Source organism: Triturus cristatus, chromosome 2_2 (genome assembly GCF_964204655.1).
Source record: "Triturus cristatus chromosome 2_2, aTriCri1.1, whole genome shotgun sequence".
In the NCBI taxonomy this organism is placed as follows: Eukaryota; Metazoa; Chordata; class Amphibia; order Caudata; family Salamandridae; genus Triturus; species Triturus cristatus.
In genome coordinates this window covers 1,150,746,931-1,151,035,288 of record NC_140582.1, presented here as the reverse complement: position 1 = coordinate 1,151,035,288, position 288,358 = coordinate 1,150,746,931, and the positions used below count along the sequence as shown (strand labels likewise).

The following is a 288,358-nucleotide window of genomic DNA, read 5'->3' as shown; positions in this document are numbered from 1 at the left end:
GACTCTGCACACACCCCTCCTGTGTCTGGGCACTGCTGGGAGTGATAGGCACCCACCCCTCCTGTCTCAGGGCACTGCTGGGAGGACTCTGCACACTCCCCTCCTGTGTCAGGGCATTGCTGGGAGTGATAGGCACCCACCCCTCCTGTCTCAGGGCACTGCTGGGAGTGATAGGCACCCACCCCTCTTGTCTCAGGGCACTGCTGGGAGGACTCTGCACACACCCCTCCTGTGTCTGGGCACTGCTGGGAGGACTCTGCACACACCCCTCCTGTGTCTGGGCACTGCTGGGAGGACTCTGCACACACCCCTCCTGTCTCAGGGCACTGCTGGGAGTGATAGGCACCCACCCCTCCTGTCTCAGGCCACTGCTGGGAGGACTCTGCACACACCCCTCCTGTGTCTGGGCACTGCTGGGAGGACTCTGCACACACCCCTCCTGTGTCTGGGCACTGCTGGGAGGACTCTGCACACACCCCTCCTGTCTCAGGGCACTGCTGTGAGTGATAGGCACCCACCCCTCCTGTCTCAGGCACTGCTGGGAGGACTCTGCACACTCCTCTCCTGTCTCTGGGCACTGCTGGGAGACATCAGGCATTCCCCCCCCTGGGACCCCCCCTACAGTACATAGCATGTGTGTCACACCTGGACACAATGGCAGAAGTCACAGTCACTAAAAAGGGACACAGTCTGTGCCAGTGGACACTGAACTCACCTGATAACCTGGTCGCCCATACAGCATGGGGTACCGTGGGAGGATCACATCTACCAAAGCCATGTTCTCCTCCAGGGTGAATGACTGTGACCTCTCCACAGCCCTTGACATGGTTCCAGGGAATCAGTAGCAGCAGCTGGGTCGTGGAATACAAAGATGTGCAGGCAAGTGCTCCCTCATGGGACCTGGCTGCCTTATATCTGCCTTGCTGGCCCATCTCATGCACAGGAGTACAGAGTGATTGGTCACTCACATTTGCATCCTATGTTTCATCCAATCCCTTCAAACCTAGCAGTCTGTGTGTTCTCTATCGGTTTCATTCTCCTGCATGATGTCAGCCCCACAAACACATTGCAACAAAGTAGATTAATTCCAACTGACTACTGCTGTGCACCTTCCAGAACACATTCAAATTTTGAACTTGGTCTCCATGACAACCAGCATGCATGTAGGCCTAATACTTGTCCCTCATGTGTCCCCTATGTAATTTGGAGCTCCACACACAGGTACGGTGCGTTCCGGGGCCCTAGGGCACCCCAAATGCATTGTAACGGCCCGTACACGCGTGCCTACGTTCACTATCACTATGGGTGTCCTCGCGTATGCGTACTCGTAGTGGTACGGGCCGTACACACGCCTGTACGCTCCCTATCACTACGTGTACGCATACGCGAGGACACCCATAGTGATAGGGAGCGTACAGGCGTGTGTACGGCCCGTACCACTACGAGTACGCATACGCGAGGACACCCATAGTGATAGGGAGCGTACAGGCGTGTGTACGGCCCGTACCACTACGAGTATGCATACGCGAGGACACCCATAGTGATAGGGAACGTACAGGCGTGTGTACGGCCCATACCACTACGAGTATGCATACGCGAGGACACCCATAGTGATAGGGAGCGTACAGGCGTGTGTACGGCCCGTACCACTACGAGTACGCATACGCGAGGACACCCATAGTGATAGGGAGCGTACAGGCGTGTGTACGGCCCGTACCACTACGAGTATGCATACGCGAGGACACCCATAGTGATAGGGAGCGTACAGGCGTGTGTACGGCCCGTACCACTTCGAGTACGCATACGCGAGGACACCCATAGTGATAGGGAGCGTACAGGCGTGTGTACAGCCCGTACCACTACGAGTACGCATACGCGAGGACACCCATAGTGATAGGGAGCGCACAGGCGTGTGTACGGCCAGTACCACTATGGGTGTTCTTGCGTATGCCTACTCGTAGTGGTACGGGCCGTACACATGCCTGTACGCTCGCCATCACGATGGGTACACATACGGCAGCACTCCCATAGTGATATGGGAACGTACACAGGCCCTCTTCGCAGCAGTACAGCGGTTTTCACACATCACAGTGGTGACAGGCGGCACACAGGTAGGGATAGGGCGGACATACTTGTCCATGGATGGACATACTTGTCCATGGATGGACATACTTGTCTATGAATGGAAATACTTGTCCATTAATTGACATCAAGGCATCGTCTGTGCATTACTACATGTGTGGGGCACAGGTGTGACGGCCTGTGATGTGGAACATTACTCCTGAGTCGAGAAGGCACCAGATGTATGATGAGATGTCTACAGATGTACTGTGTGATGGTGCAATGTGTGCCAGGCATGCCCTTGACTCCTTTGACATGTGTGCATGTCGTACTGCACACTTGGGGTGAGCGTCACTGCCATGGCACGGACACCAACACACGGAAGTGTCCCCTGATGCCCGGTACAGGGGTTATCACACCTGACTTGTCACTACCCACGGTGCACAATGTGACTATGTCATGTATGTGTGGGGGCTTCCCATCAGGTTGATGTTGGAGCACCCTCAAAAGCTGCAGCCGTTGCAGCAACCAATATGTGTCTGTGTGTAGATTGTCATTGCACACTGTTCCGCACACCATGCCACATGTGGTATCGGATGTGAGGTGCACATGTATGCATGGGACACGGAGTAGTGTGACAAGGACATGTCTGCATCCTCACAATGAATGTGTGGTGAGTCATGACATGTGCACCTTCATGGCAAGGTGTGTGGGCTGTCCTAGTGTAATGTCATGTGACCTGTGGCTCTAGTGTTCCGCTACCAGTCTCTGCAATCGGCATCCTACTTCTGCTGATGTGTGGGCGTATGTCACTCCTGTCTTGCGTTTGGCTGTTCACTTGCACTGGGACACAGCTATTCCCATGGCATGGCATGGGGAGGTTCTCAATCTCCGTGTGTAGCTGGGTCTTGGTAGGAGTGTCACCTTGCATCCATACGTGTCCTGGGCATGTAGCACATACCTGACTCCCTATGTAGCATATGTGTATTGACAGATTAACATGTGCTCAGTACATATGAATTGTTGTCGTAGTGCACTCACTCTTCCTTGTCACTTCCAAATTACTGCAGAGCGCCGCCTCTTGCCCGACCAATTCCGGACTTGGCTGCCATGCAGGAGAATGACAGCATCCGGCTCTACCGCTTCACCCAACCGTTGATTCTGGAGTTGACGGCGAGACTGGCACCCCACCTGCAACCGCAGCACAGGTATCCTACGGCACTGACACCCCAGCTGAAGGTAATGGCTGCCCTACATTTTCTTGCCACGGGTACCTTTCAAAATACCATAGCTCATGTTGGTGGCATGTCCCAGAGCATGTTCTGCCGTGTGCTGCATGATTTCTTAGAGGCCATGTTGATTCACCTGGATGACTTCATCAAGTTCCCAACCCCTGAACAGTTGACTGCGGTCAAGCGTGGATTCTATGCCCTGGGAGGGATGCCCCATGTCATTGGGTCCATAGATGGGACACATGTAGCTTTGGTACCACCACACGCACGGGAGGTGGCGTACCGGAATCGGAAGCACTAGCACTCCATCAATGCCCTTGTGGTGTGTCAGTCCAACATGGTGATTTCACATGTCTGTGCTCGTTTTCCAGGATCAGCACACGATGCCTACATCATGAGGCGTAGCAGGATGCCTGAAATGATGATGCAGCTGCGCAACGAAAGAGCATGTGTTGTTGGTGGGTACAGTCTGTCTGTCCTGTAATTTGCATAGCCTACAAGCACGACCGCTTCACCAGTTCTAATGATGTCCATGTGCTTCCCATGTAGGGGACGCTGGCTATCCCAACATGCCATGGCTGCTCACACCTCTCCGCAACCCCATCACGCCGGCCCAGCTCCGCTACAACACCGCCCATGGCCGGACAAGGCGAGTGATAGAGAGGACGTTTGGCCTGCTGAAGAGCCGATTTAGGTGCCTCCACAAGACCGGCGGCGCGCTCCCATATTCCCCTGCGAAGGTCTGCAAAATCTTCATGGTCTGCTGCATGCTGCACAACATGGCAGTTGAGAGAGCTGTGCCACTCATCCTGGATCAACATGACGAGGACCATCCACCCGTGGAGGACGAAGGGCTTGGCAATGGGGCTAGTGATGTGGAGGATGTGGAGCCGCAAGAGGACATCCGGACTCGGCTCATACGCGACTTCTTTGCTTAGTGGTGAGTACCAGTGTCTGAGTGTGCACGCATTGGTCCCCGTGTGGCATGTGTTGTGATGTGTGTCTCCACCTGCATGTATGGCACGTGAGTCAGAGGTGTGTGTGGGTGTGTCACTGGAGTGATGGTGGCAGTGATGGTTGTATTTCCCCAGTCATAATTGTGACCTAGCATGTTGTCATCCATACATGTGTCGAGTAAATGCACATGCAAGTGGCTGTGCTTTTTGTGGCTGACTTCTTGTGTGTCTCTCTTCCCCAGGTACTTGCGCATGCCGTCTGCTGCTTGCATTGTTGTGGCACTGCTATTCCTCATGGACACGTCATCGTGGGCTGACTCAGCGTTACAGGCACGGACACGTTTGGAAGTCTCCATAGGGTAAGGGATGCATCAGGGGTGTATTGGGTGTGGCAGTTGTTCACGATGTATGCACACTGCCCCTGTCGATGTTTGGTTCCTCTGCAGCCATGTAGCATCCCCATGGGACACGACATGCAGCTGTGTACACCTGAATAGATGGTCTGCCTGGTTGACAGTCATCAGTGATGGGATAGTGGATTGTGATGATGGCATCAATGTGTGTGACACTGCCCTCGGACACATACGGTTAGCATTGGCTTGACATGGTGTGGGACTTCCACATCAGCGGATCAATGGTGTATGGCAGTCTCTCCGTGAGCAGCTGTGGGTGTTTAGCTGTTAGCCGACAATTGTGTGCCAGTTCCATGGCTAACACGCATTTGTGCTGCAGAAGGGGGGTTCCAGTGTTGGACCCACATGTTACTCCACAAGATGTGTTCATGTGTACTTCAAGTTGCCTCTGCAATCCCGAAAACATGACTAATAAAGGTGTCCCTATGCCTCCAAGGTGCCTCTTCTCCGTCAATGCTGGTGTGTTGCCACGGTGCATCCAGCATGTCTGGCATGGTTTTCCCTGATAGTGGCTATGTGTCGATGTGTCGAGTAGCAAGATGCAAGCTGTGTGTGTGGGCTGAGACTGTGTATTGGGCATGATGTCCATGACTGTGTGGGTATTGTGACATGTGCCATCCCCATGCATTCAACGTTGGCCAGGCCCCCATTCTCTGCATCCACCGGACTCAAGCTTGCAGGACATGGTTCTGCCACCTGTCTACACATACCTGGGTGCCCCCCAGGACCCTGGACATGATCCCTGACCTCTGCGCATGACTGTTGCTGTACTCAATGTGTCTGTCAGCACGGTTGTGCGGCCACCCCCTCAGCTGGTTTAGCCCATCACGGGTGTGTATGGTGCTCCATGTCTGTCTTGCCTAATACACTGTGACCCGTGTGTCCTGTGCCAGACTCAGGCCCCAGGGTGTGGATGGTTGGAGTCAAAAGAGAGCTCAGGCATGTTTAGACTTTACAACACACATGTAAGGTAATAATTCAACCAGCAGGCATCTTCTCTTCATGGTGTGAATTTTTATTTTGGGGGGGGGGGGGGGATGAAGTGAGGGGCTTTCCGGGAGTTTGGAATCCAAAGTTCAGTAGGGGAGTTGGTGTCCTTGCCAATGTAAATCCTCATAGTCCATGCCACAGTCTTTGTCAACATTGGTCAGACAGTGACCAGCAGGGCCATGTGGCAGAGAATGTCTCTTGATGCTGTGATGCTGTTGCTCCAGTGGGCCAGGTGCCAGGCCAGGTGTCCTGGGAGATGGTGATGTAGCGCCGACCCTCACGGTCCTTTCCGTGGACGACCCGGCCTCCTGCGGGGACCCTCAGCAGCAGGCCGTGACGATGTTTGGGATGCTCCGTCGGATGTCTCCTCCTCCTCCTGATCCCTCTCTGTGGGTGGTGATGTTCTACGCCGTCTGGCACAGGGAGGGTTGCCCATGTTGTCGGCCATCCGACGGAGTGTATCGTGAATCCCCTGGAACACCGTCACTTGCTCAGCCTGTCTGGCCTCCATCCTCCGTTGGTGTTGCAGTAGACAGGCATGTTGCTCGGCATGTTGCTGGGCCTGCTGGGTCTTTATCTCATCGAGGGTCCCCTTGATCTCATTGAGGGTGGACACAACCTGGGCCATGCCCGTGGTGTCCTGCCGGTATGTGTCCATGATGTTACGGACATGGGCAAATACCGGTTCCCCAGCCAACTGGTCAGGCTCGCGCCTCCGCCGTCCTCCACTCCCACCACCCCTGCCCACTTGCACCTGGCCTGCCCTTGTGGGTACATCGGGTCTCCGGGACCCCTGAGGGGTGGCATTGGCGTTGTCGCCTGCCTCCTCCTGGGTGCCTGGGACACCGTGTCCCTCCTGGCCAGCCTGGCTGCATTGTGGTGGTGGGGCAGGGATCCTGGGTGTCTCCTGGGATGTGGCAGGAGTGGGGGTGGTGGTTGGCACAGTTGTACCTGACGCAGGTGCTGCAGGTGGTTGGACACCAGAGGGGCCAGGTCGGTCGGGGTCGTCCACAGAGTGGTGAGAGTCGTCGCTGCCGGTGGGATCGGGCTCCTGCAGATCTGGGTCCTGTGAGTCTTCCCCCCCCAGTGTTGGGGGGTGAACCACGACGTTGACCTGTGTGTGAGAGAGACAATGTTAATTTTGGTCCATGCAACATCCATGTTTCATCAGTTTCAAAGTTGGCACTTTTCCTCTTGGAATTAGGATCTGTCTTGCATTCCACTCACAGTGCACTTGTGCATGGCTGTGTCCCTTGGGCACCACTTTGGCCCCTTTCACTATGTGTGGCACAGTCTTACTTGCTGCGTCAAGTGTGACTGCAGTCAGCAGTGGAGTGGGCAGGTGTGGCGAGCCATGCATTGGCGCCTTCCGTGTAGCACTGTACATGTGCACATGGAGTGGATCCACACACTTATATAATGCAGGTAGCTGTCGTTGTGCTCGTGAACAGGTTGTGACATGGCCCTGTGTTTGGCTATGGAGAAGAGGGGGGGTTCTGGCACTGGCCATCCTTTGCTACATGCACGCTGTCTACCTGCTGACGAGCAGACATTCCCACACACCACACGGCTGATTTGCTCTCCCTGTGTCTCCCTCCCTCTCTGTCCCCCTCTCCCTCCCTCTCTGTCCCCCTCTCCCTCCCTCCGTGTGTCAGCCTCCTCCCTCTGTCCGTGTCCCTGTGTCTCCCTCCCTCTCTGTCCCCCTCTCCCTCCCTCCGTGTGTCAGCCTCCTCCCTCTGTCCGTGTCCCTGTGTCTCCCTCCCTCTCTGTCCCCCTCTCCCTCCCTCCGTGTGTCAGCCTCCTCCCTCTGTCCGTGTCCCTGTGTCTCCCTCCCTCTCTGTCCCCCTCTCCCTCCCTCCGTGTGTCAGCCTCCTCCCTCTGTCCGTCTCCCTGTGTCTCCCTCCCTCTCTGTCCCCCTCTCCCTCCCTCCGTGTGTCAGCATCCTCCCTCTGTCCGTGTCCCTGTGTCTCCCTCCCTCTCTGTCCCCCTCTCCCTCCCTCCGTATGTCAGCCTCCTCCCTCTGTCCGTGTCCCTGTGTCTCCCTCCCTCTCTGTCTCCCTCCCTCCGTGTGTCAGCCTCCTCCCTCTGTCCGTCTCCCTGTGTCTCCCTCCCTCTCTGTCCCCCTCTCCCTCCCTCCGTGTGTCAGCCTCCTCCCTCTGTCCGTCTCCCTGTGTCTCCCTCCCTCTCTGTCCCCCTCTCCCTCCCTCCGTGTGTCAGCCTCCTCCCTCTGTCCGTGTCCCTGTGTCTCCCTCCCTCTCTATCCCCCTCTCCCTCCCTCTGTGTGTCACCCTCTGTCACCTCAGCCCAGCTTCCTGTGCACACACTGTTAGCAGATCTTTGAATGGCCCTTGGCTTGTTGATGTGAGTTTGTTTCTGATCTCCAGGCACCCATTGGGTGTAGTGTCTGTGTGTGCGCTGCTGCTGTGGTGGTGTGTGCTGCCACTCTTTCACAATGTTGGCTGTTCATTAGCTGCTGTCATGTGCAAAACAGTGCCTTCACCCCATGTGTTGATGCAAGGCGTCCGCCATTTGCTGGCGAGTATTTCCTGTGTGGGGACACAGTGTTTGTCTGGCTGTGACCTAGGCCATATGGGCAGAGGGCATTGTTGTCTGCTTCTGAGTTGCACTATGTGATTTTTTGGGGCCCACCCTCCCGCCATCCGGGTTACCGTGTCATGTGTTGTTGTCTTGTGACTTGACATTGTCCAGCTGGGTGCATGGGGCATGGTGGCGGCAGTGGCATGTGCGTGTTCATGGAGTGTGGTTGAGTCATGCGATAGCTTGGGGTGGTTGCGTGCCTGTTAGTGATTTTGGTTGTGGATGACGTTCCCCCCATGTGAGGTGCGTTGTTTGTGTACTCACCCGGGTCTCGGAGTCCTTCTAATCCCTCCACTGCCTCCACCGGCAGTATGGCCATCACCCTCTCCTCCCAGGGCTGGTAGTGTACGGGTCTGCGGGAGGGCCCTCCTCCAGTGGCGTTGGCCTGGTTGTGTTCCTCCTGCATCTTGGCTCGGACCCTCCTCCGCAGATCGTACCACCTGGATTGGCATTCCTGCCTGGTCCTTCTGGTGTCCGCAACAGCATTCACAGCATCGACGATGGTCTGCCACATGGCTGTTTTAGCTGCCATGCTGGTGTTTCTGACCAATGTTCCAAAGAGCTGTGGCTCGACTCTGAGGATTTCATCAACAAGAACCTCCAACTCTCGGTTACTGAAATTTGGATTCTTGTTAGTGGGCATGGTGAGGGGTGTGGGTGTGGATGGTGGTGGGGGTGTGTGGATGGTTGTGGGTGTGTGGGTGTGGTTGTGCAGGTGTGTGTGTGTGTGAATGTGATGAGGGGGTGTTTGTGAAGGTGGTTGTGTGAAGGTGTGCAAGTGTAAGGTGTGGTGAAGCTTGTAGTATGGTGCTGTAGGTTGTCTGTGGTGTCTGGCAGCAGTGAGTCGGTTGCAAAGGCTCATGGTTTGTGTGTGTGGGCCCTTTTTATTGGTCCATTGGTGGGTGTGGCTGTGTTTGAAGTTTGGGTGGGTGTGTTATAAGGAGTGGTGGTGTTTAGGGCCTCTGTTTGTTTTTGGCAGTTGCAGGTCAGTGAATGTGTGTTTTTTAGTGTTTGTTGGCCATGTTTAGTGGCTTTGTGCCATTCGAATAGTGTATTCTTGTGTTGTTTTGTTTTGTCCTGGTTGTGTACGTGCGTTTTGAGCGTGTGTACGGTGTGTACATGGGCCATTTGGTTGTACGGTGCTGTCCTTGTGTGTGGCTTGGTACGACTCGTACATGCGGTTGTGATGTTGGGGCCTGGGGTGCGCTCCGTACTTAGGAGGTTGTGTTGGGGGTGCGACGGGAACGTACTGGGGTGTACATTGACGGTGGTACGACACGTACAGGGGTGGGGGTTTGACTCGAACGTACTGGGGTGTACATACATGGTGGTACGACTCGTACAGGGGTGGGGGTACGACTCGAACGTACTGGGGTGTAGGTACACGGTGGTACGACACGTACAGGGGTGGGGGTACGACTCGAACGTACTGGGGTGTACATAGACGGTGGTACGACACGTACAGGGGTGGGGGTTCGACTCGAACGTACTGGGGTGTACATACATGGTGGTACGACTCGTACAGGGGTGGGGGGTGTACATAGACGGTGGTACGACACGTACAGGGGTGGGGGTACGACTCGAACGTACTGGGGTGTACATTGACGGTGATACGACACGTACAGGGGTGGGGGGGTGTACATAGACGGTGGTACGACACGTACAGGGGTGGGGGGTGTACATAGACGGTGGTACGACACGTACAGGGGAGGGGGTACGACTCGAACGTACTGGGGTGTAGGTACACGGTGGTACGACACGTACAGGGGTGGGGGTACGACTGGAACGTACTGGGGTGTACATAGACGGTGGTACGACACGTACAGGGGTGGGGGTATGACTCGAACGTACTGGGGTGTACATTGACAGTGGTAAGACACGTACAGGGGTGGGGGGGTGTACATAGACGGTGGTACGACACGTACAGGGGTGGGGGGTGTACATAGACGGTGTACGACACGTACAGGGGTGGGGGTACGACTCGAACGTACTGGGGTGTAGGTACACGGTGGTACGACATGTACAGGGGTGGGGGTACGACTCGAACGTACTGGGGTGTACATAGACGGTGGTACGACTCGTACAGGGGTGGGGGTACGACTCGAACGTACTGGGGTGTACATTGACGGTGGTACGACACGTACAGGGGTGGGGGGGTGTACATAGACGGTGGTATGACACGTACAGGGGTGGGGGGTGTACATAGACGGTGGTACGACACGTACAGGGGTGGGGGTACGACTCGAACGTACTGGGGTGTAGGTACACGGTGGTACGACACGTACAGGGGTGGGGGTACGACTGGAACGTACTGGGGTGTACATAGACGGTGGTACGACTCGTACAGGAGTGGGGGTACGACTCGAACGTACTGGGGTGTACATTGACGGTGGTACGACACGTACAGGGGTGGGGGGGTGTACATAGACGGTGGTACGACACGTACAGGGGTGGGGGGTGTACATAGACGGTGGTACGACACGTACAGGGGTGGGGGTACGACTCGAACGTACTGGGGTGTAGGTACACGGTGGTACGACACGTACAGGGGTGGGGGTATGACTCGAACGTACTGGGGTGTACATAGACGGTGGTACGACTCGTACAGGGGTGGGGGTACGACTCGAACGTACTGGGGTGTACATTGACGGTGGTACGACACGTACAGGGGTGGGGGGGTGTACATAGACGGTGGTACGACACGTACAGGGGTGGGGGGTGTACATAGACGGTGGTACAACACGTACAGGGGTGGGGGTACGACTCGAACGTACAGGGGTGTACATACACGGGTGGGGGTGTACATACACGGGGGTACGTGTCGGACGTACGGGGGCTGGGGGGAGTGTTGGGCGCATATGCGGGCACATGTCTCCATGGTTACTATGGGAGTTCGGTGCGGACGGTGTTTTTTCCATACGGTTGTAGCCTCGGACGCACGGGATGGATCGTGATTCCTCGGTCGGACTTCACCTTTCACATTTGTACGGTAAATCGTACGAGGACGTGTCGGACACATTTTCCGACCCGAGGACGTGTGGGGAAATATTCCCAATGCGGTTCGTATGGACTTTATACCATGCGAATCGTGATTGCCAGTTCGTACGGCACTTGTACGATTCGTACGGTAAAAAGACCGGATACGAGTCGCACGGGGAAATTTTTTACCGGATCGTAATTGCCACCTAAATGTTTGGGTACTTACTGCACACTAAACATACATATTTTTCTTTTACCACTACTATATAAATTGCAATCATAAGAACCTCATTACTCAACATTAGCAATAATATACCCCTAAAAATATTTATTAGCAATAACTCCCCACCCTCAACCCACATAAATATAGTATTTATTTTCAATTATTTTATTTTTGTTATTTAAATTTCTTATTATTTTTTTGTCAAAACTAACTTTACAAACACTACCCATCCTTAACCCTATAAACCCACCATCACACTTCTAAATTAAAATATTATAATAAATTGATAATATTAAATTGGTAAATTTAGAAATTTTTGCTAATATTTACTATTTCTGTTTGAAATTTTTAAAACATTATTAATTTCAAAACACTACCCACCCTTATCCCCTATAAATCCTAAATACCTCTTATTAAAACAATTATCTCCTTACAAATTTTAAATTTTAATTTAAAAAACTATTATAAATGTAAATTTTAATAACAAATATTAAATTTTATATATATTTGTAAACCAATCCACACCCTTATCCCCTATAAACACAAAATCCCACTTATTACATTTATTTTCTTATTAAAATTGTAACATTTCTATTTTAATACCAAATTTGAAATTTAAATATTTTTTTTTAATTTTTTTTTTATATATATTTCCAACACACTCCACAACCTTATCCCCTATGAACCCTAAATCCCACTTATTACATTATTTATATTATTAAATTTTTTTAACTTCAATTTTATTCCAAAATTTAATTTTGAAATTATTTCATAAAAATTTAAATTTAATTTTTATTTATAAAACCCTCCCCACCCTTATCCACTATATACCCAACATCCCACTAATATAATTTATTTCCTAATAAAAATGTAAATATAGCAATTTTGTTCACAAATTAAATTCGAATTCCAAAAATATTTCTTAAAATATTTTATTTAAAATATATATTTTTAAAACACTCCCCACCCTTATCCCCTATAAACCCAACATCCCGCTCCTAAAATTATATATCAAAATTAAAAATATAATATTAATATAAACAAAATTATTATTTTAAATACACTTAAATAAACATTTTCTAACACTTATAAACAATAATTTTTAACTATTAACAAAATCACAGAATACTATACTTTTTCGATATTTTCACAACACGATATTATGTCTTTCGATATACTATACCTCGATATTTTACTACACATAACATTATCGACATTTTTTACATCGATATAAAAAATAGAGATATTTTATCCCATCGATATATTTACTTCGATATTTCTGTATATCGATATTACATTTCCGATATTTTGTCTACTCACCCACTGGCTCCCAATTGCAAAGAGGATTCTTTTTAAGGTCCTTTTGATTACCTTTAGGGCTTTTCACCATCAAGGCCCTAAATATCTAAGCCAGGGCTTTAGACGATACAATCCGTTACGCTCTCTAAGGTCTGTGGGTCAGAATCTGTTGGTTATCCCTAAATTCAGGCTGACAACCAAAGGTGGTAAATCCCTTTTCATGTTGGGTGCTAAGGCCTGGAACAAGCTCCCCCTTTCCTTACGTTCCATGTCGGATGAAACCCAATACAGGAAAGCATTAAAAACTTGGGTATTTTCTATGACCGATTCAGCTTGCATAGCAATGGTTTAAAGATGTAGTGTCTTGCGCGAACTGTGTCTACTCCCCCCCCATCCCGTACATCTGAGTTGGGTGAGCGCCAAGATACTCCCTGGAGTGATAGTAGCGCTATAGAAGTGGACTTTACATTACATTACATTACATTACGCGGAGGACACTGCACTACATGGGCCCCTAACGGGTCCAGCAGTACATCACGTCTGGAGGAGCAACAGTTGGAAGTGTTAGACAGATGTCCAACGCGCATTAGCAGAACAAGCAGCGGAGTACAGGCAAGACGCAGTCAACCTAGACTGACCTAAAGTGCTCACTTAGGGCCATATGTAGATAGCTAAATACCGGTCGGTAACGGCCGAAAATCGGTAATTTTCCCATTACCGACCGGTATTTAGCCCTTTTAATGTAGGAGGCAGGTTTTAAGGATTCGGTAATTTACCGAATCGGTATTTTAAGAAATAGGTAAAATACCGAATCGGTAAATTACCGATTCCTTAAATCCTATGTAGGGATCACTCAAGTGAGTGCATTTTTGGTTTAAGGATTCGTTATTTACCACCAACTACAAGTTGATGGTAAATACCGAATACCTTTTCAAAAGCAATTTTGTGCTTTTTAAAAGTGCCATGTGGCAGACATGTATGTGCGCCACATGTGCACACATGCACGATTCAGGGGTGCAACAGGGTGTCAATGTGACACCCTGCCACCCTTGAATATGCTCCCCCTATTACCGATTCGGTATTTACCGAATCGGTAATAGTGAATGGCTTCCCATTAATTCCTAGGGGCCTCCAGGCCCATAGGAATGAATGGGAAGGAATGCCTTATTACCGATTCGGTAAATACCGAATCGGTAATAACGAATATTACCGAATCGGTAAAATTTACAGATTTTTTACCTACATTCTATTTACCGATTCTTAAATACCGAATCGGTAAAATTTGGTATTTAGGAATTGGTATATAGAAATTACCTACATATGGCCCTTAGTTCCCGAAGCTGAGTTGTGCCCAGATGGAGTACCATGCGTTCATGGCAACAGTGCTCCAAGAGCGCTTTTTCCATCTCTTTGGTATTTGGGACGTCCATTGCGTAGCAGAACAATTAAAACCAGGATACCCACTATAAGTAGCAGGATCAGCGGAAGACCTCCAAAAATGCTTCCAAATATGGAGTGTATCAAAGATGGAATAGCTCCGAAAATCTTCTGAAAGGTGCTTATTAGCCCAGAACCTATGGTCTTAAATAGATGTACTATTCCACTCAATCAGACATGTTAAAGATACGATTTACAATTTCCCCGAAATGGAGCGGGAAGTTAGTTTGGACTAGGGCCTGTATCTCAGCTGAAGACATTGCAACCTGTAGATCAAAAGTCTCGCGGGCCGAGGTTAAGGCTACTTCTTTTTGTGGTACGGTAGACATTATTGAAACTTAAATGTCGTCATGGATTAACCATTCTGTGGAAGGTGATACAGCCAAGGTGAAAGGTAATTGGTCTAATTTGTCAATGTGCAACATTGTATACTTTGCATCTCTTTGTGCCATTGTGGTCTGCCTTTTTGTGAAATTAGAAGCAGAAAACAGAGACGTACTGTTGATATATTGCCAGGGCACGTGACCGGAGCTCAATAAATGTAACATCCAGCTTAGTAATAGAATTGATCGTAGCTGCGATTGCCCATGTTGAAGAATCGACAAATTATGTTCCATAATATCTATAGCAGAAGACACAATGTTGGCCATTGAATAAATCCAGTATGTTATTATTATTATTATTATTATTATTATTATTATTATTAGCACATTTATAAAGCGCTTGGTTACACTCAGCCAGTGTGTCCCCTCGCTACGGTGCAAGCTACATTGGTGAACTACCGTCCCAGCCCCCCCCCCCCGATCCCATTATCCTGAAGGGAATAGATAAGTTTTCAAGTTTTTCCTGAAGGTGCCCTCCATGGGCTACAACCGCAGGCTCAGAGGGAATTTGTTCCAGAGCTGTGCAGCCAGAAGGCGAAAGGACCGACCCCCCCATCCTGGCTCTCTTAACAACCGGAACGCATGCCAGATCTCTCCCCTCAGATCTGAGGTGGCGAGAAGGAACATGAGGAGTGAGAAGATCAAGCAGGTAGGACGGCGCAGTCCCCTGAATAATGCGGTGGCAAACGCACAGTGCCTTAAACCAAACTCGTTCTTATATCGGTAACCAGTGGAGGGAAGCAAGTGCCCTCTTCGATGGGGCTCTCCTTGGTCGCATGAGAACCAGGCGAGCTGCTGCATTCTGCACACCCTGGAGTCTCCGCATACATTTTCCCGTTGCACCCAGATACAAGATGTTGCCGTAATCGAGGCGGGACATCACCAGGGCATAGACTAAGGTCTTCCTGGCTGCCATAGGCAGCGTATCCAGAGTTTTGCGAAGGCCCCTCAAATCTCCAAAGCACCCGCAACCCGTATAGTCTGGTACTCGAAGGAGAGATTCGTGTCCATCCACACCCCCAGATTCTTGGGCTGGGCACAGGGCACCGGGGTAGGACCCAAGCTCTGCGGCCACCAAGTCGACGACCACACCGACGGTGCTCTCCCCACCACAAGCACCTCGGTCTTACCGCCGTTCAACTTCAGGCAGTTATTAGCCATCCATGATGCTAGCTCTTGCAAACATGCCACGAAGTTGGGGGCTGCCATGTCCTGTTCCTGTGGCAGGGAGACCACCAGCTGGGTGTCGTCGGCATAGGACACAACCCTGATCCCGAAACCATCAGCAATCTCCGCCAGAGGAGCCACATACAGGTTGAACAAAGTCGGGCTCAGGATCGAGCCCTGTGGTACCCCCTGCTTCAGTTTGATAACCTTGGAATAGTGCACACCCCGCCTCACCTGGAAACTGCGCTCCGCTAGGAATGATTCCATCCAGCTTAATGCCCTGCCAGACACACCTCCTTTCCTCAGACGGTGCACCAGAGTATGATGGGCAACTGTATCAAAGGCGGCACTTAGATCCAACATGATCAAGGTCGCCGTCTGACCTGCATCCACATATTGCCTAATACTCTCCGTGGCTAATAGCAGGGCAGACTCTGTCGAATGGCATGCCCGGAAACCAGATTGAGTGGGATGTAAGAGGTTAAATTTCCCAATATGTGCCGTAAGTTGCCTGTTTACCACTTTCTCCGCGATCTTTGCGAAGTATGGCAAAAGAGAAATTGGGCGCAGGTTATCAAGGCGATCTGGACCTAGATGTGTCTTTTTGGGTAGAGGAAGTACCACTGCTTCCTTCCATCTTCCTGGAACTGTGCATGTCCTGAATGAAACCCCCACAAGATGTCTAATATAGGGCTCCAGTATTTCTATGCTCCCTCTAAGCACTTTTGGGGAGGCCGGGTCTCTAGGAGAGCCCGACTTTACACTCAGGCAAATTTTAGTTAGCACTTCTGAGGGGGGGGGGGACGGTAAAACTGTCCAGTCCCTCACCCTCATTAGCGAGCCCTGCCTCCTCCAAAATGTCATGGCCTACTTGGGCAGAGTCCGGGAAGGTGGAGTAGATTTTCTCCATCTTATCTGAAAAGAAGTCCGCCCCGCGGTTACATGTGCTGCCTCTGTAGCTAGGGACGATATTTCCTTATGAACTCTGAATAGTTCCCTTGTCGAGTTGCCCGCTGACCCAATTCTTTCCAGATAATATGCTGCCTTAGTTCTTCTAATAAGTCCATGGTAGCCCTTCAGCATAGCTTTATATTCGCTCCTCCCCTTATCCGAGAAATCCTTCCTCCATTGCCTTTCCATGCGTTTGCAATCTGCCTTCGCATTTCTCAAAACGGCATTGAACCAAGGGGCAGATTTTTGTGCTCTACCTGGTATTTTGCGTGACCATGTTAATGTGGCCATGCCATTGTCGACCACTGCCAAACCTTTTCTAGGTTAGCCGTATCAATTTCACATAAACTCTCCGCAGTCTCCTGTTGTGAGATCTTCCATACTTCGTTGTAAATAGCGTATGAGATGCGTTTTTGACTTGGTTTCCGGGGACATAACAAAAAATCCCTCAGATCCATATCATCAGAAAGTAAGGATAAGAGTTGTTTCACCTGGGACAGTGCTGAGGTTTTTAACCAATCTAGGCATAACTTCCCAATACTGTAGGATGTCACCACCCCTGAATGTTCCTGTTGTACATAGCGTTGATCAGGCCTATGGATACTAAACCCTTTGGTGGTACCCCTGAATCTTGACTGACACCTATTTGTGTCTGCAGGCCAAATTAATTATCGCTTTCAATTGGGGTCTGATGAATTGTATTAACCATTATGTATAATGTCATCTGGCTTATCCTCACTATGCTGTGTATAATTTTGCCATCTCTCAAAGTGTGAATACGAGGGAATCAGAGGTATGTTCAAGTCCTTGATCTTGGCTAGTCCAAGACAGGAAGTTTGTTGCACTGCATTGTACAAGAAGACAATCTATTGTGGTACGAGACACGCTCTAAATAATGCCTCAGTTTCCTGAACCTGCCAATCTTTAGTCCTCCAGACCGATTTTGCGTCTATAGTGTCCCTCCAAAAGTCGAACCCTTGTAAAGACAGCTGGTAAATAAAGGAAGCACAGTACATCTATTTCATGTTAGTAAGCATATTTTTCCTTTCAGGTATAGGTGCAACCTTGTAATAATATGAGGTTGGGTCTGAAGTGTTAAACCCAGAAAAATAATAAACTTGCGTGCAAACATTTGTGAACTACCTTTTGCGGGTGTTGGGCGATTTTCCCATTGATGGTAAGTAAACACGTTACGTGGGATACTTGCTTTGTGCAAAAACTAATGACAATAATGTTGATAGCAATACTAAGGGCCCGATGTAGGTAAACATAAAATACCGATTCCTAAATACCAAATTTTACCGATTCGGTATTTAGGAATCGGTATTTCAAATGTAGCTACTAATTCGGTAAAAGATACCGAATCGGTAATATTCGTTATTACCGAATCGGTAATGAGGAATCACCTTCCCATTCATTCCTATGGGCCTGGAGGCCCATAGGAATGAATGGGAAGCCATTCACTATTACCGATTCGGTAAATACCGAATCGGTAATAGGGGGCGCATATTCAAGAGTGGCAGGGTGTCACATTGACACCCTGTTGCACCCCTGAATCGAGCATGTGTACACATGTGGCGCACATACATGCCCTAAGGACAGGTATGTCTGCCACATGGCACCTTGAGAAAAGCAAATTATTGCTTTCTTAAAGTTATTCGGTATTTACCACCAACTTGTAGTTGGTGGTAAATAACGAATCTTGAATGCAAAAGTGCACTCACTTGAGTGCCTCTTACATAGCTTTTAAAGATTCTGTATTTTACCGCTTCCTTAAAATAAGGATTCAGTATTTTACCGATTCCTTAAAATAAGGAATCGGTAAATTACCGAATCCTTAAAACCTGCCTCCTAGATTAGAAAGGGCTAAATACCGGTCGGTAACGGGAAAATTACCGATTTTTGTCCGTTACCGGCCGGTATTTAGCTACCTACATATGGCCCATAGTGTCAAAATCAGATGTATCCTCATACAATTCATTTTTGGAAAAAACAGCTCTTTATTCTAAATCAATAGCAGGCTATTCACAGTTTCAAAGTCCCAATCATCAGAGAATGTACTGGAAGTGATGACACCATTCAAATACATTTTAAATACATGCAGTATTTGCAAAAGTTCAGTGGGACCAAATACATCATATGAAACCCTATCCCAAACTATCCCTTCAGGAATCAGAACTGCTGTAATGTTAAAAAAGGACAGGTCTCTGCGTTCGCAATGAGATGATGTGTGTGTCTATGATGACCTCCTTCAATGTCTAAGATGACTTCCTTGGATTGCCAAGGTAACCCTTTACGGCCCAATATGGCCACCCCGTTAGCATAAATAGAATACAACGATCTATAAGCCTCTCCATGCCATCTTGCTTTTCACCCTGGTGCAGTGTGAGTAGTATGGTGTAACTCTTGTAGAAATCATATATCCGATGCTGTACCACATATGCGTGGACTAGACTCAATTTATGATAATCGTTTAGCCCTTGGATATTCCAGGTGAGACATTTTAACACCATATGGGAAGAGCCTATGTGTTTAACTCGAGATTATGTAATCGTGTGCAGCTAAGAAATGAACGATGACAAGTCTACCATGTATTGTGGTGTTGCTGCATGCCACAAACATTATCAAGACTAACAAAACAAAAAAATACTGTATAACCATTACCTAACCACCCTCCCCCAACCCCCAAACACTGATGAGCTTCAGCACTCCCTTACCCATACTCCTCCAGTTACCCCTAAACAATGCAAAGGGAATCATCCCAGGAGGCGGAACAGGCCCGGGCAAACTCCCGCACCATCAAGGTCGGGTGACCGGGTGGGCTCATGCCCCGTTAATGTGCACTGCACTTATAGTTTAAAAGTAACATATTAGTCATCGTGGGACACCAGCATGCCAAGTACAAAAGAAAAAGGGGACCGCTTGACACTTATCTGGCATTGGCCCACCAGGGCTCCATGTTGTACTTCTGCCTGCGTGATGGCACATCCAGGCAATCTCAGTCATTCTCATTTAGGGGATCATCTGTGGAGCCTCTGCCAATATCGCCAGGGATGTTTGCTTCTTGTTGAGTTGCTTGATGAACTTGAGGGCTGTTTTTGCATCTGTGAAGAAGTGGGGTTTGTCATCCTGCATAATGCGGAGCTTCGCTGGGTAGAGAAGAGCGCGTGGAATATTTGCCTGTTGTAGAAGTCTTTTAGCAAGAAGAAATCCTCGCCTGGCATTCTGGACAATGCAAATCACTTAATCTCACCGCACCTAACAAAAATTAATGTGTCCTCATGTAACGCAACTAGTGCTATGTAAAGCGCTCTGATACCCGATACCTTTGGGTCAAGTTTGCGCTATATAAAACTCCATAAAATAAAAGTAAAAAAAGCAAGGCCTCTCTAGACAAATCCCGGAGGAGGGACTCAACAAAGCCTTCCATAGTGGTGATGGCAGTGGATTCAGGAATACCAGTGATGTGAAGGTTGCTGCGTCGCAATCTTGATTCAAGATCCTCTTATGAGGTCGAGCACCTTATCCATACGCAATTGGTGCTTCTTTGATTCTGCTTGTGCATCCTCGATGTCTGAGACACGGCCCTCCACCTGCCCAAGTCTGGAGTCATGCTTGTCAACTCTCTGCTTCATGTGATCCAGCCTAGTTGAGAGCGTATCGAGTTTAGCGTCAATGGCTCTGAGACGGTTTTGACGTCAAGTAACAGTTCTGGTCTGGATCCATACCCTGCAGCGCTATGCCTCTTCTCCCCACCAGGGGAAGGGAGACCCTCTCCCTCTTCCCTTCCTCTCTTCGTGTGTTGCTCTACGCTCAGTTCTCGAGTCCTCACTAGACTCCCAGGGTGTTACGGCCTCCACTGGTTTCTCCAGCCGAATCCAAGTTAAATGTAGGCTTGCGGCCACTGCTCCCAGCCCACGCGGCAATCTAAGCCCTACCGCAAAGAACACAACATGACCCGAGCCTCTCCGTTTTCTCCTCGCCGCGCAGAAAGTCCTGCTGTTGTCCGCTACTGTGTAAGTCCCGGCTCAAACTTTCTTTCATCGGCAGTGCTCTCTCCATTGGCCTGCGATTCAGCAGGCCCAGGCTGCCGCACCACCCAGCAGTCTGGTCCTCACCTCGGCCTGCGTCTCCCCTGCCCCACCTCTCAGTCCCTGTTTGGCCTCGCGTATTGCAGTCGCCTCCAGGATATGACTGGCTCCTACGCTGTGACTCTGCACACTGTCTTCGCAGTTCACCAGCACCCCGTCACCACGTCGCCCATATGAAATTCAGGTCGTAGTTCCTCCCACGTGGCAGTGCGAGGTAGGCCCGCCTGTCTCCCTGCTGTCTGTAGCAGTTACAGCTGTCACAAGGAGCCAGCAAGCCCTGAGGGCGCTTTGTCAGTGTAGCACTGTGATCTTCCGATGTATCCCCTTATTTGCGGAGCATTGATGTGGTGCTAGTGCCGGATTTCGTGCAAATTAAATGCCCGGTTGGCAGAGCCTCTCTATCGAGCAGCCATCTTGTAGCTCCGTCAGGCTCCGCCCCCACAAGACCAGATTTAGGTAACTAGGCATTCACTGGGTGGCATTGAGTATCCCACTTTCTGATGGATACTTGCACAGGGGTGTGGAATTTATTAAAATATCTACTTGTCCATGGGGCAGGTTGCTTCATAAATCTACTTGTCCTGTAAACAAAATCCACTTGCCCCTTTGGTGCCGACAAATTATGGCAGCAATCTCATTATATAAGAGCTCTGATCTAGCCTCTCCGATTATGCCACGGCTCATACCATAGTAGTGTTTGAATATCTGTAATCTCCTTATGTTGCCATGTTTCCGCAGATCTACATACTGGGGCTGAAGGTAATGGTAAGCAATAGTTCCAGGGTTATGAATGACCTTGTGAGTCTGTGCAAACCTACTAACTTTCATGTTTTAAGGGTTTTCAACAACATTTCTGTAATCTTTTCCCATACCAAGAAATGTTGGAAATTTCCTCCTGACAATGGCAGACGTAAACCTTCTTCCAGAGTTAGGGAAAAAAGAGGTTGGATGGAAAGTGATCTTGCAAACATTCTGATTTTCGCATGAGCAAATCTGTACTTTGATCAGATCAATGGAGACAAATCTCTTTTCTTTTATGCCGGCAAGAGGCGGACGAGGTACTGTTCTTATTCCTTCGACAGCCAGGACAGGTACGTGCGTTCTATAAGATGGCCCAAATTCTTTTTTGTCCACAATCTTTTCTCTGACCAGGTCCCCGATCTTTGGGACCCAGGCAGGTCTTGTCGGAACAGCTTTAACTTCCCCATTGGCGGTGCGTTTTACTTGGACGTTGCTTTGTAATTGCCGGAATTCATTGAGTTCCTGTAAAACAGCCAAACGCTCTTTGATGTCAAATCCATTTTCATCCGTCACTGTGCTGCCGCAATCAAAGTCAGGTACCCACATTCTCGTCCCAAACAGGACCTCGTAAGGTGTACGGCCTCCTAGGGAGCTTCTTGCCACGTTATCAAGTGCCCTCTGGACCTCATATAGGTGATTGACCCAACTGCCACCCGAGCCTAATACCCTTGCGGTTAAGGATTGCTTTAAGTCCCGGTTTTTCCTTTCCACAATCGAATTTCCCTCGGGATGATACAGAGAGGAGTACCGCAATGCTACACGCAAACTTCCAATGGCTTCCTTGTAACCCCAAGAGCTAAATGCAGGGCCAAGGTCAGAATGTAATGTGCCAATTACGTATGTCCCTATGAAGACTTGCAAATCCTTTATAACAGTTCAGGCATTAGCCGAATGCTGAGGCCAAACCCCAGGAATCTAGAGCATGAATCCACTGCCACCAAAATGTACTTGTAAGGCCAGTCAGATTGTAGGGGGCCGCAGTGGTCCAAATAGATACATGCGTGAGGTCTGTCTTATATCAGTAAAGGTGTCTGTGGTGGACATGCTATGGTGGAACCCTTCATCTGCTGGCAGATGTCACACTTAAGACCAAAACCCTTGATCTGTTTAGTAAGACCTGGCCACCAATAACGTTGTTTCAGTTATGAAACTGTCGCAGTGACACCTGCGTGTGCTGAGCCCAGACCCTCGTTTGCAGCTAGTATTAAACCTAACCTACAATCCATGTTTGGTATTACTCTATCCCCCACTCCTGGAATTTGAGCATATGGTATATTTTGTGCATCTAACTTGAGGAGTACTTGAGTGAAAAATCTTTTGGCATGACAGGGCTGTTTTTGCAGGAAACGATGATAGCTACTATTATGTCTCCGTCTACTCTTGTGCGAGAATGAGTGATTGCAGCAACGGCAGCAGTTCGAACTGCCGCCTTGGCGGCTTCATCAGCCAAGGAATTCCCTTCAACGTGCACGCCAACACGTTGATGACTCAACATATGAATCACCTGAGCCCGCGGCAAGCCTTTGTTAAGCTCTGCCACTTATTCCCAAAGCAACTTGTGCTTTATTGTGCAACCCTTCGAATCTCTAAACTCATTCTGGCCCCAGTAGTGAAGATATTCATTGTGTGACTGGACACAGTAAAACGAAATGCACACAATGAGTGTGGGGAATTCTCAATCGTATTTCTTAGCGCCAGTACTACGGTTTTTAGTATTGCCAGTTGAGCCGTGCAAACCCCTAGAGACTGCGTCTGTGTATTGCTAGGACGGAACTTACCATCCCGCATACGTACTTTTACAATCGCACAAGCTGCGCTGTATTGTTGTGTGCTTCTTATGGCAGGCTGAGCAGAACGGCCAATATAAATGATATATTCATACTAATCTAGAGGCATTATTTCATTTGGGAGAGGATATTCCTGTTTTTTCTGCAGAAATGCTTGTGTTTTCAAGGTAGAGCCAAATTTGTAGTCTACATCTGTTGCAGTGAGAGAATTAGCCCACTGTATCCATCTCAGATGCAGTGCTTTCACATTTGGAACACTTGCTTTTGTAATAACCTCTAAGGTTGAAACCTGAGTTACGACAATCATTTGTTTCCTCTGAACCAGTGCTCTTTCTCACACTACAGCAGTCTGCATTGCTGTTAAAAGAAATTTAGTCAATGCAAAACACATTTCAGCGTTTGTGTACAAATGAGATTTATATGCAATCTGTACCATCCCACCTTCATTAAAAGTGAGGTATGTGTATCCGGTTTGACCCACGATTACCATTTCTTACAGTCGACACGCCTACCGCGCGGTTCAGAAAATATAACTGGACCACTAGTGACTTTGATACATTACCAATGGGAGGTTACTGCGTCAGTTTACACGTAATGCGGACACAATGCGGAACCCGTGACTGTCACCATAACAACTAACAACCTATGGCTGTGTCTGATTTGTTTATGATGCGCCTACCGGGACCTTTGAAATATCGGTCGGCAGAGCAAACACTTTTGTAAATGTTGTGAGTTTGTAATATTCCATGGCTGGATGTAGCATTTTTCTTGGGAAAGGGACATCTAACTGAAACGCTCACAGCCCCATGATGACCTAACCTTGTGGGCACATAACACACTGATTGGGAGGCTAATATCAACAGGAAAACAAACAACTCTATTTTGCCTCTTAGGGTTGATCACAGTCAAAATGCGTTTTGGGTGCATTCCAAGTACAGTCTTCCCCTAGTCACTGCATTACAGGACAGCGTGACCCAGTGTGCAATCTGTGTGATGTGAGACTGGTAAGGTGGTGTGCATTTCTAGTCCTGGATACTACAATTTCCAAGGAATGACTCCACTGTGACATTAAGCAGCCACATACGCTTAGCTCTGATATGTGATTCTATAGGGTATCTTTGTGTGCTACACTTGAGTGGACAACTGCATTTTATGGAACTTTTGCATAGTAAATGGTTTGTGTATGTAATTGTTTGTGTAATGCAGACATGACAACATGACAGTGTCCACGCTGTGACAGTGTGTATAATTTACAATGTGATGCACTGTGTGTATGTGGTGTCCCACATATCATTCATACATGATCCTATTGTGTGCATATGAACCATATGATTATCCTCACAAACATAAGCATTGTGAGTTGTGGAGTATTTCCTGCTTGCTTTACATGAACAATCAAGACACTAGGGAAGTTTACACTACTGCACTCTAATTGCTGTGTCACCAAACCTTTAAAGCATGTGTAGGAATGATCTGCATGCTGTGATATGTATCTAAGGTCAACATTGTTCATTGAAATGTGCATTTTCAGTGACATGTAGTTTTAGGTGTGTTATTTTTTCTTGGCTGTTGGTCTTCGTGCATGTTGCTTGGTACATTGTGAACTAACACCAACTGTGTATACACTCTACAGATAGGTATTGTAGAGGAGGCAGCAGTCAGCCTCCTGTGTACAGGCCCTTTCCAGACCAACACAAATTGGAAGAACAAGACATCATCAGGAAATACTGTTTCACAAGGGCAACAGTTGATGAGTTGTGCCAGCAGTTGTCAAATCATTTGCGGCCTCGTCTCACTTATCCAACAGCACTAACCCCCAAGGTGAAGGTGATGGCGGCATTGCATTTCTTTGACACAGGAACGTTCCAGTACACAGGGGCAACATCGGGTGAAATGTCACAGCCCATGTTCAGCAATATCCTTCGGGATGTGTTGCAGGCATTGACCCATTACATGGACCACTACATCAAGTTTCCGAAACCTGGAGAATTGTCTGACATCAAGTATGATTTCTATGCGTTAGGACAGATACCCCACGTAATTAAATCTATTGAAAGTACCTATGTTGCTTTGATGCTACCACAGGCCAATGAACAGGTGTATCGTAACCGCAATCATTTCCACTACATCAATGTCCAGGTGGTGTGTTTGGCTGACATGTGCATCTCACACGTCTGTGCCCATTTCCCTGGTTCCGCAGATGATGCATACATCCTGCATAACAGCATTATCTCCCATTTGGTGACTGAACTGCAACCTGACCGAGCATGGCTTGTTCTTAGGTGATGTTGTATGTGGATGTTGCGGTGTGTGTGTTGTTTGTATGTCAGATAGTGATATGTTGTTAGACAACTGAAGTATCTTCTGTGTTCAGTGTAGGAGACTCTGGATACCCCAACCAGCCATGGCTGCTGACACTACTGCGCAACCTAGTCACCCCAGCAGAAGTGTGCTTTGATGAGGCCCATGGCAGGACCAAGCGGATAGTGGAGCGGACTTTTGGCCTCCTGAAGTCAAAATTCTGATGTCTGGATAAGACAGGAGGAGCCCTCCAATATGCCCCAGGGAAGGTTTACCAGATAATCATGGCTTACTGCATGCTACACAACAAAGCAATACGTAAGGGCATACCACTGATAGCAAACGAAGGAGACCAGCGGGCGACACCGATGGAGGATCCAGGACCGGGCCATGGTGGCATTGGCGATGATGATGATGGAGTGGATTTGAGTCAACAACTTATCCACAACGTTTTCACATGACTGTAAGTATGCAATGAGAGGAAGTGACTGACCACCATTGCTTGTTGTTTTGTTGTTGGTGGACAATGTGTATGTATGGTTAGGAGTGGACGATAAGTGTCCTGAATTCTTTTGGAAGAGTGGTTATTGAAATGGTCAGATTTATATGTACAGTGTCTCAGTGAAGCCTAGCTGGTGTTAACAATGACATTGTCATACTTTAGATGACATGCTCCTCTGAAATGTGCTACCTTATTCCTGATTTTTAAACTCTGTTCTTTGTGCTCTTTTACCAGGGTACTTTGCCATGTCATCGACAGAGTGGACTTGCAAGCTGTGACCACACCAGGCATGTGATCTTGTAGCAGACACCAACGTGGAAATGTTGCTGAACTCCCTGGCACGCACTTACTTCAGACTTGATAGTCTGGTGATTTTGTTATTAGTGCTTTTCAGTATTATGTGATGTGATTTAACTTTGTGTTCAGGCACCAGGTTGTATCTGGACAACAAAAATGTGTTCCACATTGCGGTGTGCCTTTTCTGATATCACACATCCAAACATGTTCAAATCAAAGTTTGACCATGATTAACTAGTTGGCTAACAAGTATTGTTTACTGGGCTGGCAAGTGGTGGTAGCTGTTTAGACAATTGACTTCCAGTGAATATGCACCGTGCACTACGGTGTGTGTGATAACCTGGTTGTGTATATCTATCATGACGTGCACCTAGTTTACTGCTTTATTGTTATCACCACCTTCGATCTTGCCTACTACCTCAACGATCTGTGCTCTCAATTGGGTGATGGTATGTTTAGCATAATGCCATTGTACTGCTACACTAGATACTCTATTGCCAGTGCAAATTGTACTTTTATGCTCAGTCAATCTGAATTTGAATTTACACTGGGTTTTCCCTACGTACGCCTTCCCCAGGGACAAATCAGACAATAAATGATATTAGCAGTTTTGCAATCTGAAGTGTGCTTAAGTTTAATATTTTTACCCGAGACTGGATGTGTTAATGTATCCCCTGTTATTATGTTGTTGCAGTGAATACAATTGAAACACTTGGAAGTTCCTTTGTAATCCGTGCTTGGCGGAAGTTTTGCTGAAGTTTTCATAAGCTCCTGTAGATTTTTACCTCTCGTATATGCAAATGTCAGTTTTGTATTGAAAATACCTCTAAAATCTGGCTCATTTTGGAGAAGATCCCATCTATTGTTGAAGATTCTTTTTATTTTGTTGGAACTTGTTGAGAATTTTGAAACAAAAGTTGGTTCTGCTCTCTGTTCTGTTCTGTTCTCTGTACGTAAAGTTTTTTTGAATAGTTTTTTGAATAATGAGGGTCTGTCCTTTTCTGATATCCTGGAAATACTTTTCTGTAAAATGTCCTCAGAATAACCTCTTTGTACAAATCTTTGTTGAAATTCATTCATTTTCCTCTGAGCTGTGTCTGGTTGTGAACAAATCCATTTAATTCGGATGAATTGTGAATAAGGCAGATTGGAGATTAAACTGATGGGATGGAAACTTGAATAATGTAATGTGCTATTTCTATCTGTGGGTTTCGTATAGATTTCAGTTTGTAGTCCAAAAGCGGATGAATCCTTAATGACTAGAACATCAAGGAAATTGACTTGTGGTGTACTTATAGTATGGATGAACTGCATTCTTGGATTCCTGGTATTCAACTCCCGTATAAGTTGTTCCAAGTCCGTTTGTGATTGTGACCAGATTAGAAATATACCATCAATGTATCTGCAGTATTGAACAAGACCTCTGGACCAAATTTTATGTGTTAGAATAAAGTCATTTTCAAATTTTGACATGAAAATATTGGCGTACGCTGGTGCTCCTGAAAAGCCCATAGAAGTGCCAGTTATTTGACCATAGAAATCATTCTGCCATTTAAAATAACTGTTGTGTAGGCAAAAAAAATAAGAGCTTCATTAAAAACACATTTTCTTCTTCTGTTTGTTCCATTTTCGAAAGAGCCCATTCAGTTGCTTGCATATCTTCAGAGTGCGCTACAGATGCGTACAAAGCAGTAACATCAATTGTACATAATATACAATGTGGTTGTACAAAAGATTGGATTGTCTGCAGTTTGTTTAGAAAATCAGTGGTGTCTTTTGTGTAGGTACACCAATTTTGCACGAATTTTTGAAAGAAATGGTCTAAGTACCTCCCCAACGGATCAAAAATAGAACTACATCCAGAAAGAATTGGTCGAAATGGTGGATCTGTGGGATGTTTGTGGATTTTAGGAATCATATAAATCCGAGGTCTGCGTGGATTACTCATGAATAAATATGATTTAAGTTGCATTCCTATAGATCCATTTTGTTCAGCGTCATCCAAAATGCTTTGCAAAATCTGCTGTAATGTGCCTGTTGGATCACTGTTTAGTGTCAAATACGTTGTTCCGTCTAGTACATGGTCATTGACTTTTTGTATGTAATACGAGGTATCCATCACAACCAGTGCACCTCCTTTATCCGCTGGTTTCATGGTCAAATCTGGGTTATTAGCTATTGATCGAATTAACCTTTTTTCATGTTCAGACAAATTTGTCCTTTTCATTTTTTTGTAATCCAGTTTGGATAAATCATGTCTCACAATGTTTTCAAAGGTGTCCAATATTTTGTGCGAAACTGGTGCTTGGAAATTGCTCGATAGAGTAGTTTCCTGTGAATCACTCATGGATTCCACTACATTTGCAAAATAATGTTTAAGGCGTAGTTTACGCATGGATTTATAAAACGCTATCTCCGTGCCCAATTTCGTGGTGATGGTGGTTGGCACAAAGAACATGCCTTTATTCAAAACTCTCATTTGTTGTTTAGTCAAAGATGTTGTGGATATGTTAATGATTAAATTACACTATTTTCTCACTGTGCAGTGTTTTTCCGGCCTTGTCCTCTCCTGGTTTTGTTACGGGCTCTTGTGTTACCATGGCGCTTGATAATGGAGGATGTCCCTGATCCGGTGCGTGGGATAAAAAAGGTATAGAGGATGTCGTGGGTATTTGAAAATTCATTGTAGTTATAGGTGTTGTCGGGGGCCCTGTGGTGGTAAGTGCTGACTTGGGGACTGGTGGTTGATTGAGTGCTGTATCTTGATCTGTCACCACACTTTCTTCAGAAGAGGTGGTGTTTTTTTTCTCATTGAACCGTCTTCTTGCGTATATTTCTGCCCAAGTATACACCTCGTTGAGCTTATAGTCAATGGTGTCTCTGCGGTATTTGCGAATCTTGCCTTCTTGTAACTCTTTGCTGTACCGATCTAATTTCTGATTGAGGACTTCGAGAGTGGCTGTCTAGGGGTTTGTTTCAAGGCGTCTTTCCAAGTCATTTTTTAAATTAAATATCTCCTATTCCAGTTCCTGTATGGTTTTTGAAAGTTCCTCAATAATCAACATTTGTTTAAAATTGCAAACCATTTATCCATGAAAACTGAATTGAGATGGAATCTAAATAACATCAGACGTATTGATAGTCGTAATCCACGTGGTATTCTCCTAGCTTTATGATATTGCGCGAGTGTTGATGCGTGAAGTCTTTGGTTGAGTTGTCGGCTAGTTAAATATTCTAGTTGTTTCAGTTGTTGGGTAATGGACCCTCCATGTGTATCAGAGAGTTTCACTTCTTGTATTAATGCATATATATCTGAAGCTTGCTCAGTGGTGTAGGCTAATTGTGTTGCCCGATTATCAGTAATGTTAGTTATAGAATCAAATGACATTTTTATTGGTGGTTTTATATAGTTAGTTATAGTTATCTAAGGATGCTTTCTCTATTAATTGTCAATGTGTTAATGAAAAAACTTGAGGGTTAGAGGAGCACACTAATCTGATTGGTTTCAACTCGTATAAATTTAGTACATTAAAAATTTAGAAATCAGATTGGTGTGCTCCTCTAACCCTCAAGTTCTTTCAGAGCCTGGTATCCCGCAACACCCCAGTCATGTCATCCATTTTGTTATTAACCCGGTTCAGACATTGGTTTTGCTCTGCCTGCAGCTGCTCGATGTTCCTAAGGATTTTTATGACCTGTCCCATTTCTCCCTGGTAAGCCTCATAGGCATTGATCACCCAAGAGAGGTTTGGGTGGTCATCGCCAGCAACAGCGACTCGACAACATGTATCCAAACGACCCTTCCCACCACCCCTGCCCCCATGAGCATGCACATTTAGTGGTGGCACAGTAAACCCTGAGCCTTCTTCCTCATTGATGGGGGTGTTGTCGTCGGTCAACTCCAGAGTGCTCTGTGTTGCTGTGCCATTGGCATTGTCAAGGGCTTCTGTGTCCATCAGTGTTGGGGCAGCTGGGTGTCATTAGCTGAGGTGGGAGTTGCCGGAGTGGATCCTGCTGAAGCTGCTGGTGCTGTGTGCCGACCCAAACCTGATGGGCAATGTTGCGCCTCCTCGTCCGAGGATGTATAAGAATCCTCAATGCTGGAGAGCTCGTGGTCGGCTGGAGTCTGGGACTGGCTGTCATCATTTTGTCCGGCAGTGTTCCCAGCTCGCCCTGTGGGTGTAGAAATGACACAGTCAATTATGTGAATGTCCAATGCACCTCAAATGGTACCCATTATGTAAATGACTGGACAAAAGAAATCAGTTTATGCTGATAGATTGGCCTCCTTTATCCATGATGGTCACCTGTTTGGGGTCAACAATGCAAGTTTGAGAAGATGACTATTGTTAATCAGCTCCACCTATGTGCAGAAATAGGCATTTTCAGTGTATTGCTTATGACATGTCCACTGACACTGACTTGTACCCGACAGTCTGTAGATGACACTGTAGGACAACAGTGACATATGCTCTCTTTAGTTCCTAATGTTGGAGTTTGTCAGGGCTGTGAACTGGGCCTAGTCCATGTCTCAGCAGTCACATAGGTGTGGCTGCCTACACACTCACAGACTTTTGCTTTCCTTGGAATGTTGTGCATATTCTGTGAATGAGGTGCTTATTGTTCTCATCTCATGATCCTCAAGGGAATGCGTATAAGAAGCTAAATGTGTGACTGCTTAGCTTTGTGCATACACAGCTCAAGGAAATTTTATTTTGACTCCATAGTTAGATGAGATCTCAAAGTTTTCTTTTTGCTACTTTAGGGCTAATTTCTTGACCTGGGGTCTGAGTTCTGATGGGCTATTAGGGAAACTTAAACTCCTCCTCCTCCCGCCCAGCCCAACCAGGCCACCAGGAAGAGTGTTGTCTAGACAATGATGGGAAGTGTACTTGCAAGATGGCTATCACTGATGCCTAGTGTTTGAAGCACAAGGCCCAGTTAGTAGTTATGATTGAGTCAGACACCAGTCACCAGTGTCAGCCATCTTGCCAGTACATTTCCACTCACTGTCAGGAAAGCAGAGTTCCAGGTAGTCAGTTTGGGATTGGTGGGAGGGGGAGTATTTGCTATCATTACATCTCCCATCTGGCCCTGTCCTTCACACACCTTCCCACCCATCCCAACTATCCCAACTGGGACTCTGCTTTGCTGACAGTGAGTGGAAATGGACTACAAGATGTCTGACACTGATGCCTGGTTTCTGACTTGCTCATAACTCCCATATTGGCCTTGCGCTCCTAACACCAGTACCTAGTGTCAGCCATCTTACCAGTACATTTCCACTCACCGTCAGGAAAACAGAGTTCCAGGTAGGTTGTTTCGATGGGTGTGAGGAGGAGTATTTGGTAGGCTGTTTGGGATAGGTGGGAGGAGGAGTATTTGTTATCACTACATCTCCCATATGGCGCTGTCCTACACACACCTTCTTACCCATCCCAACCAGCCCACCTGAAACTCTGCTTTCCTGGCATTGAGTAGAAATGGACTAGCAAGATGTCTGACACTGATGCTTGGTGTCTGACTTGACCACAACTCCTATCCAGGCCTTGTGCTCCAAAGACCAATCCCCGGTGTCATCCATTTTGGCAGTCCATTTCCACTCACTGTCAGGAAAGCAGAGTTCCAGGTGGGCTTGTGGGGCTGGGTGGGAGGAAGAGGGTTTGCACTGACTCCATCTCCCATCAGGCCTTGTCCTCCACACACCTCCCACCAATCCCACAAGCTCAACTGGAACTCTGCTTTCCTGACGGTGAGTGGAAATGTACTGGCAAGATGGCTGACACTGGGGACTGGTGTTTGGAGCACAAAGCCTTGATGTGAGTTTTGAAGAAGTGTGTATATGGCAATAGTTTTAAGCCTTTTTATTTTCATTTCACGTATGGGGTTCTACTGTAATATATAGAAATCACATGATCATTGACTATTGGTTTGTTTAAATCTAAAAACGGTCACTTAGTTAACTGGGTCCATTACAGAGATGTCTGCAGACGTGTAATTGCTAACTTGAGTGGAATGTGGAGTTCATACTTACCAGACTCCATTCCTTCTGGTATCCCATACATGCTCACCGGCAGAAGGATGTTATATGCAAAACAAGGGAACCCAATTTAAAGTAGGTCAGGGACTATTGGGTATAAGTATCGTATATAGACATGGGTCCCTCACAACACAAATGGAAATAGGGATTAATATAGAAATACGATGAGATCAATACGAGTCTGCCCATCCGGACAAGGAATCTTTAATATATTCTAAGCAAAACAAGCAATCAATATTCAAGTGGGAACACATACAATATAAAAACTAAGAGAGAAAGTGGAAAGGCTCAGGCACTTACAAACGCTTGCGTTTAGAATACACAATGTATCAAGCAAATGCGCAAAACAACACCGTAGCACATTACAACATAAGGATAATGTTTGTGTCACGGTGTACAAAGTCGATGATGTTTTGATCACTTAAGCCAAGATACCGGGATCATCATCTGGGCATAACAGTGTATGCCTGAGACTTAATGCCTGTTGATCTCAGTTATGCCAGAGAGCCCATGTCCTGAGCAGGACCGGGGCGAACTGACACGGAAGACGCGGGGTCGCGAAACATGAAGGGAACCTCTAAAAAGTTCCAGAGGACCATAGAGTGAGTGGCTGGTAATACTCCTGATTTGTAGGTACCAGCCAACCTCTTAATAGCATTGGGTTTAGTGAAACGGTAATGTCAGATGCAGCCAAGCAGGATCCGCCCAGTGGTGGAGGTCCAAGTGCAACCGAACATCGGCGGAAGGATGGCATGCACCTTCTCCTCCCAGCAAGTATCGTGCACAAGTGGTGCAGGAGGGCCACCACCAGTCCGTTGTGAGTTCTCATGTTCTTCGGCGCAGTTTTGTACCCTGCTTCTCACATCGTACCACCTTCTCTCGACACCATCCAGTGAGCACCAGGCAGGTGCTTCAGCGTTCACCTTGTTGACTATCATGTCCGACATCTTATTTTTCTGGCTGATGGGGGTCTGTTGGACTAGGGTCCCGAATAAATGTGGCTCTACTTTGATGATTTCTTCTACAAGCACTATCAACTCCTTATCTTTAAAACATGGGTGTTTCTTCTTGGGCATGGTGAGTGTGAGGGTGAGTGTGAATGTGAACTAGAGGGTGTGTTAAAGAAAAGGAATATGAAAAGAAAGTTATTTTTGCAAGTAGTGGTGTGAATGCAGTGCGTGATTGTGTGCAAGGCTGACAGCAGTGGCTGGCCAAAAAACTTTTCTCTTGGTTTTCCAACAGCGTTTTGTGAGCAAAGGATCATGGTCATTTTTTGGGTCTTGATATATGTAGATTGGTGGGCGTGTCTACTCTTTATTTCTTGGGGGGGCGCTGCCTCTGCTTGTTGTGAGAGATTTTTCTATTTTACACTTGCCATGTAGCACACAAACCGACACGGTTCTTCAACCGCGTTGGATGCATCCTAATCTACTTGGCGGGACAACCGATGCTTGATCGTAAACAGAATGCCTATGGAACCACCTTTCCGACTGATTCCTACGTCCGGAATGGTTTCCGACTAAGGGGTTGGGCAGAATGGTTTCCAACCGACGCGGTCGGATTTTTACCTGCTATGCATCATAATACGGTGGTCAGGGACCTCGCGGTTGAGTCCGTCAGAATGTTTCCGAGGACAAGTCAGTTGGACAATCTTTCCGACCGACTTCGTAATGAGGGCCCAAGTGTAAACACACACTCACACACAAAAGGAAAAGCTTCCAAATTATTCAATTTCTCGCAATCTGAGTTTGGGAAACCCTAACGGTTTGTTAATACTGCCCTCACCCACAAGATAGTGGTATGCTTCATCATAGGGCCACTTCTACACCCTGCTGCTGGTCAACATACAGGGTGGAGCGCAAAAATTATATTTTCGAAAAAACACTAAAGATCCACTTTGCAGAGGCAGTAATAAGATAAAACAATCTAGGAGGGTACTCTCTCTATTTCTTTATTCCTGGGTCCTTCCTGATAGGGTTAAAAATGTGTTTCAGGTTTACTTAAGGAAATAACGTCCCAGCCCCCCTCTCTGCTTTTATCGACATGTTTCTGCCAAATTTATCTGCCCCTAGGGGTCTTTTGCATCCCTCAGGATATAGATCCCGTTTTCTAACCTCCAAGAATATTCTCTAAATGAGGTCTTTCATGTTCACTATACTTGCCTGGTATAGTAACACTCTATGACATTCCTGCAATAAAATATTTCCGTTATTAGTCAATATAAATTCAGATCATTCATTTTAAGTCATGAGCTTTTATATGTTGGCTTATCTTGCCCCTGGGAATCGCTCCATTCACAGATTGCTATTATAATTCTCATTCTTCTTTAGATCACACTCATATCCATAGATAAGTGTCTGTGCTCATCCTCATCTCACGCATGTCACCAACCCCATGTAGGAAAAGTATAAAAAAGGTCATTAACAATTAAAATGTATGCTTGTTAGAAAATTCCCCTTAAGGAGAAGCTGTACATTTCTTACCTGAGCTTCATATATCCATTACAAAACTCAGGGTGAGAGTGGAACGTTTTCCTGTAGTCACATTCTAAAAAGGAGACAAAGGGGCAGATTTACAAGAAAGTGACGCATCTGTACAGATGCGTCACTTTCCCTGCGCCACCCTTAGAAACCCTAGATGCGCCGTATTTACAATACGGCACACTATGGCGCAAGGATTGACAGATGCGTCAGAAATTCTGACGCATCTGTTGGCCGAAAAGTCACCCATTGCTGGAGTTGTGTCGCATGCACGAACCAACTACAGTAATGCGTGTTGAGGCCTATTCCCACTACACTGCGTCACTACTTACACCTGCTTGAAGCAGGCGTAAGATTTTGACGCAGTGGCGTCCTAAAAGTGGCGCAGTGAAATCTTGTAGATTTCACTGAGTGACTTTTACGAGGCCTTCCTGCGTAGGAACGCCCACCCTGCATACATTATACCTGACGCAGGGATTTACAATGTGACGCATCTCCCTAGATGCATCACATTGTAAATAGGCCGCATTGTTTGCGCCACTGTTGCGTCAAAAAAGTGACGCAACTGCAGCGCAAAAGTCACGCAAGGGGCTTGTAAATCTGCCCCATAGTGTTTTAGTTGTATGCATAATCTTAAGGATCAAAGTTGATCTAATTCCAATTTTCAGCATTTATTCAGCAGTACTTTCTCTGCTCTTTCCCTCTGAGTCTAAAACTTGTCTATGGCCTATCTCTCATCGGACAGCTGAGCTATGTTTGGAGTCTCCTTTCCAACAAGCCACTTGGCTCGAAATCCCCGTACCCCTAAATTCGGGTACTCACTGCTCCAAAGAACGATCATCGCCCATTTGGTCCTCTCATCACCCTTCAACAGTAGATCTCGGGTGTTCTGGCTATCCCTCTTAAAGGAAACCAGTCTCCGATCATTCCCCGTCACATGACCGCTCCATCACTACGGGAGGGATAGTCTACGTCCTTTCTTGTCACATGTTCTTTCCTTATTGCAGCTGTTACCCAGTGGAATTTTATCCCCACCATCTTGGAAGGTGTATACCTACACTGTTTCTTTTATTATCCGTATTACCCATATTAAATACACCAGACGACACTTGAAGCGAAGATTAAAATGTGTTTTACGTACATGGGCAAGAAGTGAAAACATGTAAACAGAAGGGTTGTATTGGGATCAGAAATAGGCATGGCATGGGAACCCTAAAAATAGTGGACAACATTTGCGGATTGCGCCTTTTGCAAAACTCTGCTCCATTGTTTTGAGCATTATGAAAAGAAGGAGGGGGCTTCTCTAAAAGAGGCATGTTTGCTTAACTTCACTGAGATTTAAAAAAATCATATGTTGCCAGGACTCTTTGTGCACGGATTAGTTCACAATGGTGAACCACACCTGAATATAAGTAAGGCCACTTCTGCTCAGGCCCCCTGCCCTGCTCAAGCTGCATACAGTAATGGGCCAGCCTAGCGAGAGACTGGGAATGACACCTCCACCCCGTTGCTAAAACAGGAGGTAATACAGGCCCGCCTGCCTCTAGAGAGGCTGCTCAGGGCCCCCACTGAGCCACTGGCGGCAACTGAACGGCACAGACACAGTCTCAATCGGCCACATCCCAAGCCAAACAAGCATTGGCATAGCCAATTGGTCTTGCTTTTGGGGCCTTATAAGTATTTAGTTATGCAGCACAATATCCTTGGTGCAACAACATCAACTGTTGCATGGCTAAACACTTATAAGGTCCCAAAGGATAGACCTATTGGCTATGCCAATGCTTGTTTATAATAGTCAAAGACCTGCAATTATCCATGCACACAGACCAACATAATGTAAAAGGATGGCACGTGTTGACGTACTGTAGGCAGGCACGGGGTCTTTTCCATAGGTCTCAAGGCTTTGCACGTGAGGCACGAGCAGCAAATCAGTCCTACTTTTTCCTTTCCATTTTTGGAGTCATTCCTGACAGGGATACCAGCCGCTCAACTGATTGTAAAGCCAAACAAGCATTGGTAAATGCATTAGGTTTTGCATTTGTAATTAATTATAAGCTGTTTCTTCTAAGTTGCAGCTTGCTGAGTAGTTGTTCAATATAAGTTACAGAAAGGCTGTTAAAGAGTTATGACTATGTACAAAAAGGCAATATGTTGTGCTGTTACTAGTGGTATAGTGTGGGTAAGCAATAGCAAAATTAAAAAAAATGAAAATGGGAAGTAAATTTAATTGCTGTAATAACAATATTGTGTTTAGAGGAGTTCCGACAACTTTAGGCCTCAGTACCACTGCACCACCATTGAAATCATGGTCCTACTGCCCGCTAGAGAACTGCACATGTGACTGTCTGTTTAGTAGTAAAGTTTAGCAATATTCTGCGTTTAGTGGGGTGCTAGAGCTTTTGGCCCTGGTGCCACTGCACCTGCTGCACCATTCAAATCATAAGCCTGTTGTCTGCAAGGTAACAGCACTTGTAGCTGCCTGTTTAGTAGGAAAATTTAGTATTGCTCTTGTATATTAACTTTATTTTTAACGTGCAATGTTTATTACAACATTTAGAATTTGATCATAATGAGCAAAGCGATTAAGTTGAAAAAATCAATCCGATAATGCCTACAAAGTGCAAAGAAAGGCACTGAGGCATGAACAGTATATGTCACAAACGTTCTAAGGCTATATAATCTGCTTTACACAACTAAATGATAAAAAGCAAGCATTCCAGCATACTGTTAGAAGCGGTCTGCCTTTTCTGTGGGAAATGATCTGATCTTGACAGTGAATGGGCCTTAAACAATCTGAACAGCTTTAGTAGAAGTATAGTAAATGCGTGCAGCCAGGGGAAGTTATAAAAAAAAACAACAACAAAAAAACAAACAAAAAAACCCCGCAAATGAACACAGTAATTCGGCTGAGGGAACTGAGAAGAGCCCACTTTTAAGATATATTAAAACAAAAGATTTCACAAGCAAAGAACAAGTGAAACCTAAAAATTACACATTTTGTGCAAAAGCTCCTAATACACAATAGTTTAAGGCCTATGACCGACTACTTACTTACAGCATTTACATCTGAAGTGGCACGCCCTGTGGTATGTAAGAGACAGAGGCCATCTATCATTTGCAACCAAAAAGGCGCCTGTTCCACACCACGGGCTGGATTCACAGAATTAACTTAAGACAAAATCCTAAACTTACTACTTTTGGTATTCACAGAAGTTAGGATTTTGTCTTAAGACAGACTTAAGACAGACTTAAGACAGACTTAAGACAGACTTAAGACAGACTTAAGTTAGGATTTTGTCTTAAATTTGTCTTAAGTCTGTCTTAAGTCTGTCTTAAGTCTGTCTTAAGTCTGTCTTAAGTCTGTCTTACGTCTGTCTTAAGTCTGTCTTAAGACAAACTTAAGACAAAATCCTAACTTCTGTGAATACCAAAAGTAGTAATTTTAGGATTTAGTCTTAAGTTAGTTCTGTGAATCGGCCCCCACATACCTATAAGCGTACACAGTGTGCGTTTATACCTGCCCAGATTTTTAAGGGATAGTACGTTTCGAAACAAGTAACCATTAGGTGCGCATACCCCAATTGCGCCCAAACGCCGGTAGAACTTTAAAAATAAAAAAAAACGAACTGTTAACAAGATTCATCCCTAATCAGAGGGGACCAAGGACTCGAATGAAAGCGATAACATGCAGCAGGCCAATAATTGTGGCGATCACGAGTTTTCCCAGATTAGGTTTCAGTCCTCTTTTTATGGCATGTTGGTATTCTATTTACTAAATACATTAGAAAATCAAGAGCACGAGTCAGAAGAAAATGAAAAAAAGAAGACTAAAAAAACTATTTGCAGCAGATATGCAAAGCGTCAGACTTGGCATGCTGGCCCCTAGAAAGATTTGGGGTTAGGAACCCATGGACAAGTGCAGCCACCTCCACAACCAGCCACACTGGTCACATTTAAGTTGAATCCAACACAAAAGGAGATATAAAGTGTGCCTTAATTCTATCTCATCAGATTTCCTTATGGTGATACTTAATCTCAAAATTCATTCGCATCATCTTCCACCTGGGCGAAAACAGTCTAAAATGTGGCAACGACTTGCCGATGGAGCCGAGACTGGGTTGCAAGGAGCTGAAGGCTAGAAGTGCGATTCTACCCAGGTTCCCGTTGCTGGGATCCACCATAAAAAACCCGGAAGAGGCATTGTTCCCTCAAAACAAGTGATGGCTGGCTGTCTTCTTTTCAGTAAATGAATAAAGATGGATTTGTATACATGACAAAGGTGTGATGGGAATTCATTTTAATATTAAATATTGCCTTAAGGAAATCTGATGATATAGAATTATGGTATGCATTATACCTTCATGTTGGTTTAAACTTGAGAGGAGTTGCAAGAAGCCTCAATTAGAGTAATCGCTGAGCTCAGATTATGTTCCACTGAGGCCAACTCCTAAAATAGAAGAAACATGTGCCTTCCCCAAGTACAGAAACAACTCACATGGTTGCCAGCCCCAACAGGTAGCAGCCCCATTATGTCACCCACCTACTGATCCTACCTTCAGGTGTTCATGAGGAAGTTAGACCATCACTTGTGTTGCAAGCTCCAGTTATATGCATCAACACAAGTATGCATTGATTTTAACACGCAAAATCAGCTGTACGAAGTAGAGTGTTGTACAAGTCAAAGGCTCCAAAAGCAAACGATGGGCAGGGGTAACCACCCAACATGTGGGGGCTATATTCTAATGACTCCTATGTGGGGGCAGTGATAGCTACCAGAGACTAGGTGTATTTGTATAGAGAGGAGTCTTCAGCTGCTTCCTGAAAAAAGGAAGGTGGGTAGCAGGATGTTTATCAGATGGATCTGAGAGGAGGTGCATAGCATGGAGATGGACAGTTTTTGGTCTTTTACTTCCTAGTTTCATTCCTCGTGGTTTCAAGGCTGACTATGTTCCTTTCTCCTTCACATATCTTGATATGGTCAGTCAAGTGGGGATGCAGTGGAAGCAACAGCCCTGAAGATTATTCAGCAGGTAATCTGGCGGGGCAAAGGGAGCAAGAGGAGTAACTGAAGCATATGCACGATATGGGATTACTTCTTCAAGCCCTTGATGAGTCACATGGAGGACATTTCTAGGAGTGCTAGGTGGCTGTTGTGAATGGTAGCAAGCAAAGCCTTACCGCCATCGAGACGGGATAGGACCATTGCCAAAATGGAAGCATTGGTTCTAAGAGACATAGCTGGACTTTTCCAATACACCTGCTGGTCCAGGTGGTTTAAGGTTTTTTGGGGGGGGGAGAGATGCAATCCTTAAAGCAGTGCCTGCCAACATAGAATCAAGGGCACCTGGTGCAGGTTGAGGGGTGATATATTTCCGGTTTGTTGCTATAAACCATTCGTGAGCATAAGTATGCTGTCAATGGAAAATGTGAAAGTTTAATGGCTGAGCGCTCTATAGGTCAACTATAGATTTTAAACCGCTCCCGCAGACTACACACTTTTGCTTTAATCTAGTAGAAGAATCACAATAATCTGTTGTGCGAATGGCCATCTAGGCTGTCAGTTGCTCCCGTCTTTTGTTTCTAAAGTATATGAGACTCCTTCCCACTCCTAGTAAGTATCCAGTAGTACTGCCATCAAGAGCTCCAACAGGAATGACATTGATCATTCACCCTCCTGGAACAGAAATGCATCACCTTGTCAGCTCATTGGAGTCCCTTTCAATGTTCAGGTTTATTCATAAAAGCTTCATTGATACTATAACCTGGCACTTTATTACAACTTGAAGTAAACAAATACCTTATTCCACAAAACACATTAGGCTTTTTCAAGGAACTTTGTCCTGCTTTGAAGGGCAAATTAAAAGAAAATTCTTCTAGAAAAAATATAAGCCTAAATTTACACTTTGTACGTAACCCACCACAAGCCAGCATTGGCAAAGCCAATAGGTCTACGTTGGCCTCCAGAAAGTTGATGCTGTCAATGCTCATTTTGAGATGGTTTTCGCAAACTGTATTGTAGGGTAAACTGCTTGGCACCTCAATCCAACACAAATCACAGCCCCCGGCACAGGGAGCTAATTTGTATGTGTGCTCCTTGGGAAAGGGAAAAATATTGTCACTCACAGTGAAGGTGGCTCATCCATCATCCCATGGTGTGGTGGGTGAAACAAAAATGTGAATGACACAATAATAGACCAATGGATGAAAACGGTTGACTGGAATACATATAACTTTAGAAACATTGTAATGTCTTTGTTAACACCAGTCGTACGGAGAAGTATTTCATGAAAGTGGCCCGATACAGTTGTGCACATTTATGAAGCAACATTTGACTGTTGTAGCGGAGCAGGGACGACTCACAGACTCCGTGTTTAAAACTCTAACACTGATTGCAGACGGAGATATGGAGGGATACCACTGCGCAGGTGGGAGAACCACAGTCTGCGATGTTGGAAGAAGTAACACCGATAGTGAACCATGACTGCTTTCCAATGGAGCAACCCTTCGTAAAACAATGAACCAGTTCCGGCCTTTAGTTTTCTAGATGACTTCGTTTCACATTTCACGTTAGGATGTTAAAGGGCCTTGAAGTCCCAGCATGCAAGGCCATGTGTGGATTAATCGGTCGCATTCACGGCTAAACTTACTAAAGAGGAGCACTTGTGAAGGCAAACTAGTTGCCAAAGCTTACTTTGCATACATGCCAGTCCTACGAGATTCAGATGTCCGCTTCCACAATGGGTGAATGAAAAGCCTCGGGTTACACCCACATCGCCTCTAATGTTTTCATAAACGTCAGAGTGTGCATGCACAGGACATGGTGTAGGGGGTATCACAAAGAAGCTATACGAACGACAAGAGCTGTACACTAAATAAATGCACACCTCGGGTTTCTGAGGTCCCTCTTACCCAGTCCAGCTTTTGTATTATGTGAGCTGACCTGTTTTTTCTATTATAGCAAAGACTACAAGTCCCAGAGTGCAAAGCAAAACCCTGAACTGAGTTAACTACTCACGCACGGAGCTAGAAAACATGAAATATCTGCAAACACTATAACATTTACCAAAAGAGCACGACATACTCACAGTTCAACAATCCGATGATGAGAAGGCAACGAGCAGCACGACCGGGCCAGGCCTCCGGAAGGCTGCCGTAGCGGGTCACAACTCTCAGTTCACTCTGCGAGTTCTCAACGGCAGTTCTTGCCAACACCAGCAGTCGGTCCTTAGCCCAAGCACTAAACGCTACAGGGTCTCCTCCATTCACTCCCACGGATCAGCGTCTTCACTTACCCTGGCATCCATTTCAACAAGAACAGTAAGGGAAAGTGGAAATGGGGAAGCAGCATCGACAACTGAGGGAGGGCGAGAAAGGAACACACAGAGAGAAGAAGTGCATGAAAGAAAAAAAAAAACACGCGAGTTGTGCGCGCGCGTGTGCAAAAGTGCGATGTGAGAGCACCATGACGAGAGAGGCAAGCCAGATGGCGCCTCTGCTCGTCATTGTGCGCGTAACTGCACGCTCTATGCCACCAAAAAAAAGCTGTGGTACGATTTCTAAAACTCCACTCCTAAATATCTCGCCAGTGCAGCGCATGCGCTGGCGCAGGCGAGACCTAGAAAGCAGCCCAGAACTGCAACTCCGATGCCAGCCCATCGCCCATTGCCTGAGTGCCCGCCTTACCAATCCGACCGTGGTGAACAGCTCAGAAGCAGCGCGGTCTGAAGTCGGGTATTCTGTCCGCCCTGCATCGCTGTTTGAAGCCAAGAGCTCAGCAAGCATCAAAAGACCCCTGATTCTGACCCACCCCTTCAGATGCAAGGTATGGTGTTCCCTCTCTGAACTGAAAGCCCCGCAGTTGAACTTCGGTTTTTGATGGCTGGAGAATAATTTCTACTCGGATGTCGAGAATCGTCAAAGCCCAATGGAGTATAATGGTACCTCTTTTGATGGCTGGAATTTTGCTGGGCAATTTAAGCTTGCAGTCAACATCACGCGACTTAAAGACTCTGCTCACAATCAACTACCAATAGAACTCTATTAAGATGACGTCACCATGCCATCAACCACCAGGTGGTGGAAAAATACAATAACGTGAACCTTAAACGGGATCCTGCTGCAGCCTCTCCGCTGCCTCCAGTCTTGTATTCTACCCATTATAAGGCTCCATCCTGCAGTCCAGTTTGTTTCATAATCATTGTTTTTGTTTAGCACCTAAAAATGTTGCTAATCAGCACCCAAGCACATGCACACAGACACACACTCAAGCACAGGCACACACAGAGACACACCCAAGCACACACAGACATACACTTGCAGTATCTAACTCTGCAGAACTCATTTTATACACCACAGAGGGAAAAAAAGCAAACCTGGCCAAAAGTGCCTCTCGTCACGAGTATGAACCCACAGAGATTATCACATAGAAGAAGTGGTTGAAGTGGGCGGGATCAGAGGGGCATCACGTGCTTTTCATTTATGAGAAACCTTTCTCCTACTTTTTGTGAAAAGAAAACCGTTAGTTGATTCTGATAGTTTAAACGCTTCAGCTGAAGAGTAAGGCAGGGAGTCTTCTGTGCTGTGGAACCGAAGGTGGGCACGCAGCGACGCAATAAACACCCCTTCTTGCCAGGGTGCCTGATTGCCTGAAAGAAATGCAAATGTGCACCACTGGTTAATCTGCAAATGTAAAAAGTGCTTGGGAGCTGGTACTTGCTTGAATTGATGGAATAACTTGAACGTTTGTGATGACAAAAAAAATCATTCTTTTTGGGTGGTAGTACAAGAGTTACCAGCTGAGTGGTGAAGTGCTTTAACGAACAGTTATATAAACAAGCATTGGTATAGCCAATAGGTCTCGCATTTGAGACCTTATAAGTGTTTAGCCTTGCAACAGTTGATGTTGTTGCACCAAGGATATTGTACTGCATAACTAAATACTTATAAGTTTCCAAAGGCGAGACCTATTGGCTATGCCAATGCTTGTTGGTTCTGGAACCAAGACAGCCCCAGCCCACACACTGCCCCTTTGAAGATGGCCCATCTGGCAGTGCCAGGCTGCGAGGCTGCCCGAAAAGCCAGTCCAATACTGGATAAAGTGGCAAACCATTTGCAAAGGTGAACCTGTCACCTTTCATTCCCTGCTTCCTGTATTCAGGTATTAAACAGTGCTAAAGAGGTAAAAATGTTGCCAAGGCACTATTGATTTAAAGTGACGAATCGGCAAAATAAGGCTGCCACGGAATACGTTACATTATGCCCCATAACTTTCATTTTGTCAGATAATTTAGTGCTCCAACCATATCATTCGGTCCTCAATCGCAGCGCATTTCCTGGGTACCTGCCTGGTAATGCTGTACTGTGTGTATCGGTGCCTGCGGTCGGCTGGTTAAAACGAGGTTAAACAGCGAGGCTGTGCGTATTGTATTCTGCTAAAGTTCCCGGCAGACTAGGGTTGTATTAGATGCGAGGAAAGCCCCTTCCAGTCCCATGGAAGAACAGAGAAGGTGCTACCAGTGCTATCAGTTACACGCAGTACATACACTTCAAGGGGTGTGGTGAGGGAGGCCTGGACAGGGACGGACCTCAGCCCTCCCCAAACGAGAACTGCCTGCCAAGTTTCATGAAGCTGCATTGTGTGCTGCAGAGAGGCAGGCTGCTGCGCGCACTCAGAGAGGTGGGTGCGCTTTCTTTCCCTCACTTTCTTCCCCGGTGGCAAAATAAAATTCCGAACTGCAAGCGGTGGGCTGTGAGGGGGCTGTGAGGGTGAGGTGGAGGCGGACGGGGGCGGATGGGCAGAACATGTCTGTGCATGGAGACTGGTGGGCAGCAGTGCGGGGGGGACATTAAGTGCATGGAGAAGTACAGCTGCCGGGTGGGAGAGTCTGAGGCGTGTGTCTGTGAGGGGGGAGAACATTGAAGAGTAAACGCCTTTTTCAAGCAGCCTCCGCCACACTACTGGGGCACAATGTGAATGCAAGTTGGGAAAGTGCCCGAAGGCAGGGACACGCCGTCGGTACCGTAACCCATGTATTGGAACGTTTTCATCATGGGGGTGGGAGCGTGTCCACGGGCTCAATGTCAAATAATGACGTACAAAACAATACTCCATTGTGTGGTACAATATAATTATGTCTTGCCATTGGCACCTCCGTATGCACAATAAATTACAAAAGTAAGAGGGCTAAAAGTTAAAAAAAACAAGTAGCGGCTAAAGTGAAAGCGTTTCCCTTGCGGAAGCGAGCAGCGCCAGGAGCGATAATTGCTAACACATGACGCCAAAGTTCTCTCCCGCAAGGGAATCGCCAAACGTGCACGTGTTGCCATTGAAAGCAATGCAACGCGTGCACGTTTTTGCCTGCAAAGCTGTGTCGATCACAAAAGGTCTTTTTCCTATGCATCGCATGCGCGCTGCGTAGGCGAGACCTAAAAAATGCATTACATACAGTCTGGGTATTACTAAAATCTATATTTTGGAAGCCCCATTTCATCTTAAACCTTTTTGCGAATTTTGTAGCAGTCTATCTTACACTGTGTGTAATGCAAGTTTAAAATAATGACTTACATATTTACAGTGCTTTTTTTTTCACAGGCTGTGACCTCGTAGCACTAAAAATGCAGAAATCACTATTCTCCACTGCACCAACCAACATTTACCTCTGTGGCTCTACGGTTACACACAGAGCTGTGCAGTTCATTAAATAATTGAGGTTTCATAATGTACTATAGTGCATTTAAACTGTGCGCTATTTATATGTAGTTACCTGAAGGTGAAAGATTAAAACAAATTACAGATTTCCATTTCTTTTAACCATACCTTTGATCCTGCCCCATGCTCACTGACCCCGCCCCACTTGCATGCATCATCACAGTTCCCATACTTTTTTTAATGCACTACGACCACTGCACAGAAGTAGAAGATCAGTCGGCCTGTACACAGAAGTGGCACTCTGCAGCGATAGCGGTGGGTGGGACCTAGCACCTAGCCTGGAGCAAGGGTACTTTCAAGGCAGTGACTAAGGTGGCGCACAAGTGACACACTTAAAGGCCGCATGGCTCTTGATGATGGTTACAATAAAGTCAGGAAAGAATCTTCTTACCAGCACTGTTATTGCATATCACAAAGGCCTCGTAGCCGTCCTAGGCCCAGGCACTGGATGGCTGACCAGCTTTTCCCCGATCCCCTCTAACTCAAATAATGAAAAAAAGTGTAACTTCTTTCAAAAGAAGCCGAAAAAGTCATATCCTACTAAAAATGCCCAACCACGAAAACGAAGCAAAGACTAACACAGATGGGGTAGGGGTGCTGCGAAGGGGACAACACACGGAGAAACAGTGGGTGGGAAGGGAAAGCAGCAATGTTGCAAATATCAGCTGCACGTGTTTGCGGGTAAACATGAGCTGATGTAATCTCAAAAAATTGTACGCAAAACAAACTGAAATTGACAGAAGCAAAATGAGACATGTAACAGGGCCAGGGGCCATGGGAGGAAGCGACACACCAAAAGGAGGGACAAATGGCCAAGATTTACCATTAAAAACTAATGAATTTAGAAAGGCACCGAAAATAACCAATGAAAAGCGGTGGGCATGGTCAAAGTCCACAGATTGAATACAGCATGTCTCGAAGACAGCATATGCATGCTCCATAGGCTCGAACTAAAAAAGCCCTGGATCATTTTGTATGGAAAAGTATATGCTTGCCTACAAAACTGCACTGCTACAGCACCTTCTTATTTATATTTTAATTTAGCGATGCTTCACAGCATCGGTGATGCTTTGCAACATTTGCTAAAAACCATAGGCAAAACAAAAGGGTGTGAAGGCATTGCTAGTGCTTGTTTTCATATCCTCTATATACTTCGACTTATTTTTCAAATGGGACTGAACTCTAGTTTTTCATACCTTCTGTTTTAAATAATTTCTTAATAATCTATAAATCTTCTTTAGTGCTCCTAAGAAATCCTATTGTTTTGTGTCCTCGTTATATTTCTGTATCGGCAACTTCCTCTTTCATGTAAACCACAATGAAGCTTTTTCTTTCGTGCTCACTTCACAGTTGATAGGAACAGCTCATTGAAGAAGAAAGGCTAGAGTGTTTTTCTTATAACAAGCTGGATTTTTCAGGCGCCACCAGTCATACTTTTCAGTTAGTCAATCGTTTCCAAAATGGTATTGTCTCTCTCTTTTTCCTCCACCTCACTCGGATGTTGAAATGAAGACCACAGCGACTGTCCCATCTTTCTGACTTACATATTTTTCTTTCAGAGGGGATGTTTTAAGATGGTTTTATTTTTATATTGTAAACATAGGTTTACCTTGACATGGGTTTTTAAGGGAATTTCATTTTTTTTCCGAACAAACCTTAAATTAACCTTAACAAAGTTTTTCCAGTGAAGTCAGTAAATGACGTCCTCGTGGATGTCATTTAAGGGTTGCCAGGGGTAGAAGCGGTGACCCCTGGTTTGCATCTTGTGATACCTGGTGCTGCCTTTGTGACCTTTGGCAAAATAAGTGTCAAAATAGATGGGGTGTTTGCTTTAATGGGTGTTGGAGCTGAACCCTCCATAATTCTGACATTTTTATGCAAATACTGAAAATAAATCTATTTTTTACTATTTGTGTAATTAGATTAGATTAGATTAATGACATTTGTTAAGCGCATGGTTGCACAGAGAACAAAATGCTGACCATGCAACAGTGGAGCTAATTTTTGACATGTGGGGGCACTCGTAGCACACTTTGAAAAACAGAAAAGGAGGTCAACTGCTGGCGAGTGGGGGGTATCCATGGCTTGGGACAGTAAGAAAGGACTTGAATATTTAATGAGTCTAAATGAAAATGGTGCCTTTAAATTCATTATTTGACCTAATGTTTTTCAAAATGTTCTAAGGGGAAAACCCCCAACCCCTCCCCAAAAGATATCCGAGTCACTCACTTATTTCCATTCAGGGCAGGTTCTACGCCCCACCCCTTTCAAAGATTACCAGCTGCAACTGCAAGAACAGGAGGTGGGCAGTGATCTAATGAGCAAAGCTTACCTTCGGCAGCTTCCACTGGGAATGGAGCGTTACACTTTAGATATTTGTAAAATAAATAATTTCAGTAGTGCATGCTCTTCTGGTTAAATAAAAAACGCAACTAAAAAGCACATTTTAAAACAAATTATTGCCATGTTTGGTTTCTGTGACTATATGAGAGGGTGTTTTTGAAAAAAAAAACTTCAACTCTGTGCATCGCAAAAGTGATAGTGCCCTGCAAATGATCATGAAGTAAAAATGAATAGTTGAGATCAGTAAATAATTCATATTGGTTTTTTTTAAACAACTTGCTTTTTCTTTTTTTCCTCTCCTTGTGATTTATCAATGTGTTACTTATTGCAGTAGGTTCTAGGGGGAAATATTAAATCAAGACAGTTGGTGGTATAAATAATTCAGGTTCCCACTTCTGTTCTGCAGCACTATATTGTCTTCAGATGAACACAATGGGGCAGATTTATGACGACTGGCGCATCCCTGCAAATCAGGAGGGATGCGCCAGGTAAGATGCGTCACGCAAGTTTACCCTTGCGCCACCACAGATGCGCCGCATTCACTATGCGGCGCATCGTGGCGCAAGGATAAACAGATGCGTGACGCATCTCCCGCCGGAAGGGTGGCACATTCCTAGAGTCGTGTTGCAAGCGCGACGCTACTCCAGCAATGCTTGTAGCCTGCCCATACATAACGTGGTGCTTCAAGCAGGCGCAAGGTTTTGACGCAGCGGCGTCAGAAAAGTGACTGAGTGAAATCTTGTAGATTTCACTCAGGCACTTTTCCGAGGCATTCCTGCGAAAGAACGCACCCCCCATGGCGCCGGAACGCCCACATGAAACCTGACGCAGGTTTCATTTGGCGCAGGGCTTTACAACGTGATGCATCTCCCTAGGTGCGTCACGTTGTAAATAGGGCGCAACATGAGCATGGTTTATGCCGCCGCTGCATCACAGAAGTGACGCAAAGGCGGCGCAAATGTGGCGCACGGGGCTCGTAAATCTGCCCCATCATTTCTCAAGTAATGCAAAGACAAATTGGCAATGTTTCCCTAGCATATCACATTAGTGACCTAATATAGGTGGTATCCAAAATAGACATTTGTCTGTATTGCTTTATTATATTAATCATGCAGTTAATATGGAACTTCACTAAAGTCCGTTTTTTGTGATGTTCTCAAGATTAAGATCATTGGACATCACTTTCCAATGAGGTTCAGGGACAAAGGTCATGTGATATCACTTTTTGTAAAATTATTGATGGCACAGAGCATGTGATTTCACTTCCGCTACCCCTGGCGATATGGTGAATTGATGTCCATGCTCCACCTTGTATGCAACCAACCCTCTCTGTGCACGGCCTTTGGTTATGCGTAGCGGGGATTGGCTACAGGTCTGGGAAGGAGCCTCACCTTCTGTCCACGCAACCTGTGCTGCAACGAGTCGTGGCAGAGGGTATTGGCTGAAAAGTGTACCCTTCACAACCTCTTGTGTGTCCTACCCTCATTGCAATCGCCCATGTCCAGTGGGAGATGACCTCAGGGCCTGTGCTCATCCTCCCACATGCTCAACCCCCAATTCACATGGCATTTGGCCAGCACAGTGTAGATTATTCTCAGGGCCCTGAAGCCGGGCACCCATCCTCCTGCACATCTAAGCCCCCCATTGTATGTTCTTTGTCTGTGAGCAGCAGAAGTTGGTTGCAGTGCTTTGCCTGGGGCCTGCCCATGTGCCCACCCTCATGTGCTCCCATGGGAATGGGAGTATCTAACAGCATGCTTCAATCAGAATCCTGCCCTTTTGCTAACTTTTATGCGAGGAAGTTCAATAAGAAGCACAATTTAAAAGGGATTGCATTGGGCCTGATTTCACCCAAGCTTATTTACAAAGCAGTCACTGGGCAACAGCTACAGATACCAGTGAGTGGGTTTTCCTATCAGACTTCAAAAGCAAGTTTGGGAAATGTTTCTGTAAAGTACCTATTTAATATTCATTAAAACCTGGCATGGCCTATAACACATGATGCTTACCTCTCCTCCTCTTTTTATATCAGAGAAGATATTCTAAAGCCCCATTTTGTGTCAGGAAAGGAGGTCTTGCAGAGGAATCTTGTGGCCACCTTTTTAGGTACTGCCCTATGGCAACGGCACAGAAGGAGTGGACTATAGCAGAGGTGTGGCTATCTTGATGTGATTTTGCATAAAGAGGTTGTGGTTTTTGGTCTGATCAGATCCAGCTCCCAATGCCAAAGGTTTTGGGTTGTTGTGAATTGCTTGAAAGTTTCTTTATGGATAACAAGTGATGTATACATCAGCCCATTCTTTGGTACCAGATTATATGTGCAAATACATATTAAATAAGGGCAAGGTGAAAGCTTAGTTGGAATGGGGATGGGGTGATCACAGGTGATTGCTGTTTCCTGATTTTAAGTTTTTGAAAGACATGAATTAATGTGATTTTGTTGGTTTATTTTATTCCATGTTTTTAAATACTCTTGATTAAGTTTCTTTAATTTCATATATTTGTTAGTCCAAATTCTGCTTTTAATTCATGGGGAGGAGGTGTGACCTAATGGTCAAAAGAACTGACCTTGAAACTGGGGAACTGGGCCCGGGTCCTTGCATTGGCTCGACATCCTGTGATTCTGGGCAAATAACAATCTCTTAAGCCTTAAAAATAATCGAATCTGGTCTGGTGTGATGCAATCTGGGGCTCATGTAAAGCGCTCTAGTGCCCCCTCAGCAAAAAAAAAAATCAAAAGTAAATCCCACCTAACAAAAATTAACCACTTACACCAAACACAGTACAATAGCGAGTGGATCACGCATTGTTGATGAAGTGTGGCACGCTGAAACCTTCAAGGGCAACACGTTGGCATTAGACACAACATATGCTGGCAGTTAAGAGCAAGACTTGCCAAAGCCAATAGGTTTTGCCTATGGGAGAACTATTAGCTTTGTCAATGTTTTTTTACGTTGCTCAGCAACGCAGGCTGCTGTGCAACATGGCTTAAAGAAAATAAAAATGATATGACGCGGTCAAAGCTGGCCGACTCACTTTCAGCCATGTTGCATAGCAGCTCCCACTGTCGCTGCTGTGCAACATGTAAAAAAAAACATCAACAAAGTGAATAGATCTCTCATAGGTGAAACTAATTGCTTTGCCAATGCTTGTTCTTTTTTAGTTGTTTTTAGTTTTAAAAAAAGGTCTTACTATTCTGCAGATGACCCCTCTCCTGGCCCTCCATCAGCCCTTACAACTCTAACCTCCCTTACCCAAACCCCAGCGTGTATTGAATCTTGTTAAAAGACTAACCAGGTCTAGTTGGTAACATCAAAAAGCTTTGAGTTGGGTCCATCTTCTCTGTTGCTCTCCCATTTTTTATGGTCTGGCTTGAAAGCCCAGCTGCCGCAAAACAAGATGCTCAATTGAAAGCCGGCACAAATAGACCCGTTTTCAGGCATTTAATGCATGATTTATTCGCCTTCTCTCGGTCAAGGATTCAAGGCATTGCACAGTAGGCCCCTGGACTTCCGGCGATCTGCTTCTGATTTCCGGTCTCTTTAAGGCTTACTGGCTGATCAGGTGTGCAGTTGTGGAACACAGTAGCGTGATCATTTTTGCAAGCATTCTGGTATTTTTCTCCTCGGCCATGTGCAGGACAGACTTTTATGTCGATTCTACACTACTATGAGCTTGTTGTTTTTTAATTTTATTTTTCCTTTTGAAGTATTCCGTTCTTATATCAATATCTTTGTTTTTCTACAGATATTTTTTGAGATGCAAAGATGCAGCAACTATATAACAATTTAAGACTAAAATAATACTTCAATATTATTCTGAGACTGCAGCGATAATACAACGTTCATCTGTTTAGTAGCTGACTTTGCAAACATGATTGTCTCACGCACATTAACATTGCAGTACATACTGAATGCAAACATAGACCTGTAACTGAGAAAGATAAGTGTAACATTGGACATGTCCATTCCACCCTAGCAAATGCACACAGTTCAAAAACAGGAATTTTCTTGTTACAGGGACAGATGCTGGGTGGGCAGGAGATTTCCATCTTTGTGAAAACTTAAGTACAAGCATGCAAAACTTATTTGCAAACATCAATTAGGGATTTGCTTATCAGTCTACAGGGTAAAATAGATATAATCGTTATCCATATATTCTGATTATCATGAACTGGCTCTATATAGGACATTTTAATCATTTCGCCCCATATAGACCTTTGGTTCTCAACCATTTGCCTTCTGTGGACCCCTCACTTAATTATTACTGGAATACGCAGACCCCCACTGAACCATTATTGGAATCTGTGGACCATCCCTGAGTCATTACTGGAAACTAGGTACCCTGGCCTAAACATTTTGATGGTTTGAACTGCAAAACAATACACAAAAAATGCAGAAACAGGCATTCATCAAAATATACACAAAGGGAAAAATCATTTATTTAATTCAAAAACAAATATAAAACCCCTCAAATTTTAATTATAATATGAAGCTTGGATCTTTTACATTTAATTGATGCCACTCATCATCCATACTATGTTCTGTTTGATGCCCTTACTCTGCGCCTACAAATCAATCTGAGGACACTAAATTAATGTTTAGCCACCAAATCTCAAATCCCTTCAAATTGGCAGAATATTTTACAGTTTTCAATTTTAAATGCTACTTCTTATTTAATATGCACTTTATTAATCGGTTGATATTGCTTTATTTTTGAAGCAGTCACAAACCTCCCAAATAGGCTCCGCGGACCCGTTGTGGTCCCCGGATCACAGGTTAAGAACCAATGATATAGATGACAAATTGGCTCCGTAGGTCAATGCGATGCTGGTATCCATACTCTCAAATTCTGACACCTACTTGGTGAGAACCCAATGAGATAGTTGAGTGCATCAGTTTCCCGAAAGGCCGCAACCATAGTATCTTTTCAGAATATTCTTATAAAATAAATTTACATGGAATAAAATCTGTGGCATGGAGCTGAATCCCGCTCTGCATTGGAGACTGTTGGGTTAGTTGGTGAAAGCACCCGCTTCGACTGTTGTAAGGCTACAGGTTCAGGCTCCAGTTCACTAGCTCGAATCTTGGAAGGTTTGTCACTCTTTTATCCTTCAGCTTCATTCCACGGCAATCAAAGCTGCAAAACTGTGGCAGCCGATGAGATATGAAAAACAAATAATTATAATTCTTCTTTGGCAGTCTTGTCTTTTCATAAATCTAGGGAGACTGCTGCTTGCTAATAATTGAGAAATATGTCTTTACAGATCAATTCCACTGGCCGCACTCTACGTGTGCATTGACATGACAATGACATTTACCCCGAAGACCCCTTCACATTATTTGCTACATCTCCTATCTCGTAAGCCAGGATTACGTTCATACATTTGGAATGCTGACTGAACTTTGCTGCTATTTTAAGGATATTCCCAGATGGTCCTGTAAACACATCGCCCTCCCAGACGTTGCTCTTTGTAAGATGGAGATCTGTCCTTGATGCCCCGGTTGCAACGACTCTGCATGCCTCTGGGATCTTGAGTCTGACGCGCACACAACTCTCTTCCTGGAGCACTCCCGCTCTGGGTTGCAGCAGGGTGCATCCTTTCTTCCAAGCACTGTACACCCTGGGGAAAGGTGGCCACTGCGGGGTGGTGAAACAACGGACCACATAATCGCAGATATGTGTGAACACGCTGTCTTCACCACTTCTTGCAAAAAGTCCCACCTTATAGAGTCCAGATTCTGGAAGGAGAACGCTCACACTTACCTTCTGCTCTAGGTGGGTAAGCAAAATGTACCTTTCCATAGGGTAGCAGTTGTTTTTCAACAGGTCTTTATCCAACACCGCACTGACCTCGATGTCCGAACTTGTATGGAAAGTGATGTTGCACTTGCCCAACTTAGTGCTTATGATGGGGGCAGGATGACTTGGATTTGAGAGCCCGGCCTGTTTTGATATTACGCCGGGTCCACAGTGATTGCTTAGGCCAGAAGGAAACAACTCATTACAATTTCCTGGACAAGCGCAGTGAACAAGCAGGTTGGCAGCATTCTTGAATTTCTCTTCTTTCAGGTCTTTAACAAACACCGACACTCTGTAATAACCCAGGAGAATGCATAAGACCTTGCAGCTGAACTTGTCATCTTCTATCTGGGACACAATACATTGCTTGCTTACGGATTCATCTAAACCATCATGAACCAGCTCATACATTGCTAGCAACGGCCTTGAGGTCTCAAAGGTTAGGGTTACTGTTCCTGTGTCGGCAGAAATTATCTCTCCACTGCAGTTACTGTCCTTGATCCCAAAATCGTTGACTTTCTGATGGAGACCCCAGAAGTTGAAGGGGTTCTCAGGCAGTGCTTCTGTGTAGTCGGACTGCAGACACTCAACTTGGTATGAGCAGACCCAACCGTAGGCGTGTTGTGTGTCTGCCGGCTTGGCGAAGATCATTAGGTCATACAGGCCTTCTTCAGGTGGGATGATTTTGAGATTCATGCTTCTCCTGGACACGGTTAGTATTCCATGAGATTTGGTAATAAGTTTCATAGTATTGTTGTAGAGCCTGTTGAGTTGATACGTAAATTCTGTAGGACAGCCACAGCCCAAGGACACAGTTGCTTCCCCATTCGCTGTAAAGAAAAGGAAGAAAATTTAATTCCTAGAAATACCTATCATTTGTTAGTATAGTGCACTGTTTTACTGGACTCAACAATCAATAGTATTCTGAGACGGTTTAATGGAATAACACCACTTTGGGGCTCTTAACAACTGTTTAGGCACCATTACGAAAACCTTGTACTAACCCTTCTACCAAAGATGAAACCTATCTTTCGAGAGCTAGTTAATACAGAGACAGAATAATGTTTGGTAGAAACATGGGACCACAAACCGTGGTGCGCACCTAAGTACCCTTTAGGTGAACCAAAAGGTGAATTTATGGTCAAATACTCAAAATCCTGATTAGCAGAATGAGAATTTTCGGATATGTATTTTTCCAAACACAAATTGTACTAATCAATGCATAAAGATCCAAATATTTGGTGGACCCTTCTGCATAAGTAAATCTGTCATATGGAAGGGAAATGGAAAGAAAAGTGTTGTTTAGGTACAGCAAAGTAGTTTGAATTATAAACTCCTGTTAAGCACCCAAATGTTGTTTGTGGGTTGTCATTAAAGTCTCTTCTGCCTTTTCCTACCATAGAAGAACAACACAAAGCGCCCCTGCAAAAGGCAAGCGTACATGTTAATGTTAAGTTGCATTTGTGTAGCGCATAATCACCAACGGTCTCTTGGCGTTTATGAGAGAATTACAAAACCATACCAGCAGTTACTTATCACCGAGCCAACCCGGTCAGAGCTCAGCTTGTCCCCAGGCCTGTGTGAACAAGAAGGTCTTTAGCCTGTTCCTCAATGGAAGGAGAGTGGCTTCCCTACGCAGACTCTGGCAACTTATCCCAAAGTTGGGGAATCAGAACTGAGAAAGCTCGTCCGCCCATGGTGACTTTGTCAAACCGTAGACAGGACAGCAGGACTGCCTCGGAAGAGCGGAGGACATGACCAGACACATACCTCCTTAGGCAGTCCTTAATGTATTCCGGTGCCAGACCAAAAAGAGCTTTGGGCGCAATACACGGGCCCTTAAACCTGGCCCTTTGCTTATTTGGGAGCCAGTGAAGCTGCTGCAGTAGTGGAATGGCATGTGCACGTCTTGGGAGCTTAAAAATAAATCTCGCTGCGTCATTCATTACTACTTGCAGCTTACCTAACAGCTTGTTTGGTAGCCCAATGTATAGTAGGTTGCTGTAGTCCAGACGTGACACAGTCAGTGCGGTCACTACAGTGCACAGAGTTGAACGTGATGGGAGGGGTACCAGTTTCCTGAGTTGACTCAACAGGACCACACAAGTCCCTACCACAGTTGGTCACTTGATTTGACAGTGTAAGCATGGCGTCTAACTTAATGCCCATGTGTTTCAACAGGGTGAAAGGCAGGGACGTCCCCTCTGTTGGAGCGGAGGAGCATGGCCCCACTTAAATTACCCTAAAGCCCACGAGATGACATATAAAATGGTAATTCGTTAAAAATGTATTTTTCATCCTCTGACCTGAACAGAGTGTCAGGACAGGGCGGGCCTGATGAGTGACAGTATCAGGGAGGAGGGTGGGCTGTATGTGCACTGTTTAAGGCGCGCATGTCTTTAGGTTGGTCATTTTGTGACGGCCAGTCACACATGCACACTTCAAAAATCTCTGCCCCATCTGTCTTAAGACAGCTGGATTAGAGCAAGTGCAGGCCTACAGAGCGCTGTGGCGAGCTGCCTTGCATTACTTAGCATCAAAGGGGCGTTAAATGGACATTCCCATGCGACTACCCACACTTTTGACGCAAAAACCTATTTACCAAGAATATGAGACAGGGTTTAATAAAATAACGCCTTTGAAAACCAGGCGTTAAAAGGAGAAATCTTGTCATTTTTCTTTTCTTTTCCATCTTTGCATGAGAGCTGCACTATACAACACACATACAAAGTAGGAACATTTTAAAATGTTGTCTAGGGATAGTATTTTGTAATGGAAGGGAACCATTCTGGTACAAAACCTATGCAAGACTCTCGCACACACCCTTGCACTATGGTGCAAAGGAGTGTGCGGCGGCACATGGGAGCAAAATTCTGCACCGGTGCTAGAGAGAGGGGAGGAGAAAACCACATCTCTGTAGATATGGAGCTCTCTCCCTGTCACGCAATGCAACTCACAGCGTTTTTGGCTGCTGTGCTGTTTGACAGTTATATATATTTTATCTGCTCCAAAGCAGTTTAGAGAAAAGCAAAATAGGCTTGTTACTGGTTAGCCTTAGAAGGACATCCACTTACACCTACAATGCAAGGGTTTTCTTCGGGTAATCATCTAGAATTTTGTAAAGTCTCCAAAATATTTACATTAAAGGCAAACTCAGTCTTAATTCTACTCAAACTAGATATGCCATTTTTGTGACTGAGTCCCATTATCCGCTTGGATGCTCATGACGAGCCCAGCTCGTCATGAGGCACAGTGGAGCTGTGCTCATGACGAGCTGGGCTCGTCATAACGGTCGTGCCACTCCCACGCGTAATTGATTCTCCGTCTGTGCGGGAGAATCAATTAGTGGGCAGAGTTGTGACGAGCCCAGCTCGTCATGAGCACAGCTCCACTGTGCCTCATGACGAGCTGGGCTCATCACGAGCACAGTGCCGCCGCCGCCGCCGCCCCCCCTGCGCGCCACATGGGAATTACCCCCGCGGCGAAGGGGTTAATCCCACAACCAGGTAAGAAATAAGCAATGCAAACTATTTCAAAACATAAAATTAATCTTTTCTGTTTTGCTGCTTAAAAAACAAAGGGCCTGATTACGATTTCGGTGAGACCGCCACCGACAGGCCATCGGTTACCCCGACAGAGAGGCTTTCTGCCCGACCGCCGCATTAGGATGCAGGCGGTCGGACCGCAGAGGTCTGGGGAAAGACAGCTGCCTCCAATAGGATCTGGGATCCCACCGGGCAGAGGTTGGAATCGTATCCATACCAGGGGTAACGATGTCCCTTTCCAACAGCCTTTTTATGGCGGCCGCCTGCCATGAAAAGGCTGTCTGAAAGGGACTTTGGGGGACCCAAGCAGGGCCCCCGCTCCCTGTGTGACAGGGGGAACATGTAGTGCTCCCACACACATTCATGCACCGTGTGCCAGGCACCACATAGTGCCTGGCACACGGTGCATGGATGTGCACAAAGTGCTCTTTTACACTTCAGTTTGTGCTGCAGCCCTTTTCATGGGCCACAGCACAAGCTGCAATTTAAAAGAGCACTTTTCCGCCTGCTAGCCCGGCAGGCGCATTATAATTGGGCGGTCTCCTGACCGACATGATAGCGGACGGCGTTCCAACCATCCGTTAACATAATTGCCCCTCTAAATCTGAGAACATCTATCAGGTGTAATTACATGTCAACAGTGCAAAATTCTAAACTGAGAAGTGATTAGTGTGTTTTAGCTTGAAAACGTGTCTAAAAAAACATACTTGGGTACATTCTCTGCCACAAATCCATCCATATTTTTACACTTGCAGTCAGCAAACACACGCAAAAATACTCGCCAGTCATTTTTAAGTCTGGCCACAGACAGATTTAGTGCTCCATGGGCTCCTGCAAGCACAATACCTACCAAGAATATGAGCAGACAGAACTAGTGAAGGGCAATTTCCCAGTTGGGTTGGCCAATAGTCATTTGACCGGCTAAGAGGGTCTCAGAGTTCTAGTAGATCTAGTACAGATGAATCCTAGATTTCCCACTTTGAGAGGGCTGTTATGATTCTGAATACCATTTAGAGTTTCTTTGTGTAATTCACATTCATAGGGGCATCATGTGTAACAATGAGTGTTGGCAAATGTTGTGAAATATTTTGCATTATTAGAGCAGACAATATTGTATACTGCAATACGTTCTATATAATTTACTGTCATTACCCACAACTGCACTGGGAGGGCCTTTCTGAGAAGGAAATGATCGAGGAAAGTGTTACTATGTGCAATGTTTCCCACCAAGAGTTTCCTGTTGATGTCCAAGGCTTAGAGAGCAGTTAACTGCATAGTTTAGAAGTATCTGTCATCACTGTAAAGATAAAGGTGATGAGCTGCACTTTGGAACCCTGCCACTGTACCCTGTCCTGTCTCTCTACTAAACTGCATCCGGTTTTTTGAGGTCCATAAAATCAATTCATGGATGTAAGGGTTTCTGTCATATTTGAAGTTACTTTTTTGTCTTCTTTTTACTTTCCCCTGAAAAGCTTCCCTTCACACTTTTTAGGTCTCAGAGCAAGAAGAATATTAGGTTCCACGTCAGCAATCCAGCAAGCCAGCCATCAAAGTGTCTTGACGTAAATTACAGCATCATCTTTACCCCTTCTTTTGGCGAGACCTACTATTAGAAGAGGGCAATGCATTCTGCAAACCAATCCTCACCATTAAAGGAAGCTGGAAGACAGGGCCTTTATCACTTGGGTATGTCAAATTGGGTAAATGTCACAGCCTCTAATTTTATTTTTAGAAATATTGGTAAAAAAAATGCTAATGTATGCGTACCTACGTGTGGGCCAGTCAACTAGAGAAAACAAGGCTCAAACGTTAGCCTCTGTCTGCTTCTTCTCGCTGACCTATACACATTATCTAAATTCCGCTTCGACTTCAAGAATTTAAAAAAGTATTGGCAGTGATAGTAGTTCAGCTTTTAAACGAAAGTGCCTCCCCTGTCAATGATGGGGGTGGCATTTAATAAGTCACCAAATATGTGCTCTCTCACTTATCTTAGCACTCCTGCATTCATTCATTTACCCACTGATTTATTCTTGAATTCATCCACGTACACAACCACATTAAAACAAACAAACTCAACACCATATGCAAGATGAAATTAAAAGAATAAAAGTAGAACTAAGGAAACTTTTGCCTAAACAAGGGGCATATCAACAAGCCGGCGATACAAAATTATCGCCGCTTTTGCGTCCATTTTTGGACGAAAAGCGGCGATAATTTTATTGCCCTATTAGCATGGACACGCTAACGCGTGATTCCATGCTTCAGTGCCCATTTTCTTATCGCCTCGCATCGCTAATGAGATGCGAGGTAGGCATTCCGTGAGAAATACTGCGAAAATAATCGCTAATGAAGGATCTCCCTATTAATAAGGGAAACGCTAACCTGCCTAGCGACATTAAAAGTAGCGCTAACCGGTTTTATCGCCAGTTCCTTACGCCTGCTAAATCTTTGAGTTAGCCATGTTTAACATGGGAGGTGGATCGTCATGCTGAGTCCACATCTCCCTATTACCGTTTTTTTCAATATCACTGCTTTTTTATCGCAGGTTGCTCCTTATCGCCGCTATTGCCGTGAATTCTATCGCCTCGGCGATGCGCCTTGTTGATAGTGCGCTCACCGGGCGATAGAATCTGGCGATAGGCGGCGTTAATTTTGTGCACGCTAAACACGGCCAGCGATAATTATCGCTGGCCGTTGATGATATGCCCCCAAGTAACTACAACAAATAGGGGCAGTCTTATTCCCCAGAACCTGGGGCCAGTAAACAACATTAAAGCAACAATTGTCCATGGAGAAAACTTTGTAAAACAAAATTCTTCTCATAGCACAATACATACATTTACCGATAAAATAAGGTACCCGCAATAATGATATGAAAAAAACATTCACTGTTGAAAATTATTAAAACTCACAACTCCTGTATAACATTAGACTAGAGCTCATAAAGTTATTTAAAACATATAAGACAAAAAATTACTGTGCAAACAAAAAACAATCGCAGAAGGAGAATTTAACACAAAACAAAGTCTGTCAAATGACAGAACAGAATAGACTGTATGTTTCCTCCTAATTCGCCAAAGGAAGGCTTCAACGACGTTTTGGCCTCTGTTAGTTCAATTGGTCATCATCAGGACAAGGAACAATAAGAGCAGTTGGTTAGGTAAGAGGAAGACCAATTGAGGACTGTGCCTCCACAGCCCATATGCAACGGACAAATCCAGGAGGATCAAGAGACAGGAATTCCCGGAGTCGAGGATACTAAGGGAGTCGTTGACTATTTGTAGGATCTCAGTTTCAGTCCCGTTGGCCTGGCAGAAACCAGATTGGAGAGAGTCTAGGAGTTTTTTTGTTCAAACGTGTAAAGTGAGCTGGGAAGCAACTCAACTTTCAATGTCTTTTAGTCTCCTAATGGAAAAACTGATCCTTCCCGATCAATCGGGTTTCGTGCCCGGGAGAGCCACCTCGCATAATCTAAGAACCCTATTTATAATACTCAATAATATTGCACCGGAGTTGCCCCTAGCGCCGATTTTCCTAGATGCCACTAAGGCATTCAACTCAGTTGAATGGGACTACATATTCGGAGTGATGCGACGTATGGGCTTCCCACCACTTTTTCTGTCCTGGATCCAACTCTTGTATCAACTACCAACTGCTGAAGTTCTCATAAATGGACGCATATCACAGACCTTTACGATCACCAGGGGCACCCGACAAGGGGGTCCTTTATCCCCCTTACTTTTCGCACTAGCGATCGAACCTTTGGCGGCCAAATTGAGACAACACCATCAAGATAAGGCACTCCGTTGTAACATGCGCCAGATCCTTGTATCTCAATATGCAGATGATATTACTTTATATATCCGAGACCCACAACAAAATTTGAATCCAATTCTCAGAGAGCTTATTGTCTTTGGGAAACTGTCAGGAATTCAGATTAACTGGGGGAAGTCTCACATTTTCCCCTTGACGACGGCTACAACTCGATTCCCTCTGGACCACCCGTTAGAATGGTGTGATGAGGATCTGCGTTATTTAGGCATACGAATTACTAGGGACAGGGAGGAGATGTTACACCTTAATTATGGCACTGCCCTGGATCGCATCAATGGTAACGTCACCCGATGGATCTCCTTACCCCTCTCAATGGTGGGAAGAGCATCCTTAATTAAGATGGTGATACTTCCCCAGTTACTCTACCTGTTCTTAAACATTCCGTTTAATCCAGGAGGTTACTTTTTTAAAACACTTAGGTCTGAAATTATACATTTGGTATTGGGTGGCAAGCAACTGAGACTGCAGTGGAGAATTTTCACCAGGCCACATTCACAGGGGAGTTTTGAAATCCCCGATTTTGAACTGTATTATATGAGTGCACAAGCTCATTACGCCTACTACTGTGTGCACCAACCGTGGTATATGCCACAAGTGGCGGCAGAGCACTGGTTAGCTGACCCCATACCTATAGACGGCATGCTCTATAACACACCCTGCCTCAGAGGAAAAAAATCCAACCATGGTCACATGTACGATAAAAGCATGGCATTGCATTGGCAATCTGCTACAAAGTCCCTTGCTCTATTCCTCACTGCTCCCACTCACTTATCACCCAAACATGCCTCTCCTCCAGGAAACAGTATTCCACAAATTCAAGGAACGGATTCAAATTGCCTGATGGGGGGACCTCTACCACAATGGAGAATTTCGTACATCCGAACAGATATTTCAAGGACTTCACCCGTCTCCATTAGATGTCTTCTTATATATACGTCTGAGGCAGGGCATCCGTTCTGTTACCCCGGAGTTTCCTAATGAACTCATGGTTCTCACTCCCCTATAACTGATGTTAAAAGCTACAAATGCGAGGCATCTAGTGTTGGGCTATGAATTGTCAGACGATCAATGGGAATACTGCTGCTCGCAAACTGAGCAAATCTCTGCTAGCAGCAGACTACGCATAACGCATTACAAATTCCTCCACCGACTATACTACACCCCAGTCAAGATGCATAAATATAAACTAAGGGATTCTTACAGATGTGATAGATGCATGGCCCCAGGGGCCGACTTTCTCCACCTAGCCTGGGAATGCCCAGAAGTACATGACTACTGGAGTCAAGTCTTCGATGCTATAGCGTTAATGATAACACCTAATATTGAGCGCACCCTGCTACTAGCCCTGCTAGTCTACACCAAACCAATTCCTGCACTACACCGCAAATATATTGCTATTACACTACTGTTGGCTAAAAGGCGAGTTGCATGTAGATGGGGCAGGGGGAGGGCACCCAAGTTTAAAGATTGGCTCAATGATTTGTTATTCTGCCAAGAGCAACTATCCACTTATGCAGAGCTACTGCCGCGCACCTCCCGGCCCAAGGACATTTGGGGACCTCTTGCAAGTTTCCTTATGGCGCATCCGCACGATGTCCCGAGTGTCGACCCTGGGACAAGCACGTCCTGACACTACCCTACCATAGTGAGATGACAGACCATTGGAAATTATGTACCAAGTACCGCTTAAGCATCATCTCCATATGCAAGGCGTCCTTAATATGGCACTATCTCACCATGACACTCTTAAATTTGAGAAACTGCTAAAGAGGGAGGTTACACCATAGTCCTGGCTAATAGCGTGAACTGGATGCCTTGTATTGAATGAATGTACGTTGTCATATGTAATGCCCTACTGTAATACTCGATGTCTAAAAGAATGTAAATGAACGACATATTGTAACATAATGTTCCATACTGTCATATATCAATAAGAAAATAACATTGTAATTAATTATACAGATAATGTGCCCACTTCAAATCTGTAAGCATTAATAATGCACTGTTCTTTTGAAAATCAATAAAGAAAGTTAAAAAAAAAAAAACGTTCAATGTCTTTGCCTGAAAATAGAAGTGTGGAGACAGGGCAGTAGTTGTTCATGTTGTTTGGGTTGTGAGATTGTTTTTTCAAAAGAGGAGAGCCTTGACCCACTTTTAGTCGTTCTGGAATTAGGCGCTCTTGAAGAGAGGAGTTGATCACGTAGGTCCATAGGGGTGTTGGTGTGTGGCAAGAGATTTGCTGATGGACCTTGGAATGGCATCCTGAATGCGGTTTGAGGGTTTCACATTGCAGATTGTTCACTGTAGGTCTCGTTCCAAAATAGGGGAGAAAGAGGACCATGAATGAAGTGTCTTAAAAAGTAGAATCTCAGTTTCTGGAGGTTCATTGGTGCGTAACGAGGTATAATGTCTCTGACATTTGAAGTATTCACAAGTGCTCTGAAGTGAAAAGATTTGGCTCTAAAGAATCAGTCTTCATACTGTTTTTGTGCTTAATCATACTCAGGTGAGAGGGCGCTAATCTCAATTCTTTCTCGCTCTTTCTGATAAGTTTTATTTCTTCGTAAAGTTCTTTTGAGAACCATGGGTTGGAGGGCTTTGGTCTAGATAATTTCAGGGGTGCAAAGTTGTCAATACAGGATTCCATGCAGGAGTAGTATTTGTCGGTGGCCTCATTAATATCAAGGTGGGGTGTAATCGAGATTAGGGTAGGAAGGGCCAAGATGACCATGACTTCTGTCTCAAGGTTGGATGTCTCCCTGAACCATATTTTCTTTTTCTTGAGTTGCCCAGCAGTTTTAGTGTAAGAGCCGAAGAGGGAGAATGGGATCTGATCGTGGTCAGACTAGTCAACCGGAGTGGGGTCGTATGACGTAGATTCGGAGAATTGGAGATTATCAGGTCAAGTATGGCGCCTTTGGGGTGTATGGATTTAAGGAAGAGTTGTTGAAGATTGTTGTCTTTGAGAACGACTGTAAAGGTGTCCACCGGGCCGTTACCCTTGATTCCCCAGTGGATGTTGAAGTATCCAAGGAAGATCATGTTGTCTGACCTGATCAGGTGAAGAGATCCATACATTCCACGATGAACTCCAGATGGACCGGGACATGGAGATAAGCATCCTGCTGGTCGAGGGAAGCCGGAAAATCCCCCTGATTGATAAAGGAAAGAATCAGCTGCAGATAGACCATCTTGAACTTCACATGGGGAATGAACATATTCAGCCATTTTAGATCCAACACAGGCCTGAGGTCGCCAGTATGCTTCTCGACCAGTAAAGAATGGAATTAACCCCGAGCCCCACCTGACCAGGGGGCACCGGAACTACAGCCCCTTTTTCCACGAGACAGAGAACACTTGCCAGGAGAGCACTTCACCTCAACCTGTCCCGGGGACAAGGCGTGACAGAAAAATTGTCGGGGGGGGGCACCAAAAAATCAATGCAGAGCCCCTTTGTCAACATCTGAAGGACCCATTGATCCAAAATGGAACATCTCCACGTGTTGGAAAAGAGAGACAGGCATCCCCCCAATTGGACCTTGTTCAAAGCCATATAGTCAGGGTTTGGAAGTAGCGGAGGAGGCGGTAGGAGAGGCAGGGAACCGTGACTTGTCAGTGGAAGGAGCACACTGGCCAAGCCGACTGCCAAAAAAGGGCTGGTTAGCTCTCCCTTGCATAGCCGGACCAAAACCCCTTCAGGCACCAAAGAACTGTGGACGGGCCAACCTCATCGGAGCCAGAAGTTTGAGATCCTCTGCAGACTTCTTAACTATATCCTTCAAAAGAGGGCCAAAGAGCTTCACCCTGAGAGAGGGATTTTTACCAACAACCCCTTCTGATTCACATCCGCCTTCCAAGAACGTAACCACATCTGATGGTGAGCAGTGACAGAAGATCCATACATAGAGGCCACCGCCCCCAATGGATTAAAAGAAATGCCAGAAAAGAGCAGCACCTGCTGCTTCATCAGAGCGAGGGTGGGCAAAATGTCCTCACCCTGGTCCATCAACTCAGCTAATGACTGGAAGTCCTTCATTAAAGACTGAATAGTATACGAGAAATAGGTCTCAGTCCTAATAGCAGAATTGGAAGCCGCAAAAGTACGCTTTACAGCCCCATCCACCTTCTTATCAACAGGGTCCGCCAGAGAAGCATCCTCCAAAACCCCCAGGGCTGCCCGCAAACGGGAACAGCCGCCTGTATCACTGCCACGCCCAAACTCTGAGCACGCGAAACCAGCGGGACGAGAGACAAGGACCAACCTTGACCAACCCGAACGCTGTGATCTGGGCTCCTACCCCACATAGAGAATGACCGCGACTCACCCGAAAGTCCGCTCCAGCAGGACAAGGCTGGTAGAGTACGCGGTGACACGTACGCATCAGGTGGTCCGTTAGCGAATAAGGCCGAAACCGCGCTCCCTGTCCGTCCGCTACAGCAGGACTACCAAACCCGGGGAGAGCGATGTAGAATAAAGCACAACACGAGGTCACCCCAGCATGCTCGGCACACCTCGTCCCCAGTGATAATAGAGTCCGCTAAAGCAGGACTTCGCTCCTACTTACCTCTAATCAGAAAACCGCACTCGGATTTGTGAAGAAACAAAAAACATGTCTTTGTGGTGGATGGTGCCTCCTTTTATCCCAATGGTGGATAGAGGTGGGGGCCATGTTGGAGGGATGGAAGACTAGTAGGCTGACCTTTTACTTGGAGTTTCTGTAGGAGCATAAAGCTCATGTGAGAATTACTATGGTGAGGAAGACGGACGAGGAATAATGAATACCGGTAAGTAACCGGGGCATTCCTCGATGAAACAATTATTTTTATCCGGTGGATGGTAAATCACATTCAGTCTGATGTTGGAGGTAGAGGATGTGGGTATTTCTACCGACATGCATTCAAAGATTGAAACTGAGGAGTTTGGAGGATCCTGCATCTCAGTGAGTTTCTGTGAATGAGTGCGAGACCGCCATCTCGTCTATCTTCCCAGTCTCTATGTAAGATGGAGTAATTGGGAGAAAGTAAAAGATTTAGAGCATGGTTAGGTGTGTCGTTGATCGATGTTTCAGTGAGGATCAAGATATCAAGATTATGGTCTAGGATCGAGGCCGATATCGCTAGACAGTGTTTGACTGCAGACTGCCAATTGTGTAGTATGCGGTTGAGGAAGAAGCTGTCCCACGGACCACTGCCTGCTCTTAAAAAATGAAAGGAAAACTTTTCAGTTTTCTTTTTGCAAAGCATCCCGTTTTCCTTTAAGGAAAGTGGGCTGCTTTACAAAAAAAAGATTGCAAAGTAATCACAGACATGGTGGTCTGATGACCTCAGCAGGCCACCATCCCTCTGATTTTTGTGATGCCTAATGGGTCGCAAATTGCAACCTTCCTCATTAATATTCATGAGGTAGGTCATTTGAGAGCTGCCGAGAATCGCAGAAAGTGTTGAACACACTTTCATACATGCAATCGCAAAACACTTTCTTAATACATTTGGCCCATAGTGTGGTAACAAGGGTCTATCACTCCATTGGGTATATAGGGGTGAAAAAATTATCCAAGTTCTAATGATCCCTATAGAAAGAGTAGCAAAGGTAAACAAATGAAAGAAAAAGGAAGGGAAAGGAAAAGAGAAAAAAACATAAAAAAACCAAAATCAAAAACAATTGCAGCAAAAATATGTGAATAGGAGATAAAACAAACCTTTTCAGGTAGGGAAATCAAGCGGATGCAGATCAAAAATTACATAATGTTGCATCTTAATCTGATAAATTTACATAAATCCCCACCGCAACATTGAGACCATATGAGACTATCTGCCTCACATGTCCCTAAATCAATTATGCATTTGGACTCTAATCTTCATAGTGTAGCCTCTCTATTGCCATATGGGGTGCCTCGGGACTCCTCCCTGAGCCCAACTCTTTTTTATCTCTATGTCTCCTCATTGGCTATGTTGATATGGTCCTTTGGACTGCAGGCCCTACCCTATGCCAATGACATGCAAAATAATCATGTCCATCACTAAGGATACAAAGGCCATTGCCGCCAATTTTAAGAAACGTAGGAAGGCAGTAGCTATCTGAATCTGTAGTAAGTGTCTTAGACTGAATGGGGACAAGACTGAGGTCCTGATTTTTGGCAACCAACCCTCCTTTTGGAATAATTCCTGGTGGCTAGACATATATGGGAAATTGCCTATTCCAGCAGACTCCTCCAAAAATCTGGGAGTACTAGTGGATACCAAGTTATCGTTAGACCATCTGGTCAATCGTAGGGTATCCACTTGTTTTTGGATTATTAGGATCTTGAGGAAAGTGTTCCCATATATCCCTCTGAAACCACACAAGTAGGTAGTTCTTGCTTTGATTTCTTCTAGGCTTGACTATTGCAGTGCACTTTATTTAGGGATCAATAAATTGTCAGTAGCTAAGCTACAGCTAGTATAGAATTCTGCCACGAGGCTGATACTTGAAATTCCTAAACATCAAATCCGTCTTAGCGGGGTTCTCCAAATTTCATTGGATACCGTTGAACAAACGCATTAGCTTTAAGGCTTTATGCATTGTTCATAGGGCGGTGCAAATACCGGACCCAGAGGACTGACAATGATGTTCCAGAGATATATCCCTTCTAGACAGCTTCAGTCTGCCAGTTACAATTTTGCAGTCGTTCCTAAATTTAGGAAGACCAGGTGGGGAGGGAAAGCCTTTTCTGTGGCTGCAGCAAAATTGCGGAACTCCCTCCCATGAGCCATCAGTGACTTGCAGTAACACAACAGCTTTCGGAAAGCGTTGAAGGCCTGGCTTTACTCCCTTTAACTAATGGCTAGCAGTTCTCCTTGTCTGATATGAGAATTTTATTTTCGTCTTTTCCTTCGGAGCTCTCCTTCTTTTAGCACCATGACACCTTGTGGCAGATGTGTGCCCAATAAATCTATGTCATTTCATGTAATTTCATATTGCCCTTTCCAGGTCTCGCCTGAGGCAGTGCATGCGCTGCCCTGTTGAGACTTTTAGTAAGTGGGCTCAGAAAATGCTACCATGGCCGGCCTAGAGCGGGCGCTTACGAGCAGAGGCGCCATATGCCTTTCCTCATCATGCTCATTAAGAACAGTGCTCGCAGCGCGCGATCACTTTCACGGCCGCTTGGCCAATGCTTGTTTCATTAACTATTGCATAATACCATTGAGTGTTAATTTATTTTGTCTCCCTTGCTTGTAAGTGCGCCAGGCTCCATCGAGGGTGTTGCTCATGACGTTTAACATCTGTCAGTGAGCTAAAAATGAAATGTCACGTCCTCTGCCCTAATCAGGCTTGTAACAACAATCAGGGGAGATGGCCTCTTTTCATCACAAAGCTATTTACCCTCTCACCCTCTTCGTCTTTCAGCGGAGCGAGGATTTAAAAAAGAAGAAAGAGCATGTCTGGGCAAATCCACTTCAAGAATAAAATGCAATTGAACCCCTGAATGGCACTTAGTGCATTTCCACGAGCAAAGAAGGCACATACTGATTTCCAGCAGAATGGAACTTCAGCTGAAGTGATTGCCTAGGTGGATTCTACTTCTGCTAACAAAAATTCCTCTTTCCCACACGTTCAGCTTTCAACGTTGATTGGGCAGCATTTACGATTTCTAACTCATTTATTTAAGTTCTTCGGGACCCACGAGCCCCTCACAAACTATAGCTATGGATTCATGCAAGCTTCAAAAAGAACAAACAAGTCTCTGGCGAATGCAAATTGTGACAGAAACTCATTGTATGGAGGAACTGTAAGAACAACAGGACACATTAGTCCCAGCGCAGGCAGACCCAACGCAACTCAGAGGCACCATATAGCTGGATCTCACAGAGGTCGCAACAACACTTAACCCTTCATTTAAAAACAAGCATTGGCATAGCCAATAGGTCTCACCTTTGGGACCTTATAAGTGTTTAGTTATCCAGCACAATATCCTTGGTGCAACAACATCAGCTATTGCATGGCTAAACACTTATAAGATCCCAAAGGCGAGACCTATTGGCTATGCCAATGCTACCATGGCCGGCCTAGAGCTTGCGGTTACGCGCGCGCTTACGAGCAGAGAAGCCATCTGGCTTTCCTCTCGCTCTCCCGTGCGCCTAGCTCTGCCTCTCTGTTTTGCTCGCGCATCAACTCCCTCCCCCTCCCTCACCACAGGCCGCACGCTGAGACATCAAGGGTGAGCGTCGCACGCAAGCGCTTTCAACGTTCCCTTTGAATAGAAAAACAGAGTAGTTGGCGCCATCTAGCGGCTGGGCTGTGTTAGCTTCATGTCATATTTTTGTACTTCTCATAACAGCGGGGCGAAGGAGTACGCTGGACCGACACGAGCTCAGGGCGCATTCTATTCCATCAAGCGGAACCAAAGCATCAGGGACTGACCAGCCCCTCCCCCACCCGCCCCCGGTAACTATGCAGCGAGCCTCCAGCCTCGCTCTCCGCCTCCCCTGTTATTTATTGCCTGGCACTGGAACGGTTTGCCGTCCAGAATATTTATTTTGCTTGTTCCTTGTTTTGAGGCCTCGATGGTTAATCAATAAAAATATCCGAATCTGGTGCTGAGCTGCATCCTCTGGCCCCTCAGAAGTCTCTCAGACCCTCCTTGTTTGCACATTTGGGTTGCCTTCAATCGCTGCCTCGGGTGCTTCTGCCCGCTCTCTTGAAATGCAACCCGCTTCTTCTTTTCTCCTTCTTCTTCTTTTTGTCTCAGCTTTTTTCTAATAAATAACCCTTCCTTCTTCTTGTATCTGCCTCTTCTTCTAGCAGACCCCTCATTCCATGCCCGACTTCTCACTCAAACAGCCTGCTTTTCTTACCCATCTCTTCCGCCTACTATCTGTGTCTTTTGTAATCCCTAATTGTAATTTTTCCACTCAATTTTTATCATTCTATCTATATCCTGTTCCTTCTCTCTGCATTTTCGATTTTCCACCATTGAACCCCTGCCAACCTGCCTCTCCTTTCTCTAAGTTGTGTGGGCCTCCATGGGTGACATAGGACTCATTGGCCAGAATAGGCAAAACACAGCACACTTGCACACAGACATTACCTCCAAGAGAATGATCTAAAATAATGGTTCCCAGTGCATACTTTGTAAAAGAAAAACACTGAAAACAAGCATTGGCATAGCCAAAAGGTCTCGCCTTTGGGACCTTATAAGTATTTAGCCATGCAACACTTGATGTTGTTGCACCAAGGAAATTGTGCTACATAACTAAAAACGTATAAGGTCCCAAAAGCGAGACCTATTGGCTATGTCAATGCTTGTTTTCATTCTTTGCAATTCTGTGGACCCCAAAATAGGATCGCCGTGTCCAATCTGAATCATGAAACAGTTCAAAATGTCTGACAACTATATTTGGGGTCTTAGTTATGGCTCTGAAATGCCTTAGAACCTGTTATTTTATGTGATAGCGAATACTGCCCACGTCTCTTTTCCTTCAGTGGCATATTATAATGTACACTGTAAAACCAGTTTACACGTTACATATTTGTTGATACAGTGCTTCTTTTTCGAATTTGGGACCTCAAAGTCTACAACTTTGTTACCAGGGGGCATATCAACAACAACCGGCGATAATTATCTCTAAGCGCACTTAGCACTAGGATAATTATCTCCGGCTAGCGTGAATTTTCATCGCTGAGATAACGTGCTATTAGCAACGCTTATCTCAATAGCGATAAAAATCCTCAAGCTAACAGGCTAACCTGAGATTATCGCTGGAAACCCAGCGATAATCTCACGTTAGCTTGTTGATAGGGACAGGCAAACTTAGCCATGATATCCTCCTTCCATAGGATATCATGGCTAAGTCAGAAAAATACCAGATGTAAAAAAGCAGCGTTAACCGCGGTTAGCGCTGCTTTTTTTGTCTCTAACAGGATTAGCGACATTCTTGATAATAGGAGAAATGTAGCTTAGCGACTTTTCTCCTATTATTTTACTCTGGAACGCCCCCTTTGCATCTCATTAGAGATGCAAGGGGAAGCGTAGAGTAAAAGGGTGCTAACATGCAAATTTGCATGTTAGCACCCTGTTGTTGATAGGGCGCTAGTTTTATCTCTGCTTTTTTGGCTTTTAAAGCCAAAAAAGCAGAGATAAAGCCCTTGTTGATATGCTCCTATGTTTGCAAGCTTTACAGTTTGTGCAAGGGCAAAAACCACGTTTTTTTTGTCTCCGTCAGTGTTGTGTATTAATCCAGATTCCTTACCGCCCTCCACTTCCCTATTCTGTGGAGTGGTCTCGTTTTACTATCCCAAATAAGAGATCTGCATAGTTGTATCGACAATTGTTTTTGTGTTCTGTGTCCGAAGGCATGAAAAGAGTCAAGAAAGAAACTGATGTCAACACGCAGTGATGGCGCGTGCACGTGGTCTGCTCGTTACTTTCAGAGGGGAACGAGGCCAACGCGGCTCCCCAGGGCGCCACCTAGGGGCGCATGGGAGTGCTGCTGTGAAAAATATTCTAAAGGTGAGGAGTCTACAGTTAGGTAGAGTTTCAACTAGAAAGAGGAATACAAAGGTAAGTTACTTGTTTTGTGTGATCACAATTGCAAACCACTGAAGTTACCAACCTCTCAAATGTCAGTTACTGACTCACTAACGAAGAGGAAGCTCTCCCCGGAGCACAACCTACCCTTTGGGTATCAGATCAGACAGCTTGGAGGATAAAAGGGATTTTTTTAAGGAAGCACGTGTCCAGCTGTCCCTTTAATTGACACGAGCTGCTTATTATAGTGTTTCCTGCTTGAGAAAGCAGACTAAGATTGTGGCAAACTATTCATTGCAGTGATTCACAGATGGTTACAGATTGTGACTTGCCCTAATTAATATTAATTAGGAAGGCTGTTTGCAATCACTTACGAATGTTCGGTTTGCAATATGACATGCAAGTACAAAGGTCGCAACTTGCAAACCATTTGCAGACCAATCTGATTTGCGACCCGGTGTTTGTATATCGGGCCCCGTACGATAACACTTTGTATAAATTAGTAACAAATGGATATGCCATTTGAAATTGGTCATGTGGAGAATATATTAATTGACGATGTATCATTGATATGTCTCATTTGCAAAAATAGCATTACTGAGTATTTACTGATTCCCAACCAAATGACAGGCCTTATGTTTGAACCCCATTAAAATACATTGGCCTCCAGGCCCGTAGAAAAATATTTTAGCAACCCTGCATTAGAATCCTCTGTCTCAAAATATTTCTATTCTGCAGTACCAAAGCCATATACGTGTAGAAGGAGCCGCGGCCCGCGCAGGTAAGAGCGGTGGGGCCGGGTGGGGGGGGGGGTTAATTCGACAGATGATGACGAGGGAGAATTAAGTATTTATTTAATTTTCCCACATGGTCGTCTGTCGAAATTCCCCCACTCCACCCTGCCCCACCGCTCCACCGCTCTTACCTGCATGGGCCGCAGCTGCGTAGAGGAATATGCACCACGTAAATCTCGGTTGCAGCTCTTTAACAAGGATTGGCAAAACAAATGGTCTGGCTTTAAGATGCAACAGCAAACAAAGACAGACATGCACAAACACAGTTTGTGCATGTCTTCGAAACATTCTTCAAAACATTAAAGCCAGGCCAATTGTATTTGCCTGTCCTTGTTTATGTCTGATATAGTCTGCTATAGCTGTGTCACAAGGCTACAGTCTTTTTTCCATTTATTTCCTGTCATTATCATGACCCATGATCTGAACTTCATGAGTGGAAAAACAGGTCAGGCAGCCGAGCCTTCTCCTACATCCCTCCTAAAGTGTGGAACGGCCTGCAGTTTCACATAAGAGACTCCTCGTCACTTCATGAGTTCCACAAGAAGCTGAAGACCTGGCTTTCGAGTAGTCCAACTAGGCCGTAGGTGTGCCTAGACTCACACCTGCTCAGTGCCAAAATACCCTCCCTGGGGATCGTGCGCTCTAAGAATCTGCACAGCATAACATGACATAACATGATCTGTACAGAGAGGGGAGCTGAGCTCTTCCAGGCTCCATCAGTTATTGATTGTGTGAGAGTTATTGACCACATTCATCAGCCTTTCGTTGAGTGTAACTCCAAGTATCAGTTATACAGTTTTGCCATTGCACCATGGCTGCGAGATGACATTACTTGAGGAGGGTGTCCTCTTTTTTCTTTTCTCAGGATTGTGTAGGTGTTTGCTGTCTTGTAAGAATATACAATTTAAAGCAAATAAGATAGTAATTCAAAATATCCTTACATATTTCTTGTTTGTTTTTTAAGTGGATGCTGCTTGAAGCACATTCATGTTATACCTTTTTACACAGCGATCCATTGTTTGATGCAGGTTAGCAATTGCAGCGTAACTTTGGAAATGCACTTTTTTTTAAAATTCTTTTTATTATATTCATTATTCTCAAGGTACAAATCGTACAGATAGTATACACATACATTGCATTTCAGCACTGAACATTCCTGTAACATTGGCTTATAGGCAATCATCCCAGTATAGTAATTAACAGCACCCCATATTTTAATCCTCTGCCCCTTCCTCATTTTCATCATCAGTGCCCTCTTCCGCCTGCACCCCTGGTGGCTAACATATGTATCCCCTGAATTTATTCCAGGCCCCCCAAATCCTGCTCTACTTTCGAGGACAGCCACGACTGACGAACACCGTTCTCTCGGCCACCATAGCTGTGTCCATTTCTTTGCACCATGCGGCGAGTGTCGGTGATTCTGCCGAGCCCCATTTTTGTGCGATATTACGTTTTGCGACCATTATCCCCAACGTGGCCCATTCCTGTGCTGGACGAGTAAGGTCATTCGGTTCCCAAATATTTAGCAAACATCTCTTGGGTTCAGGCACCAATGACACTTCCTCTGCCTGTGATATTGTTCTCATCCCCTTTATGCAATATTCCATGATCTTTGGGTATTTCCACAGGGTATGGTAAAATGTACCCTCCTCCCCACAACGTCTTAGGCAATACGGGTGCGATGTTGTACCTATCCTGTAAAGGGTGAGCCTAGTGTAGTAGGTTCGATGTAGTAATTTGAGCTGCACCAACCTGAGTTTTGAAGGTGTTCCCACCTCCCGCGGGGAAGCTAGTGCCTCCTGCCAGTCGGTGTCGTCAAGTTCCCCCACATCACGGGACCATTTTTCCCTGAGTGTCACAGCAGGATCAGGCAAGTTGTTAATTAGTTTTCGGTAGGTGAGAGAGGTAGCCTGTTTATGCATGCAGTCTGTCAGTAGCCTACCTTCTAGGGGAGTGGCCTCCGGGACCTCGGTACCAGGTGTCAATGCAGCTTGCAGTGCGTGTTTTATCTGCATATATCGAAAGATTTCAGAGGGTGCCAGCTCATACTGTTGTTTAAGATGTTCGAATGTGATTACTTCTCCTTTGCGCCACATGTCGCCCACCGTGGATATGCCAATTGCGTCCCATTGAGCGAACCCCTTACAATTCCTAAGCCTTCCCAATCGCTGCGTATCCCAAAGAGGAGTGAGTTGGGTTATAACCCCATGCCAGCCCAATTTAGTATGTGCTGTATGCCATATGGTAACTGTATGTTTTGTGGGCCCTATTAACGAGGTGGCTTGCTTCTTGTTATAAAGGGCGGACAGCATACCTTCTGCTCCTAATCCAAATCTGTCTGCTTTGAGTGCAGGGTCCGCTTGTGGGGCATGTATCCATTGATTAACGACTTTCAAATGAGCTGCCCAATAGTATAATTGTATGTTTGGGAGTACTATTCCACCGTCATACCACCCCTTAACCAACTTGTCCTGCGCTATGCGTGCTGGTTTGTTCCCCCACAGCAGACTAGAAACCTGAGCTGCTATCATTTTGAAGTAACTTGGTGGCACTGGGAATGGTGTATTTTCCAGTGCGTAAAGGAATCGAGGGAGCGCCATCATTTTAAAAAGTGCTGCCTTTCTGAACAATGTCAGTGATAAGATTCCCCAATGTATCGCATCCCTTTTTAAACGTTCCAAGCGTGGCACGAAATTTCTTTTGAAGAAGTTATCTGGGTTGGGTGTTATGTATATACCTAAATATTTAAATGCGTCTTCTGTGATCTATAGTGGGCAATCTGTTGGGAGTTGAGGTGGTGGGCCATGTAAGACAAACAGGATCGATTTGGACCAATTTATGGTGTATCCAGATGCCCGACCAAAGAGTTCACATATATTTAAGAGTACCAGTATGGAGCATCTAGGGGAGGTCATATACAATAATACATCATCCGCATATAGTGAGATGGGGTCTTCCCATGCTTCCGCCTATCTAAGTCCTCGGATCATCGGCTCCCACCTAATCCATGCTGCCAGCGGCTCCAGCACAAGGGCAAAAAGCAGCGGTGACAGAGGGCAGCCTTGGCGTGTGCCACGTGTTAGTGGAAAATCTCTGGAATTATGACCATTGGCCGTAACATGTGCCACCGGCTTAGTTTAGGGCCAAAGCCCAAGTGAGTAAGCACAGCGAATAGGAAGGGCCATTCAACCATATTGAATGCCATTCGTGCGTCCAGGGTGAGTAGGACAGCTGGTTCCTGAATATATGGGATACAGGCCATCACACCATTCAGGCGTCTCAGGTTCAGAGCCATGTTTCTGCCCGGCATGAAACCGGACTGGTCCGGATGTATCAGGGTCGCAAGGTGCGGCTTCAGTCTGATCGCAAGGAGTTTCGCAAGAATTTTAGCCTCTGCATTGATTAAAGATATTGGGCGACACGAGGTAGATTCTTCAGGGGGCTTTCCAGGTTTTGCGATCGCCACTATGGTGGCTAATCGTTGGTCTAATGGGAGTTCACCTGCATGTAGACTATCAGAATACATATGCCGCAGGTGTGGGGCAATGGTCCCAGCAGTCTTTTTATAGAGTTCAATAGGTATACCATTTGGTCCTACCGTCTTCCCAGATTGCAGTGAACCGATCGTCACTTTCAGCTCTTCCACCGTAAGATCGGCCTCAAGCGTAAGGGCTGCCTCCGGTGTGAGTTTGGGCATAGCAATATCCTTTATGTATGTCAGCGCCTCTTCCACAGTCATAGCGGACATATATACCTGCTGAAAGTGTTGTGCTAGTGTGTGTACTATTGTCCGCGGGTCAGTCGTCACCTGACCTTCCCTCGTCTGGATCCGTGCTATCTATTGTTTCCCTTGCTCCCTTTTATCGAGCCATGCCAGAAGTTTTCCGGCCTTGTCGCCGATTTCGTATACCCTAAGTTGTGTGGCCGTCAGTCGCAGCTTAGTCGCTTCCCTAAGATACTCCCTGTGCTGTTGTTGTTTAAGACGCAAATGCTGGGATGTGGTCGGTGTTGGGTTGTTGATGTGTTGGGCATCAGCGTTATGTAGCTCTAACTCTATAGCATGCAGTTCCTGCTGTTTTTCCCGCTTATGACCTGTAATAGAAGCAATGGTCTGCCCTCTGAGGACAGTTTTGTAGGCCTCCCACAGGGTAGTCGAGTAGTCTTTATATTTTCAACATTTCTCAAACTATCTGCGGAAGCGAGAAAGTAATCTATTCTAGAAAGGCTATTGTGAACCCCAGAGTGGAAAGTGAATTGTCGTGCTGTGGGGTGGCGACTTCTCCATATGTCAGTGAGCCCAAGCGATTCTAAAAAGCTCTCAAGGCGAGAAACGCCAGTTGTGTGTATCCTTGCGGGGTATCGGTCTAGGGTCCCATCTATAGTTGCATTAAAGTCTCCCCCAATCAGCAGTTCCCCCTCCGGAAGGTCAAGTAAAGTCACTAAGAGCCGGACGCGTTACAGCATGAAGGGCTGGGGGAATATAAACTGACACTATATTGATAGCTCGCCCCTCCCATTGACCTACAATGGCCGCGAAGCGACCATAGTCGTCTGTCTTTGCTTTATGTATTATTAGTGGTGACTGTTTTCTGACTAGGATACCCACACCCCTTGAGCCAGAAGAGAACTCCGAGAGTGCAATCATTTTAAACCCCCACCTGTCTAACGCCTTATACGTGGTACCGGTGAGATGTGTCTCTTGCAACAGGACCATCGTCGGGGAGCACCGTTTTAAGCATTAGAAAACTAAGCCTCTCTTTATTTTGTCCCCCAGGCCATGTACGTTCCATGTAATCAAGGACAGGGGAGCTACTTGGGACATGGGAAACGTCCTCAGATCAGGGTCTAGTGGGTCCTGTGCTGTCATAGCTGGCATAGTGTAGAAGTAGTGCTACGGAATCATATGCGCAATGTATTTGTCGACCAGTGTCTAAGAATGTCTCATACATGAGTGCCTTTCTAGAAACTGGAATAAAGAAAAAACATAACCCTAAAAACAATCCCAGTCCTTCCACCCCCCTCCCTGCCTCCCTGCTAGACAGAATCTAAACTACCCGCCACCCCAACATTGCAGAGTGCTTAATACCCAATCCCATGAACAGTACTTGCGTGTAGGGGGTGAGAAGTCCGCGGAAAGTCGTATTCTATCCCCACCCAAAAGACGATCTTTCAACAAAGTTCTACTGCTTCTTTTCGGCAATTCTACTGCCGTGGTCTTTGGTTCACCCCCAGGCAGGGGGGGAGGAAATCAGGTTCTCCAAGCCCCTTCTGTGATGAAGTCCTCTTCACATGCATGCCCAAGCCGTGTAATCATCACCTGGTTTTGGTGAGTCCCAATTGTGTACTATCACTTGTCATCATTCCTCGGCCTCTGACCGTTGCACACTGTTTTCCTCCTGCTCTTTTCTTCGGTCTCCGGAGTCAGCTTCCTCCCTCCGCTGCTGTTGGCGTCTCTCCGACCGTCTGGACCCCTCCACTCGCCGCCATACTTCGAGCCAGTCGCGGGCTTCCTCCGGTGTGTCGAAAAACTATGTCTTTCCATCCGCTACCAACCGCAGTTTTGCCGGAAATAGCCTGGAGTAAGGTAGTTCCCTCCGTCTAAGTTCTTTCTTTATTTCAAGGAAGCTCCTGCGACGTTTAGTATTCGCCGCTGTGTAGTCTGGGAAGAAGGATACCACCTAGTTTTCATTGCGCAGTGGCGGAGCCACTCTTGCTCTTTGTAGTATGGCCTCCCTATCGCGGAAGTTGAAAATGCGGGCCAGGATTGCTCTGGGGGGCGCCCCAGGCTTTGGCCTACCCCCCGGTACGCTGTGTGCTCTTTCCACTGAGAAAAAGGTTGAGAGTCCTCTGGGTGGAGTCTAGTTTTTATGAGATCCTCAATATAAAGGTCCATGGCTGGACTCCCTTCGCTTTCGGGAATGCCCATGATTCTGACGTTATTGCGGCGGGAGCGCCATTCCTGGTCATCCAGCTTTGACGCCATAAGTCTATTTTCTGCTTCCAGGTGGCTGACCTTTTGAAGCAGTGCGGCCGAGTCTTTAGACAGGGATTTCGTCACGTGCTCCACCTCTGTGATCCTGGCGGTCATTTTTTGAAAGTCGGCCCTCGAAAAAGAGACATCAGTAGAAATGGAACCCACCGTCGACTGCACTTTAGTGAGAGCAGTCATGATATCTTCCAGCGTCACTTTACCCGTCCTTCCCCATCTGGGGCCTTGTCCGTTACATCTGTGCGTTCCAGCAGAGCAGGGAAGTCTCTTGCATATGCGTATTTATCTAGCTTCATCTGAGAGGTCGTGTGTGGACCTCCTTCCCCCATCGTTGTCGCAGGACCTCACTCCACGCGCAGCCTGTCAGTTTTCCCGCCTCGCCAGAAGTGAGTGGGCAGTGGGGCACTGGTCAAAGAATGTCCGTACAACAAAAGTGCACTCATTCACCGGGGGCATATTGGCAGCCGGCGTATTTCCTGCTTTGTTCACGGGGTCTTCAATCAGTTGATCTGTGTGCATGTACAGCCTCGGCCCGGGGTGCGTCGTCCAAGGAAGTACTACTGTTGTAGACGTCGGAAGTAGTGGAGTTAGGGTTCCCTTGGGGCAACAATCATGCCCTCTTTCGCCTGTGCGTCGTTGGCCAGTGTTTTTGGTTTGCTCCCCAGGCCCTCTACTGAAAACGTGGTGTTGTAATTCTCCGCCGCAACGAGGTGGCGACGATGTGTGTTTCAAACTCCTGGCTTCTTATCACCTTAAGCGGGTCTTGGTACCATATGAGGTTCCGGCTTAGCCTGGGTGCTCAGGTCGCTTCCTCCAATATAGCGTGCAGAGTAGTGTTAACTGTCTTTTATGGGGCTTTGCTGTACTTATTTATTTGTGTTTGGCCCGAGAGCCAGCCACGTACGCCTCGAGGCGGGCACCAGTACCTTCGGGTCTCGACCTCAGTCCAGCAACTCGGCCGCACCCTTTCCCGCCCTCTCTGGGGTACGCCGTGCCTCAGTTCGGGCCGGGGCCGTCACCGCACGTGTCTCCCACAGTCCGCTCGTCGCACCGAGCACTGGAGAGCCGAGGCGAATGCTGGGCGGCGTCCGATGAGTATACGCTGCACCCGCGCCCAGCTGTTAATTTCTTCTAAGGTGCCCTCCTCACCGTCTATTGTTCGTCGGGTCGTTTACTCTTTCTCCGGGCCACAGTTGTAGGCAAGTCCCCGGTCGCGGTTGCTCGGCCAGGCCGCACCGTACTTCACGCACTTCCCGGCGCGCTGACAGAGTCATTGTGGGCCAGAAATTCGACCGATCGAAGCCCTGTTGCCTCCGCTGTTCGTGAACGTCTTTGGGGCAGGATAAATGGGTGGATAATGTACCAGATAGTCTGGGGAATCTACGTCTCCTTCGGAGCTCCTCTAAGCTGCGGCCATCATGATCGGCTGCAAGCCACGCCCCCTCGGAAATGCACTTTAAAGTAGCATTTCTCAATATTATAGTGGCATACGTAATATACCATGATATTATATCATTTAACAAGCATTACTATGCCTTTTTTTATGTAACATAACACTGTTCTCTTAGTTTTAGCACCACATCTAGTTTGGAATAAAAACTATGGGTTTGAATCACAAAAGATTTTGGAAATCTGCATCCACAAATCTGTTACCTTGCACGAGTGCAGTTATCTGAACTTTTGAAAATCAGAGAAGTTTACATTGGTACTGGCTAACCAGCTCTGATGCTGTAGGGTACTCATTTTCAGGTGGATATGCACATCTGATCAGAAAATGCCATCATTCACAGGGCAAGAGAGCCAATGATGGATGTGAACTGAACTAACAGACCAATGGCAATACAGATCTGAACCAAAGGTGCTCTATGCACCTATATGGATATATATTTATGTATGTGGATGTATGTATCATTTATTGTTTTTCTTTGTTACAAGATCGTGTCACATAGCTAAGAAGACATTGTAGGAAGTACTAATACAGTGCAAATTTTCTCCGCCTAGGGTTTGTCAGAAGTGGTAACCTACACCAAAATCTTCACCTACAAAAGTAAATTGTGACATTTCCTTTTAAAAGAATTCTTTTCTCTAGGCTTTAATACAGATAAATAACAATCCACCCTTAAATGCTTTTTGGCTTTAACATATGCTTTTTACAATCAATATGTCAGGCCTATTGGGTTTATTATAATTTTTCATAACAAACAAATCAGACATATAGCATTAGAAATATTTTTCCTAGTGAATCAATCAGGCTTCTTGCAGTTATTATTATTATTATTATTAGTGAGTTTTATAACGCGCCTGGTTACCCTTGGGCATCCCCGCGCTCATCCAGAAAGAAACGGCATGACATGAGGCACCGGTATTAAGCAGGAAACAAGTGAGTTTTTAACAACTTGCGGAAGCGGAGGAAATTTGATTCCAAGCGTAAGTGCAGTGGAAGGGAATTCCACAGAATGGCCACATTGATGGAAAACCTTCTACCCCCAGTTCTTGCCTTCCTAGCTCTCATGACCTGCAGCAGATGTTGATGCTCTGAACGAAGGGAACGAGAGGTCTTATAAGGTTGCACCATATCCCGAAGGATAGGAGGGCCTTTCCCCTGCAAGATATTATGGGCCATGCAGAGTGCCTTAAATTTCACCCTCTCCCTAACGGGAAGCCAGTGCAGCGCCTTCAGCGCAGGGCGAGCAGACTGACGCCTGGGGAGATCCATCAGGAGCCTGGCGGCCGCGTTCTGCACTTGCTGTAATTTATTTAGGGTGGACTCTGGGGCCCCCAGAAACAGCGCATTACTGAAGTCCAGCCGGGAGATGATAAGTCTCTGAACAAGTAACCTCCTAGAGACCACAGGGAGGAGAGGTAAGATCTTACGGGCTGAACGGAGCAGACCAAAACACACGCCTGCGGTCTTTTTAGCGTGAGTCTTAAAGGTAAGGTCCTGCTCCAACCACACCCCCAGACTCTTGATCTCCTGTTTGGGGGTGGGAGCCGCTCCCAGGCAACTAGGCCAGCTACTCGGAGACAGGGTAGGAGGGGAGTTTCCCAATATCATCAGTTCCGTTTTGGAGCCGTTAAGCTTGAGTGCTGAGCTACACATCCACTTGAAGATCTTGTCCAAGCAGGTGTGCAGCTGGTCGGGATGGTAAGACGACTGGGGGAGGCCTACCACCAGCTGGGTATCATCAGCATAGCTGATAATCTTGATACCCAGGGGCAGTATCTCATTCTCCAGGGGAGCCATATAAATGTTAAATAAGGTGGGGCTCAACGATGAGCCCTGTGGCACACCACACCACAGTTATCATTGGCTTGTCATCCTAGCTAAGTCAGACCTACTATGTTGGGTATAAGTCTTCCCACAATGCAACAATTTTGTATACTGTAATAAAATTAAAAATATGTACACAATGCAGTTGTCATAACAATATAAAATCCTTCCTAATAGAACCTAATAAGGATTACCATAGTGCAAATCATCTATCCACAGGGATTGTTTGGAGTGAGTCACCTACATCAAAACCCTTGCCTATCATAATCTACGAGAAACTTTTGCAGATTGCAATAACAATTCACCTTTAAAAGCCTATTGTCTTTAACACATGCTTTCACAATAAATAAATAAGACGTACTTGGTTAATCTTAAGTTTTCCTTATGAAGGAATCTGACATATCTTGGGAACTGATAAAGCCTCTAGCCTTTACCAGGAGCCTGACACTGTGTACAACACAGGCCTACTGACATGTGCATAAGTGGAAACCATTATTCATACAGTTCTAAAAATACAAATATGTACAAAAATACAGGTGACAAAACAATATACAAGCCCTTTCAATAGGCCTAACAAGAATCATTACAGGAAAATGTGGGTTAATTATCAACACCAAACCCCTCACCTACTACAGTAATCTGTGAAATTTCATGTAACAAAATGCCTGCCTATAGGTGTTATTACAGGGTAATAATTAAAATTTAAAAGCCTGCTGTCTTTAGAAACATGTTTTCACAATAAGTAGGTCAGGCCTACTGGCTTTGTCATAACATGTCATAATAAACAGATCAAATCTCTGAAATGTGGCATGCATTTCAGAATGAACTTATGAGGCCATTACCCCTTGTTATTGAGTCTACACCTTACCCGACACTGGACTATGACAGTGCATTTAAACTGACAACCATCATGCATAAGCCATATAATTACAAATATGTAGACAAATACAGCTTGCAAAACACTATACAACCCCATAGGGCCTAACAAGAATCATCGCAGTAGAAGCCCCTAGGGTTTGTGTGAGTGGGAGGCCAATGGTTAAACCCTTGCCTGCAACAGAAATCTGTATGATTATATATAACAAAATATGGATATCGGTAGATGCAATATGGAGTAATAACAATACACGCCTAAATGCCTTCTGACTTTAACATATGCTTTTCGCAATAACTGTTAGGCCCAGGGCCTTCATCCTAACATTTCATAGTAAACAAACCAAGCCTATAGCTCTAATCGTTGGCTTGCCACCATAACCAGCTCATTCCTGCTGCATAGTGTATGAACTTTGCCAAAAGGTGCAATACATGCAGTGGAAGCAGGCACATTTGGCCCAATCAAATCCTGTACTCAGGGGGGCACGCACACATGGGTGGAGCGTGAAACACTCTCTCAGTAGGTCTCTCAACACTCTGCTTTGCTAATCAAGTAAGGACATGTGACTGTTGCACTTTAAAGCCCGATCTAAAAATCCATGTAGTTTATATACTGCAATCCTCCCATCTGTGCTGCTGCTAGAGAGAAATATTGTCAATTATCTAGTTATCTAAGACACTTTAATAGCATTACAAGGCCATGTATGTGCCCCTAAAGGTTCAACCTCAGGCAGCTGGATACATTAACAAAATCATCACAAGTGCATGGAGGGCAAGCACTTTTTTATGGAAGCACACAACCTCTGCCCAATTAAAACTAGTACTCCCGACTCCCAACATGTGGGCAGACCAAAAGCCCCTATTCTGGTGGTTCTCACATAATTATCGGGTGACAGCTTCTCTGTCAAGCCAGGCCATAAAAAGGCATTAAAACTTTGGAATATCCACTCATTGCCTGTACCACTAGATCTACTCCCACGAAAACCTTTTGAGATTTGAAAAAGTTGTCTTACACTTGTACAACCAAAAAAAGAAGGTTTTGTAAAGCAGCCAGATATTTTTTTTAACATTCAGTGCTTGCTGCCACGCTATTATGGCTTCAGGGCACTGCGCATGATAGAGATTAGTATTATTGAATTTAGCAGCATCACTTTATTCTTCTTGAGCTCAAACCTCTGATGTACAAGTCTCACAGATATTTCAGTAGCACTGTAATTTACCAATGGAGTTATTTTAACAGCTTATGAAAGAAAAGACTGTGAAGAAATTAAATTAAATCAGTTTTATTTTTCAAAATAGAACAGTTCTGAAAAGAACAGATATCGACAGCTAACTATAAGGGACTCAGAGAGGGCAAGGCATGTGTTATCACTTTTTTCTGCCTTTCCTTTCATCCAGATTACTCCACATTGCAGATTTATTTGAATGTGATATAGTTTGTCTGAAGATCCTTTAATTTGTCGATGGAGTCTTTGTATGTGTGTATCACTGTAGTGTTGTTTGGATGAGCTTGCTTGTGCAACTTTAATGTTTGCATGCATTGTGTGCTTGCTGTGCCCCTGTAACGTTGGCATGTGTTTGATTTGATTCGATTTTGAGATTTATAGAGTTCGACTAATGTCTGCCACTCACCGACCACGCACGCAACCTAGGGGTCATCCTCGACTCTACCCTCTCCATGACGAAGCAGGTCAATGCCGTCTCCTCCTCCTGCTTCAACACCCTCTGCATGCTCTGCAGGATCTTCAAGTGGATTCCCACCGAAACAAGAAGGACGGTCACCCAGGCCCTCATTAGCAGTAGATTGGTCTACGGAAACGCACCCTACGCAGGAGCCCTGGCCAAACTCCTGAAATGGCTTCAACGCATCCAGAACACCACCGCACGCCTGATCCTCGACATCCCTCGCCGCAGCCACATCACACCCCACCTGAGAGACCAACACTGGCTCCCTGTCAACAAGAGGATAACCTTCAAACTCCTCACCCATGCACACAAGGCACTCCACAACACCGGACCAACGTACCTCAACAGCTGACTCAGCCTCTACACCCCCACCCGCCAGCTCCGCTTCACAGACCGTGCCCTCGCCACTGTCCCCCGCATCCAAAGAGTGACCGCCGGTGGCAGATCATTCTCCCACCTTGCCACCAAGACATGGAACACCCTCCCCATCCGCCTGCGGCAGACCAAAGACCTTCAGAAGACTTCTCAAGACCTGGCTCTTCGAACAGTAGCAGCTTCCCCCCTCTCCCCCCTAGCGCCTTGAGACCCTCGTGGGTATGTAGTGCGCTTTGCAAATGCCATGATTGATTGATTGATTGATAATGAAGATAAGAATTACTAGGATGATTTACAGTGAAAAAGTAAACAGCCAGGTTTTGAGTAATTTTCTAAAGGCCAATAAGTCCGCTTGGTTCCTCAAGGACGAAGGAATTTGATTCCATAACCAAGAAGTGACAGGTGAAACTTCTGCCAACCCAAGTCCCCTCAAGTGTCAGTCGAACGGACACATTCTTGGCAGTGATTGATCTGAGCTATTTTTTTGGGCATGTACCAGCATAGTTTGCTTTCCAGAAAATTCGGGCCTTTTTGATAAATCGTTTTGTGTGCTATATAAAGGGCTTTGTATTGTTTGGGAAAGATCTAGTTGGAATAGGTAATAGGATCTAGGCGCCAAAGGTAGTTCCACTCCAAATATAAAAGGTGAGTTGCTAATTCTAGACGGTGCTATAGGGTAAGGGAGAACCACCAGCCTCCCCAAATAATTGTGGCAAAAGCAACAAGATACAATGGTTTGACACCCTAGCACACGGCTGAACAATAATACTGAGAGTAATTCCTATTGTGGCGATAATTCCAAGCCACAATAATCACTCGCACACGAGGAGACCGGCGTGGGGAGACGTTTTCTACGAAGTGACCAGATTACAAGTCAAAACGTGAAGCCTATTGACAAAGGAGGAGTGTTGATTGACAGCCCACACGGAGCATATATATATTGCTGTATTTCGGAAAATATCCCGTACCCCACGCCACAGGATTATTGTGGCTTGGAATTATCGCCACAATAGGAATTACTCTCAGTATTGTTGTTCAGCCGTGAACAAGTCACGTGTATAAAATTACAGAGGCGAGGCGACGAAACACGTGCTGGCATATGAACATCTTACTGGATTAAAGACAAAGAGAGAAAAAGAAAAGAATTCTACTAAATGGATTAATTTTGTGTTGTGAATAACATGGGAAAATAACCACAGTTTGAATATTACGTGTGCTAGGGTGTCAAACCATAAAGGGCTTTGTAGGCAACTCTCGTTTTTATAAGGAGCAAGTGAAGCTCTTCCTTAGCCTTAGAAATTGGCTCCCATTTTTTGATATTTTTAAGGAGATGGACTGCTGCATTTTGCAGTCTATGCAATCTATCCAAGATGCCCTTCTGGGCCCCCATATAGAGGGCATTGCAGTAATGTAATTTGGATAGTGCCAGAGAGGTAACTACAGTATTCCTCAGTTCAAAGGGTAAAAAGAGAGAATTTTCTTTAGACTTTTTATCACAAATAAGCAGAATGATGTCAGATGATTAGTTTGATCTCTAAATGAGAGATTGCTATCAAAATTGATTCCCATTTTTTTATACTTTCTGCGCTAGACTGGGAAGAGATCCCAGAGATTTTGGCCACCAAGATGTATTCCAAAAAGAAGTGTTCTGACCAAGGAGGGGCACCTCTGTCTTTTTGAAATTTAGTTTCAGCTAGTGAGAGCCCATCTAATTAACCATGTCACTTATACAGTTGTTGAATCGCAGGGCAAACTCGTCAATATTATTGGTCGTAGATACAAAAATTGTGTGTCATCCGCGAATGCCTCTTTATCCCGCAGTCTTTTTCCTCGCAGGGAATTACAACGCGGTTGTTACAATTCCGCATACCATTACCCCGCAAGTCGTAACAACGACTTGCGGAGGGGGGAGGGCGCTGGATGTTGGAATAGTCTAATTTACTATTCCAACCCCAGTCTGCGCGGACATTAGGGAAGGTGTTGGATTTTAAATCCAACACCTTCTCCCCCCTCCACAAGTCATTGTTCCGACTTGCGGAGTAATGGTATGCGGAATTAAAATGCGCTCGTTGAAACGACCGCGTTGTAATTCCCTGCAGGGAAAAAGGTTAGTGGTAAACATTGTTTACCGTCATCCGCATATGAGATTGTAGTGAAACCATAGGACCTAATTAGTTCCAACAGGGGAGCCGCATAAATATTAAATAATGTGGGGCTTAATGATGACGCAAAGTGTATTACATAGCCATGCCAATGCTTTTTAAGAAAACCACTGTGTTCTCTCTGGGGAACACAACTGTTAAGATTAGTTTTAACATTAAAGAGAGTAAGCAGCCACATTCTATGTATGAACTGACTAACTTGACAGTTATTTAAGAGTTACTACAATTTTAATAATTTCTGCAACTTCTGGAGCCTGGCCGCTACTCCATACTATAGTTTTTAATAAAATGGCATTTTCCATTCCCTTTGTTAACAAACAAAAAATGACTTTGGAGTATTTATGCAGCGCTTGTAATGAAACGGAACATCATTTTAGAGATGGAGAATGAATCCTGATGAACATTTGTTCTGATGAATAATGCACTCCTTTTTCGGATTCTGCCATTTTGACACAACCCGTCTGCAGGTGGAGAGTTCAGGAATGTACTAAAGGGGTAGCGCCACTTAGGTCTTCAAGGCGTACAAACATGGCTCGGCCTCAACTATAAATAGCCACGTCTCGCATACCGCCTTTAGTGACGAAACCCTAGACGGGTTTGGTGCCTTAGCAGGGTCGGATTGGTACGACGGGCAGTCGGGCATTTGGCGATGCTCCGGTGCCTCCGGGTAACCTGTGAGCCGTTTTTTGTGCACTTTGCTTCATTCCTGCCATGCCAGGCCATCGCCTATGGTTTGTGGGGGAGGGGTGAGTCTGATATTCAGCCTCGCTGGGGGCCAGGTGTTACTCTGGCTGTTGACCATTCTAACCTCGCCCCCTCCCCCCCTGCACCCGTACCCCAAGGGACAAGTCCAGCCCTGAAGGAGTGTCTTTCCATTGACCCCTTCCATCATATTCAGGTCATGGTGGGTGGTGGAGGGTGAGAGTATGCCAGGACTTACTGGGGTTCCAGGTGCTTTTGTGGCCATCGGCCATCTACACCTCAGCCCTCCCTGGACCAAGAGCAGGTGTGTGCGTTTTATTGACCCCTCCCCTGCCAGGCCATTGCCCCGAGGCCATGGTGGGCTGGGAAGGGCCTGAGTAAGATAAAGGACCAAGGCGTTGCTAGGGTCCTTGTGTAGTCACCTTGCCTTCAGTGTCTTCAGGCCTTGGAGGGGGGGGGGGGGGAGGTGTCTTTGTATAGGACATGCGTTAAGGCCACCTTGCTCAGGCAAAACAATGGAGAAGATGTAGCATTAGGGTCAAAACAGACAACTTGGGATCTGAGAAATTAGGTTCGGGTCCTGGTTTCGGCTGAACAGCCTGTGATTCTGGGCAAATCATTTAATCGTACAAGGCCTCTGGTAAAATTGAATTTGATCTTGTGAAATGTAACTGAAGCTCATGTAAGTTGCTCCTATGCCATTTGGCCGAGTTCAAAACAGCCATTTGTTCATGTTTTAAGATAAGGCAAAGGCCCGCGAAATAATTAAAAGGCCTCTTTGAATAAAAGCGCCCATATTTTATATAACATGGCTTTCTGCCTTTGTTTAGTTTAACTATCAGTCATGGATCAATAAGGTAGCTCTAGAACGCATTTTAAAGTGCTTTCCCCTCAAGTTTGCTATCTAAAATACATACTCATCAGAGGATAAAATACAGACTTTAGGTGATTTAAAAACCGGCCAGGTGGCAACCACAGCCCGATCAGGTGCTAATGGCCCTTACAGCAATTTGATGTCACCTCACCCACCAGACCAAAATGCTGTGCTCCTAGATTTCACCTATGTTACTGGCTCTTTAGGCTTCAAAATGCTTAAGTTACCAAACATTTGTCTAAAAAATGAGTTCAATCGGACTAGCCAAATGGTGCTACATGAACCCACACGATCCAGGAATGTTGGCCACTTTTTTTAAGGGACCGCAGGCCTAATTGTGATCCCAATTCAATCCTGAACCTTAGCCAGCGTTTTAAAGCGTCATACAATTAAAATTGTATTTGTCTTTTCTCATGTTTTTTGTATTATGTAACTTTTCTCACCATGAACAAAAAGCCTTCTTTCTGGTTTGAAAAATTGCTAGAAAAGCACCATCCATATGTGTGGTGTTTAGTTTGGAATAATCCCAATGGTCGTCTGCCCTAGGACGAAAACAATTAATGGCCTGAGTGAGTCCCCCCCAGAACGGTGGCAGTGGGGTGCGGGTTTGCCCATTGCACTTGCAGGGACAGAACAGTGGCTGGGCTCCTTTGACCCTGGCACTCACAAGGGGGGACAGCCATCAAAATCCTTCGACCCCAGTACTCGCGAGGACTGGGCAGCCATCAGAATTCTTTGACCCTGGGACTTGCAAAGGGAGGACAGCCATCAAAATCCCAGCACTCATGAGGACTAGCCCACCATCAGAGTCCTTTGACCCTGGTACTCACAAGAGGGGGTGGGGGACTGCCATCAAAGTCCTTCGACCCTGCCACTCGCGAGAATGGATCAGCCATCAACGTCCTTCAACCTCTACACTTGCAAAGGGAGGACAGCCATCAAAATCCTTCTACACCAGCACTCATGAGGACCAGCCCACTATCAGAGTCCTTTGACCCTGGTACTCACAAGAGGGGGTGGGGGGACTACCATCAAGGTCTTTCGACCCTGGCACTCACGAAGACAGGACAACCAGCAGAGTCCCATGACCCTGGCATGCGCAAGAGGAGAACAACCATCAACGTCCTTCTACCCTGGCACTCGCGAGCACAGGACAGTCATCAGAGTCCCTTGACCCTGGGATTTCCAAGGGTGGACAACCATAAAAGTACTTTGTGCCCTGCACTTGTGAGGAGAGGACAGTCATCAAAGTCTTCTCACCCCGGCACTTGAGAAGACTGGACGGCTAGCAGAGTACTTTAAACTCAGCACTCTCGAGTTCTGGGCAGCTATCAAAGTCCTTTGATCCCAGACACTGGTATATTAAGAATGTTGATATCTATAAATTGATCAAATGAGTCTTCATTCGAATCTGAATGAAATAAACCTTCCTGTGAAATGTGGTTAGCAGGGCTAGCACTACATTAAAGCAAATATTAGAGAGACAATTTAAGGTGTCACCACAAGGGGACGCTAGTGTGCAGCTCAAGGTCCACTCTAGCTTTGTTATATGGTGCATGCAGACATCATATACAGGCATACGTGTACAGACGGGAAATATACAAAGAGGCGTACATGCTAACCCTATTGTAATAACCTATTGTTCAACTCTCTCATACATCTGTAGCGCATCGCAGTGTCAGACAGAGAATAAAAGCCGAAGAAAGTGATGACCATTCAGGGCATAGCGCATAGACTGACCTCTTTTAATACCAAAATAAAGACATGCAGCACTAATTAAATTAGTTCAGAGTATGTTTGTTGGAAAGTGGGTTATTGGTGGGGCAAATGTAGGTCTTCCACTTGCAATAAGGCCACTAAAAAGATGATGCGTTCTCTAGACTCAGAGAACGTCCCTCTCGGCGCAGCTGTAATAAACCGCTTTGCGGTATTTCAACGTGTGATTCAACAGTTACTCATGTATTTGAAAACCATAATCATTGGTTGTATTCATTCTTTATTTACTTCATAAAGATGGTTGAGTTGTATCCAACATACGAAGCTAGTTCATATTTAATTTGATTCGTTAAGACATAATCCCAATGCATTTCGGGCCCATTATTGGCCCTTCATCAGGGGAAATCTAAACATAAAAGAAACATGTTGTAATCAATGGAGGGTCACGTCCATATACTATCACTGACAAGTTATATGACAACTCTCAGGTGCTGTATGGTGCGTAATGAAAATAAAGAGAGCCGAAGCCCCGTATCTCAACATGATCTGCATGCGTAGCATTCTTTAAAACAGGTCGGATGAATTAAATAGTGCATGTTGAGAAAAAATATAATAATGGTTTGTGCTCAAGCTCCTTTCATCTACTTAATAAGGCCACTAACACATGGTAGGACTGAGCATAGGTCTTAGAAAATTATTCCTATGCTCAACCCTTAGTAACTTGGCTGCGAGCAGACAGGTTTAACTTCAAAGACAGGTATGTCAAGCATTTAAAAACACCATTTCAGTAAATAATTAAGGCACAACAAATAATAAAGATCCAACACCAATTTATAAAATAGGAAATATTTTGATCTTTAAAATGACAACAAAACGGCAAATATCCAATGTAGGGAACCGGAGATATGCAATTTCAAAGATTTAATAAAATATAGCACTTAGAAGATTATAGCACCATATTGTGATACGTGCTCACGATTGACCAGGGCAAAGTCAAAGTTTCAGGCCGGGCGCGATGGAGCCCTGAGCGGGTACAGCTCCCGGCAGGTCACGGTCTCAGTTTGTACCTTCACACTTAGAAACTTTTCTGGAGCTTTTCTTCCCGAGGGTCCTCAAAGCTCCAAGCCTGTCCGGATCCGGTGAGGGTTCGCCAGCTGGACTTGCGACGAGGTCCCGGTCAACTTCCCTGGAGCGGACTTAGAAAATAGTTCAAGATTGCTTCAGTGGGACAACCCAGGAATCCAGGCCGACATGCGATGGAAGGCAGGCGGCTTGGCTCTCGCGGTTGCTCCCGGTCACCTTTTCTATAAGCGGACTTATAAACTTTCTTGGAGCTTTTTCTCGCGAGGGCTCTCAATGCTCCTTATTTAGCCGGATCCAATGAGGGCTCTCCGGCTTCAGATTTCTCCTAGTCCTGGTCAATCTCTGGAAGTTGAAGCTATGGGGCTTTTAGAGGGACGAACTTGGTTGGCTTGGCCGGCTCGCAGTTGAAGGCAGGCGGCCTGGCTGGCCAGGTTGAGTCGGGCCCTCTATGGAGCTTTTTTTTCAAAGTTGCTTTAAAGTTCTCCAAAGTTCTTGAACTTCTTCCTGAAGTTCCTCAAGGGGTCCCAAAGTGTCTCAAACTTACTCCAAGGGTCTGGAAGCTCCAAGAGGGTCCTTGAAATTTGAGGGCGTCACTTTCCACAATCCACTGGTACAAAACCCTTACAATCCACTGATGGTTCTCCAAAGTGTAGATTTAGTTGGCGATGTTCCAGTTGAGCTCTTTTAACCTGTAGCTTTCAGGGAGTCCACTCTTTAGTTCTTTTCCAGCAAAATAATCCAGAGGGCTGTAGTTTCAGATGGTGCAGTTTTCAGAGTCCAGGTCGTAGAAATCTTTGCAGAGGAAAACTTCTCAGCAGGGCACTTCTTGCTTCAATAAGTTTCAAGCAGCAGATCTGGAGGGCTCTGCCCCTCTCAGATACTTATTCCAAGTTCTCTGGGTCATGCAAGAGGTCACTTCTGACCATTGGGAGCAGGGTAATTCCTCAAAGTTATGACCACATCCTGTAGAGTGTGGCGTTATTTTGTCCCAGAGTGCATCAAATCTTCCTAATCCATAATGGCTGATTTTCCAGCAAGGAGGTAAGAGCTGGCTAAACACACCCCTAGGATGGCTCATTTACTTAGTCTCTCCCCCCTGCATCTGCTCAAACCTTCCTTAATCCTACATCTGCCTGAGGTGGTAAGTTCAGAGCTGTAAATGACACTGGCCTCTGCTCTCCTCTTTGAAGACCATGGTTTACGACTCCTCCCCCTGGACTGGCATTCCTATGGAACAGCACACTGCACACAGAGCTGGTCAACCCCAGGGGCTCTTTATCACCTCTACAAGGCAGCCTGGCTAATCCACTTTACTCTGACCAATCAGGGCAGACCACTGGAAGGCGGAATTTGGACTTACAAACAAGAAAGTCTTGTAACTTCTTGTATGTACACTTTAGGAGAAATTCAACAATATGATAGTGTTGGATTTAATAATACCATTCTGGGAAGTCTTTGAACAGCATGTCTAGCCCTCTCCTATCCATAGTTATTAATCAATAACTTCCTACCATGTTAACCTATGTAACATGGGATTTGCAATGGGAAAAATGACTTGGGCCATTTTTCCAGCACCAGGATTTACAAAAACATATGTTATAAGTACTTGTCTTATATCTACAAGAACCCCACACCATGTGCAACTAGGGTAGACTTGAGGGGTTCTAAATATGTAGAAATATTGCAGATTCTCCCTCCACAGTGCTCCTAGCATCAAAGTCGAATTTGATGGCTAGGAAGCCCATAGGAATGAATGGGAAGACATTCTCAATTTGCGATTACCAATTAGAGAATCGCAAATTGAGAATGCAATTTCAAGGTTGCAAGGGTGTCAAAAGGACACCCTGTTGCACCCCTGAAATATGCATGTGTGCACATTTTGCGCACATACATGCCTTAAGGGCATATATGTGCGACATATGGCACTTTTAAAAAATCAAAAAAGTGCTTTTTTAAAGAAAATCTCAAATAACCACCAACTTGAAGTTGGTGATAATTTGCAATTCCTTTGCAAAATCGCAAATTTCTGGTGCTTCCAGAATTGCATTTAAGGAATCGCAATTTGCAAATCCTTAATTGCATTTGCAAAATAGAGAATCACAAATTTTGCGATTCTCTATTTTGCGATGGCCTTTTGGGATGATACATCCCAAAAGGCTTTTTCCCATTCGCAAACGGGCAGATTCTGAGAATCTGCCCGTTTGCAAACAGGAAAAAGGCTTGATACATATGGCCCTTAGTGGGCTGATGCACCAGCTGGCAGCTGCTGAGTTCATTTTTCGACTTACAGAGCACAGGTTTGAATCCAAGCAGAACAAGGTGATTACCATCATGTTATTGTTGGGTAATACTAACGTCTGTCATGCACAGTGCTATGAAGCCACAATATTGAAGCAGCAAGCACTGCAGGAAGAGTATCCCAAACTAGTTGTTGTGGAAATAAAATTGGGAGAGCAGCAGAACACTTTTTTAAAAAGCAGATTTGAATTAACTTGTAAACCGCAGATGCCTCAGTATGGGCTGAACCTCTTGCGTCTGGATACATTACCCTCTTCTTCTGCCTGCTGCTGCTAATGCCTTCAGATTAAAGTGAACGCGATCCAGATGCATTATGTCTCTCTATTAATGCCTAAGTTGTCAAATAGAAGATGCCATTAAAATGCACGTCCAACGATCACCGTGACCATCTGTTGTATACACATGCTGCTATGTAACACTCAGAAACACCCAGTTAAAAACAGGTCTTCGAAACAAAAACGTTGACATGTCTAGCTAGTCAAGGGATGCCCATAGTAGAATACTTGGGGGCCGATTCACAGAACTAACTTAAGACAAAATCCTAAACTTACTACTTTTGTTATTCACAGAGGTTAGGATTTTGTCTTAAGTTTGTCTTAAGACAAACTTAAGACAAAATCCTAACTTCTGTGAATACCAAAAGTAGTAAGTTTAGGATTTTGTCTTGAGTTAGTTCTGTGAATCGGGCCCAATATATCTTTGACGTCAGTTTACTTAGGACATCGAGTGCACTCTTCCCATTTCGTTAAAATATAGCAAAGTATATTCCAAGAGCATGTTACAATCTTGAATTGTAAATGCTGAATTATGCATGTGCTAAACCTTGCTTCGGAGCAACGTGCCCATGCAGCAATGGCTGAATTATTTCAACTAATCTTAAAAAATGTTGGTGAACTAATAACAATATCACAGTAATACTAGTTAGTTTTGAACATATATATTTTCTTAATTCTCAAGATTTTCAAAATAACAATTTAATCAAATATTACATTTCACAATAGTGTTGGCAGAAAATACAAGTATCAGATATTAAACAGATTCATGTTCGCCCAATGCATTTCGGGCCCTTTAGTGGCCCTTCTTCAGGGGAAGATCTAAAAATAAATGAAAAAGATGCAAACCTAAACTGCGGTGTGCAGGAAAACAACATTACTTAATGCGAACGTTTTAGTAACTGAACATGACTTAATACGTAAATCATAATAAATGCCCATCATCCAAATTAGAAATCTTGAAGAAATGAAAGAAAACACCTTAAAGACCCATCACCCAGTGTAGTGAACTATTCTCGTGAAAAAAATAAACCGAAAACCGGAGGTACCTGATCGTCATGTACTATACCGAGCTGGGGATAAAAAGAGGAAAAAGACACTTCTGTCACGAGGACTATACTACCAAAACTGAAAGAAGAAGATGAGATTGGACTAGTGCCTCTCAAACCCACTAACCTGTGAAATGAAACGAATCCACATATACAAGGACTGCCTCACAGGAACAGCTGTATAATAAAAAAATGAAAAACGCAAAAATGTAATGGCCACTCTATGAATGAATTCACAGTCCACAAACCGGCTAAACAACTCTCGAGCTCAACGAACTCTCAAGGAGCGAACGCTCACCTTCTTACTGAAACTGTCGTGGCTTAACGTGGTCACCGATACCGAGCTGAACGTGTTCCCCTCAGCTATACTCGGAAGTAAAAACGGCATCTACCTTATACGGGAAGATCATCATTGTAATGGAAAGGGGACTGAACCTATCTACATAGAAAGTACACGGCCGCCATGATGGAAAAGGAAGAAACATCTCGTAAACGCGACGTAGCGGTTGTTAAGTGAAAAACCTAAGGTGAAGCAAAAATAACTGGAAAAGTATGTGTTTAAGTGAACAAAAGAGAAAATAGAATAAAGTAAACAAAAGTGTACCCTACATGAATACCTATCATAATCCAAATAAAAATCATGGACATTCATATAATTACAGTCAATATGTCTCCAACATAGTGCATACCATCGGGTTATAGGAAACATCCTAAATCAACTTTATCATTGATCCCACATGGATCTTGCGTGTTTAACCTCCTGATCCAAAATATCTTCCTTTGCAAAAGTGATTTTGTTAAATTTCTACCAGGGATTGGGACAATTCTTTCGATCACTTGAAATTTAAGTTGGGAAATGGAGTGTTTACATGTGTTCCAATGTACTGCTAGACTGCTCTTAAGGTTAGTATTTCGGATCGTGCTTTTATGTTCCGAAATTCTAGTTTTGATTTTTCTTTCAGTTTTACCAATATAGAGAAGTCCACACGGACATTTTATGCCGTAGATCACATTTATAGAGTCACAGGTGGAATTATGTTGCAATTTGATGGTTTCCCCCGTTGAGGGGTGGTATACTATGTTCCCTGCTATTACGTTGTTGCAATGTACACAATTGGAACATCGTTGCGTGCCTTTGAATTCAGTAACATTGGCCTTGGAAGTGGTTGATAGAATTTCTTTAATGTTCTTTGATCTTTTGTACGCGAATAAAGGTTTTTCTTTGAAAAGGTCTTTGAAATCCTCTTCACCTTGTAGCATGTCCCATCTGTTCATAATAATTTGCTTGATTTGTCTAGAACTTGTAGAATACTTGGACACGAAAACTTGTCTGGTGGAACCTTTTTTAGGTAAGGATTGCAATAGACTTTCCCTAGTTCTTTGTTCGGTCTTTGTTATTGCTTCTTTCAAAGTCTCTTCTGGGTATCCTTTGGATAAATATCTTTTCTTCATACACTCAATGTTGGTTTGATACATTTGCTCAGATGAGCAAATTCTTTTGGCGCGTAAAAACTGCGAAAAAGGAAGATTCTTTAATAAATTTTGTGGATGAAAACTTGTGAATTTCAAGGCGTTGTTCTTGTCTGTAGGTTTATGGTAGATTTCTGTTTGAATGGTGCCATCTGTTATTTTAATCAATACATCCAGAAAAGATAGTGAATGTTCACTAATGGTATTTGTGAATTGAATGTGTTCATCTTTTGAATTGAGTTCGGATATTTTCCTTCCCAGCATTTCCGAACTGTTTTTCCAAATTAGGAAAATATCATCAATGTACCTCACGTACAACAGAATGTTTTCCATCCATTCCTCGTCACGATAGATATGCTGGTCTTCGAAATGGGCCATGTAGGTATTCGCGTACGCGGGCGCCTCCGCAAAACCCATAGATGTGGCTTTGAGTTGTAGATAATACTGGTTGTTCCACTCGAAGTAACTATGGTGTAAACAGAAATGTAGCATTTCCAGTACAAATATTTTGTCTGCTCTCAAAGTTGTTTGTCTTAATAATGCCCATTCTACAGTTTCCATCCCTCCCATGTGGGGGATGGAGGTATATAGGGATTTCACATCCAATGTACAGAGTAAAATTTCATTGGTGATCTTGACCTTTTGTAGTTTTTGTAAGAATTGAGTAGTGTCTTTAATGTAGGAGGTCCATTCCTGAACAAAAGGTTGTAAAAACCGGTCTATGTATTTGCCAATTGGTTCAAAAATGGTCCCGCACCCTGTGACTATTGGTCTGAATGGTGGATCAAAAAGATCTTTATGGATCTTGGGTAGCATGTATAATCCAGGTGTACTCGGATTCTCTTGGGTTAGAAACAGTCGGGTATTATCTGAGCTCCATCCCATGTCTTTGGCTTTGGTTAGAATGGTGTTTAGAGTGACTGAAAGTTGGTCAATGGGGTCACCATCAAGGAGGAGATACGTGGTAGAATCTGAAATATGTTCCATGACTTTTCTGTGATAAAACGTTTGGTCCATGATTATAATGGCTCCTCCCTTGTCAGCCTTCTTAATGTTGATCTCAGTGTCATTGGCAAGAGTTTTTAGAATGGATTGGTCAGATTTGGTGAGATTGATCTTGGTTTTCTTTCTATTATTCACCTTGGAGAAATCTTTCTTAACTAAATTTTCGAAAGCATCTAGGATTTTGTGAGATACGGGTGCTTGGAACTTGGATTTACGTTTGAACTCCTCTAATTCTCTTTCGGGGAGAGGACCCTCTGTAGTGACGAATGTGGAAAAAAAATATTTTAATCTTAGAACCCGCATGAACCTGAATAGCATAATCTCGTTTTCCAGTGTGTTGGTATGGTATGTAGGAACAAACCCTAATCCTTTGTTTAAAATCCTGGTTTGATGATTCGAAAATTCTTTTGAAGAAATATTGATGACTAAGTTGTTTTCTGGCTCCTCAAATTCTGCCTTGATCTTTCTTTTGCTTCTCCTGGTTTTCCTCCCGTTTTTCCTGGGGGTAAACTGCTGTCCGTGGCCTGGGTTAAAAAAGATCTCGATGTTGAAGCGTGAGCTTCAGTTACTTCGGTTGGTGCTGCCGGAGTTTTTTCACAGGGCCTGTCCACATTCGGCGGTGGTCTGTTGATGTTGGTGTCTGTATCAGTAGCCAAACTTTCTTCTGAGGAGACATTGGTATTCTTCTTGAAAAATACTCTCCTTTGAGCATACACTTCCGCCCACGTGTAAACCTCGTTAAGTTTATAATCCAACGTATCCCTCTTGTATTTCCTCAATTTACCCTCTTGTATTTCCTTGGAATAATTTTCCAGTTTGTTATTCATTTCTTCTAAAACTTTATTCCAATCTTCAGTGTCCATTCTCGCTTCAATGTCAGTCTGTAGCGTTTTAATCTCTTCTGTAATTTCTTGAATGATAACCGCTAGTTCCTCTATCAATAACAGAATGAGATCTAGTGAGCATTTGTTTAACACTGCATACCACCGATCCATAAAGTCTTTTTTTAAATGAAATCTAAAAAGCATGGGCTTGATAGACAATCTTAATCCTCGGGGTATTCTTTTGGCACGATGGTATTGCACAAGCGTGGAGGCATGAAGACGTTGATTTAGTTGACGCCTAGTAAGAAATTCCAGTTGTTTTAATTGTTGCTGTAGAGTGTTCCCCTGCACATCGAACGTCTTTACTTCTTGGATTAAAGAATAAATTTCAGTAGCTTGTTCATTTGTGAATGCCAGAACGCCAGCACGATTGTCTGTTAAACTGCTTATTGTATCAAAGGACATTTTTATTTGAAACAGGTGCTCTTTCTGAGGAGACAGAATGTGCAATAGATTGTGTAAATGTTAGAAAGGCACACTGATATTTAAACTTCTTAAATGATTATGATAAAGGGGTGCTTCCGAAAGGGGGCTGACTGTCTGGACAGACCCTAAATTGAAAATGCTGAATTATGCAAGTGCTAAACCTTGCTTCGGAGCAACGTGCCCATGCAGCAATGGCTGAATAATTTCAACTAATCTTAAACATTTTTGGTGAACTAATAACAATATCACAGTAATACTAGTTAGTTTTGAACATATATATTTTCTTAATTCTCAAGATTTTCAAAATAACAATTTAATCAAATATTACATTTCACAATAGTGTTGGCAGAAAATACAAGTATCAGATATTAAACAGATTCATGTTCGCCCAATGCATTTCGGGCCCTTTAGTGGCCCTTCTTCAGGGGCAGATCTAAAAATAAATGAAAAAGATGCAAACTTAAACTGCGGTGTGCAGGAAAACAACATTACTTAATGCGAACGTTTTAGTAACTGAACATGACTTAATACGTAAAATAGAGAATCACAAATTTTGCGATTCTCTATTTTGCGATGGCCTTTTGGGATGATACATCCCAAAAGGCTTTTTCCCATTCGCAAACGGGCAGATTCTGAGAATCTGCCCGTTTGCAAACAGGAAAAAAGCTTGATACATATGGCCCTTAGTGGGCTGATGCACCAGCTGGCAGCTGCTGAGTTCATTTTTCGACTTACAGAGCACAGGTTTGAATCCAAGCAGAACAAGGTGATTACCATCATGTTATTGTTGGGTAATACTAACGTCTGTCATGCACAGTGCTATGAAGCCACAATATTGAAGCAGCAAGCACTGCAGGAAGAGTATCCCAAACTAGTTGTTGTGGAAATAAAATTGGGAGAGCAGCAGAACACTTTTTTAAAAAGCAGATTTGAATTAACTTGTAAACCGCAGATGCCTCAGTATGGGCTGAACCTCTTGGGTCTGGATACATTACCCTCTTCTTCTGCCTGCTGCTGCTAATGCCTTCAGATTAAAGTGAACGCGATCCAGATGCATTATGTCTCTCTATTAATGCCTAAGTTGTCAAATAGAAGATGCCATTAAAATGCACGTCCAACGATCACCGTGACCATCTGTTGTATACACATGCTGCTATGTAACACTCAGAAACACCCAGTTAAAAACAGGTCTTCGAAACAAAAACGTTGACATGTCCAGCTAGTCAAGGGATGCCCATAGTAGAATACTTGGGGGCCGATTCACAGAACTAACTTAAGACAAAATCCTAAACTTACTACTTTTGTTATTCACAGAGGTTAGGATTTTGTCTTAAGTTTGTCTTAAGACAAACTTAAGACAAAATCCTAACTTCTGTGAATACCAAAAGTAGTAAGTTTAGGATTTTGTCTTGAGTTAGTTCTGTGAATCGGGCCCAATATATCTTTGACGTCAGTTTCCTTAGGACATCGAGTGCACTCTTCCCATTTCGTTAAAATATAGCAAAGTATATTCCAAGAGCATGTTACAATCTTGAATTGTGACACACGGGCTGTCCTGAGACATGCTGGTACCCCACTATGGAATTTTACACTCATTTTCCATTTTTCACCAAGCACTCCCGCTGTCACTTGGTAGATCTCCCATCATTGGGCGCCTCTACGGTCTTCTAGGCACCTCTGCTGTGACAGCCACCCTCTCTTGCACCTTCTCAACGAACCTGTGAATGTCAGTTTCCTCTGTCACATTGAGACCCTATCCCCTTCTTCTGCCACTACCCAACTCGTGTCAAAATACACCCCCCCTGTCATTCCTCCTTTCCTATCTTTAGCCACCTCTGTCAAGGTCCAACTTGCTTGCCTGTCGTTGCCACTGGGCACTGTTCACCTCCACTGTCACTAACCCCCCTGCAAGTAATTACCTCCTGTCATCACTATGCAATTTCTAAGTTGACCCTGGGACAACTCACCGTTATCCATATGTTTGTTTATTTTCAAAACTATTAGGAGTGCTTACTAATTGACAAATGTGATGCCAGCCAGTGACGTCACGCAACCTTTGACATCAATGACAGCACAGGATGTCTCCAAAAACAGAAATGTTGAAAACTGCCAAAGAAGAAGGATAGTACAAAAAAATCTCACATTTAACTGAACGCAAACTGTACAAACATGTCAAAGGGATAACAGTGGAAAATATAGCAATTCCGCGTAAAAAAGGAGAACTCTACTGTGCACAGAGAGGCTACTCTCCCACCTGAAGGGACAACAGCAAGCCTCCCTTTCTGACAGGTGTGCTCTCTGTACCCTCTTGCATTCTCCAATGTTGCCTTGGCGGCTCCTCAGCTAAGGCTAATAACACAATGTTATTATCATTTCTTTTTACCGTACTGGCCTAGCTGTGTTTTGTTTAAGGGGTGGGGCAAGGCTGGGATGTCAGCCAGCATGAGGAGGAGTGGTAGGTGCACTTAAGTGCGCATGACGGTTAGGCCTGCCGCCTTGGGCCGGCCAAACAGTCTTGCGCACTTAGCATGTTCTCCACTGGCTGTAATGCACAGCCTGGGTGGAGAACATGCACAGGCTCCCACTCCCTGTCTGAGTGCCGAACCACGGCGCTTAGACCAATCACAACGCTACTATTAGCAGCGTTGTGATTGGCTAGGGAAGTCTGAGAGCTTGTTTGCTTCCTGTTCCTGCATTGTCGCCAGAATAAGAACGGAGGAGAGGCCAGGTAAGTGGAATTGTCTTCTTTTTTAAACCCTCCCTCCTTCCCCGCCCGCCCCACTTCCACTGCCCCGTATCAGGGCCACTAAATGTTGCTCTACATTCATGGTATAGTTCTCCCCACAAGGTACATATGAAATAGAAACAAATGAGTGTCACTTATTATTAGTGAGACACTATGTCCGTCATATGTCACTAAACTATTGCTAACTGTCACACATGTCACTGTCCTGCTCCTATAACTAGCCACGCTGCCTCTCTTTTGATATATCCTATAAAAAAACCCTACCTCCATACCCTTTGGCCTATCTTATATCCTCTCCCCAAAAAGGTGAACGACTTATAAAAAAAGTAAGGTGTGCTTGGTGCCTCTGATAAGCTGGTAGGTATGTTCCATACCAACATTCCAAAGGCATTATAATTAAACATAGTTCCGTTAATGCCGGCCGCACCCCCAGTGCCTTCTATGCTCACCTGGACCTGGCCCAACAACCACACAGAGACACTAATATTTAAGATGTCCCTCCTTCACCTTCTCGAAGTAGAAAACCCAATAGGAAGACCAAATCCCTCTTTTTTGAAGTGCTAGGATAACCTTTATTTTGGATAGGGGCTCACCATACAGAGAGAAGGAATTGTTAGCGCAGGGCACTCCGTTGGAGTAACCAGGCACTTTATAAACTTCTAATCTAATCTTCTTACACAACAAGCATAACTGACAAAATCAAGTACAGCATACGAAAGTTTGTTGAATTAATAAACACCCAATCTCTGGACCGAGATACTTTGTTTTCAAGCACTACATTAAAAATAAAGGCCGACCCTGAGAAATTCGGCTGCCTAGTAGACCTAAGTAAAACTGCATTCCCAACAGTTACAGTCAACCACCAAGCAATCAACTACAAAGTAAACAATGGTAAGTACACTATGGTAAGTGAAATAGTGATTGAGTTTTGGATTGCACCCAAATCAAGAAAAAACACTTCTTTGATGTGCTGGCTTATCTGCTTTAAAAGTTAGCTTACCCCTCTCTGTGTGCACTCGTGTCACTGCTGCACCAATGGAATGTACACATGCTTTGGTGCAATAACAAAACTACACACATCATGACTGACAAAAGAAACATCTGGTGGTAGGTAATAACGGATAATTTTAGCTCAGCACCCAAGTAATACATTTTCCTAACTAGAACATCCAGACCTTTCCACGCTGATATTGAGCTTGGTCAGAGCTACCTTTGCCTGCCTCAATTCCAGGCGAAATCTATGAGGTGGCCCAAGCATCACAGGGAGATTGTGTAAAAACAAGAAAGGTAGATGCGAAAGAACCACCACCTTAGAGAGGGCCCCTCTATACATAATGGACAATATCAATTTGCTCCAGATTGTTGCCGACCTGTGGATCGCATCTTACGCCCTCATCAGGTTTTCTTGAACCAGCTGCCCATCAGTGTGATGTAAATGGACTCCCAAATAGTTGTAAGAATAGAACAACCAGACTGTAGGCTATTGGGTTATTAGTTGAAAGATTGTGACTCATGCACAAGTAATAAGCCCACAATTGTCTTTTTACTGGGTACCAAGTACCTCATTGTAGCACTGGCAAGAAGCAACAACAACACTCAATAAATGATTGTTCAGTCAGTGTGTTTTCTTTTAAAAAGAAATCATACTTTTATTACACTCACATTATAAATTCTATGCAATAATTTACAATCGTATACATCAGGTAGATTGAAATATCTTTGGTGACACCCTAAAATCACATTTCAGCCCTGGTGGGGCCTGGACCCAATAATAAAAATAGCCCCCACCTATACCAGATGCAACATCACGATCTAAGGGGCTGTCATTTTAAATAAAACAGGTCTACTGGCCTTGTCAAGGGTCACCTCATTAATAATGATAACCACATTGTTAAGCTTTTTCAAGGTAACATGTTATAAACGTTGACAATATGTATAAGGCAGGCCTACTGGCTTTGTCAAGGGGTCTTTACATTAATAAACCATCCACATGTCACACTTTACTATGATATCACTATTAAAAGCAATGTGAACCATAACCACATCCACAAAGACTCATACGCATAAGCATTGCAGTGTTGGTCAGCAATTTTGTTAATAAAACATTCAAATTCAAAATAACCACAGAGATATGAGTCAGAGTCTTTCTCTACTTGCTTCAAGCCACATAGTGCAGCCATAGAACCAAGGTCCCTGCATTCCAGAGCCCAAGAGCAAAAGCTCTATCTCTACAAAATGCTTACACTTCAATGTATTATTGTAATATCCCCTGAGACCTAGAGCACGTTTATAAACCTTTCTGGGTGGCTGCTGCACTCCCTGAAGCCTCCCACACCACTTTAAAGATCTGTTGGTGGTGCCTCTGCCCAGTTTTGGGGCAACAAAGTCAAAGGAAATATGCAAATGAAGCCCACTTGTGAGGCAATTTGAGTCACTCCTTTGCCACAATCTCTGGATATTAAAATAGCAGCGTTTTGACGTAAGGCTTGGAGGTGTAGGGTAAGAACACAGCCCGTGCTGCATTTTTATTGTTCATCTTTGGGTGCCCCGATCCCTCCCAGGGCACCCAAAGCCTGCTTCACTTGTTCAGGTGTCAAAGCATAACAATGTGTGAACCATTGTTCAGCCAATTAGAAATGATCTTCCATTTTATATCTTCTAAAAACTATTTATGTGTAATATGCTTGGTTAAATGGAAAGCTTGTAAGTTTCACTCGTCCTTGCAAGCGGAGATATTGCAGCTGCAGAGCGTGGGTTGTGCTTTCTCAAGAGAAAGGTTTCCAGGTGTTGAACAAAGAATGCAGGGAGGACACAGAAAGGCAGCCCTGTCTGGGGGATGTATGATAGGGGCCTTGGGCCATGAAAACTAAGAAAAAAAATTAGTTGTAAGCAATAGATGTTCTGTGCTTTCAAGTTTCTGATGAGAGTGACCTTGCATTTGGACGTAGAAGATGAGTTAGTCCTTTCAATGCATCATGATGCACAAACTCATGAATAGAAAGCAGGATATAAATCCAGGGAAACTAAACACTTGGCAGCCGATCCCTGCACACAAGCGTTTCTGCTGTAAACACGGCAATAAATGTTGCTCTTTATTATTTCCCTGACTGTGTATTGACTGTTCATTTCTTTCCAGATAAAGTGTGATCTCAGACGGGTTATTGGGGGGAGCCCCTAGAACCCACATTCCTTCCAGCTCCCGCACACAGCTTCTGTGCTGCGATGGCGCTGGCATCCACTTGGTCCTGCTCGCACCTCGCAGGAACAGTTTCCATTCAGCGGGAGTGGTGCAGTCAGTCCCCAGCACGAGAGGAGCTTGGGCAAGCGTGGCCGACGTGACCTACCCCTCTCAGACACTGGCATGGGGGCGCGCTACACACCCAGCCACACTTGCTGCTGTTGTGGCGGGGGGGACGCATTCTCCAGGCACTCTATAATTGTATTGGGCCCTGGGGTGCCAGGGGCCAAAAGCGGCTCAGGGCTTGGGTGCTCCACACAATGCACTCCTCCCATAAGTTATAAAAAAATACCTTGGCACCAACCCCTGGGCCCTGGCCCACTCTGATGGTTTCCTTTCAAACTGCACCAGAGCGCTACACGCACGTTCTTCTCATTTTCAAGGGTAAATCTTTGAGGGTACATACCCCAGTCCCCGGTGAACAGATTTTCTTCCTCTTGGGCACATTTTGCTCCTGGTGGCCAGGCCTAGATGCCAGGAGCATTTCTGATAGGCCACCTGGCCTCTAAATGGGTATTTTCTATGGGGAGCTAGATTTATTGGCTCCCTTCCATCAGCCTTCACCTCTGCCTGGTGCTTCTCTCCTTCTTATGGGGGCATCTTGAACCACCTCTCTGCAACCAGCCATCAGAAAACCCTCCTGCCCACAGTCCCTAGGACTGAGATCCTCCTACTTGTCTTGTAGAGTCTCTTCAGGGTGTGGTGAAATTCAGGTCTTGCCTCAACTCGTTTTAAGGGGGCATAAAGGGGTCAGTGCCACTGGCCCTAGAGCAGAGGTCTTCAAACCTTTTTGCTTTGAGCCGTCTAAGGAAAGTGTTTTAAAGTCAGGCCCCCTCCAAAACTTTATGACAAGGAATGGAGGAGCGGAAGGGGCAGGTCTGAGTCCAGAGGGCAAAGTATATGAGATCATTTATGTTATTTTTTTTCTCTGTAGCTCATAATCCTCACTAAATACGAGACAAATAAAACAGCAAATGCATTAAACAGAAATGACCAAAAAACACTACTTCCCATAATTGGGGCTTCAGTAGCCACATATTTACTAGCACTTTGCTTTGGGTATTATTCACAAAAGTGACACAAACCCAGCGCAAAGAGTTGGAGTGGGATTTAAGATCCAACTCAAATCAGGATTTTTGTTCAAAAGATCCCAAAGTAGTGAAAAGGGGGGGGGTTCCATGAGTGGTACGTGGGCATTCTTCTGGAAACTCCCAAGGGTGTTGATGCAAATTCCCATCGACTAAAATTTGTAGACAGGAATTTATGCCAAACACGTGTGCCTTCTCATGGCAGATATAAAGAGGAGCAATGTTTTAATTTCTCATTATTTCTCAAGCTCTGCATGTGGGCTGCATTATACAGCGCACATACAAAGTAGGAAGTCTTAAAGGATTGTTTTTTTGTACTAGAATGATCCCCATCTAGTACAAAACCTATGCTTTAGAGAAAGCGCGCACCCTTGCACACAATGGCGCAACCGTGTGTGTGTTGGAGCATGGCAACCAAAAGTGTGTCAGCGCTGGGCAAGAGAAATAGTGTCCCATATCTTAGTAGATACGCTGCATTTCTTCTCTCCTTTTGAAGCAAGACAGCACAGAAGCTTTGACTGCAGTGATGCCTAGCCTCAAATATTAGGAAACCTGGACCATTATCTTTTTGAGAGGTAAGATTGTTGTATTCCTTTAAAATAAGTATGGTGATGCAGCACCTAGCAACAAGGTTCTTCTGAGGAATCTAGATTGTAGAGACCTCAGAGGAAGCTTGGCTGAGGAGCTGAGAGGACGCGTCTGGGGGTCCATACTGGAAATCTTAATAAACTAAACTTCTTCAACCTACATGGTGTCGGTATTCACAAAAATGGCGACGCAGGATGGCGGATTTTAAGGACATTAAGAACATTTCTATGAATTATTTGACGACTCGTTAGCTCGAAAACGTGAAGACTGTGGACCCCCAGAGCTGAATATTGCCTTACATGTCAAGAAGGTTAGTATAAAATATCGTTTGGTGTCACTTAACCTTGAAGTAAGGCAAATTAGATAATACGCTCACCTGAGCGCGACGGTTGTTGGCTGTGTTCAAATCGAACCACGCGCTGGGGCGCAAGCTGGGGAGCCGAGTCGAGTCGCGTGCCTGACGCTGGCGTGCATAGATCGGAGCCGGTTGATTTGCGGCTGACTTGTGGTCACGTCCTTGATGCTGGCGTTCCATGGATCAGAACGGGCAGGCTGATTCGAGGAGGTGCTACGAGTGACCTTCATTTTTACTGATCGGCGAACCAAGGCAGTGTGGGAAATCATCCTGGAGAGCAAAGATTGTCTCTAGAAAGAGACACGAATACTAAATAAAAACACAACGAGGTGGAGTGCAACAATTATAAGAACGTGAGAACTATCCTGGAAAGCAAAGGTCTCTAGAAAGAGACACAAGTACTAAGAAATAAAAAACGAGGTGGAGTACGATTTTGGTCACATTACAAGCAACAGAAGGAAATAGAGAAGTGAAACAAGAACAAGAACACATATTTAGCTACAGATAAAATATGGCAACACAGTCATCGATCCCCATTCCACCTACCTTTTTACAGGAACCTGGTCCTCCGTGTATGGAATGGGAGGATTGGAAAGAAGCTTTTACTACATATTTAGAAGCTATAGGGGGTGATATATTTATACCAAAAAGGAAATTGGCCATATTAAAAGTATGTTTGGGGGTGGAAGGGAGGAATGTTCTAAGCACGTTACCTAATTTCCAATCTGATTCCACAAACGTTAATAATTCGTCTGACGAAGATGAGGATGTATATGAAATGGCATTAACAGCCTTGGCTGACAATTTTGGTAAAAAATTGAGCATTGTGGTTGAAAGGCATAAATTCTTTTCACGCTCCCAAAAACAAGAAGAAAAAATAGAGCAATATGTTGCTGCTTTAAGAAAGTTGTCAATAACTTGTAAGTTTAAGGATTTAAGGGATGAAATAATTAGGGATCAACTCATAAACAGAACTAATAACAGAAGAATACAAGAGAAGCTACTTGATTTAAAAGACCCATCGTTAGATAGATCCATAGAGATTGCCAGACGCCTAGAAAATACGTCACAATATGTGAAAGAGTTAGCTGAAACTAATTTAAAGAGTGAAACAGATTCTAACAAAATATGTGCAGTGAATTTCAATTCAAAATTTTTTTTATCTAAGAGTGTCAGCGATGATAAGGTGAATTTCAAGGTAAAGCAGGAGGGGAACAGTAGGAAATGTTGTTATAGGTGCGGAAGTTATAGACACAGTGCAGATGCTGTACACTGTCCTGCACTCAAGAGCCGTTGTTATAAGTGCAAAAGGATAGGTCATTTTTCAAGGGCTTGTAAAACCAATGACCTTCCAAGTTATAAAAAAACGATTAACACGATAGATAATGCGTACATGACAAATAATATGGAAGGTAAGAATGAGGATGATGAAAGTGATGTTGAAGTCATGGTAATTGAACAAGTCAGTTCAGTTAGCAATGATCAATCAGCGCTGTACGTTCCTCCTAAATGTACGGTGTTTATTAACAATACGGAAGTACAAATGTGGGCCGATTCATGTTCCCCGTTCACCTTGATAGACAGAATCAAATGGGAAAAACTAGGAGTGGGCAAACTAATTCCTACTGATGTTGAACCACTAGGATATTGTGGGAAGAAACTACCTGTAATAGGATATTTTAATGCTAAGATTCAGTTTAAAGATCGAGAGATTTTAGCAAAAATTTATGTTGTAGAATCTGGCAGATGCCTTTTGGGGTGGATGGAACAAAAAGGTTTGGGTATAATACTTAACCCGAATCATCCTTCACAGGTGCTTTTAACAGATGTGAGCAAGGCGAACAAATGGGTAAATGATTTTCCCAAACTATTCAGTAAGGACTTAGGGTGTCTCAAAGGATTTGAGCATAAAATTATTGTCAAAAGTGATGCAATTCCAAGAGTACACAAAGTACGTAATGTACCTATGGCCTTAAGGGGGGAGTTAAAAAATGAGTTACAAAGATTGTGTAAGGAGAAGGTTATTGAACCCATAGAAGCATCGCAATGGTTAAGTCCCATTGTAATCGCGCACAAGCCCAACGGAAAAATCCGCATGTGTGTGGACTTGAGAGATGTAAATGAGAATATTTGGGTAGACAGATTTCCTTTACCCAGTATAAATGAGATTTTAGCGAGTATTGAAGGGGGGAGTATTTCACGACCCTGGATCTATCAAGTGCTTATCATCAAGTACGCCTACAACCTGAGTCGAAACATTTAACATCCTTTATCACGCCTGAAGGTGCGTTTCAATTTATTAGGATGCCGTTTGGCTTAGCCTCGGCGTCAGCGGTGTTCCAAAGGATCATGCAAAAGATATTGAAGGATGTTAATAATGCTATGGTATTCCAAGATGATGTACTGGTATGGGGTAAGGATGAAGATTATCATGACAAGGTTTTGAGGGAAGTACTATCCAAACTTGAATCTGCTGGTCTAACCATCAGTTTACAAAAGTGTAAATTCTGCTTACCTTAGGTTGAATATTTGGGACATACGTTATCCGCCAAGGGAATAAAACCAAAATTAAATTTGGTGGAAGATTTAGAAAAAGCCCCTCCACCTTTAGACAAGGACCAATTAAGGTCATTTCTAGGACTGGCCGAGTATTATGCAAAATTTGTGCATCATTTTTCTGACATAGTACAACCATTACGTGATGTCGTGAAGAAAGGCATAAATTTCGTGTGGTCAAAGGAATGTCAAGAATCCTTTGAAACAGTCAAAAAAGCGGTTGCGAGTGCCACAGCGCTAAAATCTTTTAATCCTTCAAATAAGTCAATCATAGTAACTGATGCTAGCGGATATGGCTTAGGAGCAGTGTTAATGCAAGAGTGTAATGGTAAGGAACATGTGATAGCGTTTGCATCACGTACACTTAAGGGTGCAGAATTGTCATATTCCACTATTGAGAAGGAAGCATTGGCATGTTGGTGGAGTGTGCAACATTTCAGGGTGTATGTTTGGGGTACAAAGTGTGAACTGCGTACTGATCACAGACCTTTGTTAGACATTTTCACAACTAAAGGGGCTAGTAGAGCAACTCCACGCATAGCCAAGTGGATTTATAGACTACAAGAGTATATGTTTAACCTAAGATATGTGCCGGGTGTGAAAAACATTAATGCGGATTGCTTATCAAGATTACCTGTGGATAATAAGTTGGATGATAATAGTGACGATGAAGATCTGCTAATTGCTAACATTGATGATCTCCATCATTCCATAAGTGAACAAGAGTGGAAGGATGCCGTTATCTCTGATGATTCCTTGGTCAAAATAATCAGATGTTTGCCATCTATGAACAAAGTCAAGCTCGATGTAGACATAGCAATGTATAAGGATGTTTGGGAAGAACTATCTGTGGTTGATAGTGTAGTGAGGCGGGGGGACAAATTAGTAGTGCCTACTGTCTTACGATCCAAGTTGATGCATCTATTACATGAAGGTCATGGTGGCATGTCTGCTGTCAAAAGGAAGGCGAGAATGGATTTTTGGTGGCCTAATATGGATAGAGATATAGAAATGTTTGTGAGGGAGTGTATATCTTGCACTTGTAGTGACAAATCTGATGTAATGAGAGATTCTCCTATAACACCTATGAAGTTTCCTGAAAAAGCATGGGAAAGGCTGGCAATTGACATATGTGGGCCGTTTGATGGGCTAGGCTCTGTAGAAAAGTATGCCATAGTTATGATAGATTACTATTCAAAGTGGCCTGAAGTAGCATTTGTGACTGAAGTTAAGACCAGCAACAAATTTTGTGAAGAAGTGTTTAGGAGGGAAGGTTGCCCGGCAGAATTGTTATCTGATAATGGTCCACAATTTTCTTCACATGAATTTGATGAGTTCCTGAAGAAATGGGGGGTCAAACATTTGAGAACACCAGTATATCATCCTAGGGGAAATGGTTTGGTTGAGCGCTTCAACCGCGTTTTGGGGGAAAACATTCAATTGGCGGTATCCATGAACATGTGTTGGAAATTGCAAGTAAAAAAAATGTTGTGGGACTATAGGACTACTCCTAGTTCAGTAACTGGCGAAACGCCTTTTTGTTTACTTAAAGGTAGGACTCCTTGTTCAGCGGCAGTGCCTTTCTGGATGGGGAGGAGTGGTAAGAAAACGATAGAAGAAGGAAAAATCAGGGAGAAAGTGATCAAATATCAAGAAGGTTATCAGTTGAGATACAATGATAAAATTGCAAACAGTAGGAGAGTTTTCTTAAAAGGTGACTACGTGAGGGTTTGTCCTAACAATCTTGTAAGGAAAGGTCAGTCTAAATTATCTGATCCCAAGATGGTGGTGGATGTCAATGGCAATGTGATAAAAACCTCAGATGGAAAGTGGTGGAACATTTCTAGAGTTGCCAAATGTAATGATGTTGAAACAAAATATTGGTTAGACAACAGTACAAAAACAAGTGAAAATGCAACCTGTGACAATTCTTTTGACGTGTCTAACAGAGTTCCAAGCGAGCGTCTGAAAATGAGACCTAAAAAATTGCATGACTATATATGCTCTTGATTTTGTTGTATTTATGTTTGCATTTTAACTTATATTTGTAATTGTAATTGTACAAGGAGGGATGTGTTGTATTCCTTTAAAATAAGTATGGTGATGCAGCACCTGGAAACAAGGTTCTTCTGAGGAATCTAGATTGTAGAGACCTCAGAGGAAGCTTGGCTGAGGAGCTGAGAGGACGCATCTGGGGGTCCATACTGGAAATCTTAATAAACTAAACTTCTTCAACCTACATGGTGTCGGTATTCACAAAAAAGATAAAGGTAGTATCAGTGGGATTCTGGAGTGCGTCCTTTTAATGGAGCCAAAAATGATTCTACTAGGGACAGTCTGATTGCTCATTACTAGAATACATATTTTTAAAGTACATCATTTTGTGGCAGCTCATTTTATAATGCGTGTGATACAATTTTAAAATAATGACTTACAAATTCCCAGTGCTTTCTGTTTTACCTAGTAGGCTATAAACAAACAACTGATTATTCCCCAGCACCAATCAGTATTGAATTATTTGACTCTGGTCACACACACATCTTCAGTGGCTGCATTAGAGAAATGAAGTTTCATTACATAAAAGAGTGCATTTCCCCCGATTAGGTTAGCTTGCATTTATTATTCATTTATGGTGTGCGCATGTTGCAAGCTGTTACCTGATGGTGAGAAAACAAGCAAAATTCTTACAGAATACTTTGTTCTTTTTAGCCACTTCTTACTCTTTGACCTTGTGACTACGTCACTGACCCTGCCCCGTGCCACTAAAGTTCAAACACTTTTTATATGAATAAAGAAAACGTGCCAAATATTTGCGTGCTACGAGGCTGTCTTCATTTACAAGTACTTGCAGAGGCATTTGCCCCCCCGGAATAGAGCCAGGGACCCCCAGTGGAGCACGCCCCACAGATTAAAGGTCTCTGCCCTAGAGAGACCCATCCTAGTCCTGAGGGGTTAGCTAGTGACATAGACCTTAGCCTGTCATTGAAGGACATCAGGTGGCTTCTCTTTCCAGCTGGGCATCCTTTTCACAGTCGTCACCTCATAGATCCAGGGTATTCGCAGCAGTATCTCCCTTGTGCAGTGGTTGTAAAGTGGGGAGTGGAAGGATTTAGGGGTCAGGCACCCCTGCTCTATCCTGGAATACCACTTCATCCCTCCACCCCTTGTCCCAGCCCTCCTACACACAATTCTTGGACAATCCAAGATGGCATCTTCAAGTTGGCCTCCGCTCTGTCCTTAGCTGATTTCACTGCCTGCTTCCTTCCCACGTAAACTTCAAAGGCGTGCCCCTACTGTGTCGGCTCCAGAGACCTACCCTCCCCTTTTGTTTTAGTGGATCTGGGCTGTGCTAGCCCAGGTACAGTGTGAGAAGCTAATTATTAGATGCATAGTTCCCCAAACCCCGTTCCTCTTCCAGGAACTGGGCTTATAAACTGATAACTGCTGCTTTTATGTGGGGAGCATTTGTTCCCTCTGCTGGGGAGCAGAGTAATTAACATGGCTCAGTAGGGGGGAGGAGGCCTAGAATCTGAATATGAGCTGGGTCAAGAAATACGCCAATTCCTAAACTCCCATAATATATGGATATAGTGTTTTAGGAACTGTACATTCAAACTTGGGGTGCAGTTTTTTACCCCAGTTTGTTACTTTGCCTGACCCTGTAGGCAGAAGTGGAGCGAAACTGCTCTTTAGAGCAGACTTTGCCCTTATTCATACACAGTGAAATCACTGCAGATTTTCCATTAAGCTGTATAGACCTACACTATGAATGACCGCTTATATTACAAGGCCTGCCCCAGTTCAGCACCAATACTTGCAGAGTCCTATCTGTGATAGGCTACCTGTGCACAAATACTGGGCTGTGCACAATGCCACTCTCACAGGAGCAGCTCGCACACATGCATGTGCACACATAGTCACGTGCCACCAGCCCAGTGCCCCTTATCCAAGCTGCACACCAGTACCTTATCTCATACTGGTGGTTAACACGCTCAGTCCACTAACCATTAATTCATAGTGAGTGAGACTCAGGTAGTAAGACTCACTCAAAGTAAAGATTCAAAATCCAGGTAGTTAAAAGTGAAAGAAACATGCTGGACTAAGCAGGACGGAACCCATTGGCTATACAGACCAAACACGAGGGGTTCACTAACGCCAACATCAACGCCCGACTGAGCGGGTAGAAGCAGGACATATTCCAGTTGACTCTAGAGTCTGAGATTCGTCTAGGGTTACCAAATGTCTGCAATAGGAATGGGATATCATAAAATTATTTTTTATTTTTTGACATACAGTAGGACATTGTCTGTATACGGGCATATCTAATGTTGCTCACTTGGTACAGTTAAATCACAACAATGGTGGGTAAAGCAGGTGGCATCCTGGTGACCAGCATCTACCCTTCATGTAATCCAGATTCAGTTTTGACAATAAGTCCAATCTTGAGCATCTCTTCTCTATCTGTAAATACCACAGTGCCTCCTACAATCAAGTGCTCAGCCTCCAAGTCATAAATGTGGGTATCTACTATTGTAGGTTTGAAAGTAGGCCTGTGTGGGAGTATTAAAATCCAGTGGGAAGTCTTTAGATGTCCAAAGTTTTGCTCTTTTAATTTAATTTTATGACTGCCTTCCCTTCCTCATTTGTGATGGGAACCGCTAAGGATTAATTTATTGTGCATGTGAGTTGTGGGAGAGGGCTTTCACTAGAAAGTTATTTACTTCTGAGTGATGACTAAATAGTTTCATTGACTGTAACGTATAATATTTTGAAAACATAACAATGCTACCCTCTTGAAAGCAAACATTGGAACCATCCATGCCTTCACAGCTCTTATCCCCCACGAGATGACTTACTACTGATTAGCCACATGCCAATGACACGTCAGATTTCTTCTGCTTGTAGTGTGTCTGGCAAGATAGGCACAATTGTCAAGGAAATTAAGCATCTGTACTGCATGCTTTGTCCTGCTCATACTTACCCAAGTGTACAATGCATCACTGGGTACACTGTTGGTTTCCAAGCACCTTATTTTGTCTTTAAGTTTAGCCTGGATCTTAAAGGTCCATGGATGCAAACACCACACCATTTGGTCAGACACATTAATCAAGCAGAGGTGGTTCTTGTAGGAAAATACTGTCTTTTGCATGATGCTCCCTCCAATTTCTGTCCTATCTGCTCTGTTTGCTTTATTTGCTTTAGAACTCTGTCACTTTACCCCTGCTAACTAGACGGAAAGTGCCTGTGCTCCTCTTTAAAATGATTAAATTGTCTTACCCCTGATTAGCACATTTATCTTGTCTGCAAGTCCCCAGTATATGGTGTAGAAAATGCATCTAGGCCCTGGAAGTTAAACTTCACTTGTGGACTGCAGCACCTCTTGTGCCATTAACAGGGTTGGCAAACAAAAAATACGCTCTGGGGCTACAATGTGTAACCTAACAGCAGCAGCCTAAAAACCTCCTGTCAAACCTGTGAGGTGGTAAACCCTGCTTTGAAATATTAATAAATTACTCCTCAGTCCACCTTGTTGCCCACAAAGTAGGGTGTCTGATATTTAAAAGTGGGACATGTTTGAATTTAAAGTCGGCATGTTCCTCCAGTGACTAAGCCCCAAATGCTTGTTTCACTGGCAGGGCTGTAGCTGAAACTTAGACAATGTCAAAGTACAAATTATAGTCTTTAATCTGTAACTTTTTATAGGAAAGGGCTACAAAAGTCATTAAAAGTTTATTTGAGTATTTATTAAAAGCTGAATTAAATGGTGAAGTTGGCTTTCTAATAAATATTTAGAAAATATTTAGGATTTACTATTTCTCTGCCTGAAGTTCTTGGAGGCTAATTTACATTAGTTCTCCAGCAGCTGTCAATCAAGCAGTTGATTTTAATGAAGAGTGAAATCTGTGAAACAACTGTTACAACGCATGCCATTACCCCGCATGTCGTTACAACGCGAAAGGCTTGCTGCAGGGGGTAGAAGGTGTTGGATTGAACTCCAACACCTTCTCTATTGTTGCACACACTGGAGTTGGAATAGTAAATTATACTATTCCAACTTCCAGCAGGTGGGGTAAAGGTATGCGTTGTAGCGGCATGCGTGGTAATGGCATGCGTTGTAACGTCATACAACCGTGATAACTGCTCCTAGAGCAGGAACATTTTTATGGGAGCTGTGAGATGTTTTCTTCCTTTAACAAGAAGGCCAGTTTGGGGTCCCAAAAACATATTTAACTTCAAAGGGGCCTGTACTGTCACGAGTAAATGTCAGGTGACACCTGGAAAAGCTCAGCCTTTGTCCTCAAAGTTAAGCTGGCACCAAACTCAGTGAGAGGAAAGCTAACCCTAGAATTGGTTTTGAGTAGCTACAGAGAAGAGACTGCTCATTACATTGACTGCACCTCAACGTGGGCTCACAGGCTCTGCACAGGGGGAGAAGGGTTTCCCCATCTGGGATTTTTGCAGTAAGGTACACTGTGGGATTATTTGCAGTAGGGCAAACAGGAACCACTGCAAGAGTGGGATAGTTGCCCCTGGGAACCTTACCCCATTATTCAGGGAGGAGTGAGTAGTCACTCCCACCCACTAACTAGTGCCAACTATTTATGTGGCACCCCAAGGCACCATCTTAAGAACACTTTCTGGGCCTATGAAAAGTCAGAAGAGGACTGCACATGTTGTCTGGGACCTGAGAAGAGACTTGAAGGACTGTACCTGTCTCTACTTGTACCCAGGACAAAGAAGTGGATTCTAAGGGTCAGCTGGCTTACCTCTTATGGAGCTAAAACGACACAAAAAGCTTTAAGAAGCATTTTCCCTGAAGTCCCCAGCTGACCAGTGGCAACTAGACCTGGACTGGAATTTGCAGTTGGCCTCTGCCTGACATTTAAAGAAGTCATCAAAGTGCCTTCTCTTGCATTCCCGAGGACCTTAGGAGTGTACCCCTGTGGTTGTTTTAGCAAAAGAAGAAAGTTTGGAAACTTCTGTAAACTTTTCCTCCAGAGTGCCAGAGCATTAGCGGTCCTGCCAAGAAAAGTATCCAACCAGCTTTGTTCCATTAAGCGATCTCAGCACCTCTGAAAAAAGACTATGTTCCATTCTGCACTGGGACTTACAAAATGTTCAGCGAGAAATCTCCAAAGTTCCATAGCGCCAACGGGATAAACCTGCTTAAGGTATTAGGCTTTTGGTGCCATGGCGGCAGGTACAATTTCAGTAGCGTCCCATGCAGGGAGGATTTTGTTTTTCAAAAATTGACAAAGTCCCATTCTGTGTTGGGACTTAGAAGAAATGTCAATTTTTTTCTTCGAGAAAGTTACATAGTCCCTTTCTGAGGTGACACTTAGAAACTTTTTGACTTCCAAACTTTTACTGGGACCAATCAACTTGATGTATCTGACCCGAACTTCATCATGGTCAGCCTGAAATTGTACCTTGGTTCCGCTATACGGCTTCTATAGACTATCATTGGCATTTAGTGCTTTTAGGTGCTATTTCTACTTTAAACATTAAAAATACATATCACTGGTTCCTCTTATTAGTTTTTGGTCATTTTGGTGTGATTTTGTTAATTAAAGTTTACTCTATTTTTCTCATTTGATTTGGGATTTTTACTGCTCATGTTTTTAACTGAATTACTGTTTTGGTACTGCATAAATACATTGCACTAAGTTACACCTGTCTGCTCTGTTGCATGGCTACCTGGGGGTTGCGCTCAGGTGAAATTAGTGACTTTGAGGATTTACCCTGACAAGAAGTGTTACTGTTATTTGTGGTGGGCAATCACCCTCCTCTAATAATACACTTTCTTACAGCTACATTCCAGACATTCCTCCATCACAACCTATCTACCCTCCTTGCCAATGGGCATGGATGTGCTCTTAAATGTAACGCCTTGCCTGACCCTATGTAGCACAAGCCTGGTGTAGGAGGAGGGGGTAGCGTGGAACATTTAGCCTCTGCATTTCCTGAAGAGCTCAGCACCTTTGTCCTTAGAAATATTGGTTTCTTGCTGGGAAGCAAACTGAATGTTCTATGGATTCAAGAATGATATTACCCTGTGATGGTAAACGGCGTTTACTTAGCATGCGTTACTTCGCATGCCATTACTACGCGGACGTTAGTACGCACATGTTGTTACTTAGAAAACCGTTACTACGCAAGTCGGAACAGCGACTTGCGTTAGGGGGGGGAAGGTGTTGGATTTAAAATCCAACACCTTCCCTAGTGTCCGCATAGACTGGAGTTGGAATAGTAAATTATACTATTCCAACATCCAGCACCCCCTACTGCAATTCATAGTTCCGAATTGCGTAGGAAAGGAATGCGAACTAAAAACGCGGTCGTACTAACGACCGCGTAGTAATGGCATGCGTACTAAATGCATGCGAAGTAACGTCGTATATTCTCCTGTGAGGCTTGATCAGGCCCACCATACCCCTTACATCTAACGTCAAATAGTTGTATTGATTCTCTTAGGCCACAATAAGGTGGACCAAAATTTTAAAAAAGGGAAGAATTCCAACACCCTGCATGAAGTCTGGGCCTTATGGAGGATGTTGCCTTCTGCATAGCAAAAATCAGGTGACAATAAAGTGCCTTTAGCAGCCAAAACCTAGGCGCCTGGAGGTAAAACTAAACCAGTGCTGCCCAAAAGGTGACCGACAAAACAAAGCCTTACTTGAGCCTAAAACCAAACGTCCCCGCCCATCAACACAAACATGTATTAAAGAGCATCAACCTCTGCTCCTATGATGGGACTTCACAGGGAATAGTCCAAGTACAACCATGGTGGCTAGAGACCAGAAAACAACACTGTGGAAGGAAGGATCTAATAAAATCTCTGATATTTGGCCAACAGTAGCTTGGTTGCACCTGCTCCTTGAGTGAAAGAGGTCAACAGGAGAGGCTGGCCAGCTGGCTTCCACACATACTGCTGCACGCCACAGGCACTGAGGACTTTGGCTGCCACTTTGGTGCACACTGCACAACGTATCAGTTGAATGAGGTAAACAACGTTTACCACAAAACTTTTTCCCCGCAGGGAATTACAACGCGGTCGTTACAACGACTTGCGGAGGGGTGGAAAAGGTGTTGGATTTAAAATCCAATACCTTCCCTAATGTCCATGCAGACTGGAGTTGGAATAGTAAATTAGACTATTACAACATCCAGCACCCCCCCTCCGCAAGTCATTGTTATGACTTGCGGGCTAATGGTATGCGGAATTACAACACGGTAGTTGTAACAACCGCGTTGTAATTCCCTGCGGGGAAATAGACTGCGGGATAACAAGGCATATTCGTTGAATGATGCATGTAGACAAATGTCTGTGCTCTTTCAAGTGCAAAGCTCAGCCACAGAGCGTGCCCCTACGGTAGTTAGAATTAGCACCCATCCCGCCAGTGCTTGAATTGTACAAAGATAAGTGCTATGGCTCTCAGCAGGAGCCCACTTCAACTTGCACTACCCATTACCCATGCCACCGCTGTCAATGATGGTGCCAACACAACTACAAAGCATCACACTCCTATAAGTGTGACAATTCCAGGCCCACAAAGCTGTAAGATTGGCTTGGCTTGGCTTGGGTGGCAGGTATTAGCCATTTTTAATGTACATTGAATTAATATACAACTGCCGTTGTGCTCATCTGTAAATTAGGCAGACATCGCCACCATGTGGCAGATTGTCAATTAAATGCGGTGCCGAGCACTGAAAACCACCGGCTCAAATTAACCACTGCACCCCACAAGTTACTCCTCCAGGTGTCTGCCAGCAAAAGTGTGCTTTGCTCTCACTCCACACCGCGCGCCTGGCTGGTCCATCAATGTAAGGGGAGAAACGCGCTACAACTGGTCTGGTTAGGACTTGGAGGGGTCTCTGGGGTGAGCCACATGTACATTATATAAAGGAAAGTGAGTAGCATTAGCGTGGTGCCTTGAGGCAGGAATGAGAGCAACGGGATTGGACGCACTCTTAATAATAAATCGGTATTTGTAAAGTGCAAACTACTCACCCTTACGGGTCTCAAGGCGCTGGGGGCCGTCGTGGAAATTAAGGGGGCATATCAGCAACAACCAACGATAATTATCGCTAAGCGCACTTAGCGCTAGGATAATTATTACCGGCTAGCGTGGATTTTTATTACTGAGATAGCGTGCTATTAGCAACGCTTATCTCTAAAGCGATAAAAATCCTCAAGCTAACTGCCTAACGGGAGATTATCACTGGAAACCCAGCGATAATCTCACGAAATGTGGCGTTAGCTTGTTGATAGGGCCCCACAAACTTAGCCATGATATCCACCTTCCATAGGATATCATGGCTAAGTCAGTCCTGAAGCAGGCGTAAGGAAAGTAGCGATAACAGGGGTTAACGCTACTTTTCTTGCCGCTATGCTTCATAGCGTGGGGCTTGATGAAAGGAGAAATGTTGCTTAGCGACATTTCTCCTGTCGTGTTAGGTCAGGAACTCCCACTTTGCATCTCATTAGAGATGCACAGCTGGGCGTTAAGAATTTGTGCGCTAATGCAAGGTTTCACGCGTTAGCGTGACCTTGCTAGTTAGGCGATAAAATTATCGCCGCTTTTCGGCCGAAAAAGCGGCAATAATTTTCTATCACCACCTTGTAAATATGCCCCAAAGTGAGCTATTGCACTGAGTCACATGGTGCTGAGCTGAACTGCCGCCAGAGCCGGGAATCGAACCGTGAACCCTGGGGTCTGAAGTCAGCTACCCTGGCCGCTGCACCACAACAATTTTGTATGACGCAGTGGGCTTGTTGAATGAATGACAAATCTGTGAAGTGTGACTTCAAGGACTTTTACTGAAGGTATCAAAGGGGTCATCTGAGCATCATGGAGCGAACGATGAGACACCCACAAGCTGCCCAACACTACCTCTCTTTTTAACAAACTACAGCATAATTTCTGGGCACACATTAGGCTGCAGGTACGTAAGTGTTTGGCCCCTTCGAAAAACCTTTGTTGTTTCAGAGACGCCACAAGTAGCAAAAAATGAGTTGCCTTGCCGTTATTTGTCACTAGATAGCAGCATGCGGTTAAGTTGTGTTCCTTTCTCATTACAGCAAGTTGGGAAAACGTTGTAAATCATGCACAACTGTCTTGCTGATATATTTCGCTGTATTGCCAGAACTCACTAGCCCCTCCTGCGGCTGGTTTGCACTATACAACACAGTAATAATAAATACAAGTTTGAATACCACCGGTGTGGGAAATCTCGGTCTTTTAACTTCTCTCATTTTTTACGAATATGTCTTTTTAGAGGAGTCTTTGCGAAGCGACATTTGAGTAGAACTGGACTTTATTAAATTTAGTTCCAACCTGCCCTTCCCTTGATGCATGTTCTCTTCTAAACATGGCGTTATTCATCCATTACTGAGTCGCTGATTGCATATTATATTTTATCTCTGTACCTTGTCATGCTAAAAAATATAAAACATATTCCACTTTATAAAAAATAATTCCAAATATTGCTAATATTGTTGACACTCACGACATTGTCGCTCTTCAATAAAAAATAATTACTTACCGGTTTACGGCCTGCTTCACTGTGTTTTTGTGCCTGCCTTCATCGAGACTTTTAAACAACTCGGTATGCAGAGGATTTCTTTGGATCTCTCTGACAGAAAGGGGCTGTGCTTGTGGTCAGTTGTGGACAACAGGTAAGGAATTATGGGGCACGTGTATAAACATTTGCACTGCCAGAAAGTCATGCAAAGTTAAGCAAAGCAGTACAAAGTTTACTTTCTGGTGCAAAACTTTTTTGTGTGCTGCAAAATAGTCCTAAACGTAATGTCAATGTGGCTTGGTGTGCCCCCTGGGTGGTACATGGGTTCTCCCACGCTACCTACCCCCAATAGTTTTTCATCGAAATCCCTCTTGTAGCATCGCGCTACAAATAATCACACGCACTACAGGTGATCGCACCCAGAGCTTTATTCTCTACATCCAACCTCGACCCTGTCCCTACTCTAACTGCCCTCCTCCTGTCGACTCCTTCTCTTCCCTTCGCCCCACTCGCTCCGCCCCCCCAGCTACTGGACTGCTAACTTCATTACATCTCCCCTCTTCTTAATAAAACAAACAACAGTGCTTCAGTCCATCTCTTCAATGAGTCTCTTTGGTGGCTGGATATCACGACGTGGCCGCAATGACATGTTCCCGGTGGACATAGTCGGCCTGGGCTCACTCTGCTGACCTCTTCCTTCCATGGCACCAGGGTCAGGCTCTTCACATGCGGGGGTGCCAGTAGGGCTCATCCCAGGTCCCTGTATGTCTCTCGGACACCTCTTGAAGTGGGAGATGTTCCTGGTGATTCTGCGTTGTTCAGATTCCGCGGTCACCATGGTGCCCTTCTGTTGGGTCACTAACAGTGGATCGTCCCGGAATCGGGAATCAGTCTTTCTCTGCTGCTCCTGTTTGATGAAGACGTGATCCCCTTCATGCAAGGATGGAGACCTCGCTCTCCTTTTGGCATCAGCATACACTTTCATTCTGTCTTTGTTATGCCTGTCAGTCACAGCCATTTCCTGGTGAAGGTCGTTTGGCGATACCGCTTGCAAGGCACCTTTCCATGTTGGGATGCGATTTCTCATTGGCCGCCCTAGCATGAGCGTTGCAGGGCATTGTCCGGTGGTTGAGTGAGGAGTTGTCCTGTAGGCTCTGAGAACTTCATTCAGAGCTGCCTGTAGTTCTTTCTTCTCAGCGGTGGCGTGCTGAAATGTCTTTTTGATCGTAGCCATAAACCTTTCGATGGTGCCATTTGCTTGCGGCCAGAGTGGTGTAATTTTTCTGTGCTTGAAGTCCATGTGTTTCGCAAAGGCACTGAATTCGTGCCCATTGAATGGAGGCCCGTTGTCCGTTTTGACTTCTTTGGGGACACCCCATGTAGCAAATACCTCATCCAGCACCTTGATAGTGCAGGAGGCACTTGTAGACAATATTATTTGTGCGATGGGGAATCGTGAATATTCGTCAATTATGGCAACCACATATTTCCCAGACTGCAGTGGTCCATAGAAGTCCATGGCAATTTCTTGCCACACTCCACTAGGTAGGGTGGTCATTTGTAGTGGTGCCGGTGGGTTGCTTTTGCTGGTCAACTGACAGAGGTGGCACTCCTTCAGTGTAGACTCCACCATTTGGTCCAGAAAGGGGAACCAGACGCGTTCCCGTAGCGCTCGTTTCGTCGATACTACTCCTCTGTGGCCTTCATGGGCCAGATCGATAACTCCCTGCCGTAGTTGACTGGGGATGACAAGTCGTTGACCTCTTTGGATGACTCCATCAGTGGTGACCGACAGTTCATCGCAGACGTGCCGGAATGCTTGTATCTCTTTCCGGATTGTAGGGTCTGTGTCTTCTTCTCGCGGGTTATATCTCCATCTATTCGTGTGGATCCGGTGGAGTACCCTTTGCAAGATAGTGTCTTGAGCAGTGACCTCCCGAATGACGTCCATGGGAATGGCAGGTGGCAATGCTTGGTCAGCCACGAAGTGGATATACTCCTCAGCGATCGATGGTTTGGAGTCTGAAGATGGCTGAGGGTGGCGGGACATGTAGTCAGCCGGGTTCTCCGCCTTCCCCGGTTTGTGAACAATAGTAAACGTGTACTCCTGGAGTCTGAGACCCCATCTCTCGATTCTCGGAGGCATCTTGGACGTCGGGTTGCCGTAGATAGTGACCAACGCCTGGTGATCAGTGATCAGGGTGAAGTGCTTGCCATATACGAAGACATGGAAGTGTTCGCATCCCCAGACTACAGCAAGACTTTCCTTCTCAGGCTGCGAGTACTTCTTCTCAGGGTCAGACAGGCTGCGGCTGGCATAGGCAACGATCCGCCTCTGATCAGAGTCATTCTCATATTGCGCCAAGATGGCCCCTAATCCAACGGGGCTAGCGTCGACGGTGATCTCAGTCTTCCGTCGAGGGTTGAAGTATGCGAGACTGTCGGCCGACTCCACGGCGAGCTTGATGTCATTGAACGCCCGTTCACACTCAGGGGTCCAGTCAAACAGTTGACCAATCTTGGTGAGAATCCGAAGGGGGTGACTGATGGTTGCATAGTCACGGATGTAGCGAGCACAGTAGCTGGCCATCCCTAAGAAGGACCTCAAGTCATTTACATCCTGCGGGCTTTTGGTGTTATTCAGGGTCGCGATCTTGTCCGGGTCCGGTTTCATGCCCTCATCCGAGAAAATGTGGCCAAAGAATTTCAGAGTGGCCTGGTGGAACTCACATTTCTCCCTGTTCAGCGTCAAGTTTGCATCCAGCAGGGCATGGCAAACGCGATCAAGAGCGATGTCGTGCTCACAAACATCCGACCCATAGACCAGGATGTCGTCGCTATAGTTCAAGGTGTTGGGGATGTGTTGAATTATTTGACGGATTGCCTCCTGAAATATTTCCGCAGCCGACGAGACACCAAAGCTCAGCCGCTTGTACCTGAAAAGTCCTAGGTGAGTTGCAAACGTGGTGATGTAGCGAGATCTGGCGTCTAATTCCAGCTGGTGATAACCTTTGTTCAGGTCTAGCTTCGAGAAGACCTTTGCGCCATTCAGTGCAGCAATCATATCGCTCAGATGCGGTCCAGGGTGTCGCTCCTTTTCAACCGCGGTGTTGGGTAGGCGCATGTCAACACACAGTCTCACCTTGTTGGGGGTCCCTTTTTTAGGAACGATGACCACCGGCGACACCCAAGGGGTCGGGCCATCCGTGCGCTCAATGATGTCTGCAGATAGGAGTTCCTGAAGTTCGTCCTCAACAGCACTCTGAAGATGGTATGGAACACGTCGTGGGTGCTGCGCAACAGGTTTGATCCGTTCATTAATGTGCAGCCGAATTTGACAACCTTTCAGCTTGCCTAAGCCTTGAAATAATGTGGGAAACTTGCTGACACAGTTCTGATTATCGTTGACTTTGAATAATATTTCCACCAGACGAAGGCGCTCAGCCGTGGAAAGGCTAAGTAGGCAGTGTGTCCTCAGGCCCTTTGATGACCGCCTGTATGGTGATGTTGTTATGGGTGAGTTTTGTGTGGAATTTACCAAGGCAGGGGAGTGGTTTTTTGGACATCCACGTGAAAACGCGGACCGGTGCAAAAGTTAGTGGGGGTTTCGGGACCATTTTCTCGTGTTCCGTGACTGGAATATAATTCAGCGAGGCTCCGCTGTCCATTACAAATTTGGTATCGTGATTTCCTACTCTAATGTCTAGGCGTGGATGCTTTTTCAGCTGATCAGGGTCCGCAATCATGTTCAAGTATTCCACAGTGTAGGTCGAGTCTTTGGAGGACGATGATCTCGAGTCCCGAGATGGGGATCTGCGTTCCCATCGTGACCTGTGAGATTCCCGGCTGGAATGATATGAGCCTGGGGACCGCTGGGTTCTCCTTGAACAGCTCTAATGTGATGTTTCCTTGTGTCAGAGCGGGACGATCTCGTTGTCTCACCTCGCCTCTCTTTGTGATAGTCCCCACACATGGCTTCAAAGTGATTGGATCGCCCACATTTCCTGCATCGCTGACCCATGGCCGGACAGGTGTCTATATGAGGATAGTCATAACCACACCGATAACATCGGTTAGTCCTCTCTGGCTTTCGGTCCCTTCGCCCCGTTTCTCTTCTCCTGTACTCCGGGCGTCATTGGTGAGACGATGGTCTCTGTCTCCATTTATTCTCCGGCGAATACTTCCTTCTGCTACGAGGTCGGTCTTGAATACGGTGTGCTTGCTCCTGACGGCCGTTGTGTCCCGTTTCGATGGTGGCGGCGTGTTCCTCCGCTTCGTCGTATATACGAGTCATTTCTTCTATCTCTTCCAATTCGTGGGGTTTCCTCAGTAGCCGTCTCCTGAGAGCTTCTGAGTGACAGCCAGCTATGATTTGTGATTTAATAGCAGCGTCAGGCGAGAAGGTTTCAAACTCACAGTTTCTCGACAGCCGTCGTAACCGGGTGATAAATGCACTCATTGCCTCCTCTTTTCCTTGACGCGCTTGGTGAAACTCGTGGCGCTCATAGTCCACGTTTCTTTTATGTAGAAACTTTTTGTTTAGTGCCTCACGCACCTTGTCATAGGTTCCATTATCCGCAGGCGAAAAATCCTTGATGATTTTGCTTATTTCCCGGCCTGCTAGGTTGCTAAGGGCAATTAACTTCTCTTTGTCTTCCGTCACTTTGGATCCCTCGATGTAATCCTCGAAGTCTTCTAGCCATTCTTGCCACTTGGGGCCCATACTCCCTCCCGTGGTCACGGTCAGAGGTTCCGGAGCTCGCAGGTGGGATCCTCCCGCAACAAGGAGCATCCGCGGTGGTGAGGTCGCCATTGTGTCGTTGTCTTCTTTCCACCCCTTTGTTGGGGCCTGTTTCTTTACGTATTCTCACCAATGCTTGTTTAATTACTCTTGACAGTGCTTGTTTATTTCTTCTCGCCAATGCTTGTTTATTTGCTCTCGTCAATGCTTGTTTATTTGCTCTTGTCAAGGCTTGTTTATTTGCTCTTGCCAATGCTTGTTTACTTGCTCTTGTCAATGCTTGTTTATTTTCCTTTCCGCCAATGCTTGTTTATTTGCTCTTGCCAATGCTTGTTTCCTTGTTCTTGCCAGTGCTTGTTTCTGTTACTGTGTGCCTGACTTCAAAATGGCCGCTCTACAACAATCAAGGGGTCTGTCTTAAAAAGTGCCTGACTCCAAGATGGCCGCCGTCACTACATGCACACGAGGCTTGCTCTCATTGCTCACTCGGTCTTCTTTTCACTCCGGACTCACCAGCGGGCTGCTTCAGAGGCAGCACACGTCAGGACCGGCATCTCCCCCACGGCGGCTACGATCAGGTGAGGTTGGGGTGGGCTCCCGCCTTACTCTGCAGATTCCCTCGTTTTTTCTCGCGCCAGCATGGCAAGACTCACTCATCTGGGGTGAGATCTTCCGACGTCGATGGGCACTCAAGCCCGGACTTCACGGTGCTTGGCGGCGCTCGCCAGCGGGCCTTCAGGGACAGCGTCCCTTACACTGGGCACTCCTCTATCACTCTCGGGGTGCAAGGCAGGGTCGGGGTGGGCTCCCGACTTCTGCGCTTATCAGCCTCTCTTACAGCACACGCTTCTGGCTTGAGTCGCGCTTCGGCGTGATCGCAGCGTTCTCTTCGACGTTGCCTCGGACAGGGTGACCTCATGGGTTTCGTATGAGCGGTGGGGGCGCAGTCATCCCACCCTCGTCGCCAGTTGTAGCATCGCGCTACAAATAATCACACGCACTACAGGTGATCGTACCCAGAGCTTTATTCTCTACATCCAACCTCGACCCTGTCCCTACTCTAACTGCCCTCCTCCTGTCGACTCCTCCTCTTCCCTTCGCCCCACTCGCTCCGCCCCCCCAGCTACTGGACTGCTAACTTCATTACACCTCTCTACTGAAATAGACAGAGAGGGCTTTGCCCACAAAATAACGCCTACTTGGGACAAGAGTTAACAAGGAGAAGTGTTTTTATTTCTCTTGGCTTTTATCACACTGAATGTGTGCTGCACTGTGTAGCCCACAACCAATTAGTGAAACATTTTGATGTGAGTCTAAGCATAAGATTTTGTATTGGAATGGTGCACTTCCAATACAATTCCTAAGTTAGACATCACACACAAACCGTTTCATTACAGTGCAAAGCTGTGTGTGTGGTTCTTTGTAGCCTGTTTGGTCACTGACGAGTTAGATTTTCGAATGCCAAGTCATTGTGTGCCATTATATTGGGTATAAGTAAGATCTGTTATGTATAGCTTTGAAACTGACTGCGTGAATAAAAAGATAGTTAAGAGGAATCGGCATAAAATATATTGTATTAGAAATTAACTAAAAATATCCTTTGTATTTCTTGGAAATAAGACAGGAGACGTGTTTAGGTTCTCTGTCGTCATAGTCACCTGTCCTCACGAGGGAAGTCTCCGGAGAAAGGACGTGAAGATGAAGCTTGAAAAATTCGGATGTTTTGAAGACTCTTTGCTCAAACTCTTGGAAGGAGACCAGGGGCTGCAGCAGCTGCCATTCGGGGTCATCGGGCCAGTGGGTCTCAATGAACGCCAGAGGGTCGGCCAGGAAGAAGAAATCATCGTACCTGCAACAGGGGAAGATCAAAGCATTCTAACATTATGAGTCCAGACTGCGCATCATGACTAACTCCTGGTGCAAAAGGCGACGAGGTGCATGGACCGTCCGCACGTGCAGCCCATCAAGGCTATGCGGCTACTTTTAAGGCGGGAGGGTGCTTGGTGACGTTGTAAAAAGGTATCTTAATGATGAGGCTGAATGACACTCATAAACACATCTTTGTCCCACGGGCTATTACAATCTACATATATCCATCCATAGCATACTAATGCATTCTCGTCTTCTACACCTACCCTTATCTTAGCTGTTGAAGAAGTAGGCGAGACTGTGCCTCTCCCTCCCCCGCCCACTGCTTGATTCCTCATGACTTATCCCCTTTACCAATGTCCTTGGTTACTGATCCTTCACCAGACTTACAAATCCCACTTCTTGCTTATTGACTACCGGTCCCTCCACATCCTGGAGGCCATCCATTAGCAGTCCTGCCTGCCCCTGGCCTGGCGTGCCCTATGACCCTGCTTCTACTTATTTTAACTCTGGACCTCCTGGCTCAGTGTCATCCAAGCAGACTTCAGTGGACATTTCAGCATCCTTCTAATCATCTCTATGATTTCTTCTCGCACAAATATCCTCTTTCTCATCAGTCTGCCACCAGTGGAGCCTTCATTTGTTTTTAGATAGGCGCGGCTGCCATTTCACACAGCAGGATTAGATTGTGTTACTTACATGTATTGTACATTATCAACAGAATTAATTAACATCACCACATATTGTTAATACACATTTTTGTATCATGACTAGTAGTTTCAAGTTTCAAGTTTCAAAAGACCTTTATTCGAATTTGTTAAAATTCGTAAAAGAACCGACACATCAAAGAACATATACATACACATAATACAAAACAGTTAAATAATTTACATTTCATAGTAACAAAGCAATTCATACAGAGGATAGACAGTAAATTCCATTAACTTATAAGGTTTTAGCAGTAGTATTTTTTGACTGAATCTGATTACAAGGACTTTCCATAGTCTTGCGTGCACGTATGGCTAGTCTTAGAAAAGTGCTAGTGCGAAATGTCAGTTCATCATTGTCCAGGGTGAGCAGCAGCATGTAGGATTCCTGAAGTGTAAGAGGTCTGAGCTTTCTAAAATATGGGGTTAAAAGCCATTTGGTATATCTCACATAATATTTACAGAAAAACAGAAAGTGCAAATCATCTTGAGTGCTTGTACCGTCACAGGGGCAGGGGGTAAGGACAGTATGGTGTTGATACCCCAGAGGAAAAGAGAGCAGAAATTTAACAGTTCCTGCCCTTAGACGAAACAGTAGAGATCGTTCCCAATTTGACATAGGCAGTGATAGGTAGGGTGGCATGATTTGCATACAGAAACCATTACCAATGTATTTTTTGACCCCTGATTTCTGTAGTTCAATTCCAAGCCGTTCATTACGATAAAGTGCATAGAGTGCCTTTTGAACCTCATGTTTGTCCTTTGGTTCAATAGCCGTTGGCTCAGTAAACAAAATACCTCTTCCAATTTCATTAAATATTTTAAAAACTTCTTTAAACCAGGGGATCTGTATGCCATTATCACTATTGAGGCAGTCCCTAATGATGTTTTGCGTAAGGGCAGCAGCCTCATTCCTCCAGATTCTGATCCAGAAGAGTGCTGGTCTTGCTTTAATAAAGTCGTTTATGAATGGGAGGTTAAGTTCGTTATGACAGATGAAATTGGAAGAGGAAATTGGTGCTCCCAGCAGTTTCCTGCAAAAACGGTTTTCCTCTCTTTGAATACCAATGCTGCTGGCCGAACCCCAAACTTCGGCTCCATACGTAGCAACAGGGGAACACTGTAATTTAAAAATTTGAACAATAGCTTTAGTGGCGCCGATTTTCTTAGGGCGTGGGAGACTCAGGACGGAGTTGTTGGCTTTCGAGAACTTGCTCGTGGCGTGGGCCACATGCCCACTCCAGGAGCCGTTCGCAGCGAAAACCAACCCCAGATAAGGGAACTTATGGACAGATTCGAGTTTATCTGTTCCAATTTGAATAGTGCCGAGTTTCCTTTTGCCCGGCCCACAAGGCATAATAAAAGACTTTTTAAAATTAACTTTTAAATCCAGTCCCTCCATAAAATTTACAAAACTATGTACAAGCAGACGTAAGGCGTTTGGTGTACGTGCCAAAAGGACAGCGTCGTCTGCATATAAAAGTACGGGCAAGGGATTTCCTAAAATGATTGGGACATCGGGGGTAGCTTTCTTTAAACAGTTGGACAGGCCATTAATATAAATGATAAACAGCAGGGGTGCTAAAACGCACCCCTGTCTCACCCCCCTCCCTATCTTAATGGCTCCCGATACCTCTCCGCCCATACTAATACGTACCCGAGCTTTCAAGTCAGTATGGAGATAGGCTAAGAATCTAACAAGAGTGGCATCGAGACCATTTGACAGGAGAGTTAACCATAGCTTGGATCTATTCACAAGATCGAATGCGGATGAAAGATCCATGAAAGCTAGGTAAACGGGGGATGAGCGAGCAATGCAGTATTTATCTATTATCAATTTTAAGTTTAGGCATTGCTCGACTGTTCCTACCCCACTCCTAAACCCCATCTGGCAGGGGTCTAAAAAGTCAGAATCAGACGCCCATACCAGTACCCTATTATAAATTATTCGTCCTAGTATTTTTAAAGTATTGTCCAGGAGGGAGATGGGACGATAGTTTACTGGGTCAGATCTGTCTCCCTTTTTGTAAATAGGGACAATAATACTAGTAGCCCAGGTGGCAGGCATGGCTACATGTGGAAGACTATTAAAAATATTTAAAAGTATTGGTGTCCAAAGATCAACGTTAAATTTAAGGATATCTATAGGGAGGCCGTCTGGCCCGGGCGCCTTGTTGCCTAGGCTCTCTTTGATAGCTTACCTGACTTCTAAGTCCGAAATCTCTAAGCCTGCTGTTTGGTTCAGGTTAGGGAGAGGTTGCTCATCAGAGGGGGCAGCATAAATATTAGAAAAATGGGTCTCCCAGGCTGTACTGGTTATGTTGCAACTAATTTTAGTAAGCTCTTTGCCCATTTCCCTCGTTCTCCTAACTGCCGTCCAAAATGGGCCGCTGCCACCCAGATTGGCGCTGATAACCAGCTTATCCCAGTGATCGGAGAGCAAATTTGCCTTCCTTTTCGATGTTTTATCTTTATAGTTTTTCCTGGCGGCTCGAACAGCGTCCTTACACCTGGGATTGGCAGAGAGGGCCTTTCTTAACTCTCTATTGGCCACGGAGCAAGATGTATCAAACCACCGTGGCTCTTTATGGTCAGTAGAGAGTGGGACTGACAGGAGAGTTTTTATATTGGTGCATAAAGCTTCAAAATCAGTAATTAGTTCTTCATTATTTGTACTGGGGGAGGAGAGACATTTCAATAGATCCGGATATGCCTCCTGAATCGTATCTATAATGGCCCCACAATCAATTCCTCTCCATTTAAGGCGAAGGCCATCAATTGAGGGTGTGATATCCCTAGCTCCATTTAAATTCATAAAAATCGGACTGGGTGCGAGGTTAAAAATAGCAAACAAAGGATTATGATCGCTGAAGGACGTTTGCACCACAGAAGATTTGATTAAACAGTCCGTTAACACAGGTGATGTAAAAATGTAATCGATAATTGAACCGTTATCCCTGCCCTTAAACGTAGGGGCATAGGGAAAATTCATATCATACCCTACACTCATTACATCAACAAGATTAAAATCAGAGAGTATGCTAATCAGTTCCATACCCCTGCGGTCATTACAGTGATCAAAGTTAGTGGATCCATAGTTATCTATAAGTTTCACATTAAAATCTCCCCCGATCAGAATACTAGTCTTAATATCTACTGACATGGAACAATCAATTATATTTAAAACCTTAGATAAAGCAACAAAATTTTTGTTCGGTACACCATTAAAATCATTATTGTAAAAATTGATTAAATAAATTGTGGTCTTTGATTTCAATTTATATTCCAGAATTTGAATGTTGGAATTAGCAAGGTTATCTGACTTCAAAACATTAATTGTACCGCCTGCCAAAATTCTAATCCCCGTAAAGAGTCCACCCACCGCTCGGCCAAAACTAGGTTTTAGAGATGTCAGGCTGAAACAGTGGTAGCCTTCGATATACAGGTTATCAACAGCCCAAGTCTCTTGGAACATAAGTATGTCTATGTCCTTAATTAGTTCGGTCCAGGCAGGGTCAGAGAGCTTGGATTCTAAACCTGCGACATTCCAGTTTAGGATTGATAGGCCGTGTTTGAACCCCTGGTTAATAAATGTGCACCTAGTATTCCCATTATCATAGATAGTTGATTCGTTTGAAATGGCCGGAGTGCTATCCGACAATATGATTTCTGGAACTACTGTTTTAGCATGGAGTGATGCAAGTGAATTTATGATTGTGGCATCCTCTTGGTTACAGGCTTTTGCATTCTTGCATGATTCATTATTAAGGGGTATGCTCAGTCAATCCTGTTCGTCTAATGATGATAGATAGTCGAACCGATTGAAAGTTGGGATATTGTACATTGGCCTGACTTGTGTCGTCTGTGCAAACTGAAATGGGTTAGGGATTGGGTAAGACCTATCCCTGTGATTGCTCTGACGCATAGTTGGGGCTTGAAAATGTTGTGGATGGTTGGGGGTAAGAATTGGCATTAGAGGTTGTGGATGCCAATTGGGGTTGTTGGAAAAGGCGGCATTTAGGTTCTGGTTTTGGGCAAAAAAGGGTGATTTGACCCTTGCACCAAAATTCATCTCTTGATATGAGTTAATGGGGAAATTGTTGGGAGGGTTAACCGTGGCTTGTTCTGGAGGTATCAGGTGTCGATAAAAATATCCTAAGGGAAGGAGCGTGGTGTTAAATTCCCATGGCGATGGTAAAGGGGCGTTGGCTAGTGTTTTCTCTGCCCAATGTGGTTTTCTAAAACTAATAATGACACAGTCGCCCTCAAATTTTTTCCTAAGGGGTCCAATCCAACCCACCCGCTGTGTGTTAATAATCTCCCTTGCACCGTCAATCGGGTAATTGCAGTTAGTAATTAGCCAGTGCAGGGTTTTATTTTTGAGTGATATGGGGTTTTCATCCTGATCCTCTCTTAGTTTAGTAACGTTTACTAACACTAATACATATGCACCGCATTCCGGAGGAAGATTGATGCGGGCCGGAACTTGTCTGGGCGGTTTTGGGATGGGTTGGGTCAAGATAGAATTACTTGTAGAAATTGAAGGGTGACCTGTGGTGCTCGCGGTTGAGAGTGTGATATTCGCGGTGGTATTGATGCCAGGATCCTTTCTTATATCTGTGGATTTGCTATTAGTGTGTGGTGTTGCTGTTTTTTGTTTAGTAATTGGGCCATTGGCCAGCGCAACAGGTACAACTTTATCTGCATTATTTAGGGCGACTGGGGGTACTTGTAAGATAGTTGTTTTGGGGCCTACTATATTGGTGGGGTTACTATTTTTTGTACTGGTTGCAGGACTAGTATGTTTTTAAGGTCAATGAATTAGATGTTCCCATCTGTATTTTCCCGACCCTGTCAGATGTATATAACGTGTACAATGGGAATAAATGAGCGTGACAAGTGAAAAGTGTTGCTGCAAGAAATATATTTTATGACAAGTAGAGCTGGCTATGATACGCACAGCTCTTTAGTGATGTTTATGCAGAAGAACAGAGGAGAATTTACAGATCAGGTGCTAACCTTTCCCAGAAGGTGTGACATTCATCCATCTGTGAATGAGACTGCACCTCATCGTCAAATGTGTGAGCCTCACCCACAATGAGTGAGACGTGAGGTCTCTGCATTGTTAGTCAATTTTCTACACAATGCCAGTCTGCTACAGGTAGAAAACCATGGCTGTCTTTTTTAGTGTCCCAATCTATTTTTTGTCCATACATTCTTTCCACAAAAAGCACTTTAAGGGCAAACTCAAAGGTTTCAACATGTAGTAAAATAATGCAAGTAAAATTAATTCATGGTCTGACTGAAAATACATGCCAACAGAAAATACCAATTATACTAGTGTTAAGTCCAAATAAGTTAGAACAAAGTACCCTCCACTGCCTATGGATCCGTCCCCTAAACCTTAGTAAAGTCATAGATCCACATTCTTTCATGCACGCAACCAAGAAAAACCTACAGACACATGACCATTATGTAGTTCGCTAGAAAGCACATAGTGAGTGTTGAGCAGTTTTTAACTTTTTTGATAACTCTGTCAAGTCAAGGAAAGCTTTATTCGATTGCTTTTTTAACAATCATAAAAGCACATAAAAAATATACAAAGCTTTCAATTTCACAAGAATAAAAATACGATATACGTTAAAAGCATCTTAAAAATTGATATAAAATTCTGCATAATTAAACTCAAGCAATATTAAAGTGACAGCGCGCCCAACAATCTCACTCCTTATGTCACTATACTGTTCCATTGGCAAAGTACTTTCTTGAAAAACATGGATATCCTCCAGGCTGTGTGCTCATTTTCTAAAAACTGGAGCTTGATTAGTGCCGGGCGAGATTGCCTCTCCCCCAGAGCTTTTAAAAGTGGAACCAACCACACCTTTCTTAACTCTGTGTAAAATTTACAAAATAAGACTAAATGGTTAGTGGATTGGACTGAGTGATTATCACAAGGACATAATTGTAATTCTCAAGCCCAGTCGTTCATTTTTGGGAAGGAAACGAATCTGTGGACAATCCCCAGTCTAAACCTGGTTAATAGCAGCCTGTCACATCCACCAGGGACAAATGCTAAATATAGCTGCATACTAAAAGTAGTTAGAACCATCTGATGCTGCTGAACGATGGGCTTCAAAGTCTCCCCAGACAATCTTGACATGTCCAACATCTGGAGACCCTCCTTTCTTAAGTTCTTTCTAGTAATCAACTGGATGGTGCTTGGGTTAGTGAAATATTCCGGGTGACCTAAATCTCTCGTAAACTCTTGCACAAACATAACCCATGGGATCTTTAAGGCCCCGTCCACGTTCACACTGTCCAGTAGAATCTCCCTCTTTAACTTGGTCTGTTCTTTTGACTAGATCCTGTGCCAGAGGAGAATAGGTTCCAGTTTCATAAGGTCAGAGATATATGGGAGGCCCAGCTCAGCATAATAAACACATGTGGAGGTACTGGCTGGAACTTACAAAATATACCTTAAAAAAGTGCTCTCCACTAATTGTATCGGGTGTGTGTCAGCAAAGCCCCAGACCTCCGCCCCATACATTGCGGTAGAAATGCATTTAGCTTTGTAAATTTGTATAGGTTATCCTGGCGGTTTCTTACCCAATTTTTTTAAAAGGGTGGCCAGAGCAATTGTCGTTCTAATAAACTCCAGCTTTTTTGGAGTTACAGCTTGGGTCCATAAATCGTTCTGATTAAATAAAATACCAAGATATGAAAAACTCTTGGTGGGGACTATTTTGTGCCTATCTACAAACATGTCTCTGGACCTCTGATTCCCACGTCCACATCTCATTATAAAAGTCTTAGTTGTGTTAATACTAAAACCAAGATCCTTCATAAAATTACAAAAACTGGTTAAAACCTTCTGGAGACCAATCTGCTTACGGGACATCAGTACTGCGTCATCCGCGTAAAGGAGAGCAGGTATAGGACGGTCACCCGTTTGGGGAAAATCTCGACCATCCTCAAGGAGTGCCTGCCCTAACCCATTATTATAAAGGTTAAAAAGGGAGGGGGCTAGGACAAAACCTTGCCTAACCCCCTTCCTAATGGGGAAAGAGGCAGTACACTTGCCAACCAAACCAAAACGCACTCGTGCTTTCGCTCCACTGTAAAGGCGCATAAGAAAATGGATGATATTATGGTCAAGCCCCAGAGTCTCAAGGACCTCCCAAAGTTTGCCATGCCTCACAGAGTCGAAGGCCGCAGTAAGGTCCACAAAAGCTAAACACAATCTGCCCTTCTTCACCCTAGTATACTTCCCCACGAAGATGGCCACATTTAAGCTCTGCTCTATTGTCTTTAGCCCCTCACAGAAACCGTATTGAATATCAGATAGGATCTGGTTGTCCTCGGCTCAGTCATATAGGCGTTCCAAAATAATTCGCCCCACAACTTTGGCCAAAGAATCCAATAAAGAAATGGGCCTATAGCAGGCAGGATCCAGATGGACCGCTTTTTTAAAAATAGGAACAATGATGGATTCCACCTATGTTGACGGAAATGAGGCCTGGCAACTGGCGTTTATTACTTGTGTGATAATTGGACCCCAAATATTAGTGTTTAACTTAAACAAGTCCACTGGACCAATGCAGAGTGTAACCATTGATTTGATCGATTTTAACATGTGCTAGTGCCTGGTCAAGCCGGATCATCCCTTCCCGGTTTACTGGTAGTGAAAAAGACCGATATACACAGGGGAAAGTGGCCACTCAGCGAATTATCATCAACTATAAAGGAGTGCAACCTGGGTGCGTGGTTGTTTGACAAAAATATGTAGTCTATTGTTGAACAAAGGCCTCCGCCGTTGAAAGTCTGGGGCATAGAGACGGGTCTAACACATAGTTCGTTTGCAAAACCCAGGTCCAGAGTAAAGACCAATTCGTTAAACAACTCCCCTGTACTGGAATGGCAAAAGTGAGTGTTGCTTATACCTTCTTCATCATTAAAACCACATATTTTACCATCCTCATAGGAGCACAGAGAACGGTTAAAATCACCAGCCTCTATTAGCATCCTATCTTTAGCATTATCGTTACACAATGATTTCAAATCATTACCCAGTTTCTTAATCACATTGAAAGTCTGTCTGGTGGGACATTGTTGGAAAGGTTAGCCAATACAATACAATGGGTTACACTTAGGTGCAGTATAATTAATTGATAATACCTTTCCCCTAGGTAAGTCTCAATCTTGTTTACTGTTAATTTATTAGATATATAAGTGCATAAATCTGTCACCAAGCGGGCACATTCTCCGCGTCCTGAACCCCTACAGTTGAAGGGCAAACTGGAGAATGACCCATGCTGAGTCTTATAGAGGAGTCGGACATTTGACACGGATGTCAGGTGGAGATGGTGTCTTACATGTAGACCTAAAGCTACAGCCCTATGTTCAATGATAGATTGCTGTTCTGTGTTTCTCGGATGCATCTTTTTGCATAAATCTAAAACGCTAATCACATAGAGGCACTCATCAACAGGCATTGTGGCACACTGGGTTGTGGGATGAGATCAGATCTGACATTGTGGCATGAGATCAAGACTGACTGTGGAATGAGATCAGGTCTGACATTGTGGAATGAGATCAGATCTAACATTGTGGAATGAGATCAGGTCTGACATTGTGGAATGAGATCAGATCTGACAATGTGGAATGAGATCAGATCTGACATTGTGGAATGAGATCAGGTCTGACATTGTGGCATGAGATCAGGACTGACTGTGGAATGAGATCAGGTCTGACATTGTGGAATGAGATCAGATCTGACGTTGTGGAATGAGATCAGATCTGACGTTGTGGAATGAGATCCGGTCTGACATTGTGGAATGAGATCAGATCTGACATTGTGGAATGAGATCAGGTCTGACATTGTGGCATGAGATCAGGACTGACTGTGGAATGAGATCAGGTCTGACATTGTGGAATGAGATCAGATCTGACGTGGAATGAGATCAGATCTGACGTTGTGGAATGATATCAGGTCTGACATTGTGGAATGAGATCAGATCTGACATTGTGGAATGAGATCAGGTCTGACATTGTGGCATGAGATCAGGTCTGACATTGTGGCATGAGATCAGGTCTGACATTGTGGAATGAGATCAAATCTGACCATGTGGAATGAGATCAGATCTGACATTGTGGCATGAGATCAGGTCTGACATTGTGGAATGAGATCAGGTCTGACATTGTGGAATGAGATCAGACCTGACAATGTGGAATGAGATCACATCTGACATTGTTGAATGAGATCAGGTCTGACATTGTGGCATGAGATCAGGACTGACTGTGGAATGAGATCAGGTCTGACGTTGTGGAATGAGATCAGATCTGACGTTGTGGAATGAGATCAGATCTGACGTTGTGGAATGAGATCAGGTCTGACATTGTGGAATGAGATCAGGTCTGACATTGTGGAATGAAATCAGGTCTGACATTGTGGCATGAGATCAGGTCTGACATTGTGGAATGAGATCAACTCTGACCATGTGGAATGAGATCAGATCTGACATTGTGGCATGAGATCATGTCTGACATTGTGGAATGAGATCAAATCTGACCATGTGGAATGAGATCAGATCTGACATTGTGGAATGAGATCAGGTCTGACATTGTGGCATGAGATCAGGTCTGACATTGTGGAATGAGATCAAATCTGACCATGTGGAATGAGATCAGATCTGACATTGTGGCATGAGATCAAATCTGACCATGTGGAATGAGATCAGATCTGACATTGTGGAATGAGATCAGGTCTGACATTGTGGAATGAGATCAGGTCTGACATTGTCAAATGAGATCAGAAATTAGATTTGATCTGACGTTGTGGAGTGACAGCAGAAAATGCTCTGGTTGCACTGGAGGAGGGATTTCGGCTTATGTTGTAAGATGAGACGGGCGGCAACTACTGGTTTTCATATTCAGCATTCTCACAAAGTTAAATGAGGACACTTCCTCCAGGGGACGCCAGCTCAGGTGCCGGTTCAGCTAATAATACCAAGTTATCTCCAGGGAAGGAAGCCTTCCTTGAAGATTGCTTATGTCATTAATGGCACACCTTCTGTGAAGCAAGAGCAAAACACAGTATGATTGCAGTCATCATCATCATAAAAGTTTTATTAAGCACAAATTGTCTGAGCCATGAAAGCACAAAATGTTACAATAAATTATTACAGTAATATTAAAAATTCGATCTCTTAAAACCAAGATTCACACAGTGCCAGAGCAGTTAAATTAAAACATAAAATGTGGATACATTAAATGTGCAAACGTCATGCATATATACATCAGACCATTTAACGACTGTAAGGTTAAAATCAAATTCTGATGACCATTGTTTACATATGACCATGAAGTCCCGATGAAATCAACAATAAACAAAGCGATGAGCTAAAATGAGTACATTAACCCTTATCGAGTTTTCCGGTTTCCTGAATCATCTAAGAAAGCTCTAATACGGATTACTCTGGAGAGAAACAGGGCAACACTGTGGCATTCTCTTGTGTCCCCTAATTCATAAAAAAATGTAAAAGCCGCCTGATGGTAAATAATTCTCTCTTGTAAAAATAATGGTTTAAGAAAGGATTTCCTGAGGAGCAGATAAAATGTACAAAAAAGTGCGATTTGCTGAGTGAACGGGTATGATCGGTTATCACATGGACATGTTCTGGTAATTGTGTCCCACCTCAGATTTTTGGTGATTTCAGTCAAATAATGGAAGATGAGAAGATGGAAGTGGGTTAAAAGATACCTGTTCCAAATGGGAGACTGATCTTGACTGGTGCTACCAAGCGGAAAAGGTTATATATGATAGCAGGTGATGTAAGAAATAATTTGACAAAATATGGTCCCCATGGGGTAGATATCGCCAGTATGCGAGTCAGGGGGAACAGGCGAGACTTGTGAATAAAGGTGAGCCGGAGTCTTGGACTGTTTGATTGGACCAATGTTAATGATGCGATAACCTGACAGAACTGGGTTGTACTTTCAATGTTGTGCTGGCTATGATGAAACTTTATAGGTACCAATGTATCAAAATGGTTAATTGTGTGTGCTTGTAATGCAATGTATGAGATATCATGAGCCTGTTTAATAAAAAGATGTTTTAAAAATAAAAAATAAAAATAAAAAAAGGTACCTGTGCTGCACACTGTTAACTATCGCGAGGCACAGTACTTACTCCTCATTCCATGCTCTGTACCGCCCTACTGTGACCGTGGGAAGATCTACTTGTTCCCTCTTCCCGTGGCAGACTTCCAGCATGCGCGCTCTAATTTTCTTTTTTGAATACCTTAAGTTATCCTCTGGATGAGACCACAGATCCGTCTCTGCAGGTCCAGATCCAACAGGGCCTGTTTTATGTTCCGTAACCAGAGTAAAAAGTAGGCCTGTAGTCAGGCATATGGCCTAACGCCATGTAAACCCTTCCTGCCCGCAAATGACTTCAAACAGGCAGTTCAAGCTCTAGTAATTCCTAGAGTGCAGTATGGGAGTGTCACTCTCTGCGGACTTCCCAGATCGACGACGGCCCCTCTAAGAGCCTCTATCAACGCAGCAGCTAGACTCATCACAGACTCCAAAAGAAACTGTCACATCTCCCCTGACTTGCGTGCCCTTGACTGGCTTCCTTTTGAGGCTAAAATTCACATGAAAGATTAACCAGGTGCCTTTCGAATTAATGGCGCGCGGCCACTGATCGTTGTCTAATCGCTCCTGTAAGTGGCCTTTGTTCCCGAGACCTCGGGCACTGATTAACGGAGCCGGCGCTGGAGGGGCCTTTATTTGCACCGGAGTCCAGCGCTTTCCTAGGTGTGCCTCTCCCAGAGCCTGCGCGTTCAACGAAGGGGCAACTGCACTGGGAGCTTACGTTTTCATCTTAAGGGTCACCGAGAAGTTTCTTTGTAATCTTATCAAACTGTTCTCACCTTCCGCCCCAGCAGCACCTTCCACGTGTGACCTTGTGGCACGTGACGTGTGGCACCTTTAGCCAGCTCCTCCTTTTTAATGACAAGACGATGGTGGCATGTAAAAGTCATCCTCTTGGGAGCCACCGAGCCTCAAAAGCCTGCGCGAGGCTCCGAACGCTGCACCACTCAGAATGTGTAGAGTAAAAGGAGCCGACGTTAGGACTTGAGCTGGGAGACGCGGGAAAACTGCCTGGCCTGTAGGGGAAAACTGACCGGTGTGCGGCTGCGTGTAACAGACTCGGTGTGCGATCGGCACACATTGGGGCTTCGTGTGAAACTGACTCGGTGCTCGAGAGTGCGTGCCGAGGCCGTCACCTGGGGGCTTCGTCAGAGGTGCTGGGCCACAAAGAAAATCACCGCCTTCATTAGAAGTGCTGTGCCACAAGGGAATCACTGCCGCCGGCCTGGGAGCTTCACCGGCATCGAATCTCTGTGCCCGCCTATGTCACAGCAAGCCATGCTGGGACCGGTGCTGGGATTGGTCCCAGTGCCGCGGGCTGCTTAGCAGCAAGGCGCTCGTCTGGTGCGGGTTCTGCGCCGAGACCCAGCACCCAGACGCAGGAGAGCCAGGAAGCAGAGTGCCCCGGCGTTCAGCTGTTGCAGAAGGAGGAGACTGCGGCCATAGGTAATGGCTCCGATCGGCTGACAGAGCAGATTTGTGTCGCTGCTGGGAGCGGGGAGTGCGAGTCTCCGGGAAAGTGCTCACCGCCTCCCGCTTCCCGGTGAGAGTGAGGGACAACTTTTAACGACCGTATCCTTCGTTAATATTGGCGCGAGTTCATGCCTTTGAAACTAGCGAGGGTAGCCCATTTCGAACCGCGCCAGTGACCTTGTAGGGATTGAATGAGCATTTTAATAGAACAAGACCCCCTTTGACTTCAAGTGCAGCGGGGGCATTTTGTTTGTTAGTAAGAGCACCATTTGCTAGAAGTGACTTTTACTACGTTAAGCGCAGGAGTCCGATAGTTAAGGACTCAACCACCTCTATTATTCTGACAAGTACTCTTTCTATAAAGGAACATTGATAAAGTGAAAGGGCAACTACCGTTATTGGTCCTACCTGACTCCACCAGCGCCGCTTGCTACTTGGGTCCGCGTTAGCTATTCGTCTCCCTCCTGCCGCCGCCATCTCAACGCGGCCGCTGTTAGGAGGGGGACTACATCCCCCAGCACCCACAGTGGCGGAAGAGGAAGCCGCTTCCACCAGTCTCGCGCCCGGAGGCGCATAAAGACCAGCAGGACAACCACCTCGCGGGGACCGCGCGCGGGCAAAGCTCGGGCCCAGGGCGGGCCCGTTGAGCCCGTTCGAGACTGATAGAGACTGGGCTGGGCCCACCTCCGTGCAGGTACTTGCCGAGAGCGTGCAACTAGATTGCCGTGTAGTTCCTGTTATATTGGTGATACTCCTATCTCGCTAAAGTGGGTGTTTGACTGTTATATTCTGTTTTGTTGTAAATTTGTCCTGGTTGTGTAACCCCTCTCCATTATGAACTTGAGGGATGGTAGATCTACAAAATGCCACTCGGGATGGAGTGTCACTGGGACTTTGGACAATTTTATTGTTAGGGCTGCCTCCCTATTAGAACAGGAAATAATTCTTACCGAGAGGCGATTGTCTCTGGATCCCCAAGGGACCAGGAGATTGTCTCTGGGCCCTCTAGCATCTGTCACTACTCCTGATAGGTTGCCTGTAATTAACGATGACCCTGCATTGTCTCTTCAAGGAGTCAGCGCTCCTCCCACGCTGCTACCTCCTTGTTCTGGTTTGGATGATGCTGATAATGTTCGTAGTTCTAATTCAAGTTCCCTTTTCCCTACTAATCCAGACACATTACCAGCTCAAATTTTGCCTCTGAGATCGAAGATGGTCAATAAATTAATGCTACACTCTTTAAGTAAGGAACCTGTCCCCCCCAAAAGGAAGAGAGGCGGTAAGCCTCAATCAGAAAAACCTGCCAAAATGCCAAGGCATGCAAAAATTGTTGATGCTACTAATTTACCATCGCCTCTGGTTATAAATAGCCCACATATGTCTAACACCGATTTGGATCCTCCCCAGTTGAGTTCTACCCCGCCTATTGGTTTTGACGAGCTTCTCCTGTTGAAATTAAAAGGCATGCTAACTCTCATGCTCAATCCGGTGCTTGACAAATTGGCGCAGATTGAGCGGAAAGTCCTGCTCTGTGGTCAATGTGCCAAGGTCAAGTTAGCCTCAGGAGTGGTCAAATCTGTGGCCATACAAACCACTGTAGTGGCTCCCTCTGTCTCTAATCCTTGTCTACTTAGTGGACCAGCCTTGTCTAATCCCTTTGCCTCGCTTCCTCCTATTGTTCCCTCAACCACGAATTTCATGGCTGAGGGCTCTAATATGTGTATTCCAACACACTGTACTTTAAATAAGGGTTTGGAACTCGCTGATATGTCTGGGGAATCAGCGATGTGTATTTCCAGTTCCCCTCCCAAAATTGTGGATGCTTGTCCAAGAGGGCTTAATACCGACTTAGAGACCAGGCATTCCCGGATGGTGGGTAATAGTGTTCATACAAATCTGTCTAAAAACCTGGGCCAAGTTAGATCGGGTCCTGGGCGGGTCCCGGGATCACTTGACCTACCCCCGGCAGCAGCCCCGTTGGTGGTAATATTAAAACAAGTGCCCCCATTGCTAGAGGGACAGAACGAATCAACTGAACAATTGATGCTGAAAGTAATGCATTGGCTCAAAACTAAAATGAAAAGTAGAGTCAGGCCGGAGTGGGATATAAATGGTTACCTTATAATGGCAAGGTGTTGTTCATGGTTGGGCACGGCGGTAAAAACAGAGAGTGGTGACTGTGTTGTGGTCAACTTTAATAATCCAGAAGTTGTAAGCATGATATTGGATTACTTAAGCCCAAACTCTGGGGGATGTTACCCATCTAACATCTTAGTTTGCCACCTAAGTGCATTTTACAACCCCCCTAGCAACTCCTTGCTATGCCGTGGAAGGCAGGGTGGTTTGCTAAGAGACAGAAGGGTGTATCAGGACGGATTTCAGGGGGCCTCTACATCAAATAGATTTGCTCCGTTATCAGGGCTTGAAGAATGTGATTGACTTCTGCAGGAGGGGAGGGGTGAAGTGAAGCCTACACAGCCTCTCTCTATCTTGGAAGCTCCCTCTGAGAGTCCGGCTGCTGAAAATAACCCCAGTAGTGCTATCCCTGTAGATGAGAGAGTTGTCACTCCGGGGTTACTTTGTTCATTCACACCTAAAACACTTAAAGTACTCTCATGGAACATAGCGGGTTTAGGGTCCAAAGTCGCCTCAGAGGATTGGTCATCATTTATAGAAGAGGCAGACATTATAATGTTACAAGAAACTTGGGCTAGGGAAACATATTTTAGACCAGGTTTTCTGTCATTTGGGAAGCAGGCTATTCCTGCAACTAGGAGTAGGGGAAGATCTATGGGAGGTCTCTTAATTTTGGTTCGCCAACGGGCTGATATTTCAGTCAAGGAGCTGGTAATGGAGGATCCGGACATCCTTGCTCTTTCCATCTCATTTGGTAATGCCCATAAGTGCACTCTGGTGAATGTATACGCCAGAGGTCAGGCGGGTGGAAGAATATCTCCCACAGTGGTTGCTCTTGACATGTTCTTACAGTCCTTAAATAATTCTGGCAACCTAATTATTGCCGGAGATTTTAATTGTACCTTTGAACCCCTTGGGTTCGAAGATGGTGAATTATTGTGTGACGAGGACACGGCTTGGGGTATCCCGTCTTTGTCATTAGATCCGATCAAATCATGGACGCAAGCTGCACTTCAACTAAAGGCACTTACTATGGGATTCGGGCTTAGGGCAGTTAACGGCAGGTCCAAATCAGACCCCCATGGTAAATCCACATACAATATGGGTTGCAAGCACAGCCGGATTGATTACTTTATCCTAAGTGTTGAACTATGGCCCAAACTGATCGACATGGAGGTGCGTTCTAGGACAGAGAGTGATCATGACCGTCTCCTAGCACAGTTGAACATCTCCACCAATGTGAGTGTAGATATTGAGAGAGATGATGTTACGCCCTCTATTTCACTCTCCAATAACTGTCGTAGAGTTAAGTGGGACCAGATTTTAAGCAACGAAGTAAGTTGCTCTTTGATCAGGCAAATCTTACTAGATACCCTAGCTGCTGTCACTCGGTTAAATTCTAATGCCATAGGAAGTGATGTTTATGGATCAACATCACTCCACTTAGAGTTGGTTAAGAAGATGAGACCAATTCTTTTTAAATCGGGTCAAAGCCACAAAAGCACTAACAATACTAAACATAAGTCGGCCAAATGGTACAATGATGACTGCAGGAGGGCTTTTAGAGCTCTCTCTTGCTCAATTAAAATGGGGTCAATTCCAGAAATAAGGGAATGCCGAGCGGCATACAAGCAAATTCAATACTCAGCCAAACGGATGTTTGATGAGTCAAGATGGAGAGACTTACTGGTATCTTGTAGGGATAGGAATTGGAGTAAATTTTGGCATCAAATTAAATGGGGAAGTGGCATCGACAATTCAAAACCGGTAAACCATGTTCCTCCAGAAGATTGGGTCATCTTTTTCGAAACCCAGTTTGCCAGTTCCAATACTCCGATCCCGTTTTCCCTCCCATTTGATCCTTTTGTGGAGACCTTATCCTTTTCTTATTTAGAGGTGGAACACGCATTGAATGGTTTGCCGGCCGGGAAAGCACCCGGTCCGGATGGGCTCCCTTCCGATATATTTAAATTTGAACGTGAAAACTGGGTCAAATACATTCAACTCCTGATCAATGGTATTGCAGGAGGTGCCCCAATACCCGATTCATGGTTAGGGGCCGTAATTATACCAATTTACAAAAAAGGTGACCGGGCCCTCCCATCTAATTACAGGCCCATCAGCCGGATTGATACTTCCCAGAAGCTGGTGGCTAAAATGGTACTTAATCGGGTGTTGGAGTGGATAGACGAATATGGAATATTATCCAACTTTCAGGCGGGTTTTCGAAGCCACATTAGCACTATCGATCAGGTTTTTAGATTTATGATGCTGTACTGGAACACAGTAGTGCTGGGTGGTGGTGCCCTATATGCAGCTTTTGTGGACCTTAAATCTGCATTTGACCTCGTTCCACGTAACAAGCTTTGGGACTCTTTGAAAAGGGCTGGGATGCCTCAAGGGATCTTATCATTTATTGTAAGGCTCCATGAAAATAACACTGCCTGTGTGAGATGGGGAGGGCAAGGGGAGATTACTAATAGCTTTAAAGTCGATAAAGGTGTGCGCCAGGGGTGCGTTTTAGCACCCACTTTATTCTCCCTTTTTATCAACAATGTCGTTTCCTATTTCACTGATTTTCCTACTGATGCCCCCATACTTGATGGATTAAGAATCCCGATTTTAATGTTTGCAGATGATACCCTTTTATTGTCTAAAACTAAACCCGGCCTTCAACGTGCCCTGGATCGCTTCCAACTCTTCTGCAGTGATAATGAGCTGGAGGTCAATGTCGGGAAGACAACATTTATGGTTCTTCACAAGAAGAAAAAAATCAGTACTACACTTAGAATGAATAATGCTCTAATTGAGCAAACTGATTTTTTTGCATATTTAGGGGTGACCCTGGGGCGGAGACTAAATTGGAACCATCAGTTGGATCTCCTAGTTATCAAACACAACCAACTGGCGGGGGCTCTTTTAAAAGAACATAGATCCTCCCTAACCAAACCAATAGCTCCAGTAATGAAGCTGTATCAAGGTAAGGTTAGAGCGTCTATTCTCTATGGCGCAGAACTCTGGGGTTTCGAAAACTTGCGTCCGCTGGTACTGGCCCAAAATAAGTTCTTGCGATCTCTCACTGGTTTACCCCAATCTACCTCCTTAAAACCATTGTTGCAGGATTTGGGGTGTGTATCCTTTGAAGAGGTAGCTGGGTTTAGACCATTGGCATATTGGAGACGCCTGTGGACAACCCCAGAGTTAGCTCCTTACGCTTTGGCCCTTAAATATCTTATAGGGGTGGACAAGTGCCGTCAAATTTCTTGGTTATGTAACATCAAAGTAGCTCTTAAGGCTCTGAGCCTGGTTAGATCCAGAAGGTTCTTCTTTCCCGTCCAAGAGTGAACTTAAGAGATTGTATGCTGAGATGCTTTTATTTAGGTCCCTTGCCAAGTCCCCCAGGGATTCTTTATCCGACCTCTTTATGGACCATAAGGCCGATTATTCATTGGAACCCTATTGGGACATTATTATTGGAACCATTGACAGGAAGTTGTACCACCAATATAGAGTGGGCTGTTTGTCCCTAAAATCTTTCACTAAAAAATGGGGTAACAACCAGGCTTTAAATGCAGATTCCTCCTGTCATTGTTGTCAGGGGTCAACTGAAACCATTTCACATGTCTTATTTGTATGTCCAGCATATAGAGCTCCTCGTTTGAAATGGATCAAGCCACTGTGTAAACAGTTAGGCATAAGCACAGCGCAAACAGCTCTGCGTATCCTTAAGTGTGATACCAAGGAGGTGATTGTGGTTGCCATGGCAAAGTTCTGGTCCACGTGTTGGGCCATAAGGAGGAACCATCTAGATCATCTGCAATCGTAAAAGTTATTTTTTGGGTTTTGACCCTTTTATTGCTAACTCTGATTTACTGTAACTATTCTAGTCTTGGTGTATTTAATGTTTTTTTATCTAATTTATTGATGTGGCTTATATATTGTGAGGCTGTGTCTTTTATGATTTTTAATCGAATAAAGACTTAATGAACTGAACACATGAAAATCGCAAGTATGATGCACAAGGCATTGCATCACAAAACCTCGAGATACCTCGCTGAGAAATTGGTGCTATCGTGTGGTAACAGAACTGTGGTAAATAATTTAATTACCGGAACTTAATTTGATGCGGAAAATCTATAATAATAGCTCAGTAAAATAAGAGGCAGAATCCGTGGTATTAGAGGTTCGGAACGGGCTTTATTCCAAAATCAATTTAAATTGAGGAGCTCCATATTCCATCACCACGAAGGTTCAGGAAGTGAAGACGCTACTTTATTGACAGGTAATCATTTTTATACAATAGGCATTACAGTGAAGCAAATGCAGGAGGCGTAACAATTGATAGTAAAGATAAAACATACATGCGTAGCAAAAGTGGGTATAACTGGGTGTAACTAAAGAACGTCATCAGGTATGATGTCATAATAGGGTGGTTCCATGAAAGAATTTCGCAATGTCAGCAGAAATACTTGGCAGGAATGCGCGCGCAGCGGCATGACATGTGATTGACGTGCAACTAGGGGGTGAAGGGGACTTGACATTTAGCTCTACATGTGGCGACAGAAGTCTGGAGGGTCAAGTCAACCTAATCCCAAATCATATCTAACATCCTATGTTTAGAGAACTGTGTTATCCAAAAAGAGAAGTCTCTTAGAGTAGAGTCTTATTCTATACTGACTATACTGACTGTTAGTGCGTGTACAAGCGTCTAGGTGTCTACACTAGAAGCGAGGGCAGAAATCTTCCATAGTAACAGGGCTATGAATTACTTGCATAATGACAGAGAAGCCGGGCCTTTTGCTCGGTAGCTGGAAGAATGTTTACTTAAACTACTAGACAGGAATGCATTGGGTAGGGAGCGGAGCAGATAATTTCGAAGGTGAAATACAGTTTTTGGCAGGCAACAGGCTGATGTCAGGCACCGCTAGCTGCGCAGGGAGTAGGACAAAGTTCATGGATACAGATGCGAGCTCAGACTGGAGCTTTCAAAGGCAGAAGGCAGGAAAAGCTTGATGGCAGAATCAGGGCCTACTTGCCTGGACTGTAAAATGGCATAAGTGAACCATATAAAGCCGGTGGCCTTTCATACTTAGGAATGGAATATCCGACTCATTCATGGTGGATCTGAAAGAGGACATGTTGACGGTGGACGCACATGTGTTTGCGTCTTCATAACTGGAACTGGAGGGAACATACATGTACTTGTGATTTATACATGAAACCGTTGGGGTCCAAGATAGGGGACATAACTGATCAGAAAAATCCATATTTCCACATTCCCTCCTTGTCCCCTACTTGCCCGTTAAGAGATATCAATCTTCATCAATCCATCGATCTGTTCATATAGCATCATTTGTTCTTCTTTTTTCTTCTGGGATGAATGAAATCTTGGTGGTGGAATACACGATGTGGCACACAGACCACAAATCGCTGGTCCACATTGTAGGCATAAGCAGCAACTGAATAGTATGAGAAAGCCAATACCTAGGAAGGATAGGACCCTCCATCCAAAGGTTGACAATACACTCCAAAACCAACCGGACCAAGTCCAGGTGCCTGGATTCTGGTGTATCTGGCTTACAATCTTATGAAGGCGAGTTATGGCTTTATATACAGATGGCGAATTTTCTGGTATGAAAATGCAACAGCTTGATCCGATGACCCTACAAGCTCCGCCCCTATCGGCCAGGATGACGTCAAGGACAAGACGATTTTGAAGCACAACAATCCGCATGGCAGACTGCTCTTCTGTTAAATTGCCTAAGGCGGAAATAGTTTCGTTCACTACTGCTTCAAGGGTTCTAGTTAATCTACGTATCAGCTTACTATTGGTAACTGTACCTATATAGGGAAAGAGACCTTTATTGAAATCTGTGTATTTTTCCCATGCTGTCTCAGTGTAATCGACTATTGGGAGATCTCTCCTTTCTCTATTGTGTACTAAATGAGTATTTCTATGATAATCAGGAGGAGCTAGAAAAACAGGTGGCAAAAGGAATCCGATGTAGCAGGTACCATCCCAATCTAGAGGCAAACGTATATATGCCGTCTGACCACATATGAAGTAGGAATGGCGGGAAGCTCTAAATGTAGACTTGCCTTGATCACTAAATTCTATCACAGTGGTGCATCTACTATGGCCCATATGTATGGAACCATTCTTTCTTACACATAATTCACCTTTTACTGGAAATACTGACATGGCGGGCAAAATTGGTGTAGCTTCGGATTCGACATTTAGGATCATAAGATTAAGCGTAAAATTACCTAATCCATACACTTCATTTTCTAGATCAGTTCCTGTTCTTTTGGGAAGTCCCTCCTTGTTAGGGTGACAGACTTTGAATAAAACTAAGTTCAGATTTCCCCATACCCAGTTATTCTGGTAAACTGCAGAATTCGAATCTAGGGAATTAATTAAACTAAACCATGCTCCACAGGATCCATTGTGTGTGAACGGGTATGGAAAGAGAGGTAGAATTCCTTTATAGTTCTGATAGGGAGGGAGTCGACCACATATCCAACAATTTGTAGCATTGCTAACCTGATGGGAATGATGTAACATACTAATAAACGTGTTATTGCGCAGCGCAAATCTATAAGACAACTCATGCGGAGGTAATTCACTAAAAGAATGTTCAGCAGTAACATTATAAACATGTCTAGAAATAGGATAATATATGTGCAACAATATACTTGCAGTAATTATTAAAAGACTTAAGAAAAACAAAATTAATAACGTCACTGTGCAATGACTACGCAGTGATTTACAGTACGCATGTCGTTTCAACTTTATCCTTCTGTTTCTTTCTCTATACAGGTCTAAGGGATACATGTCAGAGACAAATTCGACCGATTCACCTTGGAGAGGACTTAAACAATCAAATTGCCTGACTTGTTAGACCGAAGTTTTAGTTTATATTGTTCATGGTTATTCAGTTCAACCAAAGGAAGTTTTGAGTCAATCGGGGAAGACACGCAAGGTGTGTCGTTTACGTCTGACGGTAGTCCATGAAATTTCTTGATATGACTTGAATGTATCCAGCCTTTTCGACCTTCGATCTTCACGGCTGTCCTCGTCGTTAGTAATACGAGTTGAGGCGATTTCCACCTAGGATCCAGCTGAGACTTCCGGTCAAAGTTCCTCACTAAAACTAAATCCCCTGGAATTACGTCATGGGGTTTCACCTCGGTGTTGTCGGGAGAGGCTGCAGCTACCTGTGAACGACAAGATTGTAGTGCAGACATCAAGGAAGCCAAGTAATCTGTCAGCATATTACAGTCAATATCAGTTATTTTGCGTGGTATAGGCGTCCCCCACATATTTGGTGGTCTCCCGAAGATCACCTCATACGGGGATAGCCCTGTTCGAGAGTGTGCTACCATTCTCATGTAAAAGAGTGCAACGGGTAAGGCTACTACCCAGTCGACGCCTTTCTCTCTACAAATTTTGGACAATCTAATTTTCAGGGTCTGGTTATGTCGTTCCACGAGACCTGCTGCCTCGGGGTGTCGGACACAGTGAAATTTCCACTGATAGCCTAACAAAAGTGAAACGTGTTTCATTAGTTCGGATGAGAACGGCTGGCCGTTATCTGAGTAGACAGCACGTGGTAAACCGTACCGTGGGAAGAATTCTCGAACTAACTGTTTGGCAGTAGTCGGGGCAGTGTAATCTGAAACCGGGTATGCCTCTGTCCAACGGGAAAGAGCACAGACAACTACGAGAACATATTTGAATCCTCGACATCGTTCCATCTGGATATAATCCATCTGGAGGACTTCAAAAGGGTGATCAGGAGGCTGAAATCCACCCTGCTCTACGGGAATGCTTTTACCTGGGTTAAACTGACAACAGATCATACAGGTGCGAACTTTTTGTTTAGCTGCTGCTCGTAAATGTTTGTTGAACCAAATGTGTTGAATGCTGTCTAGCATAGCTTTTTCTCCTAGATGCGCTGGACTATGTACAGTGTTAATAACGACTTGGACCATTGAATCAGGAAGGAACCACACAGATTTGTCCTTCGTCATCCATCCTTGATCCGTTTGGATCCCTCCTAATTCAGTCCATTTCTTTATTTCGTCTGGTGTAGCATGTGTCTGTATGTCAATTACGTCAAGAGCGGGATCCTTAACCATCATGCAATATGTTGGTGTCGGGACTATTGTCTTTGTCATGTCGGATGTTTGAGTTTGAGCAGTCTGTTTAGCTGTTCTGTCAGCTAGATCATTGCCTTGAGAAATGATATCAGTAACTTTCGTATGAGCTTTACATTTCATAATTGATATTGCAGTGGGTAGATGTATTGCATCTAATAAGGCATGAATGAGGGGTCCGTGCTGAATGTGGGCACCGTGAGAAGTTAAATAACCTCTCTCTCGCCACAGCACGCCGAAGTCATGTACAACTCCGAATGCATAACGTGAATCAGTGTATATGTTGACTTTTTTATTTGTGGCTTGAATACAGGCTTGTGTCAGAGCGATGAGCTCTGCGGCTTGAGCTGACAAGGTATTTATGCAATTTGTTTCAACGATTTCAGTGTCTGTTGTGACTGCGTAAGCGGCCACTAGCTCTCCTGTACCTGTTCTCATACATGAACCATCTACATACAACGTCAGGTCTGGGTCTGACAATGGGACGTCTGTCAAATCTTGTCTGGGTTTCGTCGTGATAGTGATAACTTCAATACAATCATGTGCTAATGGGTCTGTTCCGTTTACAGGTAACAGTGTGGCAGGATTCAATGTACTACAACGTCTGATTTCTATATGTGGCTGAAACAATGTTAATTCGTAACCAGTAAGTCGTGCTATAGTCAAGTGTTGTGTTTGTGTGCGGTTCAAGAGAACCTCTACTGCATGTGGTACTTGTACTGTCAATGGATGTCCTAATACTATGGCATCGCTTTGTCTGATTGCTAAAGCTGTTGCTGCCACTGATTTCAGGCACGCAGGCAAAGCCTGAGCTACGGGATCTAATGTACTAGAAAAATAAGCACATGGTTTGTGTGATCCTGCTTGTTCCTGTGTGAGTACTGACAAGGCAGTACCTTCGCGTTCTGTAACGAAGAGTGTAAACTGTTTATTGTAACATGGTGTTGCTAAAACAGGTGCTTGGCATAAGGCTTTCTTTAGGCTTTCAAAAGCTTGTGTATGTTCCTGAGTCCAAGGGAGAACAGTCGATGTGGCTGCCTCCTGTGTTGTCAATTGAATGAGTGGTTTTGCTAGAAATGCATACTGAGGGATCCACTGCCTACAATATGAAGTGAGGCCTATGAAAGCCCGCACCTCCTTTTGTGTCTTGGGTATTGACATATTAGCAATTAGCTGGATGCGATCTGGTGTGAGCTGCCTTCCCTCCTTGGACAGCGAGTGACCAAGGTAAACAACTCGCTGGACACAGAATTGCAGCTTAGAAGGGGACACCTTGTGCCCCTTTTCGGCCAAAAATTGTAAAACCGTCAGTGAGGCTTTTTCACATTCACGTTCGCTTCTAGCGGTGATCAGCAGATCATCGACATATTTAAGCAGGGCAGTGTTGACTGGCATGTGGATACTGTCGAGTTCTCGTTTCAGTGCTTGGCTATAGATGCTGGGGCTTTCGGTAAATCCTTGAGGTGCGCGTGTGAATTTAAAGCTACGTCCATTTAAACTAAATCCGAACAAGTATTGGCTTTCCGGATCTATTGGGACGCTGAAGAAGGCATTCTTGAGATCAATTACAGTAAAGAATGTTGCTTCGGAATCAATGGCTGTCAGTAATGAAGAAATGTCTGGGACTACGGGGTATTGTGGTACTATGCATTTATTTAATTCGCGCAGATCAATAACCAATCGATATACTGGCGGGGCTGTTGGATCGGTTCGTTTAAGAATCGGAATTATCGGTGAATTACATACATTGGAGTCAGTTTCCACAACCACTCCTTGGGTAATAAGCTCGTCAATGATTTGCAGTAAAGCCACTACAGCATCTGGGGGTAACTTGTATTGTCGCATTCGTGGAAGTACCACTCCTGCCTTTAGTGTGACTCGATATGGTGTAATGTTCATGCAACCAACATCTGTAGGGCCTTGTGCCCATAAATGTGTGGGTAAAGTCTGTAGTCGGTGATCCATGTCTCGGGACACGTAGTGCCCTTTGAAATCACGTAAAAACAATCTTACTCCTTCCGGAGAACAACATATAATAGCTCCTAGAGCTTTCAACGTTTTTATGCCTAACAAGTTTTCTGGACATGATTTAGTAAGTAATAAATCTGTAGTTCGTGTCAAGGGACCGATCGTAAGTGGAAGAGGCTGTGTTACTTCGTTAATGATAGGTTTTCCTGAAAAGCCAAGGGAAATATTCTGTGTGCCTGAGAGGGGTGCCCCTGGAACTTCACTACGTTTTATTGTTGTTCGGCTTGCCCCTGTATCAAGTAAGAATTTTCTATCTTGGCCTAATAGTTCACTGTGTACATAAGGTCCTTCTTGATCTACAGGGACCTCAATAAGGGGTAAGCCAACTTCCCTCTCTAGGCTGTTTCATGAGTATCGTTGTTAATCAGGATAGTCATACTGTGCGGTCTGATACATCTGTCGGGTCGTTGTTTGTGTGGCAGCAATAGGCTGCGGTGGCGGAGCTGGCATAGACTGTTGCGGAGCTGGCATGGACTGTGCATGCTGCAGTGCTCCTTGTTGGTTCTGATCCGGTCTAAGTGGTCGTGGTCTTTCTTTTGTATTACCTATGGCGATATTATGTTTTAAGACTGGACAATCGTGTACATAATGACCTGGCTGTTTACAATAGTTACATGTCCCTTTTACAGGACCTGTTGAAACAGTGGACTGTGTTATACCCTTCTTATGACCATCAGCTGGAACTGTCTGAGAAACTAGCATTTTCATTTTCGTGTCTTTCATGCGTCTATGTTCATGTTCTTGTTCTTCTCTAATTCTATTGTGATGGTACTGTAGCATTTGTAACATTTGTGACGGAGTGTTACCTTGCCAGGTACTCTCGAACTTCAATACTCTATTCTTAACTTGGGGCAAGGCATTTTCAACCAATTTTGTCACAAACAGATGTGGATACGATTCGCTACTTGCTTTTATTCCACTATTTATACCAAAACATTTCTCAAATCGGGAATAGAAATCACTAGTGTCTTCATCTGATTTTTGTTTACAGGCTGAGATTGCACCCCAGTCTTCCTTTTTCGTAGTTAATAAACGTGGCAGTACCTGTACTAGTAAACCTGGTAGTGCTTTGGTCTTGTCCCCAAGCCCTAAACCTGGACCTCGAGCTTTTTCTTCGTTTTCTAATGCTGTCCAATCTATCTTCTGGTCTCCCACCTCCCAATCCTTTTCCTTGAGTTTTTCATAAATGCCCGCAGGCATTAATACCTTTAATATTGTCATAATGTCGGGGTAGGTATATTCTCCCATGAGTAACATATCTTTGATTTCACGGTGGAAACCCGCTGGGTCTTTGTCATGACTGGGTACCACTTTCTTCATTTCTAATAGTTCTATTTTGGATATGGGTGTGTATACAAACACACGTTTAAACTCATTGTCCTCACCCTTTATCGGGTGCACTTCGCGTAAGGGATTTTGTCTATCCATGTAATACGTCGTTCTTTCCTTGATGGGCAGTGAGACATGTTCAGGACATACAAAAAGAATGTACTGCCTTCTTGATTCTAGTATTTCTCTAATTAACTTAGTACCGGAACCTCTCCATTTATTCGTGAGTAATTCAGTCAATATATCAGGTAAGGAGCCAGGATCGGAGTGTTGGCTTTTATATAATATAAGGAGTTGTTGAATCATATAGATACCAGCTAAACGCTGTTCATCTGGGGCGAGGTTCAAAAACGTATGCGCTAGTGTATCATCACCATATTTTCCAGGACTATCAACCCAGTGTACGGCTGACCTGGCTAATTCTTGTTCGTCCATAGAATCGAGTATATGATAACCCCTTCGTTCTCGGAGTAATTTGTCAGCGGCTTGGAATGAATGTTCGGGGGACCTTATATTTATTATAGGAGTTTGGAATTTTCTGTTATTATCTGGACGTATCGGACATATCGGATCAGTAAAGCATCTAGTATTATTGCAAGATCTTCCTCTACCTACATAGGCCATAGTTTCTGACTGTCCTGTGGGCAGTTCTAATTCTTCCTCGTCCTCGGTTTGTTCAGGCTCGTCTACTGCTAATCTTTCTTCGTGTATTCGTTCTATTTCTTTGCGGATCTTTCGGCTCATAGCTACTATACATGATCGTTTATCGTGTCTCCCCTCTGATATATTCTTACCCCATGTGGTAAGAATTTGCATTTCTTCCGGATTTACCCCTGGTTGGTCTTGATTTCTGATCACACAGTTTATGAGGAAACGTAACAGTTCCCCCTGGATTTCCACTTTTTGGTACTCCATGGCTCTGTTAATACTCTCAGGGTCTCGCCCTGACTGAACAAAGTGATATATATTTTCTAAATGTGCAGTCATTCCTGGTAGCTTCCCTAAGTATATTGCAGCTCGTCGGATACGTAATGATGCCAGCATCATTTCGTCCCCTTTTCCGGGCACAGGGTCATACCTACAATCTATTAGAAGTTCCTTGAGCGTGTTGGGAGTTACTAGTTTGGGTGTACGTTGGTGGGCTAATTCTTGAAAGGAAAGTTTATTTGTTCTAGGCGGCGTGGAAAAAATGCTTGATGTACCTCCGGTAGCACCACCTGGGGTGCTGGATGTGAAAGGATTCGTTGAACGTGATATAGCAACCATAGGTGTGGATGCAGATGTAGAAACAGATGTGCTTGCCGGAACTTGTGTCGGGGTTAGCTGTTGCAGAGGTACAGACGGAGGAGGGTCTTGGCGTTGAACCCCCTCGGCAGGCGGTCTATGTGGCGCAGCATTAGCATACTCGGGAGCTGCGTCGTCTAAATAAGAGGAAAGAAAAACATCTTCTGCGGATCTGGGATGCCCTTTGGGATGTACTTTTATCGGAAACAATGGGGGTGGCAAGTCTTTTGGTATTTCCGGAGTAGCCTTAGGTAATCCTTCGGCCAGAAGAGGATACATACCATTCACAAGGGCATTTCTTTGTCTGTCTGTTTGTTCTGACTTTACTCGAATACCTTCTTCAATTAATACACTTTCTCGAACTTTATTTGAATTCTCCTTACTTTTCTCTTCCTGTCTGAGCGCTTTCTCTGTGCGTCTATATGATTCTTCACGCCATAATTCAATGGCATCTTTCTGTGACTGTCTAGCTTTCTTTTTCCATAATTCTTCTTCTACTTTCATAATGCAATCTGCATCCCAGGTCCCCGCTGCGGGGCACCTCTGACTTTCTGGTAATTCCTTGGTGTAGTCTACCCATAGATCAAGAAATAATATGGCGTCTAGGCCATGTTTATGATACATGAAGTACCCTGGAGTGTCCCTAGGAGGAATGGGAACAGCTTCTTCGAGTACCCCTTTTCTAGTTTTGATCTGTCTTAATTTCGAAAAGAGCGGCATATTGAGAACTGATCTGATACCTAATTTTGAACACGTTTAATACCATAAAACACAATAATGAACAGTCATTCACACCACAATATACAGAACGTATTTAAAACATTTTTAACATTTAACATTTAATGAATAAATAATGATGGTCATTTAGGGAACTAGTCACTAAACATAATACTCGATACTAACTAGGTAAATCTGAATTATATACTAGACATACTTGATATACTGCTAAACAGTACAGATACACTGCTGAAACAGTGCAGACCGGATTTGTGTACCCAAACCCGTCTTGACCGGCACAACCTATGTGCACGTCAGAACGCCTCCCCGATAATGGTACTCACCGGGTAGCTCGGGACGGAAGGCCTCGGAACTGAACTGAACTTGAACCGGACTGGACTCGACTCGGAACTTCGGAAACTTCGGAAACTGGTGGGCCTCTGTATACCTCGGATCTTGCTCTCTCAGCTAGGCTCTGGTCGGGATACTTCGCACTTCTCACCGCCTCGTCTGGGTGTTGATCGCAGCCTCAGTTACCCCCGCTCGGCAGGAGGGAGATACAGGAAATCCTGTGGGTACGCGTTGTTGTCCGTCCAGCTGTGACAGGAGACCGGGCCTGCAACGCACCGCCGGCGCGTGAGATGAGAAAGTGTCCCTGTTCGGGCGCCATTTATGTGGTAAATAATTTAATTACCGGAACTTAATTTGATGCGGAAAATCTATAATAATAGCTCAGTAAAATAAGAGGCAGAATCCGTGGTATTAGAGGTTCGGAACGGGCTTTATTCCAAAATCAATTTAAATTGAGGAGCTCCATATTCCATCACCACGAAGGTTCAGGAAGTGAAGACGCTACTTTATTGACAGGTAATCATTTTTATACAATAGGCATTACAGTGAAGCAAATGCAGGAGGCGTAACAATTGATAGTAAAGATAAAACATACATGCGTAGCAAAAGTGGGTGTAACTGGGTGTAACTAAAGAACGTCATCAGGTATGATGTCATAATAGGGTGGTTCCATGAAAGAATTTCGCAATGTCAGCAGAAATACTTGGCAGGAATGCGCGCGCAGCGGCATGACATGTGATTGACGTGCAACAAGGGGGTGAAGGGGACTTGACATTTAGCTCTACATGTGGCGACAGAAGTCTGGAGGGTCAAGTCAACCTAATCCCAAATCATATCTAACATCCTATGTTTAGAGAACTGTGTTATCCAAAAAGAGAAGTCTCTTAGAGTAGAATCTTATTCTATACTGACTATACTGACTGTTAGTGCGTGTACAAGCGTCTAGGTGTCTACACTAGATGCGAGGGCAGAAATCTTCCATAGTAACAGGGCTATGAATTACTTGCATAATGACAGAGAAGCCGGGCCTTTTGCTCGGTAGCTGGAAGAATGTTTACTTAAACTACTAGACAGGAATGCATTGGGTAGGGAGCGGAGCAGATAATTTCGATGGTGAAATACAGTTTTTGGCAGGCAACAGGCTGATGTCAGGCACCGTTAGCTGCGCAGGGAGTAGGACAAAGTTCATGGATACAGATGCGAGCTCAGACTGGAGCTTTCAAAGGCAGAAGGCAGGAAAAGCTTGATGGCAGAATCAGGGCCTACTTGCCTGGACTGTAAAATGGCATAAGTGAACCATATAAAGCCGGTGGCCTTTCATACTTAGGAATGGAATATCCGACTCATTCATGGTGGATCTGAAAGAGGACATGTTGACGGTGGACGCACATGTGTTTGCGTCTTCATAACTGGAACTGGAGGGAACATACATGTACTTGTGATTTATACATGAAACCGTTGGGGTCCAAGATAGGGGACATAACTGATCAGAAAAATCCATATTTCCACAGAACGACCAGGAGCTCCTATAATCTTCTACTGAAACCACAACGAGTTAACATACAACCGGTCGTTCTCAGGAATGGCTCCCAGGATTTGGAATGCCTTGCCCCCAGAAACGAGACAGAACCCTTCCACGGCATTTTTCAAAAAGGAAGTGAAATCGATTCTCTTGGCCAAATTCACTTGAACAATTCATACATCCGTGTATATATTTGCTTTATTTGCTAAGCTGTATTAGTTACTACTTTCTTATTAATGTAACCTATATTATTTTTATGTGTGTTGCTGTCCCCTATATTTGCCCTGTAAAGCGCTCTGATACCCGCAAGGGTCTTGTTTGTGCTATACAAAACCGTTAAAATAAAATAACTAAATAAAATAACTGAATCCAGCATTCTAGTTCCTGCTGCTGAGGAGCCAATGCACTAAATGACTTTAATTGCTTCCCTGACAAGGCATATATGTGTTGAAATACTAACCTAGAAAGGGGTTCAAATTCTTTAGCTGGGAAAGGGGTGGTTAAAGTGGTTTTTTGCCCTATTGCTGATAAGCAAGCAAATGGGAGTTTGAGTGTTGGGGTTAAGTGGCTCAATTTTATATTTGTTTCCAGAAAGTTTGGTTAGAGGAAGCAGTGTTCAAGCAGCGCTTCAGTGTGTTCTACATCCCAGCCACTGAGGACTGACGGCGGCGGAGGAGCATGTGGAAAATCGCTAAAGAACTTAAGGGCATATGTACAAGGAAATGTCGGAGCGCGGCGCTGCGCCAATATTGGCTGCGCCGCGCGCAGACATTTCTAAAACATAGGGATATGTCGTACCCCTGAGTTTTCCCTAGTGCTGCTGCAAAAATTAGCTGCCAAGCGCCACCGTAGGTACCCTTGCACCATAGTGCAAGAGTGCCTGCGTTGCAGGGAATGATTGTTTATGTGTAGGAAGGTCTCCCTTCCTGGACATAAACAATCAATAATGGCAATTCACTGCAGAATGCTGCACACATAAAAGTAGCAAATCGTCATTATTTAATGATTGTTTATGTGCAGGAAGGGACACCTTCCTGCACATAAACAAAAATTCATGGTATTTTGCACTTTCTATGTGCTCTGTAGAATGCAGCACACATAGAAAAATGAGGAGAAATAAAAGTAATTCCTCCCCGTGCATCATTCTAATGCCTGCTCTAGCATGGCAGTAGTTTTTGGCGCTGCTTCAGATTTACACATCCTTGTAAATCTGGGGCAGCATCAAAAAGAAATGGGTGTTGCGGTGAAAGGCCCACAGCAACACCCATTGCATGCCCCTTTCATGCAGTTACCTGCGTGAAAGGGATGGAGCAAGGTTTCGTAGAAAAGAGACTTGCTCGGACGAAGTTAAATAATGAGTGCCGTGAATAACTGATGCGCACCACATAAACACGCGGGTTAGTGAAGCTTGTGTATGTGTGTACTAATGTGGATAACAATGAAGACGGACTAATACTGCTTTAAACGGGGAACTTTTGTGCGCATGCGTCAACTGCATCTACGCAGTATTTTGAACTAACTCTTAGAGGGAAATTCTGGCTCTTGAGCAGAAGATACTAAAATGGAGTCTGGAAGACTCGCGAGCATGGCATCTGCTTACTTGAAACGAAAAGCTATTTTACCAATGCTAATGCGGGAAAAGTATTAACAAGTAAAGGGGAATAGAGTAGAGGTGGGTGGCATACAGTGCAACCACTTTATTAGTGAAATTAATATTTGTTTTTCTGACTTTATCACTAGTGCGCATTTGGGCCTCTCTCATATAACTGAATTAAGCTGAGTAATGTGAAGTCTGCGCGTGTCCACTGAAAGTTAACCCGGAACGATGACTGAGAGATTGAATGGGAGCCAAGGACAAGTGTTACACCCTGGGAACGGATGGTGAAAATTTCAACGATGAAGACTCTTATTCAAAATGTTATTATATTGTTTCAAAGTGAAATGTGAAAGCGTATGAGAATCAAATTTATGAATAAAAATTAAGGGGATGGGTTTGCGAACAACAGTTGAGCTGATTTTAATGACATGTAAGCATGGTGTGATGGAGCTTACCCCCTTGCCAACCAATTATATTTCGTATTTTTACGATATTGAAACTTCAGTGGGTGGAACATGGAGAACGAAAGGTATAATTAAGATAGCTTTAGTTAGTTAGATAGACACAGATGCTGTGAGTCGTGGATGCTGTCTTTGCTGCGAGAGATGCTGTTGCTGGAAGAGATGCTGTGAGATGCTGATGAAAAGCCGAATGCAGAACCTGAGGCATAACTTTCTATCCTAATTTGATTGGGTTCGACCAGAAGTTCGTAGTTCAACTAATGGTCCATTGACCAGAGGAAAGAACTTCTTGATCAGTGAAAGGTTAGTTAAGAGTATTGAATAACTAATCCTAAACATTGTGAAAATTACAAACTTGACCCCAGTGGTTTTATTCACTGTGAGTTTATGGGCCCAGGTGAGTATATGATAGTGGAGTATCTAATCCAGGGGTGCAATGCCCTTGTAAATATGCCCTTTACTTTTGATACATGTTGACCAGGTGGTCAGTGTCAGCAATGACCTAAAGATGTGGAACCTTCTTGATAGGAATGCTTTGAGCCTGATTACAAGTTGCCTCCGACTGACATGACAGTGAAATCGGGACTGACCGATCTCCGGTCGGCGGTCTGACCACACTATTATGATGCGTCCGCACATGGTGAGGTTGTACACCCCCATTTCTCTATGGGAGCTTGTGCTGCAGTCGGAAACCACCTGCAGCACAAGCTCCCATAGAGAAATGGGAGTTTGTGTGAATCTCTGCACCCTGTCGCAGGCAACCTATGGTGCCTGCCACAGGGTGCAGGGATTGAGGCAAGGGGGCCTTGCTAGGCCTCCAGAGTCGCTTGCCAACAGCCTTTCCATGTCAGAAAGGCTGGCATGGAAAGGCTGTCTGAAACAGACCTCGTAATCCTGACGGTGGAAACGCCGTCCCAAAGGGATTATGTTGCGGTTCCGAGTGGCTAACGGTCTCCTTGAGCCCGTCAGAAGCCAGTCGCTCAGAACGGCCGGTTTACACTTCTACCGCCTTCATTGTAATGATGCAGTCGGAGTTTAAACCTTGGATGTCGGTCGGTAGTAGGCTTTCCGACCAACATGATAATAGGACCCTTCGTGTTTTAGAATCTTTAACATTTACAATAGACTTAACATTCTTAACAGAAATCCTTCTGCCATCTATGATCTTGCAGAAGTACTGTTAAAACGGCCTGAAAGACAGACTCAATTTGGTTAATTGTAGTTGTTTTTAATGCTAATTTTGAGAATGACTTCCATCTTTCCATCTCCCATTGCAGGTTCTGTAGTACGACAGCAGTTTTTTTTATTTTAAAGCTTTAAGAGATTTTCAAACTAAAGGAAAAAGCAAAAAAATATACAGTAGTATGGCAGCAGTTTAGAGACCTTAAAACCAATTAGGAAGTCTAGAACTGTAAAACAGATCATGATGTAATGTTTAGTTGAGGTTTTAGGCAGGCAACTGGGAGGTTCCCACCAGATAGGCCAGTAAACTGTTCTGTCTTAAAAAGGAAATTGTGTAAGTCGGTTTATCTATATATTGGCAGAAACTGTGCATTGAGCTTAAAATTCTTGACTCAAAATTTAGCCCTTGCAGCGAATACAATGTATTGCTTCTAAAACTCCAGTAAGCATCAGTGTGGTGACTCCAAGTTATCTGCCGAGTAGGGCCGTGTCTGCTATTCTGACTGCCGCATAACCCGAGTTGAAACAAGCATTGGCATAGCCAATAGGTCTCGCCTTTGGGACTTTATAAGTGTTTAGCCATGCAACAGTTGCATAACTAAATACTTATATGGTCCCAAAAGCGAGACCTTTTGGCTATGCCAAGCGGCCATTCGGCCGCGAAAGTGAAAGTAATCGCGGTCAAGTGCGGCGCCTGCGCACATGCACTGTAGCTCTAGGCTGGCCTGGTAGCACTTTTTGGAGCCCTCTCAGTAAGTCTCGCTAGACCAGCGCATGCGCTGGGTCAGGCGAGACCTAAAAACAGGGAATGCTGGTAAAACACGTTGCAGAACAAAAATTACTCGTTCCGTGCAGTGACAAATGCACGGAATGAGGAATTCTAGTGTTAACCACTGCTGTCGGGCTTGACAATGAAATTATCTTAACGGTAACTACTTTAACTTAATGACACTGGGCTGCCCCTGGCAGTGCTCTTCAAAGCATGTTTCCTAGCTGGTAATCCAGTGTGTTGCACCTCCCAGCTATAGCACACAGACTTCACTGCCAGGGGTCTGTGCAATGTATTTACCTTTATGTAGGTAGCATTAGCTTAAAAACACAGACCGACCTCTTAAACTAATTTTAGATTTTGGCTTTTCTTCTCTACCTCTGGAGCTGCCATGGTCCATGCAGGTAACAGCGGTGGGGCCGGGTAAGGGGGGATTTTGAGGGACGACGCTGAGGGAAAATTAAATAAATAAATAATTTTCCCTCGTCATTGTTCCTCGAAATCCAACCTAACCCGGCCCCACCGCCCCACCGCTGTTACCTGCACGTACCGTGGCTGCTTTGGAGTATCAGATCAGCCTCTTGTCCCTTCCACATGAGAAAAACAACAGGAGAAATTTGCTAGAACTTTCCACCCAACCTGACGTCTGAGCTAATCATCAGACATGGTTTTGCAAAAATAGATGAGACAATGAGATCATGGAATCTAAAATACCCACAATTACTGAGAAGATGGTACATCAGAAAGCAGTTCAGGATATAATGAAGGATAGTGACTCCAATCCCATGGAGCATTATGATAACATTTAGAATTTGCTCATGTAAACCAGTGGGTCTTAACCTTTTGACCTCTGTGGACCCCAAACGTAATCAGTTTTGGAATCTGGGGACCCTCACTGAGTGATTGCTGGTAGCCAGGGATCCCTGGCCTAAACTTTTTTGATGATTTGAACTGCAAATCAAAATACAACAAATACAGAAACAAGCATTCGTCAAGCAAATACACAAATGATAATTTTGTTTAATTTGCAAACATCGTATCCAGGTGCGGCCGATCCTTGGGGTCCGAGGGGCCACGCCCCTACACCTTTTGCCCCTCACAAACAGTGTCTGTCAGGCTGCACAAAGATCAGCCTTTACAGACACTGTTCACTTTCAGTTCAAGCAGCCAGGAGCCAGACATGGGCAAAATGCCACAGGCACTGGTCTGACTGAGCTGAAATTAGCCGGGCTGAGGTTAAGTAACACCTCCTGTGGGTGTGACGTCCTCAGCTTAGTAAAGCCCTACCCTCAGTGATGAGGGGTAGCGTCGCTGATTGCCTCGCACCTAGGTGCTTCAATTTTAAGCCCTGAAACGCCCAGGGTCGAGTGTCTATCAGTGACACTTCATCACAGAGTGGGTGGGGTCAGCAGTCTCATTGACCCCATCCCACTCCGTGATGACGTTGGGACTACCTTAGGACAGCCAATGAGGGAAGGCGGCAGTCCCAAGCCTCCTGGAACCTCCGAGGCAGAGCTGGCTGCAGGTAAGTGTGTTTTGTTTTCTTTTAAATTAATGTTTGGTGCGTGCGTGTATGTATGAATGTTTGGTAAAGAGTGTTGTGAATGGATGTGTTTGTGTGTGTGTGCGCGTGTGTGAATGCCTGGCTGTGAGTCTTATGTGTATGTGTGTGTTCCGTCCGCCCCCCTCCCTCCAAAACTTACCGGCGGCTACTGATCGTATTGCCTATACTATATTCTATTTGATGCACTTGAGCTGCTCCCACATTTAAATCTGAGGATACCAATTTCATTTTAAGCCTCCAATTTCAAATGCCTTCTCAATTACAGAACGTTTTTAAAAATCTCAATTGTACATTTTGCTTCTTTATTTATACACACTTTATAAAGATGTTAATATTATTTAGTTTTCTAAGCAGTCGTGGAACCCCCGAGAAGGCTTCATGGACCCTCAGGGGTCACTGGACCACAGGTTAAAAACGACAGATCTAAATGATTGATTCTTTTTAATCTTTGGGCCTTACTTTAATCTGTCTGACCCCCACTATTATACCAAGGAACCAGTATGGCTGCTATCAAGGAAATACTAAGGGCACGTTAAATATGAACCGGTCACCTCCATCCTTGGTATTAGCTCTTTGAGTCCGGCTTTCATGAATTATAGAGTGATACCAAGCCGAAAAGGAGAGCTGGAGCTCTGGACATCTCCAAATATGTGGTTGCTTTATTTGAAATTCCATCTCCATAATAGTCACCGATAGCAATCTTTTCTGTCAAGTTTTATATTTGCTTTTGAGTGTTGTATTACATATGTTTTGAGCCATGCTATTTTCATTGTGATGTATGCTTCATCAATTCTGCTGTGTGATGTGCATCTCAAGCAGTGTGAGGTTGGTAGACCCCTCATATTGATAAAAGCAGTTGGTTTCCCAACCCAGACGCGACTTCCAGAAAGAGTTACAGACCTAGCAACCACATGAACACAAACTACAAACTTTGGCGTGAGACTTTAACTGAAGAAAAAAGCAGGGGGGATGGTTATCGGTCAATGAACAGCTATCTATTTTCCTAAATCTCAAGCACAACTCAGAAGAGATAAAACATATAAACGACCTACAAAGAACAAATAATGAATGTGGTCTCCAAACTCATGTACAGGAAGAAATGCCATGAAAAACGTAGGCTGCTCACAAGAACCTAAAAATAGCAGAAGGAAAGTTAGTAAATTAGGAACAAATGTAGACTTAGGAAGGGGCCAACTTTCTATCTACAGCTTTAGTCCCACACACAGATGCTAAAACCACTAAAATATCCAAGCTCTTCTTAAAACATGCCAAGGTCACACTCTCTTATGGCATAATGCTACAGGAGCATCGCTGGAAGGTCTCTGTTAGTCTCCATGCCCCTTGCGCTTTGTTCCAACTGTCCCATTTCAGGTGCCTTAGTGACTATGCTTCAAGGATGCCTCACTCCTCACTAACACTTTCCCCTTTCTTTCTTTGGCTTTTCCTATATAGCGCATAGAACAAGTTTCGGTAAAGAGTAAGGTAGCTAAATTCACCAACCACATTCTAGGACAATTCTTCTTTTGGCCTGTGAGTGGGTCTGGAGAGCAGTCACAGCATTTTTATTTGTGAGGAGCCAGGTGTCTTTCCACCCATACCAATGTGGCGACTGCTGTACATTTTAGGTCTCCTATCCCACTCCATCAATGTAGCCAATTCGACAATCTCCGTTTCTCTCAGGTGTTGTATTAGGTGTTATGTACTGAGAAATTGCATAGACAGTTAATGCATCATAATGCTTTTGTTTCTCTTTCTGCTGGTTATCTAAAAACCGCTTGGACATCTTTTCTGTTTCTATTTTCCATCCTTTTTCTACTATTATTACTGCAGAAGGTCTGACATCTAGGTTTCCAACTGACATCCTTGGTTTGAATTCCAACTGGCGTATTAGGATTACGGTGATCAGAATTCGAACCGGCCAGTCATTCCAGCTGGCTTCAGACAGGCTCATGGAGCCTGACAGCCACTTGGAAACCCAAAATAATCCCATGCGGATGGCATTTTCACAGTCGGGATTATGATGTCGGTTTCCGACAGGTATTCCATGTTGTGCTTTCCCACATGGAAAGCCTGCGGAAAGTGACTTTCCAAGCTGCCTCCGGTTGGATGGGCTGGAGGGGGCACCTATGGTGCACCTATGTAAATTCCTGCCATTTACAGGGCCCCCATTTCTCAATGGGAGCTTGTACTGCAGCTGGTTTCCGCCCCCAGCGCAAGCTCTATAGAGAAATGGGAGTTTGCAACCGCACCATGTGCAGTCGCATAGAAATACAGTGTTTGGAACTACCAACCTACGGTCGGTTGGTTCCCACACCAAGACGGTGTCAGTTGGAGGCAACTCAGACCGACAACGTAATAGGGGCCGTAGTGTTGGTTTCACTCCTTTTGGAAGTTCCTGTTTAATAAAATATTAATAAAGAACAAGGGGAAACCCGTAAGGTTAGAAGGACCTGGGGTACTTACTATTTTGAAAAACAATTGGTCCTTCAAAAACAATTCAGAGTAGGAGAAATAAATATAGACCAGAATCGGCTCTATATCATTATGCAATGTCCAGCCGGACACTTGAATTTAATGTTCAAAATGATGAATGATTAGACATACAAACAAATATTGAGTGGGACACAGTCCTGCGTCCTTCAACAAACAACATAGTTACGGACAATCACAAAAAACATTTTTCAGGCTAAAGAGAGAAGCTTATCGCCGATAAGGAATAAAAGGGCAAGCTTTCAAGACGGTACACAATCATGCACAAGTTGTTAACACATGTGTTTAACATGCATGTATGTACAAAAGGTCGACGACGTTTCGATCTATTCAAGCAATACATAGATCATCATCAGGACTAATTAAATGACAAGCCTGAGAATACACTTCCTGTAGAAAATGAAGGGGGCAAGAGTTGAGGCTGTTTAATAAAATGGCATTTCAATCTGGAGTCTTCTTTCATGTGATGCTCTTCATGTTTTTTAGGGGGAGGCTGAGAAATACATCATTAGAAAGACGGATATACTGTGTAGTGAATGGGCGCTGCACACATTTAACACAAACTCCAGTCGACCACCAACACCATACATGGAAGACAAAGCCTTCAGCGCCCTATCCGCTTAGCTACAATTGTCACAACATATAGTTTTGCATTAATGTCACAAGAGTGCTAAGTCAATTTGATAATATTGCTGATCAAGGAGTCCTGGTTATCTCACAACATGTCTTGAAATTGTCATAAACTGGACTGTTAGGGATCTGGCTTGCACAGTAGCTCGTGTCCAACTCTTACAAAAATGCAGTGCCTGGACATTTCTGTGCCCCCCCTTTCTTTCCACATCCCCTTTAATAAGGAAGCTCCATTAACTACACAGTGAGGGCAGAAACGCGACTAAAGCTCTCTGCATCATCCGCCACACAGTGTAATGCAGAACCCATCATTCTAAGAAGATTAGAATATATCTCCCCTCACCAGCTCTTTGGTGAGACAGATGCTAATTTCGGTTCTCTTTTTCTGAAAGACACTGCTGTGAGGACATGCTTTTTCGATTCTTGCCCCCAACCAGCTGCAGTTTCTGTGTGAATCACCAGAGAGGATTTTCTCTTAAAGAAAACTGGAAATTTGGCTTTTAAACATTATCACTGAGTTTCTTGTTGAGTGAGGCCTCAGTTAAATTTGTGTTGTTTATGGCTGCACCAAAAAACAGATTTGGTTGTTAATTACACTCTATAGGCAATATGATGTAAATAACGAATCTTCAACACAAACATGGTTTTTGCTGCAGGGTCCAATGGTTATGTTCCACCATTATTGGAGGAGGCATGCAGTTAATACAAGATGAACTATTAAGTATTGCACATTGTAAATCAGACAACTAACAGACTCACATGTCTACCACTCCCTATCACAATTTATATTTCCCTCTACAAATCAACCACTAATCCACCTTTGGGTTCCAGAGTAGCCGAAAAGTTCTTCAACGTCTCGTCAGGGGTAGTAAGCACTATATGAACACATTACAATTACACTGTCATTTACAGACAGCATATTCTCCATTGAAATTGCCACTGATTTAATATCATTCGTGACATGCACGGTTAAGTAACTAGTCAGGATTTACATTTCACCATGCATCACAGCAACAAGGGGTCAATTACCTTGATCTACTAGTCAGACGCATGAATGGACAGTTATACACCACGTTGTATAAAAAACCTACAGGCACTAATTCCCTATTGTACTACAACAGTCACCACGCAAGGGCGTTGAGCGATAACATACCCTACGGGCACTTCCCACATATATGGAGGTGGTGTACATATAAAAACAAATACTTTAAGGAGGCAGAGTCTCAAACATAAACGTTTGGATAGGGGTTACCCTAGAAAAATAATCTCTAGGGCGATTAAGAGAGCATGGTTCTGCTCCACTCCTTTCCAGACAAGAAAAATATGAGGAACAGAACAGAATTGTGATAGTCAGCACATTCCCCCCAGGCAGTAATGAAGTCAAGAGGATTATCAACAGAAACTGCCCCTACTGAGTGATACCTATGATGAAGCCCCCTTATTTCCCTTTAAGAGAACTAAAAATGTCAGAGATTATGTGGTAAGGGCATATAAGAAACCCTTTACAAAAAGGAAGAAGAGCATGCATGGAGAATCTGACTAGGTTCTTTAGAAAGCCCTCACTCACCAACCTAGTTGGTGACATGCTTCATCCTTGGGCCCCACCAGGAGAGGCCGAATGCCACCCTGGTGTGCTTCAACGCCAGAATTACTACGGAGCTTTTTTTGTGTGGATTGTGATCAGTGAAAGTGAGTTAAAAATGTCTAGATTGTGACAAAAAATAATTTTTAATAATTAGCCAATCAGACATGAATAAAAACAAAGTATGGGATGTGTAAACTAAATAGAGTGCCTATGAGTGATGATTAATCAGGCATTCGTCAGGACCAGAACCTCGGCGGTATGGGCGCGCTAAGGCCCACCCTAACCACAGGTTATAAGTGCCTGGTATAGGCCCCCCACCCCCTGTTTTTGCTTATTTGCATTAAAGGGTTATAATCGGGCCCGTTATTGTGAGTGGTGTCAATAATGTTTTCCACATTCCAAATGAACCAGGCAAGAGCTGCCAATTGTGCAAGCTGTCTAATTCAGAACCTCACGGGGAACAGTTTCATCTCCAAAAACCAGATTGGTCAATTTCACTTGAGCTTCTGACACAAGCTCTGTGACTGGCCAACAATAACGCCGCGTCAAGCACGTGAACGAGGTGACGTTGACAGACACGCCCAGCCCCCCGGCTCAATCCGGGGCTCTTCCCCGCAGTTTATAACCATGTCGGTAAGCCAGGATCACTTACCAGCGGGGTCCGGTTCATGAGGATTGCTGTAGGTACCAAGCGGGTGCCTGGCATCGAAGGCGTGGGTCGACACGAGGAGACGAGATAAGTAACCTCTTCATGTCCGAGCTAGTTAATTTAATTTCTTTTCCCCGTTTCCTTTTATTTGCAGGGTGTGCCATTTTGCCACCACCCCCCTCCCGAGACCCATGGTGTGATGAATGATCACACCTTTTGTAAGATACTTCTCATTTTTTACGAACCACATGTGCCCAACAGCACAGGAATGTTGTCTAGATACCGATAGTATTTAATTCCACAGATTACCGGTTACTGCTAAACGCCACAATGGGCATACATGGTAATTAACTTGCAATACGGTAGTCCCACCAAATAAGTTGTCTTCACTCCAAATAAGTGCACATGACGACTCACAATAGCACACCCGTTCTGTGTTACTGTTTAAGTGCACTTTGAAGAGCACAAATGTATGTATATTTTGCCATGACAAACGCATGAGAATCTTATCTAAATTAACCTTTGTATGTTTTTCTCTTTTGTCTCTATGTTTGTCATTGTCCATTACATAACATTACCATTGTTTTAGAATAAACTCGGTTCCTCTCAACACGAGAAATACTTGATTATCAAGATTAAAAAAAAAAAGAAAGATTCACACTTATAACCTCTGGTTAGGGTGGGCCTTAGCGCGCCCTTACCGCCGAGGTTCACCTCTTCTGGTCTTGACGAATGCCTGATTAGGCATCACTCATAGGCAGAAACATGTTGACCATACACCAAGGGATTTAGATGAATAATCTATTTAGTTTACACATCCCATACTTTGTTTTTATTCATGTCTGATTGGCTAATTAATAAAAATAATTTTTTGACACAACCTAGACATTTTTGACTCACTTTCACTGATCACAATCCACACAAAACCAGCTCCGCAGTAATTCTGGTGTTGAAGCACACCAGGGTGGCATTCGGCCTCTCCTGGTGGGGCCCAATGATGAAGCATGTCACCAACTAGGTTGGTGAGTGAGGGCTTTCTAAAGAACCTAGTCGGATTCTACATGCATGCTCTTCTTCCATTTTGTAAAGGCTCACTCTTTCGTTGTTTTGATAATATACCTGGATATAACCTGGGGGACTAAGAGTGCTCCTTAGATATTTTCCCTCCCTCTCTCGTTATAAGAAACCCACCAACAAGAGTGACATCAGATCACTATGGGAACTTGCGGGCCACTCCCATCGAAGACTGTGAGCGTGCTAGAATGAGGTAGACAGAGAAGTGATCATTTTCTCACTGAAAGAAACTGAACACGCAATAGACACTATCACGCAGGGAAAAGCACCGGGACTTGACAGACTCCCGGGAGATCTGTTCCAAGCATAACATAACATGTGTATTTGTAAAGCGCACATTGACTCGTAGGTAAGTTGGCGCTGAATAACAGATGTTTATTGTTATCCAACTCAAAGGTACTCATTTTATCTACCTCAGATGGATGAAAGGCTGAGTGGACCCACCAGGATTTGAACCTGTGACCATGAGGTCAAACACAGGTCCCTGCAGTGGATGCATTAGTCCACTAAGCCACCAGACCTGGCATGACAAATAGGTTTGGGCCCCGTATGTTAACCTACTTAGTAATACAATAGCAGCAGGTGCACTAGTACCCGCAACTTGGAAAGGGGCTGAAATTGTCCCCATCCACAAAAAAGGCAGTAAAGAGAAACCTGAGAATTATAGGCCAATTAGCCTGATAGATGTGCTTCAAAAACTCTACGCCAGACAACTATTGAATAGGCTCGATGAATGGATAGAGACCAACAACATAATGTCCCCTTATCAGGCAGGATTTAGATCCTACACAAGCACAGTGGATCAAGTTTTCAGGCTCCTATGCATCATCTGGAAATATGTTAAGGTAAAGGGGGGGGGCCACATCTATGTAGCATTTGTAGATCTGAGGGTGGCCTTCGACCTCGTACCCAGATGTTTACTGTGGGACTCACTAAAAAAACAGGAAGTTCCTCTAAGTCTGTTAGTACAGATAAAAATGATTCACAATGATAATTATGCTAATGTCTGCTGGGGCATGAACGGGGAACTTACGAAACCAATCCCAATAGATAGAGGAATGAGACAGGGATGCATACTCGTTCCCACCCTGTTCTTACTCTACATCAATGACATGGTTGACCACTTACAAAAAAACAAAAACGACCCCCGGAAGTTAAACGGGAACTTGGTACTGGCGCTACTGTTCGAGATGATATCATCCTGATCTCGCAGACACCCAGTGGCTTTCAAAATTTGATGGACGATTTTAATATATACTGCAATGTAAAAGGCCTAGCAATAAACACTGGCAAAACTAAGTATATGGCCATACATCCACACAAGGGTTTTAGAAATAATTTCAAGTTGAACAATTGGACAATAGAACATGCCCCTAATTTTACTTACTTGGGTATACTACTTGATTCTAAATTATCATGGAAACAACAGGTAAATCACTCAACATCATCATCATCAAAGACCTTTATTCGAATTACTTGAATTCATAAAAGTACAGACATAAAAACAATTCATCATTACAATATACACAACACAATGTCTTTAAAAGTTATAAGGAACTAAAACAACAGTCTTTCAGGGATTTTCCATCATATTGCGTACACGGATTATTAATCTTAAAAAGGTACCAGTGCGAAAAATCAGTTCCTCGGAGTCCAGGGAGAGTAACATTTGACGGGACTCCACAAGGGAGAGGGGTCTGTGTTTTCTAAAATAGGGTGTTAAAAACCAGTTAATATATTTTAAATAAAATTTACAGAAGAATAAAAAATGTAAGTCATTCTGTTTGCTGGTGCCATCACAGGGGCAGGGGTTACGTTCAGTAGTAGAATTATAACCCAAGGGGAAACCCAAACATGAATTTTATGGAACCTGCCCTTAATCGAAATAACAAAGACCTCTCCCAACTAGTCATAGGAAGAGTAAGATAAAGTGGGAGAGGTTGCCTGGGCAGGTCATTCTCAATATATCTGGTAACCGTAGGTTTCGGTATTTCCCTTTCCAACCGTTCTGCCTCAAAAAGTGCATATAGTGCTTGTTTGACCTCTACCTTGTCTTGACATCCAATTCTGGAGGGATCTACAAAGAGATCTCCTTTGTTCACGGCACTTAATGATTTTGAAACTCCAGCTAACCATGGGATTAAGAGCCCGTGATCACATTTGAGACAGTCTTTAATTATGTCTTGTGTTAGGGAGCCTGCATTATTCCTCCAAATTCTCAACCAGAATAAAGCTGGTCTGCTTCTAATGAAATCACAGATGTAAGGGAGGTTTAGCTCTTTGTGACAGATAAATTCAGAGGACGAGATTGGGGCACCCAATACTTTTCTACAAAAACGTGTCTCTTCTCGTTGGATGCCGGGATTTTTAGCAGTAGCCCAAACTTCAGCCCCATAGGTGGCAACAGGAACACACTGTAATTTAAAAATTTTTAAAATAGCACTGGTTGCACCTAATTTCTTAGGGCGTGGGAGACTCAGTATTGAGTTGATGGCCTTCGAGAACTTGCTCGTGGCGTGGGCAAAGTGCCCACTCCACGAGTTGTTCGCAGCGAAAGCCACCCCTAAATATATAAAGGAATTTACAGAGTCGAGTTTATCAGACCCGATATGGATGGTGTTAAGTTTCCGTTTACCAGGTCCGCATGACATAACAAAAGATTTTTTAAAGTTCACGCGCAGGTCTAGGCCCTCCATATGATGTACGAAATTTTCCACAAGCACACGGAGGGCATTAGGAGTGCGGCCCATAAGGACCGCATCATCTGCGTATAATAGAACTGGCAAGGGGTGCCCCTGAACAATTGGGACATCTCTAGTTACTTGTTTTAAAGCCTTTGCTATGCCATTAATATAAATGATAAACAACAAGGGTGCTAAAACGCACCCCTGTCTGACCCCCCTATCAATTTTTATAGCTCCAGAAACTTCACCTCCCGACCCAATCCTGACTTGTGCCCTGAGATCAGTATGGAGGTGCGCCAAGAAGTGTACTAAGGGCTCGTCCAGTCCATAACTAAAAAGCATGGACCACAATTTTGATCTGTTTACCAAATCAAATGCAGATGAAAGATCCATAAAAGCGAGGTATATAGGGGAAGATCGGGCAACGGTATACTTATCAATTATTAATTTTAAATTCAAGCATTGCTCGACCGTGCCCACCCCACTCCTGAATCCCATCTGACATGGATCCAATAGGTCAGAATCTTCAGCCCACACTACCACCCTGTTATAGATAACTCGCCCGAGTATTTTTAAAGTATTGTCCAGAAGCGAGATTGGGCGGTAGTTTGCTGGGTCTGACCTATCGCCCTTTTTGTAGATTGGAACAATAATGCTAAGAGACCACGTCTTGGGGATGGGCGCTCTTGACAAACTATTAAAAACATTATATAAGATTGGTGCCCATAGATCTGAGCTATGTTTTATAATATCTATAGGTAGGCCATCCGGTCCAGGGGCCTTGTTGCCAAGGCTCTCTCTGACGGCTGTCGCCACCTCGTAAAGATCAAACCGTAGGTCTCGCAGCTGTCTCAAATCCGGGGTAATTATTTCCTCAATGGGAGCAGCATAAATATTGGAGAAGTGGGCTTCCCAGGTAGAACCAGTTATATTGCAGCCAATAGGGGATAAGTTTTTACCCATATCGCGCATTTTCCTAACAGCGGACCAAAATTGCCCACTGCTCTTCAAATTGGCGCTATCAACCAGGGACTCCCACTGTTCCATCAAAAGTGCCGCCTTTCTTTCAGCTATTTTTTGTTTATAAAATTTCCTAGCTGTTTGTACCTCCGCTGTGTTCCTTGGCTTGATGGTTAGTGCCCTGCGTAATTCCCTATTTGCCATAGAGCAAGCCGAATCAAACCATCTTGGGTCCTTCGTCTTTGTGGGTGGTGGGACTAACAAATAATTTTTAATTGCCACACATAGTTTACCGAAGTAGGTAACTATTCTGTGGCAATCCCCATCCAATGATAAACAAGAGTTTATTAATGCTAGGTGATCGTTTTTTACGCGATCAAGTAGGGCTTCACAGTCAATTCCCCTCCATTTAAGACGGAGACCGTCACCCGATGGCACGATGTCTCTTGCGCCGTTAAATTTGGCATATACTGGGCTGGGGCCCAAATACAAGGTGACTATAAGGGGATTGTGATCTCCATATGAGGTCTCTACCACATTTGAGTCAGTAACACAGTCTGTTAGGTGGGGGGATGTAAAAATGAAGTCAATCGTCGATTTTGAATCTCTCCCTCTAAACGTGGGGGCGCGGATCAACCTTGAGGATTGGCTTGCTTCCATAACATTACTGAGAATGTGTTCATTTAAAATCTTAACAAGCTCAATACCTCTACGATCTGCTAAATCGGGACAGCTTTTGTCCTCTAATCGATATTTTCCTGAGATTTTTGCGTTAAAATCACCCCCAATAAGGATCCCTGACTTCTCGCCTGGGCCTATATTCATGTTCGTTTCAAGGTGTACCAATAAATTAGAAAGTGCTGCGTAGTTCCTATTTGGTGTCGAATTAAAATCATTGTTATAAAAATTGATTAAATAAATCATGGTCTTTCGTTTATATTCGAGAACCTGAATGTTTGGGTTCCCGGATGATAGGTCCTTAAAAGTGCCACCAGCCAATATTCTGATCCCAATAAAAAGTCCTCCCATTGCTCGACCATGAGCGGGCTTAGAAGCAGGCACACTAAAACAATGATAGCCCTCTAGGTACACATTCCCTATAGCCCAAGTCTCTTGAAACATAATGATATCTTTGCCGTCCAGTAGCTGGACCCACTGAGGGTCAGACAGTCTTGATTCAATGCCTGCAACGTTCCAGCTAAGGATAGAAAGATCATAGCCGCTTGGGCTGCCTAGATGCTTATCACTGGTAGTCTGCCTGTGATTAGTTTGTAGCATTGATGTTACGCCCTCACATACAACTGGGGATTTGACAGTGGTAGGCTGTGTGGCCATAGGTTGAGGTGTGATAGTGTTTATAGGGTCTAAGGGTTCCTCAATTACAACACTAGCCTCTACATATTCATTGATCCTAACACTTTCCCCCAGTCAATCAAGTTCCTCTAGGTTCGAAAAAGCATGTTCGAATCGATTGTATGTTGGAACATTAAACAGATACCTCCTCTCAAGCTCATCCGGGTGAATATTTTGGTTGGTCGCTACATAGGGCCTCTCCCTAAGAATGTGCTGAGGTGCGGCTACGAAGGGGGGGTAGGACATTTGATGTACAGATGGTGCAGTCACATTACTCAACAAAAAGCCATTTCTAGTGTCGGGATATTGGCCCTGGTGGTAACATCGATGATTGTTTCTAAAATCGATATTAGTGTCCTGGCGATGTCCTAAAGAATAAGTCCCCAGGCTAGGATTCGGATTTATTAAATGCCTATAAAAATACCCAAGGGGAAGAAGGGTGGTATTATAATCCCAGTGGGAGGGCTGTGGGGCTTTGGCTAATGTGCATTGGGCCCATAAAATTTATAATTATACAGTCCCCTTCAAACTTTTTCCTTAAGGGGCCCACCCACCCCACTCTTTGGGTATGGATAATCTCTCCAGCACCATCCATTGGAAATTGGCAATGTCTGGATAACCAATGGAGGGTTCTGTTTTTTAGGCTAACAACATTTTCCTCTTGATCTTTCCTTAGCTTGGGGACATTAGCTAAAACCAGTACATAGGGGCCGCACTCTGGGGGTAGACTGATGCGGGCCGGAATAAGCTTGGCAGTGGTCAATATAGACTGGTCCGGCTTATGTAAGGGATGGGAAGGGTCAGGTCGGCCGTCAGTGTTAGTTTGACCAAGGTGTGCCATGTTACTTATTGGGTCAGTTTGAGCCGTCTCTGTGGGGGTGGCAACCTTAGGGGATATTGGTTTGGGTGCCCGTTTGGCATGGTGTTCTACAGGTGGTAGGCTTTTGCTTGTACTAGGTTTAGAGGGGAACAAGGAGGCACTCTTATTAGTTTTGTTAACCGTTTTGGGCCGGTTTGTTTGTACATCATCAATGATGGTACTCACCCCTGAAGAAGGCAAGATTTCTAAAAGGTGCCCTGAGCTTAATTTAGATACATGATCAATCAATACACTCATCCTTTTTTCAATATTTGATACATGTAAATTCAGAGGGCCCAAAAGAGTAGATATCAGTGTCTCCAGTCTCCCCCAAAATCCCTGAGCCCCTGACACTGTATTAATTTCTATGATAGAGGAGTCCATCCTACTAAGTAAGCCGTCCTGTTTGGCTTTGTCTGGTTCTACGGGAACGGCAGACCTCCGTGATTGGCTATTCCCACCCTTCTGTTTGTTTAGTGCGGGCTCAATATTTTTCCGCTTACTCTTAGCTTTTAGCCTCCTTGCTTTCTGACCCCTTGTTTGTATTGGTCCACTAGGGGTTTTTTCTCCACCTGAGTCCAAAGCAACAGAGTCATGACATAGGTCAATCCCTTCTGTGTGAGTCAAATTGGCTGCTGGGGATGGCAAAAAGTCTATGCCCCTATTTAGGCTTGGATCGGACATAATAGGAGTTGATGATAACCTAGTGTCCGTGGGCAAATGATCATGGGACGGTGTGTTTCCGTTTGCATGGTTCTCTTTAGTGACTGTGCCCGGGAGCCCGGCATAAGATGTAGCAAGTAATGAATCGAGGGATTTTTCAAAAGAGTTATCATGTTGCATAAATAGGGGCAGGCTAGGTGGGAGCGAAAGGCGTCTTTCAGTGTTCTGTATAGCCGTAGCAACAACCCCTATTGTTTTTTGCAACATTTTGTCTATGGCCGTTAAACTTGGCAAAGGGGTAGTAGGTACTGTTTGTTGTTTGGGCTTACCCGGTCTTCTGGGTGCTGCTGAAGTCTTTTTCCCCATGATGTATGTCGGTGCAGATGGCCAGTAGTTATTTCACGGCTAGATAGATGCCCCTGGGCCGGCGATGGTAAAGGGGGGGGCCCTGCCCTGCCTCTTCCTGGCGATGACGGGCAAGGACGGGCCCGCCCTTGGCCCGGGCTTCGCCCGGGCGCTGCCCGCGCGCGTCCCGCACTGCGGGGCACCAGCGACGCTGAAGTAGGGCCAGGCGCTGCCAGATGACGACAGAGGCAAGCGCCCGGTGCGAAGACCTCTGGGAAGTGTGGTTCCCACTACGCTGGCCGTTCCCCTCACGGCGGTGTCGGAAGGGTGGTAGGCTCGTTGGTTTTGCCTCCCTCGTGCAAGCCGTTCCCCTCACGGCGTCCTCCAAGGTGTCCTGCTGGCAAAAACAGGCACTGGCTCCCTCTGCAAGTGCGTCCCGCGCTGCGGGGCACCAGCGACGCTGAAGTAGGGCCAGGCGCTGCCAGATGACGACAGCGGCAAGCGCCCGGCGCGAAGACCTCTGGGAAGTGTGGTTCCCACTACGCTGGCCGTTCCCCTCACGGCGGTGTCGGAAGGGTGGTAGGCTCGTTGGTTTTGCCTCCCTCGTGCAAGCCGTTCCCCTCACGGCGTCCTCCAAGGTGTCCTGCTGGCAAAAACAGGCACTGGCTCCCTCTGCAAGTGCGTAAATCACTCAGCATTACGGCTAGCTCAGGGGGCAGGGGCTGTCCTAAAAAAGTATAGCTTATCCTCAAGCAAACCCGTGACGCCAGCCCTTGAGCTATACAAATGCAAAGTCCAGGCGGTAGCATTGTATGGATCAGAGCTCTGGGGCATTGGCGACACTAAACAACTAACAAATGGGGAAAACAAGTTTGCAAGGAGACTAATGGGACTGCTATCATCAACACCACTTATCCCAATATTCCATTATCTAAACATGAAGTGCATAGGGCAAATTGTAATATTGCAACCACTGCTTTATTAGATATGCTTATGGACAACACCAGAATTAGTGGCATACAGAGAAGGCATAAGAGAACTCTTAGCCATTGACATATGTTTCACCTTTCCTTGGCTAAGATTCATAAAGAAATGGCTTAAACAGTTAGGCCTCAGTTTATATTGGACACAGCCGCATAGCTGAACATCCAGTTGCAAAGACGTACTGAAGAGAACTTATTGGCTACACATCTTGACCGCACTCCATTGCGATCCAAGATCGGGAAGACTAACAACTCAATTCCTTACTATTAAACCTAACCTGATTTTCAAAGAATTTCTCGATAATGTACAACCGTACTTAGCAAGAACTCCTTACCTGAAGTTAAGGGATAACATCTTACAGACCAAGAGCTATACAGCAAAAAGCACTTTATGCACTATATGCACTTTAGGGTCTACTGAAAACACAGCACACATCCTATTATTCTGCCCAACATTTGCCGGGGCAAGGAGGAAATGGATCCGACCGTTGTGCAATACACTGGGATTTAGGAAGCACCAAGAGGCACTGAGGGTGCTGACAGCTAGCACCGCACGTAACATTTGCCTTATCCCGATACTTGTTTGTAGTAGTACTAATAAGAATCAAAATGGGGCTAAAGCTGTGATGTTGCAATGAACAATGTACCCATAATAGGGAAAGTATTTTGAATTATAGAAAACAGTCAGTTATTTTAATCGTAACATACGAAGGTTTAGGCAATTTTAAAAAGTGTTCATATCAGGGGGATGTAATGGAATGCTTAGTGACCGATTTATAGTGTTTTATCTACAGATTGATGATCATTTCAATGAGAATATTTTATACACATTGATTGATGCATTTTAGATCATATTGTGAATATGTTGTATTGCAATGAAACTTTTATGGCCTTTGGCCGAAATAAAGTATTTCAATACACGAAATGCTATTTATGTAATAAAATGTCTCTGTATGCAAATGTATATGGTCCAGACCACGCAAATGGTGAAACATTGCATTTCACAGCATAGATTCCTGATAAGATACCAAGCAGAAGGTGCTCTTTTGGTTCGACATTTCACGGAACAAAGCCACACCATAGATGACATGTACGGGAGGAGATATCGGGAATCTACTGAATATCAGAGAATGTAAATGGATGGACCTCTTGGAGAGCACCAGTAAGGGGATCAATGACATTAATGACATTGCCTTGCGTTGCTTTGCATCGCCTTGCATAATGCAAGGGCAACACAAGCCCTTAGTAAATCTAGCCTCATGTGCACTCTGTTCCTCCCACTGTCAATAGACATTCATTTTCAGTCCCTGAGCAAGGTACCCTGAGAGCCCATCTCTGAACACATTATTATTAAACTTCGGAAATTTGGTATCCTTCAATTTATCATGCGTGGCATGAAGCATTGTTATTGGGTTGAGTATCGGGTCATTGGGTTGTAGCTTGAAAGCATCTGAACAAATGTGCATAAAACTTTCATTCGCCTTTTCAGCACACATAATGAATCTTCACATGTGTGACAGCTTCTCCTTGTTGTGATTAATACCTATGTGTTTGAGTGAGTCTTTCTGGTTGAAGGCACCACTGTGTAAAACCCAGGTGGGGAGCTAGAGTGTGTGAGTTGAGAAGGTTTCACTTCACCTATATATATTGGACAGGTGAGGTAATGCATTTTAACAAAAACAGTGTTCGTGAACATTACCCACGACATACCTTGGTATGAACAGCTTGTTTTTCAGGTCAACAGTTCCGGCTCCCCAGCAGGCATCCAGTAGGTACCAATCATCTTCCAGATTGATCGCATTCCACATGTGGTTGGATTTCTGTTGTTGGCAGTTCTGTCCTTGCCTGTATCCAGCACCACGACTGTAGCCTGACACCTCCTGGCAGGTCACGCCTATCTCACTATGGTATCAAAGAGGACAAATCCATCAAGGTGGGAGGAAACTAGTAATAGAATACAGCAAAGTTACACCAGATACTTCCTCCTCCGGCATCGAATACATGTGTGAATTGTCCCACCTCTCACTACTTACACACACACACGCACACTCTCACTCACTCACTCACACTGAAACAAATTGGGTTATTAATCTGAGAGGAAGTACGTGCCAACTTAATAAGCACAATATGGTTAGGCTAGAACGCAATTCTTAGAAAATCTCTGCTAACTGAGGCACAAGCAAGAGACAACATCCCAGAGATATTCGATCTAGGTACAAGCAGCACCAACAATGTTAACGTCACAAAAACAGTAGAATAACATTTCCAAACCAATTTAGAAAAAAATAGAAAATGGTTTAAGAAGCAAGAATAAACCAAAATGATCAAAATCAATTCAGGGGAATGGAATATGAGAAGTTCAAATTTTTTTGTAAAAATACCCTATAAAGGTAAAGTGCAAATGTAAATTATTAGTTTGTGGTTGATTTGGATCTTGGTGTGATTTCAAACGGTGAAAGAGATGAGATTGGCTTCACCAACAGGTTGAACCAGTAAATGTTTTTACCTTGGGACATAAACTACTTTTTGGAGATCAAAGTCTTCCAACAGGGCAGTGTCCACATCGGAAGATACCATGGTCTGTTGAAGTCAGATTTGTTGTTGTTGAGTTCCAACTGCAACCTTGAATTTGGCACAAAGGGTTCTGACCAAAATACTGTTGGATTCTGCAGCAGGAGAGGTCACCTTGTTCTGAGACAGATTTGCTGTCTTGACCTGGTTCAAGATATTATCTTGACACTTAATCTCTTTTTGGTTTAACAACATAGCAAGGCTGGAAGTTGTAGCTATGCTGTGCTCCACAAAGCCAGGTACCTTTACTGTGATTTCCAGCTGAACCAGTTTTCAGCACAGTAAACTCAGAGCAAGATGAACTTGGCCAGATGAGGATGCACCCTCCCTGGGCAAACCTCTGCACCTTGTCCTTACCTTCTGAAGGAGGAAAAAAATGACTATGTCGCACTATTCGCCAACTGATGGGAACGTTTCTCCTGGTCAATCCTGCAGCTCTTGTGTTCTCAGGGCAGTCTTTTAGGCACTAGGACTATCTCCGGCCCTCGCTCCTGCAGGGTTCAGTTCTCGAAGGTCAGCTGGAGTGTGTGTGAGTCACAAGTCCTTCTGCTGTTTGTGTTACTGAAGCAAGAAGTGAAAAGGGAAAAGATCCTTTGGGAAAAACTGTATAACCTGAGCGTACTTCAATTTCTACACTTCAATCCAGCTTACCCAATACAGAGTGCAGAGCACGTCACCAATAATAGGGGAGGTTCATCTAGGAAGTGCCACATGACTAGATGTAGGTATGAATAGGATTCATTTTTGATTGCAGTGTATGTTACTGTTGGTGCTATTCTGGGCCTTTGCGAAGTATGTTGGTATGAGTATATCTGGCCTGGTAGTAGAGTGTTTTCCCTACTTGTCATTTTATGTTAAATTTGTACAATTGGTGAGAAGATTGCACTATATATATTTAGAGATAATTTTTTATGAACTGCCCTTTTAATGATTTAATTCCATGTCTTTTCTACATTGAATTAGAGGTGCATACAGCTGGAATATTTATATTATAATAGAATGTATTCTACGAATACTGTATGTTTTATTAATTACTCCTATATGTACTAATGGTGTTTATGTAATAGGAAGAAAACTTTTTGCAACCGCTGGACATGACAATTGCCAGAACTAAAACCGAATATCAGTTATAACCCTGTACAGATTAGGAATAATGGAATTATGTTTGTGCTTTATTACACAGGTTGTTACTGGTCCTTTTTACAAGCCTTTTTAAACAATTTAAGAGAGTTTATCAATTGGTCTTGAAAAATATGGAAAAATGTTACATCCATCGAAACGCGTCGACGCACTACTAACTACATAATCCGTGAACACAGGCGGTGGTGAAGGAGTAGAAATCATAAAATACCAAGTTCCACGCCCTATGCACTGTTACATCACGGATATGTAAATCTTAAAGGCATATTTTGTTTGTCTGTTTCGCATTCTCTCTTTTTATCTAGTACTGTTTTTTGGATTGTATAAATTAACTTTTTTTATGATTATTGCAAGGTATATTGTTTATGAATTCATTGTCCTATTTTATTTGTGACTGTGTCAATAAATTACATATATTTTTTATATAGAGAATTTTATTTTACTTTGTTCATCTGTTGATTATATATGGTTCAATCTTCTCTAGTATGAATGAGTGAGATAGAATGGTAATGGTGTAAGCTGGATTGAAGTGTAGAAATTGAAGTACGCTCAGGTTATACAGTTTTTCCCAAAGGATCTTTTCCCTTTTCACTGAATAGTGCCCTACTCCTTTGTTTCTAAGGGGCCCCTCTTCTTCTTTCTGACAGTTTTCAGCACAGGCCTTGTGGCTGAAGAGGTAGCAACAGCTAAGTGGCTGGGTAGCTTGTTGCACCCAAGACGTAGTAGTATATTTATACCACCAAAAACATGAACAATTTTAAAATGTTCAGTTTTTCAGAAGAGCAATTCAACAAACTCATTAATCAAGGTCCCCACAGTGGACCTACCAATGGAACTAACCTAACAAATCATGAGCAACTACTTAAACTTTATAATTTAAAGAAAAAACGTATTCGCACTGAGCTACATGCAGAGTTTCTCATCGAATACCTAAAAGCAGGTGTGATACCAATTGGGCATAAAGTTAGAAATGAGCCGAGACTGTTCATTGAACACAAAGAAACTTGGTCACATATAGCGAATCGTTGCAGCCGCGATTGGCTGATTCTTATTAAAGAAACAGCCCAAGAGGTAATAATAATTGAAAAACAAGCAATTGAGGAACTAGAGAGCAAAAGTAAAGATACCACAATGATAGAGGAAATTAAGAAAAGACTAGAAGAAATGAAACAGGAAACCGAGGGCCATAGAGACTTTTTAGTAAACAAAAAGACTAATAAATTGAGAAAGGACATAGAGAAATTTAGCGCCAAGAGAATATATCCCTATTTAGGGAAAGATTATTATAATGCCAAAGGAGACCAGACATGGGAAAAACCGAATTATCAGAAACCAATATATTCTAGAGGTGGAAACAAAAGGATCACCTTTTCCGATACCTCTTGTTCTAGCACGGATGAAGAAGACCAACATCCTGACACTAGGGGTCGGATGGAATTTAACCAAGATCCGGAGTCTTTTTTAGGGCAACGCCACAAACGAGAACAGGGAAACTTGAGGAACCCCAATCGAGAGGAGCCGGCAAGGAACTATCATCCTCAGGAATATCTAAAGACGAGGAACCGCCGGTATTGACGATAGATAAAATTCCTATTGTTAACCTTTCTTCTAAGTTATTAAAAACAGCAGAAATAGAGGTTCTAGAGAAAGGTTTCAGTTTCGCACCTACAGCAGCTCCTAATAAATTTGAATTTGATAAGGATCTTAAACTCTTTTTTAGAAAGATTAGATTAAAGGATTTCTTTGCAGGAAAGGAGAGTCGCCCTAGTACAAACGTTACAGGCCATCGGGGCAAATCCTCCTTCAGTCCCAATTTAGGACAAGTGAACAGTAACACAGCTGTCTTTGAAAAAACTGTAGAGATAGAGATGAAAAATCTATTGGATCGGCCTTATAAATTTAACAATAACCTCCCATTTGAACACAGGAAGGCACTTAAAGAACTTAACAAGGACACCAATATTATTATTAAACCCGCCGATAAAGGCAGAGGAGTCGTTATCTTCAATCAAGATGAGTATGATAGAAAAATGATGAGCCTACTCAATGTGAGAGAACATTACCAATAGGTGTCCCATTAAAAAAATATCCAAAAGATGTGTTTGAACCGCTAGATATAGCCACCCATGAAGATTGGATTAGTGATGAAGAATATAAATTTGTATGCAATTTAGATCCTGTTACTCCCGCAATATATGGATTACCCAAGATCCACAAGGATATTAAGAATCCCCCGATGTGACCCATCGTTAGCAGCATAGGTTCCATCTTAGAACCTCTACGCGAATATGCTGACTTTTTTCTAAAACCTATTGTTGCCAGACAGAGATCTTATTTGAGAGACTCAGCGCATGCAATTGCAACATTTGAGGGATTGAACTTCAATGGGGTGACCCAATTTTTGGTCACCCTAGACATCGAAGCTTTGTATACCAATGTTCCCCAAGATGATACTATTAAAACAGTAGGAACTATGCTTCAAGCAGAAGACCTAAGGGGAGGCAATATTGATTTTATAATGAGCTGCGTAAGCATGGTATTGAAGAATAACCTTTTTTATATCAGAAGGATTTATACCGCCAAATCAAAGGGACCAGCATGGGCACAACCTGCGCCCCAAGTCTGGCTTGTCTTTATGTGAGCAACTTTGAACAGATTCATGTGTTCAATGAATTAGCTCAGTTTTTCGAAAACATCAGTCACTGGTACCGCTTCATTGATTATATCATTTTCATATGGAGCGGTTCCAGTGACTAACTGGAAGAATTTATAGCCTGGCTCAATCTAGGTGACTCCAATCTCAATTTTACCTCACAGTGGAGTAACTCACATATAAATTTTTTAGACATCTGTATCAAAAATAGTAATAACATATTAGAGGTTGAGTTATATAGTAAACCAACAGACAAAAACACTTTATTACACTATAAAAGTCATCACCCAAAGGCACAAAAGATAACATTCCCTTTGAAGAATTCCTACGATTGCGTAGGAGCTGCACTAATTAAGAAGACTTTTATGTTCATTCTGATAATCTGAAAAAGAAATTAGTGGATAAGGGTTACCCCAAAAAATTGATTACAAATTCTTTTAAAAGAGCTAGGTTCTATGATAGGGAGGCCATGCTTGACATAAATAGAAAGAAAGAGAAGAACAAAACCACTGAAAAGATTGTGTTCGTTAGCAAGTTCTCACAAGTGAGCAACCAAATAAAAAACATAATTAATAGGAATTGGAAAATCATCAATTGTGAGAGAGAAGAACCTTTTGAAAAACCTTTGTTTGCTTTCAAGCGTAACACAAACCTTCGCAATTCCTTAGTTCATACTTATATGGATAATGAACAGAATATCCAAACCACTATGTTCCAAACTAGAGCAATAGGAAATAACAAATGTGGAACTTGTTCAGTCTGTGAACAATGCATAGTTGATAAGAAGATAGAGTATAGAGATAATACCTACCTATCAAAAGATTTGACCAACTGTAGAACCAAAAACGTGGTTTACTTCGTGGTTTGCCCATGTGGACTTGGCTACGTGGGCGAGACAGGACGTGAACTACGATTCAGACTAACCGAACATAAGTCTGCTTTACGGACCTCAAAAGAAAATGCACCACTGACAGCACATTTCCTCCAGAATAACCACAAGTGCGAGGATCTCAAGTGGTTCATACTGGAAAAAATCAAATATAATAGACGTGGTGGTAACGTAGAAAAGCTGAGAAAAATGAGGGAACAATGGTTTATGTGCAAATTAGGTACGATCACTAAGGGCCTTAATTCTAGGGAAGACTGGATGGCATTTATTACGTAGATAGATCAGCGTGTGGAGGGAGAGAAGGAATAGGTTTCTGTGCTTAAAACACTTTAGGAAGTGAAAACGATCCTTTGCCATTTGTGGACTCTCTAGCCCTCTATTTTATTACTGACGTTCTATATCTAATTAGAGGACTATTCTTTATTAAAAAATAAAGGAACTATATTTTCTCCGATGCAAGTCTTAGCTCAAGAGGCCGACATTCTGTTTTTTATAAAGGTTTAATACATCATAGGGAAGTCCCCTGTCTAAACCTTTCACTTATTACTATAGTGAACTTAATCGAACTTAGTCCATTCCAAGATGGCGCTTTCTATTCCCCACTCTCTTGTAGATTGGTAACCTCTTTTGGAGAAGATAAACCGTTCTCCATCTACAGATTCAGGAGGCCAATATTGCACAAGAATATTATATAAAGTTTTATCGTGAGGCAGATGCAGACATACGATTGTTTATTGTAATTGTGAAGCGAGAGTAGTTTTATGGAAAATATTTAAAACAGGCAAAGATGGCACCCATAGTGATAAACGCGTACTTTCACCCACAGCTTAGACTCTATGGTTGAGTCTAACCCGGAAGTGGTAGTACGCATTAGGTCACGGCGTTACATCAGTGAGAGTTACATCAATTAGAAGAATTAGGCGCACTCGTGAATCTCCATAAGTATAAATACAACAGGTAATCTTTACTCCACTACCATTCCCCGACTGATTCCATGCGGGAGCGTGCATCCTTTGAAGTAAGTGGCGGCATTTTGAACTAGAGTATCCGTTTAGAAAAAGGTAGCACTACGAGCCGTATTGGGACTCTTAACGTAATAACTTAAACAAGCGGCAGTATATCTGTCAGGAGCCTGTTCCAATAAATTTGGGCAGCCACATCGACCAAACCGGGGTATTTAATATATGAGCCGTAGTAGTTTTTAAAGGGGCTCATATGACTATTTAGAAGGAACGGAGCTAGCGGTAACCCTCTTGGACAGCACCGGATTATCAGTTCCCCTCTGTGTTAATAGGTGATAAGTTCAGATTCACCCTCTGTGTGCGCTCTCGACTGGTACCCGCTAACACAATACCTCCCCAACCTCTGGGGCAAGATAGGAACATAGACAGCAAAAGGCGCACCACAATCTCAAAGTAGATCAAAATCAGTCCATATACATCCAATTTTTCTTTTTCAAAAGAATCTTCTTTATTTTTCATATGTTAAAATGATATTTAAGAGCAGCCAGAGCAGCCGACGCGTTTCGTCCACTTGGGACTTCTTCAGGGCTGCAAGGTGTATATATAAAACAATATATAAATACAATGAATACCAATATACAATATATACATAACAAACAACATTATTATAAATCTTAGACAAAAAATACATAAAGTACTAATGAGACGGAAGACAGAGGACAAAAATAAACCAAACATATCAAAACATAAACAATTTAAAAACAGGGTTATAAATCAATTAATCCTTGCTATTGATTTATATTCAATAGTTTTCGGTATCAGTAAGTAATCAATTCTATGGCATGTTTCCGATTGAATAGGAATTTTAAAACTGCACCATTATGTGATGCAACTGGTTTTTAGAAAAATACATAAACCATCGTTAGTTGAGTCAGAAGGGGAAAAGAGTAGCTATCAACAGGCTCAAAGAGGTGTCACCGGAAGTAGAAAGAGAGCGAGAAAAGGGCGGTTCAAAGATGTACCCACCGTTGGAGACAAAACATCTGTTTATGTGATTCTTGCTTGAGAGTTCAGGGATAACTATTCAGAGTCACTAAAGAATGTCAAAAAACGGAGAAGCATTAACCAGCGTAGTCTTCTAATATTTGCAGAGTGTCAAAGGTACATTTTATGTTATGATAGCCTAAAGAATTAGGCAAAAAATGTAATACAAAGTCTCTCAAAAGGTTTCATTCAATGTCACTGAGAGAGATCCAAAATTTATATATAGAGGGTCATTCCTCAACGTAGTGTTTTAATATTCGCAGAAACCAGAGTGACACAGATACAACTTATTTTAATGATAACCTAAGGAGTTAAAAGGAAGTGGGGTATAACGCTTAGCAAAGGGTCATATGCAAGAAGTCGGTAGCGCAAATGAGTCAAACTATAGAAACTAATTCCAGTGTCACAAGTAAGCCCCCAAAAGGCGAGTTCACTGTACAAAAATACATAGGGGCTAAGAGAAAATAAAACAAACCCCATAAGGGTATCTGTACTTACATAGATAGTGAGTATGTCAAAATAGAATACTGGTCTTGTGTCGATGGGTAGCAAATGCGCGTCCCTTCTTAGTAAGAATCAAGCGTCCAATTAAGTAAAAATCAACGATATAGTGGGTTCCCGAATCTTTAGAATGCCTAAGTTGAGAACACAATAAACTAATGATTAGGATCAATAGTTGCGTTTTCAAATAGATTCAACTAACCCATTCACAGTATAAGGTATAGGTAAGTATAAATCTGGGCAAAAACGTTATAATTGTGACAAAAGAATATTCCTTGTATCAACGGGACAAAGGGTTTAACCCTTAACATATATCCACAGAGTTTTATTACTAAAGTGCCATCAATCCTAAAAAGCAAGCTCAATCAAAGTTTTTGAGCTTGCCAACAATACTGCTAAGTTAGGTCATTTTTAAGTCCTCAAAGACAGCATTCGTCCAAACCCCCAAGGCACCTACCCGATTCCGCATCCTTCGGGACCTCGATTGAAATCCTCTGGTTTTCCGTAACACCGAGGCTCCTGCTCGTGTGTTTATATAGTGATTTACCCCATGTCAACTCCGAACACCTGTGTCCCTGCCTCGTAACCAGGATTTGCATCACGGCGAGATAACTAGAGGTAGCATGTAAACGCAGTGGCCATTTTGGAAGGGTGCAGTGTAATCAGCCTACTAATGTCAAAAACATTTCGAACAAGATCGGTAATAATATAATGTAATAGCGGACGGCACGTAAATTCATCGCCGTGCATCTGGTGCATGATAACTACAAAAGAAAGGGGGGTATGTAGATAGAGAGTAAGCAAAACTACGTTAAAGTGGTAGTGCGTAAACGCAGTGGCCATTTTGGAAGGGTGCATAGTAATCAGCCTGCTAGTGTCAAAAGGGTTAGGAACAAGGTCGATAATAATATAATATAATAGTGGACGGCACGTATGTTTGTTACTGTGCATCTGGTTCATGATAACTGCGTCAAAAAAGGGGGGGGGGTGTCGATAGAGAGAAAATAACACTCCGTATGAGCCCAAAGACGGACAGAGCAGCCGCCATTTTGGAAAAGGAAAGTATTGTAAGCATAGTGGCCATCTTAGAAAGGTGAAAAGAGTGATCGACCTGGTCATGTCGACAGAGTCTGAAAAAAGACGAAATTGCAATTGAAGGTATAATATAATTGCGGACGGCGCGCATATCCATTATCTTAACTCGTAAGAAGGGGTGTGTTAATACAAATTAAGCAACACTCCGTAGATTCCTGAAAATGGGCAAATCAGCCGCCATTTTAGAGCAGGAAAGAAATATAAACATAGTGGCCAACTTGGAAGGGTCGACACGGTTTGAAAGAAAAAGAAATGTTAAAATTGAAGGTATGATGTAATAAGAATGCCAATATGTGTATCGAATAAATTTCGAAGTTAACAAACCCATTTTAAATACATGTGAATATAGTCACATGTTGTATTTGCAGTACTAATGTCACACTGAAGTTCAACCATTGTGAATCATAAATCAATCATTAATGTGCATATTTGCAGTACTAATGTCACACTGAAGTTCAACCATTGTGAATCATAAATCAATCATTAATGTGCATAATCACATAATCACATAGATATTGTCAATTCAAAGAAAGAACCGGAAAATATAGTTTGGTAAGGCGACAAGATCAGGCATATATAAACTAACAGCATGAACCAGGCTATACCAAGAACACATAATAACCACAATCACAATGAATGAACATATGTAGGTCAGTAACGTGAGCTAGACTATACCAGGAGCACATAGTAATAACAATCACAGTGAGAGAAGGCACATAACGTGGCAGTTATCAAAATTCCACGTTATGGAATCATACATAATTAACACACAAGGATACATATCGGCATCAACATTTTGTTTTTCCAGAACAGCAGGGGATAGAATTAACTTAGTCGAAAAAGATGAGCGGTTGGTACTAAAAAAATTCATATGCAAAATTACATAGTCATCTGTGGTCGGATTAAGTTGTTCTTAAATCTCATGATTTCTACAGGAAATAATGCATTTCAGATTCTGTGTTATGCCCCATTTCCACACATCGGAGCCTACATATCCAACCCGCCTCGTTGCGCCTCAGTTCCAACTCCCTATCCCCTCCTCTGGGGGATGGTTGTATATGATCTATCCCAAAGAACCACAGTTCATTTGGCTTGTGCCCTTTGTCCTGGATGTGTGTAGTAAGGGGATACTTGGAATCACCTTTTACTGCCGCTCTTAGGTGTTCCTGTATTCTGGTCTTAAGTTCCCTTTTTGTGCTACCTACGTAAATGATGTTACATGGACAGCCTAGGATGTATGTTACAAAAGTTGTTTTGCACGTAATGGTGTGCTTGATCTTGTGTGTTTTATCAGTGTTGTATCTAAACGTACGTGTTTTGTTTCTTCCCAGTTTGCAGACATTACATTTCATACATGTAAAGAAGCCCCCGTTTCCCTCTGTCAGCCAGTTTGGGGGTTTGGGGGATGTTACAAAGCTGGGACATAAAATGTCCCTCAAACTTTGGCCCCGTCTGTAGGTTACCCTGGGTGTGTTAGGGATTTCATCCTTCAGACCAGGTATTTCACATAGTAATCTCCAATGTTTCCTCAAAATGTTATAAATCCGATTACTATCTTTGTTGAAGGTGGTAACGAGAGCAATGGTAGATTGTTTTTCAATACGTGATGTTTTTTTCTTCTTCTCCAGAGTATTTTCTCTCTTTATCTTGTAAGCCCTCTTTTCGACCTTATTCATGAGGGGCACAGGGTAACCTCTATTGATGAATCTGTTTTTGGTCTCTGTTATATTACGGATGAATCCGTCCTGAGTGCTGCAGATCCTCCTCATTCTTATCATTTCCCCAAAAGGGATGTTATTGACAACATGTCGGGGATGGGCACTTTCATAACGCAGTACACTATTACAGGCAGTGCTCTTGCGGTATACCGTGCTCTGTATTGTGTTATTCTGAACAAAAAACTGGATGTCCAGGAAATCAATCCTCTCCTTACTCCAGTTGATTGTGAATCTTATGTTGTATGGGTTATCATTGAGGAAATGAAAGTAACTCATCAGTTCAGGGACAGGTCCATTCCAGATGATGATGACATCATCTATGTACCTGCCCCAGAATAGTATGTATTCCATCCATGTGGAGGCGTGGCGGCCCCAGGCGTGCACCCGCTCATACCAGCCCATGAAGAGGCCGGCATAAGCAGGCGCAAACCTGGAACCCATGGCAGTGCCCTGTGTCTGTTGAAACCACTTATTGTCGTGGAGAAAGTAGTTTTTGGACAGGATGATGTCTGTCATCTCCATTAACATCTCATTATGGGATAGGTGGACAGCAGATCTTTGTCCCAAAAAGAATTCTAATGCCCTAAAGCCAAATTCTTTTTTAATGCTGGTATAAAGACTGGACACATCGAGGGTAGTAAAGATTAAGGTGTCTGTCCATTCCAAGCCCTCAAGTTTGGATAAAATGTCCTTGCTATCCCTCACATAAGCAGGTAGGTTTTGGACCAATGGCTGTAAAAAGCCATCCACATATTCCGATAATCTCTCTGTAGGAGAGTTAATACCGGAAATGATCGGTCGGCCAGGTGGGAAAGGAGCTCCTTTATGCACTTTAGGTAAAATGTAAATACACGGGAAAGTGGGCTCCCCGACAGCAAGGTATTCGTATTCCTTGCCATCAATTAACCCAATCTCCCGCCATTCAACTAGTTTGCCATTGATGTATTTGCATAGTGATTTCATCGGGTTATGAGACAGTTTCATATAGCAGTTAGTGTCAGCCAATTGTCTTTCTATCTCTCCCATGTAGTCCACTTTGTCCATCACCACCACGTTACCCCCTTTGTCAGCCTCACGGATGACCAACGCAGGATTAGATTTCAAATCCCTCAAAGCGCGATTTTCGGCTGTGGTGAGGTTGTATGTTGTATTATGGTTTACATGACGTGTGGCCTGGAGCTTGTATAGATCCTGGCTTACTTTTTCCCAAAAGATATCAATATTTGAGTGTGTGCCTGTGGGTATGAATTTAGATCTTTCCTTTAGACCACTGTTAATGGTAAGGTCCTCATCAATATTAAGTTCAGTACGTAACGAGTCTGTGTCCATTTCTGTTTCAAACTGTATAGATAACATGGATTTGAGAGCATTGAATTCCGCAACTGTTTGTTCCGAACCCCCATGGGCTTGTTGGTTGTTAGTACACATAGGCCAGACTCTTGAGAAATGTTCTTTCAATTTTATTTGCCGCACAAATTTAAACAGGTCAACAAAAACATCAACATCCCTGCCAGATTGGGTTGGGCAGAATCCTAAGCCTTTACTGAGAACAGATAATTCACAGGTTGACAAAGTTATATGTGACAAATTAACAATCCTCAATTCCTCCATTGTGGGTTCCTCATTACGGTTTAATTCCTGTTCCCTCCCCTCCTCGATCTCGTTGACCTGTCTGAGGTCATATTTGTTGTGTTTTTGTTTTTCTCGCTGTTTCTGCCATCGCCTACCGCCCCTTCTTGTCCTTGTTCCTTTGGAGCTAATCTCCCCCCTACTCTCACCTTCTCCAGTTCCAATAAAAAAGAAGAGGGTTGGGCAATCTTAGGTTGTATAGGTGTTAAATCTTCTGGTGGTATAGAGCTGACTGAAGAGGAAATCGAGGACACACTACCCGCAAGTGAGGAACCCAGTGTGTCCTCACGTAGTCTTTTCCCCTCTCCCACAGCCTTGATGTTATCATACTTGCGGGCAAAGGTATAAACCCTACCATCTCTGTAATCTTTGTCGTCTCTACGTATCTTCTTCACCTTTTTGTCCTTGAGATAGATTTGATAATCCTCAAGGATTTTGTTAAGAATCTCGTAATTCTTTCGAATTGCCTCCTTAGGCTCCAGTGTAGAAATCTCAGCCTCTAGGTCACTAATCTCCTGTTGCAACTTCTTCCCTTTCCCCTCTGCGTTTTTAATGAGTATCCGCATCATTACAAAAGGCATGGCATGGCATTCTTATTACATCATACCTTCAATTTTAACATTTCTTTTTCTTTCAAACCGTGTCGACCCTTCCAAGTTGGCCACTATGTTTATATTTCTTTCCTGCTCTAAAATGGCGGCTGATTTGCCCATTTTCAGGAATCTACGGAGTGTTGCTTAATTTGTATTAACACACCCCTTCTTACGAGTTAAGATAATGGATATGCGCGCCGTCCGCAATTATATTATACCTTCAATTGCAATTTCGTCTTTTTTCAGACTCTGTCGACATGACCAGGTCGATCACTCTTTTCACCTTTCTAAGATGGCCACTATGCTTACAATACTTTCCTTTTCCAAAATGGCGGCTGCTCTGTCCGTCTTTGGGCTCATACGGAGTGTTATTTTCTCTCTATCGACACCCCCCCCCTTTTTTGACGCAGTTATCATGAACCAGATGCACAGTAACAAACATACGTGCCGTCCACTATTATATTATATTATTATCGACCTTGTTCCTAACCCTTTTGACACTAGCAGGCTGATTACTATGCACCCTTCCAAAATGGCCACTGCGTTTACGCACTACCACTTTAACGTAGTTTTGCTTACTCTCTATCTACATACCCCCCTTTCTTTTGTAGTTATCATGCACCAGATGCACGGCGATGAATTTACGTGCCGTCCGCTATTACATTATATTATTACCGATCTTGTTCGAAATGTTTTTGACATTAGTAGGCTGATTACACTGCACCCTTCCAAAATGGCCACTGCGTTTACATGCTACCTCTAGTTATCTCGCCGTGATGCAAATCCTGGTTACGAGGCAGGGACACAGGTGTTCGGAGTTGACATGGGGTAAATCACTATATAAACACACGAGCAGGAGCCTCGGTGTTACGGAAAACCAGAGGATTTCAATCGAGGTCCCGAAGGATGCGGAATCGGGTAGGTGCCTTGGGGGTTTGGACGAATGCTGTCTTTGAGGACTTAAAAATGACCTAACTTAGCAGTATTGTTGGCAAGCTCAAAAACTTTGATTGAGCTTGCTTTTTAGGATTGATGGCACTTTAGTAATAAAACTCTGTGGATATATGTTAAGGGTTAAACCCTTTGTCCCGTTGATACAAGGAATATTCTTTTGTCACAATTATAACGTTTTTGCCCAGATTTATACTTACCTATACCTTATACTGTGAATGGGTTAGTTGAATCTATTTGAAAACGCAACTATTGATCCTAATCATTAGTTTATTGTGTTCTCAACTTAGGCATTCTAAAGATTCGGGAACCCACTATATCGTTGATTTTTACTTAATTGGACGCTTGATTCTTACTAAGAAGGGACGCGCATTTGCTACCCATCGACACAAGACCAGTATTCTATTTTGACATACTCACTATCTATGTAAGTACAGATACCCTTATGGGGTTTGTTTTATTTTCTCTTAGCCCCTATGTATTTTTGTACAGTGAACTCGCCTTTTGGGGGCTTACTTGTGACACTGGAATTAGTTTCTATAGTTTGACTCATTTGCGCTACCGACTTCTTGCATATGACCCTTTGCTAAGCGTTATACCCCACTTCCTTTTAACTCCTTAGGTTATCATTAAAATAAGTTGTATCTGTGTCACTCTGGTTTCTGCGAATATTAAAACACTACGTTGAGGAATGACCCTCTATATATAAATTTTGGATCTCTCTCAGTGACATTGAATGAAACCTTTTGAGAGACTTTGTATTACATTTTTTGCCTAATTCTTTAGGCTATCATAACATAAAATGTACCTTTGACACTCTGCAAATATTAGAAGACTACGCTGGTTAATGCTTCTCCGTTTTTTGACATTCTTTAGTGACTCTGAATAGTTATCCCTGAACTCTCAAGCAAGAATCACATAAACAGATGTTTTGTCTCCAACGGTGGGTACATCTTTGAACCGCCCTTTTCTCGCTCTCTTTCTACTTCCGGTGACACCTCTTTGAGCCTGTTGATAGCTACTCTTTTCCCCTTCTGACTCAACTAACGATGGTTTATGTATTTTTCTAAAAACCAGTTGCATCACATAATGGTGCAGTTTTAAAATTCCTATTCAATCGGAAACATGCCATAGAATTGATTACTTACTGATACCGAAAACTATTGAATATAAATCAATAGCAAGGATTAATTGATTTATAACCCTGTTTTTAAATTGTTTATGTTTTGATATGTTTGGTTTATTTTTGTCCTCTGTCTTCCGTCTCATTAGTACTTTATGTATTTTTTGTCTAAGATTTATAATAATGTTGTTTGTTATGTATATATTGTATATTGGTATTCATTGTATTTATATATTGTTTTATATATACACCTTGCAGCCCTGAAGAAGTCCCAAGTGGACGAAACGCGTCGGCTGCTCTGGCTGCTCTTAAATATCATTTTAACATATGAAAAATAAAGAAGATTCTTTTGAAAAAGAAAAATTGGATGTATATGGACTGATTTTGATCTACTTTGAGATTGTGGTGCGCCTTTTGCTGTCTATGTTCCTGGGCTCATATGACTATCTTAGAGAGATTGCCAGGTGGTATTCGGACCTGCGTGTAGACTTCGTAGGCACTCAGGCTCTCCTTTCTCTCTGCGCGTTATTTAATATCTTTGAGCACTTAAGGAGGGTGGCTGTCTATTATATAGGATAGTCTTAGCATTTTTAGCCACATTTTGCTGGCATTCGAGAGCAGTTGGAGGCACCTAGAAGCCATTATTCATATTTGTCTTTTGCCCCTCTCTCGCGCTCCACAGACTCTTTTTAATCTATATGGGAGCACTTGAAGGCTATGATCATTTGAACAGCCTCCACAGCAACTACGGCACATCTTAAAGAAACTATATAGACCATATAGAAGCTAGAGTTGCCCATATTTAAGGTAAATACTAGCAGTTTATCGTTTTTCTTTGAGATATTGGACTATTGAGCTAGCGAATTTTGATTTTGACATTTTGTGCTTTACAGAACCTACTATTTTTATTCTTGAACGGGACCGCTACTACATATACTGGCCCTAAGTATTTTATTAAAAGCAACCATTTTAAAGAAGACCGAAGGTGAGACTTACTCCTTTCTTGCCTATAGTGAGGCTAGTTTTGGATATCCTTCTGAGGCCTATTTTCTCATGACTATACCTCTATTCCTTCAGATACACTGTGTGGCCATTTATAAATTGATATAGAGGCTTTTCGGGGAAGTCGTGTGACATCATCTCGACCCCAATACAGAGTGCAGAGCACGTCACCAATAATAGGGGAGGTTCATCTAGGAAGTGCCACATGACTAGATGTAGGTATGAATAGGATTCATTTTTGATTGGAGTGTATGTTACTGTTGGTGCTATTCTGGGCCTTTGCGAAGTATGTTGGTATGAGTATATCTGGCCTGGTAGTAGAGCGTTATCCCTACTTGTCATTTTACATTAAATTTGTACAATTGGTGAGAAGATTGCACTATATATATTTAGAGATAATTTTTTATGAACTGCCCTTTTAATGATTTAATTCCATGTCTTTTCTACAGTGAATTAGAGGTGCATACAGCTGGAATATTTATATTATAATAGAATGTATTCTGCGAATACTGTATGTTTTATTAATTACTCCTATATGTTCTAATGGTGTTTATGTAATAGGAAGAAAACTTTTTGCAACCGCTGGACATGACAATTGCCAGAACTAAAACCGAATATCAGTTATAACCCTGTACAGATTAGGAATAATGGACGGATGTTTGTGCTTTATTAAACAGGTTGTTACTGGTCGTTTTTACAAGCCTTTTAAACAATTTAAGAGAGTTTATCGATTGGTCTTGCAAAAGATGGAAAAAGATTACATCCATCGAAACACGTCGACGCACTACTAACTACATAATCTGTGAACACGGGCGGTGGTGAGCGACTAGAAATCATAAAATACCAAGTTCCACGCCCTATGCACTGTTACAGGACGGATATGTAAATCTTAAAGGCATATTTTGTTTGTTTCGCATTCTCTCTTTTTATCTAGTACTGTTTTTTGGATTGTATAAATGAACTTATTTTATGATTATTGCAAGGTATATTGTTCATGAATTCATTGTCCTATTTTATTTGTGATTGTGTCAATAAATTACATATATTTTTTATATAGAGAATTTTATTTTACTTTGTTCATCTGTTGATTATATATGGTTCAACCTTCTCTATTATGAATGCGTGAGATAGAATGAAGTGTAGAAATTGAAGTACGCTCAGGTTATACAGTTTTTCCCAAAGGATCTTTTCCCTTTTCACTGAATAGTGCCCTACTCCTTTGGTTCTAAGGGGCCCCTCTTCTTCTTTTTGACTGAAGCAAGAAAACAGGAAACCAAGCAACTTATCCTTGGAGTCTCCCTGGGTGTTAGCAGGACTCAGTTGTCCTTGGGTGTTCTCTCTTCCTCTTTTCAGGCAAAGTCTTTTTCTTTCTAGGTGCTTTCTTCCCAAGTCCATGAATGTTCTGAAGAGGTGATGCTGTGCTGCCACTAACTTGTGACTGGAGAAGTCCCTACACCCACTCCGAACTACTCTGTGCACGATCCCCACCTCCTCTTTTCAGCACCTCCTTTCCTGTTTTACAGCGATAAGTGCGAGAACTCCCAGAAGCCATAAAACCAAAATGGATGTCGCAGTCCTCCACGGGGAGAAGCTCTGACCCCCCTCCCCCCAAAATAATCGTTGTTCCCTTCCCAGATAGCTAATTCCTGTTAAGTGACCAGTTCTTGGCACCTCCCCTGTCTTGCTGGACTCAGAAGCCAAGTCATTGTCCTCTGGGAGTAGGGCTGTGAACAGCCAGCCAGACATGTGTATTGAGTCTCTGGAGTAAGGATGAGAAGCAAACTGGTTCTTCACAAGCAGCTCAAAGTACACTTTATTAAAGTTATGGTTTCCATTGACGATATCAAACATCTAATTTCACCAATAAAATTCATTTTTGAACACACATGAAAAATAACGTTGATTAGCATTTTCCGGGGTGTCGATAAAAGATAATGATTTTAATTATATCTAGGCCTTTTCACAGGAAATATAGCTACTTACACAGTGAAAAAATCTCTTGGTTACAATAAGGGCATATTATTCCCAATACATAATCACAGGGCACACTTTATGGGTGACATATCTAATATAAAATAATAGGTTTTCCTACGTGGCAATGGCTCTTGCCCTTGACATGCATCTCTGCACTGCTTTTAGGCTACATTCCAGCCAGATCACAATGGGCCTAGCTAGAGTCATACATTTTTGTCATATATGTGGGGGGGTATAAGCCTATTTGATGTTTAACTTCTATCCACTGGTGCAATTAATTGAGAAAATACACATTTGCTAAACTGTTGCTATCCCAGCGCGTCTCCGCCTAGTGCAAATAAAAATACTGCATAGAATATACATCACGGGCCCCCAACTGATACACATGGGTGGTCCAACGGATGGGTCTTGCAGGCGGGGGTGCATCCAAATCGGCACATTCATTCACATAATATGGCACTGCAACCCAATTCAGGAATATTGGCGCAAAATTCACGACATTATGAGTGAAATATTGGAATTCGAAATTAAACCAGAGGCCCCTAGGTGCCTCCTCAACATCTGGGAACCCACCGACCTTAATTCACACGCCACACAATGGGTCACGCTAGGCTGCATGACTGCCAAGAGAAATATCGCCCAACTCTGGGGTGCGCCACATGCTCCTAAAGTCGCGGATTGGGAGAAAGACCTTGATTGGTGTATGTTGAGGGAAAAGACAGTATACACAGCTCGGGGTTGTCCCCGAAAATTGTCTAAGATTTGGGCTTCCTGGAACGAATACCGTGGTAATATATGTACTCCCCCCTGTAATCCTGAATGTGATGATCCCCCCTCCCCGTGAGTTCCAAACATTATCCTACTGTATCTGTACATATCTTGATTTCGCTGTGCTCCCTGTTATTGATTCAAGTGGAACTGTACCTTTATGTCGAGTATGTTTAATAAAAAGATTTATAAAAAAAAAAATACACAATTGCTCTATTGAAGTTTTACAGTATCATTTAAGGGGTTGAGCACACGTATTATGGCACTAGATGGCAGTACCACAATGCAAAAAGTCCTGATACCAGGAAACTTGGGGATCAGCAATAAGCAAAAATCTGTGGTGACCACTATGGGTAAGTGCCCTTTTTGTATGTTCACCCTCACACTTTGTTTGCCAATGCTGATTGTTTTGACTCTGAAAGTGCACTAAAGCCTGCTAATCAGGCCCTAGTGCCAGTGCTCTCTCCCTAAACAGTGGCTTCAAAGCACTCACCGCCTCTGATATGCAAGCAGGCTTCCTCCCAGAGGAGGGAAAAGCCAACGTTCTGCCCAGGCAATCTGGGCTGACTGGAAAATTAGGTAGTCAGAAGGCATACACCCCCAGATGGCTAGCCACACCCCTTGGGTGGGCTACCTTGTCAGCACAGCCGCAAAGGGGTTCAGCTATTTTTAAAATAGGCTTCTGAGTAGAAATGGAGCCACACTCCTCTGGAAGTGGTCACCACAGGGCCGAATTAGCCACAGGGGCTAGTAGCCCATGGGCTACTAACTCTCACACCCCCTAATAATCTTAAATCTAGGAAAAAGCCAACTTTGATACACACCTAGACATCCATCCATAAATAAATATATTTGAAACTCAGAGATCATTTAGACACTTTTCAGCAATGTTGCAAATACTTTTATACTTCTTCATGTTCCTTTTTTCTCACTTCACTTATTTTTAGTCGGTTGGTTGCCTAATCGGGCTTCAGAGTGAAGTGTGTTTTAAAATGTTTAACTGCCTCCAGGTAAAGTGATTTGCTTTTCTAAGTCAAGGGGAGGATTGGATTGCGTCAGAAGGCACGTTGTTCCTCATCATAGCCTCTCCCACTACAACCTCCCATTTGAAGACCTTAGTGTGCAGGCACATGACAGTGCGGCTCATAAAACCGCAAACTATGGGTTGGTGCTGAGGCAAAGGTAGAGTCATATACAGATCTACAGCACATTGTCAGTGAAATGTAGACCAGGAAATACAGTGAAGGCATTTAATTCACACTAGGGCCATACCATGTAATAAGATCGCACGTTTGAGCATACTAAGGCTTTATAATCCAAGTCGATGGAAGAGCTTGTGTACAGAGTTTTTAATATTGTTTATCAAGTGGCAGGTTTTGTGGAAGGGAGTGTGGGTTCTCCAATATTGAGGCCTTGGCCACACATTGATGAGAGCTGAAAGTTGTGTTCAACGAGATGTTTTGTGTCTTCTCATCTCAGGAAGTTGATGTAGTCTATTCCAAAGTTAATGTCTCATAATACCAAAATTCACAGTCTTTCTTGTTTGGGGAACATTGACTAATTTGTGGATTAGAAACAAAATACCTTTCATGGCATGTTGATTTTGGTAGGAAACTTTTTGTGGGAATATATCTTGAATTCTTGAAATCTAATCAATCTTATTTTAGCTTCATGAGCGTTTTCGATGGCTCAGCTTACTAAAAGAAGCCTTTTGTAGTAAGTAGGTGCTACCACTGGGAAACGTATAAGGGTTCTGTATAAAAGGTTTTTATGTACAACATTTTAAACACATGCATTTGCAATTTTTGTACTCTACCTCATATTGACAGAATGCAACTGTGTGTTTGTATCTAATCTTTCAGTGTAATATGGAATTTTAATTTATTGAAAATAATAAAAATATGCAGATATATTAATACAAACAACTTTCTTAGGTGCAAACTGGCTTTTCATTGTTATCATTTATGTTCACTCGGTTTTATTATTGTTTTTATTGTTTTCTATATAACGTATAAAATTGGAATTCCTGAATAATAGGTTAGTTCCCTTTTACTAGCGTTTTGTAAATAACATCTTGAATGTTGAGGTAATATTAAAAGTGAAAAGGAAATCTGTTAGTGTTGGTTCTACCACTGGGAAACAGCCATTACATCGCAACTATCACAACGCATGCTATTAGAACGCATGCCATTACAACGCATGCTATTATAACGAACTGCCATTACAACGCATGCCATTACAACTCAAATGCCTTTACCATGCATGCCTTTACAATGCTCACATGTGCCTTCACAACGAAATTTGTTGTGAAGGAATGGTTTTCAGGTGGGAAGGGTCATTTTAGGGTTTAAGGTTTAGGGTGGGTTTGGGTTTGCCAGAGCTGGGGTTTGGCGGTAGTGCGGTACTTCGAGTAGTGGTACTATCAAGGCTGACTCCTGAGGCGGAAGCCGGGAGTTTTTAACACTGTTGGTATTTTAATTCTGTCTCATTTGTGTGGCGTTTTACACCCCTGACCCCCTCATTACCCAGGGCTCACCTCATCCAGCTCATTGTTAGCCGTCCGGAACCTGCATCGCCTCTTCGTGACGCTGGTAGGAGCAGGCAGACATATTGGGTGGGGGCCCGGGCAGCGCTCTAGACGTCCCCAGCTCGTGGGGATAAAGCAGATGACAGCGCGTGCACGCAGCCTCAAGGCTGACTCCTGAGGCGGAAGCCGGGAGTTTTTAACACTGTTGGTATTTTAATTTTGTCTCATTTGTGTGGCGTTTTGCACCCCTGACCCCCTCATTACCCAGGGCTCACTTCATCCAGCTCATTGTTAGCAGTCCGGGACCTGCATCGCCTCTTCGTGACGCTGGTAGGAGCAGGCAGACATATTGGGTGGGGGCCCGGGCAGCGCTCTAGACGTCCCCAACTCGTGGGGATAAAGCAGATAACAGCGCGCGCAGCGGGTGCGCGCAGTGGGCGCGCCGGCAGCGCGCCGAAGGCACGCTAAAGGCAAGCCCGTCTGCACACGTCCGCTCCCTTCCGGGCCCAGGGGCCCGTCCCCATGGCCAATTTGTTACATATTCTCTCGCCTCCCTGAAAAAGCTGCATACCTTAAATTGGCACCTCCCACAGGAGGCTTTGTCCTCTATAGCTGCACACAACCTATTCTTCAAACGGAGTAGTTTTCCGGAACTACAGATTACCGCTGCTCATAACCAGAGACCCCTGAATCAGGTCAAACAAAGAGTTGCACCAATGTCAATTTACTATCTTAACACCCGCTCTCTGATCAAGCATCAGCTGGACATTTTTCTTCTCCTGACTACTGATAAACCTGATGTTTTGCTATTGACAGAGACATGGCTTACTGCAGACTTTGCCCCAGACATACTTGCGGCACTTCCCCCTGATTACTACATCATTTCTGCCAATCGGTGCCCGGGCAAGTCAGGTGGGGGAGTGGCTGCCATCATCCACACTGATTTTAGGTTTTGCTCCTTGACATGCCTCCTTCTCACTGACATCGAGAACATAGTTATAAAATTGGAATCAGTTAATGATTCTTTGGTTTGTGTCCTATTATATAGACCACCTAAGTAGATGCCTCTCTTCCCGTTAGCTCTTAGCGAATAGCTAGCTAAACTGGTGACTGAGCATGCCAGGGTCCTCCTTGAGGATGATTTTAATTACTAGTATGGTGACCTTAATGAGGGGCCCCAATCAGCAGAGATGTCTGACCTGCTCAGAAATTTAAATTTTTCCCAGTTAGTTTCATCTCCGACTCATTCAAAGGGACGGACCTTGGATCAAATATGGGTAATTGGCGTGACTACTTCTATCCCTATTGCCTCACCCTGCATCTGGTCCGATCATTATCTGTTAAAATTCACACTGATACGATCTTCCATTAAGAAAATCAATGCGACAGAAGGAGGCCTTGCCAGAAGGTGGAATCTTATTAATAAAGATGACTTTCTCAACACACTAGCTGATACTGCCCCACTCCCTGATCAAGATGTTAATACCTCGGAATCAAAGGTATCAAAATGGCTGCTCGATGCCAGCAACAAACATGCCCCATTGAAAAAAATTAAATTAGCTCGTCTGGCGGAGGCACAAAGATGGTTCTCGGACGATCTTAAGCCCCAGAAATTGGCCTTGCGCCAATTGGAGAGACAATGGCGTCTGCAATATTCCTTAGAAAAAAAATTACGTTATGCCTCTGCTCAGAAAGAGTACAAGAAAAGTATCCTGACCGCCAAAGCAGCCTACTTCTCTGATCGTATCCTGAATTCTAATAAAAATTCCAAAGTAATAGTCTCTATAATAGATGAACTTTCCAACCCTGAGCGTACCCTTCTGACGGCCGCCCCTTCTCGAGACCTATGCAACTCATTAAATGATTATTTTATTGACAAAATTGCCACAATAAAAGCCAGTATCCCCACACATCTCCCTCTGTTAGATCCCCCTGCGGCACATAGTAATAACAGAACTCTTAGCTGCTTTCCTATCATCAGCGACAAGATCTTTCAAGAACTATTAGTGGAAATCAAATCAGGCTCTCCCTCTGACTGCTGTCCCCCTCGTATCCTGAAAGAGTGCCTTGCAATTCATTCTGGTCCTGCACTTGCATTATTGAATGAATCTCTTACATCTGGCACAGTTCCTTTGGCTTTTAAAAGAGCAATAGTGGTCCCTCTCCTGAAGAAGCTGGGAGCTGACCCTGCCCTCCTTTCCAACTACCGTCCGATCTCCTTGCTGCCCTTTTTGGCCAAAATCTTACAGGGCCACATAGCAAAATGTCTCTCTAACTTTTTAGAGTCCTCAAATTACTTGGACCCTCATCAGGCTGGCTTTCGACCCGCTCAGTCCACCGAAGCTGTGATCCTGACGGTTGTGGATATCTTGCGGGATAATGCTGATAGAAGCTGCCCCCGGGCCCTGGTCTTGCTGGATCTTTCTGCGGCCTTCGACACGGTCGACCATAGTATTTTGGTCGACCGTGTGAGGAGGGCGGGTGTTCAGGGGACCGCGGCTCGCTGGCTCACCTCCTCCTTAGAGGACCGCTCACAGGCCGTTCGCCTGGGTCAGTTCCTATCACCCCCACATACTACCACCTGTGGGGTATCTCAGGGCTCTGCTCTCTCTCCCCATTTATTCAACATCTATATGGCACCCCTGATCCAGTCTCTTAAAGACAGGAAGGTGCTGGTCTTCAACTGTGCTGATGACCTTCAGCTTATCCTCTGGGGTGATAGTTCCAACAATTCCATCACTGAATTCCAGGATACTATGTTATATATCCAAAGTTGGATGGATTCCAATCATCTTAAACTGAATCCTGGTAAAACAGAGATAGTTCTTACTGGTGACAGCCATAAGCACTTGGGCCCTTATTATTGGCCCTCTGAGCTTGGCTCTCCTCCCATCCCAACCACGTCAGCTAAAACGCTAGGAGTACTTCTGGACAGTGACCTCTCCTTGAAAACACAGGTTGGAGCTGTAGTGTCCAAATGCTTTTTCCAAATGTGTAAAATTAGGAACATCCACCGCTTCCTCACTCACGATGCCATGAATCAAGCCATGATCTCTACGGTCCTATCCCATCAAGATTATGCCAACTCTGCCTACCTGGGTATGCCTCACTATTTGTTTAAGTGCCTACAGATAGTTCAGAACCAGGCAGCACGACTGATCTATCATCAACCCAAGTGGCATACTGCCACCCCTCTGTTGAGGAAACTACATTGGCTTCCAATATTACAGCGCTGCGTGTTTAAGACTGGTTGCATCATTTTTAAATCTTTACATGGCTCCAGTCCTGAGTTTATCAACAGCTTAATACTCAGGCACTCTCCTATACCCAATTTAAGGTCCGCCTACCTCTCACTCCTCGTTATCCCGGGCTTTAAACGGGTACGTCAAGGAGGCCGTAGATTTGCTACTCTCGCTCTCAAATTGTGGAATTCTTTTCCGCTTGAAATTCGATCTTGCACCAACCTTCTCCTATTCAGGAAATCCCTGAAAACATGGTTGTTTACACAGGGTTAGCTTTTGTCTCTACTGTCAACCTTGAGCATTAGCGCCATGAAGCCAATTGGCGTACGTGCGCATTACAAATTCCTATTAACATTAACATTAACATATTAGTGCCTTCCTGGGGTGTGGCGATAATTTGTGCCATTTGGACCCTCTTCATCCGGAGCACCGGAAAGTTGCTTTTTGGAATTCAAGCACCGTATTATAGAGGAAAATCTGTTTTGCACCACACCATATTACAAAACCAACAAAATTGTGCAAACTGTAATTTTTCTAATTGGTGCTATGCATTTGTAATGTATCTCTGGTCCTGCTCTGTGCTTTTTTTTTACATGTCGGAATGAAGCAGCTCGTCACCACCCCCGCCCACAAGGCCGGACACATCCTCGAACCCATCTTCGCAGGAGGGACCAACATCAACTTCAGCCACACCTTGCAGCCCCTCTGGACAGACCACCACTGTGTACACTTCTCTTTCAACACCACCACCACACACAAGCCCGCTCTGTGCCCGCCACAAAGGAATTGGAGCAATGTCTCAGAGGAGCACCTCAACTCCACCCTCATCCACGACCGACGCCAACTCTGCAGCCAAAGAACTACACCGCTGGATCACCAGCTGCGCAGACATGCTCGCACCCCTCTGCCACCCCGACAGACAATGCCCTCTGAAGGCTGCCTGGTTCACCATCGACCTCCAAGAAGCCAGACACTCCTGCAGACATCTCAAGAAAAGATGGGGAACAGCAAAACCACCGAAGACCAGACCACCTACAAGCACGCCATGACAGGATACCACCAACTCATAAGAACCACCAAGAGGACCTTCATCCGGAACAAAATCCTTTCCAACGCCAGCAACTCAAAGGAACTCTTTAACATCATCCAGCAGTTCACCAAGCCCCCCAGCGAAGCCACGGACATCATCCCATCCCAGGATCTCTGCAATAAGCTCAGCTCCTATTTACACCTGAAAATCAAGGCCCTCTACGACAACTTCCGCGAACAGACTCCACAATGACAGCCAGCCCACCATCACCACCTGGATAGTGGACACTACCGAAGATACCTCCACAACCATGAAGAGCACCCACACAGGAGCCCCCATGAACCACCTGCCTGCCTCACATCTTCCACATAGCTGCTGACGCCATAGCACCTGAACTACGCTGCACCATCAACGCCACCTTCAAATTCGGCATCTTCCCCGACGACTGGAAGCATTCAGAGGTCAAGCCCCTCCTCAAGAAACCCTCGGCTGACCCAACGGACCTGTAAAACTACTTAGCCCATCTCTCTCCTTCCCTTCGCAGCCAAAGTCACTGAGAAATTCGTCAATCCCCAGCTGACCACCTTCATCGAAGAGAACGTCATCCTCGACTCTTCCCAGTCTAGATTCCGCAGAAACCATAGCAGCGAGACCGCTCTCCTTGACGCCACCGGTGACATCCACGTGCTACTCGATCAGGGCCACACCGTAGCCCTCATCCTGCTAGACCTCTCCGCAGCCTTCAACACCGTCTCCCATCACACTCTTTCAGCCAGACTCCACGACGCTGGCATACGAGGACCCGCCCTTGACTGGATCTGCTCCTTTCTTGCCGGCAGGAGCCAAAGGATCAGACTCCCACCCTTCCTCTCTTAACCCACAGAGATCAACTGCGGAGTACCCCAAGGATCATCACTCAGCCCCACGTTCTTCAACATCTACATGGCCCCCCTCGCTGCCATCGTCAGACAACATGGGCTCAGCATAGTATCATATGCCAATGACACCCAGCTCATCCTCTCCCTCACGAAGAAACCCGAAGACACCAGACTCTGCCTGGATGAGCAACAGCTGCCAAAAGCTCAACTCCGGGAAGACAGAGGTCCTTGTCCTTGGACCCTCCCCCACCTCTTGGGACAACAACTGGTGGCCCTCCGCCATCAGAAACCCTGACGGACCACGTCAGGAACCTCTGCATCATTCTAGACTCCTCCCTCACCATGACTCGCCAGATCAACGCCGTCACCTCCATCTGTTTTAACTGCCTCTGCATCCTCCGCAAGACCTTCAAGGGTATCCCCCCTGAAGTCTGAAAGACTGCAACCCACGCACTCATGCAAGCAGACTGGACTACGGAAATTCCCTCTACGCTGGAATCAACAAATCCCTAATACAAAAACTCCAGACCATCCAGAACACCGTTGCCAGGCTCGTCCTTGGCTCCACACGGCATGAGCATATGACCCAACACATGCGTGACCTCCACTGGCTCTCCGTCGAAAAGAGAGTAACGTTCAAGCTGCTCACCCCACCTTAAAATCCCTCCACAACATCGGACCCAAATACCTCAGCGAAAGAGTCTCTTTCCAGGTACCCAAAAGAAACCTCCACTCTGCCGACCTCGCCCTAGCAGAGACCCCGCGCATCTTCAGAACCAGAGCCAGTGGAAGAGCCTTCTCCTACCTCGCAGCCAAAGCCTGGAACGAGCTCTCAGTCAATATCAGAAGCTCCCCTACCCTGCATACCTTTAGGAAGAGCCTCAAGACCTGGCTTTTCTGCTGACCCGGAGCTGCACCTCCCCCCATACTCCAGAGCCTTGAGACCCTCACGGTTGAGTAGCGTGCTTTAGAAGCCCCTGATTGATTGATTGATGGATTGATTGATTGATGTTACCCATTTTGACGGCTATGCTAGGGCCTAAGCAGATTTTATGTAAATGCCCACACTATATTTCATGTGGATCTCTGCATACCCCTTATGAAATCATAGAAAACTGCAAATTGAAGCCTGGTATACAACTGCTAAACAAAAGTTGTATGTGCCAAGCGCATGTGACCCCCCCCACACCCCCTCCACCCCCCGCACGTCCACACGCACCCACCCAGATCTTGTGCTGTTTTTCTGCTCCATCTCAAGAGCTCTCTTTGCCATTAACTTACACTTATGAATTCTGCAGCCAAACGCAAATTACCTGCATTTTCTCCATTTACACAGGGCAGTGCAGGCAGAACGTGCTTTTCGAGACCCTTCACTAATGGCAAAACCGACTGGAAATGTTATTTGTGCCTTGGTGGCATTAAATATCCTAATTATTGTGCACCTTCCAACTCTACAAACTTTCAGCTCGTCTGGAGTGTGAGGCAGCTGGTAAATGCGTCAGAAGAAATAAAAGTAATGACTAACTGAAATAAACATATTGATGAATTAAATGTATAATAATTAAATCTCATGGCTGCCTAGAAGTAACAGTACAGACTGACCGTCAGGCAAATAGACTTTAACAATTTAGATTTTTTTAAGGCGTTCAATGACTAACAAGCCGCTTCGGAGCGCTAAAGAGGAAAACAGAGATTGAATATAAGGACTAGAAGATGACGAAATGTAGGGTGGGATGAAGACAGGTGGTACTACTCAAAAGGTTTCGGGCCGCATTCCGAGATTACGGATTTTGCCTTATATCCGCGTCCCCTGGAGTCATATAGCAGGGGCACCAGTAACTCTGGCGGGTTTTAAAAATGAAACTCTGGGGTGTCCCCGAAAAATGAGGAATTACGAGCCGAATCTATACTTCCGGTCTAATTCCCTTCGGAATCCCTCATTCTCCCCTGGTTTTCAGATTTTTTTCTTCAGATGGAGTCCCAGTGTGGAATTTAGAGGGTCAGCAGTTACTGTGGGGCCTTGTCATTCCAACGGCGCCTTTAACGGGCATTCCTGGCCAGTTCAAAAGGAAGAGGGACTTTTTGATCGAGGTTTTATAGGCCTCACTCTAGTGATTTTTCAAAAGAAAAAAAATAGGAGCTGAAGGTTGATCAGTTTGATCAGGAACTGGAAAAAAGGAGGGTATAAATCAGCAGCAATCACGGTGCGTCACTTCCTCTGCTAATTCCACTTATATGAATGGCGAAAATCTGCAAGCTTCTTCTGCAATAACATATTTAGGGGTTTCGAGCGAAATGTGTGGAACGCACAAGACGTTGAAGCTTTGCGGCTATTCACTGACATTTCTGATGGCCATTCTCTCACGTTAATGAACAGGAATATAAAAAACATATTAAAAGGAGAGATGAAAGGTCTGATTACAGATGGTCTGTTAAATTGCGATTGGGATAGTAATTACAAGTGGTGCACCGTTCTCGCACTCGGAAATTACCAGGTGTGATGAGGTTTGCATCCTTCGTTAAATTTCAGCAGGTCAAACCTGGTGGGATTTACCATAAGCAAAAAGTCCGGTATTTGACAGGAAATGCAGAACTAAAAAGACCTCTTGAACTCAGGCCCTATGTGTATTTTCGGGTTGAAAAACTGTAAGGATTTTTACTGGGGGGGGGGGGGGGGGGTCCTTCGCTAGGGCTCTCTACTCCAGATCAGCTCCGTTGCGGCTGACAGGACCCGCATCACACATAGTCCGAATCTGGCACATAGCACACAAAAGCCTAGGTTGGGACAAGAAATGTACGCAATCTACCCCCCTATGGGATTCGTACTTGTTGGGAACTCTTCAGAATACTAAGGGCTTTGATAAATGGTATCTAATTGGGCTCTCCATTGGGCATATCAACAAGGGCTTTATCTCTGCTTTTTTGGCTTTAAAAGCCAAAAAGGCAGAGATAAAACTAGCGCCCTATCAGCAACAGAGATGCAATGAGATGCAAAGGGGGCGTGCCAGAGTAAAATAATCGGAGATGTGTCGCTAAGCGACATTTCTCCTATTATCAACGATATCGCTAACCCTGTTAGCGATAAAAAAAGCAGCGCTAACCGCGGTTAACGCTGCTTTTTTACGTCTGGTATTTTTCTGACTTAGCCATGATATCCTATGTAAGGTGGAAATCATGGCTAAGTATGTCTATCCCTATCAGCAAGCTATTGCCAAACCTTGTGGGATTATCGCTGCTTTTCCAGCAATAATCTCACAATTGGCAGCTCGCACTCTGAATTTTATCGCTTTGGAGATAAGCGTTGCTGATAGCACGCTATCTCCGCGATAAAATTCAGAGTTGGCCGGCGATAATTATCCTCGCGCTAAGAGCACTGAGCGATAATTATCGCCGGCCCTTGCCGAAATGCCCCTAAACTGGGCGATATGTGGAGAGACGGTAAAGTGATAAAGTTCTCTGTATTACAGCAAGAATATGACCTAGCAGATTCGGAATTATTTAGATATTACCAAGTCAGACAGGCCCTGTATGTATGCCTCACTGTAGGGGAGACGTTACCTGAAGCAACGATGCTGGAAAGACAGACTTCTTGGCGGATACATGCCCGATAAGTCCATATCCCTCACATACCGTAAGCTCATCAATCACGCTACTGATCCCCTTATAAAACTTCGGGAGAAATGAACCGACGACCTATTAGAACTAGATGAAGAAGACTCGATAGAGGCGCTTGCTCCTCCCAGGGAGGTCGCAATCTCGTCGAGACAGAAATTAGTGCAACTAAAAACCCTACACAGGACATATTATTCCAGAACTGCCTTGGCCCGGATGGGCTATGGGGAGGACTCAGGGTGTAGAAGAAACTGAGGAAGGGAGGGCCCTTTCATGCATATCCTGTGGGAATGCACCAAGTTTTGTACGTATTGGATGGATGTGCTCAAATGTATGTCTGAGGTGCTGAGTCAGGACTTGAACCGGGATGCTAAACAGTGTCTGCTTAATGTATGGGGGCCGACAGACTTGAGAAGTAAAGAGAAAACATGGGTAGCTCTGGGACACATGGTAGCTAAGCGTAACATCGCTAGACTGTGGGGAGCGGGGGAGACCCCCAGCTTGCAATTATGGAAGCAAGACATGGACTGGAGTATGTTTGAGGAATGACTGTCTACGTTTCCAAAGGATTTCCCAAAAATGGTATCACATATGGTCTAAATGGAACGAGTATCGTGAAAACATTTGTGCTCCCCCCCTTCTTCCTACTCCTCCCTTCCTTGACGAACCTGTACGAACCTGTACCTGCTGAACACTGTGAAACCTGAATGTAGATAACTGTGTAGCACTTATGCCATCCAGGAAACTGTTTGTGAGAATGTTATGTAATCAGAAACCGACAATATTTTGATTGTGACTACCTTACTATATTTAATAAAAAGATTCCTCCCCAAAAAATATTGTAAGGGTTAGTGCTGTTGAGAAATATATTTTGAGCCGTAATTACTCCTGGCTGTGCTACACTATAGCTTTAGAGCCAACTGTAGCAGGCTCTACTACCATTAAAGGCCCGCTCCAGTGTTAAAGGGTAGAGCCAAAGGCAAGAGTCTTTAACAAAGGAGCGGGCCTTTAATGGTCGGTATAGCCCGCTACGTAGGCCTCTAAGGCTATTAGAACATTCCGCCCATGGAGGGCAGAATGTTCTAATTTGTAAAGCAAAGGCCTCACAGAGCCTGAGGGGGCTGAGATCCCTTCAGGCTCTGTGAGGCCTTTGTTCACAGCAACATTGGAATGTTGATGCTTCCGGCTTCTACCGGCCATTAAAAGCCTGGAGCACTCCATTGTTTTCAATGGAGCTCTCAACATTCCTATGTCCTAATCACTCCTATGAACTGTCTGCCCTTACAGGTGAAAGTGTAAGGCAGCAGGTATATGCCTGAAAAACAATGGTTTGCATGGATTTCCGTGGGCATTTGTGGGACTATTTGTGGATCTCCAAAAGTCACAGCCCTATTCAAATAGTTGGACGAACTAATGATGCACAGATTTCCAACTTTTGAAAGAATGTTTGTTTCCAACTTTTGAAAGAATGTTTGTGATTCAACAACACAGCACATAACACATTATTTTGGTAAATACCTGCACATCTCTTTGAAAAGGCTGGCGTAACCAGCACAAACGCCTCTTCCAGAGCGCAGAACATCAAGAGGTTCATGTATCTTCTCGGACAACCCAAAGAATCCATCCACATCATATTCTGTATTGAAAGAAGCAAAGAGTACGTTTATATAAGTGCGTGAAATTATCTGCAAAAACTCCAAGAGAGACTTAAGTGAAGGCCTTAGACACAAACTGACTACTTGTGTAACTGAGGTCAATATAGGTGCAGAACTAGGCACCATCTAAGGACACAACTGGCCTGGCCAGATTCACAGATTGAGGGTCTGCTGATGTCTCCAACCCGCATCCTTGGAAAATGTACAAGTCTGGCGGATCACCCATGAGACCCTTCATTAGTGGTGAGAGGGAATACGTGTGCTCCTAGAGAAGGGGTGAATGACTATCGCTGGGAATGTCGGTAGGACCCTCAAAGTAGTAACTTTGTAGATTTTCATCAACATTCCCAATGTTTTTTACACCCTGTTTTAGACGCACGTGCATTTGCTCAGGAATTAATATATAAAAAACATCGATGTAAACTTACAAATCTTAAACTCACTACTTTTCCTGGAGTTGCCTCTAAATAACTGGTGAAATGTCTGCCTCGCCGAGGCATTCTTCCTTTTCTCATTGATCTGTGATTAGCCCACATCATGTCCAGCCATTATGCTGGAAGGGGACCCCGGGGAGGCTGCACCCTGAGGCACGTGCCTCACTGTAGGACCCACAGTAGTGTTTGTAAAGTCTTATGAAAGAAGTGGACCCCGGGGAGGCTGCACCCTGAGGCACGTGCCTCACTGTAGTACCCACAGTAGTGTTTGTAAAGTCTTATGAAAGAAGTGGACCCCGGGGAGGCTGCACCCTGAGGCACGTGCCTCACTGTAGGACCCACAGTAGTGTTTGTAAAGTCTTATGAAAGAAGTGGACCCGGGGGAGGCTGCACCCTGAGGCACGTGCCTCACTGTAGTACCCACAGTAGTGTTTGTAAAGTCTTATGAAAGAAGTGGACCCCGGGGAGGCTGCACCCTGAGGCACGTGCCTCACTGTAGGACCCACAGTAGTGTTTATAAAGTCTTATGAAAGAAGTGGACCCCGGGGAGGCTGCACCCTGAGGCACGTGCCTCACTGTAGTACCCACAGTAGTGTTTGTAAAGTCTTATGAAAGAAGTGGACCCCGGGGGAGGCTGCACCCTTATGAAAGAAGTGGACCCCGGGGAGGCTGCACCCTGAGGCACGTGCCTCACTGTAGGACCCACAGTAGTGTTTGTAAAGTCTTATGAAAGAGGTGGACCCCGGGGAGGCTGCACCCTGAGGCACGTGCCTCACTGTAGTACCCACGGTAGTGTTTGTCAAGTCTTATGAAAGAAGTGGACCCCAGGGAGGATGCACTCTGAGGCACGTGCCTCACTGTAGTACCCACGGTAGTGTTTGTAAAGTCTTATGAAAGAAGTGGACCCCGGGGAGGCTGCACCCTGAGGCACGTGCCTCACTGTAGTACCCACGGTAGTGTTTGTCAAGTCTTATGAAAGAAGAGGACCCCGGGGAAGGCTGCACCCTGGGGCACGTGCCTCACTGAAGTACCCACGGTAGTGTTTGTCAAGTCTTATGAAAGAAGTGGACCCTGGGGAGGCTGCACCCTGAGGCACGTGCCTCACTGTAGTTCCCACGGTAGTGTTTGTAAAGTCTTATGAAAGAAGTGGACCCCGGGGAGGCTGCACCCTGAGGCACGTGCCTCACTGTAGTACCCACGGTAGTGTTTGTCAAGTCTTATGAAAGAAGTGGACCCCGGGGGAGGCTGCACCCTGAGGCACGTGCCTCACTGTAGTACCCACGGAATCGTTTGTAAAGTCTTATGAAAGAAGTGGACCCCGGGGAGGCTGCACCCTGAGGCACGTGCCTCACTGTAGTACCCACGGTAGTGTTTGTCAAGTCTTATGAAAGAAGTGGACCCCGGGGGAGGCTGCACCCTGAGGCACGTGCCTCACTGTAGTACCCACGGTAGCGTTTGTAAAGTCTTATGAAAGAAGTGGACCCCAGGGAGGTTGCACTCTGAGGCACGTGCCTCACTGTAGTACCCACGGTAGTGTTTGTAAAGTCTTATGAAAGAAGTGGACCCCGGGTGAGGCTGCACCCTGAGGCACGTGCCTCACTGTAGTTCCCACGGTAGTGTTTGTCAAGTCTTATGAAAGAAGTGGACCCCAGGGAGGTTGCACTCTGAGGCACGTGCCTCACTGTAGTACCCACGGTAGTGTTTGTAAAGTCTTATGAAAGAAGTGGACCCCGGGGAGGCTGCACCCTGAGGCACGTGCCTCACTGTAGTACCCACGGTAGTGTTTGTCAAGTCTTATGAAAGAAGAGGACCCCGGGGAAGGCTGCACCCTGAGGCACGTGCCTCACTGTAGTACCCACGGTAGTGTTTGTCAAGTCTTATGAAAGAAGTGGACCCTGGGGAGGCTGCACCCTGAGGCACGTGCCTCACTGTAGTTCCCACGGTAGTGTTTGTAAAGTCTTATGAAAGAAGTGGACCCCGGGGAGGCTGCACCCTGAGGCACGTGCCTCACTGTAGTACCCACGGTAGTGTTTGTCAAGTCTTATGAAAGAAGTGGACCCCGGGGGAGGCTGCACCCTGAGGCACGTGCCTCACTGTAGTACCCACGGTAGCGTTTGTAAAGTCTTATGAAAGAAGTGGACCCCGGGGAGGCTGCACCCTGAGGCACGTGCCTCACTGTAGTACCCACAGTAGTGTTTGTAAAGTCTTATGAAAGAAGTGGAACCCGGGGAGGCTGCACCCTGAGGCACGTGCCTCACTGTAGTTCCCACAATAGTGTTTGTAAAGTCTTATGAAAGAAGTGGACCCCGGGGAGGCTGTACCCTGAGGCACGTGCCTCACTGTAGTACCCACGCTAGTGTTTGTAAAGTCTTATGAAAGAAGTGGACTTCAAAGCAGTTCAAGGTCCAGTCCTGTGGGAGAGGTGGAAGCCCACCGTGAAGCAGAAGTCGAAGTAGAAGGTCACTGCATGCATGCCCACCCTCCATCCATGGCCACAAACATATATGTCCCTAAGAGACATAGGAGGGTGCATTACCGTGGTGCCCTGTGCACTCTCGTGTGAAAAACCTGACTGACCATGTCACCATGCCGCACCGCTATGTGCAAACATACTGCTCACAGTTCATTAATACATTAGAACTCAAAAGTTCTCTTTTAAAATGACTTTGATGTGCCTTGCGCTTGCAGTACTCCTGACCTTCTCTTGCATGGTAGAAGTTAATAGTATTTAAACAGGGGTGACTCCTCCAGTGGCACTTAAATTGCCCTCAATGGTGAAAAATAAAATGGTAATTCATTACTATATTATTTTGTCATCCTCCTGTCCTGACCCGCGCCTCAGGACAGGGGCCGGGCCGCTGCTAAATGACAGAAGCAGGGTGGGCTCTTTGTGCGCTTTTCAAAGTGTGCATGTCCCTTTGGCCGGACGTCTTGCTACGGCCAGCCAGACATGTGCAATTTGAAACCTCTAACCCAGCTGTCTTGAGACAGAAGGGTTAGAGTAAGTGCAGGCTTCCAGGGCGCTGGGGAGCACCGCGTGAGGCTGCTCCCTCCAATCAGGGTGCTGCTTTCACAGCATGAGAGCAGCGTCAGGATTGGTGCCCTCACTAAAGCATCCAGTTCCTCAGAAGAGGTCCGGAGCGGAGGACATTGGTTCGGGTAAGTTTTAATTTTAATATTAATATTTGCACATGTGCGCCCGACCCCCCAATAGATGCCAGCCGCCACTGCATGTAAAGACAAGTGTAAGTCACACATCCTCGTTAAAAAAAAATTCGGAGTCAGGCCCATTATATGCAAACTTTGCCTACAACAGACCGGACATATTTTCACACTATTTGATCTGAATGCTTTCATTTAAACATTTTTTTAAAAATAAAATTAGTATTTATTCTCAGATAATATACTTCTTTGACGAAGTTCCCAAGCCGTGTAACAAGCGTGTTTAATTCTGTCTCTTTATTGCCTGCCAAAGAGTCTGACTGGAAGACATTTAATAATACATCTCACAAGCAAGGCTTTGTCGATCCCTGGGGTTTATTTTTATAACTTTTATTTTCACTTTCAGAAACAACTGCACATTGTATTCAGAGAGGAAAGGTAATCACAGGAAAGACACACCGGGCTGCAGTCAAGATGCTCGCTTTGCAGTCCTTTTACTATGCGGCACTCTGAGAGGGTTCCACCTTGTGTTTCCTCTGCTCGTGGTATTAGAGCGTGACATGAACTGTCCCGCCCAGCGCCTCTCTTTCGCTTATTATTGCAAACACTTTGTACAGCGCCCTGAGATGGTTCCACCCTCTGTTTCCTCTCTCTTGTGGTGTTAAAGCGCGCTGAAACTAGGCGCACCATAGAAAGCACTTAAATACAAATATATCACTCTGTTTTCCCCGGGATTTCGCCGTAATATCCTCTATGTACTTGTAACCTTGCTACAGATTTTCGGAAACATTTTTAAATCCTTCTTTTTTAAATATTTTGACTGTATGAAGTGGTCACCAAACTGGGGCTCTTTTGTTTAAAAAGTTATTATTAGTACATTTTATTTGTTCATATTTTACGGTCGAAATCATGTTTTTTTGGGGGGGTTTCATTATTAATGCTGTTTTGAAACTCGGATAGGTTTTGGTAATCTTGTGCCAAAAGAAGTTAGAATAAGTGAGATAAATCGCCGTCCTGTGCCTTCAAGACCCCTGGTACCTGGAGAACAGCAGGGGAGACAGGCCCTGCATTCTTCAGACCCGGAAGCAGAGGCGGTTTCCCTTCCCTTGAGTCTGCAGTGCTTCCCATGCACTGCACTAACAGGCAGGCCCCTGTCAGCGGCTCTTTTTCTGCACCGAGGCTTTACAAGTTGTCTTGGAGTCCGTTTCACTTCAACAGCCAATCACCCGCGCCCTCCAATCTCTTCACAAGCCTCTAGGCGAGGCCTCGAGTTTATCTGAGCACTTTCACACCTCTGACACAAGCTCTGACGCCGTGCGCAGCAGAGCACTGTATGTTTTGTTCCATTATACTCTGGACTTCCAAGAACAAATGTTCTATGGAGCAATTATATATAGTCAGGGCTGGGTGAGGGGAAGGGAAGAAGGTTCACACAGTGGGCCACCAGCTGGCATGAAAAAACACAGAAATGTGAAATATGTACAAAAAACTTTTTAAAAGTTGGACATCTACCGACTGTAGCTGCATTCCTACAATCTGAGCTGATATTTGACTTTTGGATGATTAATAAAGTCCCCAGGATTAATTACTGACCTCTAATCTAGTCGCATCGATGCATCGACGCATCCAGAACGCCTCAGCCCGACTCATCCTCGACGTCCCCCGCCGCAGCCACATCACACTCCACCTGAGAGGCCTGCACTGGCTCCCCGTCAACAAAAGCATCACCTTCAAGCTCCTGATCCACGCACACAAAGCACTGCACAACACCGGACCCACCTACCTCAACAACCGACTCAGCTTCCACCCCCCCACCCGAAGCCTCCGCTCAGCCAACCTCGCCCTCGCCACAGTCCCCCGCATCCGAAAAACCACCGCCGGCGGCAGATCCTTCTCCTACCTCGCCGCCAAGTCATTTGATCAAAAGCGTCTTTATCACGCATTTGTTCTGCACGCAAGTCGTTTTAACGACTTGACTAATGGGGGCACTGGATTTTGGAATAGTTTAATTTACTTTTCCAACGCCTGTCTGCGCAACAGTAGGGAAGGTGTTGGACTTTAATTCCAACACCACTCCACCATTGCGCTCCCCTGAAGTAAGTTGTTGTAACGACTTGCTTACAGAACGAATCATTCTAAAGATGCATTTGTTCTCTTGCCTGCGCTGTGAAGGCGCAGCGTTATTCCAGCTTTATCCTAAAGGATGTTTCCCCACTAACTCAGGTCCCAAGCATTGCGGGGAATACTCAAGAAAACAAAGGACCTCATGTACAAAGCTCGTATTCATGAAGTCTGAGCCTTTGCAACCAGCAAACGGCATTTTTGTAGTCACAAAATCCACATTGCGATTCGGTAACAAGTCACTGAATCACAATTTGGGTTTGGTGAATCGTACCGAATCGGTATGCATGAATATTTGGCAAAACATGAACACCATCTTAAAGGAAGTGGTAAGCTATTTGCAAACGGGAATAACTCCACAAGGGACCCCTTCCGCTTTATAAACGCTGACAAAAACGTTTTTTTAGGAGTAGGCAATTGTCCCTTGACCTCTGCCCGCTCCTAAAAAAGGTTTGTGTAATGTTTTTTCTTAAACGCATCCCATTTTCCTATAAAGAAAACAAGCTGCGTTAAAAAAGAAAAAGGCTGTCAGTAAAAACGGCTGGTTCACCTGCCTTTTTAATGAGGCAGGTGAACCAATGGTGCTGTGGTTCAGAAATCTGACTATTTTTGAAAGGCTTCTTGTTAACACCCTAATCTAAATTTAGAACATTGGAATGTTGAGTGCTCCTTTGAAGACAATGGAGTGCTCCAGGTTTGTAATTGTTGGTAGAAGCCCGGAGCATCAACATTGGAATGTTGAGCGCTCCTTTGAAGACAATGGAGTGCTCCAGGTTTGTAATGGCTGGTAGAAGCCCAGAGCGTCAACATTGGAATGTTGAGCGCTCCTTTGAAGACAATGGAGTGCTCCAGGTTTGTAATTGTTGGTAGAAGCCTGGAGCATCAACATTGGAATGTTGAGCGCTCCTTTGAAGACAATTGAGTGCTCCAGGTTTGTAATTGTTGGTAGAAGCCCGGAGCATCAACATTGGAATGTTGAGCGCTCCTTTGAAGACAATGGTGTGCTCCAGGTTTGTAATTGTTGGTAGAAGCCCGGAGCATCAACATTGAAATGTTGAGCGCTCCTTTGAAGACAATGGAGTGCTCCAGGTTTGTAATTGTTGGTAGAAGCTCGGAGCATCAACATTGGAATGTTGAGCGCTCCTTTGAAGACAATGGAGTGCTCCAGGTTTGTAATTGTTGGTAGAAGCCCGGAGCATCAACATTGGAATGTTGAGCGCTCCTTTGAAGACAATGGAGTGCTCCAGGTTTGTAATTATTGGTAGAAGCCCGGAGCATCAACATTGGAATGTTGAGCGCTCCTTTGAAGACAATGGAGTGCTCCAGGTTTGTAATGGCTGGTAGAAGCCCGGAGCATCAACATTGGAATGTTGAGCGCTCCTTTGAAGACAATGGAGTGCTCCAGGTTTGTAATGGCCGGTAGAAGCCCTGAGCATCAACATTCCAATGTTTGTTCACAGCAGCAGCTGAGAACAAAGGCCTCACGGAGCCCGAGGGGATTTCAACCTCCTTGGGCTCTGTGAGGCCTTTGTTTTACAAATTTGAACATTCCGCCCTCTAGGGGAAGAATGTTCCTAATAGCCGTAGATGCCTCCTTAGCGGGCTCTACCAGCCATTGAAGGGTCGCTCCCTTGTTAAAGGCCCTCGCCTTTGGCCTGGCCTTTAATGTTGGAGCAGGCACTTAATGGCCACTAGAGCCCACTACGGCACACTCTAAGGCTATAAAGGCCCTCACTGTGTATTCTTACGGTTTATAAAGCAACAGGTCCCTGTCTAATGCTGTCAGGATGCTGATATAGACAATAGCCTTAAAATCCCTTGATAACTCAAGCACCTTACGCCCATCCAATATACACCCTACCCTAGAACAGGATCGAACACACATTTTATAGAGGTGGAAGGAGAACAAGATTGCAGAATGTGGTGTACAGACCAATGGAAGTCTTGGCAGTAGAGGGTGGGTATTCTTGAAAAGATTACAGCAACTCAGACATTCACACAGGCACATCTGACTCATGAGTGCGTTGGTGCCCCTGCAAACACTTCCAAGGCACAAGGTGGGTGGTACATCACAAATGTTGCAACTTTGGTAGATTGTAGGGTTTTTAGGGCTGCTTAGACCTCACATTTTTGCATCACAACACGTCTTGTTCTCAGATGGTTCTTTCATACCTCCTTGGGAGTCCGGGAGGGGGTTCTTAATTTGAGGCCAAGTTCCTATCCCATAATGTTGAATGTTCTTGGACCTGGGGATGGTTTCCAGGTACTTCCTAGGTTCATCATAGTGATGCTTCAATGAACATCAGGTAGGATAGTCCTGCAGTGGCCTGGTGGTTGCCTACATTGCTCTTATGTAGTATACCTTGATTTATACGTAATGCAGGATTGTTCTACAGCACTTGATCCTGAGGTTTCCGTCCTCCCATTTGCAAAGCCTGGCTGCTGATTAATGAAGATATCGGAGAAAGCTGAGCTCTCTCTTTCTCTGTCCGCGTACCCGGTTTCCACTCACAGGTGTCCGTGGAGAATAGGTGAATTCACATCTTAGTCCTTCCATTGCTCTTCCCTGACTCCAACAGAGGCCTTTAAAGCCTCATAATGAATCCCAATGCCAGCAGATCATAAGCATCTTGGGCCTGCTTCAGAAAGGGCCTCCGCACTCTTGGTGGAGGCCCCGCAGTCGTGGGCGAGTCTCCGTACACGCGGCGGAATCTCAGCAATGAGAATTCTTTTCGCGGAAATTCCGCCCCAGTGACGAGTCTCCCCTATGACTACGCGGCCTCCGCAACATGTGCCGAGGCCTTTTGTGAATCAGGTTCTTTATTGTTAATAAAATCAATGTGTGACCCTGAGATTCATAAAAACTGGCTATTATACACTATGGATCAAATGAAGGTGTTTAGGGACATATATTATTTACTGTTGAAAAGGTGCCCTTGAATAATCATGCATTCTGTCGTGCAAGTAAGCAATAGCCAAACAGATGTAATGTAGTCAGTGGTGGGCCAGCTTTTATCACATGTGACAGCCAGGAAACTTGTTTGATTACAAGAAGCTTTCAAAGTCAAAGTAAGAGCATGGGCAGCACAGGGAAATCAATTTGAAGAAAAGATGATTTGACTTTCAAGGTTGAACAAATCAAAAGAAACACTGAGTACTTACTGATGTTGTGGCACAGCCATGTCCAGATAGCTCGCACCTTCTCAAGGTCAGTCTGGCTGTGCTCGGTTATCAGACAAACAAGCTTTCGGATGGTCCACATCTCTTGTAAGTTTATCTGCTCAACATAGAATAACAGCAGTCTAAGACTCTTATCTTGCATCAATCTTGAAACTGTCTATTAAAAAACCTAATACTTTTAATATTCGCAAATAAAGTTCACATTTGCTCTCACAAGTTACCAATGGTTAATCTGGCTCCAGTAGCTTTTTGATACTTGAACATCTGTATAGACTACTGTGTTCATGCCCAGAAAACAATGTGTGACGTTTGTAGGGATAAGGGCTTGCAATGCCATCTAGTCATGCTGCAATGAGCATTATGTACTCATTTATAATACCACTTTTACCCAAATCGTTAGACAATAAAAAAACCAATATGTATCAGCCAATAAGCACACTATACAAAGTGAATTGGATTGTAATGTCTGCAGTCTCTTAAATGCAGGTTTGGTAAACTCAGCTGGGACCTCCTGGGTTCTCTTCCTGTGTTTCTGCCAAAAATGTAAAACCAGTAGGTTTCAGAATGCTTTCAGCCCTCAAAATAAGAGAGGAAATGCAATTTAAGTAAGACTTAGCTCTGGTATTTTAAATCAGTGTAAGTGAAACGAATCAACGGGATTTGTTTCTTGTGTTCCAATAAGGGCAAAGAAAGTGTTGCATATCTGCCCCAGGTACCACCAGAGAAGAAAGGGGAATAACAGGACATCATACTAATACCAAACTGGACCTTAAAGTCACTGTCTCAACTCCACCTCTACCGTCACTTCTATGTCCTGTCAGAATATATATTTTTAAATACCCTAGTCAGAGCCCCTACAGTGCACAGGAAGTGACGTAGAAGGATGTAAAAGGATGCCCAATAGCATAAGGCCATTACCTAATTCTAGCAACATGCCCTATGGGACAGCAGATTGTTCATCATAAAAAATAATACGGCATACTGGGACAATGTGTTAATTAAGTCACAAAATGAATGCCTCTTGTACCAGACACGAGATGGCATACCGAGCTGATGCTGGGATCAGGCTTGCCTTAAAGATGGTGTACTATTCCTCAGACCTCAATCACATATAGCACAAGCCATGCTATTTACTCGCACCGCTTTTTATCAGGTCTGGCAATAGCCAAGACCGCTTGATTTTACTAATTTTCTTATTATATTTACTTATAGAGGTTTTCAGTCAGCCCTCTTCATCCATTGGTCTGTTATTGCCTCACTCATATTTTGTCTCCACCCATTACTGAATACTGCACGGGGCAATGGGTCAGCTCACTTCAGACATTGGATAGCGTCACTATGAGTGACGGCATCCTCCCCTTTCACAAGGGGCACCTCCACACACAAAGCGCTTCCAGTCAGTGCCAGGGACGACTATGCAATGTGTGCTTTTTCTGAGACCAAAAATATTTTTGGTTTTTGCCAATTGTTTTTTTATTGGTCAAGGCCTGGTAGTTCCCCACAGACAGTTTTACAATAGCCATTGTTACACAGTTCCTACGACATAAACTTCAGAGTTTCGGAATTTGGTTCACACATAGGAAATGTTGACCTAGTTTCTAGCTAGCTCCCAGTGCCCCATCTGAACTTCTAACCTTTCCAGAGAACCAGATGGTATAAGCAACCTTAAACTTGACCACTTTTTATTGCCCAAGGAAATCGTGGAAACAGATCCACCTTTTTGTTGTTACTTTTGCATGTCCAAGGCAAACACAAGAAAGATACGTATGTGCTTCTCAAACATTTATTGAAACAATGGTATCCTTGTATTTAAAAGCGTGTGCTGCAATTACTTGGCAGAAGAAACAAAGCATTGTAACCAGCATTCCATGAATGCTGAAAAAGATAAACAGCTCAACCATTATAATATTACTATATGATTATACTCCTACCTAACACTACCTATACTATCAAGAGCATAATGAGAGTTCCCTCTGCCAGATCCATTGAGCTAGCCTAGCCCCCTGTACCTGAGTATAATGTGTCAGCTGGTGTAGAACAGGTTATCATCCTTTGCAGGATACAGGATAAAGGTCAAAGTCAAAAGGACTGCATCTCAGTCACAGTGCGTTGCGTTCCAGGACAGCCCCAGCAGAAGTGCTCTTTTGGCGAATGCAACACAGAGGCCCTTTATATAATAAAAGCACTGTTCAAATTGCGCTGTGACAAAGGTACAGTGATGGTTTGTCTGGAGCCTTAGAGCTGTCTCCAACCTGACAACCAAGTACAAGGGCATCCTGTTCTATGTGCCTAGCCTTGTACAGAGTGTACGAATAACATGATGTTAAAACTTACAAAGAAATGAACTGCATGTAGAATAGCTTCTTAGTATAATATTGTGTAAGTACAAAGCATGTAAAAAGTCACCATTAGAAAACGAAGTCAAGCTAAAACATGAAATTAAAATGGAGACAGTGTGAGGGCCCTGCTATACCACACAAAACCATGACAAAACAAAACAAGTATTGACAAAGCCAAAAAGCTGGCAGCCAACCACAGAGCAATTGGCTTTTCTAATGCTCATTTTATTTGGAAACAAAATTGGTAAGTGGGAATGGCATCAGAAAAATAAGTTAGATAGAATAGTACTTCATCCTTTGAAGAGGCTGCTGCATGATTGACAACCTTCCTTTTGAACTTTAAGCACAACAAAAAAAAGGTTATTGAAAAGATGCCCCCACTCAGGGTGACCAACCGTCCATAATTTTCACAGACAGTTTGTAATTTTGCCCTTCTGTCTGTTGGGGGAACTACCTTTACAACGCAACTTTTACAACGCTATGCTATTACAACGCATTTTTTACAACGCAAAAGCTTTTACAACGCATGCTTTTACAACGCATGCTATTATATGGTAAGTACTTTTACAACGCATATACCATTACAACGCATTCTTTGAAAATGCCTTTACAACGCATGCATTTACAACGCATGCATTTACAACGCATGATATTATATGGTAAGTACTTTTACAACGCATATACTATTACAACGCATTTTTTAATTTTTGAATTTTAACTTAAATAAATATATATCGTATATTTAAATGTTTTTTATAAAAATATAAATTTAAAACAAGTGAGTAGTTTTACAAAATATTAATACTTGAGTATTTTTCTAATATACAAGAGTATTTTTTAAGTTAATTTAATACTTGAATATTTTTCAAAAAGGAAAGAGTATATTTTAATTTAAATTTAAAAATATAAGTGTTAGTAGTTTAACTAAATATTAATACTTGAGTATTTTTCTAATTTAAAAGAGTATTTTTAAGTTAAATTAATACTTGAGTATTTTTTCAAAATAGAAAGAGTATATTTTATTATAAAATTAAAAATGTAAGTGTGAGTAGTTTAACAAAATATTAGTACTTGAGTATTTTTCAAATATAAAAGAGTATTAATATTAATAATAACAGAATTTTAATTTGAGGAATTATTAAATGAGTAATTTTATTTTAAATTAATTATGTATTTAAAATTTAAAAATGGATTATTATTAAATATTAATAAAAGAACAATTATTTAAAATTAGTAACAGTTAATTAAAGAAAAAATTAGTATTAAGAAAGATTAATACTAGAGTATTTTTAAGTTACTTATATAAAGTTTAATGTTTGTCTAAAAAAAAGGAAGATTACTTTTGGAGTATTATTTTTTAAAATTAGAGAAATGTAAAAAAAAAAAAAAAAAAAATTACAATTAAAAGAGTAATAAGAAATTAATTTTAGAAATAATAATACCTTTAGAAAAAATCCCAGAAAAAAAGTAACTTACTTGAAAAAAAAATTCCCACACTTTTGCATTGAAGTCTATGAGATAATTTGTCCTTCATTTATTTTGGCAGCATCAGAATATACAACCCGCGGAACAAGAAAAGAAGAATCAGAAAGAGAAGAAAGAGCAAGTTTTGAAGGAAAAAGACAATAGAGTCGAGGTAAGGAACACATTTAGTAAATTTACATTTAAAAAGTTACATTTTTAATGAATAAATTACAATTTAAAAAATAATGACAGTAAACAAATAATGTTTTCAAAATATATATTTATTGAAAAATTCTTTAAAAAAAAACCATATTTTTATTAAATTTTGCAATGCATTTCACAATTTTAAGAAAATATATAAATATTTTATTAACATTTTTAAACATTTATTTACATATTAGTTAAATAAAGAAGTCTGTTAGAAATATTGATGCACGCGATGACGTAATGACGTGAGCGTCGACGTAATGCGCCATTTTGAAGAGCATCGGAGGAGGAAGCAGCAGGAAGCTGATCTGCGTCCAGGTAGGAAATATTTACATTTAAAAATATATATTAAACCTTTAAAAGTGATACATATATAGTGAGGAAAGAATAAGGAGAGGTTGCGGGAAAACTAATTGATGTTTTTAATGTATTTAAACATGTCCACAATAATGTCATTAATGCATGCCTATGTCGGGTCGCGAAAAGTTATTTGTTTATTTAAAAAATGTATGTAACTGTTTAAAACATAAAAGTTACTGTTCACAAAGTTTAGTTCTTTACTTCGGAACAAAAAAAAGTGATTTTGTACTTCATTTCTAAGTGAAAAAAAATAGCGTACTCGTAAATTTTGGGAGAAAATGATTGAATAAAAATTGGTGATTATGCAGCAATGTGCATTTTGGATTATGGCTTGACATGTACAATTTAGATTGCTTTGAGTTTTGGTGATTATTTAGGTCGGAAAAAAAAAAGGAAGTTTTCAGTAATTATATTAATGGCGTACGGATGTAGAAAATTTGGACAAATACTATGGGAAAGTAAATTTGTTGACATTGGTAGTTCTGCTAGAAATGAAGATTTTGAAAAAAAAAAACCCGACTTGTTTGTTTGAAAAAAATTTTAGAAAATACATTGTATGCCAATTGTAATTTGATAAAATTAATAAATTTGAAGCAAAGCAGGAAAGTAAGTAGAATAAAAAATTTAGAAAGAAAGAATGTTAGAAAGATTTTCCAGGTAGTCTATAGCCACACACAACGAAAATTGTTGTACAATAGCCAATAGTCTCTCAGACATTTCCCTTGTTTTGACTGTTACTCGTGGGTTTAGACTACCTGCGAGTGTTTGGGCTATTCTCATTTCTTGAAAACTTTGCTCCTTCTTCAAAGTTTCCAAAAAAGAGTAGAAGTTTGGATGAGGTTTGCCAATTGTGTGGTTGAAGGAGTTATGCCATCCCTCAATGGCATTGTTTGTTTTTGCTTCTCCCTCTAAACAACTCGTGTAGCAGTTCCACCACTCCACATGGAATCGTGGCTTCCTCCTGCGACCCGATCTGCTTAGGTGTCCAATCCATGTGTCCTCAAAATAATTTAGAATGGGTGCCAATTTTTCTTTGTTACTCGTGTAATAAACAGATTCTATAATTGCAGTGTAGTACTCGTCCACACTATCGGGAGCAACAAAACAAAGTGCAGTTAATTTTTTTAGTTCAAATTGCAGTTTGCTATCACGAGAATATTCTGCAACTAGGGATGTTTTTTGTAATTTACGCCAAAATGCCTGGGAAAAATGACAAAAACATCCCTGAATTTGGGTATCCGTGTACGTTTTAGTGATCACATTGATCATGCTCAATTCAAAATCAATAATTATTTTCCGAGGACTTTGAGATGTTTTACTTTTAATCACTGATAACAGTTCAGTGTATGTTGCAGAAGTCTTATCAGGTAGCAAACTGTATACTAAGGGAATTACACTATTGTTAATTTTGGCATGTATAGTGTAAATTTGAGTGAAAGGATGGGGTGTACTTTTAAACGTCCCATCCATCATCCAAATTTCACTACTTTCTAACTTAGCAAGGTTACGTGGGGTACTAAAAATGAGAATTCGTTTCTGAGGGTTTTCGTTGTCATGCAGAAGGAAAGGTTCATCAGAAAAAGAAATAGAAAGATCATGTGGAATTCTAATGTCAGAGAAAGAATGTGGTGCAGATAATTGAATGTTACTTGCCTGCTTTTGTCTTTGAATAATTCTTCTCAAATTAGGAATTATAGGCATGTTACTAGCAACATGACTGGGGACATGCTGTGCAACCTCTCTTAAAATGGATCCTGTAGAATCATTGGAGGTGCTTGCAATAGCTTTCATTTCGTTCATAGTTTCTCTAATTTCTACCTCCATTGCAGAGGCAGAGTGGTTATGTTCAGTGGTTTTCACAACTAAATTATCAACAGTAACCGCTCTGCCACTGCAATGGGTAGTGTAGTATTGCACACACCTCCAATGATTTCTAGTTAAACTTATTCTTTCCTTACTATATATGTATCCACCATGGTTTAATAAATGTTTGCCCTTCCTGGATTTAATATACTTTGCAGCTTCCAGACTAGACATTATCTGAAAAGAGAAGAGAAGAAAAACAAATTAGTCTGAAAAATTAAATGAAATACCTAAAATATAACAGTTACACCATCCAACACTTTCCCTACTGCTGCACCTTCCTGGAGTTGGAATAGTAAATTGCACCCCTACACCATCCAACACTTTCCCTACTGATGCACCTTCCTGGAGTTGGAATAGTAAATTGCACCCCTACACCATCCAATACTTTCCCTACTGTTGCACCTTCCTGGAGTTGGAATAGTAAATTGCACCCCTACACCATCCAACACTTTCCCTACTGATGCACCTTTAAATGTTGTGTAAAAATACCTTGTTTTTTTTAAATTGGTTTTCTTGGTGAGTGTTCTTAAGTGGGGATGGCCTGTAGGCTGGAGTAGACACTTATGTGTTGATTTCAATGGTAAAACAAATACAATTGTCTGCAAAAGTGATAAAAGGAAAAAATGAAAAAAGTTAACTTTGAAGAGATATGCAAATTTACAATAACTTTTTGCAAAAATTAAATCCATTTTAATACATAGTACATAACACTTTCCCTACTGATGCACCTTCCTGGAGTTGGAATAGTAAATTGCACCCCTACACCATCCAACACTTTCCCTACTGATGCACCTTCCTGGAGTTGGAATAGTAAATTGCACCCCTACACCATCCAACACTTTCCCTACTGCTGCACCTTCCTGGAGTTGGAATAGTCAATTGCACCCCTACACTATCCATCAGTTATCCTATTTCTGCACTTTAGTCGAGTAACAATAGCAAAAGGGATGACTATTAAATTGTGGAAATTATAATACTCATAATGTAAAATACCTTTTTCAGTTGTTGTTTGTTCTCGTGCCTTTAAGGTAATGCTTGCTGCAGGATATAGTTATTTTTTTGTAACCGATTTACTGTGGAAAAAAAAAGTTTAAAAAATTAATGTTACTTTGACAACGTTGGTTAAAAAAAAATCCATTTTTGAAAATAATGATATTTGTCAAATGAGTATGAGTAACAATTGGTTAAGAAAAATATAATACACATTGAATGCATTTAAAAATAAGAATAGTAATGGATACACATACACTATCACTCAATTACTCTACCGCTGAACATTCTGGGACTTAGAATACTAATAGTTATCTCAGTAACTTTAAACGCTTTTTCACATGTAGTACCTAACTGAAGTCCTATTAGTAATTGTTACCCCTGCACCATGGTATAATTTCGTTTATGATGTAGTTTGTTTGAGGGGAAAAAAAAGTTACCTTTGCAATAGAACACTTTTGCTAATGCTAAAAATATATTTTTAAAGTAAAATATTTTAAATTAAATTACATTTACCTTCACAATCGTAAAGGTGAGTCGATTCCTTTGAGGAGATACAAAAAAAGGTACACCAATTCTTGATTCTCAATATTTAGCACGTTTCTGTTTAAGGAAAAGAAAGTAGTTGTTTTAAGTTGGTATATATTTTTTGTGATAACAAATTAGAAACAGTACATTTTAAAAGTTAATATTAAAAATTAAAAAATATATTTTGTATGGAAAGTAGACATATTTTACGCAAAACCATGGTTTAAAAATATTTTACTGACTTACTAGTAGTTGTCTACTAATAATGGTTTTCCGAAGGAATTCAGTGCTCTCTCTGAGGAGGTCGCAGTGGAGGTGACAGAGGGTCAGGTTTTGACGTCTGGTCTCTCTGGTAGTTGATAATCAACTGATTGCAAAATGGTGTCTTACTGGTATTTATAAGTTTTACTCTGTGTCACTATTAATTTTTTTAAAAACTGCGTTCGATGTGTTTTTTTTATAATTTATTTTACTGTGGAAAATGATAATTTAAAAATGCTTTTTAAAATGTATTGTTTTCACTCATTTGCTCCGTTTTGGCATCCATTTTGGAACATGTCTTTTGGTATTGTTTTCATAGAAAGTGTTGTAGGACAAGTTTTACAAGTGAGATGGTTAAAATGGCGCCTATGTGTATGTGTCTTCTGTTTTACTCTGTTTACTTACTTTCCGATTTAATCATGATAAAAATGTTTAAGCACTGTTGTTAAATCTATCGTTCTTTTTGTTAAACTTTGAAATGTGTGAAAACTGAATTTTATTGGGGATTTTGAGTATTAATGTTAATACTCGAGTATTAATTTTAATACTCGAGTATTAATTTGGTAATGCATTTCAGTAGATTTACGCTCAGATTTTCTCCACATTTTAATACACTTCCCCACCCTAAAACCCCTAATTTCCCTGCATCCCGTGCCAGATTTTATTGTACTTTTAAATAAAAAAAAAAAAAAATCGCGTTGTAATGGTATGCGTTGTAATAGTTTTCGTTGTAACAGCACTTTTCAGTATTTTAATAGGTTTTGCGTTGTAAAAGTATTCGTTGTAAAGTAATGCGTTGTAGTAGTACTTGCGTTGTAAAAAATGCGTTGTAATGGTATGCGTTGTAATAGTATGCGTTGTAACGTCATACATCCGTCTGTTGTCCGTGATAATTTCTTTAATGGACACCATTTGGCCAACATTTTTAAGGTTTTGGGTGACACCCAATAATGTGGCATGTTTCACCCTTCAATTGTCGCCCATGAACGTTGTGTGGAGAGCCTATAAAGCTACCTAGGATTGGCTTGAGAGCCATCAGCCAATCCCAATGCTCGCTGCTCCACTAGGGCCAATGAGAACAGCTTAACTAGAGTTACTTTAGGTCGAGACAAAACGCCTTTCCATTTACTTCACTTTTAGAAGAGCGACGTTGTGTGCCAGCAGAGTCTCCTAGTCCCAGAAGAACATTGCCCCCGGCAAACAACTTCTCAAAGAGTAAGTGCTTTTCTCTAGCTTTCACTGTTTTCTCCAGTTTATTTTGTGCCTCCTCCTTGCTCTTCTCTCGTTTTTGCTGCTTTCTCCTGTTTTTTCCCCTGTTTATTGTGTGCCTCCTCCTTGCTTTTTTCTCGTTTTAACTGCTTTCTCCTGGCTCTTTCCTCTGGTTACTGTGTGCCTCTTCCTTGTCTCCAGTTTGTTTTCACTAAATTTCCTATGTTTCTGTTGAGATGAGATTTGTATAGTGCAGAGAGCCTGTGGACCTTTCCCTTGTAGCACCGGTATGCCACTATATGTGCCTCAGCGGTGTCCTCTAGTCACTTTGGGGCATATCATCAAGAAACGGCGTTAAAATTATCGCCGCTTTAGCGGCAGAAAACTGCTGCTTAAGCGGCGATAATGGGCTTGATAATATGCCCTTGAGAATTCCCATAGAAGCCCATGTTCTGGTGTCAACATGGGCTTCTATTGGAATTCTCTGCGGCATATTATCAAGCCCATTATCACCGCTTTAGCGACAGTTTTCTGCCGCTAAAGCGGCAATAATTTTAACGCCGTGCTTGATAATATGCCCCTTCGTTTCTTAAAAGAGTATTTTACTAATAGTAATTGGTATACAGATATTTCTGCTCAAAGGTCATTTTTTTAAAAGTATGTAGTGAGCAGGAAAGAGTTACTGCTATCCTATTTTCCCTGTCATCTGCCACTTTCTGGTCGAACTTCCTGTTTGCGATGAAGATGTTCTCCACGACTTTAAAATGCCAACAGCATCATCACAGTTAACAGCCAAACAGAGAGGAGGGATGTGCACCAGAGACAAATGTAGTAACCAGATCAAAGCATGTTCACCTATCTTCCCCATTGGCCATCACTCTATCTCCCATCGCCACTGATAACTTTATCTGACAACTTTGGGAGCAGCAATGAGACAAGGTGAAATCCATTATTACCTACCACATAAACTAACTGTTCTTTATGTGGACACACATTTCTAGAGGGAGACTACCAGTACTCGCTCATTAGAAATATCAAACCGGACCATACTGCGTCTGGGAGGCCATTTTCGGTATTCTTGAAGTCACGGGGACCACTTCGTTAATTGTAGGTAAGAGAGCATGTGTTCCCTATTGATCAGGATACTCCATACTTGTTTTTAAGCTGGTAGTTGTGCCTCCAGTGCCCCCTTGACTCTTGTAGGTTTGTTGTTCTAGCAGTCAAGGCCTAGCTCATGGGGGGTATAATGGACATTGAGCCAGATACAGAATAACACTATCATTACTCACAATAACTATGACTTCAAGCCAAAGTTACCCCTTAAATAGAGCTGACACTTTAAAAATATCTTAGAAACATTATGTGGTACAAACAATGGTGGTAGCAGCAAGTCTCTTGCCCTAGATGTTCCACAAATGTTGCAGACAATATCATTTGGGTTGGTGTCCAGTCCTCCATTCATGGATTGGTTCTACCCTGCGTTTGTTGACACAAAGCCATCTTCTTTGGGTTAGGAACTCTATCGCTTTTGGGATTATGGAGCACGTAACAAATAATGTTATCTAACTTGGCTCAACAGTCCTGGACGCAGAGTGAGTCCTGGTTATGTTAATTTGAATAATTCCACCTCAAACAATAAACTTGCAATTCCTGCCCTGTTGGGCAGTGTTCGTAGTATGGACTTCAGCACGGATCAGAATTATGGAACAATAGTGTAGAACAGAGGCTAGAGATTACCAGTGGCAGTGAAAGAGGGAATCCCATTAGTGGTTCAAGGATGAGAACGCGCCCGCAAAGTCTCTTCTCCGAAGGAGCTACTTAGCTCATCCCTACATTATCATGTTTGTTGTTGCTAGATCCACATTGTCCTCCTGGTGCCTACACGGCCTACTGCTGCGAAGAAGGGCACAATGAACTCCAAATCTAATACAAAAATGGAAGTACTTGGAGTTCCCCACTCCTTCGGCATGTGCGATCAGAATCTCATAACCATCCTCTTGCAGAACATACTTTTCAGTATAAGAGTGAGATGCTGTGCCAGATCCTTCCTCCTTTCTAAGTCAAAAAATTGGGCACTGATAATGGCAAAATGTTGCTCTTTAACAGAATTAATGAAACAATGAGCTCAGAATACCAGCCGTGGCCCATGCAGGTAAGAGCGGTGGGGCCAGGTGGGGAGAGGGGGATTTCGACGGACGATGATGAGGGAAAATGTAATAAATAATTACTTTTCCCTTGTCATCGTCCGTCGAAACCCCCCTCCACCCGGCCCCACCGCTCTTACCTGCACGGGCTGCGGCTGCAGAATACCATGTATCTCCTCTACAGCAACACCCAAAGAACACCCTAAATGTCCTAACTTCATGCCCTGGCACAACCAGCTTAGGACCAAGTGCACAAAGTCTAGGGAACTACCATACAATCATCCGAGCCTTATCATGAGTTTGATGGGCAATAATGATGCCTTTCAAATTTTGTTTTCGGCTTATCACAAGTGCTATGTGTTCAAGAATAGAGGGCAAATGCAGGCTGTATCTTCTGACAAAATTCTGCTTATTCCTTAAACATGTGGATTGGTGTTTACCAAATTCTCTAACCTTGCAGTCAAAGACAGAATAGTCAAAGTTGACTAGTTGACAGTCTTGCTGTGGTGGTGAAGGGCATATGAAAACAAAGGCTGTCCGCTGTCAGTTTTTTTGTTACATACAACAACTTTTAAATACCTGTAAATAAACTGTGCAAATGTTTCAAAACATATCAGCAGTTAGGAAACCACAAATGGACCACTTGTTTATGATTCTGAAGCATGCTGGAAACCGAGTTTTAATAGGATCAAAGCAATTATGACACTTGGTCATGTTTAAATGATACATATTTGCTGAAACCACATTACCACACATTGGTGTTTGTGCGCCACATAGTTTTATCAGTAAAACTGCATGTTGGCATTGTGCTGCTATTTCAATGGAAAATGTTCCGTATGTAAAAGACAGTGCCTCCTTCTGACCTACAATAATGCCTCAACAGCGCATACAGTTTCTAGTCTGTAGCACACTTCGGTACGTCAATGAGAATCTGCAGTTTACAGCTCACAGAAATGAAACAGCCCAATCAGTGTACTATTCCCCATTTACAGGGAAAATAAGGAGGACTGATATATGGCTAGCCAGGGCATTATATAGTAATATCAACTCCTACCTAACCATTTTGGCCCACAATAATACCATAACATTCAGCAGTCTTCAGCTAATTATAGCTCATGCAGTCTGGTTAATAACTCTGTTTTCCTGCTTAATGCTCTTATTCTCTCACAAGATCTGTCCGCTATGGGTCTTATCCATCACTCACTACAGTACCAGCCCCTAAACACGTCATCAGCAGCTGAACAGACATGGAATACCCAAAGCGATCTGACACATAAAGCTGGCCCTCGGAGGACTGCACTCTAGCCCATCACTGCTTGTCCCAATATGCTACATTCTATGAGTGCTTCTTTACATCTCACTACAGCACTCAGATATGGGACCCTAGTAACAAAGTCCATCCCAGAAGATCTTACCAACCACCTTTCTTACCAAACATGCCTAGTCAGAACCATGAACTGTAAACAAAATATCAGACTGGACAACCCAGTGCAGTATCTATATAAATATCATAAAATCATTTGGAATACCACAAAAAGACATGCACAATTGCTCAAAGCTGCCAGCATACCAAAAAACTGTGAAGTGCACGATTGTGTCTCACACCTCTAACTGTCTGACTCTCTCTCTCTCTCACTGACTCTCTCTCACTGACTGACTCTCTCTCTCACTGACTGACTCTCTGACTCTCTCTCTCACTGACTGACTCTCTCGCTCTCTCTCACTGACTGACTCTCTCACTCTCTCTCTCACTGACTGACTGACTCTCTCACTGACTGACTGACTGACAGACTCTCACTGACTCTCTGACTGACTGACTGACTGACTCTCACACTCTCTCTCTCACTGACTGACTCTCTCACTGACTGACTGACTAACTGACTGACTCTCTCACTGACTGTTATACAGGTACTGTTTCCCAACCTTCACCCTCCTGTTATTTATGCCCCCCCATAACAAAAATAACCATAACAAGCAACCATTGGGACAGGCAGATAGAAGTTACCAGCATTGAAAGGACAAAAAGAAATGCAAGACATTATTTATTGCTAATACTTTTATAATATGGTCGTTCAGTTGTACATAATGCTTCCTTGGTCATATATAAGGTAACAAAAATGCTTCTGAAACTTCTTTATTATAACTTTTCAGCATGCGGCAGACTTCTGTACAGCACAGCTTAAAGACATAGGCAAAGTCAATATCTCTGGCTAAACACTCAGAATGACCCAAAGGCGAGACCTATTGGCTATGCCAATGCTTGTTTGTTTTTGTCATAACACAGTATGGCTGTCAGAAGCAAACATAAATAATTGAAAATGACGAAGGGGTGACTTGTATGTGATTAGGTGGTCTAGAGGTGACAAGGTGCTGTAAGTGAACAAGATATATACAGTGCTGTACATGAAGTATCTAAAATGTTGAGATCAATAGACGTCCGTCCCTAAACACATAAATCTCCAATACTATATCGTAAGTTCTGACTTCTACGTGAGTTGGAGAGCGTAGGGTGTTTGATTATCGGAACACGTCAATGTTTCGACCCAGGGAAGTGCGTGATTGCAACAGAGTCACAGCAGGTCTTCTTCAGGACAAGGGCGACAGCCAGTACAGGTGGTATGGGATACCACTTGGCGTTTAGTTTGAAGATGCGTAATCCACCAGTTGGTTGGATTCTTGAGGGAGGCAGAAATTAATCCCGTAGTTCAGAGGGGAATCCTATTCCATGAGTCTAGGTTTAGGCAGGGCCGCTCGCAGAGTGAACCGGAAGCCGGCTTGTCAATATGTTGATTTTGTTTGGTTCAATCCAGGTGTGATTCCCTTTCTTTCTGTACATATATTGATGAAACTTTTAAAGCGATTACTTACCCGACAGAACCAATTGTAGCACATATTCTTAACATAAGACAACATACTGTTACCTGACAAACTCTTCCAATCACTGTCAGGCCTTTTAGACTTATTGGGCCAGATGTACGACCGTTTTCTGCGGCCACAAAAGGGTTTTAGGCCCGTTTGCGACCGCAAAAAATGTGTGGCCCATGTACCAACCCTATTTTGCGAGTCACTAATCAATATGCGACTCGCAAAATAGAGTTAGCGACTTGCTATTAGGAAGGGTCGTTCCAAGGGCGTCCCTTCCAAATAGCGACTCCAAAACCTATGTATGAATGATTTGGGACCGCAATTGCGGTCGCAAAACATTCGCAGTTTACCACCCTTCTCAGAAGGGTGGTAAGGCACTCACAAATTAGAAAGGTACCCAGGGGACCTCTTCCCCTTTGGGAATGCATGCGCAATTATATTTTTAAGGGCAGGCGGTGGTCTCAGGCACCAGAAATGAAAAGTTTCACTTTTATGTTTTTTAATGCATCCCATTTTCCTTTAATGAAAACGGGCTGCATTTAAAAAAAGAGAAAACTGCTTTATTTAAAAGAATTCCCAGACATAGTTGTCTGCTTACCCCAACAGGCCACCATCTCTGGGAGTGCTAGCCATTCCTAACGTGGTCGCAAATTGCCCCAGCCTCATTAATATTCATGAGGCATGCAATTTGCAACACCTGTATGGAAGTCCTCCTATTCGACTCTGGGCAGAATGTATGAGTGTGAGGTGCCAGTGGTAGGTTGGCCAGTCCAGGGAGCAAGAGGAAAGGACTTTCTTCATTGAATACAGTATGCATCTACCTCTCAAGTTTGTTGGTGCCAGACCTGTTATCCTTGGCATGGTTTTCCCTGTCTTTTTGCCTCTACCTCCTGTATTTTTGACTCTGTGCTGGATTTTGTTTTTGCTGGTTTAGGTACTCAGGGTACTTTGTCACTGCTGGCTCCCTATGTAAGTTGCAATTCTGATTGGTTATCCATGATAGGCATATTTGACCTACAGGTCCCCCATAAGGTAGGCCAAAGATACCCCTATGTGAATCCGGCTTAAAGAAGATTCTCCAAGGGCTTGATACAGAGCTAACCTCCTGTTAAGAAGTTTCAGGGACACAAAGACTTAATCTGTAGCTTTCTTGAACTCCACTGCTAGGAGTTCTAAACTGCTTTGTGGTGCCTAATCTTGTTCTGAACCCTTGGAGGATGTTCCTCTAGCAAAGAAATACGAGAAGCTGAAGAAACCTGCAAAAGTGATGCTTCTACCTTCTTGGGGCTGAATTTTCCAACATAGCACCGCCATGCGGGAGAAATTTCTGATGCACAGCCTTGTGCGGTCTAAGAAATCCACGCAGCGCCTGCCAGCGGCTGGAATAATCGCTGCACGCGAAGTGCGACGCACCGGTCTCAGAAGTCCAACCACGTGCCTACTCCGATGCAGGCCCTGCTTTGCGGCTATAAGAAATGACTCATCGTGGGACTGTGACTGAAGAAATCGACACAGCGCCTGTTTGCCACCGCCTCATCAACCTCCAGTGCACCCCGGATTTCCACACATCGCACCAATGCACAACGCATCTCCAACGCAACACCCAAAGACCCGAACTGTCTTGGAATTGACGCATCACTTCCCCCTACAGTCTGGATTCAACACATCACTTCTTCTGCGTGCAGCAGAACTATTACAACGCCTCCCCAAGCACTCAGGAACTGACGCATCGCTGTGTTTTCTGATGCTTTCCTCCCCTGCAACTGGTGAATGTTGCCGCATTTGAGATATTTTGCGTAGCCATCATGCATCCATAGATTTCTATGGACAGAATTGCTAGATAACACTTAAAAGTTATATTTTGAGTAGTGAATGTTAGATCTTTGACATTTTAATCCTGTTAGGTTTAGATAAAGATACTAATTTTCTAAACTGCTTTGGTGTTCATTTGTAGTGTTTTCACTGTGGTACTGTGTGTGTACAAATACTTTACACACTGCCTCTGAGATAAGCCTGTCTGCTTGTGCCAAGCTACCAAGGGGTTGAGCAGGGATTATCTAGGTGCGTAGCCCCCTGATCCTGACTAGAAAGAAGGGTCCTTACCTGGACAGGGTGCAAACCACTGCCAACTAGAGACCCCTATTTCTAACAGTTGTGTATTTTACAGAGTACTTTTAGAAAAAAACACAATGTCTGATTATAAGTCAGCCGTAGGTAAATGTTATAGTACTGCAGAGGCAATGTTCACATTGGATTTTGAGGAATATTTGGAGGCAACATCTACCTCGCAGGCATCCTCCTTGCCAGAGCCACCCACTAAAAAAGAAAAAAGTGCATTGTGAAGTACAGACCAGAATGGGAACTTACACACCCCAACATCCGGATGTCTTCAGAAGATGTGTTTAAGGCCAAGCGCAGCCTCTGCAATAAAGACTTTTCCATTGTACTTGGAGGAGAGAGGGATATCAAAAAGCATGAATCACGATCACAACACAGGAAAAAAGACTCAGGCAGGGCAAAGATGGCAACAATTTCAGCATATCTGCAATCAAGCTTGCAGCCAGAAGTATCCAAAGTAAGTCATTGCTTGCTTCGTCATAATTTTACATAGGTTGCATGTAAATCATGTGCACTTCTTGCTTTGTCACACTCTTTCTAAGACTCTCCCCTTGATTATGAGAGCCATTTTACAATTTTCTAATACTCTCTTTAAATGTCATGGGGTGTTTACTAAGTTAGGATGCCTTTGGCATGTTTTCTCACTATGTTTATATCAAGAGCACATTATAATTGCTTTTGGGTTGGCAGCTGTAACTTTACTTAACATTTGCAGCTCTAAGCCCCATTGTGTCTACTATTTTCTTCACCAGTAGAGACTTTCTTTGCATGCTGCTTACACTGTTGTATTTTCCTTTTTTTATTTTATGTCACAGCTGCAGAGGTGACCCAGGTGTACTAAGCTGTGAAGTATCACATTTCCTACCGCTCCCTGGATTGTGGCTTCAAGCTGTCCAAAGTAATTTATCCCGATTCGTCCATTGTGATGAAAGCATCCTGTGGCCGCACAGAGGCATCAAGCATCACTACGAATGTGCTTGCACCTCTATCGTTGTAACAAGCATATGAAGACTTAAAAGATGGATATTTCTCAGTTTGTCGCAATGGCTCAAACAAAGGAAGCATTAAACTATACCCACTATTGTTGTGGCACTTTAATTTCATTTCTGGTCTGACCAACACTCTGCTGGATGTCCATGCTGCAATGGCACAGCAGATCTCAACACAATTAAAAGAGCTTGGATTGTCATTGGAGCACATCACTGAATACTGTGGAGACAACGCAAGTGTCAACTATGGACGACATCACTCTGTATTTCTGCTATGAAGGGAGCAAATTAAGACATTCTGCCTGCAAACTGTCTTGCCCCACATCCTACACAACTGTGCTAAACAAGCAATTAATGGACTTTCTGTGGATGTAGAATCCTTTGTTCTAAACGTCTACAGCCATTACTCTTCTTCAGCTAAGCAAACAGCGGAGTGGAGAGAATTTTTTTCTTTTGTGGACTTGGAGTGGCAGACTTTGTTTTGGCATGTCCCAACACGGTGGCTCACTTTGTTCCCAGCCCTTGATCGACTGCTGAAATGCTGGGCAGCACTGAAATCTTATTTCCTTTCTCTCTGGCAAGTAAAAACACCAGAGCAATATGGGATTTTTTAGGACTTGAAAGTGGGGAGGCCACCATGTCATTAGTCAAAGCTTTCCTTTTCTTTGTTCATGACATTTTGATAATTTTTAACGCGTCTATCCTGCCGCTTGTGAAGGATGAGCCGAGTGCCGCGGAGGTACCAGGCATCTTCAGGATATTGCTGAACAACTCAGAGGACAGAGTGGAAAATCAGTTCCTTGGTTTACAAGTGCACAATTATTTAATGTCCCGTGATGCAGAGTTGAGCGCAAGCATGCAGAGTGATTTCTTGAAATTTTAGGAACTCTCCTTAAAGTATTTAGAAAAAAGGGTTTGATTTTTCAGAGAGCCATTTCTTGTCGGCATTAGAACCATGCTGCTTAAGAGAAACTCTCACTTTTCAGTTGCTCTGCAATGCTGCTGACATGGTTATCTTGACCCATCATCTGGAACTGCAATACTTCTTTAACGAGAACAGTGTAATTGCTCCTGCTTTGCGAGCAGTGGCAGGCACCAACTTGCCATGTGTGCAGAAATGGCTGAATGTTTTGTTTTGAGATGTTGCCAACATAAAAAAAGCATGTCATTTATACTTAGCTTGCCAGGCAGCAATGCACCTACTGAGAGGATTTTTTCTCAATTGAAGTTAACCTGCTCTGACACACAAAACATGTGTGATGTTGAGCTTGTTAAGGCGGAATTGCAGCTCGAGGTGAACATGAAACATTTGTGTGCAAACTTCTATCCGTTTTCACTTAGGAAAAAAGAACTTCTGATGTGTGTTAGTTCAGAGAAAAAGCACAATTTCAAAACCCAGCACAAACTAATTTTGCTACTGTCTGGGAGTCTATGTACTAGCAAACATATTAAGGGGGCAAAATCCTCTAACTGTCAATTACATCAGTGGTCAGATTTTGCTTGGTGTGCTGTACTACATTTTAACCTAATATAAACATATTTCGACTTGTACTTCTGTTAGTTGTGTATTAACTTACTTATATACTATGGCGCAACCAACTCTGATGTGCCTGTAATACTTAACTTCTCTCTTCAATTTTTGTCCTGAATTTTGACCTTCTGTCCCGAATGTTCGTCCTGAATGTTGACCCTTTGTCCTCAGTGTTTACACTCACCATCTTGGATTTGCACCCTTGCCAGTTGGTCACCCTACTTCCACTCCTAAGGAGTTCAAACCAGCCGTGGCCACTGTAGGTAAGAGCGGTTGGGCCGTGGGACAGGGTGGGCGGGATTTTCGAGAGACGACCACGAGGGAAAATAAAATAAATAATCAATTTTCCCTTGTGGTCATCTCTAGAAATCCTCCTCACCTGGCCCCACTGTCCCACCGCTCTTAACTGCAGCGGCCGCGGCTGGTTCAAACAACAAGCTGTGAAAGCAACATGTATTTTTTTAGGTCGAGCCTGGGCAGTGTATGCGCTGCTCTGCGAGCCATGCTGTATTGAGGTATGACATAGAAGCTCCGCCCATTTCCCGCCCATCTTTTCAATTGGCGCCTGTTACTGTCCTTTTGAAATCGTTGCTTTTCATTCGTGAATAGCCTTAGCAGTCCCTCCTTGGTCACGCCTGTCTGCAATTGTAACCTCCCATAACGACGGGACTTTTTACTTGTGTTATTACATGGTCTGCTTTAACTAGTCGGTGAGCACTATTTTCTTTAATGATCTTGTCTATTCCATCCACGACATCGCAGCATGCCGCCACCTTTTATATCATGTCATTTACTCATATATTTTTTCATTTCCAGCATGGTCCACTTTCACTTTAGCAGTCGCGTTACTTTATTTATTTAGTTTACAGCACGGGCTGCTTTCACTTTAGCGTCCACGCTTATTTATTTATTTAATTCACAGCGCTGACACTTTTACTTTAGCAGCTGCACTACAAAAGCTTTCTTTCTTTCTTTATTTTTATTACACTTTGTGTAAAAGCGCCTCATAGGCGCTTTCAATTTAATGTTGGCCACACCCCTTTCTTTAGACGCTGTTCACAGTAACCTGAATACAGCGAGCAGCATCAATAGAAAGGGGCGCGGACACCATTAAAGGGGTCTCGCATTTGCAAGAGTTTGAGTTATTAGCATTAGAAATGACAACCGGCATTAGTTCCGAGTGTGGCCGCACTCGGAACTAATGCCGGTTGCCGTGATCAACTACAGCGCACCCGCTGAAGATCCACTTTCCGAATTACGAACTACTGATTGTTTTAAGAAATGCACGGCACCACCTACAACCTGATCACCATTACAGTGGTGCGTCCTCAAAACTGTCCATTATTTTGGGACTCAATTTAGACCAGCCAGGTCGGAATTATCACCGGCGTAGCGATCACCCTGATCTTTCTTAACCGATTTACATCCCTGAGGAAGTCGCAGAATTATTTTCCTTATGCGACGAAACACGTGTTGGCTGGTTTCCTTGGCACATATGATTTAAATGAATTAAAGACGAAGTAACATTCCACCTACAAGAACAATTGCCCGTGGCTTGCGATTTTATTCTTGAATTTTGCTGATACCTTTCTCTGTAATATTACCTTATGTGTGCCCAGGACTTGGTTTGATATGTATTAGTGCAGGGTTTTCCCTACACGTATTCTTAGGGGATTAAAGGGATTTTCCCCTCACCTGGTTGCACCATATACTACAAATAGCCTGTTGACATTTACGTTTACTGAACAGAGCGCCACACTTCCTGAGCTACTAGAAATCCTTCATCATAGTAAACTCTGAGTGAGACAGCTGACCTCACCCCACTCTGGACACTTGGCCTTGGGCACTTCAGGCTTAAAGCTGAAGTGCCCATGTCCAAGGCTCTCTGTGACGCTCCACCTCGTCATGAAGGGGAGGACCACCAAGCGCTTTGCTAGGTTGAGGAGGTCACGCCATTTTCAGTCCAGCAAATATCAGCTCAGCAGCTGGACGTCACCGCGTTAGGCACAATTACAGGGCATGGCTGCCTGGCCTGAACATAAAGGGCCCGATTCACAGAACTAACTTAAGACAAAATCCTAAACTTACTACCATTTTGGTATTCACAGAAGGCACTTACTCATTTTGGTATTCACCGAAGACACTTACTCATTTCGGTATTCACAGAAGTTAGGAGTCCTATCTTTAGGACTCGAAATGCCTTCTGTGAATACCAAAAGTCTTAAAATTAGGATTTTTCTCAGTTTAGGAGCCCTAAAGTTGGGACTCCTAACATTACTACTACTAAACTGAGAACAATCCTAATTTTAAGGCTTTCGGTATTCACAGAAGGCATTTAGGAGTCCTAAAGTTAGGACTCCTAACTTCTGTGAATACCGAAATGAGTAAGTGCCTTCTGTGAATACCAAAATGGTAGCAAGTTTAGGATTTTGTCTTAAGTTAGTTCTGTGAATCGGGCCCAAAGAGTGTCTGTTAGGTTGACCTTTGCTCATCCTGACCGACCATCTTCATGTTTGGAGAAGGGCGGTGGGTAGGGGCCCTCCACCGTTCGCAGCAGGCCACCGCTGGCAGGGACCCTCACTGGGTAGATGTTCATGCTGCTGCAGCAGCTCTGAAATGCAAATGTTGCCTCTAAAAGAATCATGGTGCTACTATTAAAATGAAATCAATAATCCACAGAGGTAGATGGTGGAAGACTTTTGGAGTCAGTGGACTAATGCATGCACTACAGACATCTCTGTTTACCACAAGATCACAGATTGAAATCCCCGAGGGTTCCGAGGTTGATGAAATGTGTATAATTAAGTTAGGTAACAATAAAGATGTATTATGTGAAATTACAAATCTATAAAAAAATATCCAAACAAATTACAACAACCATAAATTATCTTTATTTCCCTACATTGACAAAACAATTTACAAAAACTTGCTAAAAACAATGACAAGGACAGGCCTATTGGCCCAGCACTTCCTCATACACAGCTAACAGGCTGCCCACTGCTGCTTGCAGTGACCCACATCCCTCACAAGCAGTGTTACAGTGGGAATCTTAGAAGGAGGGTTTCCTATTCTTTGCTAAAAACGTATTCTAAACCCATGTACAGAAAGCCTCTATACATGAACATACAGAGGCAGGTATCTGTGAATGTTTTAATTTATTAAAACTGAAACATGGGTAAAAACATTTTTATGGCACCCATGAGGACAGAAGCACTGTTAAAGTCAATAGCTCCGTGAGCAGCCAATCAAAACTCTTTTTTCCTTTCTGAAATCTAAAATATACCATGAAACAGAATATTATCCTTTAGAGAACTTAAATAGAATTTACCTGTTTGCTGACTTCCAGCACTCGGCTGTCTACATGCATGAATTCTTTTGCATCTGAGAAGAGATTTTTTCTGGTCTTTCTCTGGTTTACTGCTGTCTTGTTTGGCTCAGCCACACTGTGCGCCTGATAGCTCGTTCCAGGAATTGTGGACCCACCTTCACTTTCTGTTCTGTCACAGTCAACTTTTCCTTTTGACCAAAGCTTCTCAAATTGTTGCTTCTGCTGGTCTTCACCAGATTGACCGATGTGCCCAACTTTAGTTTCCCAAAACTGAAACGCCTTCTTCCTAGGTGTGTTTACACATCTCTCAGTTGATTCTTTAGGTTCAACCAATCCATTAGTTGTTCGAGGAAAGACGGCCCTTTTCTCAAGTTGTGTTTTCTGCTCCTTTTCCAGGCAAGCAAGAGGCTTGTTTTTTTTAGGTGTTCGCCTGTGCTGTGGTGGTGTGTTCCCATTGCACAGATCCAGGAACTTGATGTTCGTGTTGATTGTCATGCTGGAATCTCTGCTGGTGTGTACTGAGTTTAATTTGCAGTTTGTGTTCTTGGATGTTGCGGTTGTCATACCTTTGCGGTTGTTGTTGTTGACGTTTGATGTAATAGAACAACCTGAAAGTTCTTTCTCCAAATGGAATTTCTTCGAGAATCTACTGTTTCCACCCATCTTCTCTTGTAACTCCTGTACTTCTACTGAAGGCATGAACAACTGTAAGGTCTAAAGAAAGACAAGCCAAACCATATATTTAATTAGAGCTTATATTGCTTATCAACTCAATATTTCAGAGGTTTGAAGAATCCAAATTTGATACATAATCAGAATGTCCTAGTCTCAAGTGGTTAACAAATCAGCATGTAATATCCCACACGCATGTTTACATTTGGTATACAAATAAATATCACATTGAAAAAAAGTAGCTAAGATATGTTTACAGGTGATTCCAGGCCACTGTGTTACCCAGGTGTAGTTCAATGTTTGCAAATATGTATTACATCAATATTGGATAGCCATGCACCATAGTTAAGCTGAGACGTTCATGCTGTTCTCAGTTTACCTATCTACAAAGTGAAGGGTGTATTTTATTTCCTATAATTCATGACCATACCATTCCCCCAGCCAAGCTCCCATTAACCATTGGTCTGTTGCTCTGTATAAGGAAAACATATTTTGGGTCGGAAGGCAACATAAAATAAATGGGGATTCTAAACTGCCAAAATAAACAAATCATTGGGCAGCTTATAATTTCTGCAACCAAATACTCCTAAAATGTCTGTCCGTGGTTTAAAAATGTATAGGCAGGTAGATTTCTGGCCCACTGCATTGAACCCCAGCAGTATAATAAATAAACAATGTGTCATAAACAGTGAATGACTGTGAATTTTCAAGACAGAAAGTTTATAAGAAGTAGAGATGCAAATCTTGTCTTCCATTTAATAGTTTAAGTGGCAGGTGAGTGTTCTACTAAGGAGTTTGCTTTTCTCAATGTCCATTGTCTCTGTTAGTAGGTATTGTGAGGTCACAAACTATATTAGAGCACTAGGCTGCTGAAAGCTCAGCTGAAGACAATGGAACAGCAGCAGTCCAAAATCACTGGTATAGAACCGCTGTTGTCAACATTACAATGTCCTAATTTGCAACCTCTCCCCTGCCTTGCTCGGATTATGCAGGGCAATCAGAGAGGCAGAGGCTGTGGGTGATGGAAAGCAGAGAGCCTTCCCTCTTTCTTCTCGGGTGGTTGACAGTGACAGCGGTGCTGTAGGAGGAAAGGTGGAGTGAGAGATTTTATGGGAAGACAGAGGCTAGCAATATGCAGAAACCTTTTATTTACCACTTCTAAGCAGCAACTCTTCAAAGAATCTCAAATAGAACACTAAAACACAAACAAGTGAAAAAAGAACGCCACAGTCCAATATTAGCCTCCTGTCAGCCATCTTTTTCCTCTTTTATTTGCTGCTTCTGAGCAGGTAAGTATATTCAGCTGTAACCGGTATTTATTTTGCATATTTAGAATTTTGTATTTTTATTTGGTTTAAGAGGATGTGATTCATAGGGACCAATCCAATTTATGGAGTGTTCTGAGGTACATTATTTTTTGTGTTACTAGGTTCAAATGCTTTTGATAAGTGGATGTAAGTGTTAAATGTTTAATAAAAATCAGGAGCAATTACAATTATAAAGGAAACGTGTTATTTTATAGTATTTCATGTAAATAACAAAGTTAGTTACCTTTTTAAAAAAACATTGTTTGTACTTTTCGGCAAATGTGGCAGTTTAGGATGCAACATTTGAAATGTGCATCTCGCATTTTCCCCGGCTCGTGTTCAAATAAGGGCAATTTCTGTCCTACTGTACTTCATCCGCGAGTAGATAAGCGGGCGGCCATCTTTGTTATGGGTAAGCAACGCATATCGAATTGTTTCAAAGGGAAATAGCTCCCATTGACTGAGCGTAAGGTTTGTTGGAGGAAGGACCCTTACACTCTGTCATGGGTGTTTTGTTCCGATGTCAGACTATTAACAAAAGGTTAGAATGTGCAGGGGGATACGTTATGGGTCCGGTTACAAGCGCAAATAAGAAACGGTCTCCAAATTGAAGAAAACTATTCCTCAATGGAAGAAAATAAATAGAAAGGATAGGGTGTTTTGATTTTGGCAAACTCTTAGTTCAGTTTTTGGGGGAAATAGACCATTAACGGTGTTGCTAGGCAACGCATGTAACGGTTATCCGAGGATGGAGTGAGCGAGGTTTGAGTCCTTAGGAGAAAAGTGACAGGATATATTGAATTTGAGGAGTATTAATTCTAGGTTTCAATTTTTAACAGAGATGGCTGAGCAAGGCAGTTGTGAGACAAGCCCGGAGGATAAGATTAAAACAAGCATTGGCATAGCCAATAGGTCTCGCCTTTGGGACCTTATAAGTGTTTAGCCATGCAACAGTTGCATACCTAAATACTTATAAGGTCCAAAAGCGAGACCTATTGGCTATGCCAATGCTTGTTTCTGTTTATTACTGCTTTGCAGTAATGGCGGCACCCGTGCTTTAGCTTAAACATCTTAAGCTAAAGTCAGATGCCGAGATTGCTTCAAAAGTAAAGAATTGTCTATTTCTTTACTTTTGAAGCAATCTCAGCACTCGACTTTAGCCTAAGATGTTTAAGCTAAAGCACGGGTGCCGCCATTACTACATAGAAGTAATAAACAGAAAAAAAAAGCAAGCGTCCGCTTCGAGAAATGACTGCCGTGGCGGGGGAAAAATGCTACCGCCAGCCACAGCTTGCAGTGCATGTGCGTGAGAGGTGCGCGCGCAGCAGTAATCATGCCAAATGGCGCCCGCGCACATGCACTGCAAGCTGTGGCCGCGGTAGCATTTTTTGAAGCCCTTACTTTAAGTCTTGCCAGTGCAGCGCAAGCGCTGGGTCAGGCGAGACCTAAAGATAATTACACAGGAGTTAAAGAATGTGGTACAAGACTCCGTAAGGTGAGCGTTACAAGAAAGGAAAAGGGGTCCTTATGAGGAAGAAGAGGAATATTTTTCTATTTCAGAAAGAGGTTTTAGAGGACCATGGGGTTATGCATAATGCTAGCCTCCTTTTCTTTAATAAAATCATGATTCTCTACGCAGTAAATTCTCTGAGAATCGTCATTCCTATTAGATGTGCCTCCACCTGCCTTGCCAAGTGAAGCAAAGAAATTTGACAGAGCAGTGGGAGATGTATGGGCTACGGATGCTTCGCTCCTTCGTCTTTGACAGTTCCTGGTGTCCCTTCATGTCAAATACTAAGGTGTTTAGCATGGCAAAATGTGCAACCCTGCAGTAACTGACTGACATAAAGTAACAGCTGGAGCTGTCGAGCAGGGGAAACAGCCTTTACAACACGGCAATTACCATGTAGTGCCTTTACCACACAGATTTTACCACGCATGCATTTTTCATGCTTTTATCACTCATACTATTACTACTCATGGTAAGTCTAGTTAAGGTAAGTATATATGTGTGTGTGGGTGTATATATATAATGCAATTCATTGTAAATGTATTTTAACCAGTCTGTAATTGAGATCCGTGTATTTTAGCATTTTAAGTTGCTATTTGAAACATGTTTTCTATGTCTATTGGCCCACTGGTCACGTGGTTTGCACTATGTCGCTTTAAATTCATTGGCTGCCTGGACTAGCGTCATGTGATCAAGGCCTTTCTGAGGCCGAAACGCGTCATGGCATGCACGACACACTTTTGGATTAAAAATTTACTTGCACCGAATTATTGGCTCCGCCGCAAAGCTCTCATGCTGTGATGAAGTTCCTGCATATTTACACCGATTCGCTTCCCCGGTGTTAAGCGGACCCCTCCTTCGCACGGGCCGAACGGCAGGTAGCCAGCCTCCGCTCACCCGGAAGCATCTTTTCGTTCCTGTGTGGATCAGCCGCGGCGGCCCCCGGACAGCAAGACCTACTTCGACTGCAAGCTGCAGGCGGAGAACTCTCACGGCCGTGATTGAGTCCAGTCCTGAAAGGCTTGCAGGTAGGAGCTTTGGTGGGATTTGCCGGTGAAGGAGTGTGTGTAGTGCAACGGATAAGAACTATTCAGTTTGCTTTCTTGTAAGCGCTCGCAATTAACTTTCCAAAAATATATAGTGTGCCATGGCCGCCGACGCTGTCAGGAGCCGCGAGGAGGCGGCGGTTGAGATGTTCGATGACTCACCAGTCACCGATGAATTACTTAATGCCAATGTGAACTTGATTAGAAATAGATCTGGTGACTCTGAACTCAAGGACATATTTAAACAATTGGAGAAGGCAATGCGGTCAGAACAGTCAAAATGGTGGGAGCATAAGTCCCTTTCTCGCTATTTGGAGGTGGGCAGAATTCCACGTGGCCTCCACATTATGCTAGCTCCCAGCTATGAGAATCCAGATCCGAATATGCTATTAGAGTGGGCAGAATGTAATCTGGATTCATCATGTCGCTTATTAAGAATTCTGGTGAAATATGCGGATAGCGACAGGGCCGCCTTACAAGCGAAAATTAATGTCTTGAATGAGCAAATAGTTAAAGCAGTTAAGAATGGTGAATCTGAGGGGAGGAGCCTAGCGCTTGACCAAGATGGCCGCGTGAGCTTTGAGCTCCCGAGACCCTCGTGCCCTCCGTCGACTATCCTGTCTCTAATCCTGTCTGTATGCATGGCATCGTGCAGATGACTTGTCAGGGAGGCGATTGATGCTACCCGAGGTCGGATCGCCCACCGGGAACCGGAGTTACGCATGGCGGAGGATTGAGGCCTATCTTCGAGGGATGCCAGGGGCTAGAGTTGGCAGGATGCCCGACCTCTAATTGAACAACAGCGGCCAGGCGAGGTGTGAACTACCGGACGGAGGTCCCCATCCTTTCACTTTCACTTTCTCGCCCTTTGTTTGCCCTGCCCAGGGAGTGCTCTCGGCTGCTTTATTATCATTTGGACGCTCTGCACGCTACTCTGGCGGCCCATCGCAAGACTGAGCACTCCTGATTCCTTTCGCTGAGAGAGGGCCGTCCTGTTTGAACCGACCTGCTTGAACCAACCATGTCGGGCAAAGCAGAGGTGGATCGGCTGAAGCCTAAGGCCACCAGGCGGGGAGCCTATACTCAAGCCAATAATATGGACCGCTATGCCCAGCAGAAGGGGTCACCGGGTGGATCGAGCCAGTCGCCGGATACACAGAAGACTGCCTCACCCTTGGCCTCGGAGCTCTCGCTGCAGGATGTCATGGGCGCGCTCGAAGGGCTGCAGACTTCGATTGGGAGACAGTTTGATGCCCTGGCGCACAAAGTGGATACCATCTTGGTGGACGTTAATCTGATCCGCGCGGATCTGGGCAAAACAAATGAACGAGTTAAAACCCTGGACCTCAGGACCACGTGCCTCGCTGATGAAGTCTCGGAACTACAGACCGAGGTCCGTAAGTTGCGGACCGAGAGTGATCTCGCCGCCCGTCGGCTGGAGGACTTTGAGAGCCGGGCCAGGCGCAACAACATGCGCGTTATTGGGGTCCCGGAGTCCTCGGACGAGACTTCTGTAGACCTGCTCGTGGAGGACTTGGTGCTTAACCATATGCAGCCTAAGGGTCTTGGGAAGTTTTTCTCAGTTGAGAGGGCCCATAGAGTGCCGGGTGGGAGGCCCAAGGTGGGAGCCCCACCGAGGCCGATTGTCGCCCGGCTCTTTCATTTTCGAGATCGGGACGCTATCCTGCAAGCGTCGAGGGTGACGGGCCCGGTCCCCTTCCAGAACGCGTCGGTGAATTTCTACCCTGCCTTCACCCAGCAGGTGCAGAGGCAGAGGCAGGGCTTCCTGGGGGTGAAGAGGCGGCTTCGGGAGAGGGAACTGAAATATGCCATGCTCTTCCCTGCCAGACTACGTGTGGTGTACGAAGACCGAACATTCTTCTTTGAGTCGCCTGTCATGGCCGATGAATGGCTGGACGCTCTGCCCCGACGACGGACGGGAGAGGTCACTGCCGCAGACGGGGACAGTGGCCGGGATGAACAAGGTTGATGTCTTCGGAACCGGACTGACTCGATTTGACTCTAGCTAATGACTTGAACAGAATGCAGTAAATACGGAGGGTTGTGGGAGGACGAGGGGAGCTCTTTCCTCCCTTAGGGTACTTTTTGTAGATTTTGGGTTTGGTAGGGCGACAGGCACACTGCAAGTTGGGGGGGCTTTGTAAGCTGCAGCAGGGGTGCAGGGTGGGGGGGATAGTTGGGATTTTGGGTTTGTTGTTGGGGGGTTCGTTTCTGCAAGGCGTAGTGATTATTTTCAGGACTGTTCCATGGTGGCTCTTCGGGGGTGGGGTGGGCCTCTTCACGTGTGGGGATGGGGGGTAGGGGTTTAAGTGTTATTAGCTGGAATGTTAATGGTTTGGGGGATCGCATTAAGCGCGGGATTGTTTTGCAATTCTTGAAACGGTCATTGCCGGATGTCGCCCTACTGCAGGAGACGCACCTTATAGGTAACACGTGCTATGCTCTTAATAGGAAGGGTTATAAATTCATAGCTCATTCGGGATTCTCCTCTGGGTCCAGGGGTGTGGGCATCCTAGTCAGAGCCTCGTTACCATTTGAGGTGGACTCCACCATTGTTGACGATAGGGGGAGGTTTGTGGCGGTGGCGGGGCGGTGGGAGGGAAGAACTTTGGTTTTAGTTTCGGTTTATGTCCCGCCGGCCCTGCAGGCCTCCACGTTTACAGATCTGGGTAGGGCCTTGCTGGATCTCCCGGGGGGTATGCTTGTGGTGGGGGGTGACTTCAATGCTGTCGGCTCTGGGCTGCTGGATAGATACCAGCCCAGAGACACAGGGGGGGCTCAGAAGTGGCTTCCAGACTTTCTAGACACACTCGGCCTGATAGACTGCTGGAGGCTCCGGCACCCCACACAGAGCCAATACACCTTCCACTCCGGGGCGCATGGTAGCCTCTCTAGGATTGATTACCTGCTCACTCTGGCTGCGCACGCCTCATTGGTGTCCGAGGCCAGGCACATGGCGCGTGGTATATCGGACCATTCGCCAGTGTGGGTCAGGCTGGATGTCGGCCGTGAGGGAGGGAGAAGGGTGGCTCCTATTAACCCTTGGTACTTTCGAGACCCCAAGATGCGCAGCGCACTGGTGAAGACAGTTGATAATTTTTTCAAGGAAAATCAGGGATCCGTGGACTCGGCTGTGTTGCTGTGGGAAGCATTTAAGACCGTGCTGCGAGGGGAGGCTCTCTCCCTTGTAGTGGCGGCCAAGCGGCGGAGAGATGGCGAGGTTATGCAGGTTGAGGAGGAGATCGTGGCTTTGGAGGGAGCGCTAGAGGAGGAGGTTACAGAGGCCTCACTGCATGAGCTGAGCTTGAAGCAAGCCGAGTATAAGGACCTGGTGACGAATGCCGCTAAGACCCTCAGTAGGGAACAGCAGGGCCGCCTGTATGATGTTGGTGACAAGGCCGGGAAACTCCTAGCTTGGCTGGACAAAAAAGAACGGGTTAATAGAGTAGTGCCGGAGCTGACGGGAGAGGGGGGAGAGGTGATTGTGGAACCTGAGAGGATTGTACAGTGTTTCTCTGACTATTTCCGTATGGTTTATGCCTCAGTGTCGGATAGGCCGCCCGAGGACTCGCGTGACCTCTTGCGTGATATCGCTTTGCCCTGTCTCTCTGACGTAGATAGGGATGATCTTGATGGTGACATAACGGTCGATGAGGTGGAGGGAGCTATCCGCGCGCTGAACTCGGGTAAGGCCTCGGGCCCGAATGGCTTGCCGGTTGACCTGTATAAGCTGTTTCCGGATAGGGTCGCCCCTCACCTGCGCGCCATGTTCGTGGAGGCGCGGGGGAGTGGGACCCTCCCGTTGGATCAGCGACTGGCGACAATTGTTGTTATACACAAAGATGGTAAACCCCGAGATAAGTGTGCCTCATATAGGCCTATCTCACTCCTTAACGCCGAGCCGAAGATTCTGGCTAAAATCCTGGCAGCCCGATTGGTCAGGGTACTTGGAGACTTGATCCACCCAGATCAATCCGGCTTTATTCCGCATCGTAACACTGCGTTAAACCTTCGGCGCCTTCATGGTGTAATCGCCAGGGCGGGCACGCTGCGTGAACCAGCTATTGTGGCGTCTCTCGATGCCACGATGGCCTTTGATACGGTGGAATGGGCATATTTGTGGGCTGTGCTGGCCAAGTTCGGCTTTGGCCATGGTTTTGTGAGCTGGGTGAGGTTGCTGTATGAGGGACCCCTTGCGAGTGTGGTGGTAAATGGCCGGGCATCGACTCCGTTTCAGCTTGGGAGGGGTACTCGGCAAGGTTGCCCCCTGTCGCCATTGTTGTTCGCCCTCGCCCTTGAGCCGCTGGCAGCGTGGATACGCTGGCACCCGGATATACGGGGACTTAGATGGTCACCCGAGCACGAGGACCGCATTTCGCTATATGCTGATGACATCCTGTTGTATCTTGCCTCGCCCAAGAAATCACTTATAGTGGTCTGTGACGTTCTTACATCTTTCGGTAGGAATTCGGGTCTCGTCATCAACTGGAGTAAATCGTATTTATATGTTCTGAGTGGCGAGGCTCCACCGATCCCGCGAACTTGTTCGATCCAGATCGCTCAGCAGGGCTTCGTGTATCTGGGGATCTTTATCTCCACGGACTCCGCTTTGCGGTATGAGAGGAACCTGCTCCCCCCCCTGGCGCGCCTGCGGCGGGATGTAGAGGGCTGGCGGAGGCTGCCGCTCTCCCTCGTTGGGCGCGCTGCCTTGTTCAAAATGATGTCTCTTCCCCGGTTCCTCTACGCATTGCAGAATACTCTAGATTGGGTACCGGCCAACTACTTTCGGGAGGTCGAAAGCCTCCAACGAACGTTGTTGTGGGATGGGCGGCCGCGAATAGCAATTGCTAAGTTGACGCTTCCATGGTATGATGGGGGTATTGCGCTTCCAGACATCCGACGCTACTATTGGGCCGCCCAGCTCAGCGCGATTAATCATGGTCTCTATGGCCCTGTCCTCAGCCCTGGTTATGCCATGGACAGGTGGTTGCTGCGTGGTGGTAACTATCACAGGGCGTTGTACTCGCGGTCCCTGGACTCGTCCCTCACGGGGCCCACTGGGGTGGCGGTGCGTGTGTGGAAGATGGCAACTGACTCGGTGGGCTTGAAGGATAGGCTCACCCTTGCTACCCCGTTGTTTGAATCTGAAAGATTGGGTAGGCTTTGGCATACAAAAGGTTTTGATAAATGGGACTTGATCGGCATCTCCAGGGTCGGAGATGTGCTGATTAAGGGGAGGGTGAAGTCCTTTGAAGAGTTGCAGAAGGAGTATGAGCTGGGGACATCCGAGTTTTTCCGCTATGTTCAGGTGCTCGTGGAGGGTGAGAAGGTGCCTGAGTCCTCTCCTTTGGAGGACCGGATCCTTGATGGCCATATGCCTGAGAGCACGATCTCGCTCATCTACAAGAAATTGATAAATGTCCGGGCGGATATGCTTCTGGGGCTGCGGGACCAGTGGACTAGGGATGGACTCGAGTTGGATGACGAGGATTGGCAGTCTGCTGTTTCCTCTCCCAAGGAGGTTGCGATCCCGTCGCGTCTGAGGCTGGTGCAGCTCAAAATACTGCATCGAGTGTATGTGACGGGGCCAAGGCTGGTTCATATGGGATTCTCTGAGGAAGGCCTATGTAGGAGGGGATGTGGTATGGTGGGTACTTTCCTGCATATCATTTGGGAATGTGGCGTCATCACGGAATTCTGGAGGAGAGTCCATGCAGTGATGGGGGAGGTGACAGGCATTGCTATGCAGCCGGAAGCGCGGTGTTGTCTCCTGAATGTCTGGGGGCCCACTGATCACGATGAGGCACAGACCCAATGGGTGACTCTGGGTAACATGGTTGCTAAGAGAGATATCGCGCGATTGTGGGGCTCCGTGGGGCCCCCCACATTGACCGCGTGGAAAGAAAATATGGACTGGAGTATGCTCAGGGAAAAGACAGTATATTGCGCTAGAGGCCGCCCTCGGAAGTGGCACGCCATCTGGGGGCGGTGGAATCAATACAGGGGGGGAATATGTCTTGCCCCTGATTTGGATCCCCCCGAGGAACAGCTTTCTTCTTGACATTCTTTCCAGCTCAGTATATAAGATGTGATGGTTAATTGACTTCTTGGGCCTCTGCTGTCCCCCTTCTTCCTCTTATCACAGTACTGTGACTGTTAGATGATTGGGGTCCGGCCTCCCCTGGGGGGCTATCACCATGGGCATTCAGTGTTCTTGCCTTGCTGGGGTTTGTTGTGTGTTTGCGTTTATTTAAAAATGGAACCTTTTCACTGCTCCTTAATGCAATGTGGACGCTTCTCTGTCCTCTCTACCGAAGCTGCCGAACCTCCGGGTTGTCGGCTGAATAGCTGTGTCCAGACTCTTGAAGAAATAAAGGTTTTTAAAAAAAAAAAAAAAGAATGGTGAATCTGAATTGGAGAAAAAATATCGGGAAGAGATGCATGTAAGATTGTCTAAAGAAGAAGATATTATCAAGAAACGCAAAGCGTTCAAATGCCAAAGGGATAAACTGGATTACCAGAACAGACAGATATTTACATCTGCAAGAAAGTACGATTCCTTAAAGAAAACCAAAACTACAGTACAAGTACAGTATAGTAGTCTCAATGTGGAAGATATATTGCAAGCATCAACCTCTTTGTCAGACCTGAGCTCAGCACCAGGCAGTGAGTCCGAAAACGATCAGGCCGCAATTAACCCTCGATTGGGGTTTATCAAATTCTCACTGGCCCAGGAGGTAGACTGTCTGCAACAAGATCGCAGACAAACCTTAAGGCCCCGGGCTCCGAATCGCAAACAGGACAAAGACAAAGAGCAAACATCAAGCGCCGGGAACGCAGACGTTGCCACAAAAGCAAACAGCAACGGCAAGGTGAACCACAAAAAATCACAAAGGAAATGGAATCGCAAATGAACCGCCCGACCAGTGAATCCCTTTCCATCATCAATCTTACTGATATGCACCTCACCGCGAGTGAAACCAACATCAATCAATCAATCAAACACATTTATAGAGCGCGCTACTCACCCGCAAGGGTCTCAAGGCGCTGGAGGGGGGTGGGGGGGGGGTTAGTGCTGCTACTGCTTGAAGGCCAGGTCTTGAGTTGCTTCCTGAAGGAGAGATGGTCCTGGGTCAGTCGGAGGTGGGTGGGGAGGGAGTTCCACGTCTTGGCAGCCAGGTAGGAGAAGGATCTTCCTCCGGTGGTGGTTCTGCAAATCCGTGGGACGGTGGTGAGGGCGAGGCTGGTGGATCGGAGCTGTCGGGTGGGTGTGTAGAACGTGAGGCGGCTGTTGAGGTATATGGGGCCCATGTCGTGGAGAGCCTTGTGAGCGTGGGTGAGGAGCCTGAACGTGATTCTTTTGCTGACGGGGAGCCAGTGCAGGTCTCTCAGGTGGGCAGAGATGTGGCTGTGTCGGGGGATGTCCAGGATGAGTCATGCAGAAGCGTTCTGTATGCGCTGGAGTCTTTTCTGTAGTTTGGCTGTGATTCCAGCGTAGAGGGCGTTCCCGTAGTCCAGTCGGCTGGTGACGAGGGCCTGGGTGACCGTCTTTCTGGTTTTGGTGGGGATCCACCAGAAGATCTTCCTGTCACTGGGGTTATCATATTGTCCTCCAAACAACTTTAACTATACACGTACTCGCATTGACTTCTATAAATATATTCGCAAACTCAAACTGCGCAAATTCCACTTATTGAACAAGACCAAACAAAATACAGGAAAGGAACAAACTTTAATGTCCAGTTCCGGCTCGCCGTCTATCTCTGTGGGCGAATATGAACTGCTTTGTGATCTGCAGGATCTGCATAGATGAGACAATCCCAGATATGGGTATCCAACCAAGAGTAGATATGCCAGGCCTAACGGGTTTTAAACCTAAGTCCACCTTTAATCCTATTTTGCTGCATGACAACATCGATGGGTATAATGATTTAGTGACTACCCAATTTAAGAGATTGCACACGGTAACTGAGCAGGCCCAAAACAAGTATCACAAACAGAACAACTGTTATGGGAGCCTGATGAAGAAGTTACAAAGCAGCAATAATGTGATAATACGACAATCGGATAAAGGGGGCAACATTGTGTTGTGGCCTAGGTCCATGTACATGGAAGAGGCATTGCAACATTTGAGTGATCGGCGATGCTATAGACGCAGTGATAGGCAAACAGTCAAATCAGCCTGGAACAGTTTTAACATCAAATTACTGTCCTGGAAGAGTGCAGGTTTATTGAGTAGTGATGAGTTTAAGTTCTTAAAAACTAATCATCCAGTCATTCCTGTTTTTTACTTGATCCCAAAGGTTCATAAAAATTCTGAGAAACCCCCGGGAAGACCGATTATTTCGGCAAAGAACAGTATCATGGAGAACACTTCACGTTATATTGATTTTTTTCTCCAGGAACATGTCAAAAAGCTACCATCTTATTCACAGGATACAGGTGATTTTTTAAGAAAGTTAGAATCAGTATCTTGGCAAGATGACTATTTGTTGGTTACTTTGGATGTCACTGCTCTGTATACCAGCATAAACCATCTAGATGGTATTAGAGCAGTGGAAAACTTCTTACGAACCAGACCTGTGAATATGCTGCAACATAACAGAATGTTAGTGGATATGATTCACACTTGTCTACATCATAATTACTTTCTGTTTCAAAGTCAGGTGTTTCAGCTGATGCGAGGCGTGGCTATGGGGGCTTGCTTCTCCCCTAGTTACGCTTGCCTTCATATGGGTTTATGGGAGGAGCAAGTCCTCAAGGCCCAGTTTGGGCACATCCTCACAAATCATATTGTAGCATGGCATCGCTACATTGATGATTTATTTTTTATCTGGCATGGATCAGAGTCATCAGCCAAACTGTTTATTGAGGATATCAATGTAAATACCCTTAACCTCGAATTCACAGGTCATGTGAGCAGTTCTTCTGTAAACTTTCTAGATGTAGAAGTTTACATCAGCAATAACAGCCTGGAGACTCGGTTACACCGCAAAACAACGGCAGGTAAAACGGTTCTACATGCTACCAGTCACCATCCAGATCACCTGATATGCAGTATCCCCTATGGGGAGATGCTGCGTATCAGACGCATTTGTAGCATGGAATCGGAATGCAAAGTGATCAAACCAGTCCCCATAGCCCATAGCAACTACAGAACCGCCCAGACTGATAACCACCTACAGTTGCCAACACAAACAACTGCACATGATCTTTAACAAGAACTCCAGAGATAACATTCCGCAGGGCGCGGTCTATGAACGACATGCTTGTTAAAAGCAGTCCTGAAATCTGTATCAACAGTACCTGGTTGCAAACTACCAAAGGCTTTATTAAATGTGCTTCATGCAAAGCCTGCAAACCTGGTAGGAATAGGACATCATATAAAACTCCTTTCAGCGATGTTCCTGTGCTAATTTCCAAAACATTTACATGCAAATCTGACTTTGCGGTATATGTGCTGAAGTGTACGTGTGGCCTGCAATATGTTGGTAGTACCAAGTTGCAGGTTCACAAACGTATACTCCAGCACATGAGGGCCATCAATAACAACGATGTCGCCTATCCAGTCGCAAGACATTTTAAAGAGACACATGGCAGCAGATTTTTTAAGCTATTTTGTGGTGGACATGGTGCCACAATTGCGCCGCGGGGGTGACCGCGAAACTCAGCTCAGACAGCTTTAAACGAAGTACATTCTCGAGCTAGATTCCAAAGCCCCAAATGGATTGAACTCGAGTGAAGATCTCTTTACGTCTGTAGATAGTGATATAACAGGGTTGATTATTTGCAGGTTAACAATAACACGTTTTACATCTTTACACCTATAAATTAGACCTCATATGACAATCTAAGCTCTAATTAGGGTCTTATCATATTTATATATGTATTTCTAGGTTTTAAATAAACCTTTCATTCTTTTCCCCTCTTTTGACCACACTCCTCCTCTTGCATTTTATGTTGGTGACCAATTAGGGCAGATTAGACTAATTTTCAACAAAAATCTGCATTTATTTACAGGATTCTCATGGGTTAGACTTAGCATTTAGTTTAGGTAGGCGGGTGTAATACAATATTGTGGTTAGCAGTTGGATTAAACCGATGATGAGCAGATGTGGTAACATGCTATTGTGGCGTGAATTGCACTTTCGGATTAAAGGCTAAGATGGGTCCGTTTGACAGTCCTGACTGGGATATTTATGAATGGTTTTGCTTTTTTTTGCACTTGCATAATTTGCACATTTATGAAGCTTTGCACCATTACGGGGGTAGACACTTATGAAATACCTTGTATTTATTGGCAGGGGGATTCTCATATCTGCTGTACCTTCAATGTTCATTGCCCATTTATGGCGAATATCGTTCTTTTGCTAAAGTTTGCACAATTTCAGATTTTGCACTCTCGCGTGGTATTTGCACTAATGCAATTCATTGTAAATGTATTTTAACCAGTCTGTAATTGAGATCCGTGTATTTTAGCATTTTACGTTGCTATTTGAAACATGTTTTCTATGTCTATTGGCCCACTGGTCACGTGGTTTGCACTATGTCACTTTAAATTCATTGGCTGCCTGTACTAGCGTCATGTGATCAAGGCCTTTCTGAGGCCGAAACGCGTCATGGCGGTGCACGACACACTTTTGGATTAAAAATGTACTTGCACCGAATTATTGGGTCCGCTTCGTCCTTTCTGCAAAGCTCTGATGCTGTGACAAAGTTCCTGCATATGTATATATATATATATATATATATATTTACACCAAGGTTACCCAAAGGCTGGCACACCCAGGTAAGTTGCGGTTCTGACAATTCAAAGGCAATCCTCCAAAGGCATGATTCCCCACAGTTCATTTGGTTGTCAGCCCTGAAGAAGCGCAGTGTGCGCGAAACACGTGTTGGCTTTACTGTGATATTTGTATGTAAATCTGAACATAAAGGAAAAATAAGGCATCACTGTGATTCTTATATGTAAATCTCTACAAAGAAAATAAGAATAAACATCAGAAGATGAATACATATATATATATATGGGTTTAGGGGTGGTTAGGGGTATAGAGTGGTAGGGACGGATAATGGTATTTGGTGGAAAATGCATTTAAGGGTGGGTAAGGGTATTGTGTTGTAAGGGTATTTTTAGGGTTTAGGGGTGGGTAAGGGTATAGGGCGGTTTCACAAAACTTTCAAAAAAAAGAAAAGTTAATCCATTTTAGCTCCTTCCTCGAATGTTTTGGGGTGATCCTTCAAGCAGGGGGTGTCCCAAAATGCAACATCCTCACGCATTTTACATAGACTTCTTTAGACAAGGCTACAGCAAAAACTCCTAAATGGAAGTACCCCAAATTTGACAGGAAGCTAGATCTTGCTTCGCAGATTGCATTTTTTGCAGTTTGGTGTAAATCCGTTCAGTAGTTTTTGACAAATTATGGGACAAAAATAATTGTATTTCTGGAGGGTTGGGTCCGCAGGAGTCTTGAGAGACTTCCGTGGGAGCGCCAATGTAAAAATAAAGCGTTCTGATTGGCCCAGAGAATTTTAATTCCCTTGGACCTTCTCTCTCCCGCGGGAGTCAGACAACCCCAGGACCGATCACTGTGATTGGCTGCCAGCAACATGAGTAAAATGTAGCTGACAGCCATTAAAGAAGTAGGGTACTTAGTCCCATGTCCTGAAGTAAAAAAAAAAAACATTATATAAGGGGGCAGGGAGGCATACCTTGACCCCCTATACCCAATGAGGATGACAAGGACCCCCCTGGGGCCAAAAAGAAAAAGTAATTCGGCAAAAAATGATCCAGCAAGACTCTCGCTGAATCAGAAAAAAATAATTGGCAGCCAGTCCATGGCCCAGGGAGTTCACCCCCGGGGCAGTGTACATAAACAGGAGGAGCTGTATGGCCCACTTCCCCGAGCCTGCTGAGGCCCCGGGGAGCACACCCCTTGGGCTGATTACTTTAAAGGAGGGAGGCCACACGGTCCCCCTCCTTAAGCCATTAATGGCCCCGGGGGCCCATCAGGCTCAAATGCTATCCTATGGCGGCTGGTGGATTTTAAAATTAGTAGGGCTGAAACCTTATTCCTGAGTGGGACTTGCGTGCAAACTCAGTATAGGGGTCCATATGTGCATATGCATATAGATCCAGATATATTTAGTCAATAAGAAACGGGAAGGAAAATACAGGTACTCATACAGAGAAACCCCTATGTTTATTTATATATACCAAACCATGTGCACACCTATTATATAGACATCCAAGGGACACCTGCGTGCACCAAGCAGTTTGTACAAACACTGAACCCTCTACACATGCCCCCATTGCACATGCCGGATACTGATGCAATATGGTTTAAAGTAAGTAGAGGTGGGCGGGCCAACAAATTATCAGAGAGCCAAGCCAAGACCCTGGCTTGGAGCCGAGCCCTGAAACTGTTTGCATAAAACATACAACCTCACTTAAAATATGACAAAGACTATTTAAAAGTCTAAAAACTGTATTTCTTTAACATGTCGAAAATTGTACATTATTATGTTACATTATATCAGCGCAAGGAGAGATATTTATTAAAGAGATAGTTTTAAGCATGATCTTAGAACAGTTCCTGCCCCGGTGACAATACCATTTGTGGACTAAGTCATGTGCACCCCGTATTTGGCCGAGATTCTTATTAATAGAGCAACATTACAGTCTGTTAATTTAAACCCAATGCATTTTTGTACCGCTCTTACTCTGAAGTCAAGCATTTGAAGGAGAATGGGGGAAATAAAATATTTGCCCAAGATTACACCATTTGGTTAAGAGGTAAGGAGGGATTAATCCCATGTTTTCCAGTTTGACTTTGTTCAAATCAGCCAGTACATGGGTATTTATTGGTCTCTCATAAATATACTAGTCAGCAATAATCAGGAATAATTGTTCTTATATGCATGTGGAGCCAACATTCCCCACATAACAGAGACCAAACTCCCTGTGACGTTGAGGTTTGAAGTGTGGAGTCCCTGCATGTGACCCCTCTGTGGACGCAGAGAGTCCATCCTCTGTGGTGGCTGGTATTAGGAGAAGGAGGAGACAGTCCTGGCAGAGAGCAGAGTCAGCCCAAGCAGCATTTCACCCCCAGATTCAAAGCTTGCTTGGTGTACCGGGCCTGGCAGGCAGGCAGAATAATAAAGCCTGTTGGCTTCTCTGTGTGTGACCGTGAGCTTGGTCTTTTGAGTTCTGCACTGTCTCCCTATTCAAAAGCACATAGAAATCCCCCCCCCTCCCCCCCCCCCCCACCGGCTTTGCACAGCGCTCCAGTGCTAATTAAGTGAGTAGGATCCAGCTAACTAGTCTGGTTAAAATTCGAACTATCAAGTTGCTTTAAAGCCGAACATGCCCTGGAAACAAAAGTGAGAAATACTACATTTCCGATCGGTAAATTAACCTGTAAGAAGCTCTGCTGTGCCCCTTCCCCTGCCCCAGCCCACCAATCACATTCGGGTCGTGATCAACAGTAGCAGTTGCTTGGAGGCAAAGGTGGAGAAAGAGATCAGCGATAGGCCTACTCCTTGGTTATTAGTAAAGACTTTCTCTGCCTCCGGCCATTTTGAATAATGGCACTCAATTATTCCCGCCCTGGGCCAAGTAAATGATGCTCAAAAGGGAAACTCATTTGTGAAAATAAAAAACCCACCACTCACCCCAGTTTGTCATCACAGGCAGCGACGGCCCGTATAGGGCGTGTTACCGGGGCGGTGACGTGGTGCAGAGGAGGGGCAGGTTGGGGGGTTGCAAAATGCAGCATAATGCCGATTGCAGGTAAGTTACGGAAAAAATAAATAAAACGAATTTTGTTGCGCGCGCAGCATCGCCAAATGCGATGCAGCGCGCGCAACAAAATTTGTTTTCTTTATTTTTTTCATAACTTACCTGCAATCAGACGTATGCCGCATTTTGCAGCCCCCCACCCTGCCCCTCCTCTGCACCACGTCACCGCCCCGGTAACACGCCCTATACGGGCGGTCGCTGATCACAGGCCTGGCTTATGCCTCTAGGGCAATGAATACTTCCGCCTACTAACACATGCGCAAAGCTGCGGAGGCTTCAGGTCACACTCCCCTGACCCCTTTTCCCCACAAAAAGCAGGGATTCACATCAGTATGTTACAGAGCAGCAACAGCAATATATTTCCAGCTGCTCGGTCTTTTCATCTTTTTCTTTTCCCCCAGGGTGGGAGGTCGACGCCCCTCAAACCGTTTCACACCATCCACTCGTGATGCTATGTACCGGGTAGCCCACCCCTGGGACATAGCGTTTTCCCTGCCTGCACCGGCGCAGACAGGGAAACCTGTGTTTGCTTATGCATGGCGGTAGCATTTTTTAATCTTCGACAAAGTGGGAGCAAACGCCAAGTCTGCTCCTAGCGGGCAGGAGTTTCAAAAATGCTCCCGCCCGCTAGGAGCAGACTTTTAATTTGTTTCCCTGCCCGCACTGAAGCAGTGACGTCATATGTGAGGTCACAAGCAGTGCATGGCGGGGCGCAAGTTATAGCTAGCTCTGCTAACTAAAACTGGTGAATTTCTGTGGTTTTTTTAGTTCAAAATGTTACTGTTGTCACTGACAAATTCACCTAAATATAACATTACTTTAACCTTTGTTTTTTTCAGTGAACATATTATATATATATGTGATCAAGGCCCTTAGAGGGTTGAAACGTGTTATCATGCTGCTGTTTGTTTGAGCCAAATATAAAATTCAAATCTGCACCTACTTATGGTCCTTGCTCCTGTTCCTGAGAAACTGAGGGAAGGGCTGAGTGCTTCGGGGTGTGTGTGTGTGTTTTTTTTTACAACTATTTCACTTACCTTATTTATACTTATTTGCGGGGTAAAGGCAGATGCGTGGTAAATGTGGAAATGTAAAAAATGTGTGGTAAAGGCATGCATGGTAAAAGCATGTATTGTAAAGTCATACAAGCGCAAAGAAGGCAGTGAGAATATGCAGAAAACTGCAGGGGTTGTTAAACCCCCTGATTCTCACAACAGTCTTATTATATTAGGATATTCCATCGTTATTGAGTGGTATAATAGCTTTATGCCCACCTTTGACTCACATCCGTAATGCCCTTTTAAATGGCTGGTCTTTAATTGCGCTACAAGTATGAGGCAGTGGAAGGTGGGGCCAGCAGGCATTTGCTGGCCCAATCAATGCGCCTGGAGAATCCATCCTTGCAGCAGCTGACAGGGTTCTCTCCTCCCACCCGTGAGGTCATGGAAGGGATAGTAGGAGAGTTCTTAAACTGGCGGCACCAGATGTGCATATGCTGCGACATCACTACTCATGTAATCATTTCCTACATGCGAGTAGTGGCTTACTTTTTGTAATTAAAGAAACGTTCTGACATCGGAATATGCCCGTAAAAGAAAATAATCTAAGCCTATTGTTGGGACATTACACTCTCCCCCCATATTATTAAAGTGATAACAGCAGAATTAAGAATCAAAACGGTGCAGTTGTCACTTTCAAAAACTCCAGTCTATACTAATATCATCTAATTGTACTTCTCTGATGTAACAATACTCTTTGGGGTTAGAGAGCAATTTGACATCACAATGCTCTTCTTGTTTTCATACGCCTACTTGTCTTTCTCCTGACAGGCAATGTTGCATGTTGCTCTAAACAGAAGGAAAGCTATGGCTTGGCTTCACAGACAACCAGCTACATGTTTTGCATCTGTGTAAACAGATGTGTGTGGTAAATATAATGCGGTTTAAATAAAGTGAGAGAGAATGTGCATGTATGTGTATTGATGTGTGTTTCCATTTGTATATGTGTGTGTGTATATTTGTCTGATAACATGTAGGATGATGCACCCATTTGTGTAGTAACATCTGAAATGTTCATTAATATTGAAGTGTCAATTTTTAGGGTCGAGCCTGCGAGAGCATGTGCTAGTGCATGCATCTCGCTTTCGAGGAAATATTCACAAAAAGTGCCGCCATTGCTTACCCATTTGTAGGCTTGATTGGCACTCTTTTTTACAGTCTCGTAATTTGTCACTGCAGACCTCACATAATTTCCGTTCCTCTCTGTGGAGCAGGGACCAAGCACTGACTGATGCCACTTAATCAGTGCTCCTCCGCTACTCCCGACTTGATTGGGGTACTATTTTGCTCTTTTTTACTTTGAATGCCCTTCAAACAGAAGGCATGTGACTGGCAAAAACGTGCCTAGCAGGACAAACAAAATTACAAAGATTTATTTTCTATAATTAACGTTCTTTTATTTGCTTAATCTTCTTTTCTCACTCTCTCTTTTGTTTTTGCTTGTGGGTGCTGTTCTCAAAAGATGAGGATTATCTTGTTCTAAATATTGGAAAGCAAACTTGTTTCTTTCTGATGTGTAATTTCTGAAAGGTGTTTTAATACATAATCATGCAGTACACCCCAATCCACCCCACTCCAATCTGCCCCATACCAATCCGCTTCACTCCAATCTAAAACAATCTGCCCAGTGACGGCCCGTGTAGGGCGTTTTACCGGGGCGGTGACGTGGCGCAGAGAAGGGGCAGGGTAGGGTGTTGCAAAATGCGGCAAACGGCCGATTTCAGGTAAGTTACAAAAACAATTAATAAAACTAATTTCGTTGCTCGCGCTGCATTGCATTTGGCGATGCAGCGCGCGCAACGAAATTCGTTTTATTAATTTTTTTCGTGACTTACCTGAACTCGGCCGTATGCCGCATTTTGCAACCCCCCACCCTGCCCCTCCTCTGCGCCACGTCACCGCCCCGGTAAAACGCCCTACATGGGCCGTCACTGAATCTGCCCACTGTAATTCGCCCCACTCCAATCTTCCCCACTCTAATCCAAAACAATCTGCCTCACTTCAATCCAAAACAATATGCCCCACTGCAATCCGCCTCACTCCAATCCAATCCACCTCACCCCAATCCAACCACTTCATTCCAATTCACCCCACTCTAATGTACGACAATTCATCCCACTCCAATCCAATCCACCCCACACCAATCCAAAAAAGCCCAATACAATATACCCCACTCCAATCAAACCCACCTCGGCCCAAACCCATCCACCTCATTCCCTCCCCAATCTGATCCATCCCAATCCACCCCACTCCAAAACAATCTTCCCCACTTTAATCTGCCTCACTCCAATCTGCCCCATGCCAATCTACCCCACTCCAATCCAAAATAATCTGCCTCACTCCACTCCAAAACAATCTGCCCTACTCCAAGACAACACAATGTGCCCCACTCTAATCTAAAACAATCTGCCCCTCTCCAATGCAAAACAATCTGCCCCACTCCAATAGATAAACATCTGCTCCATTCCAGTCCAAAAGAATCTGCCCCGCTCCAGTCTACCCCACTCCAATCCAAAACAATCTGCCCCACTTCAATCAGCCCCTCTGCAATCCATGACAATATGCCCCACTCCAATCCAATTCTGCTTCACTCCAGTCTGCCCCATTCCAACACAAAAGAATCCACACCACTGCAATCAGCACCACTCCAATCCATAGCCTCACTCCAATCTGCCCCACTCCAATCCAACACAATCCGCCCAACTCCAATCTGCCCCACTTCAAATCATAACAAGCTGCCCCACTCCAATCCAAACCAATCTACCCCACTCCAATCCAAAATAATCTGCCCCACTGCAATCCAAGACAATATGCCCCACTCCAATCCAATTCAGTGTGCCTCACTCCAATCCAAAACAATCTGCACCACTCCAATCTGCACCACTCCAATCCACCCCACTCCAACCCAATCTACCTCACTACAGTCTGCCCCACTCAAATCCAAAACAATCTGCCCCACTCCAATCTGCACCACTCTAATCCACCCCACCCCACTCCAATCCACCTCACCTCACCTCACCCCAATCCAATCCACCCTGCTCCAATCTGCCCCATTGCAATCCAAAACAATCTGACCCATTCCAATTCAGTCTTCCCCACTCCAGTCTGCCCTATTACAATCCACCCCACTCCAATCTGCACCACTCCAATCCACCCCACTCCAATCCAATCCACCCCACACCAATACAATCCAGGCAAATCCAATCTACCCCACCCCAAGCCAGCCTACCTCACTCCATTGCAACCCACCCCAATCCACCTCAATCCAATCCACCTGCCCCACCCCATTACAGTTCATCCCACTCTAATATAATCCATCCCACCCCAATCCAATCCACCTCATTCCAATCTCCTCCAGTCCAATCTACCCCACCCAGTCCAATTCACCTCACTCCAACACTATGCACCCCACTGCAATCCAATCTGCTTCAACCCACCCCCTCCAGTCCACAGAACCTCACTCTACACCCTCCCCAATCTAATCCACCCCACTCCAATCGAAAACAATCTGTCCCACTCTAATCGTCCCACTCCAATCTTCCCCACTCCAATCCAAAACAATCTGCCCCATTACAAAACAAAACAAGCTGCCCCTCTCCAATGCAAAACAATCCCCACTCTCCAATCTGCACCAGTCCGTCCATAACAATCTGCCTTACTCGAATCTGCCCCACTCCAATCCAAAACAATCTGCCCCACTCCAATGATCCCCACTGCAATCCAAGACAATCTGCACCACTCCAATCCAAATCAGTCTGCTGCACTCCAATTGAAAACAATCCGCCCCTCTCCAATCTGTACCACTCCAAACCAACCACTCCAATCCAATATATCTCACCCCAATCTGCCCCACTCAATCCAAAACAATCTACCCCACTCTAATCTGCACCACTCCAATACATCCACTCCAATCCAATCCACCTCACCCCAATCAAATCCACCCCACTCCAAATTGCCCCACTACAATCCAGAACAATCTGACCCACTCCAATCTGATCTTTTCCAATCCAATTCAGTCTGCTCCACTACAGTCTGCCCCATTCCAATCAAAAAACAATCCATCCCACTCCAATCTGCACCACTCACATCCAATCCACCTCAATCCAATCCGCCTCACACCAATCCAATCCAGGCAAATCCAATCTACCTCACTCCAACCCGCCCACACTACCTCACTCCAATGCAACCCACCACAATCCAATCCACCTCAATCCAATCCACCTTCCCCACCCCAATCCTGTTCATCCCTCCCCAATATAATCTGCTCCACCCCAATCCAATCTACCTCATTTCAATCTCCCCCAGTCCAATCCACCCCACTCAATCCAATCCACCTCACTCCAATAACATGCACTTCACTGCAATCCAATCTACTCCACTCCACCCCACCCCCTCCAATCCACAGCACCCCACTCCAATCCACCCTACTTCAATTCACTCTGCTGCATTTCACCCACCCCATTCCACCTCACTCCATTCCACATGACTCCAATTCACTCCACTCCAATCCACCCCACCTCAATGCAATTCACCCCGATACAATCCTATCCAACCCACCCCACTCCAATCCAGCCACTCCAGTCCATCCATTCCAACCCACCTAGCTCCACCTCATTCCAATCCACCCCACTCTACTCCAATCCACCCCACTCTACCCCAATCCAATCCAGTCTACCCTAATCCAATCCACCCCACCCCGGTTCAGGTCACCCCATGTATCCAATCCAGCCAGCCCACCACACTCCAATCCAATCCACCCTACTGTAATTCCCCCCACTCCAATCCAATCCACCTCACTCCAGTCCAATTCACCCCACTCCAATTCAATGCACCCCCATCCAGTCCAGTCCAATCCACCCCACTCCAGTCCAGTCTAATCCACCCCACTCCACTCTAATTCAGCCTACTTCAAAACTCTAAACCAATCCACCCCACTCCAATCTACCCCCTCCAGTTCTATCACTCCAATTCAATCCACCCACCCCAAACCAATATAATCCACCTCACTCCAATCCATCCCACTCCAATCCACCCCAATCCGATCAACCTCACCCTTTTCAATTCACCCCACTCCAACCCAATGCACCCCATCCAGTCCACCCACTCCAATCCACCCCAATACGATCCAATCAACTCTACCAAATCTACCCCAAACTATTCCAATCCAATTCAATCCACCCCGCGCTTAAAAATATGGTTACCCCATATAAAGCCTCAAGACCCCTTCGCTCCGACGCCGAACATCTTGCTACGGTGCCCAAATTCAAGAAGGCTCGCACCGGCGGTCGCCGCTTTTCGGTCAAAGCCGCCACAGCTTGGAACTCACTCCCTCTCAGTCTACGCCTGGAACCCTCCTACATGGTCTTCCGTAAGAAACTTAAAACCCTCCTGTTCCCCAAATAAGACACGCCCTCCTCCTCCTTCAGGATCTTTATAGGTTGAATAGCGCGGGGATGCCTACGGGTCACCAGGCGCTCTAGAAATCGCAAAATAAAATAAAATAAATAAATAAATACCTCAGTACACTCCAACCCACTCCACACTATTCCACCCCACTCCCCTCTATGCCACTCCACACAATGACACTGCACTCTACGACACTGCATTCTATGACATACTCTGCCACTGAACCACTGAACTCTACTCCCCTCTACTCAACTCTATGACACTCTACTCCCCCTACTCCACTCTACAAAACTGTACAACACTCTACTCCAACAAATCCACTTTATGACACTCTACTCCCCCCGCTCCACTCTACAAAACTCTACTCCAACAAATTCAATCTAGGACACGCTACTCTCCCCCCACTCCACTCTAGGACACTCCACGCCACTAACTTTTATCCATGCTGAACAGCAGCCACACTGGTGGACAACATGGCAACAACACATTGCCACTAACTCTTGTACGGGCAAGACCTATTGGCTTTGCCAATGCTTGTTCATTATTGAATTCATGCTGAACACCTTCTGATAAAGCCTGTAGGCCTAACCTTTTATAATTGTGTATCGCATGATGTGCTGTAGCCTTATATTGAGGCTACTGTGGTTTTACAAATGTGGTTCTGCTGTTGTACAAACCATTAAAGGTGCCAGAGATACGCCACGTCTAGTCTACACGTAGGGGATTAAGTAACCGATGTGACCTTTCTTTAGTGCACACCTCATGTAATCAGAGTCCATACAGAGAGTACACTCATTGCTCTTCCCACTGTGCCCTACGTAAATACAGGCACATGTGTACATAGTACTTAGTTCTGCCTATATTTAAGTACTTTCCCATTTTAAAAAACCAACACAGACTGGACATTGATTTATTGAATGTTATTTGTTGCGTTGTTGAGCTAAACGTTTCTAGTCTAAACCACCTCAATGACCAACCCTTGGACTACTCGGCCTCCACCCCGAGAGTCACCCAGTTTAAGGCTCTGCAGGAAGGGGGACCCCTAGACAATGAAAGCGAAAGATACCATCGAGACCCCGTCGCCATGAGACCGCCAAGAAGCATTTTTCACTCCATCCCATGGACATGTTCAACAGTGAAAGCACAGGGCATGCAACACAAGACTCCGTCATGCTGACAGGCTTATCCCATCACCTTGAGAAAACCTTTCACGTGCAGGGACCTGCATGAACCTGCATGACAAAGTGCACGGAGGCACGTGCGATAACTCGGCACGAGCAGGGCCGCATGCTGGCGGGGACATCCAGAAAGGTATCATACACGTCATAGATTTTTGACCACACCCCCGGCGATTTTTGTGAAGCTCAAAAAGTAGTAAATATATGGAAAGCATGCAGGGCTCGAGTCGGGGTACCACGTGGAAGGACGGTGTCCCCCCACTTATTTTACCGGGAGCTCGATAACTGGAGCAAATAGAGCCACACATTCACTCTTTGGCCTCTCTGGGGCGAGATCGGAGCTCATTCAGAACGCTGCTCACGCGCTGGCTTCTCTGATGCAATCGCATCTAAGGGGTGAGCGAGGGGAGGCAATGAGTCTGACGGTGCAAGCCACCTTTCGTGACGTCACTTCCTGTCGTGACGTCAGCGTCCCCCCACTTCTTTTTTTAGGACTTGTGCCCTGAAAGCATGTGCTTAAATCTATGACGTACACATTGGTGGAGGCACAGGGGGGCCCTTTACACATACAAAGCTTTCATCTCTAAAGCACCTGGTGCTATCACCTTTCACAAGCACTGTATGCTGATGAGGGTCGCAAGGCCTGGTGACAAGTGAGTGTATTTCTAAACGCCGAGCAGGTGTCCATTGGAAATGTCCTCGTGTTGTAATTGTAATTGCATTGAAATAGCGCTTACTACCCATGACGAGGCATCAAAGCACTTTTCAGCGAGTAGCACGCTACTCTGGAACCCAAACAGGATTAGTGGTGAATTAGTATAATGAAATATGAAATTAATTTGAGTGTTGACATGTGATTCTGTTATTCAGGTTGAAAAGGATAGTGGAGGGATAGAAGAGGGAAGGGTCTAGAAAGCGTTTATTTGGAGCTGAGAGCAGCAGGGGGGGGTTTAGGATGAGTAGAGAGAGGGGAGATGGAGGGGGAAGAGTCAGAGGAAAGGGTTTAGAAAGGCTTGTTTGAGAGATCTGAATAGGAGAAGCGATTTGAGATGATGCACGGAGGGGTAGAGGAGGGAAGAGTCTGGAAAGAGTTCTTTTGGGGATCATATTAATAGAATGGGGTTTGGGATGAGTCAGAGAGTGGATGTAGAGGATATATTGAGAGAGGTATAGGGTAGTGCATTGGAGATGCTGATTTAGGAGTAAAGTAATCAAGATACAAACGTACAGGGAATGTATATATGCATAAGTAAGGTAATATATCTAGATTTGAGTTGTTAACGTGTCTGCTCACAACACGTGCCTTTCTTTCATTCTTTGAGGCGCCGTTTGGTTTAAACCCGTGGGCGGTGCTTGGTGACGCAAGTACTGTTTTACAGTTAGGTAAGTACTCCTACGTATACGTACACAGGGAGCATTTGTGTTTTAGAACGAGGCATTCATATACAATGCGGCTTCAAAGACACTGCCCGGTCGGGGGTGATTAATTGATCTTAAACGAAAAGAAAAAATCTTTGTTTGCATTGTTCAATAAAGAGAAAGAATTGTGCATGGATGTTAATTAATGTATTTATGTAGGAAGTTTTCAAACTACTGCTGTCACCTTTCAATTGCTGTAGAGCGCTGATCTATAGAGAGTAAATACAGAACAATAACTGGAGGGAATAAGGGGAGAGGATGTGGTCCGTCGGCTGCGCTGTCGCCCCTGGTACTGGAAACCAGGGTTCGAGCCTCGGGGTCGCGTCCGCATTCTGTGATTCTGGGCAAATCACCTAATCTCCCCGTTCCTGAATGTGTAATATAAATACGGTGCTCATGCAGCGCTCCAATACCTTCGGGTCGAGTTCGCGCTATATGAGTATGCAACAAAAAACAACAACGTGAGACGGTGGCTCACAGTGTCTCGGATGGCCAAAATACATGACGGTTTTGATCATATAATAATGCAACGGCTCTAAAAAATATAAAATTTAAAAAAAGTATTCAGAATCAAAGCGCTTATCCCACCTTTTCAATCTCGGCCTGTGCTCCTGCGCGCTCCCAGCGCCTCGGGGAGTCAGACACTTCCCGCTGGCTCCCAGGGGTCTTTTATATGGCGCCCAGCCCCAGAAGGCCTGCGCTTTCCTCACCCACACCTCCCCGGCGCGGAGAGCTCTAAATATACTACAAAGGGCTGCGGAATGTGCCGGGCCCTTCCCTTCGTGCGCACGGGGGCGGTTCTCATGGCCCCCAGTGCCTCTTTTTAAATAAAACAGCGCCGCGCAGGGGTACTGGCACTTAGCGTGCCCTGCTACCTGGGCCTGGAGAGCCGAGCTGCCTCTTATCAGCTGGCCCTTGCAAATCACAGACAGGAACAAGGTGAGAAAGAAAAGAGGGCCGCAGGGTCGAGCAGTTCACAGCATCCAAACTCTCTTTCCATATCTGATTAATTTGTGAAAATCAAAAACATGCGTGTCCCAGCGTTTTTCTCAGGCACTCGCCACCAGTGCGTGCTGCTTGATGCCGGGGTTACTTGTGTAATGGAACTGGTGCTCATGTAAAGCGCTCCAATTACCATCGGGTCGAGTTCGCGCTATATACAATAAAAAAAAATACCATGGCTGCCTTGTCTTGATTCTACCTCGTACCTCTTTTTTGTATCGGTTCTGAGAATGGCCAAATAGGTTCCCTACCTTGCTTAATTTGAGCCAGTGGTTGCAGGTGGGGCCACCTGGCCCTCACTTTTGGGGACCACCAATTATTTTAACTTATCAGACTTTGATCAAGAGCAAGAAAGAGAAAAATACCTCATTCTTTTGCTCACCACACCACCCCAGTTTGGACCCAGCCATATGCAAATCAGTCTTGACTCTGTTCCTTATGGGAACTGTCCAGCACAAACTGCCAAGCCAGGTCCTCCCTGGACCGGAAACAAGCATCCCCGGACTGGTTTCAGCGCATCACCCTTCATCAGCCAGGCTAGCTTGAATCCAGTGGTGTATTGAGCACGGGACCCAGGTCTGGGCATACCCTTCCCACTTAGGGCGACATATGCAAAATAAACTATTGATGGACGGAATGCTGGACAATGCAAACATTCACCCCCAGGCACAAGGGTCTGGGTTTAATCCATCATTATTTTGCTCACCACCCCAGTTTGGACCCAGCCATATGCAAATCAGTCTTGACCCTGTTGCTTATGGGAACAGTGCAGCCCGAACTGCCACGCCAGGTACTCCCTTGACCGGAAACAAGCATCCTGGGACCGGTTTCAGCGCATCACCCTTCATCAGCCAAGCTAGCTTGAATCCAGTGGTGTAATTGAGCACGGGACCCAGGTCTGGGCATACCCTTCCCACTTAGGGCGACATATGCAAAATAAACAATTGATGGACGGAATGCTGGACAATGCAAACATTCACCCCCAGGCACAAGGGTCTGGGTTTAATCCATCATTATTTTGCTCACCACACCACCCCAGTTTGGACCCAGCCATATGCAAATCAGTCTTGACCCTGTTCCTTATGGGAGCAGTGCAGCCCGAACTGCCACAACAGGTCCTCCCTGGACCGGAAACAAGCATCCTGGGACCGGTTTCAGCGCATCACCCTTCATCAGCCAGGCTAGCTTGAATCCAGTGGTGTAATTGAGCACGAGACCCAGGTCTGGGCATACCCTTCCCACTTAAAATGAAATATGCAAAAGAAACAATTGATGGATGGAATGCTGGACAATACAAACATGGGGCTTGGCGAGTGAAACTGGCTCTTAGATGGAACTCAGTGATCCTGTAGGATCGGCGGACCTTCCATGACCCATTGTGTTGAAAGTGCCCATGTCAGCCAGCTCACCATGGTCAGATTGCTGTCCCTGCCTTCCATCATCCCAGTCCATGCCCATATCACCTGCCTCCTGCCCTCCACAGTGCATTGTGCTTTCCCTCCCTCTTACCCTCCATGGTCCGTTGTGCTGCCCATGCCCCTCCTGCCTGATCTGCGTGGTCTGTTGTGCTGCCACTGCCCCTCCTCCCACTCTCTGTAGTCAGCACGCTGCCCCTGCTCCTGTCTTTATCCCATACATCCTCCCTTCTACCCTCTATGGGCCTCTGTGCATGGCCCTGCCCCCTTCCTACTACCCACCATGGTCCATTGTGCTGCCACCAACCCTCTGACCCGCCATACGTAGTCTGTTGTGTTGCCACTGCCCCTCTCACCTGCCCAATGTGGTCAGCTTGCTGCCTTTGTTCATGACTCCCCTCCCACCATCCTTCCGTTGTCTTTCTGCATTCCCATTCCCCTCCCTCCTACCCATACATGGTTCGTTGTGCTTCCATGCCTCTCCCACCTGCCTTGCGAGGTCAGCATGCTGCTTCTGCCTCCTCTCACTGCCGGCTGTTGTCCTTGTGAGTGCTCCTGCCCCTCCCTCTTTCCCTCCAGTGTTAGTTGTGCTGCACTGCCCTCCCGCCTGCCCCTTGTGGTCTGTTGTGCTGCCACTACCCCTTCTGTCTACCCTTTGTGGTCCTCTTACTGCCCCTGCCACCTAACTCCTCTCCTCCATTGTCCAAGTTTGCTCCTCTGCCCTAGTCTTCCTGCTGTCCATGGTCCAATGTGCTACCACCGCCGCTCCCTTTTGCCCTCCAGGGTTTGGTATGCTGCCACAGCCTCTCTTGCCTGTCCCTATGGTTTGCTTACTGCTCATGTACCCCTTCCCCTTGCTGTCCATTGTCCTTTGTTCTGCAACTGCTGCTCCCACCTGCCCTGCGTGGTCCATTGTGCTGTCACTGCCCTTCCCGCCTGCCCCGTGTGGTCAGTTTGCTGCGTCTGCAGCTGCTCCCTCCCTCCTGCCTTCTGTCGTCCGAGTCCATGCCCCTGCCCCTCTCTCTCCCTACAGTGTTCTAATGAATAACTAGAGTGCTATGCTAAGATTCTGTGTTTCTGACAAAAGCGTGGCACACCTGAAGTCATCTTAATAGAATCGAAACTGTAAAACCTAAAGCATTTCCTTTAGAAATGAACAAATGAAGCGGGGACTTTTTTGAGCCGGAATGATGGTAATGGTGAGGCCCGGGGCTTTTGCACACAATGCCAATGCTTTAAAACTGCTCTGGGTTATTAGTAATGTTAACTTGTTCCTCTTTATGTTATGTTATGTTATATCGTATTTGTAAAAGCGCACAGCTACTCAGTCGAGTGTCCCGGCGCTGAGCAGGACAGAGCGTTACTGAAAACAGGGCCAACTCTCCGGAGAAATTATTGCTGGAACAACCAGGTTTTAAGTTGTTTCCTAAAGAGCAGTACATCTGTCCGTTGTCTAATGGTAATAGGAAGCTTATTCCAGAGATGCGCTACTCGTACTTGAAATGAGCGGCCTCCTCTGCGAGAGCGTGCAAATTTAGGCACGTTCATCAAATGCTGATGGGATGATCCTAAAAATTTACTAGGCGTGTAAGAAGTCACTCGTCTCCTAATATAATGTGCTCCGGTATTATGCAGAGCTTTAAAGGCCAGTGTCAAAGCCTTGAACTGGATTCTGCGACGAATGGGAAGCCAGTGTAGGTTATTTAGATGAGGTGAGATCCGTACTCCGGGGCCCAGCATAAGAATGGATCTCGCTGCCACATTCTGAACAACTTGAAGTTTATTTAATAAACACTCCGGAAGGCCCAAATAGAGGACATTAGCGTAGTCCAGCCTTGAGGTAATGAGAGCTTGGACCACCGTCCTTCTATGAGACAGTGACAGGAGCGGCAAAAATCTCCGGAGCATTTTCAAAATGCCATAGCAGATTCCTACAACAGATTGTACTTGTTTCTTCATATCCAGTGAGTTATCCATTTTTAGCCCTAGATTTCTCACTACACCAGCGGAAGTCTGCGGGGGTGACATGTCTGAGGGCCACCATTGCCTCCAAGCATCTGGGGCAAGAGGGCCAAAGAGAATCACCTCGGACTTCTCCAGATTGCACTGTAGCTGATTGCATTTAAACCAAGCGAAAACCTTACTTAGTCAGTTGTTTGTCTTCTCCCCATCGAAATCCTCGCCCTTTTTACAGGTAAACAGCAGCTGAGTATCATCAGCATATGATATAATTATTGCACCTGCATCTTCCGCCAAAGGGGCGAGGGGAGCCATATACAGATTGAACAACAATGGACTCAAGATAGACCCTTGGGGAACACCAACCCTCATGTGAGGCTTGTGGGAAGAAAAGGGGGGGGGGGGGGAGTCCAAACCTCCTGGCTTCTATCGTCCAAACAATGGGACAAATACTGCAGCAACTCGTCTCTATGTTGTTCTCCACAGGTCTGCAGCGCAGGTGTCACTATACCTCATGTGATCACAAAAAAAGATCTTTCATAGCACTACTGAGAGAGGGGCTTAGGATCCACCCACAAGTTGGTTACCCGGCGTACAGGATTTGAAAGAGCTGTATTGCGAACTTCCACTGACAACACTACAACACGGCTTATATTGAACTTTTTGGCTTCTGAGAAAGCTTACACTCAGTGCAGCAGGACCGTGTTGGCTATGGTGGCAAGCCAATAATCATGGCTAAAGGCCTGGTCTGTTTATTATGAAATGTTAAGATAAAAGCAGTAGTCCTGCTATAGTCATTGTGTAAGCTTGTTAACATCAATCCACTTGAGGGTGTTACTCTGTATGAAAGTCTTCGAAGAAGGGTTTTGTTACATGGAATCACACAGATTACTGTAGTAGGCAAGGGTTTTAGAGTTGGTTAACTACTGTAACAAGCGTAGGCATAGAAGATTTGTTCTGTGACAATCACTGTTAGGCTGTTTTAAAGGAAATAGTATTTTGCTTAATCAACCATAGTTTTGTATACCTTTGTAATTTTATCACTGTATGCCACACGTTTGCCATATGGAAAAGTTTATGCTCAGAAGAGTAAGTCTGAGTTGGTAGTGGTGACAGGTTTTAGACACGATTGGTGCACTTGGAAAAGGTATGTCCAAAGTCATAGGTCTGATCTGTTTATTATGAAAAGTTATGACAAAGGAAGTAGGCCTAGCTTAGTTATTGTCAAACACATTTGTTAAAACCAGTAGATTTTTAACAGTGGTTTGTTATCATGTGTTGCAGGCTATAGATGGATATTTTGAGACGTAATCTCACAAATTACCATAGTAGGCAAGGGTTTTGGTGTTGGCCACCCACTTTGATAAAGTCTGGAGGATTTTTACTGTGATGATTTCCGTTGGCCCTATTGAGACGTGTTGCATATTGTTTTACACACTTTATTTTTCTACAAATATGTAATTCTATACTTCTATGCATGATGGCAACCAGTTTACTTGCACTTCAATAGGCCTGTGTTGGGTATATTTAACCCTGGGCGCAGTGCTACGCTCCGACCGCGGAGTGTGCGTAGCTTGCCTACTTCGCGATCCGCGAAGTAGGCATAGGGCATGCAAGCTACGCACACCCACGGCGGAGCGAGTTGCCCGCCACCCGCCTCTGCCGCCCGCTTTTAAAATACATTAAGAATAATGTTAAACTTTAAAAAAAAAAACTTTAAGTAAAGTAAATAACTTACCTGAGCTGCGGCGTCCCGGGGCTCCCTCTTCCTTCTCTTGCCGACGACTTATGCGCGGGCGGCCGCGCATGCGCATTTGTGAGGAAGTCGTCGGCGAGAGAAGGAAGAGGGAGCCCCGGGATGCCGCAGCTCAGGTAAGTTATTTAATTTACTTAAACCTTGTTTTTTAAAAGTTTAACATTATTCTTAATTTATTTTAAAAGCGGGCGGGAGGGAGGCGGGTGGCGCGTAGTGGGGCTACGTGGACCGTGCGGGTGGGCGTAGATTTGCCCCCACTCCGTGATGCTGCGCGTAGCCTCACTAGGCCCACTACGCTCAGCCTTAGTTATATTGTCCTTATCCGTTTACAGGGAAACTTTATTCCAGATTCCTAAGTGTGGTCTGTTAATAAATGCAAAGTTATAACAAGGTCAGTGTGTCTGACTTACATACTGTGAAAAGCATGTTTTTAAGGAGATTGGTGTGTAGGAGTAGACTATTATTTAATTGTGCTACAGCCTGTAGAAAAGTATTTTGTGACACGAAATCTCGCAGATTACAGTGGTGTGAAAGGATAGTGGTGTTGAAGACCCACCCGAACAAACCAGACAGTAGATTCGCACTACGGTAATCCATATTATGCTCTATTAGGAGGGGTTTTAAATTTTTGACAACAGAAATTTTATACTTATCTATAATTTTATTACACTATACCTGATTGTTGCAGTGCTTAATTTGAGCCAGTGGTTGTTGGTGGGAGCCATCGGCACTCATGTTTTGGACACCAGCACTTATTTTTCCACATCTGACATTTTCCAAGGTAAAGAGAGGGAAAACAACACAAAGAGGTAAGGAGGAGAATGAAAAGGACAGAGAATCTGTCATCATAGGAGAAAGCGGAAACCTGCAAGAATGAAATAAAGGGACAGGGAGTGTCTGGTAGTGGATTAAACAAACCGCAGATGGATTTAGGACTATGCAGACATGGTATTTGGGATGCTGCCATTTAATAGCGCCAGCCATGGGCATCTGAGAGTCGCTTTGGGCACCAGCACTTATTATTTTACAAATTAATCACTGGGTGGGTGGCTTGTGGGTAAGCTAATGCACCATATCGTACGTCTGAGTTGGTTATGGTGACACACCAATGATAAAGATTATAGGCCTGATTATTATGAAAGGTTATGACAGGTTATTGATTATGAAAGTCAGGGGCATATCCGCAACGAGGCGATAAAAAATTATCGCCGCTTTTGCGTCCGTTTTTGGGCGAAAAGCGGCGATAATTTTATTGCCTAATCGGCAAGGTCACGCTATTGCGTGAAACCTTGCATTAGCACCTGAATACTGAACGCCCAGCTTTGCATCGCTAATGAGATGCAAAGTGGGCGTTCCTGCCCTGACATGACTGGAGAAATGTCGCTAAGCGACATTTCTCCTATCATCAAGCCCCACGCTATGAAGCATAGCGGCAAGAAAAGGTGCGATAATCCCTGTTATCGCTACTTTCCTTACGCCTGCTTCAGGACTGACTTAGCCATGATATCCAATGGAAGGTGGATATCATGGCTAAGTTTGTGAGTCCCTATCAGCAAGCTGACGCCACATTTCGTGAGATTATCACTGGGTTTCCAGCGATAATCTCACATTTGGCAGTTAGCGGTAGGATTTTTATCGCTTTTGAGATAAGCGTTGCTAATAGCACGCTATCTATGCGATAAAAATCCACGTTAGCCGGCGATAACTATCCTAGCGCTAAGTGCGCTTAGCGATAATTATCGCCGGTCCTTGATGATATGCCCCTCAATAGGCCTATAAGGGTGGATTGTCATAACTCTGTAATCTTGAATGGATTGTTATCACTAGGTATCAAAGCCTATAGATGAGTATTTTTTTACATGGAATCTCTGTAGTAGACAAGGATTTTGGTGTTGTTTATCCCTTCTGATAAACAGTGTATAAAGAACATTTGCACTATGAGAATCTTTGTTAAACTCTTTTAGAAGGGATAGTAGTTTTCTTTTTCAACTGCAAGTTTGCATATATTTGTAAATTTGTGACCGGAAGCCTGGAGGTTGCTGTTTTGCCTCAGTTGGTTTTGGTAACACGCCAAAAATAACTACAGGCTGAAAGGTTCATTAGGAAGATGTATTTGACATGCCATATGTCTGAACTTTTTATTATGAAAAGTTATGACAAAGACAGCACGCCTGATTTATTTACTATGTAACACATATGTTAAAGCCAATAGGCCTTTAAGAGTGGATTGTTTTTGAACAGCATTAAAGCCTGTGGTCTGGTATTTTGCTACATGTAATCTCACAGATTAGCTTTGTAGTGAACGATTCTGGAGTTGGTTCCCCCTTTAACATACCCTAGGGGTAAAATATTCTCTCTCTCTCTCTCTCTCTCTCTCTCTCTCTCTCTCTCTCTCTGAGGCATTGATTAAGCCATCATATAAGCACTCGGCCACTTGTCCTTTCACCCATCCATCCATTTACTCATCCAATGACTCATTTTTGCATTCAACCTCTGACACAAACATAATAAAACACACACAAACAACATATGCAAGACAAATGAAAAAAATATGAATAGGAAAATGGATGACATTTTTTTACTTGATTTTTTCGAACAAACATCAGCAATTTTGGCAGTACGTCATATATATATTTGGCCTTTGGGCCAGCCTCTTCTGCCACTGGGCTGTAAGAGTGTCATTTACACTGTTTCTATCCATGACACCGTATAGCAAGAGATAACAGCTCAGTCCCCATCAGTTGTTTCTTGCCCTGTGAATTGACAGCATTTTCTGATCACATCTGCACATCCCTCTAAAAATGAGTACAATGATCACATCTGCACATCCGTCTAAAATCGAATTCCACATGGCAGCATCCTCTAAACCAGGGGGATTATGGAATGCTGCTGTCCACAGTGCATCATTGTTTTACCATGCTATGATGACCAATATGTTTGTTCTGAAAGTGACGGCTATGCTGGCACTTTAAAACAATAACAGACTATTTAGAATACACGGCAAAACGGACACCTGCAGCTATGTTTAGTTTTGTTATTGCAAGCATATCCCAGCTGTGTTTAGACGGCAGCATGTTTTTTTTCCAATTCATATTTTTTTTTCATTTATCTTGCATATGTTGTTTGTGTGTGTTTTATTGTGCTTGTGTCAGAGGGTGAATGCAAAGTTGAGTCATTGTATGCGTAAATGGATGGATTAGTGCAAGGACGAGTGGCCGAGTGCGTATATGATGACTTCCATTCAATTCAAGGTTTATCGTATGATTACTTAAAACCATTACAAAATAGAAAAAGCAGATTATATAAAATGGAACAATGAGCAATAGTGGTAGAAGAAAAAACTTTGCAGTGACTGCTACTCTCCAAATGCAAATATAACTGACATTATATAAAAAATTGTGCATGAATAGAATGGAGTATCTTACTATAAAAGACAAAATGCCTTTTTTAAACCATAAAACACTGTATGCATGTCAATGTATATAAATTTATTGACCATGCAGTACAAAATGGTTTCTAAATTGCAACAGATTCATGCCGTTGTAGACAGATACCATCCCAAAGATGTGCATTTATACCATAAAAGGAATTGTTGGAGGGTAAAGACAAACAATTGCAGGGCAGTATCAGGTTAGGCATGGGTAACTCTCAAGCAGATTATAGATTTTAATGTGCAAATCAACAGGTTTTAGTTGTATAGTGCACAGATAGATCACATACTATATGTACATACAGTGCATTGGTTTGAGCACATTGCTGAGACCCGCCCAGTATAAGGCTATCAAAGTGCCAATGAGTTCGTGAACAGGATCTCTAACTCCAGGCTGCACTGCCCTAGAGGCTGGTTCCTTTTGCTGCTAAGACTGTTGGGTATTCACATTATTTAACAAATTATGGACCAGCATTATACATTTCCCAAATTTTGCCATTTCAGTCTCTATTCCAGGCAGCATAGAAGGGCGACAGCCTCCTTGGCCGAGCGGGCTCCATGTTGTAAGAAGATAGGTCTCAGGAGTGTTCGACGGGTATGTGCTAAAGCAGGGCAGCAAAGTAGTATATGGGCTAAGGATTCCCTTCTATAATCACACGATCTACACCCATTAATGCCTTCAAGTGATTTCATGATGGATTCAATTCACTGATCCGAGATGGAACCGATCTTGCACATAAAATCTGTTTAAGAACACGTTTTCCCACTGCCTGCTGGAGGTGTAGTTTTGCTGCGTAGTTCAGGTGCGGTGGTGTTAAAGACTCATGCAGGGCTTTTGTTGGTAAAGCTTCCATGTCCAACTCCCGTAACCAGTTCTGCAGCTGTTTTCTTATTGCAGATTAGATGATGGTGTCATTGATCTTGTTTGTATCCCAGTTCTCTATTTCAAAGTTGCAGATGTTCTTTGGCTGCCACAAGATTTGTGGTCCAGGGGTTGTTGGGAATTGTCAAAATAATTTTTTATTACGGCCTTCATGGTGTTAGGAAGAGCAGCCATTACCTGATACTAGGATTTTGCGAATGCCGCCGGGTTTTCCAAGTTTTGCTGTACCAGCCCAAATTCTAATCTTTTTTTTCAGTTCAATAAAATTTTTATTAGTCAATGCAAGAGAGTAAATCAATACATAACATCAATTAGGAGAGGGAAGGGAGAAGGAAGGTGGGGAAGAAGGGGAAAAAGGGAATAACAGAATGTAGCATGTAAAAGAGAGTATACAATAAAAACACTGCTCATGGGCACTTGGACATTTGAAAATTTGAACATGGGCATTTGAGAAAGAAGAGAAGGGAGAGAAAAAAAAAAACCAGTATATTAGAAAAGCTTGGATGTGGAAAGGGTATCATGGGGGTTTTAAGACCTCTTGTTGAGCAGGCGTTGGACGAGATGGATGGGCAGTACATTTATCTAAATACAATGTAATGGGGAGCCATAATTCTGCTCGCTTAGTTGCTAATTGAACAGGAAAAACAAAAGCATTATCGAGTCTATGATTGTGACAAACATTGTACCACCACCCTTTGAGAGAAATATTAGATGCATTTTTCCAATTAACAGTAATCTGCTGAAAGGCTACAGCTAATAACAGATCTACAATGCGAACATACAAATCCACATTATCCCAACCTGGGGACAAACTACCCAGGAAAAGATGAGTGAGAGAAAAAGGAATGCAGGCATGAAAAATAATATTGACTTGAGCCCACACCTGTAGCCAAAAGCCATGCACATGTTTACAGAGAAATATCATATGAAATAAGGTAGCATTGGGGGAGCCACACGACCAGCATGTGTTTGGGGTAGTAGGAAAGCGTTTGTGTAGTGTAGAAGGGGTATGAAGTAGTCTGTTGTAAATAAAAAATAAGGATTGCGTCAGGGAGGCTGCTCTGGAAGTTTTACGGAGTTTTGCCCATATCTTATCCCAAAGAGATATCGGCCATTCTGTTTCAAAATCAGTCTCCCATTGAATCTCAACCTTGGATTTAGGTCTGAGAGATTGGTGTGAGTGAAGATATTTATAAATAAGGGATGCTTTGGGAGTCGTACGTAGGAGGGAGTGGAGTTGGAAAGTGGGGGATTGTTGAACAGGGGAAGGAGAAGAAGAGCCCGAGAGCCTCTCATAAACCTCTAAAACGGTATTTTTAAGTAACAAGTATTTAGGGACAAAAGAGAGAGGTAGGCCAAAGGAAGAACTAAGATCAGAAAAAGAGAAAAAGATGGAATTAGAGAAGAGCTGCGAAATCCATATCAAACCTCGGGATCTCACTACGGGGCCGACCCCCGGGAACCGACTGCAGCTTTGATAAATGTATATTTCATTCTGTACTTAGCGGCCGGCCCTGGTGGTTGTAGGCCCGTGCTTGTAATCGAATTATTGTTCAATAAAAACTTTAAAAAAAAAAAAAAAAAAAAAAAAAAAAAACCTCGGGATCTCCATGATTTCCAGTAGAAGGGTTTATTACCAATTAGAAGATGCTTATTATGCCAAATGGTGGAAGAGAGGAAATCAGCAACAGACATAGGAGGGCCAGGGGCATCAGATAACAGGAGCTTAAGGGTATATTTGTGAATAGGGGTGGGATTCGAAGAAGGTTTACGAGAAAAAGCAAGATACTCTGTAAAAGAAAATGGAGAGAGAAGAGTACGTTCAACCTTAATCCACAAAGGGCAAGGAACAGCAACGTCTTGTAACCAGAGGGAGGCTTGACGCAGCAGAAAGGCCTTCTGATATGCAGGAAAATCAGGGAAGTTAACACCACCTTCAGAAGCGGGACGAATAAGTCTAGCCAGAGACATTCTGGATTTTTTAGAGCTCCATAAAAATGAAGATAACGTTGAGTTAATCTTTTTAAAGAACTTCAATGGAATAGATACGGGAATATTGGATAGCGTATAGAGAATGATGGGTGAAATCATCATTTTAATGGTATCAAGACGGCCCCACCAAGAGAGGTATAGGGGGTGCCACCTTGCAGTGAGGTCCGTAATTTTTTGTGTGCATTTAGACAAACATAGAGAGACAGTGTCAGGAATAGAGGAAGTGATATATAACCCCAGATATTTAATGTGAGTGGGGCACCAAGTAAATTGAGATTCACAAAATTCTTGCTTGAAAGTGAATTTGGTCAAGGGCAGGATCTCACATTTATCATGGTTGAGTTTATACCCAGAGAGGGAGGAATAATTTCGTACTTCATCCAGAAAAGCAGGGACAGATTCCGTGGGGTTAGAAAGAAAAAGTAAGATATCGTCTGCATAAGCAGCGAGTTTAAGATGAAGGTCCGCAATCTGAAAACCATGGATAGCGGGATTTTGACGTATTCTGGATAAAAAGGGTTCTAAAGCAAGGTTGAAAAGAAAGGGGGAAAGGGGGCAACCCTGACGAACGCCTCTACCCAGACTGAAATAAGAAGAAATTTGGCCATTGGCAACTACTGCGGCTCTAGGGTGTGAGTATAGCAGGGAAACTAAAGAAATAAATTTAGGGCCAAAACCAAACCAAGTAAGGGTGTGAAAGAGATATCGCCACTCAACTCGATCAAACGCCTTTTCGGCGTCAAGGGCAATCGCTGCAAGTGAGTATTGACAGCGGGAAGACTTTGACAGAATATTAAATAAAAGTCTGGTGTTGTCCGTAATATGTCGGCCCTTAACAAACCCGGATTGCTCTTCACCGAGAAGATCAGGAAGTAGGTGGTCCAATCGGACCGCCAATACTTTAGCAAAATGTTTATAGTCAATATTGACTAAAGAGATGGGCCTATAGTTTTTGCAATATTGTACATCTTTCCCAGGTTTAGGTATTAAACAGATATGAGCATCTGAGAACGTCTCTGAGGAAGCACCTTGAGCAATAAAAGTATGGAGAATGGAATGCAAGCGTGGGATCAACAACTTAGAGAAATGAAGATAAAATTCAACGGTAAAACCGTCGGGGCCAGGAGCCTTATTAAGTTTAAGGTGTTGCAAAGCAGCGAGCAGTTCCTTTTGTGTGATGTCAGATTCTAGGGAGGAAAGGTCAAGAGGAAAAGTGGGTGGCGTGTGAATGGTGGAGAAAAAATGAGCAAGGGAGTTGGGAGAGGGTTGAGTTTCAGATGTGTACAATGTTTCATAAAAATGAGAGAACGCAGCCAGAATATCAACATCCTTATGCTTCAGGTTATCATTCGAGTCATAAACAGATTCAATATTTAACTTATTGTGCTTAATCTTTGAATAGTTAGCTAGGAGCTTCCCTGCTTTATTCCTACCCCCATAAAATTTGGCAGTAGATTTTAACAAGTATAGGGAGGCGTCCTCCGTGGATTTCTCATTAAATTTCAGTTTTGCAGCAACAAGGGCTGTCAAGCTATCCTCAGAGTGGGAGGTAAAATATGTGTGTTCCAACTTCTTAATATCTAAAAGGAGCTGTTTGGTGGACTATCTGGCAGCCCTGCGTTTGTTCGCAACATAACTAATGATAAAGTCACGTGCAGCCGCTTTAAAAGCATCCCAGATAGTGTGTTCCGGGATATCGGTGTGATCGTTAACCAGAAAAAATTCATCAAAAAAGGAAGTGAAATTAGCTGTAAACTTGGGATCAGTTAGGAGCGAATTATTAAATCTCCATCTTCTGGGACCATTAACCTTAGGGAACACATCAACGCTCGTAAGGACGGGAGCGTGGTCCGAAAGTAAGATCGGGCCTATCTCGGAATGTAATAGTGATTGAGCAAGGTTGTGGGAGACAAAAATATAATCAAGTCTTGACTGGGAGCGATGACAAGGAGAGTAGAAGGTGTACTCCCGCAGTTTGGGATTGCAAAGGCGCCAGGAGTCCACCAATTTATGCTGTGAGATAGCATGGCTAAATAGCTTATGGGGCTTGTTGGGAATATAGGGGGCATGGATTTCCTATCAATAAAGGGATCCAGAGGTTGATTACAATCCCCCGCCAAAATAAAGTTGTGATCCATAAAGTTAGTTAGGAGTGGAGAAAAATCAGCCCAAAAGGAGGGCTCACCCGTAGTTGGGCCATAAACATTAAGAAGGGAGATTGGAACACCTTTGAGTGATAGCTTGGCATAAACCCAACGACCCGAAACATCCGATTCTTGGGTAAGAACCTGAAATGACAGAGACTTGCGACAAAGGATTGCTACACCATTCCGTTTGCCATCACCCTGTGAGTAAAAGAGTTCACCCACCCATCCACGCTTGAGCTTAACTGACTCTACATCATTTAAGTGCGTTTCTTGTAGGAATGCAATATCAACATTCAATTTGGCTAGGTGTGACAAAATTCTTTGACGCTTGATCGGGGAGTTAATACCCTTCACATTCCATGACAAGATATTCAAGGACATAACAATAATCTATTTACAAAAAATGTAAAAAAACATGACCAAAGAATGAAAAGCCCATGCATCGTAGAAAAGACATGAAGAAAGAAGAAGAAAGAGAGAACCAGTGTGGATATGCTAGAGAAGAAAAGAAGAAGAGGATAAATGAGAAGCTGAAGAACAGGTGCATCAGGGGGAACAAGGAATGTACCTCTTACATAAGCAAAAAATGTAGTCAAAGATAGCATGCTAAAATATAAACATGTGAACAAGAATACGAACAAGAGAAGAGGAAGAAGGGAGGGATACAGGGAAAAACAAATGAGGAAATAGGAAAGGAACGTACCTACAAAGGAAGGGTGCGAGATAGGGTGGAGGAGGGAAGGAGCCAGTTGGGTGAGGCGACACATCCAGGAACAACGAGGCAAGGACCGGGAGACATCATCAGAACACGAGAACAGAATTACCTGTAGAACAAATGGAAAAGGAAGGAATAAGGCCAATTAGGAAAATGCAGTGAGACTATAAGAAACATCCAAAGCGACAAACAAACCACTAAGCAAACATATTAAGGACCAGCAAAGTGAACATCCGGAGATTAGGAAAACTCAGCTGTAATCACAGCAAGGAAATCAACAAAATCAGAGGGTCATGAGTCAACCAGGAGCAGAGGAGGAAGGACCGGAGGCATCCATAGCAGATGATCTGTGCGCGTTGATGAAGCTCTGCAAGCGCACAGGATCCTCGTAAGTGGTGGTATGATTATTATAGGTTACTTTAAAGAGGCAAGGGTGGTAGAGGCTATATCGCGCCCCCATCGCCCGTAGATCATTCCGGAATCCTAGAAAAGCCTTGCGGCGATTAGCAGTAGCCTTGGCATAGTCCTGAGCGAAGAACAGGGACGAACCAGACCAAGTGAGATGTGGAAGGGACTTGGCCGCTGTCAAAACCATCAGTAGATCTGTATATTCCAGGAAATAAAGGATGACTCCTCTAGGTTTTTGTGAAGCGGAAGCAGAGGAAGACGGCCGACCCAGCCGATGGGCACGCTGGATGTTGAGGGATTTGTCTTGTGGCAAGTGCAGGACCTTGGGGAGGAACGACTTGAAGAAAGCGATTGGGTCAGACCCCTCTGATCCCTCAGCTAGGCCGTAAATACGAAGGTTGTTGCGCCTATTCCTGTTTTCCAACTGCTCCACATGTTGCTGTAGGTCCGAGACTTGAGATTTTAAGGTTGAGACAACCGAGGAGGTCTCTTTAAGTGACTGAACAGAATTTTCAACTGAAGTAACCCTTGTTTCCATTTGTGACCAGTTATCTGTGAGGACCTGAAGCTTGAGGTTGGTCTCTTCCATAAAAGGACGCAGGGATCTTATTTCTTCTAGCAATAATTCCATGGATACCGACCCTGGATGCTTTGGGGGTGAAAGAGAATTTGACTTGAGCCGTTTCGTATTAGATTTAGAAGTGTCCTGCGCAATTCTGGAAGGATCCATTGGCGTATCCGAGACCGATAAGGTAAGGGAGTCCTCCAACTGTGAAAAGGCAGAGAAAACCTTGGAATTCTTCACAATGCGAAGTTTGGTCGAGCGAGGCAGATGCGACATTGACTTGAGTCTGCCGATGCGTCAATCCGTAAGAGTAGTAGCCCAGTCAAGTGCAGAAGAGCAAAGTGTGGAGAACACCAGACTTGATACAGCAGGCAGGTAAGAGTGATTGAAGCACAATGTGAGGGCGCACAATCTACTCCAGATAACGCAAGTGATGTCGTCACCAGGGCACTGAACATAAGGTCCGTGCACTATACCACAAAAAACCTCCCTCTGAAATAGTTCCGGTCAAACTGTCGTGAGGCCTCCTGATGGGTTATGGAACATCCGAGTAAAACCATACATGAGCGATTTCTAAATGCAGAGTGCGACGAGGCTGCCGACTAGAGCTGATGGTCAAAAAAAAAAAAAAAAAAAACACAGCAGGGTGCACTCCCCACACGCTCCTAGTGACTAAGAACTTGAGGAATAAAATGTGAGGTAAAAAACAAGCGCCAGTGCAGTCAGTGCAAAGTCATCATTGATGTAAGAAACATCGCTATGTTATTAACGTGGCGCGGTTGCAACAGTTGAGATAAGAAGTGTTATAAGTACTGGTCCAGTCAGGGGTTACAAGGAGGCGACCCAATTAAAAAAAAAAAAAAAAAAAAAATGAGATGCAACACATGCTGGATGTTCAGAGTATAAGCGCCAGTGCCACAGCATCAGTAAAGTTGAAAGGCGAAAGGTCTTCACCGACGATTAATTTGACAGCGCGACAGCAACAATGTAACGCGGGTCAGTCAGGAAAGTTAAAATGGCGGCCATCATGGTAGAGGAAAGTCCGTCAAAACTTACGAGAGGAATTAGAGGCGTCACGAACATGAATAAAGATCTTCAACAGCACCAGCAGGGTCAGGGCAAGTTCCGACGCATGGCCGACTTCGTTCTTCCGTGCTACGAGAGCGGAAACATGCTGGTCTCTCGGAGTTGCCCCGGAGCCTCAGGAGAACGCCGTCATCACCCGCAGGCGTCAAGCCCCCAAATTCTAATCTGATCAGGGTGTTGGTCATGTGAGCGGGAAGATGGAAGAGCTTCTTGTAATCTGAACACTGGATCTTTTCTGAAGAGGTGCTAAGCGTTTCTGGAAATGTCTGCTGGGCATTATGGAGTGCAGGAAGTAACTTGGCTCGAGCAACCCTGCAAATGGCACTGGTCGTGGGACTGTCAAGTGTATTGTTTAACTTGCACAAGGCATATGTGACCATTTTTGCTTTTCCTTTCATTCTATGTATATGCAGAGTTGGTCTGTCAGATTTGCATATCCAGGCACCCAGGTAGTTGTAATGTTGAACACAGTCCAGCTCCTGCGAGTCCTGTCCCCATCTGGTTTATCTTTTTTTGGAGTATCTCCCAAAGATCACTACTTTTGTTTTATTCCCTTTTGCCACAAGCTTATTCCTGAGACTGTACCTGTTCAGGCATTGAAGGCTTTTTGCAGATGTGTGGTTAAGCTGCACTAGATCGTCCGCATACTGCATAAGTGGGAACCTCTAGTTGCCAATTCATGGGGTGAGTGGTGGATCCAGTTAGCGCCAAACCCAGGCCCAGCGTGCAGAGATTAAATAACATTGGGGCCAACACACAGCCATGGTTTAGTCCTTGGTCTGTGTAAATCTTGGCAGTTGCTGCCTCCCATGTAAGTTGTACCCAAACCCAGGTCTTGGTATAAAGGGACATGATT

The 288,358-nt window shown here is 44.3% G+C and overlaps 1 protein-coding gene and 1 pseudogene across 1 annotated transcript; one reads left to right on the top strand and one right to left on the bottom strand.

Moving 5' to 3' along the window:
* Window positions 1–52,460: 52,460 nt before the first annotated feature.
* On the bottom strand, window positions 52,461–270,856 carry LOC146863267 (kyphoscoliosis peptidase-like). Its single transcript, XM_085642689.1, has 7 exons — window positions 270,733–270,856; window positions 242,727–243,440; window positions 220,510–220,624; window positions 211,494–211,611; window positions 179,784–179,975; window positions 127,154–127,344; window positions 52,461–54,671 (listed from the first exon to the last, which is right to left on the bottom strand). The coding sequence occupies exons 2-7, from the start codon at window positions 243,423–243,425 to the stop codon at window positions 53,356–53,358; spliced, it is 2,631 nt and encodes an 876-aa protein (XP_085498815.1). The 5' UTR covers window positions 243,426–243,440; window positions 270,733–270,856; the 3' UTR covers window positions 52,461–53,355.
* Window positions 236,950–238,145, top strand: LOC146863268 (uncharacterized; annotated as a pseudogene).
* Window positions 270,857–288,358: the final 17,502 nt, after the last annotated feature.

Coding starts and splice junctions, on each gene's coding strand:
- LOC146863267 (XM_085642689.1), bottom strand. CDS start 243,425: ATGCCTTCAGTAGAAGTACAGGAGTTACAAGAGAAGATGGGTGGAAAC. Junction 179,976..211,493: donor CTTTTCAAAGAGATGTGCAG/GTATTTACCAAA, acceptor TTGATACCATAG/TGAGATAGGCGTGACCTGCC. Junction 127,345..179,783: donor AACAAGCTGTTCATACCAAG/GTATGTCGTGGG, acceptor CCCCTGTTGCAG/GTACGATGATTTCTTCTTCC.